This window comes from Artibeus jamaicensis, unplaced genomic scaffold, assembly GCF_021234435.1.
Source record: "Artibeus jamaicensis isolate MK-2021 breed Jamaican fruit bat unplaced genomic scaffold, CSHL_Jam_final contig_402, whole genome shotgun sequence".
NCBI lineage: Eukaryota > Metazoa > Chordata > Mammalia > Chiroptera > Phyllostomidae > Artibeus > Artibeus jamaicensis.
Genome location: NW_026521818.1, coordinates 7931732 through 8220089, shown reverse-complemented (window position 1 = coordinate 8220089; position 288358 = coordinate 7931732). Strand labels below are relative to the sequence as shown.

General features: G+C 39.6%; 1 protein-coding gene and 1 pseudogene across 1 annotated transcript; both read right to left on the bottom strand.

Moving 5' to 3' along the window:
• Positions 1–62797: 62797 nt before the first annotated feature.
• LOC119065143 (uncharacterized) lies at positions 62798–62897 on the bottom strand (annotated as a pseudogene).
• Positions 62898–65813: 2916 nt separating this feature from the next.
• KCNN2 (potassium calcium-activated channel subfamily N member 2) lies at positions 65814–218451 on the bottom strand. The gene is made up of 9 exons (XM_037167051.2): positions 218415–218451; positions 216348–217615; positions 215599–215694; positions 161746–162164; positions 98102–98243; positions 83816–83926; positions 75132–75259; positions 68927–68996; positions 65814–66414 (listed from the first exon to the last, which is right to left on the bottom strand). Exons 1-9 carry the CDS (start codon positions 218434–218436, stop codon positions 66127–66129), a joined length of 2544 nt encoding a protein of 847 aa, XP_037022946.2. The 5' UTR covers positions 218437–218451; the 3' UTR covers positions 65814–66126.
• Positions 218452–288358: the final 69907 nt, after the last annotated feature.

The following is a 288358-nucleotide window of genomic DNA, read 5'->3' as shown; positions in this document are numbered from 1 at the left end:
AAATAGATGAGGAGTGGTGAGAGGGGGCATTTAATCTGCTTTCTTCTTGACGGATCACATCTCTAAGGTTTTCCTCAAAAGAAACAAATGTTGTAAGTCTGTCAGGGTTGCCATTTTAGCTTAGCACACACTGGCAATGTGCCATATCATTTTAGCGAACGAGGTGAATTCTGTGATCTGATACCCGACAGCATGTAATGTGATCTCTGCCTGTGACCACGCAGCGTGGCTCAGGTTCTGCTGGCGTGCGGCTCTGTCTTCTCTCAAGAGAGCATTCTTGGCATGTTGTTCTGTTCCTGTGTTCTTTGCCTCTGCTTCTATTCTTTCACTGAGTAGGCAAAGGCACGTGGGCTCAGGTATTTAATTTCTCATTAAAACAAACTGCAAACTAAACTCAAGATGCTACATGTTAAATCTTCCAACTTTCAATCTTGAATAAATTCAGTCTCTCAATAAGCATCTAGTATCTACTATATTCCAGGGTTTGTGCTCTTCTTGGTGATATAGAGAAAAATTGTAGTACCTCTGACTCATAGGCTAGTGGGCATGAAAGACAAAAAGAACATTCCTGGTCATATGAAGTTCAAGGCCCTGCCAAAGACCTGCAGGGGGGGGCTATTGATCATGCAGAGTTGGGGCTATTAGACTTGCTGGGCTGGGGAGAGCATCATACTCACAGAGTCTCAACAGTGCATACAAAAGGGAAAGTTAGAGAAATGTTCTCATAGAACAGGTGGCAGTGGGAGTTGGGAAGAAGACCTACCTTGGTCATGAGGTTGTTTTAAGGCAGAAATTGCAAGCGAGATCTGGATAAAGATGAGTTAAATTTTGCAAACTAGCTGAGTTGCTGTACTATGGAGTGGTCTTTTTTTATTGAATCATTTTTCATCGTTATTCTATCACAGTTGTTTCAATCTCCCCCCTTTGCCCCCCTCTGCCCATCTCAGCCCCTGCTCCCACAGTCAATTTCCAACTGTTGTCCATGTCTGTGGGTCATTCACACATGTTGTTTGTCTAGTCCCTTCCCCTCCTTTCCACCTTTATCCCCCTTTGAATTTACTTAGTGCAGGCGATCAGCCAGCATCAGTTAGACTGATGACTTTTGTAGCTAGCACGCTTGTGAAGCTTCTGTTTTTTCAAAGTGACCACAGAGCTATGGAAAGAAATAGGGAGTCCAAAAACATGCTGTTTTTACTGAGATTGAGCCTATTTTCTTAAATAAGTGCCCCCTTGGAATTATTGTAAGTCTTGCATTAATTTCCAGAGTTGTAAAGTATTTAGCTGACTTGGATCACTTTTGCTAGTATTCTCTCTTATACAGGAGCAGAATTTTGGAGAGGATTTCTGTTTTGGAAGTGTTTCTCTGGGACTTTGCAATCCATTGGCCTGGGGTCTAACACCATAAAATACAGAACTGAACGAACTGCTGTTAAAACATCTTCAGCTTAGTTTGTCTTGACATTTCATTTTGGTGCAGGTCATCTGTTTTGTGAGTCAGTACATTTTTTTTTCCAGCAACCAGGTGCTTTGGATGGAAAGGTAATGAACTGAGCCTGGGTTTGGTGGGGGGGTGGGTAAAGTGAAAAGGTCAGGCAAGACATCCTGGAGGGAGTGACATTGAAGAAGAGGAGGAATAGCCATGTGGAAGTATTCCTGACGTGCAGGGTGAGGCAGAGTCATCCAGTCCATGATGACCCAGCAGCTGCTATGGGCCAGGCTGTTGCAGGCCCTGAGGGCATAGCAGTGCAGAAAACCCTGCTTTCATGGAACTTATATTCTGGTGCTGGGATGGGGTGGGGGACAGAAAGCAAACAAACGTGACAGTAGTGAGATGTGCTATGAAGAGAATAATCTGGCAGTCGGTGCATGCTGATTGGGGTACTGTTTGTACATGAGGATCAGGAAATTCCTTTCCGACAAGACATTCAAGCAGAGACCTGAAAGAAGTGGGTCTGTGGTTTTCTGGGGCAGAATTTTCTAAGCATAAGCGAGTGGTGAGTGCACAGGCCTGGGATGGGAACAGAGGAGTGAGTGACCCTGGTTTCAGAGAAGTGGAAAACTGGGGGCTTGAGGAGAAGAGGAGAGATCCCTGAGCACAGAAGCGGAGGCGGTCAACTCTTGGGGGAGCGGAGAGACGAAGATGACTGCAACCCAGGCAGACCTCAGAGCCACTGCACGTTGGTTCCCGCGCACCCCAACAAAGTTTAGTCACTCAAAGCTTTTGGTTCCCCAGTGCATGTAAAAGTTATGTTTGCACTATGCTGTAGTCTATTAAAAGTGTGCAATAGCATAGTGCCTATAACAACAATATATATATGTTCATTTAAAAATACATTGCTAAAAAATACTAATTGTCGTCTGAGCCTGTTGGAGAAATGGAGCTGACAGACATGCTCAAGGCAGCATTGCCCCAAACCATCAGTTTGTAAAAAAGAAAACAAACAGTAAAGCAAAGTGCAATGAAATGGGTTATGCATGTAAGTTGTAGATCATCAGAGGGTGGACCTGAATTAGGAGTCAGAGACAGTGGCATCGGTTGTGGCAAGGTTCCCTATGGTTTCTTGGTCTGAAGTTGTTAGTCATGCGGGTGACACCCATTGGAGGGGTTGGAGCCTGACCGCAGTGCTTTGCTGTTGCCATGGCCTTTGTAGCTGCTGTGTTTAGACTGCTCTGACTTTCTGAAACAGAGAATACTTCAAAGGATGGGATTACAGAAGCTTCTCCATCTAGTCCTAGTCTGGCAGCCTAATCTTAAAGCATTGGATAGTTTCTCTGCTTGGTCTAAGAGGACCCAGAACTCCACTGCTGTGGGGGTGACTTCTCCATGAGTCCCCCTGGTGCCACAGACATGCGTGAATGAGTAAATATGGCCAAGACAAGATGAGATCTGTTTGGGGAGGAGGAGTGGGCTGTGGCCAGTTTCTCAGGGGAGACAAAGGCCAGTAGTGGCCAGTTTCTCCCAGGAGAAAAAGGCCCTGAGCGCCCTCTTCCATAGCCTTCTATTGGGTTGTAATACACAGGAATACAGGGCGGCAAGGATCAAACAGTAGATAACACTTCAGAGAGATGTGAGGGCTTCAGTCTGAGTGAGTGTCTGTCAGGAAGAGAGTTACAGAAACTTTGGGAGACATACTCATTTCCTCTTGGACCCTTAGCATATGAATGAAAGCACTCTTAGCAGAGCAGATTTCACAGGTTTATCAGTAAGTCTTTGTGGTGCCAGATTTTTCCCCAGGGCATACTCTAGCAAGGCAAGGAGCTGCACCTCTCCCCATCAGGTATTCAGGCTTAAGGGGATTAGAGCCAGGAAGCACTTCTCCCAGAGAGTATGGGGACTTGGGCTTTGACAAAGCCAGAGGGCAAGAGTCCATTGCTCTTTGTTGCAGCCTCCCCGAGTCCTTCCAGGAAGGCCTCCCAAGTGATTGAGTCTGACTCAGGTTGCCCCCCACTGTGAGGGGTATTACCAGTCATTGACTTCCGACCAAGCTCTGGGCTCAGGGAGAGGAACTGAGGCAGCATTTGCTACCAGAGACAGGCTTTGTCTCCTGCGGCTGGCATTCCAGCTGGCATTCCAAAGGTCGTCTCTCGCCCTTAGCCACAAGGGGTAGAGATACAATTCCTAAAACTAGGCAGAGCAGTCTACTACACACTGCCTTGAGAAAAGAGGCACCTGGTGCCTTAGGAGACTACTGGGAAAAGAGATTCAAAACAGCCATGTGGATGTTCGGAGGTGGGCAAAAGTAGGTTTGTAGTTGTAATAGAGATAAATAATACAATACTTATAAATAATGCAAGAATAAACTCTGTGTTTCATGTACTCACAGCTGTAAACCTACTTTTGCCCACCCCGTACCAGTGAGATAATGCCTAAGCTTTTCTACATTTTCCAAGCAAGACCCGCTATTTCTAGAGCTGTAAATAAAAGATACGTATCATCACTTTTTTAATGAATTAGTTTGAGTTGCTGCAGTGTTTTACTAGAGAAATATTGTTTATCTGTTTATTCCCTGCTATGGCCCTACTGTTGGAATACTAGGCACTCAAAAAATTATTAAATTAATAAATCCGTTAGAAGTGACTTCTAAAGTTTATGTTACTAAATGTGGTTATTATCTCCTCTCCTGGCGTTAGAAGTGACTTCTAAAGTTTATGTTGCTAAATGTGGTTATTATCTCCTCTCCTGGTGTTTTTAAACCTCTTTCTCTCTCAAGGCTCTGTCTGTTCAGCCTGTACATATAGCTGGGTCTGTCCATCTTCTAAACAAAACGTCTCTCTTAATTCCCACCCCCTCTGGCTGCTCCAGTGTCTCTAGTCACGTACCACACTCCCCTAACTTATGTTATTCACCCCTGAAACCACTGCAATCGTTCTTCCACATCTATGATGCTAGATCCCATTAAATAGACAATTTTTTTATTGCTGAAAATAATTGATGACTTTAGAGCCTCATTTTGTTTAGTAGAGACTACTCTTTTTATTTTATGTATTTCCATAACCTTCATGCCATATTTCTCTTCTAGTTCCAATCTCTCTCTCTCTGAACAGTTTTCTTCCCCTGTTCCTTTCTTATGGTCTTTCTGTGAGTTTTATCCTTATTTCTTCTCTCTCTCTCTCTTCTCTTCTCACAGAAAGATGATTCGTCTAGGGAAGCATCAGGCCTGAACACCAAACAGACTCAAACAGGAATCTCAAATGTGACTGGGCACACACTTGGATTTATAACATTACCTCACTTTTCTCTTGGAAATGTTCTTGTCCTTTTTTTTTCACCTTCTCTCTCTCTTCGTCCATCACATTAAACTCCCCTTCCTCCTTTACATCTCCATTCAATCAGTCACTAGGAGCTGCCCATTCTGCCTTTTGCACGTCTCCAATTTTTTTGCAACACTATTCCCTCTGTATTTACCTTATTCAGAAGCTCATTGGCTGTAATCTGCATTATTTAGTTAATCTGATGGTTCATCCTCTCTTCTATTCTCCTCATGCCTCTGCTTCAATAAGGTGAAGAGGGTTATATAGGAAAGAACTGGTTGATATCTACTATATTATTTTAAAATTTTCTACTCATCTATCAGAAACTGTGAAGCGGCAGCAATCTTCCTCGGTACTATACTTAATTTGCTAAGTATACCCTTCTAAGATAATGGCAAATTTGAGCAGTATCCAATTTTGCAGTAATGGATCATCGATCTAGCTAATTCCCATAAAATAATGTATTATTGTATGGTTTGGAGACCTTTCCTAGGTAGCAATTTCACTTCCCCTCAAAAGCTATTCCCCTACTTCTTTCCTAATAGCACCTCTTTTCCACACAGCCATGGCTTCAGGGGAGGCCAGCTACATTAACAGGATCAGGGAATAAATGTATAATTGAACTAAGCCAACCCTCCTGGTTCTTTTTTGCTTTCAAATGGTTTGTGTGGGCAAAGGCATATGTCAAAATTCTGTCTGAGACTTGAATGGAAATTCGCTGGGAACTTTTGGGAATTTCTCTTCTTGCTGATACACGGAGGCAGGCCAAAGAGGGAAATGTGGCTTCTGTTTCCTCCTGGACATTGTCATGGGATGTGATGTCTGGAGCTGCTGCAGCCATGGTGGTAAGCATTAGAAAAGGTAGCTGGAGGAAAGGACCATTTGCTGAGGGTGATAGTTTGGCAAAATGTAAAGAATGTGGGTCTCGGATAACATTTTTCAGTTGCATTACATTTAAAACTCTTCTAATGACAGAGGGAAAATTCCCCTCTTAGTTCACACAGTGGCATCAGGGATGTCTATTTCTTTAGGCCAAACTCGTTCTGACATTCTAAGTAGTAACTTTGCTACGGTGGCACTTGTTGGTGACTGAGGATCTCATCTGTCATCAGAGAAGCCTTGTCTCAAAGAACTATTATTCTTACTTAATTTGATTTTTTACAAAAGATCAAAATCATGTAAGAGCTAAAAGTACAATAAATTTAGAAATCTATTAGTTCAGTTTCTAATAACCTCAATTCCTTTTCTGGAGCTGGTGAGGCAAAGAATATAACTAAATCAATACTAATAGTTCAACTTCTTTATTTCTACACATTAAGAAACAAGGGCCCAAACAGCTAATTACTTACTGGTGACCTCACCATAGTAGCAAACCTGTAGCAAACAGTAGCAAAATTCTGGTTTCTTCTTCATTGTCCACTGTTGTGTACACTAGGTTTGATCCATACTTTTATATATTGAGTCATCCTGCGATTAGCTCTGCCTTTAATCAGGAAGGGGCAACTCATTCAGTCATCTGTGTGCTGCTTCTCCTTACATGCCTGCCGATGGCCACTCTCAGTCTCCATGACACTAAGAATGCATGTGTGTAGATGGCTTGACCCACACTTTTTGAAAAGTGACAGCTGAATCACTCTGAGTGAAGACCAAGAATTGACACCTCAGAGTTCAAGAAGATTTCTAGATTTACTTTTGATTAGTCTATGTGGGTAAGTAAACTAGAAAATCTGCAAGTATCCAAAAAATTTAAGTCAAGAAAAAGCACTTAGCTTTCATGTGTTTGATGTTAGAGACTGAGGGTTTTGTTTGTTTTTGTCTCCAATATCATGTGTTGGTGTATTTCTGGATCTAGTAGTATGCTTGGATTTCCCCAGAAGATCTCTTGTTGAGGTCTTTCTAAAATGGATGGAACAGAAGTAGTCAGATGACATGAAGGCAGCTTGGGCTGAGGAGGTGGCTCTGACAGTGTGATCTCTGACTCGCAGGCACAACTGTGGAGTTGGGGCTATTCAGTTTCATTCAGTCTGATTCTCTGCTGGCTCAGGTTCCATCTTTGGAACTTGGTGGGTCCCAGCCAGCCTTAATAGGCAGCTGCTGCACTCACAAAGCAAAGAGGTCTTGCTTCTGACCTTCTCTGAAACTTGCCTCTGATGCGCTCACTAAATGCTCCATCTAAATACTCACGTACCATTCCCCCATTATCTCATTTGCCTAGGGCTTGTTTTCTTGAGAAGGGAGTGGAGTGAGAAAAAAGTTACGGGGACACTGTTGATGTAATTAAATTGTACACATATTTAACATTGAGATGCTAGAGCAACCTAATTTAAGCTTTCATTTGTTCAAATGGATAAGATGTTCATTAAATTTCGAGATGTACTTTGTATTTCACTGGAGGTACAATTTCCTCGTCTAGAGATGTCTGTGTTGCATACCAGCATGGCAACTGTTGTGACAGCTTCATGACCAAAGCTAATGTGTGGAGGACTGCAGCGGCAGTCAGGGCACATGCAGCAGTTTCATTTTCAAAGATGTTGATGCCTTTAGATCGTATATAGCCTAGAATAGCATTTTTCCCCACAAAATAATCATTTGATAGTTTATCATTGGACACATCATCGAGTTATTGGGTCAAAGCAAACCCTGATAATTTGAGTTTATTTTGGTGGAAGGTAAAAATCTTTTTGATTTTTTTTTATTACTGTTAGCATTTCCCTTTCTTAGTGACTTGGCAAAGACATTTGTAGGACAGAGATAAGCAAGAAGGTGTTAGATTTTAGTATTTTTCTTTTCTCTAAGTTGAAAGTTGCTATCATTTTTGTTTGTACCTATAAATGGCAGTGAGTGATTTGTCTTTAAGAATCCCAGCTTAAGTCTTAACTTGGGGTGGTAAACACACAATATAATATGCAGATGATGTATTATGTTATTGTATACTTGAAGCCTTTGTGATTTTATGAAGACGTATTGCCCCCAGAAAGTCAATTAAAAAAAAACCCAGAAACAAAGATATTTTTCTTCTTTATTTCCTGCATAATAACCTACTGCTGATCTCTACAGTTATGCTAATAGTTGTTTGGAGAAATATAAACTAAAATGTTCAGGTTTTTTGCTTTGTTTTTAGTTTAGATAGGTTTTTCTTATATAGGTTCTGATACCAAGGGATATGATGGTGGAGAGTGTGCAGCTTTTGTCAAGTCCAAATCTTGTCCTGTTCTGGTTAAACACTGTCTTTGAGGAGAAGGAGGATAGAAAATAGTTGTTAGGAAAGAATGAAAATTATTTAGGTGTGGTATTCATGACTGGAATCTAAGGCAAGAAGGAGGACTAAGATACCTATAGGATACTGTCAAATATAAGAACCCCTATTCCTGAGAAGTTACAGGGCATATCAAGGCATTAATGCCTTAAATGAGCCAAGCCAAGCTCAACTCATAACTATTTTAATTGTCCTCTCATAGTGTGGCAGATCATTTCTTATCCAGAGAGAAAAATGATCTTATTTTCTTATTCAGCTGAACATCCTGTTGGGTGCAGTTCTCACTGTGTACCTGGTCCTCATACTTAGGAGTCTTAGTTCTCTTAAGGAACTAGATGCCGTATCATGCATTGCTATATATGTACCCATATATCTATTGTTCCTTCTCTTCCTTCTTACCTCTCATTCATTCACTCCTTCACTCATTCATAATGAGTGTTTTATATTTGCAGAATATCCGGCAGTGTGTAATCAGTGATAAATAAGTCACTAAAGAAGCACAGAATACACATCAGGTATTCTGATGGCCTGAGACAACTTGTCCTCCTCTTTCTACTTGAATTCATAAAGGGTTTTTGACTTTTTATCCTCTCATTCAGACCAAACTTTCCCAATTGCAATTAATTTATATAAATGGAGGTTTGTTTTACGACCCTCTTCTCTGCCATAGATATTTGCATGACATCTGTGAAATAGATTCCAGGGAATTAATAGTTTAGAAACACCTTTTAAAATGTTCCTTATAACCAATGGAATTTCTTTGAACCAGAAAAATAAATTTTGGAGCCATCTGCAGAGATTACTATCTAGGTTAACTAACTGCCACCATTTCATAGATGAAGAAACTTGGGCCCAGAGAGGCAAAGTGGCTGGGGTCTGTTATAAATGACCTAGTTATAAGCAGAGTGTATATTAGAACTGGGGCTGCCTGGCTACCCTTTCCAATATACCGTGTTTCCTGTGTTAGTTGCTTCTGTAATTTGGATCCAGTTGGCATGAGTAATATATAAAGGAGAGCTGGGAGACAGGGTAGCAGCAGGAAGATCATTTAGAATTTCTGACTTCAGAAAGGGTAGACAGTTTTTGTGAAAGTAGTAGCTTCCTTTCTTTCTTCCTTTGCTTTTGTCCATTTTTCCACATTATTTCCACAACTTGGGAAATGAAGGCTATTCCAGTCATCAAAAGGATACCCAACTGGGCAAACTTGTTTCTTAGTATCCTAGGGTGTTTCCCACACTCATTGCTCTCATTTTACTCAAGGTCTAGTGTGGATTTTGTTTTACCTTCACTTATTCCTTCTCTATAGCTCTTTCTGTCTTTACATAGATCCAAGTTTCTGAGCAGTATCATTTTCCTTCTTTGTAAAGAACTTCTTTTAACATTTCTTGCAAGACAGGTCTACTGGCAACAAATGTCTTCAATTTTTATTTGTCTGAGAAAGTCTTTATTTCTCTTTCATTTTTGAAGGATAATATTATAGGGCACAGAATTCGAGTCTGTTTTTTTCCTTTCAACAATTTAAATATTTCACTCCATTTTTTTCTTGCCTGCAGGGTTTCTGAAGAGAAGTTGTATGTAAGTTTTATCTTTGTTTTTCTGGTTTCTTTCGGGAATTTTTACCTTTGATTCTCTGTCATTTGAAAATGATAGACTTCATTGTCATTTGGGGAGCATTTTTCCTGCTTGATGTTCCCTGAGCCTCCTGGATCTGTGTTTTGGTGTCTGAGATTAATTTAGGGAAAATTCTCAGTCATTATTATTTAAAACATTTCTTCTGTTTCTTTCTTTCTTCCCATTACACAGGTTATACCATTTGAAATGATCCCACGATCCTTGAACATTATCTTCAGGGTTTTTTTTTATTTTGGTCTTTATTCTGTTTGCTTTTTTGTTTTTGAGAATTCTGATATATTCTTAACCTTAGAGATTTTGTTCTTAGAGGAATTTATCCTACTAATAAAGCGTATCAGAGGCATCTTATCTTCATTTCCATTAGCATTTTTGATCTCCAGCACTTCTTAGTTCTTTCTTAGTTTTCATCTCTCTGCTTACATCGCCCATCTGTTCTTGCATGCTGTCTACTTTATCCATTAGAGCCCTTACATAGTAATCATAGTTGTTTAAATTACCTGTACAATAATTTCAATATCCCTGCTGTGTCTGGTTCTGATACTCACTTTGTCTCTTCAAATTGTATGGGTTTTTTTTTGCCTTTTTATATGCCTTGTGATTTTTTTTTGGTAGCCAGACATGATTGACCTGGTAAAAGAAATTGTATGTAAGACATTAGTAACGTGGTAGTGAAGTGTGGGGGATGGGGGAGCAATCTCACATCCTATTACTTCTTGGTATTTTACTGTTCTGTGTTCTGGACTCTGAACTTTACAAGTGTTTCTCAGTTTTTTCTTCCCCTTTTGGTGGGATCTAATGGCTAATGGGACCTGGAGTTGGTTATTTCACTGTCCTGTTGGTTAAGCTTTCATAATACTCTGGCAGGTTAGGCTCTGGTTAGTCAATATCCCTTCCAGCCAGGCCTTATTAAGAATAGAGCGTTGTAAAATAGGGATGACTCTCGGTTTCCTCTTCATCATAAGTTTGTGCCTTTTTCTCTAGAATGCACAGCTTAAATGCTAAAGCAGTATTTTGGGGGGGCTGTCCCACTAATAGACTTCCCACTTAAGAAAGTATTTTGCCACAAAGTCAAATATGGTAGAGCAGTTTGGAGTAAGATGCTCCCTTCTGCAAGAACAGACAGAATTGTCCTTTTCAACTTTCCTAGTCCTTATGGGCATAGATCAATTTACTGCTGATCTCTGGCAAAAATTAGTTAGATGTTAAAATCTGTCAATTTTGAAATAGGTAGAAAAAGAGAAAATGAAATGGTTAAGAATAAAAGAGTTTAAGAAGGAAAAGTCTAATTAAATTAATTTGTGAATGGGATAATTGTGGGTTGGATAAAATACTTTTCTGAATGTGAGAGGAGCCAGATAATATTTCTTCTAGAATTGTATATTGGATATCTGCACTATAACTAAAGAAATAGGCTGCCAAAGAAATATCCTGTTCTCCCAAATAAGCACATTCTTCTATAAGAAATAAAGCTTAGTGTGCCAAGAAAATAAGAAGACAAGTTGGGGCCTAGGACAAAATATTTGCAAAACACAGACTAAAGGACTGTTATCCAAAGTACACAAAGAATTTGACTTCTAGTCAAGATGGAGGCACAGATAAACACAGCTTGCCTCCTTGCACAGCCACATCAAATTATAACTATACTATAGAACAATCATCACTAAGAACCATCTGAAAGCAAGATGGACTCAAAAAGGCCAGCACAAACACACATCATAATCGAAAAGCCAAAGGTTAAAGATAAAGAGAAAATCTTAAAAGCAGCAAGAGAAAAGCATTAGTTAATTACAGAGGCATTCCCATAAGGCTGTCAACTGATTTCTCAAAAGAAACGTTGCAATCTAGAACGGCTTGGTGAAAATATTCAAAGTCTTGAAAAGGACTTCCGCCAAGATGGAGGTTTAGGTGAATGTGCCGTGCCTCCTCACACAACCAAGTTTAGGGACAACTAAATATTAGCATCAGAAAACACAACCAGAACACGGAAAACTGAACTTTTCGGAAGTCCGCTAACAACAAATTCTTCAGCCCGACTGGTAAGGGGCGAAACCGGCGTCTGGTGAGGAGCTGCAAGGGAGGGCTCGGTCGGACCCGGGCGCGGAGTCCAGACACGCGAATCCAGACGCACGGGTTCCAAACCCAGGATTGGACCTAGTGAGCGACCGAGCAGCCCACCGGGTGAGCGACTGCAGAGGACACAGTGGGGAGGCGGTGCTGCGTGTTGACTGCGGTCGCCTGGTTGCGCGCAAGCGAGGGAGTGGGCGGTTGGACCGGCCGCAGCGGCGATAGAGGGCGCCCGCCATTTCCCCGCTCTGACCACGCCCCCACATACAGCGTCACAACCCAGCAACCTGGGAGTCCAAGGCGCAGTTTCTCACATTTAAAGGGCCAGAACAGACCAAAAATGTCGCAGGGAGACCTCAAAGCCCCAGAGATAAATCTAAGCGACGAAGAAATAGCAAAACTCTCAGACGCACAGTTTAAAACACTGGTCATCAGCTTCCTCACAGATCTGGTTGATTATAGCCACAAATTAGAGAAACATATGAAGGCTAAATTAAGGGAAATGAATGGAATTCCACAGGAAACCCATAGAGATGAAAAGGAAACTGGGACTCAAATCAATGGAGTGGACCAGAAGAAACCAAATAATGGCCAAACAGAAAAGAGTCAAGGAGCAAGAATTCAAAGAAATGAGGAGAGTCTTAGGAACCTCCAGGACATCTTTAAATGCTCCAATATCCGAATTATAGGGGTACCAGAAGGGGGAAAGACACAACCACCAGTGGAAAAATTATTTGAACAAATAATAAAAGAAAATTTCCCCAATCTGGCAAAGGAAATAGACTTCCAAGAAATCCAAGAAGCCCAGAGAGTACCAAAAAAGTTGGACTCAAGAAGAAACACACCAAGGCATATCATAATTACATTAGCCAAAATTAAAATGAAGGAGAGAATCCTAGAAGCAGCAAGAGCTAAGGGGACAATCACCTACAAAGGAGTCCCCATCAGACTGTCAGCAGATTTCTCAAAAGAGACCTTACAGGCAAGAAGGGGCTGGAAAGAAATATTCCAAATCATGAAATCTAAAGACCTACAACCAAGATTGCTCTATCCAGCAAAACTTTCATTTAGAATGGAAGGACAGATAAGGTGCTTCTCAGATAAGACCAAATTCAAGGAGTTCATCATCACCAAGCCCTTATTATATGAAATGTTAAAGGGACTTATCTAAGAAAAAGAAGTTAAAAAAAACATGAACAGTGAAAGAACAACAAGCTCACAGTTATTAACAACCACACCTAAAACGAAAGCAAACTAAAAGAACAGCTAGATCAGGAGTGGAAATATAGAAATGAAGATCTCAAGGAGGGTTAGCAACAGGGGAGTGGGAGGAGGGAGAAGGGGGGAGAAGGTACAGAAAATAAGTAGCATAGACAGTAGATAGAAAATAGATGAGGGGGGCAAGAATAGCATGGGAAATATAGAACCTAAAGGACTTGAGACACATGGACATAAACTAAAGGGGGGTAATGGTGGGGTTGGGGGGGCAGGGTGGAAGGGAATGAAGGGGGGAATAGAACAACTGTAACAGCATAATCAATTTATAAAAATAAATTAATTTAAATTAAAAAAATCCTTACAAAAAAAAAAAGTCTTGAAAAGCATGGACCTACAATCAAGATTACTCTACCTAGCAAGGCTATCATTTAGAGTTGAAGGACAGATAAAGAGCTTCCCAGGCAAGGAAAAACTAAAGGAGTTCACTACTACCAAACCATTACTATATGAAATGTTAAAGGGACTTATTTAAGCAAAACAAGAAGATCAAAACTATGTACAATAAAATGGCAAAAATTACATATCTATCAACAATTAAGCCCTGGCTGATGTGGCTCAGGGGATTGAGTGCTGGCCTGTGAACCAAAGAGTTGCTGGTTCGATTCCCCGTCAGGGCACATGCCTGGGTTGTGGGCCAGGTCCTTAGGGGGGCCCATGAAAGGCAACCGCACATTTGTGTTCCTCTCCTTCTTCTTCTCCCTCCCTCCCCCTCTCTCTAAAAAATAAATAAATACAATTAAAAAAAAGTAAAAACAATTGAATCTAAAGAACAAACTAAGCAATCAAGAACAGAGACAGAATCATGGATATAGAGAATGCTTTGATGGTTGCCAGATAGAAGGGCAGTTTGGGGGAATGGGTGAAAAGTTGAAGGAATTAATAAGTACAAATAGGTAGTTACAAAATGGCCAGGGAGGTGTAAAATATAGTATAGGAAATGGAGCAGCCAAAGAACTTATATGCACGACCCATGGGTATGAGCAAAGGTATGAGAATTGCCTTAGGAACTGGGGGGTGTTGGGTGGAAAAGTTGGGACAACTGTTACAGCATAATTAATAAAATTTTATTAAAAAACAAAGTATACAAAGACTTATTAAAACTTAATGATACAACTCAATTTAAAAAAAATGGCAAAAGTCTTAGGCACCTCACCAAAAATGATATGCAGTTGACAGATAAACATGAAAATATAGTCAACATTCTTTGTTATCAGAGAATTGCAAAGTATTTTTAAAATGACAATGAGGCCCTTGATGGTATAGCTCAGTGGATTGAGCACATTCTGTGAACCAAAGTGTCGCTGGTTTGATTCCCAGTCAGGGCATATGACTGGGTTTCAGGCCAGGTCCCCAGTGGGGGGCCACATGAAAAGCAACCACACATTGATGTTCTCTCCCTCTCTTTCTCTCTTCCTTCCCCTCCTAAAGATAAATACAATCTCTTGAAAAATCAATTAAGCAACAACAACAACAGTGAGATTCCCCTGCATACCTATTTAGAATGGCCAAAATTGAAAACAAAATCTGGTGAGGATGTGGATAAACCAGAACATTCATAGGTTGCTGGTGGGAATGCAGAATGGTACAGTCAATTTAGAAATCAGTTTGGTTGTCTCTTTAAAAAATTAAGCATATTCTCAGTGCATATTCTCTTGCACTTCTCAGTCCAAGAAGTTGCACTTCTTGCTATTTACTCAGTGGAACTGAAAACTTATATCCACACAGAATCCTGCACAGGAATGTTTATGGCTGCTTCATTCATAATCACCCAAACTTGGAAACAGCCAAGATGTTCTGCATTAGGTGAACAGATGAAACAACTAGATGTGGTACATGTAGGTGTACCAATATGCTAGCAGATAGCATATTACTGCTAACAAGAAACAAAACCTCAAAGTATGAAAAGACTTGGCGGAATCCTAAACGCATATTGTTAAGTGAAAAAAGCCAATTCAAAAAGGCCACAAACTGTATGGTCCCAACTATATGATGTTCTGTAAAAGGCAAAGCTAAGAAGACAGTAAAGATCAATGGTTACCCAGGGGGTAGTGGGAGGAAGGAGACGAAAAGGATTTTTAGGGCAGTGAAACTATTCTGTATGACAGTATTGTGGATACATGTTGTCATACTTTTTTTCCAAACCCATAGTATATACAACACTGAGAGTAAGCCCTATTTTAATCTGTGGACCATGGCCGATAATGGGGTGTCAGTGTAGGTTCCTTGTTTATGACAAGTGCACTACTCTGATATAGACACATTTCTAATGGTGAGGCAGTACGTATGTGAGGGCAGGGGTATATGGGAACTCTCTTTACCCACTGCTGTAAACCTAAGACTTTCTAAAAAAACAAGGTCTATTTTTTAAAACTTGACTATGTAGCATGGTACCATGTTGTTATATTTGTTTCAAACAATGGGAAAAGCAATTATCAGGGCTGAACCAGTCATACAAAAGCTTGTTTTTGTCTTTATCCCAAATAGGTTTGTGTTAGGGATCATATAAAATTAAAATAATAAACAGAGTTAAGCAAATGGGCAGGAACTACAACCTACTTTTGAATGGGAAGCCATGAGTTCTTCTCTCATGTTGTATTTGAAAAGTCCCCTCTTCTTTCCTGTGGGTCTTTAAATGTGAGGACATTCATCATTCTCTTTCATTTCTTTATATTTCCTACCCATGTATTTTTTTATAAGGTAGTGGTGCCAAGAATAAAAGCGTGGACCTATTAGTAACCTGATGTAGGACAATCAATTAAATCTTTTTTAAAAATATATTTTATTGATTATGCCATTACAGTTCTATTTCCCCCCTTCATTCCCCTCTACCCTGCACACCCCTCCCCCACCATTCCCCCTTTAATTTATGACCAAGTGTTTCAAGTTCCTTAGATTCTATATTTCCCATGCTATTCTTGCCCTCCCCCTATCTATTTTCTACCTACCATCTATTCTACTTATTTTCTGTACCTTCTCCCCCCTTCTCCTTCTCCCACTCCCCTGTTGCTAATCCTCCATGTGATCTTCATTTCTATGGTTCGCTCCTGATCTAGCTGTCCTCTTAGTTTGCTTTTGTTTTAGGTGTGGTTGTTAATAACTGTGAGTTTGCTGTCCTTTCACTGTTCATCTTTTTTTATCTTCTTTTTCTTAGGTAAGTCCCTTTAACATTTCATATAATAAGGGCTTGGTGATGATGAACTCCTTGAATTTGATCTTATCTGAGAAGCACTTCATCTGCCCTTCCATTCTAAATGAAAGCTCTGCTGGATAGAGTAATCTTGGATGTAGGTCCTTGCCTTTCATGACTTGGAATACCTCTTTCCAGCCCCTTCTTGCCTGTAAGGTCTCTTTTGAGAAATCAGCTGACGGTCTGATGGGAACTCCTTTGTAGATGACTGTCCTTTTATCTCTTGCTGCTTCTAGGATTCTCTCCTTCATTTTAATCTTGGCTAATGTAATTATGATGTGCCTTGGTGTGTTCCTTGTTGGGTCCAACTTCTTTGGGACTCTCTGAGCTTCCTGGATTTCCTGGAAGTCTATTTCCTTTGCCGGATTGGGGAAGTTCTCCTTTATTATTTGTTCAAATGAGTGTTCCACTGGTGGCTGTTCCTCTTCCCCTTCTGGTACCCCTATAATTTGGATGTTGGAATGTTTAAAGATGTCTTTGAGGTTCCTAAGCCTCTCGTCATTTTTTTTAATTCTTTTTCTTCATCCTTTTCTGTTTGGTCATTTTTTTCCTCTTTCTGGTCCACTCCTTTGATTTGAGTCCCAGTCTCCTTTCCATTACTATTGGTTTCCTGTGCGTTACCATTCATTTCAATTAGTTTAGCCTTCATATGTTCCTCTAATTTGTGACTAAAATCAACCAGTTCTGTGAGCATCCTGATCACCAGTGTTTTGAACTGTGCATCTGAAAGTTTGGCTGTTTCTTGGTTGCTTAGATTTATGGGCTCTGGGGCTCTGAGTTGTTCTTGAGCCATGTTTTGATCTGTTTGTGCTTGTTACGTATGGGGAGTGGAGCCTTAGTTGTTTACCAGGGCGGGGCCACCCAGTCACTGGTTTGTGATGCTGTATGTGGGGGTGGGGTCAGAGAGGGACAATGGCGGTCCCCTCTGCTGCTTCCCACCACTGGGGCCAGCACGGTCTGTCTCTCCGTTTGCTCCTTAACTGGTTTATCTGCACGTGAATGTGTGACCATGGTCAGCCCTCGGTGGGTCCACCCTCTACTCCACACCTGGGATCCACCCACGGCTGCTGGCGCACCTGGGTTGCGTGCCCTGGTCGGTCTGGTGGATCTTTCCTGCCTGACCCCGCTCTGCTGCTGGTCTGCCCCTGTTACCGGTTTGGCTGAAGGGTTCATTATTGTCAGACTTATGAATAGTTCAGTTTTCTGTGATTTGGCTGCGTTTTTGTTGGTAAAACTGTATTGTTTTTAAACTTGGTTGTGTGAGAAGGCGCAGTGCTTCCACCTATGCCTCCATCTTGGTGGAAGTCCCAAATCTTTTAAGCTAGGATCAATATTTCAAAACCCAGCACTCCATGATGATCTCTGTATTTCACTGACGTTTCTGTGGCCTGAATCTGCCCATTAAAAAAAGAGAGAGAAAGAAAGAAAAGGAAGAAACAAAGAAGAGAAAAGAAACAAAGGAAAGGAAAGAAAGAGAGAAATATGTCCAGCATCTGGTTATAACTCGGTGCCTTTACAATGGGGCATGATAGTTTTCGATGACATGCAAACCTCCCCTGTGAATGCCTTAATTTACTTCTCAGTTGATTAGAAGCTTGTAATAAGTCTTTTTTCCTTTGAATGGCTCAGAGGCAGCAGCATCACAAGATGTTAAGTCCCCTTGAACTGGATGTATTTGAAGTTGGAATGATCCTGGTTTGCTCCCTCCTAGCTCCAAGGTGAAATGCATCTGCAGCTCCTTACTCGCTCTGCTTGCCACGCTAGTTGTACTTGAGGCCTGGGGTCTGGCAGGTATACTGTTGGTACATTCAGAGTTAGCCAGACTGTCACAAAGATTGGGTCCAGCCCAGCACTGAGACACCCAAGAAAGGATTTAGATTCCTTCATGTATTTTCTCCTGTGGTATAAAGGGGATAAAACAGGCTCGGGAAAGTTTAGCCACTAGGCCTTTACAAACTGTAACCAAAACGGGAGGGGAACTGCCTTTCCTTATTTTCTATACGGCTCTAGACTGGATCACTCTTGGATAATTCAAATTAAGATATTTAAAGACAACATCATAGAACTTCAACTCTGGATAAGGATTTGCTTTGTTAGATCAGCCTTTTTGTTAGGTCATGGTGAGGTCTTGGTTGTGTTTGTCTCCCAGTGGGGCAGTTTTTCTCCCCTTCCTGTGAGGATTTAAGGGCACAAGTCCACAGTGGTCAACATTCAGACACTGATGTTCCCATTAACATGTTGTAGCATAATCCCTGGGACAACCCAGGATTTTAAATCAGCAACATTGTAGCTGAAATCTGCTTATTAAAATAACTGTACAGAAAATCCTGGGGCTATGACTTCCTTAATATGTTGGATGTCTGTAAATTTATAACGATGCATACAATTGCTGACAATCACCAATGGAGTGAATGAGAGCTAAGAAAAATGAATCAAAATATTTAGCTCACAAAATGAAAAGGTGGCTAAATATTTACCAGTTATAAAATATATCAGGCCACACATTTTTCCTGGCAACTCAATTCTGCATCAGTTTTTAGAACTCTTGTTAAAATAATAAAAAGTATTAATATTTTAGTAAAATATTAAAGTAGTATTATCCGGTGACCAGACAGTCTTGTAGAGTCTGAGGGTTTTTATTGGAGGATACATTTCTATCAGTGCGTCAGTTTGTGAATAAACTTTTTTTTCAGTATTTCATTTTTAGTACCTGCAATACTGATACAAATAATGTTATCTTTTATCTGTTTCACCAAATCATTCTTTATTTTTAATCGGACACTTTGAGTGCCCTGGAAAAAAGTGGTGCAGAAACACCACCCTATCTTCCCAAACCTCAGTATTTTTTTCCTGGTTCCTGGTAACGCCCTTGTGCACAGTGACTATGTCTGGGGAGACACAGTGCACGTTCTGCTCCAGTGGTTTGCTGCCCATCATTGTGCATATGGTTGAGCCCACCCAAGGCAATTGCTCCCCCTTCTCCTTCCTGATGGTGTATGTGCTGCTGCATAAAAGAAAGAAATGAATTATGTATTAGGATTGAAACCATAATTTAAAAAAATCATTTAAGTGGGAAAGCTTGAGAAAAATGAAAAAAACAAACAACAACAAAAAAAACCTTACATGGTTTTTTTTTTTTTTTCCAGTTTCTGGTCTGTGGTTATAGGCTTGATGGCCTAAAAATATTTGATCTGAATAATGCTAGGGAAAAGTTATATTGTGCATTTCTTTTTTTTTTTAATTCTCACCCAAGGATATTGATTTGAGAGAGAGAGGGGAAAAGGGAGAGAGAGAGAGAGAGAGAGAGAAACATTGGTGTGAAAGAGAAACATCAGTTGGTTGCCTCCTGTATTTACCCCGACCAGGGATCAAACCCACAACCTAGGTATGTGCCCTGGCTGGAGATCAAACCCACAACCTTTTGGTGTATGAGACTACTCTCCAACTATCTGAGTCACCTGGCCAGGGCTGTAAGTTTCTTTCCAAGTGATACTCTTGTTCTTTCCCTTTTTGCTTCCAGCAAATGCTTCTGCAAACACAGTGGATTTCCTCAAACTCAGCAGACTTTTAAGACTAGAGGCCATACGCATTATACTGAGGCGTGGTTACAGTTTCTTTACTGTGGAGGCACCAAGAATTCCCATTCTGTGAGCCTCGGCCTTCCTTTTCTCTCCTCCCAGATGTCCAGTCGTTCCTAAAGAAGATGGTCTTAATACTGGAATTCTGAGGGATCTTCACAGTGTAGCTACCAAAAAGTTGAGATTTGTTACAGATGAGAAAGGAGAGGAAGAGGGTGGCTGGGGCTCTTTCTGTATTCTGAAGAAAATAACTTTCTAGTAATAAAATGACACCTCTGTGTCATGTTCATGCACACTACAGGACCTCTTCAAGTATCCTTCACTGCTCTGAGCTGTGTCTGTCAGAGGCTCACCTTTTCTTCATATCCTGATAAAAGCATATTAAAATTTAGAAAGTTGCTTTAGCTGGTGTAGCTCAGTGGATTGAGTGCAGGCCTGTGAAGGGTCATGGGTTTGATTCCCAGGCAGGTCACATGCCTGGGTTACAGGCCAGGTTCCCAGTAAGGGTGTGTGTGAGAGGCAGCCACACATTGATGTTTCTCTTCCTCTTTTTCTCCTTCCCTTCCCCTCTCTTTAAAAATAAAAATAATAAAATTTAAAAAGTTAGCTTAAATACACCTGGGCTTTTATATTTCCAAGAAAGCATTTTTTTTTTTAACTTTGAGACCGGGCCCTCATAGCCCCTGGGGTGTCTCTCTGACCTGGCCCTTCACCATGGCATTGAAATGGTCTGGTGGTATGTTGTGGTTGTGTGCAGCAGTCCTGAGCATGTTGTGTACTTTGGGCACTGTGCAGCTCCAGGGCAACCGCTCATATCTGTAGTCGTCTGGGATATGTTTGTTTCTCACAACACTTCTTGTGTGGTTCGCAGGCCCGTGCTCAATCCACTGAGCTACACCAGCCAGGGCACAACACTTCTTAAGTGGATGGCAACGAAGCCTCTTGAGAAAGGAGTGGCACTTTCTATTTCTTAACATGGCAGCATTTGGATTGTGGACAGGCTGGTCTTTTCACTACTTTGTCCTTGCAGTACAGAACTTGATGCAATATGAAATTTAAAGAAGAGGTCTGTAAGATAAATAGATGAATGAACGTATTATGCTCTCAATAAGCACTTTTCAAACCCAATTAAGGTGTCCAGTTTTTTATTTCATTCCAAATCTATGCTCTCTTTCTAAATATTTCTCCAAGTGACAATATATGTCTTATGTATTGATACATTTATAATCTCCTGCACTTCTAAATACAGTCAGATTTTCTCAAGATTTGGCTCTTTTCATCACATTAATTTATCACATTCTCAGACAATTACCCATTTACAACAAAAAGCCATAACTTGAGCTGGCTGCTGGCATCGTTAAAAAACCAGTCCAGGTGGGCATTGAGTTCTTCTCTTAAAATGCTAGTTTGTAAGGAGAACATCAATTAGGGTCTCCTTAGGCCCATTAAAGATAGTGCTGTTTTAATTAGGTTCAGTCAACAGGATTGATTAGAAGTCAACAAAAGCAGCTTTGGTGAGGTGAACTCGTAGGAGTGCATTTCGCTGTCTTTCCAAATTGTGTTACGAATTTAATGAGTATATAAGCCTGGACTTGGTTCAAAAGCTTTTTCAGCCTTCATTGTAAACCTGTAAATTATGGCACTTAATAAAAATAACATGTGTATAAAAATACATACTAAATACTAAATAGGCAGGCATCTATTATTACAAAAAGATTAACTTTCTTAATTACAAAAAATTGTTTTTTAATAGCAAGTAAAAAGTAATATGGCATACCCTAAAATTACCTATGCTATTTCTTGCTATTAGAATGAAAATCATTTTTAATGTACAATTTTTAATTAAAAAAGAAATATATGGACAATATTACATGCAAAATAATATGAACATGTATGAATAATTAAATAATCTCCCCTTTCACCTCCCTAAGATAACGTAGTGTATACCTTCACTATTATTCTCACTCATCTGAATGTAAACCCAGACATAGGGATGTTTATGAAATGAGGTTTTATGGTACATGTTTTTTTACTGCTTGAATTTTTAAATTTATTTTTTATTAAGAGTGGATATACAATGTTATATTAGTTTCAGGTGTACAACATTGTAATCAGACATTATATAACTTACTAAGTGACCACACTAGTAAGTCTAGTACCCATCCGATACCATACAAAATTATTGCAAAAGTGGTGATATATTCCATATGCTGTACTTAACGTCCCTGTCACTGTTTTTATTACTGGCAAATTGTACTTGTTAATTCCTTCACCTTTTTCATCCAGCCCCCTACCCTGCTCCCACCTGGCAACAATCAGTCAGTTTCTGTTTTGTTTGTTCATTTATTTTGTTTTTTAGATTCCACATATAAGTGAAATGGTATGCTATTTTGCTTTCTCTGTGTGACTTATTTCACTCAGCAGAATCCCTCCAGGTCAGCGGTGGCAAACACACGGCCTGCTCCACCTTGTTTTATCTGCTCCGGCAGCTTGTTTGTACCTGGTGACAGGGCCGAGCTCCTTGCCCCCCTAGTTAAGGAGTAGTTCCATTTATACAGTCCTAAAATTATACTTGGCCCTTTGAAGGCAACTGTGAGGTTGATGTGACCCCCAGTGAAAATGAGTTTGACACCCCCGCCTAGGTCCATCCATGGTGTTGCAAATGGTAAGATTTCATTCATTTTTTTGTGGCCAAGCGATAGTCCATTGTATGCATATGCACCACCTCTTCTCTAGTCATTTACTGCTGGCCGCTCACATTGTTTCCATATCTTGGCAATCGTACATAATGCTGCAGTGAACACAGAGCTCCATCTGTCTTTTTAAAATTAGCATTTTGTATTTCTTCAGATAAAAACCCAAAAGTGGAATTGCTGGGTCAAATGGTATTTCTGTTTTAATTTTTGGAGGCACCTCCTTACTGTTTTCCACAGCGGCTGCACTGTGAGTGCCCCCTTTCTTCCCCATCCTTGCCAACACTTGCTGGTGATTTATGGATGACAGCCATTCTGACAGGGGTGAGGTCACGGTTCTTTGTACTTCTAATTGGCATTTCCCTGATGATTAGTGATGTTAATCATCCTTCCATGCTTATTAGTCATCAGCATGTCCTCTTTGGAGAAATGTCTATTTGAGTCTTCTGCTCATTTTCAAAGAGGTTTGTATTTTTTTGGTGTAACATGAGTTTTTAATATATTTTGAATATTAACTCTTCTCAGGTGTATCATTTGCAAATATCTTCTCCTTTTCTGTAGGTTGTCCTAACATTTTGTTGATAATTTCTTTCTCTGTGCGAAGACTTCCTAGTTGGATGTAATTTCTTTTGTTTTTTTTTCTTTTGTTTCCCTTGCCCAACAAGGCATCCAAAAAATATTGCTAAGAGTAAAAGGAAAGAGTTTACTGACTGTATTTTCTTCCAGGAATTTTATGGTTTCTAGTCTTACATTTAAATTTTCAATTATTTTGAGTTTATTCTTCTTGCATATGGCACAAGAAAGTAATACAGTTTCATTCCCTTTATGTATATCTGTCTAATGTTCCCAACACCATTTATTGAAAGACTATCTTTACCCCATTGTGTATTCTTGTATCTTTTGTCATAGATTAGTTGTTTATATCAATATGGGTTTGTTGCTGGGTTCCCTATACTGTTTCATTGATCTATGTGTCTGTTTTTATATTACCATACTACTTCGATTACTACAGCCTTGTGGTATAGTTTGATATCAGGTAGTGTGATACCTCCAACTTTGTTGTTCTTTATCAAGATTGATTTGGTTTACAGGAACTAGTATAAAGGACACATGGACAACAACTAAGGGGGTGAAAATGGGAGGGAGGTGGAAGGGTGTGTGGGGGTGGGCTGGGATGGGAGTAAAAGACAGGATACTGTAGTTGAAAAATAATTAAATTTAAATAAGTAAAAAAAAAAGATTTATTTGGCTAGCCAGGCTCTTTTGTGGTTCCATATAAATTTTCGGATAATTTGTTCTAGTTCTATAAAAATACAATTGGTATTTTGATAGGGATTGCATTGAATTTGTAGATTTCTTTGAGTTGTATGGACATTTGTGCTGATTTGAATTCTTCCTGTCTGTGAGCATGCTATGTGTTTCCATTTATTTGTACCTTCTTCAATATCTTTCCTCAATGTCATATAGTTTTCTGAGGACAGGTCTTTTACCTTTCTGGTTATATTTAATCCTAGGTATTTTATTCTTTTTGATGGAATTGTAAATAGAATTTTTTAAATTGCTCTTTCTGATAGTTCATTATTGCTGCATAAAAATGCAACTCATTTCTGAACATTAATTTTGTATCCTATCACTTTACTAAATTCATGTAGTAGTTCTAATAGTTTTTTGGTGGAATTTTTACAGTTCTCTCTACCTAGTATCATGTCATTTGCAAATAATGACAATTCTAATTTTTCCTTTTCATTTGAAAGATAAATAATATTCTCAGCTATCTAAAATTTTAATCTGTGATGAGAGAAATAAAGGAAACATACAAGTGCACATATACATACATACATACATACATACATTTACACATACATACATATGTACATAGGAGTTGTACAGTGTGGTGAAAATGATAAACTGTTTAGAATTAGTTATGCCTGAATTCAAATTCCAACTCTGCTTGTTACTAACTATGTCATTTTGGATACATCAATTAACCTGTGATTATTTTCTCTTCTGTTATGAGAATTGAGAAAATTAAAATCCAGTGATACATAAAGCGCCTGGTACTATGCGTGGCATAAATAAACAATTAATAAATTGAAATAAATAATAATACAATTGTGAAACTACTGAAAAATACTCAGTAAGACAAAGCTGTGAATCGCTTTATGTAGCAGGTAAAGGCCTAAAAATTTGGAATAAAGTACCGTCTTTCTATGTGCATATGTGTGTGTTTGTAAACTGGGAACATTTTCTTACTGACTTACATTATAGTTTGCTACAATGTAAGTCAGTAGCAATGTTGGTCTTTTTTGCTGACTGATTGACGTGTGGCCTTCATGTTACCTCACCCCGGTGTTTGACCTCCCCTAATCTGTCTGGTGTCCATCTGTCTGCCGTGCAGCAACACTTCCATGAAGTCAGGAAGTTTCCTTTTGAACAGAGAATATCAGTGTAATGCAAACCATTGCTTTATATACACGGATCTGCTTAAAGCAGGGCATAGTGGTGTATATTGCAAAGCAATTTTTCCTTTACTCTGGGGTATTCTTAAAGCTATGACATCAAGCATGAATATATTTAATGTATTTCTTGAGGTTTTCTTAGCGTAGTTTCACTTATGTGAGGAACATAATGTTTTGCTTTTTGTTTTAAGATGTGGTTTTTCTCTCAAAGATTTTACAAGTTCTTTTTAAAATCTGTAGTAGGGAGGTGAGATATACAGTGAAAGAAATTAAGTATTTGGGAAAGGTCAGTAATTAAACTCTTTGATTATCTTCCATGTGAAGTACCAGGAAGACAGACTTTTAGAGATTTTGAAACAATACATTTAAAAAGTTGGGGAAAATATATATACAGGTAGGAAAGCAGTCTTATCTAAAATAGTCTTCATTTTTTTTTTGTTCTAAAGTGAATGTAAGTGATAAAATAGCTGCTTAGGGAATACAGTTTTGTTTAATCCATGTTTATATTTGTTACCACAATATGTATTTTATTAATGATAGGTAATCCTTTGTTTATCTTTGTTGAAAGATATTTTTAATGTTTTATGGTTTTAGAAGAGAAATAATAACATAGGAGATAATTGTCATTTTTTAAGCAGTCAAAGGAATTTCTAAAATTGAGTCGTCAATCTGATTATCATTACAAATTTCACTCTTAAGGTATAAAGATTTTGGTTAAAAACAAACTTAACTCAGAATATTATACAGTCCATGCCCAAAGATCAAATCAGGTAAATTCTTAGGTGTGGGGTTACTAGTATAAAGTTACAAGGGTCTTCATAGATTTCTTTTTTGCAGTATAGTATTATACCTGTATAATTCCCATAATGTCTAAAAGCAAGGTATTAAATCTCTCTCAGACAGTTTATTTTTCCACAAAAGGAGAAGGCTGGTAGTAAAAAGCATCATATCTTTATCACAGCACATTGGGGAGTAAAATGATCGACATCAAAGTCTTTGCAAAGCGTAACTCGATACAGGAGTTAATCATTACTCAGAAACTTGTTAGCAGTTAGGCCTCTGTCTGGACCTCTGTGGCCTCGGAACGAACCTTTATAACATGTTTGACGCTGCTATCACTGAATGGTCTTTATTTGTGTGCTTATCCGCTTATCGAATACTATACTCTTTGAAAGAAATAATTTTCTCTCTTTCTTTATTCATGTTTTCATTCTCAACCTTAATTTGATGTCTAGTTCCATTAATGTTCGAGTTAATTAATCAGGCTAAAGTGGAGAGTAGAGGATTCAGGCTCCCGCCATTGATATTTCTGTTGTTGACCGTACATCCGTTCCTCGTCTTGTAGTCTCTAACTCCCAACAGGAACGGTGTAAGTAAAGATGAGCTAGTATTTTGACCTTTATAACAGGAAACAACAAGTCCCTAATTGGAAAGTTGTAGGATTTGTTTAGGAAATTAAAAGTGTGGAAAGAGGATGAAGAGGAAGAGAATGTTCCTTTTAAGAAATATTAGTACCTCTCTCCTTGTCGGGATACTGTACCGGCTGGGTACTTACTTCCCAGGGAAATCAGAGCATCCACACTTGGCACTGCATCGTGCATTTTTCATAGGCTCCATCAATTCAGAGGTGATTGGAAAGAATCATAAAAGCTGTTCTGTACAATCCGGTGCAGATCAGAAAATGGAAGCCCAGTGACCTCACATCTCACATCAACGTAGTTTTAGAACTCAACTTGATTACTCATTGGCCAGTTCAAGTGCTGTGTTCCAGCTGTCCAATCCACTTTGAACTGATGGATAATTGCTTCTGTCTGTTGAGCTAGAATGACCAGCTAGGAGAGCCATTATGTACTGATTTGATTTTTCAGAGCTTTGGAAATTGACATCATTTTGGATGTACACCCATCTTTTGACCTTTGTCATAGGTAGGAAATAAGAGGAGCAAGAGACGGTAGCTACTGCTGGAGAGACCCCTTCCTGTTGCACAGTGTCCCCCTTGAAGGACCAAGTAAGAGTCATAGAGCAGGAAGGGACAGGGAGATTATATGAATCCAGCTCCTTAAACCTGGAATGTAGGGCACAGGATCCTGATAAAATGGTTCAGTAAGTTAAACAGGATTTTCCTGAATTATCAATAAAACATGGTTTATTCAGCTTAAAAGTTCATTAACTCTGGCTAATTCTGTTTTGCTCCTAAGAAAACATATTTCTGTAGCTCAGGCTGTGCTCACTGGCTTCTGTCTGTTTCTGTTGCCTGTCTGCTGACAGGTTGAGGGGGAAATAAATGCTTTAGAACAGACATCAGAGGAAACAAATGGGCTTGCACATAGTTTGGAGACTTCTTAGCCCACTCTTGTGCCATCAGAGTACAGAGCTAGAAACAGGATTCTCACAGAAAAACATCACCCTGTCCACCCCCATCGTCACTCTTGTCTATTGCCCTGAAATGTTTTTTAAAATCAGATAGCTTGAAATTATAATAAAGTTCCTCTCGCATGTGTCTATGGATGACACTGGAGTGTAATGTGACCAGAAAAATCATCTTGCTAGCTTGCAATATAGGAGGTCTCATTCACTGATTTCACAAATGTGGTGGTAATTATTTGCCATTTGAAGAGCCCTAGTTGATTGCATTCCCCCAGTTTTCAGGTTCTTTGCCATATAAATTGGCAGCTCCTTCCACAAAAGATGTTCTTCTGTCCCTTAACTTAAAATTCCCATGTGATTTGCTTTAGTCAGTGGGATGTTAGTAGGTATGACATGATCAAAGCTTGGGAAGTGTCACGCCTTTGGTCTTGCTTTCTGCTGTCACCGTAGGGAGATGCCTGTTAACCACTGAGTCCAAGCAGGAGGATGAGAAAGACATGAAAGATTCTGCCCTGGCTTAACATAGCTAACTGGCAGCCAGTGCCCACACTTGTAAACTAAACAAATATTTCTGTAGGCCATTGACGTTGTGTGGTTGTCACACAATATTGTGGCTGTAGTTAGCTGATACAAAAAATTTCTTGAAGTAGAGTAACCATTTATACTTCTGCACAAACTGGGAATTTTTAAAGTAAAATAGAAACTATTAATAATTACATGGGACAAAAACATAAACCAAGACTGTCCTGTGTGACCCAGGATGTATGGCCATTCTACACTTAAGGATCTCTAAGCTTTTGTTAGTCCTAAAAGAATTCTTGATGTGTCAGAATTAGTTAAAAATAAATAGGCATATTTCATTTTTATGATTTTATTTGTTTTGTTAACATTATTTAGTGCTTACTGGGAACAAAGCTCATCTCAAGTGGCTTACACTTGCTTAGGGAAGATAAAAATTGAAAAATAACTGTCTAGACTATTGGCATTTGTGGGTTTGCCATCAGTGTTATGATTTGCTTAGGCAGCCATATTCAGTGCATACAGAAGTTTCAAACTGTGCAGGGGCATGGCTTAGAGTTGCTTATACTGTAAGGCTGGTGTGCACAGGTAGTTTATAACTTAGTGGCCTAGCCAACCACCTTGCATCACCTGATCAACTCAGCCCACATGATCTTTTCTTTTCAGTTTTTTATAATTCCTGTGAATTAATAAAATGCTTCGTTGTGGAAAACTGACCACCAAACAACAAAAACTCTAACAAAAAGCTGAAAATGTGGCTAAATTCTAGGACAGGAAACATAAAACTTCCAAAAGAAATAGAATCTGGGAGACAGCCTGAACCTATACAAATCTATATGTACAAATTCAGGGGTTAATTTCTCAGGAACAACAAAGACTTAATATTATAACCATTGGGGACAGAGCACACACACGTGCACATGTATGTGCGTGTGTATATATATATACACACACATGCATACATGGACATGCATGTCTGTGTTCCACTATGGTCATCAGAAAACACCACATGGAAATGAAGATTAAAGACAGAACATGCAGTCTGGTTAGTTTTCTAAAACTTTTTCTTTGAGGTAAAAACACAAATAAAACTACACAAATGAATACATTCCAGTAGTTCCCCCCTCACCTGCTGTTTTGTTCACCCTGGTTTCAGTTAGCTGCAGTCAACCACAATCTGAAAATAATAGAAAATTTCAGAAGTAAACAATTCATGTCTTAAATTGTGTGCCGTTCTGAGTAATATGATGAAATCTCGTGCTGCCTGCTTCCTTCCACCAGGATGTGAATCGTCCCTCTGCTCAGCATTCTGGGCTGTATGTGCTCTCTGCCTGTTAGTTCCTTAGTCGTGGCCTTGTTTATCAATTGGCTCTCATGGTGTTTGCAGTCCCTGTGTTCAAGTAACCCTTGTTTTACCTAATAGTGGCCCCAAAGAACAAGGTGTGGTGCTGGCAATTCAGATATGCCAGAGAGAAGTCGTACCATGCTTCCTTTAGGTGAAAATGTATGCGTATATAGGGAAAAAAACACATAGGGTATATATGGTTTCGTGTTATTCATAGGTTCAGGCATCCACTGGGGATCTTGGAACTTACCTTCCATGGTTAAGGGGAACTACTACACCACAAAGTGAACACATGTCTCCAACTCCCCATCTGCAAGGCCACTGGAGGGCTTTAAGTTTGAACTGCCAATCAAATTCATGACACACAATTAGGCTTATGCAACACCAAATTTACTTAGCTTTAAAAAAGCATACAGATCAAGGAGTAGTAACACTTCGTAACAGAGACTTCAGACACTCAGATGAATTTTGGTCGCAAGTCTGACAAAGACTGACACAAGTATGGGTCATATCAACATAGGAAAGCAAGCCTGAGGACCTTAAGCTTAAAAACCTCGATAACCAAGTAGCCCCATTCTTTTTTTTTAAGTATTTTATTTATTTATTTTTTAGAGAGAGGAAGAGAGGGCAAAAGAATGGGAGAGAAACATCAATGTGTGGTTGCCTCTCATGTGGCCCCCACTGGGGACCTGGCCCACAACCCAGGCATGTGCCCTGACTGGGAATCAAACTGCCGACCCTTTGGTTCAAAGCCCGTGCTCAATCCACTGAGTTACGCCAGCCAGGGCCAAGTAGCCCCATTCTTTAGCTCTTAAATTATAAGCTATACAATGAACATTCCTGGCAGCCATGCATAGTGGGGTAAAGAATGTTTGTAGAACAGTGTTCAGCATTTGACAGAGCCTAAGAATCCTCTTCTGTCTTCAGGGTTAATGTTATAAAAAATAGAATATTCATTATTCTTAATCATTATTAATGATAAAATAATATTCTATTTCATGGCTTATTTTTAAGTTTATAAGCATAAAACTACTTGAACAACAATAAAATTTAAAAAAAGAAGAAAAGAATAACATGCTGCATACTATCTCTTGCTCAGCATCAAGTTTTTGAAATTCATCAGTTATTTTATGTAATTGTGTTTTTTCATATTGATAGTATCTCATAAGGATTTATCACTATTTACTTAGCCTATTGTTGACTGGTATATGGATTGTTTCTAAGTGATAACTAGAATAAATAATGTTGCTATGCATAGTCTTGCAGATGTTTTTGGTACACGTAGGCATGTATTTCTTTTTGGATATATGCCTAGAAATAGAATTGGTTCATCCAAGGGCAACATTATGTTTAAATAAATATTTTAAATGTTTTCCAAAGTGGTACTAATTTGTATTTCTATTGATACTGCAAAGTAGTGGATTAGAATTCCTATTGATCTACATGTTCTGTTATGTAGGGGGCAGAAAAATTGTCACTTTATCCTCTAGATTCTTTGTGGGACCTTTTAATTAAATTATAACCTAAGACAGATTCATAGGAGAAAAAAATAATTTTGTATATATGGGAGCCCCTAAAAATGACACTTAAAGAAGTGACTAAAGCAGTCAGATTTTATACCTTTTAGACAAGGAAACACTAAATTTGTGACAAATTGACAAGACAAAGGAGTTTGGACTTGGGGTAGTAAATTAGTGAAGAAGGGCTTGCTTACGTAGTCTTCTTGGTCCTGAATTCCCTATCTCTAGCAATAAGAATGTCCTTTACCCTCTGGTACATTGTATCCTTCACTTAGGAGTTTTATTTCTTGCTTTCAGAGGGGCGTAGGATGGTACGAGTGTCCTTGAGCCAGTTGTTTCTCAAGTAACGTTAATTCAAAATGATCGGTATGTCAAAGCATCATATTCGGGGTAGTATGTTCTGCTCCCCTTCATACAGTATTTGATATTATCTGTTTTTATTATTGCTAATGCTGTGGATGTATAGTGGTAATAATGCATTTTAAATGTCCAGTTTCCTACTGAATCACAAGGTTTAGGATTGCTTCAGATATGAGTGCAACTTCAAATGTCAAGTACAACTACTTCACTGGTAAATATGCATATAGAATTTTATATGTTGTTAAAATTATATAGGTTTAAGAGTATAGAAGTGTTTAAGACCATATGAAGTGTTTATAATAGTGTGGCAAAGGTTAATAAGAGAGTGGGAAAGGTTTATAGGAGTGTGGGAAGGGTTTATAAAGGCTTAAATATATATACAAATAATAAAATAATGCTGCTACTTCACAGATTTCACCTATTGCCGGAGTTTCTGGAATGTAACTCCCGTGATACGTGAGGGATCGCTGTATTGCCCATTGAATATCCTCTTCTGAAGTGCTTACTTATGTCATTTGTGTTGTCTTTATTTTTCTATTGGAATGTCAGTCATCTTTTTCATTGGTAGAAAGTCTAAACTTTAAGCACAATGATTATCTTGCTACTAAGTGGCTTGCCTTATCCCCTTAATTTTTTTTAAATGAACAGAATTTCTTCTTTTTAGCAAACTTTTCCTTTATGGATGGTACCTTCACTATTCTGTTCATGGGTTTTTGTTATTCAGATTATAAGACTGTTCCCCACTATAATTTTCTAAGTGTTCTATTGTTGCTTAAAAATTAAAACCTGATAGGGTAAATAATTCCTTCTTACTCTTCTTCAGGAGCATCTTGATATTACTGTTTTTCAAAATTATTTTGAAATAATTGTTGTCTCTATTTTCCCGCCACCCTCTCCCTGCCACACCCACCCTTACCTCCTACCCTCAATCCTACCCACCTTTGGCTTTGTCCATGGATCCTTTATACATGTTCCTTGATGACTTTTCCCCTTCTTTCCCCAGTTAACCTCCCTCCCCTCTGGTTACTGTCAGTTTGTTCTTTATTTCAATGTCTCTGGTTCTATTTTGTTTGCTTGTTTGTTTTGTTGATTAGGTTAACTTATAGGTGAGATCATATGGTATTTATATTTCACCACCTGGCTTATTTCACTCAGCATAATGCTCTCCAGTTCCATCCATGCTGCTGTGAAGAGTAGGAGCTCCTTCTTTCTGCTGCATAGTATTATATTGTGTAAATGTACCATAGCTTTTGGATCCACTCATTTACTGATGGGTACTTAGGTTGTTTCCAGCACTTGGCTATTGTAAATTGTGCTGCTATGAGCATTTGGGTGCATAGGTTCTTCTGAATTGGTATTTCAGGATTCTCAGGGTATAATCCCAGCAGTGGAATTGCTGGGTCAAAAGGCAGTTCCATTTTTAGTTTTTTTTGAGCAAATTCCATACTGTTTTCCACAGTGGCTGCACCAGTCTACATTCCCACCAACAGTGCACTAGGGTTCCCTTTTCTCTACATCCTTGCCAGTAATTATTGTTTGTTTCTTTATAATGACCATTCTGACTGGTGTGAAGTGGTATCTCCTTGTGGTTTTCATTTGCATCTTTCTGATGGCTAGTGATGCTGAGCATCCTTTCATATTTTTCTGGGCCTTCTGTATATCCTCCTTGGAGAGTTGACAGTTCAGGTCCTTTGTCCATTTTTTAATTGGATTGTTTGTCTTCCTGGAGTAGAGTGATGTAAGTTCTTTATACATTTTGGAAATTAAACCCTTGTCCAAGGTATCATTGGCAAATATGTTTTCCCATATAGTTAGTTCTCTTTTCATTTTTCTGATGGTTTCTTTAGCCATGCAGAATCTTTTTATTTTTATGAGATCCCATTTGTTTGTTCTTTCCTTTATGTCCCATGCTCTAGGGAACATATCAGTGAAAATATTGCTGTGTAGAATATATGAGATTTTCTTGCCTATGTTCTCCTCTAGGACTTTTATGGTGTCATTACTTATATTTAAGTTTTTTTATCCATCTTGAGTTTATTTTTGTTTATGGTCTAAGTTGGTGGTTGAGTTTCATTTTTTTGCATGTAGTTGTCCAGATCTCCCAACATCATCTGTTGAAGAGGCTATTTTTACTCCATTTTATGCTTCTGCCCCCTTTGTCAAATATTAATTGACCATAGAGACTTGGGTTTCTTTCTGGGCTCTCTGTTCTGTTCCAATGATCTATGTGTCTGTTCTTATGCCAGTACCAGACTGTTTTGATTACAGTGGACTTGTTTAATAGTTCATTTTTAATAAATATGAATTGATTTTTAATTATATCAAATGCTTTTTCTGGGTCAGTTGAGATGATGACATGTTTTTTCTCTTCTTTTAATGAGGTAAATGACATTGATTGTTTTCAAATGTTGAACATTTGAATAAGCATAATCTCTTTATGATAAGTTATTTTTTAAAAAGAAGATTTATTTACTTTTAAAGAGGGGAAGGAAAGGAGAAAGGGAGAAAAACATCAATGTGTGGTTACCTCTTGTACGCCCCCTACTGGGGACCTGACCCACAATCCAGGCACATGTCCTAGACTGGAACTTGAATTGGTGATACTTTGGTTCATAGACTGGAATTCAATCCATTGAGCCATACTAGCTAGGGCTGTTATTGGTTTTATATGGTACTTAATCAATATTAAAAAATCTTTTTACACCTATTGTAAATATTTTTGTTGCCTATAATTTTTTTTAATATGCATGATAGGTTTCGATATTAGGTTATTCTAACTTCATAAAATGATCTGGAAAGTCTTTTTTCTATTCTATGGTAATTTTTCTTTTGATATTAAGTTAATTCATTGATAAGCTATCATAGGGTGGATTTTTTTCCATGGATGTGTTTTTAATTATAGATCCAGTATTCTAATAATAGAGTAGTTATCTTCTACATTTTATCATATTAGTTTTGATAAAATACATTTTCTAGGATTTTCATTTTATCTAAATTTTGATATGTATTGGCATAAAGTCCTCATAATATTCTCTCATTTTCTTGTTAATATTTGGAGTATTTAAAATGTAACCTTTTTTATCACCATGTTGCTTATTTTTCCTTTCTCATATTTCTTAAATCATTTTTAAGAAATGATAAGCCCCTTAACTGGGGCTTATCAATTTGAATAATGTTTTCAAAATAATCATCTTTAACTTTTCTTTTTTTTCATTGTAATTTTGGTTCATCTTATTTCTTTTTTCCTTTTATCCTGCCTTCTATTATACTTAGGTTTGATTTGCATTTCTTTTTCTAAGTTCTTAACATAGATGACTATAGTGTTGATTCTCAGCATTTTTCCTCTCTAATAAGAGCTTGCAATATAAAAAACAATGAAAGACTATAACTGATAAGCTATAATCCCCTTTCTAATATAACTTTACCTGAATCCTATAAATGTTGCTCTTCTTATATTCTTTTATCTCCAATATGTTTTATTTTCATTGTGATTTCTAATTTGATTCATGGTTTATTTAGCAATGTTTGGTTAACCTCCAATGACTTGACAATTTTCAGTTACATTAAAAAAAAAACATTGTTTCTAGCTTAATTGAACTATGGTCAGAGAGGGCACTTGTATGCATTTCATCCTGTGACAATTGTGGGCCTCTGTGAGTAGCAAAAGATAAATTTTATATGTGTTCTGTGTGTCCTCACCAGTGATACCTGTTTTTAATAGCTTGCTGTGCTACATTGTGTCTGTCTTGCTCATTGTTTTGGTCAAATCTTTTACATCTTTATTGAATTTGTTTTAGTCTGCTTTATCTCAGTAACTACTGAAGTGTGTTAAAATCTCCATAATTGTATATTTGTCTTTTCTTCCTTTTAATTCTGCCCACTTTTATTTTATATCTTTAGGTGCTCTGTTATTAATGGCATTCCTATTTATAACTTTTAAATCTTCCTGGTGACTTGATCGTTTAATCATCACAAAATCCTCCTTTTTTTATCCTGATTAATGCTTTTTGCCCTATAGTATATTGGGTTGGCCAAAAAGTTTATTTTATTTCTGTACGATAACTCTAGTAGTGCTTAGTTGTCTTTAACTTCATTTGAAACAATTTTGTTACATCGTATTGTGACAGCAGTTATATCAATGAGCATTTTAAAAAACTTACCAAAATTGGTAAATTTTTGTGTAGGCATTTTAATACTGAAGATTGAAGAAAATACACAACATTTTTGGTATATTATTTATGCTTTATTATTTCAAGAAAGGTAAAAACTGAAGTAATTGAAATGCAAAAAAAAAAAAAAAAGATCTGTGCAGTTATGGAGAAGGTGCTGTGACTGATCCAAAATGTCAAAAGTGGAAACTTGTCAATAGTACAAATTTCTTTGTGCTATTGATGTTCTGGCCAAATAATCTTGTGCTATGGGGCTCTCTTATACACTGGAAGATATTTAGCAGCACCCCGGCCTCTATCCACGAGAAGCCAATAGTGGGAGACAGCTGATATACTCACAATATCCAAACCAATAAAGTCATTGGTGAAAATGAAAAGTGTGTCTTTTATTTTACAGAGAAAAACTAAATGAACTTTTTGTCTAACCCAATACTTTCCTTCACTAATATAGCTACACTAGCTTTCATTTGTTTAGTGTTCTTTATAGTATCTTTTTATCATTTTACTTTCAAATGATCTATAGTCTTATAATTGTGAATTGTCTCTTAAAGTAGCTTAAAGTTGGGTTTAATATTTTAAAATATTCTGATTATTTTTTAAAATTTGTATATTTAGAACATTTAAATTTAATGTAATTACTGACATGTGTGGTTTTAAATCTACTCTCATTCTTTATATTTGATGATGTTCATTTTCTTCTGTTTTCTTCATTTTTATAACACCCTTTTATCCTTTATTAACTTGTCAATTGTATGTGGTTTTATTTTTTAATAATTATCCTAGTGATTACAATATGTGTTTTGACTTCCCCATGTTTATTATCTTTTCTCTGAGAATATAAGGATCTTAAAATTCTTTTTTTTCTTTTCTCTTTCTTTTACTTTTAAAAATTTTATTGATTATGCCATTACAGTTGTTCTATTCCCTCCTGTCCCACCACCCCCCTTTAGTTTATGACCATGTGTCTCAAGTTCTTTAGATTCTATATTTCCCGTACTATTCTTGCCCTCCCCCCTATCTATTTTCTATCTACTGTCTATGCTACTTATTTCCTGTACCTTCTCCCCCCTTCTCCTCCTCCCACTCCCCTGCTGCTAACCCTCCATGTGATCTTCATTTCTATGGTTCACTCCTGATCTTGCTGCCCTCTTAATTTGCTTTTGTTTAGTTGTGGTTGTTGATAACTGTGAGTTTGCTGTCCTTTCACTGTTCATCTTTTGTTTTCTTCTTTTTCTTAGGTAAGTCCCTTTAACATTTCCTATAATAAGGGCTTGGTGATGATGAACTCCTTGAATTTGATCTTATCTGAGAAGCACTTTATCTGCCCTTCCATTCTAAATGAAAGCTTTGCTGGATAGATCAATCTTGGTTGTAGGTCTTTGGTTTTCATGATTTGGTATACTTCTTTCCAGCCCCTTCTTGCCTGTAAGGTCTCTCTTGAGAAATCAGCTGACAGTCTGATGGGAACTCCTTTGTAGATGACAGTCCCCTTATCTCTTGCTGCTTCTAGGATTCTCTTCTTCATTTGAATCTTGGCTAATGTAATAATGATGTGTCTTGGTGTGTTCCTTCTTGGGTCCACCTTCTTTGGGACTCTCTGAGCTTCCTGGATTTCCTAGAAGTCTATTTCCTTTTCCAGATTGGGGAAGTTCTGTTTTATTATTTGTTCAAATAAGGTTTCCACTCGTGACTGTTCCTCTTCTTCTTTTGGTACCCCTATAATTCGGATGTTGGAGCGTTTAAAGATATCCTGAAGGTTCCTAAGCCTCTTCTCATTTTTTTTTAATTCTTTTTCTTCATCCTTTTCTGTTTGGTCATTTTTTTTCCTCTTTCTGGTCCAATCCTTTGATTTGAGTCCCAGTCTCCTTTCCATTACTATTGGTTTCCTGTGCATTTCCATCCATTTCAATTAGTTTAGCCTTCATATGTTCCTCTAATTTGTGACTAAAATCAACCAATTTTGTGAGCATCCTGATCACCAGTGTTTTGAACTGTGCATCTGAAAGTTTGGCTATTTCTTGGTTGCTTAGATTTATGGGCTCTGGGGCTCTGAGTTGTTCTTGAGCCATGTTTTGATCTGTTTGTGCCTGTTACATATGAGGAGAGGCACCTTAGGTGTTCACCAGAGTGGGGCCACCCAGTCACTGGTTTGTGATGCTGTATGTGGGGTGGGGACAGAGAAGGAGCAATGGCGGTTCTCTCTGCTTGCCCAGTCTGCCTCACTGCTTGCCCCCGCCTGTTTATCTGAGCACAAATGTGCAAGCCCGCCGCAGGGCACTGGGGCCTGTGAGGTCTGTAATGCACATCTCTTCACTGGTTTATTGGTGAGGAAATGCGCAACCTCAGACAGACAGCCACATTGCGCCTTCCCGTAGCTACCTTGCACCTGGGATCCGCGCCCTCAGCTGCTTGTGTGCCGCCCTGGTCGGAGGATTGTATCTGCCCAACCTGCTCCGCTGCTGGCTTTGCCCCTCTCACTGGATTAGCTGAGTGGTTCATTGTTTTCGGATTCTGTATTGTTCAATTTTCTGTGGTTTGATTACGTTTATTATTGTTAAAACTTTGTTGTTTTTAGGTTTTGTTGTGTGAGGAACCAAAGTGTTTCCACCTACGCCTCCATCTTGGCGGAAGTCCTTATTTTACATTTTGAGTGAAAATATTTTCTAGGTGTGAAATATTGGATCAGTTGCTATTTTCTTTGATTGTTTCTGTTAAAGTTAGCTATGCATTCAGTATTCACTTTTTAAAAAATAATTTATTTTTTGAAATTTAGAAAACATATTTTATTTACAGTTCTCTGTAACTTATTTTAGTGTTTTTTGAATTTGCACTTATCATACTTTGGGTTTATAGGGTCCTTAAATTTGTGACAGTGCATTTTCTTAAATTTGTGACAATGTATTTTTTCAGTTTTTGAGAAATTCTTAGGCATTATATTGCTAAAATTGTTTCTTTTTCTATTATCTTTTTATCTAGGGTTCTACATAATGTATATTAAATTTTGTTTTCACTGCATACCTCTCGCTTTCCTTTGTATTGTACTCTTTCTGTCTTTTATACTCTTTTCTGTGTTTTGAGCCTTAAAAAAATAGTTTGATTTTCCATGGGGCTATTTTCTCTGACATACCTTCTATTTCAACAGTTCTCCCTTCTGTGCTATCTAATTTGCTTTTAATTTTACCTTTTTGAAAATTTTAGTATTCTTTTTTTATTATTGTTCAATTACAGTTGTCCCCATTCTCCCCCCATTACTCACTCCCCATTCTATGCACCTCCACCTACTACATTCAGCTCCCCCCATTGACTTTGTCTGTATGTCCTTTATACATGTTCCTTGACAATCCTTCCCCTTCTTTACCCCCATTTTCCTCCTTCCCCCTTCCCTCTGGTTACTGTCAGTTTGTTCTTTATTTTCATGTCTCTAGGGGTTTTTTGCTTGTTTATTTGTTTTGTTGATTAGGTTCCACTTATAGATAACATCATATGGTATTTGTCTTTCACCAACTGGCTTATTTCACTTAGCATTATGCTCTCTAGATCCATCCATGCTGTCATGAAGGGTAGAAGTTCCTTCTTTCTTTTTGCTGTGTTGTTATTTTAATTTTTAGTTTTAGGATTCTTAATTGATTCTGTTTTTCATTTTTATGAAAAATTCAATATAATATCTATTTTTAACATAGATGCTTAATTTTACATCTCTGTCTGATAACTCCATTATGAAGGTCTCTATGGATTTATTTCTATCATCTGTTGAGTTTCTTAGCTTTATAAAATGTTCTCTCTTCTCCATAGCCAGTGATTTTAAAAAGTGAATTCAGAAATCATATATGAAATTATCTAGTGATAATAGGGGCCTAAAATTGTGTTTTGTGTTTTATCATCCTTTGAAAAAGATTTACTTTTTTCTCACAGAAAGTTTTGAGCATTAGTAATCTGGATCATCTTAATCTATTTAGGACTGGAAACATTATCATTCTGAGGTTTAGCCACTGAAATGAGGTCGCTTTCTAATCTATACTTGTTGCTAAGGTATCCACCTCCTCCTCTTTGCTCTGAACTCTCTGCTCTGAATTTTCATTAATCCCTTTTCTTGCGATTATCAAAAGTTCTGCTCAGCATCTCAGTGTCTCAATGGTTTCTTGCAAAATTGGCAGACAGCTTGGGTAAAAGTAGTCCCAAATATTCTTCTCAATTATCTTGTTTTCCAGATATTGATTTGTAATTGTTTACTTTGGGGTGTGTCAAGTTTCCTTACCATTACTGAAAGCAGAACTCTACCCTCAGTAGGGTTTTGATTGTGAGAAGGGATCATAGCCTGCACATGACATGGGGGGAGTCAAGTCTGGAGACACTGGCAGAACTCTATGGAATAACTTGTCTAAAACAGAATGTCGTTTGAGGATGATAGGAAGAGCCAATGTCCATTGGGCCCAGGTGATGGGTGGGGTTCATGTACACAGAAATTGGACTTCATCCTGTTGATGTATGGTAGGACACCCAGGATTTTTAAGCAGGGAAACGAAACGATATAAGTGGCATTTTAGAAAAATGTATTTTACATAATACTGTACTGTGTGCACTGTCACAGCATATTATATCTGATTCCAAGAGGAGACCTTGGTCTGATAGGAAGCACTTTATATTTTGAATACCATCATCAATTCTTGGGGCTGTTCTTGCCCAAACCTTTTTTTCTATAGATATCCCTTATAGACTTGGGAATCAGAAGTATTTTGGCTGCAGGCTATTCCCAGTATTTAGATTATGTTGCAAGTCAAATATCATTGGAGGGAGAGGCTGCTTGCTTTCTTATACATTAGAAATTTTAAGAGGTCTGAAAATTGATACATATATAAATTACAAATCTGATTTTTGGACTCATTGATATCTGCAAAGTGTTTAATAATTTTTCAAAAATTATTAAACCTCTGTGTTGCTTAGTTCTTCCCTTCTATGTAAATACAGTTATTATTTACATTTCACATATCCCTTTCTTCATTAGAGAAATTGCAATGCTTTGGAAATGAGGATTTCAGAGCCATAAGGAACTTCAGAAATGATCTTAGTTCAACCTCCTTAATATACAGTTCTGGAACTGAAGCCCAGATTGTGTATGGAACTTATCCAAAGTCACACAGTTGTTTAATGAGAGAGCTAGAAATATAGCCAATATAATTTGGATAGTAGCCTTCTAGAACATTTTTCATTCCAAAACAAATTTTAAGAGATATAATAGGTTAAATAGAAGATTATTAATTTACAGATAAGAAAATACACATTAATTTTAAAACTTTCTACATAAAATTAATATGTAGACCACAGATAAGCTTCAGAGTACCCTTAAGTAACATACATATTACTCTATTGTATGCATTTGTCTCTTGAAAATATACTTTTTTTTCAGTTCTCAAATGAGTTCATGAATCAAGAAAAATTAAGAACTGCAACTTACACTTTTTTGATAGTTGGAGTTAAAATGTTGCTTTCATTCATTCGTTCAACAGTGTTAATTTGATGCCTCCTTAGTGCCAGAGACTTTCTTAAAGGTGGAGGATACAAAGATATATGGTATATTTTCCTCCATGAAGGGCCTCACGTTGTAGTCAGGAGGTAGAAGTGAGTGACAATTGATACAAAAACTGGTCAGATGATCTGATTCCCAGTTCAGTTCTTTATCTGTTGGATCAAGGCCACACAGTGGGAGCCTGAATAGAAAACTGGAGCAATTACAGAAGTACTCGAATTCTAAGATTTCTATACAGACTCTGAGTCATGTGGATATAGTTGACATTATCCGGATACATTGTATACTTGACCTCGGCAGAGACATCAGCATGATTTCTGCATAAGAGATCATTCCTTATCTTTTTCCAGATCTCACATTCAATAGAATATCAGGCATGTGGGCAATTTCTGATAAGTAGTTGTTAACTTTTGCCAATATTTTATTTAATCATTGACCCATAGACCCCACCTTACTGCCAAGTTAGCTACATAGCTGATTTTCTGTAGAGATAATGGAAGAATTTTAATTTTTCTCTCAATAGACTATAGCAGTAGAAGAACTAATGATTTGCATAGTTATTATATCAGAATGTCCATTTGACAAAATTAACATGCTTGGACAATTGTTTAACTACCCAAAGTACATCATTTCTTAAACCCACAATGCCAGAGGCTACCAGCTTGTTTGGATGCCAAAATCTCCTAAATTGCTAGTTTTATAAAGGTAACAAAAACAACATTAAAAACCAAATGTTTCTATGGCTTTTAACTGTTACTCTAGAATACAATGAAGAAATACATAGTGAATGTAGATGTAATAATTACAGTCTGTGAAATTGCAAAGCATTTTCTCTAAATACAAGTGACGTTTTCCTTTACCTTTAAGGGGAAAAAGTAGGTAGCATAAAAAGTAGAATCTCCACTGATGCTTCAGACAAAAGAGTTTCTCCAAGAATTGCATTGGATGTAGGGTGGCATTAGTTTACTTTGAACAGAATTGTTTGGAGACCCATTAAAGGATGTGAGCAAACTTATAGAGAGAAAACTATTCTTTGAACTACCAAACCCCGTGCAACTTTGGAAAACCAGAACCAGAGCCCAGTCTCAGTGAGGTCATTTAACACCATGGACGTGGAGAGCAGCTGCTCTGGTCCGCTGCACCTGTGCTTCAAGTTCAGCTTGGGTCTGCTCAGGTGATAAGCATCTTTTGAGTCCTGCTAACTATGAATTCAGGGATAGAAAAAGAACACATGCCACCTACTTTTAAGACTAAAAATCTAGTAGAGATAAAATTATTTCCTTGTCTTCATCATTAGATTGAGCTGCAATATGATTGTACTTTAAAAATCTAATTGAATAAAATATAATTTTTATACCATAATGTGTAACCATTTTAAGTATGCACATGTATGTTGACATAGGTATGCACTCATGTAACCATCATCCCAAACAAGATATCAATTTTCATAACCCAAGAAGGTTTATTCATACCCTTTTGTAGTCGATTCCTCTCCTTTCTCCCTTCCCCAGGAGAAATGTGAATATGAATGCTTTTGTATCTGGCTTTTTTGCTCAGCCTAATGTGTTTGAGAGTTGTCCATGATACTGTGTATGTAGTTAATTTCTTTTTCTTGCTGAGTAGTATTTCATTTATGAATATGTGATAATTTGTTTACCAATTTACTTGGTGATAGATTTTTTTCAGTGTTGGTGTCTATGAAAATCTATATGCTTTTGTTTTTCTTGGATAAAGACTTAGCAATGGAACTTCCAAATAATTTGATAAATATGTATTTAATTTAATTTAATTTTGTTTTTATTAATTTTTAAAAGATTTATTTTTATACAGAGGGGAAAGGAGGGAGAAAGAGAGGGCAAGAAACATCAATGTGCAGTTGTCTCTCACACATCCCCTACTGGGGACCTGGCCCACAACCCAGGCATGTGCTCTGACTGAGAATCAAACCCACAACCCTTTGGTTTGCAGACTACCACTCAATCCACTGAGCGATATATCAGCCAGGGCTGTATTTAATTCTAGAATAAAATGTCAAAATGGTTTCCAAAATGATTATACATGCATTATATGTAAAATGTGACAATAGTGTCTTTTGACTGCCATGTATTTTGATAAAGTCCAGTTTATCAATTTTTTTATTTTATGGTTCATGCTTTTGTGTCTTGTCTATGATAGCTTGGCTAATCCCAAGGTCAGAAGCACTTTCTACTGTATTTTATTTTAGCAGCATTATAGTTTTATGTTTGGGTATATGATGAATATATATTTAATTTTTGTATATGGTGTGAAGTAAGTCATTATTATTTTTTTAAAATGTGAATATCCAGTTGTCTAGTCTATTTGTTGAAAATTATCATTGCCTCATTCAATTTTCTTCTTGTGTGCCCACACACATACACAGAACACATACAATACATATGTGTGTGTGCATAGATATTTGCACATGCTCTTTGCATATTTATATATTTACTTATATACTTGTGGACTCTGTTCTCTTGTTTTATATGATAGATGATTATGCCAAAAATTACACTGATATTAAGTAAACCTCAAAATCAGGTGGTTTGACTCTTTCCACTCTGTTCTTATTTTTCAGTGCTGTCCTGGCTAAAATGGGTTCTTTGCATTTTCATGTACATTTTTAAGTCAGCTTGTCAATGTCTACAGAATTACCTTCTGAAGTTTTAATGGGGCATCTTTTAGTCTGTAGATTGATCTAGGAAGAATTAACACCTTAACCGAGTTTTGAATACTCCAATGCATGAACATAGTGTACATGAAGGATTAGAGAACCAGAAAGAGTGAGTGCCCCGGGCGGTTTGCACAGTCAGTTGACGGCACAGATGGAGGAAGCCACGCATACTAGACGACCAGTACACTGCGGAACCTTTCAGCCCAGCATCCTTAGATGTGTGCGCACCATAGCATGCCTTCTGCTGGTTCGTGTCTGATTCAAATGTTTGGTTGTCTCTTGCCTTTCAGAGGGCATTTCTCTTATTCAGAGCATTTGTCCTCATGTCTGACAGCCCCTTCAGTAACAATAGGAAGGTGTCCTCATTATGCAGCTGCACTGTGCTATCTGATATATAAAGGAAGGAAAACACAGCTTTCAAACGAAAGGCTTCAGAAAACATCAGTAGCAGCATGATTTTAACTTGATCCAAAAATGGATGGGCTGGCAACAGCTTGTGAAACAAATAGTATTGGTTCTATGCGTTAGTGCAGAGTTTTACTGTGTAGACAGGGTTTTCAGTCATTGCTTCATTTGCTCCTGCAGGTCAAAGGGCGGGGATGCAGGGGGCTGGCGAAATGTGGATTACAAATCCCGTTACACAGAAGGAGCAACCTTCTTCCTTCTTCATGGGTGAAAATGTCACTTTTCACTCAGAATTTTGTTCTTTAGTTCACAGCGCTTATAATGGGTTTCTTGGCACCCTGGAGGATCCAGGTCTTCCATTTTATGTAGGTGGTCCTTTCTCAGCATCTGAAACATTTCTTGTTTTTTTGTAAAGTCTCCTCTGACTTTGTAAGAAATGCAAGAAAAATAAGGTAGTTTCTCTTGACCTCTGCTTTAATATCTGATGATGCTTAAGTTTTTGATTGAATATGAAACAATAAGTAATTAGGTACCAAAGGACCCCAAGCCTTTGCGCTATTACGCTGCATGACACAGTTACTGTGGCACACCCCAGACAAACACAGCAATGGCTCCTGCGCCTTGGGGGACGCACAGAGCACTCTACGCAAGAGCCTCCTCGGGAGAGGCGTGAGGCGGAAAATGAGGTGGTTTCACGTACAGCAACATTTCCTAAAAATTATTTTGAGCCATGGTTGTTGTTCACCAAATCTTTTTTTTTAATTTTAGTTATTTTTCAAGTACAGTTTTTTTGTCTATTTCTCCCATCCAAGCCTCGCCCACCCCTTGCTCCCCATGTTGTTCACCAAATCTTATGTGACCCCATAGCTTTTCTTCTCCCCGCCTCCCATCTTTCCCCCTTTTCATTCCCACATCTTTTCTTCTTGGTTCCTTCAGCTGTTCTCTTGGTACCATCAGTCCCTTCCTTTGGGGTCATTCCTTCATTTCTGCTTCCTTACATTGCCTTTGGAAATACAACAATGGACCCATGGCTCAACTCGTACTTAGAAAGTGAGGGAAGGAGAAAGTTTGGGAATATTTATATTTTATTGCCATTGTTGGCATGACAGATTGATCGATGTTTTAGTTATGATGTCTCCATGATGTATGGAGTCAGCTGGACACGGCGAAGTGGGTTGACCAGAGCAAAGAAAGGGCGGCTGTTTTGCTTCTGAGGCTCCAGAAGTGTAAGAACCTGTGAAAAACCTGGCTTTAGAAGGTGAGCACTCAACTCAACATGGTACGCGTTACCAGGTCTGGGCCGTTGATTAACCAGTTTGAGACCTGGGTATGATTACAGATTTAACAAATGTTTGCCCAGTCTGGCACTCTGCTAGTCAGTGGTTATATAGACATTTTTAAGATTGATTTTTTTTTCTGAGGAAGCTGACAATATCGCAGGATGGAGGGACATGAGCATAATTATCACAGTTTCATCCATGCTGTTGTAGAGAAATGAGAAGAGCAAAGGCTGCAGCTGCTTCCTGGGCGAGCCACAGCACATTTTGAATGGGTAGTAATATTCGTGCTAGATTAAGAAAGGTGAGGATTTAATTACCAGGAAGCAAATGTTCCTGTTCAAGACGTACAAATTAATTGCCTGCAGGGGCCAGGCAAGTGATACGAATATGCTGAGTGGAGAACGGTGGACAGAGAACAAAAGGAACCTGTGTCAAACTGGAGAGGCTGTGCCTGTTTAAAGCTCTTTAAGCTCAAAATAAGTCTTTAAAAGCTCTTCGGAACAAATAAACAAAACCTGTAGGCATATAATGGTAACGCCGTGCATAATGTGTTTGAGGAACACGCTGTGCACCACTTCGGGGAAGCGGGGAAGCGGGCAGGGGCAGCTAGTACTGTCGGGGGAAAGGGCAAGGAAGAGAGGGCATTTGGACCTGGATGTCGGGGGCCTTCTGTGTTGGTATAAGGAGTTTGGATTTTATCTTGTAGACAGCAAGGAGTCAGCTGAGTTCTTCCATTAGGTGACATAGTAAGGTTTGCTTTATAGAGTAATTTATTGTTCTTGAGAAAGTAAAAAGAGTGGAATAAATTGCCCAGTGACACATTGCACGAATCCATGTGAGCTGTGATGAGGGCCAAATCAAGGCAGTAACAGTGAGAATAAAGAGGGGGCGACGTACAAGGAGAAACTTCAGATGTAGGTTGAAGCCAGTCTCCTTGGAGTCCCTTGCAAGACATAATGTGAGTGAGAGCAATTTGTAACCAGCACAGCATGGGGTAGATCAAAGGTGAGGCTAGCCTCTTACATGGCTGGGGTCATGGCCGGAGAGCCTGGTGCTCCCTTATTCTGTTGTCATGGCCTCAGTGGGCGCTCAGAACTCTGGGGGAGGTGACCTGGAATCGGATCCCTCAGAAAAGAGGCTGACCTCTTTTCTGCAGAAGACAGACCCTAATGTCACCCTCAACTTGGCCACTTCATCTGGGCCTTGGTGCTTAGGACGTCCTCCTGCCCCCGTAGATGGCTTCTTCTATAAGCATTCCATTTTCTTCATTAAGAGAATAAACTAAAAAGAGCAGACATTTATATTGGCAGAAATGGTACTCCATATAAAAAAATAATACTAATACATCTTACAACTTCTAGCCAGAATCTGCTAGGCTGCTGCTATAGCAACCTCGACAGAGGGGACTCAATGCATCTCTACCACATCCCCTTCCGAAGTCGTATACCTGATAGTCACCCTCTTAGTGAGGCTGTCTCTCTTACATTACACCCACCAAGTGAAGATCCAAAGCAAAGAGACAGAAAATAACATCTTCTAACAATCTGCTTGTCATTTAGAAAAAGCTCCCTGTATAAATGTCATGGAAACAAGCTGTTCTTGCAGAAAGAAAAGAAGAAAGCCCTGCCTCACTTTCTTCCTTTTCAGTTTCAATCTTAGGAATAAAAGGGTAACACAAAGCAAATGTTAAGTGTTTGAAAGCAAATATCTCTGGAGCTCAGCCATGATGTGGTTCAGCCACATCCAGCCTGCTGCTTGGCTCCAAGGAGCAGAAGTCCCAGACCAAGCTCTCTGTGTGAAGATCAGCTGGATGCCACCCAGAGAACATGAACTCAAAACAGACTGATAGGAGACAATGAGTATTTTTTAAAGATTTTATTCATTTATCTTTAGAGGGGAAAGGAAAGAGAGAGGGCGAGAAATATCAATGTATGGTTGCCTCTCGTGTGTCCCCCACTGGGAACTGGCCTGCAAACCAGGCATGTGCCCTGACCAGGAATCGAACTGCGATTGTCTGCCTCGCAGGCCCACGCTCAATCCACTGAGCTATACCAGCCAGGGATGACGATGAGTATTTTTCTTCTAAGTGGAAAAAGATCTTTTGCTAGGTTACTGGCTACAAGGCCAACAGATTTCTGTTCAATTAGTAAAATTCATGGGCATATAGTACATACAATTCATCATACTTTGATTCTCTGTAGGGAAACCCAGATAAACACAACTCTGTTCTCTGTTCCTGAGTGAGAGGTCTTACATGTCTCAACTGCCACAGAAGGTAGCGTATGTAGGGAACACAAAGAGAAAGTTTTGGTGGCTGAGAGCCTGAGGAAAGAGTCTTTATTTTTAGCTGGAATTAGCAGGCAAGGAGGGCTACAGAGAAAGTAGCATTTGAACTCAGCCCCAGACAAGAGATAGGACTGTAACAGCAGCATTAGGGGAGGAAAAAGGAATTACAAGGACATATTAAATTGAAACATGGTCAAGAAAGTGAAAGCATTACTGCTCCAAAGTTCATGTGCTGGAAGCTTCAAAGGCTGGTATATCATCAGTTGGAGTAAGGAAAGGTTTGCTGATCAAGAAAGCACCAACTGAGATGAGGGGAGACTTAGCGATGCCTTAAATCCATCTTCAGAAAGTACAGAGTTCAGGCTTTCTTTATGTCAAGGGAAAGGAGGAAATGGGAGGAGCAGGAGGTGACTGACACCCACCTGTATCGGGAGCCTGAGGAAGATTGTGCTTAGTCTGCTGACCCTCGATGATTCGAGTCCAGTCGCCAAGTACCTGCAAATGTTTGGTAAAAAACATGTATCTCCTTATCTCCTCAGGCACTTTCTGGTAATTGGCTGTTTTTGTAACACTGGCCACAAGCAGAGGCCCTCTAATGATTAGTGTGTCTACATATAAGAAGCTATGAATCTAAAGGTCCTTGGGAACAAAGCAGGCTTGAACAAGATGAAACCAGAGAGGTCATGTATTTCACTCTGTAACAGAAAGTGCAATATTGGAGAAAAATCATGGAAGGTATTGAATAACGTTGTAAGCACCATCTTATCTGGCTGGAAAGGGGATTCAGACCGATGTAGGGTATGTGTGGTTAGCCAGTACTCACCTGAGAATCTCCTGATTTGTTTAGGGACGCAAGATTTCTCTGGGAAGGGAACTTGAGTCATGTCACTCACTGCTTAGGGCTGAGTTATATAACATGCATAGCAAGGTGGGGGAGAGGCTATAATGAAACTAAATTGTAGAAAGATGCTGCAGAGCTTCTGGGGAAAAAAACTTCCAGAAAATTAACCATGGTGAGTTAAACTCAGTATAATGGTCTGGGGTGTCAGAGAAGAGAACTGAAGAGAGTAAAAATGTATTCTTGTGGAAGAGGAGATTGCCAAAATTTTATAGCTTGGGACCTAAGAGACCCAACTATATAATTCTTCTAAAAGGATAATAGAGATGAGAGGTTTTTATTTTCTATTTACCACAAAGGAAATAGCCTCTGTGAAGTGTCATAGAGGAGCTGTTACAAAAACAATCAGCAGGAGTTGAGGGAGGGGCCGTGGCGGAGGAGGAGCAATGCGACAGAAGCACCAATGCGCACGGGCAGGCACTTGCGTCTATTTGAGTCCTCCTGAGAAGACTAGGAAGTTGGGGAAGGAGCCCTGACAGGAAATGGCTCAGAACCTGAAGTTCATCCAATGGAAAAGTGCTATGAAACTGGAGACTTACAGGTTTAACACTTGGCACACAAATTGATGATGGACAAGAAACATTTTAGGCTATGTAAAAAAAAATTGTGGTTGATTCTATGGGCAAATTTTCCAAGTGCTTTGGGAAGAACACCCATTCGGAGCAGGGTAGGATTTGAGCAGAGTATGTTAGGTTGGAAAGACAGTGGGATGTGCAGAAGAGTGAGGAGGTCTTCGCAGGAGACCAGGAAAATGTAAGGACCTGGGCTAGGCTGGTTGGATACAGCCAGAAAGGGAAGGAGGGACCACAGGAACCAATTCACTGAAGGAGCATCAGAGTTGGTTGGTCAGTTGTTTGGTTAGACATGAGTGAGTGAGCAAGAATGATTAAAAATTGTATTGTGAAGGGTTAAGAGCCAAATATTAACAGTATTTATATAGCATAGCTGTTGATGAATGAGCTTTGGTGTGAGCCAGATTTGATCCTGCCTGGGCCACTTACTAGTGAGGGACTTTGGGTGTCACTGAGCCCTGTTAAATGTGTTTTCTAATCTGCAGGTGGAGAGAATTATGTCTGTATCTCAGGCTTAGATCTTGCATTAAATGATATATTTTATGTAACATAGTTAAAAAGATATTTGGCACAAAGAATTATCAATTTGTGGAGAAAAGCAATGAACTTGTTTTAAATAATAAAACAATTTAGGTCTTTTAAAAAAATCTTGATTAGTTTTTTTGTGTAAGGTTGCTTTACATCTTCCATTAGACTTATTCCTAAGTACTTGATGTAATTTATGTTATTGCTAATGGTATGTTTTAAACATTGTTAATTCATAATTATTTGCTGCTGATTGGCTTTTCTATATTCACCTTTATCCAGCCAACATGCTGACCTCCCTTACTAATTTTAGAGTTGATCTGTAAATTGTTTCAAAATATCTATGTATATAATTATATTGCCTATATCACCATGTTATTGCAATATACTGTGTGGATAGTATTCTTCCATCCTGCATCCTTTATAATTTATTTCATTTTGCTTCACTTGTTTTTTTCTGAACTCTGTACTCTCTGAAGATGGATTCGAGGCACCAGTAAGTCTCCCATCTTTTCAGTTGGCCCCTTCTTGATCAAAACGCCTTTCCTACTCCAAATTCTGACATTTTCAATTTTGGCCTTTGAAGCTTCCAGCACATAAACTTTGGACCAGTGACACTGTCACTCTCTTGACCTTGTTTTAATTTAATGTGTCCTTTCCTTCATAAACTATCTTATCCTCCGTTGATCTCAGAGGGTGAACTTTCAATGTTCTACCATGACAGTAGAAAAAGGAAAACCACCCCTCTTATCGGTGGTTTTCCTTTTCATTGTTTCAGCTACTAGGGTCAACCATAGCCTACAAATATTAAATAGAAAATTCTAGGAATAAGCAATTCATAAGTTTTAAATCGCACACCTTTCTGAGTAGCATGTTGAAATCTGGTGCCATCTGAACAGTTTCCGTCCTGCCCTGGATGTGAATCATCCCTTTGTCAAGCATATCCATGATGTCCGTGCTACCCTGCATTAGCTACTGTGGTACTACCCCCGGGCCTGTGTTCAGTTAACTCTCACAGTGTCCTAATTCTACATCACAAACCTTACATCATTTACATCACTTCATCTCATCACATAGGCATTGAATCATCTCACATCCTCTCAACAAGGGTGAATACAGAACAGTAAGATATTCTGAGAAAGAGATACCATATTCACATAAATTTTATTATAGTATGTTATTATAATTGTCCTAGTTTATAATTAGTTATTGTTAATCTCTTATTTTGCCTAATTTGTAAATTAAACTATCATAGGTATGCACACATAGGTAAAAACATATATATGAGGTTCAGTGCGCTCTGGGAGTCTTGCAGTGTGCCCCTCGTAGATAAGGGGGGACTGCTCTAACATGTCTATGGTAGGTCTTGTGCAGATTCCTTCTATTGGATTAAAGAAACTCTCTCTTCCTAGTTTGCATAAGTATTTTAATAAATAGAAGTTTAATTTTATCAAATGATTTTATAAATCTATTGAAATGATCATATATTTTCTTTATTCTGTTAATGTGGTGAACTACTCTGATTGAATTTTTAATATTAAGCCAACTTTGAAATTCTTGAATAAACACAGATAGATGAATAAGTAGATACATGTATAGACATATTTTAATTTTAGTGTACAAAAATATTGGTTCATAATTTTTGCCTTGGTATTCATGAGGGAGATTAGTGGATAATATTTGTTCTTGTGATATGCTTTTCAGGTTTTGGTATGACGGTTTTTCTATTCTCATGGAATGAACTAAGAAGTGTTTTTATATTTTTATTCTTGTCATTATTTATTTAAATGTTTGGTAGAATTCATTGATAAGTTTATTTAAGCCTGGAATTGTTTGTGGTAAAGTTTCTAATTATAAATCTAATTTCCTTAGTAATATAGTATTCATAATTGCTATTTCTACTTTAGTCAGTCCTGGAAAGTTGTAATTTTTAGGAAATTGTGTCATTTAAATTTTTTAATTTATTGCTTGTGAATTTTTATACTATCTTCTTAATATCTTTTTAATGTCTGTGGTATCCTTTATGTCTCCTTTTATCATGTTACATTGTTTGGTTTTGTGTTAGTTTTAATCACACTAGCTAAAGATTTATTAGTTTTATGCATCTGTTTAAAAAAACAAATTTCAGCCCTAAGACCTTCTATATTTTATGTTTTTTACCTCATTAACATATGATATTCTGCTTTTCTAATAGAACTTTAAAGCTGTGTATTGCCTTTAAGCATAGATTTAACTGCATAATACAATTTTGATGTTGTATTTTCATTATCAGTCACTTCTGACAAGGTCACACTAAAACTGAGGCACAAATGATGCAGAATTGCTCTACCCAGAAAGCTCTGTTCTTTGTCTGGGAGACGGCACAAAATGCAGCTTGCAGCAGCCTGTGCAAACTCAGGGCAGAACGTGGCTGAGTGAGTTCCATGAAGACAAAGAGGGCCAATGCTAATGAAGAAAAGGGCAGAACGTTGCTACAGCAACTAGAGAGAGAGAATTACCGAACTAGAAGACAGATCTGAAGAGAATATGTGAAATGCTGCACAAAATAACAAAAGAAACCACATTTTTTGATCCACTCATTTACTGATAGGCACTTAGGTTGCTTCCAGCACTTGGCTGTAGTAAATTGTGCTGCTATGAACATTGGGGTGCAAAGGTTCTTTTGGGTTGGTGTTTCAGGGTTCTTAGGATATAATCCTTAGTTTTCTGAGAAAATTCCATATTGTTTTCCACAGTGGCTGCACCAGTCTGCATTCCCACCAACAACAATAAATAATTTTTTTAAAAAAGAACACTGGATAATAACGATTTACGTACATTTTTGAAATAATGTTTATATTATACAAAATACCGTATATTAAAACAAAACGGCAATCAAAGAAGAAACACACCCTAAAACCACAAGGATGCCTTTGTTTTTGTTTTCAGTTTCCTATTATTTTTGCTACATCTGTCAACACACTACTTTCAAAATTTTTTAAGTGTGTAGCTAGGAAAACTAAACAAATAAAGAAACAAAAAAGCAAAAAACAAAAAACAAAATGAGGTTAGGTAGGAGACATAGAATATGCAATGAGAATGTCTAATATTAAACTAATTGAGAGTCTAGTAAAGGATTTCTGCAGGGAAGAATAGAGAGACATGGAGAAACAATATTAAAAAATTTAAAAATCTTTTCAAAATTGCTGAATTATGGTATTTTAAATTCAGAAAGTCTATTAATCTCAAGATACATACATAATAGAAATTAATACTACACGAATCATAACACTACAGATAATCATAGAATTAGATTTAAAATTAGCAAGAGGAAAAAGTCACACCGTCTTTTGAAAAAAACTGACAAAAAGTTGCCTTTTAACTGTAGCACTCTAAGCCAAAAGGCAATGGCTTCTTATCTGGAATATATAAAAGAATTCCTGTAAATTTCACTATTAAACAGAGAAATGTAAATTTAAACTGCACCAGGTGATTGCTCCACACCCACCAGAATAACATATTAAACAGACAATACTTAGTATTTCTGACAATGCAGAAGGATTGGAGCTCTCGTACTCAACTTTGGGGAGTGCAAATAAATATGACTAATTTGGGAAGTGATTTGGCAATAGCTACTTCAAATACCAAAGCTGAATGTATTCACATGCCCTATGCTTCAACAATTTTTTTTTAAAATTAATGTATGGTTGCCTCTTGTGCGTCTGCTTCTGGGAACTGGCCTGAAACCCAGGCATGTGCCCTGACTGGGAATTGAACTGTGATCCTCTGGGTTCGCAGGCCCGTGCTCAGTTCACTAGGCTACACCAGCCAGGGCTTTTCTTTTCTTGTTTGTTTTTTTTTTTTAATTAATGCTTCAACAATTTCATTCCTACCTTTGTATGAAACAGAAATGCATACATATGTTCCCTAAAGCCCATGTATAGGAATGTTTCTTCTTAATCAAAAACGCAACACAACCCACATGAACATTAAGCATAGAAAGTTCATTGTGGTGAAAGTACACAGTGGAAGTGCTGCAGCAATGGACATGAACTCCTGCAACCAGTGTACCACGGATGGACCTCACAGACAAAGTGTTGTACAAAAAATGAAATACATAAATGTGTGCATACCCTATGATTATATTTACATAAAATTCAAAAGAAGCTAAGTAATCTCTGTTGCCAGCAGTCGGAATAACATGACCTTTGGGGAGAGAGAGGGTGGTGTCTAAAGAGGTCATGACAGGAGCATCAGCTCCTAGTACCATGCACTCAGTTGGGGTCTCGTGATTCGTGTGCTTTTCTGTGTGTCCGTGATACTTCAAACAGGTTTCCTTAACATCCTTAAGCACATTAAACTCATTCTCAAAGGGGAAAATTTTATGTTGAATGTTGAGGTAAGTGCCCAACTTTGAAAGTACTAACAAGAATACCATTAAAAAAACAAAAATGAAGGTGGAAGAAAACACAGATGGAAGAAAAAGTAGATATAGTAGGTGAGGGAAAAGTGAGTACGTGAAACATAGTTTATTCTTGTATTATTATTTATAAATTATTGCATTACTTTCCATACAAACAGCTGTAAACCTACTTTTGCCCCACCCTGTGTTAGAAGAGAATATAGCTAAAGAATAGGGAAGAAATGTGAAAGAGCTAGAAATACTATTTAGTAAAATAAAAAAGAAAGAAACACTATATGAGCAAGGCCAGAACTTGGGGCTTTAAGAAGACTGATAAAACAGATAAATCTTTGAGAAATATTATCAAGGTAAAAAGAAGAAAGGTACAAATAAGCAATTCTAGGAATTTAGGTAGGGGTTATGACAATGGACATAGTATATTTATTTAAAATTAAACATCATGAGAAATTTTATTCAAATAAAACTGAAAGCATAATGGAATTGTTACAAAATAAAAGATTTTAACTGAGAAAAGAGAACTCTTTAATAAACTCAAACATCATTTAAAAATGAATCAGATGGTTAAATATCTTCCCATCAATAACTGGAGGCTAGATTATTTTCTAGACAAGCTCAAGTAAGCCCTCAACTAATAGTTGAGCACCATTTTATCATTTTCAAAAGAGAAAATCCTAAAATAAGACAAATTACTTTCACAGTATTAATACAGCATAAGACAGCGACATTATAGGCCATGTCCTGTGAAAACACAACCCAAAACTTCCAAATGAACTATTAGCACATTAAAATCTGCAATAAATATATATCTTAGAAATCATAACCAAAATTATATAAGGAATATTTCAAAGTATATGAAGTCCTACAAATCGGTAAACAAAGTAGCACTCAGGAAAAAGGAATAAAGGAATGAATAGGCAACTAACAGAAGAAGGAACCCAAATATCCCACAAACACGAAAAGGTGTTCCAATGCAAATCAAAACCACCAGCAGATAGAACTTCAGGCCTATACGGTTACAAAAGTTAAAAATTGTGTCAATACTAACAGTTGGTAACTGTGACACATTGTGAACAGTTTTCTCCCTTTGGTAGGATGCAAATTGGTTCCATTACCTTGGAAAACAATTTGACCAAACTAGGAAATTTGAAGACACGCAAATGCCATGGCAAAGCAGTTCACCTCCCAGGTGTATAATGAGAACAGTGCTACCTGGAGTGTGGTCTGTAGATTGGCAGCTTTCTGCAAGTTGTTATGACCAGTTAATGAAGAAATCAAAACAAAAACTAAAAATGAGCATTTAGAAATTTTGATAGTAATTTGATGTTGCCATGTCATTTACTTTGTATTTATGAAATGATCAATTGATAAATTGTCCAGTCAATTCGCAACTCAAGAACTAAAAGTTTTTTTTTCTAATCTGAAGTTCTATGATTTTATGAAATGTTACAATTTTTGCCTTACAGTTACATTTTAAAATGTATACTATTTTAAACTATTTAAAACTATACTATTTTAAAATAGTATAGTTTTTTTTTTTTAGAAAGCAGTAATAGTCAACATTTTGGAAGGGTTGTCAGGGAACATGTATGAAGAGCCCATTTTGCCATGGGTCCTTCCCATGTTGCCAGGGCAACATGTTGCCATATCGTCTACTTTGTATTTATGAAATGATCAATTGTGCAGTCGATTGGGACTTAAAAAATAGAGGTTTTTTTTTCCTAATCTGAAGTTCTATGATTTTATAAAATGTTACAATTTTTGCCTTACAGCTACATTTTTAAGAAGTGTAGTTTTTTTGTTTTTTGTTTTTTTTTGTTTTTTTAGAAAGCAGTAACAGTCAACATTTTGGAAGGGTCGTCAGGGAACATGTATGAAGGACCCATGGACAAAAACAACATTGGGGGGCATTGAGTGTGGGGGTGTGGGTAGGGCAGGAAAGAGTGGGGGGATGGGGACAACTATAAGTGAACAACAATAAAAAATTTAAAAAATTAGAGCGAGTGTCCAACAAAAACGGGCTTATATGGGCCACTGCTCTCATTCATTCTGTCTCCATGAGAAAGATAAAACAGTGGGCTTATTTTTCAATTACGAATTACAAATAGTAGACAAATCAGCATTCTAAAATGCATTATCCAAGTCACTTTCCATAAATACGAAGCAGACTTGATGTAGACTGTATGAGGATGTCATTATCTCAGCTTTTTGAAAAAATAGTTCACTTATGATTGTATTTTCCCCACTACCATTCATCCGCCTGTACCCTCACCTCCCCCCACCTGAACCACCACACTGCTGTCCGTATCCATGAGTTCCTTTTCTTTTTGGCTGGATCCCTCCACCATCCCCATCGCCCCAAACCCCAGAACTGCCAGCCGGCTCTCTTTCTCTGAGTCTGTCTCTATTTTGCTTATTAGCTCGGTTAAAGCATTGCTCTAGATCAGTTCTTAACACTCACAGTAACCCTAATCCAGAACACTTCCTCTGGCTTTGTCTTTTCTGAAATTTACATTTTTGAAGAGTAAGGCTAGTTTTTTACATCTCAATTTGTATTTATTTGTTTATTTTGGTCTAGTTTCTGAATTTGTTTGACCGTTCCTCATTACTAGATTCAGGTTAGGCATTTTGGGTAGGAATCTCGTATGAATGGTGTGTGCTTATTGCATCGTATCAGGAGGCGTATGACTCAGGTCTGCACCATTATTGCTGATGTCGCTTTGTTTCCTTGGATGAGGAGCTGGTCCCTAGTTTTCCATTTCCTTTTTTTTAAATAGTAAAATTACTATTAACTCTTTGCAATTGGTAAAATAATGTATTGAAAGGTATTTTGATACTATATAAATATATGTCCTGCTCTGGTTGGTATAGCTCAATGGATTGAGCACAGGCCTGTGAAGCAAAGGATTGCAGGTTCAGTTCCCCATCAGGGCACATGCCTGGGTTGCGGGTCAGGTCCCCAGTGTGGGGAGTGCAAGAAGCAACCACACATTGATGTTTCTCATCCTCTCTTTCTCCTTTCCTTCCCCTCTCTCTAAGAATAAAATAAAATCTTTAAAAATTAAAATATATATACATCCTGTTCTTAGAACTTTGACCTACTATGAGGAAAAGTTTTCCCTTTCTATTTATTAAGCAAGGGCTTAATAGATATTTTTACTTTATGGGTCATAAACCATTAATAATTTTGATGCTCAGATTACCCCAGCTTTCTGATTTTATGATTCATGCAGGCTGGCCTTTGTGTCTTTCAGATCCTCATTTAAATATTTCTTACTTTCTGCCATGAGACGTCCCAGGCTCATTTGAATTTCCCCACTACAGTCCTGAAATCTGCCATTTCAACAAGGTGAATGGTATTCAGAATCCAGGATTTAAGCAATAGGCCTGGGATATTTTCGTAACTAGCAAAATGAATTAGAAAATGAAAACACAAACATACATTTCTATAAACATGTATCTATAGTCATGTCTATGAGTTCATGTTGATGCCTCCAGTTTGATTCCATTCCACAGGCTTCCTCCCAGCCTAGCTCCATTCTGTGTTTATAACCCTGTCTCCAACAATTGGAAACCTGGTTCCATTGTGTTCAATTTATTTATTTATTTTCTCAATCTTCTCATGTACAGAAAGTAGTTTCAGACTTTCCAAGCCACACTGGTTTGAAAAAGAAGCCTAACAAATTTAGACCGAAGTTATTTAGTGAAAGTGAAGTCTGTAGATCAGTTATCCCCATGTTAATTTCTTATTTTTATAATCATACTAGGGCTCTGTAAGATGTTAAGATTAGGGGAAGTGGGGTAAGGGGCATAAGAAAACCTTTATACTTTTTTGGGTAACTTTTCTGTACATCTATGATTAGTGCAAAGGAAAAAGTTATAAAAATTATAAGGGTTGTTTCCCACCTAACATACACACATTGCTACATTATATTTTTCATTTGAAATGCAATGAGCTTCATTTATTTTTATTTGTATTCTGTCTTAAGATTTATCCCATATTCTCACTGGTATAATTTTTTAGCATAAAAATATTAACATGGTTCAAAAGTAAAAATTATTATTAATAAACTCAGAAAAGTGTAAGTCAGTATCATCCACCCCCTTCTCTCCACTCTATTCCCACTTATTCCATGTAGATATTCAGTTTCCTCAGTTTCTGGCTTCTCCTTTCTGTGCTTTTTTTGCAAAAATAGATGTTTTTCTTCTTTTTACATGATTATACTAAATATATAAAATTATATATGTATGTTTCACACTTTGCTTTCTTGAAATTTATCAATAAATCCTGGAAGTCACTCCCTATCTGTTCGTGAAGATAGTTCTCATGCTTTTATGCAGCTGCATAGTATTCTGTTTTTGAACAAAATATTTTAAAATTTTATTTTATTTTAAAGATTTTATTTATTTATCTTTTAGAGGGGAAGGGAAGGAGAGAGGGAGAGAAATATCAGTGTATGGTTGCCTCTCGTGAGTCCCCTGCTGGGAACTGGCCTGCAACCCAGGCATGTGCCCTGACTGGGAAATGAACCACGATTGTGTGGTTCTCAGGCCCGTGCTCAATCCACTGAGCTATACCAGCCAGGGCTTGAACAAAAATTTTAAATGTAAGCATTTAAGTTTTATCCAATGTTTTGCAGTTACAGGTAATGCTGTAATTAGTAACTTCATTTGTATATACTTTCTTAAGTTGTATTTTTAGAGTAAAACCTAGAAGAGATTTAGGATAAAAAATTAATCTATTGTAGCTTTTCTTAGATATTGCCAAATTTCCTTCCAGAGGGTTGTACTTTTACATTTCTACCATCAGGATATTGAAGAGCTTATATTCTCAGCAAAGTATGCTGTCAACTTTTAATTTTTGTCAATTTGCTATGTGAGAAATGGCAGGTATATTACAGTAGTTTTATTTTGTCTTTCCTTTATGAATAAAATGAACATCTCTTATCTGTCTAAAAATCATCTTGTTTGGTAAATCACCTGTGTTTTGCACATTATTTTATTTTTGTCAAGATTTTGTAACTTTTCCTTTCAATTTTAAGAATTCTTTCTCCAAGTTAGGGATTTTAGTCCTTTATCCACGATAAATGTTGCAAATATTTTCACCCAGTTTATCAGCTATGTTTGAATTTTCTTATAGTTTTCTATTGCTATGCAAAAGTTCTTTTCATGAAGTCAAATTTGTGTCTTGTCTTCCATTGATGCTGGATTCCAGAAAACCTAGTGTGTAACTAGGTTTTAGAGAACCCATACATGCTGTGTTCTGATACCTGAGTAGGTCCAGTTTTTACATTTAACTTTCTGATCCATTTGGAGTTTATCTTTTATATGATGTAAAGTATGGATCTAACATTTTTAATAACAATATGCTTTAACCCAATAATTTCAACATTTCATCATACAATCACCATAAAAGAATTTTTCTTTTTTAATAGTTCATTCTTTATTGTATTTTTCCCATTAGCATTTATCCCCCATGTTCTCTTCTACTTCTACCCAACCCCTGCCCCCCGTACTCACCACACTGTAGTCTGTGTTCATGAATTTGTTTTCCTGTTTGCTCCACCCAAACCACCCCCCACCCAGAGATGTCATCCTGCTCTCTATGAGTCTGTCTCTATTTTGCTTGTTAGTTCAGTTTGTTCATCAAATTCTACATATGAGTGAAATCATACAGTATTTGTCTTTCTCTGAATGGCTTATTTTACTTAACATAATGTTCTCTAGGTCCATCTATGCTATGTCACAAAGAGTAAAATTTTCTTTTTTATGGCCGAGTAGTATTCCATATTGTAAATGTCCCACAGTCATTTTACATAGTTACCTATACTTGGGCTGCTTCCAAATCTTGGCTATTATAAACAATGTCATGATGAACATAGGGGTGTGTATATTTTTTTGAATTAGCATTTTGGATTTCTCTGGATAAATTCCCAGAAGTGAAATTTCTGGGTTGTAAGACAGTTCCACTTTTAGTTTTGGGAGGAAATTTCTTACTGTTTTCCATGGTGGCTGCACCAGTCTGCATTCCCATCAACAGTGCACTAGGGTTCCCTTTTCTCCGCATCCTCACTAGTACTTGTTGTTTGTTGATTTATTGATGATGGCCATCCTGACAGGTGTGAGGTGGTACCTCACTGTGGTTTTAATTTCATCTCTCTGATGATTAGATGATTGGATCATCTCTCCATGCTGGTGCTGGTCATTGTTTTGTTGTGTCTATTGGCCATCTGTATGTTCTCTTTGGAGAAGTGTCTATTCAGCTTTTTAAGAATGCCTGTCCAGTTATACCAGGTCATTTATTAAAAAGTCTATATTTTATGTATCTACTAGTTCTTTGGCCACTTATGTATTTATTTTCCTTTAAAAGTAATGACTGTTAATTTTTACTTTATTTGATTTCTCCAGGGTAAAAGAGTTATTAAGATCTCATACAACAATTATTTTTCTTTCACCTCAAATAGTTTTGCCTTATATGCTTTACTATTATTTAGTGCACAATTCATGTCAGGCTTCACTCCAGAACTTTTATAAATCTGACATGGTTATTCTCTTGTGATCTCTTATCTCTTGTGGCTTCCTTGAATTCTCTTAGTCTAGATGAATTTGCCTCACTGTTGTTGTTTACACCAGTCTAGGTTATCCCATGTAATTTGGATTTTAACATTGCCTGTCTCTTTTGTATGTCTTTTGTAAAAGACATACAAAATCATTTTGTATGTCTTTTGTATGTCTTTTGTAAAAAGTATATAGGGGCATGTTGTTTTTAATTCAGTCTTGTATTTTCTATCCTTTGAAATTGTAAATTCAACCATTGTTACTTATGTCAAACTATTATGGTTCATCTTACTTTGGACACTTTGTTTTATTCTTTCTCATTTTTTATGCTTTCTTGCTTGTTTTTTGTTTCTTTTACCAAAATCATTTAAAATTTTCTAATGATCAAAATCTAGAATGAAAACATGTTATTGCCTTTATTCTCCACCTTTTAATAAACAATGTTTTATTAAATACCTTTGCAAATATTTTTTTTCTGTAAAAATTTACCTTCTAATTTGAAAATACTGCTTTTTAAAAAGTAGCATTTGGCATTTTAGTAATCTCTCAGGTCCTCTTTATGATTAATACAGGAAAAATGTCCTCCTAATGTGACTCTTTGTAGAAGGAGGAGCAGACAGGGACCTCATGAAGATACAGAGAATCCCGCCCTGGAGCAGTTCGCCAGTCCCTAGAAAATGTCTGTCCGCCTCGTTTTCCCGCCGCAGGCCACTGTAGGAGCAGTATCACCTTTGTCACCCCTGGTCTCTGTGAAGTGCTGTAAGTGCTGTAAGTCTCAATCTTCGTGAGCATGTTTTAGAACAAATGGTACAAAATTAAGTTTTTTAAAGAAAAAGGAGGTAGAAAGTGCCCTATTTCAGTCATATTTAAGAGATGCTACTATATCCTTGTAATACGTATATTTTTCCCCTTACAAACTGAAAAATAAAAATATTGGCTCACTGGAAGCCTTTTATCCGTCACTGTTAATTTCCACTCTGATGCAATGATGTCATCCAACAGAAAGGTTAATTTTGGACTTACAGTCCCACAGCCCATAAAATGAGGAATGTTGGACATAACAATTCCGTTTTATAAGCTGTGAAACACATAAAAGTGGGCGTTAACAAGATAGAGGGACAAGAGAATTAGAATTGTGTATAATCATACATGTAAAAATGGAAGAGACAGGCCTGCATGAGCTCTACCCCTGAAGGAATGAATAGTACTTGGCACAGCGAAAATTCTGGTCTTTTAGACAGAATCGCGTAGATTTAGAATGTTATGACCAGAAGGCGTTAGATTGTGTTGTGCATTATACCAAATGTCTTCTTACTAAAACAATTTTGATTCTCCCTTTACAGTAAAGATATAGTTTAGATATTTTTATTTAGTATGTCATACTATTCCTCATCCACCATCAGAGGAAGACAGTTGGCTACGATCCCTTCAGCAAGTGAGGCGGAGAGAGACTGCGTGTTCATCGGGCGGCTTCAGCAGGGGTAATAGATGGTGTTACCTCAGACTCTCACTGGCAACACTGTGTTCATCCCGTGACCTAATTCCATTGTCATTCATACCCCCAGAGTAGGCCCAGTGCTTGTGCACATTCCCTTTTGTGTTGAACTAATTCAGAGTCCCCGCATGTTTTCATTTAGCTGAGGATGCTAAGTTTTCACTTCTACCTTTGGTCCAACTCTTGGGTGACTGTGCCAGCACATCCCCCAACCAAGCACCCCAAATCCTAGCATGGAGGACAAGAACCTCCACATTCCTGGATTTTATTCATGAACAAATTTTATGCAATGGCAAGAAGAGGAAAAACTATGTCAGAATCACCAAGACAAAGCATATACACCTATTGATACTCTAGTTCACATTGGACAGAAATCAGTGATAGGAACAGGAAGTAAGTAAAATAACCCAGAATCCAGTCAGTTGATGTAAGAATTAGACAGATGTGGGGGAGCTTTTATAACCTATACATACTGCCAGCTGTTAAAAGTTATAAATAAAATAGGCATGTAATGGGGTACTTAGTATTTGTTGCCTTATACTGGAAATAGTAATAAAAAGTATCTATCATCATTTGGTAAAATGCCAGGCTTTGCAGAATCTCACTGATATCTATCTTTTAATACTCATGTTGCAGATAAGAAAAACGGACAGAAGGATTAAGGCTGTCCAAATACACAGAGCTAGCAAGAGGCAGAACTAACTTCCAAACCCAGGTATGACTTTTAACCTATTTTTTTCTCTTACCAAGAAAAATGGTTTTATTGATCTTAGAGAAGGGGCAGGAGTGAGAAGGAGAGACAGCCAGCAATGTGAGAAACAGTGATGTATTGCCTCCCGTAAGGCCCCAGTTGGAGATCCAACCTGGGACCTAGGTGAGGTGCCCTGACCAGGGATTGAGCCCACAACTCTGGTGTACAAGCCAATGCTCCAACCTATTGAGCCACCCAGCCAGGACTACCCTCATATTTTTCTACATCATTCTTAAGACTTGGCAAAGTTGAAAAATAGGAGAGGGCTATAAAATTTTAAACTGATGAGAACAGATACTACACTTGATCTGAGCCAAAAGGCCGAGACACGATGGGGCTGTAGTATTTTAATCCATTCTTGGAGATTCATATTAACCCTAAGCAATTGGTTTTTCTCCCAGTTTCCATATTCTGTGTGGAACAAAATCATTGGATTATTCCAGATGCTTTAATGGAGAGTTTCTGGAAAATTTTTACCAATAGGGGAGAAATTAGGGGAAAAGCATATAAAATGTTATAGATGAGCTACCTGTTATGAATTTGGTTCGTTCTTACTGGAATCCTCATTTTAGTGACTAACCTGTGATACTGTGTACAAGGAGGGGAAGTAGAGAAAATTATTAAGGAAGGGGTGCCATTCGTAATTTAAACTGATTTGTGGTAGTCATAGGCTCTTGGGTGGCTGTGGAGAAATAGGGAGGCCAGGGTGATAGGCTGAGTTGTAACTACAGACTCAGTCATTATTAGAAATGTTGAAAAACAGAGTGCAGATTAGAACAACGTCTGTCACCGCGGAAGAGCAGTCATCCAGGGGCCCTTGGAGGGCTCTGTCTGATGTTCCCGGAGGAGTCCTGGTCGTGTTGGGGGAAGGAGGGTCACTCAGCGCATCGCCAGCCACAGTGTCTGTGCAACAGATAGGTCCTCTCTTTCTCTTTTAAACTGTGGTTACTTGGTGTTTTTTAAAAATTAGAGACAAAAGATTCCACACTTTTCCTGAATCATTACCAGTCTTCATGTACTTTCCATAGAAAACAGGACAAGCAGCATCAATTTAGAAGACAAAACAATGACATCTTACATGAACTGCAGCTAATTTGGAAGAAGAATAAGCCCAAGGTAACAAAATCTAAATTAAAACTCTTTTTCTCTTTTTTCCCTCAACAAAAGGAGCAATATGTTATTCTTTCCCTAGTCTTCTAGTGTTTTGGGATGGTAGTGCTTACTGATCAGTAAGATGTTAATTAGTCTTAATTATCTGCTACTTTGCCTTTTAGTCACAATAGAGGTAGAATATCCAAGAATTATCTGCATTGCCCTGGTTGGTGTGGCTCAGTGGATTGAGCACCAGCCAGTGAACCAAATGGTTGCTGGTTTGGTTCCCTGCTGGGCATGTGCCTGGGTTGTGGGCCAGATCCCCAGTTGGGGGTATGCAAGAGGCAACAGAAAGATGTTTCTTTCCCATTCTTTCTTCCTCCCTTACCCTCACTCTGAAAATAAATTATTTTTTTTAAAGAATTAACTGCATCAATTGCAACAATTAATCATTTTTTTCTAATTTTTTCTTTTGTATCCAATGCTTACAGCAAATTCTTGATTCTGTTTTTAAATTAAGAATTTTTTAAAATACAGTTTTTAAATTTATTGATTTTAGAGAGGGCGGGGAGAGGGAAAGGGAGAAACATAAACATTGATTTGCTGTTCTACTTACTTACGCATTCATTGGTTGTTTCTTGTATGTGCCCTGACCATAGATCGAACCTGCAAACTTGGTGTATCGGGATGATGTTCTAACCAACTGAGCGACCTGGCCAGGGCCCAAATACTTGATATATTCTTGTATGCAACCCAGAATACATAAATAAAATTCTGATTTCATCCACGAAGTAGAAACTCTGATAACACAGGATTTTGAAATTCATCTAACTCAGCAGTATGTTCCTATATGCAGTGCTCTAAGAATTTTTCTTGCTCTTATCATTAAAGGACTTCCCAGGCCTTGTCCTTATCCTACACAGATGATACAAGACATGTAAGCGAGCTTCATATTTAGCCCCTTTGGATAGGTAATAACACCGTTATTCCCTGGCAATCTAAAGTAATCATAGTTTTATGTCCTTGCTCTTGAATGGAAATGTTCGATTTTGCATCAATTATATAAACTAGCTATGAAAGTGATTTCATTCAGTGAGCTATGCAAGATGATGAAATATGCCACTTTAGTTTTGTGTTAAAGAGGAAAAATACTTGGTATGCTAGCAATGTGCTGTGCTGTCAGGGAGACCCCAAAGGACATGGTGTAAAGTAAAGGGAGGAGGGCGAAGCAGATTTCTCTGAAAACTAAGGGGTCATTTTTAGGTTTAGGGCAACCCAAGCATGTGGTTTAGAGCTCTCTGGGCAAAGCCATGTGTTTAGGGTGTGTTGCCCTCTCACCCCATGTCCGTCCTTCTGTGGACTCTGACACATCCCCCCGTGTGAGGGAATTCCTCATTGCTGTCACTTCAAGGATGGCTCTCCAAAAAACAGTGGAAAGAAACGTGTCTGCATCAGTAACTGCCCAGTTGCCTTTTACAGAAACCAACTCCAACCACCCATGAAGTTAGTGTAATGAAACTTACAAAATTTACTAGACGCCACTACTTCCTGGTACCAAATGTGTAGGCACAGAACAAGAGAAGACCATTTGTTAGGTGATGTGTGACGTGTTAAGAGTTTGCTCATATGTTGTTTATGTTCATTAAGTTATAGGAACTATGCCCATGTGTATGTAGAATCCCAACACTTAAGAGTGCACGGTGGGCCCAGATTATAAGTGACCGTATGGAGAAAGATGACATAAGTAATTCTGCAACTTCAGTTCACTGCCAATGGTGGCGCTCAATAACTTAAGTTCATTCGGGGGGTAAATTTGTAATGAAATAATTCTTAAAAGCATCTGTACCTCTTGTTCAGATATGTTTCGATAGAACCACTTCACTTTCCACATCATTTGGAAACAAACCACATTAGAAGTGAGACACTATAAACTTGAACAATAAACTGGGCTGGGTGAAATGACTGTGACTACAATATTCCACAATGAGGGAAAATCTTAAGTGAAGAGGTTCTGGAATAACTGAAAGCCTTCTTCCAACCAGCTAAACTGTTGGAAGTGGGAATTATCAGCATGTATCAGGTGACAATCAGTCATTTTGCCTGGAAACTAAGGTGTGAAGTGAGTCTTTGGAAATGTCAAGTGACCAAACCAGTATGTGCAGAAATTAACTTTTTTATTATATATCATATAATGTAGTAGTAAAGTTTGTTTGAAGTGCATGAATAAAAAGTTAGTGAAATTACAGGAGGAACAATCTATATAGCAATAATAGGTGCATTCCCTGTGCATCTGAAAGAAAAAAAAAGAGTTTTCACTCATTTTGGCCTAAAACTTAGTGTTCAGGTTCCCAGGATTCTGACATCAGAACCCGGATAACGCTGATTAGAACCATAGGGGCTTTACAATAAAAGCTAAAATATTGACCATATGATGGCAAAAAGTCTTATTTTGTGATTATCTGATTCTCTTCTAGCTACTCTCTGATGAAGTTGGAGGCGCTGTGGAGGAGGACCGCCGCCTCCGGGACGAGGACCGGGACCGCTCGGCGTTGTAGGTGGCCTGCTTGTCGTAGTTCTCCATCTGAGCCTCGATGAAGTCTCGCTGCTGCTGCCTGAGGGTCTGGCTGATGAGCCCAGGGAGGGCGTGGATGCTTCCGATTAAAGTCTCTAATTTCGTTTCTAGAGTAACAATCCTCTTCTCGAAATCTTCGCTCCGCTCGTTTAGGTCAGAAATCATGTCATACATGATATTCTGGGTCTGGAAAACAGGGACAGAGAAACAAAGAACTAAGGCTTAGTCACTCTGGCTGGGAAGCGAACTGTCAGCTCTCAGTGTGTGAGGCTGGTCTTCCTCAGGTGACGTCCAGTGCAGGGGGTGGGGAGGGGAAACGCACATCTGCAAACTGAACATTTTGTCTCTCAAGGAAAGTTTAGTATGTCCATTCAGTGCCAGGGGTTAGGACTGGGCTGTCTTAGGCATTAATATGTTCCAGCTGCAGGGACTGCAGGTGTTACTCCCAGTGATGTCTGGTTGTGTACAGATAGATAAACATGTTTTGACTTAATATTTATGTATATATTTTAATGGTTGTTACAAATGTTAGAACATTGAATTCATTTTGTAAGATGTAACACTAAGGCAAGGCTAATTTTTAAAAACAAGAGATTTAAAGAAAAATAATGTCTGAATGGTATTGGGGTGTAGCAGAAATTCTGAGGAAGGAATATGAAGTTTAGGACAAACTGACTTGATTACATAATTTAGGAACTTAAAACTGTAAAAAAACTTCTGATTATCTTATGCTGTCTCATGTGTAAAATTAGGGTTCTCTGTGGGTCAGAGAGTATTTTTACAGATAGTCACTGAGAGAATGAAAGTCGGAAATACCAAAGGTACGAGGCTACCTTATCGGCAATGATTTGATCAGATGCTAAGCGCTTTGAAATAGATGTTTTTGGTGTCCTAGTGAATTCTGCAACTGATTGTCTTGACCAGAGGGTATCATGACTCTGACTCCAGGTTCTATTTCCAGAAGAATCCCAGAGACCAGAGAAGAGGACCTCAGGCCTGACTGGCTCAGAGGCAGGAGGATGGCCAAGAAGGGAAGAATGGGGATGGCAACCTTAGGTCCGGGAAGCCTTCCCGCGTCTCAGCCCCCTTTGAATAAGCTTTCCTCCTTTACCTCATTTCCCTTTGCAGTAGGTGCTCTTATACTGTTCAACAGTCCTGTGTAACATTCTCTTAATGATGACAAATAAGCTGATTATACAAGGAGGTTACTATTCAGAACACAGGCAACTAGTCTGAGTTTGGCCATAGAGATAAAACACATTAAGTTTGTTTTTACTATGTAGTCTTAGACTATTGCAGCAATATCCATCCAGTCAGAAAATATCAAGCCCTGTGGTAGGGGTAGTCCATGGTCACAGTAACAAGCACTGAAGGATTCATTAGAAAGAAATAGTATCTTGCCTTATAGATATACTCTTGAGGTATATAAAAAATTATATAGCTCTTATATATAATAAATATACATGATATATAGTAAAACTATATACCACATATATATTCTAAGTGGTCTGTTTTATTTTTGTCTAAAAACAACTAATTTCTTTTATCATCTGACATAGGAGTAATGAAAGAGCCCACGTCATCTTTGTTCTGGACAAATGGCAAGAGTCATATGTAAATACTGATACTAATCAAGGATGTCTTCGAGTTTCCTGTATGTGTATGTCCCAACTTAAATGCATGATATAATATACCCTCCTAGAGGTAAGTCATTAAATAGTTCACTTACATCTTCTATATATGATGTCAAATATTTATCTTCAACATTTATATGATATATGAAAGTACCTAAAATTTAGATGTGTTATTTCATGGGTAGAAGAAGAATGTGTGGATTTCACAGATTCCACTTGAGGCCTTACAAAGGACACAGCTGATTTATTAACTATGTTTAGAACACACAGGTCCAGCTGAGAATCGCCTTTTTGGAAGTGTTTGTGTTAAAAGGCTGAATACTTACATAAATGCTATTCTAACCTCAACTTTAGAATTTGTTCAAGAAAGTGAAATGTTGTGATTGTTGACGAATACTCATATTTTGAAGGTAGAGCTTACTTGGGAGAACAACCAAAAAATCAACCAGATACATCTTATAAATCTGACAGAAGAATCTGGGGACTATTAATGTGCTTTTAAAAAGAGGAACCATTTTCAAATTATGAAATGAAGAACCATAAATTATTTTTAAAAGATGACTTTTTCACAAGATAAGTTTTTATTTTAAGATATAATTTCTGGTATTTTTCAATTCAATTTTACATTCTTCTGAGTTTGCTTAAAACACATTTAAAATTTTTTATTGATGAGTCTTACTTAGCCTCATAGTCAAACCCAGGATGTAGTTCCGTTCTCATAGAGATGAGATTGAACTACAAATAAGAATCCCAAAGGTATTGTCTCATATTCCACCTACATTTTTTACTGTACTTCTAAATCATTGCAAGTAGAAAAGCTTTCAGAATGCAATTGAATAATGTATATAGGCAGAAAAGAAGACATTAAGAGTTTTAAAATATTTGTCTAAGTTGGACCATTACTTTAGGGCAGTTGGTGGGCTGAGTTGTTAAATACACTGGGGGTGGCCCCCTCTCGAAGCTTTATTAGTTGCTGTGCTGTGGTTAACTGGGACAGATGGATACGTGAGGACTGTCCGAGAACGGGGACAGATGCGTGCGTGAGGATTGAGACCCCAGCTTACCTTTGCCAGGTCCACCAAGGTATTTGCTTGGTCATTCAGTTTCCTCTGCTCCATTTTTACACTTCTTAATCTAAAAGACAGAGTCTGAAGTCAGAAAGGTTTCTTTCTTTCTAGGACTATCATACGCCTTCCAAAGAGCATGCACAAAATCGACAAGAGCAATAACTGCATGGATAATGCCTTGAGTATTTGGGGTAAAGTCCAAACTGGTTATGTATCTGGTACAATGAGAAGCATGCTTCCCCAACACCACAAAAAGGAAAGGAGAGAGAGAAGAGGTGAGGTGTCCATAGGACAGCTACTCACCAGGTAGTTAAAGTTGAATTAAGTAAGAAAGGCTCATAAGGATTTAACCATATGAGAAAAGCCAAAACATTCCTTAAAGCCCCAGTATCGTGACAAATAGACATAGGAAGAAATATGCCAAGCAACTAGAATTGCGTCAATGTTGGAGCAGTGAGCGCCTTCCTATGCCTACGTGACTAGATACAGGTGTTAGCCCTGTTTAGTCTGAAATGGATTGGGTTAGGTATTTGCACCTGATGAAACACAGTGATAAGTGAGATTCTTATTAGCAAAAATAAAACTTTTATTCAACCAGCAGCAAGATAACTAAAAACACATAATTCCCTTATTCTTCACTTGACTTTTAACTTAAACTGCCATTGAATTTGAAGAGAAACCAGACCATTTCCTTGGGAGAATTTCTTTTAATTTTGATTGTACATGAAAGTCAGAGGACAATTAAAGTGTCTGACAGATGGAATCGTTACTTGTAAAGTTACTTTTAGATACTTTTAAATACCATTGCATACATGTGATTGACAGTCCAAAAGCCACTGTTCAAAAAAAATCTTTCTGAATAAGAACTCTTAACTATTCCTTAACTTGTTTACTTAATATTTTAACAAATACTTAATTCAGTGCTTGCTATGGTACCAAGAAATTAAGATCTTCCAACAACAAAAAGTGCCTTGCTGTTCTTTAAGTCAATAATTCAAAGCTTTGCTCTGAAAGAGAACCAGGTCTCTCTGAGCTACTAGTGAAAAACATATATATGTCTATGCTGACTTTAATACCTTGATGATGAGTCATTTTACAAAGTAGAGTGGTAATGCTGGAGATAGCACTTTTTATTATTTCCCAATTTAAACTAAAGGTAATTACATAGAAGGAAAAACATTTACAGGGCAAGATTTTACTGCCAGGGAGATTTTTGTGACAAATGTTCACGATGCTCAGTGATTCTGTTCTGAAACTGGGATATCCAATATGTCACCAAATCTGCTCCACAGTGAAGATACAGTTCCTTCTGCCAGTGAGTTTAACTGACACCTGCCTACATCATGCTCTTTAACGATCTAAAAAACAGTTTAAGGTTATAACTTGTCACTGCGACTGTGTGTTTATTAGAATAGAATGGCTCCTTTTCGTGCTATTATAGAGGCGGAATATGTTCTAGTCTAAAGAAATTTGCAAACATAGATTTAAATCTAACATGTTGTTGAAAGATGTTTCCCTAAGCACTTACAAGGGGTACAAGTCTTGATGTATGCCTTTTAAAAACAAGCCATAAATAAAACCCACCACTCTCCACCCCCCAGGAAACCAAACTTTAGACATGGGAGTCACTGCAGAGACGTGTACCGGAGAGGATGGCAGACGTGCGGCCCGCCCTCCCTCTGCAGCTAGTTTGACCCTCAGGCTCTCCATGCAGGAAATGAAGTGAGTCAGGTCGGTGCTTCTGAAGTGCGGGGTTTGCATCCAGAGATGTTCTAGATGACTAGTGACACTCAAACAAGACATCAAGCGACACTAAAACGGGTAGAGTGAAAGCAATTCCTGTTCATTCTCCTCTAATTTTTTATTATTATTATAAGAAAAAGGTTGCAGGCCGGTCCTATACTGTTTTTATCTCCTAACACCTGCTACCTTCTCCTTTTTTAAAAAGAGAGCGAGCAGACTCGCAGCTCAGAGCTTCCTGCAGACAAGAGCCTGTGGCCAGAATTCAGCACCAGAGTTTCAATTGTCAACTGATATCACTTTTATCTCTCTTTGCTGGGAGTGCTATTTTTTAAATCTGTTTGTGGTAGGGATTTTTATTACGCTTTCTTTTCAAATTGAAGTAATAGTATAATTGGGATCGCCAGACTGGGAGCCTCCTACACCCTGTAAATGCAGAGAAAGTCCTGAACTCAGCAAGTCTGGCAGCAGGGCCAGTGCTGGTCCCTGGGCTGAGAGGGGCACATCGGACTCTTATGGAGCCTAATTGACTTCCCCTGGGTTACCATATGATGTTTCTGACAGTAGAATTTTGCCCATTTTATTTTCTACTACTCCAGAAAGCTGACCTAGTGTAGCCCTGTTGGATTGGAATCCCTTTGGCTCTCTGCACTTAAATCTTCTCGCCTCGCTGCTGCTTAGACTGGCTGTGATGTGGAGCTGGTAGAAAAAGCCTACTTGAGCTGCAGCTGCCAGAATAAAAGGTAACACGCAGATGTGTATTTTACTTTTTTCTCCCCCCAGAAAAATAAGAAACATATGTTGATTTCTTCCTTGTGAACTTCACTTATCACAGGAAAATATCATGATTTTGGATCACATTTCCATAGCAGCAATCAGACTACTAAAATTCACAAAGAAAGGACCCGCTGGGTGCATGCAGCCCGGAGAGAACTCTGTAAACGTTGAAGGGAGCGGCTCACACGACTTACTTCCGAGCTCTATTTTCATTTTGTTGAAATAAAAAGACAAAACAAAAGAAAAGAAACTGTAAAATATTCTGGAACAAAATAACACAGTGTGGCGTTCAGTTGTGCACAGGGGGCTCGATTCATTGGCTGGAAGATCCTGTTAAGATTCTGCAGGATTCGGGCATACGGACCAGAGAAACACTATCCAATATACTGTCATGCCTCGTCCCTGCTACTGCTCTTCCCCCACCTGAAAGCCCATACTTCCCTCCAGAGACAGAGTTCAGAAGGAAGAACTTGTGTCATGTCATTTTGGCCTCTCCGATATAGGATGTATATATAAGTAAACGCTAGAAAACATTTTTGCCTAATATGAATGTGATGAGCTTAAAAGGACAACATGCTAAACAGTAGAATTATAATTTTTTTGAAGAGTGCATCTTTTCTGAGTTGGGGCTGTTTAGAAGCCCGGCTTTCTGAGAGGGAGGTAATATAACACTTTATGTTGTAGAAATTATGTTTATTGAATTTCTTGGCTCTGAGACAAGTTATGTTGGCTGATGGGTATATAGTTGAAGAATGATAAACTTTAAGGTTAAAGCTGCTACCAGAAAAAGGGTGAAAAGCTATAGAATAGATAACTTGGAGGCACTAAGTGACCACGCCAAGAGACAGACACGTCACTGAGAAGAGGACACAAGCCTGCAGAGTTCATGACCATCGGACTAGAGAGGCCGCATGTTGAGGAGAAAGGCTGTGAAGCTTGGAAAGGAGCAAGACTTGAAATAGAGCGGGCCTGACAGAAAGGGAGAGAGCGCTAATGAAAAAGCTCTCAGGACAAATCAGAGAATGCAAGAGGCCAGGACAGCTGCAGCCAATGAATTTGTAAATTTTTCCTCAACCAGCAAAGCCTCACTTTACCCAACGCTGACAGACAAGGCTGACAGCCTCACTGGGTGTGAACAGTGGGCAATCAAGGCCTTACCCTTAGGAATCGAGCCCTGTGTGCTTGTCCTTATGACTTCACTAACTTAAAATGAAAGGCGATTATGCACAATTACAATAAACTAGGCAAACCCTGCCCATATAAACTCTGTTGTATTTTTCCACAGAGTATAAGGCCCCTCCCACCTCAAAGGAAATCCATTAACCCAAGACTAATTCATAAAACAATTCAGAACACTTCTGAGTTGCTTGAAGCTCATCTGCTGTAGGAGTGCATATTGCTAGAGAAGAAACAATGAGAAATGTCTGAAAGATGCAGAGGACTCCCACGCGGTTCCCTCCATTAGTCTGTCCCCGAGAAGCGCGCTGAAGGGGCCACGGAACCCCCTACAGTCAGGACACTGGGAGCAATACGCCAATAGCTTCTGGACAGTATTTAAAAACAGTTCACTGAAAGATTTTTTTTCTAACATTTATTACGAAAAATTGAAAAACCTATAGCAAAGTTGAAAACATTGTATGGTGAACACCCCTAAAATTTCCCTAAGTTCCTAAGTGCCAATGCATTCAGAACTTAACAGCTCTATGACCATATATAAATATGACTATAAATATATAGATACCCACTACTTATACATGGTTACAGAATTATCAAAAAAAGCTGTCAAACCATTTTTTCCATTTTCTGTGATACAAAAATTTACCCAAGGCATCAAAGGCAAATCCCATTAAATTGTACAGTTAATAGGTTACATTGGCAGAAAGGGACACAGACCCCATCTGGGGGCCATGAGACGTGTGGCTGCTGGACACATGGACAGACTGACCTCGTCCACTTCAAGGTCATCTCACACCTGGAAGGTGAGCTTTCCCTTCTAATGCATTTAATGTACTCCCCTCTAGGTTAGTCTGGGAACATGAAATGTGGGAAGAGTGACTTCTGCACAGCACCTCTTGCATGAGCATTAGGGTCACTGCGTCACATGGTTTGGGGGGTGGGGGAGAGTTGTGCTCGGACAGGATAAAAGGCCCGAGGAGGGCAGAGGTGAAGGCTCAGCACCACTCAGGGGCTCGTTGTCCGAGATCCAAGCCTCAGCAATCAAGGTGACTAGGCAAGGGCTCAAGGCGGTGGTGCTCAGTGACAAAGGCCGCTGTCAGCTCCTGAGAGCGGCTCCTTTTTGGGAGCCAGACTGAATGCAAAGTTCCTCTCTGTGCTTTTCCCTCTTATTCTTTCCCAGACTTTAAAGGTATATAAAATTCTAGCTTTCTGGGCTTTTAAAAGGCATAGCTGTGTGTCTCATGCGTCACAGAGCTAAAGGAGAAATGATGTCACTTTGGTGTTGGCGGCAGCAAGAGAAAGCACAGGAGTAACTAGCAGTGTGGATCGGCTACTCCACCATCTGTGCAGGCTCCCTCTGCTTTAGACGTTGAGTCCCTGAAGTTTCATTTAAAAAAGCTGCAATTTCTATAGAGTGCATAGATGGCCATAATTACAGACATATTCTACATTGTCAGTGGTACTTAGTTAAAAGGGGAAGTTGGTTGGACAGGTAAAAAAGCAATATGAGTGCTTAGTGATTTCCCACAAAATGTTAGTATAGTAACATACTACATACAAATTACCTAAATATATAAAAACTCCAGCCTCAGAGATTTCTCATCTGCAGTGCCAGTCAGCTCTGCGAAGGCACATTTCACTGCACAGCCGAGGGCCCTGGGGCTTACCCACCTCTCCAGGAGGGGCTGTGTGAGGGAAGCCCACCCGTGTGACCACGCCTGCTCTTCCCTGCTTGGAAATGGCATTGAGCAAGTCCTCGTGGCATCATAACTGACACCCACACGTGAATGTACTTACGGTAAGGGCGCTGCCAGCCTGGGGGAGAAAGACCTGGTGCTTCCAGGTCATCACTGAAACTGACTAGACATGAATTTGTACTTTAAAGTCTGTGACAGTGACATGGTTAACAGTGACAGGGCATGAAAGACTTCAACTCTGGTGTCTGGATAAAGTCAGAATAACGATAAGAGAGTCAGGGTCTATAGGAACTATAAAATCTATAATGAACATGTAGCCTATACAAAATCCCCCAAATCCTGATTAAAAACTCACTTAAAAATTCAAGTATTAAGTCAGCTGTAGTACTACCTTCATGTAAAGACGCTACGCAGTATGTTTAAAAAATCCAGAGAGATCATAAAATGTTAAAATGTTTTCTAGATTTTGTAGTAGATTCAAACTAAATGTCTTAGAGCAAACTATATAATAAGCTAAATTAAGAAATACAATTTTAACTGAAATTATATTGGTTCTATAAAACTGAGAAGACTTTTAATTACTATATATATTCAGTGACTATTTTCCCAATAATAAATGATTTTTAATCATACAAGAACTGAAAACTTTTCTGAGGATTTCGTTTATGAAATTATTAAATTGCCACATGATGTCCTCTGGGAACAAGCAGGACGATGTTTCCTTCTTTGCTTCATCATGAGAGAAGGACAGCCAGTGCTAGAATCAAAGCCTAGAGACACAAAACCAGGATGGAAATGAAAATGGTACTTACTGATGAATAGCTTGCAAGAATTTTCGTTGATGTTTTCTTACTTTTGCATGATCTATTTTTTTTACTAGCTTTGTATTTTTGTAAATTAGCCACGTTTCCCTGAGTACATTGGCAGCTGCGTTTTTCACCTGTTAACAAAACAAGAAAAGCAGTACATAAATTCCAAAGCAGAACCCTTTGCAACTCTGCAGGGGGTCACATTCTTCATCCCAATGATAAGCTCTAGCACTGTTTGGTAACTGTGTCTCAAAAAAACTATTTGCATGCATCTCTAGGTTTTAAAAAGTCCCTGTATCTGTGCGGGAACAATACTTAAATTGGAATGTAAGGGAGCTACTGATCTCCTCCTGGGCTAAACTCGACCCTATCAGGGACTTTCATTCAACCACTTTTTTTTTTTTTTTTCAGTCAAGAGGTGCTTATTTTTCCGCCTTGTATTACAATTGTTCTCTTTGTGTTCTTCATGTCTCTGGAGAAAGGAAAAATGCCGGAAGGTTAGTCTTGTCCTTTGTGGGCTTGCTCAGCATTTCTGGCTGTGTTCTATAGGAAGAAGGCATGTTTTCACTGCTCAATGTATGGGGGACCCAGTCCTGCAGCCTTGCAGATGGACTTAGCAAACTATATGCTTGTCAGCACTCTTTGATTAACTGGCAGAGCGTCAAGTTGTCATGATGTTGTTGGTAATTTAAATACACTGCATTTCAAATGCATGGGACACACCCAAGGATGAAAGCCTTACAGTGAAACTGCCAAGACCTGCTACAGCAGATGGAAGGTGTGAACACTTCCTGGAGATGTTCAATCACTTGTTTTCTTGATTAATGTCTTAAAAAAATCCTACAAGGTGATGAAGAGCCCAGCCAAGAAAATATTTGTTCTCTCCCTTGCTCACTACAAAACTTGAAGACCCAGAGCTTTCACTTGGCTTCCTGTTGTTAATTACTTATTCTAAGAAGCTATTCCATTTCATTCCTTTGAGGGATGCATAAAGATGTTTTATAGAGATGTTTCAAAGCTGCAGGCGCATGGGGGGCTGGGTGGGTGAAAAACAGTGCTTCCAGGAAGGCAGTGTGGTGGGGAAGATGGAACGATGAGCTGGGCTTGAGTAAGTTCTTGACCCTACAAGCCAAGTCCAGCCAAGGGGACTAGCTAACCACTAGTCCTCTTTAGTTTCCTCTTCATTATGTGAGGTTTGGGAAAATTATCATTGAAGTTCTTTTCAGCTCTTAGGTTTATAATAAGGAAGAAACTTAGAATTACACTTAAATTATGGGCCCACGCATGTACGTGTGTTTTTTCATGTTAGGAAAGAAAGCATTTTTTCCATCATGCTGAAAAGGTGTATTTTTGAGCAAAATTTTATCACTAGAACCCATTTTAAGAAAATGACTGGTTTCTGATAACTGCTTTTAGGAGTGACTTTGATTACATCACCTGGATATTCATCAGCCTCTGCGTGAACAGTGTTTCTCGCACCTACAGAAAAATGGCTGAGACGCAGGGGGCCAAGCACCAGCAGTGCGAGTAAGGAGTATCACCGCCGCCCACAGCCAAGGTCAGAGGTGTTCCAGGTGCTTCTGGGCTCTTCGGTCTTCTGGAAACACGTCTCTTTTCCTCACAGAGGGAGGAGTCACCTTTCAGATGGCTTTTTTCTGTCTGACCCTTTCATGTCCTTTCAAAGTTAAGGAAATGGATGCAGCATAAGCTGTTGAGGGTTGAGGACCCGGCTTTTGAAAGACCAGTGGGATGCGACTGGCCAACACTGCCCGGGGTTGGGATAGGCCCTTCTGTTTGGAAGAAGGACCAGGCGGGGGAGGTCTCAGCTCTTGTGGGTTGTCTTGGATAGTCGGAGCTACCTGAAGACCAGTAAGGGCCCTCCTGGATGTCCCCTCCCTGACTTAATCAGCCTGAGACGCCGAGGCGCAACCTGGAGGGCTGGAGAGGAAGCCAGAACACTGGGTGAAAACTGACAGGCAGGAACACAGCAGTTGAACATGGCCATGTTTGGGATGGAACACAGCGACTGATTTTAGTTTGGACTCCCTACAGGGTTTTGAGTAAGTGAAACAGAGTTTACTCTTGTATTATTGTTTATGACTGTGTTATTTTCCACACGGACAACTGAAAACCTACTTTTGCCGCACCCTGTACAAATAGCAAATGACGAATTCCTAAAGTCTATGCACTTTTACAAAGGTGGTTCAATGCTTGTCCTCTGTATTTTGAATGACTCTCCTTGGGATGGTGGGGGAATGGCTCAGGGAACAGAGGACCCATTGAGTTCAGAGCTCAGTGGGATGGCAATGCCTGTGGCCTTATGTTGCAGTATTTGCATTCGCTCCTATTAGTTGACAGGCTGAAACTGAAAATGACTCCATCATATGGCTGCTTTTAAAACCTGTGAAACACATGTATGCATTTATGTTGCAACATCTCCTTTCTAATTCCCTAATAGGTTTTCAAACATAGGAATTAAACTCTTAAAGTGTCAAATTAAACTGCTGTTTTTCAAAATAGCAGCCACAAAACAATATGTCCAAGAATAGAAGAACTTATCCTCTGCCTAATGCTCAGAGTATTTCCAGTAGGTTTCCTCAGCGCTCCCTGGGTTGAAAGGGAGCAGCTGTCAGGGACAAGACGGAGTGGGCAGCACTTCAGTGTTTACAGGTTTGAACTGTGGAGAATTGTTACATAAAAGTGCTCTACAAACTTACAGGAAAAACTGAGAGAGGAGAAGCAGGCCTATGCATTTGTGATCATTGGCACAAAAGAGAAATGGGTCTGGAAGGGAAATGTCCTTCGTTTGCACAATTTAGAATCCTACAGTCACCCAACAATGTAACCCTGGAGCCCCTCTTCTGTTTCCTGGGGATGTACAGCAGAGAGAATATAGTTGGGTTACAAATTCTCAGAGGGCAGGGGCCATGTGTCTCCCTAGCTCAGTGCTTTGGGCCCAGCCGGTACTAAGTACATGTCTATGGGGTTGAACCTGCATCATGAACACTTCTAATCATGAACCACAGATGCATATTTCTCAGCCAAAGGAGCCTCCTGATAAGAAGCTTGTACAGGTGAGAGAAGAGACAGAGGATATAATGGGCCAGTGCATTTCCCTTTATTAATTCAACATGTTTATTGAGTCTTTACCACATGTTAGATACCATGATAGTTTGTATGAGGGATTCACAGATATACCTCAAACATTTAGTAGCTGTAATAATTCTATTTTCAGTTAATGAGCCAATACCACCACTAAGAGATACAACTTATTTCCTATACTTCAAAAAGTGAGGAGAGTGTGAGGAGAATTCTTTCTGAACAGGAAGGAACTACCTCCTCCCTCCATTGCTGCCTCCATACACGGGGCACACAAAGAAAATAAGAACAATTTGTTTTGCCTCACTAATGCACAACTCTAATTCAAATCTTTTATCAGAAAAATTGTGAAAGGCATATTAATCATTAGATATTTTAATAATAATTTGAGAAAACAAAGACCCTGAAAATAACTTAAACTATTAAAAGTACTATTACTTTCCCAGATAGCTTAAACCCACTTTTGTGGGTATAAAGGATAGGAAATATTATATTGCTGACTCACAGGAAATTATAAAATATTAAAGTCATAAAGTATGACAGTACTTTATAAACCACAAAAAGCACTTAAAGCCGACTGACTTTTAAATGACAATTTGCTTTGTTCAACCCTAAATGACACCCATAATTACAGCGCTGTTTAAAAGGCCGATTTGTTTATGATGTTCTTTTGCTTTATAGCACTGACTCTTTTTCCACTTATTTCTTTGCTTTTCTTCCTCTTGCCTCTCCCTTCCGAGACTTGCTTAAGTGCAGTCCTTCCACTCTTCCCAAATATAAGGGGAAGGAACATAATCTGTGATTTAAGAAGTAGGGCAATTTTTTAAAAAGAGAACCATTTCTTTAAAATTTGTGTTTAAATTATAGTTGATGTACAATAACATATTAGTATCAGGCGTACAACATAGTGAGTCGACATCTGTATACTTACAAAGTGATCACCTTGATAAGTCGAGTATCTATCTGGCACCATGTATAGTTAGAATAGTACTGACTATATTCCTGATGCTGTACCTCCTCATAACTATTTTTATGACTGGCGATTTGTCTTTCTTTCCCTTTTACCCCCGCCCCAGGAGGAGAGTTTCCTGCTTCTCGATTCTGAACGCTACAGTGAAATGTTGCCACGGAGGCTGTGGGCGATGCCTCTGCAACGCCTGGGACCAATGCAGACAGTGCTGCTGAGCCTGTGCACCAGCTGTCACGTGCTCTAGGGCCCTGCGGCAGCTGCAGTGGATGTGCTCAGGGCTCCAACCTGGCCGCCCAGGTCTCCTTTAGACCAGGTACCCGGTGGGTGAATGTTGTGATGGTGGGACAGGGCAAGGCCAAGGGATCCATCGGTTCTATGTTTCAACCCACCGGGCTGTGAGTCCGAGGACACTGTAAGAGCTACATGGAGCATATCCCTCAAAATTTCTGTTCACTTGTTAAGAGACACACAGGAAACAAAATTATATAATTACATAACAGTGTTCTTATTATGGATCTTATTGAGAATCCTTAACGGGATTGGAAACGCCCACAGTGGACATTAATATGTATAATTACCCTTCATGGTACATCTAACTACTCGAAAAATTTGTCAAGCTTCTTTCCAAAATGAAAGAATTCAGAGAGCTAAACTCCCAGATATCTTCTTGGTTTAGACCTAAATGAAGAGTAGTAATATATTTCCCAAACACGGAGCATGATAAGCAAACCTCTGTGCGGGGAGAAGCTGCAAATCTGTTAGATCGATGGCCCTGTCACACTGAGCCCAGTGACCAAGTTATCGCTATTATGCTTTCATTTTTAAATCATCAAATTATTCTGTGTATCCCTACCTGTGGCCACTTTTGAATCACAGAATGTCAGGCACACTTTTGGAATTAGATAGAACCATCCGCCTTCACGCTGGTGCACAGTGAATGGTGAGTTCCACGTTCCGACACAGCATTTTATGTGGTTGACATGGTCACGCATAGTTTCTGTGTACAATTGTTCCTCTGAAAATGTGTATGTGGTGAATATGTCTTCAGGAAAATTTAATTGCTCAATTCAGTTAAGACCCACAATTATAATGCGAGGTTTGGAAAGGGACATTTCTGCTTGGAAGAAGAATCTCTTTTCACATTCAGATCGCTTTTTCCTCAGTTGGACTCAGACTTCAGACTGTCTGCATGTGCTCATTACCTCTGCTGACCATCAGAAAACACAATTTTTTCTATGCAGTGTTTCAGGGGACAATTGAATCGTTCAGGGGATAACTGAATTGTTCTCTAACAATAGCAGGCTTAAATTTGTATTTTTTTAAAGTTTTTATTTTATTGATTTTTGAGAGAGAAAGAGAGAGAAACGTGTGTCCCACGATTTTGGTGTATCAGGACAACACTCTAATCAACTGAGCTACCCAGCCAGGAGAATGTGTATTTTTAACCTTTTAGGTTCCTATTTACTCTTGGTTATTCATTCAGAAAGCATTCATTACTGATCACTCAATATTTTAGACTTTCTATTTAAAAAGTTAAAAATTCTAAGTGGGCCCATTTAGACATTCCACAAATAACCAAATGGAGTCAAGTTTCAAGTAAATGACAGTCATTAAGTTGATTACTTTGTATAAAATAATGCAGACAGAACTATTATTTTCAAATGCTGTATTGACTATAGTATTGAAATGGGCCAGAAATGTACCTTTGGTTTTAAGGCCATTTAAACATGAGTGCCTGTACTCAGTGACATCTTGCCCATAAGAATCGCTCCATCAGCAAGGCTGCTGGAGTGTCTTCTCAGACCTGTGAGGGGCTCTGGTCCAAAGAAACACTGCGATGTAGCTACGTTTTTAAGTAGTAATGACGTGATAGAATTAATAGAGCGTCAGAAGTGTGGAGAATTTAAAACCAGACCAGTACTTTTTACTAGAAAAGCTTTTTACACACCATCTGACTCATAACAAGATTATCTAAGAGAGTTCAAAGTATTGAATAAACAAAAACTACAGAAAAGCGGTAACATCAGGAACTTGGTCACTGTGGGGAACTGAGTCACCTGCATGAAAACCAAAGGCAGGCCATCCAGACCCCGGATTCGTAGTCCTCTCTCTCTCAGGGAGCCTGGACTTCAGGGGGCTCATGAGAAAGAACACAAGGGCTTTTTTTGTTTTTTATTTTTACCAAGTAGGGAAGAAAACAGAGCCTTCATCTGATTTGCTTAAAATAACAGAACTATGAGGCACAACAGTCTCTGAGGACTGGAGTCTGATGCTTCAGTTCTTTATTCTTAGCAGTTAACATAGACCGACTCCTTAGGTACACAGTATGTTTTTGTTAAATGAGTATCTACTACTGCCAGGAAGGAGATTACAATAAATTAAGTACACTCAAAGATTATCTGTTAAAAGGAATTGTCTCAGTTTCCAAGTCTTTGGAGACAATAAGCTAAAGCAGCAGTTCTCATTGCAGGTGGTTTTGTACCCTCAGGGGACATTTGGCAACCTTCAGAGGCATTTTAAGTTGTCACAAGTATGTGTGTGTGGGGGAATTTCTACTGGCATCGAGCACGTAGGGGCCGAAACGCTGCTAGACAGCCAACAATGCACATGATATTTCTGCAAACAAAGAATTATCTAATCCGAAAGGTTCATAATGCCAACCAAAGCTGAGACCCTAAACTAAAGTAACTTAACTAAAAGTCCAAGCTAGAATGGGGAGATCTCTGAATTTCACAAAAATCTTTAATCAAAAGCAAATTATAGTGGTTATACTGTAGATTTAAAAATCAAAGTCTTTTTCTTTTCTAACTCCTAAATGCTTTAATCATATGGACGTGGAATATCAATATCCCAAAGTAAATTTAAAGAAATTACATATTTTCTTAAGATAAAACTAAACACCTACTTGTGAACCAGGGGAAAAATGCTTAAACATGACAATTGGTTTTCTAAGTGGTAACTTTGTCACATTTTTTTTTACTGTTGAAAAGATTAAAACACCATATATAGGTGTGTATAAAAGTATTTTTTGTGCCTAATATCCTAAGTGTGGCATTAACTTAATTGTGAAAGAATATAATGTATAATATTTTTATGGTGAAATTACTTGGATTATGCAAGGGACTCAACGGAAGGATTTTTTGGATAATGTATAACTTCTGCCTCTTAAATTGTACATCACAGAACTCATCCCAACAAGCACATACAAAATATCTGCTATAATTTTGTATTAGATGTGGACTAATAATCTGTGTGTATTTTCATCTCCTGGTAAATCTTTGAGAACGACAAGAACCACAGCCTTCCATTCAGCTTCTCTCCCTCTACTCTCCACAAGCCGTTCTGTAACACTGAGAAATGCACTTGGAGAATGAAATCGGGAGTTGACAGAAAACTGTGGAAAGATGTTCCCAAGTGGTAAGTCCAGTACAAGAGCCTTGTACCCACACTGCTTTGATCAGCTAAAAATATGTGGACCTACTAACTGCAATGAGATGAGTTTCACAGTAGTGTCTGATAGGTGAGGCACAGTTTAGCAAGGCAATTGGAATTCATCTTTCCATTTCATAAATATTATCCAAATAAATAAAATGTGCATTAAAGTGACTGATCTATTAGGAAGTATTTTACCAAATTTTTAAAAAAGACATGGTTACATTTATAGACAGAACCTCAGTCAAAAGTGAGTAAAAACACTGAGAATTGGAACTCTGCTTGAAATCTCTATTGATTCTGAGTCAAGTTACCAAGTGAAGATGTATTTTGTTATTTTAATTGACAGCCTGATTAAAATCTACTTTGGGATGTGGTTACCAGTATTTAGCAAGATGACACTGCTTTAAAATAATTCCTAGTTATTTCTGACTTTGGAATTTTGGTATCTCACGTGGCTATAAAGAGGCTAAAAGTTTAGTGTAGTAAAAATCTTTTTCTTTTCACATTAAGCAACTTACCTAACCTCTCTGTGTTTTGGCTTCTGTGTTTTTAAAAACAGGCATAATACTGGCACTTCCCTCGCCACATGCTGTGAGGATGAAGCCAGTGGACAGGCACAGGGTGAGTGCTCTGCAAGCCTGTGTCACTGTTTCCCTCTCTTCCTCCCAGCTGGACACCGGTCTGCCCTTTGGGTGCTACACACCATTTCCAACAGCTCGTGATGGCCTTTACGGCGTGGAAAGGGTCTGCGCCAGCCCCTGTACCTGGGGTCCTAATCATTAGGTGTTTTTTTCTTATTTGTCTTTGTAACAACGACTTGAGAACAACTGGCTTACAGAAGCTCAGTAAAATATCTGTTGACTCACCTTCCCGTAAAACTTCTTGTCAATGACATTGACAGTGTGTTCAATCCAATACTGGCCTCCTCTTGTATACTGCAAACTTAAATGTTAAGAATGCCTATTTTTATCCTTGAGTAAATACCAAGGTTGTCTCATTATTTCCTAATTGACCTAAAGTTAGGAAGAGTCCAAATATGGAAACATGGAATTAATTCCACGACTACTTTAACTTTTTAAACTATGTCATTTTAGCTTTGGAGGTCAAAATAAAAAGTGTATTACCCAACACTGAAAAAACCCACAACAATGTTCCCTTTGGAGACTCAGGGGTGGGGACTTACCCTTTTCGTCAGCTGAGTATCCATCATGAAGTTGTGCACGTGCTTTTCTGCTTTGGTAAGTTCTAGCTTCCTTGCTACTACAGCTACCACCAGGGCTGTGCAACCAGCACCCTGAAAGAGAAGAGAGCCCCCGAATGTTATTTTTGGTCTCAGCCACATTAGAAAATGTTTAGTACCAAGTACTTAAGTATCTGAAGTAAAAAAACCCCAAACCTACAAACCTTGTTTGTAGTTTTAGAAAACATCTAAACTTCGCCTCTCTTTATTAATCTTAAAAATACAACCTAGGAAAATGATCTTTCTTTATGAATCATTCTCATGTGTTATTTATAGTTAATAAGCATAATGCATAATTTAGCCATTCTGTTACAGTATTCAGTGTCTTCAAATAAATACTATAGAAAAATGCATGGTCAACAGGCAATGTATCTTTATATTGGGGTTAAAAAAACTTAGTTCACAGATGTTAGTGAAAAAAGCATGATGTGTGAATCAAACACATTTTAATCATAAAATATAGAATGTAAAAAAGTAACTTGCTGAATTTTCAGGGACTTCTTAAAACCACTAAATCAGTTATATACCTGTCTATATAACAGGAACAAATAATCAATGAGTAAATTAGCATAAATGCACACAGTAAAAATAGTTGTCCCAGTATAATATTCCATAATCTCTCAAAATAAGACCAGCAGGTCTTTGGGACACTCAGCTTTGTTACACCAGGAATGAAGAGAGATGCACTGCACAACTGCAACCTGTTCTACACCCATAACAGAAAGACCACAGTGATCTGAACCTGGACAACACATACAAGAAGTGCTCAAGGAAAGAGAACCATCCTACTCTTCTAGAGGTTGACCAGCACTAAGAAAGGTATGAGCTACCTTTATTTTGAGAAATGTCAACAGTGGTCCTTGTTGAATTATGGCCCAGTGCTGATCTCTTAGGAAGAGATGTGTGACACTCAGTGCGGTGCCCCAGAGATGACAGTCCCCCTGTTCCATGACCAAGGTACACTCACTTCAACTCATGAGGTGTGGGATCTTTTTGGCTGATTACACACAGGACAGTCAGGAGGCAAGGTCCTGCTGCTGCAGCCACTTCACTGAGCCTACACATGGTTGACCTGTTGGTTGGGAAGGAGCCCACTGAGCAGCTACCAGGGGTACTGTGCAAGGGAAGTCCAGAGCTCTGGACAGAAGATCACCCTGGAAGGACCATGCAGCAACAGAGGTTGCCAAGCTGTCTCAGTGGACAGATAACCATGAATGGGAGTGTTCAGGCAATAGCCCACTGAAGGGGGCACAGACAATGAGATGTTAGTTACTCTTCCTCCAAATCTTTCAACGGACTTGAATCTTCAAAAACTAGTTTTTAATAGCATCTTTTTTTATGTTAGTCAGATGGTAGGGTACTCAGTGGATGGCCATCCAAGAGTCTTAAACTCCCAGGCAGGAGCAGCTTTCCCTGATTACCAGATGGTTTAAAAATCTCCAGTTATGACAGCAACTCTCTACCTTGAAAATGTAGTGATCTACATCTCGAATGTTTAATATTGAGGAATGGTTAACATAGCATATCCATAATATACTGACTGTATTAAGATTTTATTTCTATAATATTTAAAGAAAATATAAGGTTTAAGCAAGCTAGAAAACTGTATTTATAATTTGCTCCTAATTTTGTTCAAAAGGATCTATATTTGGAACACTGAAAAGAAGTATGCCCAACAGTGACAAGAGGTTTTCTCAAAGTGGTGGAAATACCAGTAACATTTTGTTCTTTGTGCTTTTCCCTATAGTATAAATCTTCTACATGGTGGGCAAAAGGAGGTTTACAGTTGTTCATATGGAAAATAATACAATTAATACTAAATAATGATACAAGAATAAACTCACGTGCACACAACTATAAATTACTTTTGCTCTACCCTGTATTATAAATACATATTACTTATACAAAAAATACACATTTTATACATTGCCAAACTACATTGACAATTTGTAGTTTTAGAAAACATCTAATCTAATCTTTGCCTCTCTTTATTAATCTTAAAATACAACCTAGGAAAATGATCTTTTTTTATGAATCATTCTCATTTTTATTTATAGTTAATAAACATAATTTAGCCATTCTGCTACAGACCAAAGGAGAAATTTTTAGGCTCACAACAAATCTGTCAAGAGGGACAAGAGTGAGACTAAAAGAAAATACACACACTTGCCCTGTCTTGCTACAACCTGATGATCATAACCATAGAGAAATGACCTTATTAATGAGCGGATATTGTTTAGGAATAGTATTTTCAGAGGGTTTGAATATCTCCTTCCATCTAGCTCTTGAAGAAATCAGTATTCTCAGAAATTAATGGTACTGATCACACGAATCAGAGAAAGACTGGAAGGCATTCAGGCATTATGTGGTTTAACCTCTGATTTTAGAAGTGAGATGAGAAAAACACGTAAGTGATTATTCAGTTGTGAACTATACTTAGCACTGATATATTCCCCCTTTATCTCGTCTCATAATACTTTCACTATATTTTTATCTGTGGTCATTTCCATATCTATGATAAAATACGAAGTACTATATTTCAAAGCAAAATAAGACTATCAAATTCACCGTATTTTAATATAATAAACTCTTAGTGTAAATGTTTAAAATTACCAAAATAAATCAATGTTGTTCCTATTCAAAACTGACACAACTTTTAAATGAGTTCTTAACCTTGACTGTGACTAGAGACACCTGGAGCACTTGTAAGAGTTCCAGGGCTGACAGACTATGTGCCCGATGAATCGAATACTGATCTTCAGAGGTAAAAGCCAAGCATCAGACCTTTTTAAAGCTTTCCCGGTGATTCCAGCAGAGTCATTGCTTTAGATGAAGAAGTACACGAAGGGAATATGGTAAAGTCCTAAACTACTTTCTGCTTTGAACAAGAGAGTTAAAGGTTTATATCAAAGCCATTTTGGAAATGATAAAGGAAAGTCCTGGCAAAAGACAGAGAGTGCAGGGTCTGAAATGTCTGGGCGGGTATGATGGTTATCCTGATGATTCGGGCGTTGTGTAGGCCATGGAAGGAAGGTGACTTCAGAGCTGAATACCAGTGAAGGAAAAGAATGGCTTTGGAAGCAGCTACTGCTAATTTGTGGACTTTAAAACATCTGCCACAGAATCTAAACAGTCATGTTTTACTGAGAGGGGTTAGCCAGAATCATTGGCCATTCATGAGAGCCATCTGTACCTACCTACTATATAACTTATCATTTGCATGACAAGGACAGCAGGTCCTTGAATAACGTCATTTTGTTCAAAGTCATTTCCTTATCATGTTGATGAGATGCCAGGGGAACATAACTCTTGTTTACATCAATTAGCCTATGGTAAGATCGGTTTTGTTACATGTGGTTTCACTTACAGTTGCAGGGTTATAGACGACGTTAAGTGAGGACTTATTGTACGGGATCACCTGTTGCGTGATGCTCCCAGGTACTCCTCAATCAGTGAGGCCTGGGAGATTCGAGGGCAATGACGGTTTCTGAATATGCAGAGAATGTAAAAATCTGAGGGGCTCTATCACTGTAAAGACAGCTATGAGCAGCAGCTGGCATTCTAAGTTGAATACTGTTTTCCCCTGGCAGGTGGCCACTGCTGAGATCCTTCTGGAAAGAAATCAAAATCCTAACAGGAGTGGAAAATCACTGGTATCAACAGTCTTTGTAAGTCAGTTTTTATTTGTGTTTGTTTCTGGACTATATATTTTTTCCCCTGCTGCTGGCCCATTTCTGGCTGAGCGTTCTCTAGTTCACCAAGTCTCATGCATGAAAATGAGTACCCTTGTTGCCAACTGGAGAAGAAAGTGGAACGAACAATTTAGTAATTATTAAAACTATTACCTACATCCCTCATTCTATAATCTTAACTGTACCCTTTAAATTGTACCTCAAGAGCTACTTAAAGAATTTAGGTTGATGATTGTTCAAATACAAAGTATTTTACTCCTTATCTATAAGCCTTATTTTAATTAGGGAAACCATAAACTCTCCAGGTTCTTAATAAATCATGAGGGTTTGATATATAAATAGAATTGGATTTCAAAATAACTTTTATTTTCTAATTTTTAGAGTTATACAGAATGAAGCTGGCTCGCCTCCAAAAGCTTTCTAGGTTCAAGGTAAATTCCTGCCAATACATTATGATGATAATAATAAGCAATAGCAAGATGTTAATGTCCACTCAGTGTCTATTTTCATGACCATTCTGTTTCATAAAGTGAATAAAAATGAAAGTAAATATGCTTTCGCAACATTTTTTCCCAAAGCCTGTCGTCATCACAATGGATACAGAAACAGTTGGGACTAACATATGTTACTCTCTGAAATGAAGATCCCTGTATGCCTTTACCAAGATGAGTCACATTCTGTTCACCGAAGTCAGAAAATGTATCTGCATTACTTTTCTTTCATTTCATTTACATTATTAGGAAAAGCTAAGGAAGTCAGTAACCTGACACTTTAAGATGGTCAGGCAACCAAAAGCCAAATGAAGAAAACACAGTGTGTTATGAAGCCAATATATTAAAGTAGCCAAGGAAAACCTATATATTTTTTAAAAAATCATCTGTCCTTCTAACAAATTGGATGTTGTAAGAGAAAGAGAAAGATGAAGGAGAGAGGCCTGGTCCTTAGAAAAGATAACTAATAATTCTCATCACCCTATGCCCGACCAAAGTAAACTGACAATCAGACATAAGCTCTATAGCACAAGCTATAGCTGAATGTCATCAATCAGAGAGTCTTATATACTGCCACATTAAAATGTAGTGTTTCTCTGCTGCATTCTTCTTGATCATAGCACAGATATTATTGTTGGACCCTAGAATGTAAAGGAAGTTCAGGTCACTCATTTTCCCCCCAAATCATTTATCATGTAACATTTGGAAAATTCAAAGTGGTGACATTTTTAGTTTAGATAACCTGGTTAGGCTAATCCTATAAATGCTTCCAAGAATAATTTTAAAAATCATATTGAGATAAAGCTTTAATAACTTAAGACTACAAACCCATAGTAATAAAAACAGCATGGTACTGGCCTAAAAACAGATACATAGATCGATGGAACAGAATAGAGAGCCTAGAAATAAACCAAGCCTACATAGTAAATTCATCTATGATGAAGGAGGCAAGAATATACAGTGGGGTTAAGACAGTCTCTTCAATAAATGCTCTTGGGAAAACTGGACAGATAGATGCAAAAGAGTGAAACTGGATCAATTTCTTATACCATGTACAAGAAATGTACATGGTATACCTTGTATATGTTAATCCTTAAGTTTAAGGATAAACTTAAATGGGTTAAAGACTTACATAAGACCCCAAATCATTGAACTCTTAGGAGGTAAACTTTTTGACATCATTCTTAGCATTTTTTTCTTTTTTGGATATGTCTTCTCAGACAAGGGAAAGAAAACGAATGGGTCTACATCAAATAAAAAGTTTTACACAGCAAAGTAAACTATTAAAAAAAATAAAGAGGTAGTGGATGGAATAGGTGGAAATATTCATCAATGATACATCTGATAAGGAGTTAATATACAAAATATATAAGAAACTCAGGGTACAACTTAACACCAGAAAAGTCCAATTAAAAGTGGTCAGAGGACCTGAATAGACCTTTCTCCAGAGATGACATACACATGGCCAATGGACATATGAAAAGATGTTCAATGTCACTAATCATCATGGAAATGCAAATCAAGACCACAGGTTTAAGGTACCACCTCAAACCTGCCAGAATGGCTGTCATCAGTACATCAAGAAGCATTGTCAAGGATGTGGAGAAAAGGAACCCTTGTGCACTTGCTGGGTATTTATCTGAAGAAATTCAAAACATTAATTTGAAAAGATATGTGCACCCCTATGTTCACTGCAGCATTACTTTCAACAGCCAAGAAATGGAAGCAACCTAAGTGTCCATCAATAGAAAAATTCAACAGCCAAGAAATGGAAGCAACCTAAGTGTCCATCAATAGAAAAATGGGTAAAGGAGTGGTATTTTTATACAATGGAATGGTACTTGTAATTAAAAAAAGAATGAAATCTTACCATTGTGACAGTATAGATGGATCTAGAGGGTATTACACTAAGTGAAGTCAGACAGAGAAAGACAAATACCATATGATTTCACTTATATGTGGAATTAAATAAATAAAGGAACAAACAAAATAGCTACAAAGAACAAACTGATGGTTGCCAGACCTGGGGGTAGGGAGGTTGGAGGAGTTAGTGGCATATGGGTGAACAAGGTAAAGGGATAAAAAAGTACAAATTACCAGTTATAGGGATGTAAAGTACAGCATGGGGAGTAACTCTACATGGCGCCAGGTGGGTACTAGGTTGATTGGAGCGATCACTCATCATTTATGCTGTCTAAGCAATATATTGTATGTCAACGGTAATTAAAAGTTTTTCAAAGCATACTAAAAAAACGTATTGAATCTTGTCCTTATTTAAAAAGGTATCTGGAAAAGATTCCACATAATGAAATATATACTTTTTTTTGAAAATTCCAGAATACTCATCACAGAGAATGACTCCACTAATAAATTACAATGTTAAAAATTCTCAAAAGAGACAGGCAGGAAGGGGCTGGAAAGAAGTGTTCCAAGTCATGAAATCCAAAGACTTGGAAGTCATGACATCCAAGATTGTTCTATCCAGCAAGCTTTCATTTAGAATGGAAGGGCAGAAAAAGTGCTTCTCAGATAAGATCAAAGTCAAGGAGTTCATCATCACCAAGCCCTTATTCTATGAAATGTTAAAGGGACTTACCTAAGAAAAAGAAGATAAAAAAGATGAACAGTGAAAGGACAGCAAACTCACAGTTAGTAACAACCACACCTAAAACAAAAGCAATCTAAGAGGACAGCTGGATCAGGAGCAGAACCATAGAAATGAAGATCACATGGAGGGTTAGCAACAGGGGAGTGGGAGGAGGAGAAGGTACAGAAAATAAGTAGCATAGACGGTAGGTAGAAAACAGACAGGGGGGAGGGCAAGAATAGTATGGGAAATATAGAATCTAAAGAACTTGTGACACATGGGCATAAACAAAAGGGGGGGAATGGGACAACTGTAATGACATAATCAATAAAATATATTTAAAAAAATATTCTCAGTGTAAATCGGTGATCTTCCTGGGTATCGTAACTCCTGAAAGGTCAGACTTGTTTGATAGCCCATTTATGAGACTCTCAATTAAAATTTCTCAAAATAATATGAAAAAATTATGCTTGTAATATAAAAACACCCAAATTAATGAAACAACTTTAACTTCCATTTAAAAATATCAATTTGGGGACTTCCGCCAAGATGGAGGCGTAGGTGGAAACACTGTACCTTCTCGCACAACCAAGTTTAAAAACAACAAAGTTTTAGCAACAAAAATGCAGCCAAATCACACAAAATTGAACTGTACAGAAGTCTGACAACAACGAACCCATCAGCCAAACCGTAAGAGGGGCAGAGCCAGCAGCAGAGTGAGGTCGGGCAGGAAAGATCCTACCCGGGCACATGACCCAGGGCGCAGGCAGCTATGGGTGGATCCCAGGTGTGGATTAGCAGCGGGCAGACCCACTGGGGGCTGACAGCAGTCACACATTCGCGTGCAGATAAACCGGCAAAGGAGCAAGCAGTGAGACAGGCCCCAGTGGTGGGAAGCAGCAGAGGACTCCACTATTGTCCCTCTCTGATCCCGCCCCCCACATACAGCATCACAAACCAGTGACATGGGTGGCCCCACCCTGGTAAACAACTAAGGCTCTGCTCCTCATATGTAACAGGTACAGACAGAGCAAAACATTATGGCTCAAGAAGAACTCAAAGCCCCAGAGCCCATAACTCTCAGAGACCAAGAAATAGCCAAACTTTCAGATGCACAGTTCAAAACACTGGTGATCAGGATGCTCACAGAACTGGTTGATTTTAGTCACAAATTAGAGGCACATATGAAGGCTAAACTAATTGAAATGAAGGAAAATGCACAGGAAACCAATAGGGATGGAAAGGAAACTGGGACTCAAATCAAAGGAGTGGACCACAAGGAAGAAAGAAATGACCAAACAGAAAAGGATAAAGCAACAAGAATTAAAAAAAAAAAATGAGGAGAGGCTTAGGAACCTTTAGGACATCTTTAAATGTTCCAACATCCGAATTATAGGGGTACCAGAAGGGGAAGAGGAACAGTCATGAGTGGGAAAGTTATTTGAACAAATAATAAAGGAGAACCTCCCCAATCTGGCAAAGGAAATAGACTTCCAGGAAGTCCAGGAAGCTCAGAGAGTCCCAAAGAAGTTGGACCCAAGAAGGAACACACCAAGGCACATTATAATTACATCACCTAAAATTAAGGATAAGGAGAGAATCTTAAAAGCAGCAAGAAAAAAGGAGTCACCTACAAAGGAGTTCCCATCAGACTGTCAACGGATTTCTCAAAAGAGACCTTACAGGCCAGAAGGGGCTGGAAAGAAGTATTCCAAGTCATGAAATCCAAGACCTACATGCAATATTGCTCTATCCAACAAAACTTTCATTTAGAATGGAAGGGCAGATAAAGTGCTTCTCAGATAACAAATTCAAGGAGTTCATCATCACCAAGCCCTTATTATATGAAATGGTAAAGGGACTTACCTAAGAAAATAAAAAAGATGAACAGTGAAAGGGCAGCAAACTCACAGTTATTAAGAACCACACCTAAAACAAAAGCAAACTAAGAGGACAGCTAGATCAGGAGCAAAACCATAGAAATGAAGATCACATGGAGGGTTAGCAACAGGGGAGTGGGAGAAGGAGAAGGGGGGGGAGAAGGTACAGAAAATAAGTAGCATAGACGGTAGGTAGAAAATAGATAGGGGAGAGGGCAAGAATAGTAGGGGAAATATAGAATCTAAAGAACTTGAGACGTGGTTATAAACTAAAGGGGGGGAATGGGGGCATTCAAGGTGGAGGGGAATGAAGGGGGGAAATAGAACAACTGTAATGGCAAATCAATAAAATATATTTTAAAAAATAAAAAAAATATCAATTTGTCCTCCAAAAGAAAGGTCAAGTGAGTACTTGCAAACATTGTCCATGTTTCTGCCCCTGGGGCTGATGGACAATACTCTATAGCAATAAATACAGTTCTACTGCATTATCCTGGCACACACAGTTATTCTTTCACAAAACTATGTAAAACAATTGATTCTACCAAATAAAATTTTATAAAACACTACTTTTATATTATATACCAGTAGCATTTTGCAAGATCTCTTCAGGTCATGAAAATAAACAACATTCAAAGGAATTTTGAACACAAATTCCCTCTATCAAAATGCCCTATCTTTAAAGATCTTCAGATACAAGTGGACGTTTACTTGTATCTGAAGGAAGGTAAGGGTCGTTTACAGGAAGGTAGGGGTTGACTGTAAGGTCCTCATCTTAAGGAAGACAGAAGTAGATATGTGTGGTTTTCTGAGTTCAGTGATAAAACCCAGGCTCAGGAAACCCAAGCCTCCTTGGAGTGATTTGCCTGTTCAGATCATTTTTTGTGTTTTGGAGCCTGGAAAGAAGGAAGTGCTACATCAAACTGATCATAATTAGTCACCCCTAGGTTTGTGTCTTCTTATCAGCAATGGTGCCAATGTGAGCTCACATCATGGGACAGGACGGGCAGCTCTGCCAATGAAAAGTGCTAACAGTTCAGAAAAATTAGGTGGAATTGTAGACAGAAGTTGAGTGCTGCAAGATCACAACAATTTCCAGCTGTGCTTGCCTGTACCTAGCAGAAAGCAGCTGTCATACCCCCTAAGAAACTGTCCCTGGGAGAAGTGAAGGCCTGCTTGGGGCACTGGTGACTGCAGAGGCCTGCCACCTTTCCGGAGGCCCTGCTCTCATTTTGTAAAGTTATTTACTGCTTCCAGCTTTGGAAGCCAAATGTGCTGCGGCAAGAACAGACTTTATGTCCACTGGCAGGGGAAACTATCCTTAGATGCAAAGACAGAAAGTATCAGAAAGTGATCTATAAACCCCTAGACACGTGTGATTTAGACTATCAGAGGCCCACTCATCACAGGTCCCTAGAAATGGACAGATATTACTCTGTATTTAAAGATAATTATGGCAAAAATTCCGTCATCCACACTCTCAACGGCGAGAGCTGCTATAGTTTTACAGAAAGAGAAGAAAAAAATTACTCTTACCAATGAGGCTGAATCCTACTCTTGAAACATTACATACAGGGTGAGGCAAAAGTAGGTTTGCACTTTGAGTATGCAAAACAGAGTTAATTATTGTTTTTCATATAAACAACTGTAAACCAACATTTGCTCCATCCTACATCCTCATAAAGAAAAATTAATAATTTTAGTATGTGTTGTATCTATGGGCAAATATAAAATGGTACATAGGATAACTTTTTAAGTGCTAAATAGAACGATTTCTTGGAAATACTGAGGAACTAGATGGTGCTCATGAAAAGCTAAGCCGCCATGATGGAACAATGTTATTTGCCTGCCTACCACCTTCAACCAAAAGAATAAAAGCCATTTAGAGTTCATCCCATAAGGTGTCTGTGACATTCACAATAGTGCATCTTCATGACTTGGTACCTCCTTACGTAAGGAAGAACAGAAGAGTAAGAAAAAGTAGGTAAATATAACCTTAATAGTTTTCCCCTGAAGGATAAGGAGTGACTTTGTTTACTAGGCAGTCCTATGGTTTTAAATCCAGGACATCCAGGAGAGAGAAGAGACCTTTGGCTCTTAAATTCTACTATTAGGTAGATCTTGATGAAAGGCAACTATGTTCTTGATTTGTTTGAGCTATCACAGTGGAATTTCTGTGAAAGCATTTCAGTATGTAAGATCCACTTAAGTATTTCCATTATCGCTGTAAAAAATGTAACTACAATCTAAAAAAGTATAAGAAAAGCTTTACGTGATTGTCTTAGATTCAAAATTTACATTTCAGGTGAGAAGAGGTTTTTTTGATAAGGCCATTTGTTTCTTTCTTAGAAATACTCTGGAATATTCTCTCAGAGCACTGCAGGTTAATTTTAATGTCCTTGGCTCCCAAAAATATAACTCATGACACAAATTAAGGTTTAAAACTATTTAAATTATAGAGTTTTACTAATGAAATATGAACATCTAAGAAGATGCTAAGAAATAATTCATTAGTTTTATTACCTATAGGAAGCAAAGAAGCAGTGCTAATTTCTTTGAGTATATTTTTGAAATGAGAAAGCCCTGTAACTATTAGCATTTAGATTAACTATACTTTACTTCAAAGTAAAGAAAAACTACAAAAGGTATAATGTCCGTCAAGATTTTATAAATGTGAGGACAAGAATATCCAACTAGAAACGCATAAAGACAGAGCACTTCAGAAATAATATATAAGATGATTCAGGGATGACTCTGTGCTCTTAGGGGTGTTGTAAATTATATTTTTTTCATAATTTACAAAAGGCAAGAGGGAGAGAGAACGTGACTCATGGGAAATCTGACAATATGCATGTTACCTAAACATGCATTGAAAAAGTCCAAGAGGGAATAGGCAAATGCTTGAAATAAAAACAAGTCTTATCTGGCTTAGATAATTCAAAAGTGACAAACTGGTATTTAAACGTTCTGAAAACAAAAGCAAACATTTGTCTGACAAAACAAATATGTTTCATCTTAAGGAAACTAACCTTTTACATGAACTATGAAAGAAATTATCTCCTTTTAGAAATCTGTATTGTCAGCCAACACTCTCCATAGTAGTTTCTAGAACATCTCCATCCATAAGCTCTTGACCCCTAGGAAGTTTACGTGGGATGTAATCAACTCCAGAAGCTCACCCCAGGAGACTGCTCATGGCTTGACTCTGTCTTGGCTTAGAGAGAGATACAATCCAACTCCTCATACTATTTTAAATGGGCTAGTCAAGGATGACTGAATTTCTCTAAATGCAAGCAAATGATCTTTGATGGGGTCAATTGAAAAATAAGTCTGTTCTTTACGCAGGAGGTAGAATGGAGCTCCTTAGGCCAAACACATAGGGAGAGTTCACCATGAGCTCGGAGGACAAAAACACACCACTGCAAATTTAATGGCATGAAACATTTTTGTGTCCATATCAATTAAAAGTCGCTTTTGCTTATAACTTCTATATTTTAAAAACTAAGATCACTAGTGAAATATAAGCAAAGAACTAGTTCAAGCAACTAAAAAGATTTGTGCTGTCAGATGAAACTTGGAAGAATTATTCTTGAGACATTAAAGACAAAGGAAAAAATCGAGGAAAGATAAAAGTACCACAAGATCCTGGCAAGGTTAACTTTAAATTTGGCTCTGGTCTCATGGTAAATGAGGCTGTTTGCACGAACCCTGAGTCATACCTAATTCAAAAATAAAATGAGGGACATCTTGCCAAAAAGGAACATCAAGAAAGTTGTTTCTAAGAAGCATGGAGGGAGAATTACTGCAATTATTGGTGCTGTTTTTATAAGTAGCATCATTCTTCTCCCTGTGGGCTCATTTTGGTTCCTCCAGAAATAAATCCATGCAAATTTTATTTTCCAAAGCATTATACTATATAATAAAATGCTATCTTTTCAGGAAATGATCTGATAGTAAACATAATGGACCATACCAATTGTAATGGAAAAAATCATCTGAAATTCACAAAATTGTAATTTTCTTTTACAGGTAAATGTTAAATTATACCCCCAAATTATATGGTCCACAATTGGGACTTAAAATTTTCATCGTTGCTACTAGTGACCTTGAAATTGGCCCCAGATTTCATTTTCACAGCGAATTGCCTTATCTCGGTTCACTAATACCAAGTGGGAGAAGACTATTCCCACCCTCCCTGTGTCACAGGCTCTCAATCCTTCTAGCTAATTCTGACTCTTGGAACAATCTTTGGCGGCAGCTGCTGGGACTGTACATGCTGCCCTGGCCAGCATTCAAAAGCCCCCATGTGGGAAGCCTGCCTCTCGTTGGGCAGGGATGCCTCACTTCAGACACTCTGGGGATTTCCTGCCGGTAAGCAGCTCCCGGTAGTGATGCACTTCCGTATGTAGGCAGTAACCAAGCAAACATCAAGACAACTCTCTTTGCTATAACCAAACTATATAAAAAGCAGATGAGGAGAACCTAAGACTTAAAAAGGAGCACATCAATTTGAAACATTTAAAAGCTCATACCCCATTAATAAATTTTAAATGGCGCGATAGCCTTCCATTTTCACTTATCTAAAACAAATGGTACAAACCAGTCCTGGCCAAATCACGGTATGTGAGGGGCAAGGAAGGTGTCAGGGCCTGCTGGGCGTCCCTGCTGAACAGTGGCATGTCACCCCAGGCAGCACACCTTTCTCAGGTGCTCCACAAGACCTGCCCTCTGTCCCCAGCCTCGTGCTATGACACTGTCCCACTTTACTTCACACACTCCTGGCCTAGTGGTCTTGTGTGTACCAAGACCACTCCTTGCCTCATTACCTTCAATTAAACTATTTCTTCTTCCAGAAGGCCCTTCCGTCTTCCCATTTTGCCTTGCTATCCACCTCAGCTAAAAGTTAAAGGTCAACTTTACAAGGATCTATTTCTCTGAGAAGATCTCATCCTTCAGTCCCCAAATCAAGATCAGAAGCTTTACTTCCTCATATGTTTGTCACAAGTGTGATGAACACTTATTAATTATTTTCAGTGTAGGTTTCCTCCCTGTAAGCTCCAACAAGGCAGGGCAAGAATGGTTTCTGTCTTCTTTTGTTGTATTTCCAGTATCTTGGCCAGAGCCTCGCACTCAGTAAATATTTGTTAAAATGATAAATCTAATCTAATGTAATGGATAAAATATCATGCAATTCTTCAAGTTTTTTGACACACTTCGAAATGCTTATGGTGATCTACATTTTACAGATGAGGAAAGTGGGATTCAGAGGAGAGAAATTTGTTCAACTTCACGCAGCTAGCAGGACATAGCAGAATCCAGACTCACACAAAGAACTTTCTGACTCTGAAGCTGCAGCTCTAAGATACTTGTTCATCAAATTAGTGCATCACCCACAAAGAGCAACCTAGCACCTCCACGTCCTCCATGGAGCTTCATGATGAGGAAAGTAAGATGATAACTGTGGATATTCTTTCCCAACATAGACTGGATTTGTTAAACTGATTTCTGCACGTGGTCCCAACAGTTTTAGTGCCTCCCTGAGTGTAAACAAAAGAGATGGAAAGTAAAAAGACACTTACCATAATTCCAGTAAGCAAACAGACTCCTTTCCCACAGTATGTGTTAGGTACCATGTCACCATAACCAATGGAGAGAAAAGTTATTGATATCAACCACATTGCTCCAAGGAAGTTGCTAGTAACATCCTGTTGATCATGGTATCTGAAAAACAGCAAACAAAGCCAGGCCTTTACAATGAATCTGCAGTGTGGTTGCCAAGGCCAGTTTGATTCAATTTTCAATTCAGTGAATTCACTCAGCATTTTCTATAAACTGCTCTATTTAGAGGTTTTCCAAGGCTCATAATTATAAATGAAATTGAGGTTCCACCTATGCAACCTGAAAGACATCACAATGTTCCTCAACTTCAGAAACAATCTGAAAGAGAAACTACAAAAATGTACAAACCGTTTTCTCACCCGTGTAACTGATAAATATACATTTATCATCGAGCCCTGCCCTGATCCCTGGTCATGTCTCATCACTCTGAGGCCCACTGATGTCAGATTTATAGGACAATATGTGGCCACCCAATCTCACTCCACACCTTTGTAGCAGAGGGAACCATGCTGGTTGCTTTGCTTAGGTGATCCTTTGCAAACTTTATTTCCCTAACTGGCTAACTTTTAGTCATCTTTCAAAATACATTCAAGTGGGACCCCTTCTGTCTCCTCTGGCTGCAGCCGCTCCTTGGGGCTCCTTCAGGATCCTGTGTACTTCTCCACCCCAGCACTGCGCTGCACCGTGGACCTGGGGGTCTTGCACTAGCTGTGCTCCTTGTAGACAAAATCTGTACCTTTGATCTGTACACAGTCCCTGCCGGGAACCAGAGCTGGATAAATGCTGTTCCCTCAGTAGCTGCACACAGAGCTGTAGTCAAAAAGAAGGGAAGGGATACAGCCTATCCTGATTATTCTTTGAGTTGTCATTTTTTTCTAGTGGGGAGGAAGGTGTTTATATCAGAAATATATCCTATAACGTTCTGCTTGGATTAGCAATACTAAATGGTAACCTGGCCCACCCTGGGGACCCTGCCAGCCACCATCCATACCACAGCGAGGACGTGTGAGCCATCACCCTGGGCGAACCTGCTCTGGCTGCTGTCCCATGTAGTCATGTGGCAGAATGGCCTTTCTCTTGCCCCATGACAGTTAGACAGTCCAACTCTGGTCACTGCAGGCATTTCTTGCTCATCACCCAACTCCTCATAAGGATCACCCTTCCTGCCCAGCTCTCAGATACCTGTAGGGAGGGCTTTCCTTTCCTTGTGTGCTGTTCTTAGAGCTAGCTGGTCATTTCCTGGCTTGCATGCACTCAGTCCTGCTTTTCCACCTGACTCACTGTGCTGCCAGAGCTGTGGTGGCAGGAGGCTGCCCTGGCCTGAGCCCAGCTGGGATTGACTCCATACACAACCTACACTGGGCCAAGGGAGTCTCTGTCCCTTTCCCCCCTGCCCTCCATTTCATGGTAAGGTTCCTGCTGCTATAACCAAAAATTTAGAAGGTTCACAGAACATGGGCTTTCCTCTGTAGTATCTGGATCTTACTGTCTTCAGATACAGAAAGGCCCGTGCTTGTCACTTCTATACCCTTACTTTCTGCCAAATAAGTAAGAGAAGCTACAAAACAGTATTCCCGGTTACTGTGGTCTAAGCAAAGAGAAAACCTGGCCAGAGTGACAGGTCCCCAGAGCACGGGAGAGTGAGAACAATCACTGTAGAGATGGCTCGTGCACAGGTGGCCAGCCCTTGCTGAGGAGCATCCTGAGAGTTTCTGGTGTCAGAATGACGGACTCTTCCACCATTCTGCCACAGGGGACTGCCACCCTGGTCTAGCTGTGCAGTCTCTTCCTCCCAGAATGTCTGGGTAGAGAGGCTATCATCACCCATAAGGAGGCTGAGAGGTATTCCTAGCTTGCCAGGAAGACAGGTAAGTGCATTTCTCCAGAGACACTCCATTAAATGGTATGTGGATACAAGTAGGGTGATGTGATTCATGCTGTACTTCAGCTACGATATGAGCTCACAGGCTCTGTAAATGGCTGTAGGAGTCTGCTGGGCTTGTGTAATGGGGCTTCTGTGGGAGCATGTGCTTTTCATTCCAAACAAGACCCTTAGACCTTGGCTTTGGACTCTAACCCGGGCTGATCATGGGCATGGCTGACACTAGCCTGCATCAGAGCCCCACCCAGGAGGCTCCAGAGCTAACGTTCCTGGTGACTGGCTTCAGACCACACCAGGGCACTATCCAACGAGCTGTGCAAATGCCACACCCGAAAGGCAGACGGGATGGGCATCAGAGCCCCGCCAAAGCAAATCCCACTCTGTGGAGTCAGCCACCACATGGCATCTTATCTGGGGGCGTCCCAGTCATTCCCTACAGCCAGTCAGCCTGAGGGTCAGTCCCACCTACTGGTGTGCCAACAGCAATCAAGGCTCAACTACAACAGGAGGGTGCACACCACCCACACAAGGGACAACCCTGGAGTAAACACTGGCCAGACCAGGAGATATGGCAGCTCTAACTAATACACAGGAACAAACACAGGGAGGCTGCCAAAATGAGAAGACAAACATCCCAAATGAAGGAATAGAACAAAACTCCAGAAAAAGAAATAAACAAAATGGATCTGGTTGGTGTGGCTCAGTGGACTGAATGCCAGACTGTGAACCAAAGGGTTGCTGGTTCAATTCCCAGTCAGGATATAAGCCTGGGTTGCAGGCCAGGTCCCCATAAGGGCACGCATGAGAGGCAACCACACATTGATGTCACTCTCTCCCTCCCTTCCCCGCTATAAAAATAAATAAAATCTTAAAAAAACCCAAAATAGAGACAAGCAATCTACCACTTGCAGAATTCAAAACACTGGTGATTCTCAATGAACTTAGGGGGAAAATAGAGGAGCTCAGTGAGAAATTCAACAAAAACATAAAAATGGAGACACAAAACAGTAAAAAATGAAGACAACAACAAATGAAGACTACATTAGAAAGAAACAATAGTCAATTAGGTAAAGAAGAGACTGTGGTACATCTACACAATGGAATACTATGCAGCAGAAGAAAAAAGAACTCGCCCTTCAACATGGACAGAGGTAGAGAGCATTATGCTAAATGAGATAAGACAGGAGGTGAAAGGAAAATACCGCATTATCTCACCATTAAGTGGAACCTAATCAACAAAACAGCAACCAAAATAGAATCAGAGACATTGAAATAAAGAACAAACAGATAGTGACAAGAGTGGAAGGGGAAGAGGGATAACGGCGAAAAAAGGGAAGGGTCATCAAGGAACATGTATAAAGGACCCATGGACAAAGACAACACAGGGGAGGGGACCAAATGTGGGAAGTTAGGGTGGGGAGGCCAGTGGAGAGTAATGGGAAGAAAATGGGGACAACTGTAATTGAACAATAATAAATTTTTTTTAAAGAAGAGGCTCTAATCCATGACTTGGAAGACAAAGTAGTAAAAAACACCTAATCAGTACAGCACAAAGGAAAAAAGAACCCAGAAAAAAATGAGGATAGTTTAAGGGACATCCTGGGCAACTGCCAGTGGAACAACATTCACGTCACAGGGGTGCCAGCAAGGCCTTAAAAACCTACGTGAAGAGGTAGTCATAGCCAAGTGGTTAAAACAATCGACTAGAAAATCTATTTGAAAAAAGTAGTGACTGAAAACTTCCTTAATCTGGCCAAAGAAATAAACTTCATGTCCATGAAGAATCCCAAACTAGATTAAATAAAAGAGGCTCACATCAAGACATATAATTAAAATGTCAAAGATTAACAAAGAGAGAATCTTAAAAATAGCAAAAGAAAAGCAGTTAGTTATGTGCAAGGCAACTCCCATAAGACTGTCAGCTGATTTCTAAACTTTGCAGTGAAGTGGGAGTAGCATGAAATATTCAAAGTGATGAAAAGCAAGGACTTACAACCAAGATTCATCTACTTAGCCAGCTATCATTTAGAATTGAAGGACAGATGAAGAGTTTCCCAGATAAAAAAAAGTTCATCACCACCAAACCAGTATTAGAAGTTAGAGAGACTTCTTTAAAAAGAAAAGACAAAAATAAATGAAATGGAAAACATAGGACAGAAAAATATTCTCACTGACAAGGCAAACACACAAAAGCAGTGGATTAACCAACTATAAAGCTAGTACCAAGGTTAAAGGCAAAAGCAGAAACATCATGTATATTTATAACAATAAATTAAGGGATACACAGACACACAAAAAAGAAGTAAAAAAGAATGATTAAAACGTAAATGTCAAGGGGTGAATAAAATTCCTTGAACTTAAGTGACCATAAACTTAAAATAGACTGCTCTAAACGTAGCTTGGTGTGTATGAACTGCACAGTAACCACAAACCACAAAGCAACATGAGATATTCAAGAAATTAAAGAGAAAGAAATCCAAACACAGTATTACAGAAAGTCACCAAAATACAAGAGAGGAGAGCAAGAGAATAAGAAAAGAACAGAGAACTACAAAAACCATCAGGAAACAGTCAATAAAATGACAATAACTACGTATCTATCAATAATCACTTTAAATGTAAATGGACTAAATGCTCCAATCAAAAGATATAAGGTGGCTGAATAGATTAAAAAACAAGATCTGTGAACCTAATTGTAACAAGTTTGTAATCAAACTTCAGATTGAAAGACATACACAGTCTGAAAGTAAATGGATATAAAACGATATTTCATGCAAATGGCAATGAAAACAAAACTGAGGTAGGAATATTTATATCAGACAAAAGAGACTTTAAAACAAGGGCTATAACAAGAGACCAAAAAGAGCATTTTATAACAATAAAAGGATCAATCCAGCAAAAGGCTGTACCTCTTATAAATGCCTATGCACCCATCATAGAAGCACCTAAATGTATAGAGCGAAGATTGGTGGACATAAAAGAGGTGATGGAGAAAATTACAGTCATAGTAGTGGACTTTTAACACCCCATTGACCTCAATGGATAGATCAACCAAACAGAAAATCAAAAAGGTAAAAGTGGCCTTAAATGATATATTAGAGAAGATGTACTTAATTAATATTTTTAGAACATTTCATCCCAAAGCAGCAGAATACACATTTTTCTCAAGTGCTCATGGAAGCTTTTCCAGGACAGGCCACATGGTAGGCCATAAAACAAGTCTCAATAAAGTATGGAGACTGAAATTGTCAACTGACTTTCCCAGTCACAATGGAGAAAATTGAAAAACACACGAACATGTAGAGGCTAATTAACTTGCTACTAAACAATGAAGGGTTTCACTACAAGATCAAGGGAGAAATCGAGGTACCTTGAGATGAATGAAAATGAAACCCAATGACCCCAAATCTATGGGGGGCCGAGTAGTTCTGATAGCAAGATGAGCATACCTCAAGAAATGAAAAAAAAAAAGAAAAGAAATCAAATAAACAACCTAATCTTACAACTAAAGGAATTAGAAAAAGAACAAAGAAAGCTGAAAGTGAGTAGAAGGAAGGAAATAACAAAGGTCAGAGTGGCAATAAACAAAATAGAGTCTAAAAAAATAAAACAATAGAAAAGATCAATGAAATTAAGAGAACAATCCCGAATTAAGAAAATAATCATATTTACATAAAAAAGAATAAAATACCTAGTAATAAATTCTACCAAAGAGGTAAAAGGCTTGTACTCAACAAATTATGAGACATTAAAGAAAGAAATTGAGGAGATAAAAATAAATGGAAGAATATGTTGTGCTCATGGATATGAGGAATTAACATCATTAAAGTGTCCATACTTCACCCTGGCTGGTGTAGCTCAGTGGATTGAGCACAGGCCTGTGAACCAAAAGATCGAGGTTTGATTCCCCATCAGGGCACATGCCTGGGTTGCAGGCCAGTTCCCAGCAGGGGACTCACGAGAGGCAACCATACATTGATATTTCTCTCCTTCTTCCCTTCCCTTCCCTTCCCTTCTAAAGATAAATAAATTTTAAAAAATTTTTAAAAATTAAAAAAAATGTCCATACTACCCAAAGCACTTTACAGATTTAATGCAAACCCTATCAAAATACCAATGGCATTTTTCACAGAACTAGAATAATCCTAAAACTTATATAGAATCATAAAAGACCCCAAGTAGTCCAAGCAATCTTGAGAAAGAAGAACAAAGTTGAAGATGTCATGCTACCTGATATCAAATTATACTCCAAGGCTGTAGTAATAAAACAGCATGGTACTGGCATGAAACACACATAGATCAATAGGACACAACAGACAGTCCCTAAATAAGCCTGCACCCATATGGTCGATCTATGATAAAGGAGGCGAGAACCTATAATGGGATAAAGAAGGTCTTTTTAATAAATGGTGTTGAGAAAACTGGGTAGACACATGCAAAAAAATGAAGCAGAACCACTTTCTTATACCATGTACAAGAATAAACTCAAAATGGATTAAAGACTTAAATGTAAGGCTCCAAACCATAAAAGTCCTAGAAAAAAACAGGCAATAAACTCAGTGTGAGTGTGTGTGTGTGTGTGTGTGTGTGTGTGTGTGTCACAGCAAATTTACACACACTCCAATATATTTTTTGCTGTGTCTCCTCAGGCAAGGGAAACAAATAAAAAAATAAACTGTACAACATCTGTTAAATAGAAAGTCTTACACAATGAAGCAAATCATCATCAAAATGAAAAGACAACTGACAGAACGGGAGAAGATATTCACCAATGATACATCTGATAAAGGGTTAATATCCAAAATAAATAAGGAACTCATACAACTCGACACCAAAACCAAACAATGGGATTAGGAATGGGCAGAGGACCTGAAGAGACACTTCTCCAGAAGAGACACACAGATGGCAAATAGGCATATGAAAAGGTGCTCCTCACTAATCATCAGGGAAATGCAAATTAAGCCGCAAGGAAATATCACTTCACATTTGTCAGAATGGCTGTGATCAATAAATCACCAAAAAACGAGTTTTGATGAGGATGTGGAGAAAAGACAACCCTCTTGCACTGCTGGTGGGTGTGTAAATTGGTGCAGCCACTACGGAAAACAGTATTGAGGTTCCTCAAAAGGTTAAAAATAGGACTATCATGTGACCAAGCAATCCCACTTCTGGGTATTTATTTGAGGAAACTTAAAATGACATATGTACTCCTATATTCAGTGCAGTATTATTTATAATAGCAAGAAGATATGGAAGCAACCTATACGCCCATCAATAGATGAATGTTTAACGAAGAAGTGGTACACATATACCACGAAATATTACTCAGCTATAAAAAATAAAATCTTACCATTGTGACAATGTTCAAGGACTTAGAGGACTTACAACATAATGCTAAGTAAAATGAGTTAGTCAGAGAAAGACAAATACCATACGATCTCCATTTTTGTGTGGAATTTGCAAAGCAGATAAACAAAACAGCAACTCACAGATCAAAGTACAAGTTGATGGTTGCCAGAGAGGAGAGGGTTGGAGGACTGTTTGAAAAAGGAGAAGGGGTGAAGTAGTACAGTTTCAGTTATGAAAGCAGTCATGCGGATATAAAATACAGCATAGAGAATAGAGTCGAAAACAGTATTATAACTGTGTATGGTATCAGATGGGCACTAGACTTATTGAGAGATCCCTTCACAAGCTACCCACTAGGTGGTACTAATAATATAATATTGTATATCAACTGTAACTGAATAAAGAAATTAAGAAATTCCAAAACAACCAATCAAAACCCTAAACCAAGCCAAAGAACAACAACAAAAAACCTTTAGAAACACAGTGGTATCACAATGACACATTTGAAACAGATCTGGAAAGTCTCAGCAACTTTCAGGCTCTTTTTGATAGCAGGGTTTAGTGGAATATGCTCAGATGTAGGTGAAAACTTCCGGGACAGAGAGCCATGGCGATAAATCTGGGTCCTGATTTGAGACTCAGAAAGACCCAGGGTGTGTGTATCCATCATGAGAAATCCCGAGTGGGAAACTCCATTTAATCAGCGGCTCTCAACCCGAGTAGACCCAATGTCCTCTGTTAATATTTTGAAATAAAGTCAGGTAATATAACTTATCTATATACTTGATTTATAAAACAAAACCAACGCACCATCCTAACTGCAACGTGGAGATGTAAAACACAAGTAACTGACGGTGTGTCCTGTAAGACAGCATCTGAGCACTCAGGCAGGGCCAACCTGGAGGACATAAGAAGCGTAAGTTGCTGGCACCTACGTGTGAAGCACTGGGGTGCAGTTTGCTCTGAGAGCCGTATACTGTCTGGCAGTTCCTGTGTCACGGGGGCCCTGCCGAAGCTGCTGTGGTTTTCTGAGATGGGGAGAACTGCTGGTCAAATTACAAATGAAACAAATGGCAGTTTTCCTTCAAATTACACACTCGATGTTACAGCATTAGGCAAAAGTTAAATGTACGCTTCAACTGAGTGAAAATATTTGGTTTATATTTACAATGGGTCTATGTCTAAACTAAAAATAATTATAAACAGCATTTTTGTACACAGAATGTCCAGGAGGTCAGTCCAAGGTCAGGTGGAAGGCAGAACAGTTCTTTGTTGAGGGGAGCGTCCCATGCAGGGCCTAAGACAGAGTGTCCCTGGCCCCACCCAGTGACAAGCAAGAAAACCTCCGCAGTTTTACGAAATGGTCCGTGTGGCCAGGGCGACTGCCACCCAGAACAGCGGGCCCAGAGTTTCAGGGCAGTGGGAAGTCTATAATGGCCATCGGAAAAGCTGGAGAGCATTGAAGCTAGAAAATGCAATATTTGGGACAAATTATATTCTCAAGCTCTCACTACTCCCCAGGCAATAAAAGAATGATGTTTCAGAATGATGTTATAACCAGGGCTAGCTAGCATTTCTAACTAGTTTCTCTTCCTTTCCTCTGTTCCTTTCCTAAGTCCTTTTCTGGGGCAGTCTCCACTCCTTCAGCTCCTCCAGTGTGCTGGCATCTTGCACACAGTGTGAGCTCCTCTGAGGGGAAGGTGGAAGACCAGGAGACAAGGACGGAGCCATGCTCAGGCGGAATTTAAGATTCCCTTACTAAGTAGTCCATTTTGCAAAAACACAATATAGCTCATGTCGGATGCATGCCGGGCTCTGCTGATTGCAGACAGACATGTCTCCACTGTCCTGGTGGGTTATGGTCTTAGAAGGTTACTACTAAAGCTTACCCACAGCAACTCAATGTCTACATACCAGGACTTTCCACATGCCTGGCAGTAAGCAGACAGGTTTCACGTCCCTTCTGGGAGGCCAATGAGAGCAGTGGGGCCGGCAGTCACTAGGTGGCAGTGCCGCACCAGTTTATCTCCTAGGCTGCTCAGCTGAGTTTGGCTTCACCGCCTGCAGAATCAGGGGTGTGAGTGGACATTGCTGGGAACACCTTGATGTGAAAGCCACCCTCCTGGGCATCCTGGAAGTCCGTGTTGCTCCACATGGGAAATGGGAATCACTCGGACAAAAACAAGCCCCGGCCACGCCTACACCCAGCAGCTCTCTTAGGGAAGAGCGTGCACGCCTGTCTGGACACTGACTCTTCTAGATCAAATCTAACATAATCTGAGGTGGCAGCAAATCTCCATATTTCTCACCCCCCCCCCCCAACCGAGACTCTCTTCACAAAAGACCAGGCTTTATTTCCTACATCTGTTAAAAAAAAAAATTCCCTGTGGATTTTTCTAACTAGGCCATGATGGAAGTGAACCAGCATTTGAAGATATGAAAGTCAAGGTCTTTTTCACTTACTCTGAGATTGAGTCAAAAGAAGAACTGCTCTGGATTCAGAGGGTCCTGACCTGCCTCTTAATGCCCTCGTGACCCAGGGATGTGTCTTAGTATCTGAGTCTCCTTTCAGGAGCTTCACACCAGAAACACAAAGGATGGCTGTGAGCACTGAGCGCACGAAGTACCAATCCAAATGCTCCTTGATCAGTTCTCATTTTTTGTGTTCTCCATGGACCAAATCCTTCTCTATTTGTGTGAAAGTAGACAAAGAACAGTTATGACTTTTGTGAGCGTGCCTTCTCCCACGAGGCAGCAAATGTCAGGCTTTTCCGAGCACAGGCAGCTTTTAGTTTTGCTCCTTTCTACCTGCCCCACATCCCTTTGTCACTCACTGCCAATGAACACAGTGACTGGTACCACTAAGATGAGGAGCAAAAAGGGCTGCAGACAGGGAGGAGGGCAAGGAGGCGGTGAGTCAGGAGTTACCTCGGCAGAGCAAAGGCACCGTGGCGTGAGGGTACGTCAGTCCACGAGTAAGGCGGGTGGGAAGAAAAAGGGATGTTCAGTGACAAGAAGTCCCGATGAAAAAAAGAACAAGAAAAAGCCTGCGACCCTGTCAGGCTGGTCTGTTCTCTTGCCTCCTCAGTGCACTTCCTGCCACCAACACTAGTACGTCCAGCCTCAGGGGACAGGTTGCAGGGAGGAGGGTATATTTATTTCCCTGTCTAGAATCCATCACGTATTTCTGAAACTTTTGACGGGGTTGCTGTGTAGGACTCTCAGTCAACGGGAAAAGATCCAGTGATCCAAATCAACCCAGCTCCAGGGTGCCACATTGACAGTGGGCAATTATCATAAATGAATTCTAAATTCTTAATTTTCAAAATGCAGCAAGTGAAACTTCCTATTTAGAAGTTATAGCCTCCAGCACTTCCTGGTTTCAGGCTATGCTTCTAGGGAAGCCAAACATTCCTGAATGTCATCCTTTTATTCCTCAGAGAGAAAGAGGCAGAGAGTCGGAGAACTGAGCCTCCAAACCAAGAGTGCGGATGGAGCTCCCGGGGACACTGAGCTGAAGGTGGAGGCTGCATGCCGGGCTGAAGAGAAGGACTGTGAAGGGCATTTTCAAGGTTTACCAGTTAGGTGTCCCACTTCAATTCTAAAAATTAGTCTTAGATTGCTTTCTAATTGCACATTGCTTGACTCAGCATGGGCAGCTAAAATATAGACTGCAATGCCTCACGTCACGCACTGAACTGCAGCGCAGGACTGGGCTCCCCAGGGCGGGGTAGAGTAGGAGCAGGAGCAGAGCTTCTTCGCACCCAGCCCACCACCACGGGCTTTCCAGCCCCCCACTGTGTAAAGTCCTCAGAAGAGAAGCAATCACATTGAATTGCAATGGAAACGTGTTCAATGTAGGAAAAAAATGTATGCAGGCAGAAGGTAAAAGAAGAATAAATGAAGGAAAAAGGAGAGCAGGTAGGGTAATAACAAGAAAACAAAAGAGCTTAAAAATTATTAAAGTGAGTAAATAAACAGCTGAAACTCCAGCAAATAAAAGTTTGGGGGAAAATGTAAGTAATGGTGGAGGAAAAATCCCTACATAAACCACAAAAAGTCAGAAAGCTTCAACCCCAGCCAGCCTCCTAACAACACTAAACACAATACAAAACAGCCTCATTCTTAGCGGCAGGCACCCATTGATCACAGCATTCACTAGTTCCAACTGAGTTTCCACCTACGCCTGGAACAGAAAAGCAAGAACAGAAAAACGACTCAAAATTCTTTCACCATCTTTCCCATTTTAGTATTTTAGGGATATAAACTGGTAATCAAAAACACATCGTGGCTGAATTGGTATCACCGGGAGAAGCAAGGCGGTGACTGCACTCTTAGTAAAGTGGGTGACACACTCAGCTAAGCAAAATGCACTGGCGGAATGATTGCCAATGCCAAGTACGGCAACATTGCCCCCCAAAGAATCACACTGTTAGCTTGCCAATTTGGTGAGATTTAACTTTGTGACACAGAGAATTCAGGAATCGAGAAAGAGAGAGAGAGAGAGAGAGAGAGAGAGAGAGAGAGAACACTGCAAAAGGAAGCCTCGGTGGAAAGTGACCTATGCATTTCAGCAGTTGGCAGGCAACTGAGGCTGTCTGGGACCAGAATTACAAAACTCAAACACACCCATGAGCTTAGGCTTAGTGCACGGTGCTTGCCAGCCAGCTCTTCAGTACAAATACATGGCAATGACGGGACCTTCTTAAATTCTATCCCATTTCAACTGTTCTAACCAAATATGAGCCTTCCCAGCCCAGAAACATTTCGTTCCATTAAAATTAGGATTATAGCAGTCAAACCCTTAGCCAACGCAACAGCTGGATCTAAAAGCACAAAGTCCTCTGTATGGTGAACTTAGATGAAGGGCAAGCCAGCTACGCAGGTAAAGGTCAATAGGGTCAACAACAGCTTTTCCCTCCATTTACTAAATCAAGCAATTAGTCTGTTCCGAGCTTGGTAGACACAGGGGTACGCTGGGGGCTAAAGTATTTGTATGTGTTCTACATAGGCTTTGAGGCAGCTTATAGGAATATCTGACCTGCAAACCTACAAGTTAGAATGGGAAGGATGAATTTCATTACAGCACTGTCTAAATTAACTTTCTGTCAAAATTTTGAAAGTGTTCAGTATCTCTGCTGTCCAATTCAATAGCCTGTAGCCACATGTGCCTATGAGCACTTGAAATGTGGAGTTTTTCCTTTTATTTTCATTTTACCCCATTTACAATAAAATCGAAGAGCCACCCGGGGTGACGGGCTATCATGTTAGGTAGCACGAAAACTGTCGGCATGAGAACTAGATGCAGGAGAGCCACAGGACTCAGGTCATGGGGCCTTAATGACGTGGCTTTTTAATTCAGCCACAATATTTCTTCTGAATGTCCTCTCCACCAGAGGGAAATGGGATCGAGAAGTACAGTGCACCCCCTGCCTTGCAGGACTGTAACCTACATCTACACTTAGCATGACATTCAATGTTCATTGTCATGTGGTGGCTTATTTTGTTGTTATGCTTCTTAGGTAAAGGGAAAGAATATTTTTAAGGAATAAATAAAATTCTGATTAACTTGTATATATTAATTCATTCAAACATGCAATGCTTCCCTAGATATGTGCAGGCTGTACCAGGTGCCGGGGCCATGGGGGAAGCCCGAACACCTCCACCTACCAGTGCTGTCTGCAGCCAGCAGTGAGCGAAGGACACCTCAGTCTCCCAGCCGGGCCGACCTCCTCTCTGCTTCCCATCAGACCTGCGTCAGTCACTTCCCACAGTCCTGCCCTCACAGTGGGACACGGCTGGTGCTTTCTGGTTGACAGCTGCCCAAACTGAGCAACTGGAGTGCTTCTCTCACTCTCAGTATTCAAACTCTGCTCACATGGCATCACATTGAAAAAAATGGTAAACTAAGAAATTTACATATTTCTAAGATAGTTTTTCATATTGTTTGGTGCTCTGAACATTAATAGCAAAGTACAGAAAAAACGTCATGGGAATGGGTACATAGATGCTCTTTCATTACTCTCTCTTTTGATATATGTCAAAGTGATTTCAAAACTGGTGTTTTCATGGTGTAAATATTTCATTTATTCAGCTTACACAGCAACAGCCTTGAAGCAGTGTGAAGGGCGATGCAGCCCCAGTGGCTTTCTTTTGTTTCGTTTGATTTTATTAACATGTTTCCCAGCCTGTATGTTTTACTTAAATGTAACATTTTCATAAAGTCTCTCACTGAGGTAAAGGCAGCTGAACAGTTACCAGAGTGTTGGCTTCTAAAATTAAAGAGGGAATGCTATCGTAACGGCCACACACCGTTTTCTCCGTCACCAAGGGAGACACAGCATGTCGGGGGCTTTTTTGTTTCTATCCTATGAAGGATTTACTTGATTCTCAATTTGCACAGAGGAATTATTAATACAAGGGGTGCTTGTCCAGTGGTCACATGGCAGATGTCATTTTATATATTGTCAAGGGCATATCTTTCAACAATCCCACAGACCCATTATATGTATGTGTGTATGTGTATATATATATATATACATATATATATATATATACACACACACACACACACACACACACACACACAGAGACAGACACACACATGCAAATTCTGGCAGAAGTAAGGCCTGCTTGAGTGTGGTTGGTGAAGTAATAATGTGGGTATAATTTATAGTTTTAATTTGAACATTTCACCTACAATGTCATACAGGGTGCTTGAGTGTGTATATTGTTACAGAATCACATGCTTATAATTTTGTAATAAAAAGGGGGCATTATTTGTGCTGGATACCACACATACATATTATATATGTATATAACACACATACTATAATATATATGTATATAATGTGTGTATATGTAACATATTATATATAATATATACATTATATATTATATAATAATATAGTATATACACTGTAGTATATGTAGTATATACATATAATTCATATATATACACACACATTTGTATATATATGAGTGTACACACACACACATACTATGTTACCACTGCATTCAGAGTTGTGATCTCCGTCATATACAACTTAGGAAACATCTTCACTTTCTTTTCTGAGACTAACCGGGACCAGCAAGGACTTAGTGTTCCTGGTGGCTTAGGAACAGAGCATAATTCACAGACAATGGAGACTCACACAGGCACAGCACAGTGCTCAGTGCTACATGGGGTGCAAGGAGAAAAACTACTTCAGGGCAATTTGAGTGTTACCTAGAAAGAGCAGTGGGCTTCCTGCAGGTCTGTGTCCTCATCCACTGACCAGATGGAGAGACAGGAAGTACAGTGTTCACCATGACAGCTGGGGAACATGCAGGGTTCTGGGGATGCTCAGGTCTGCGCAGCGCCCCGACATTGCCCTTCTCCATCAGTGCCGCACATTCCTCTCCTCTGTGAAGGATCTCTCAACACCAAGCTGCCTCAACTCAAATGAACTGGCATCACCTTGAACTACACCTCATCCCTGTCTGGTCACCTACCTTCAATTGTTCCCAAACTGAGCCACTTTTTCTGGGCCTGGACTCTGCCAGCCTTTCCAGTCTCAATTCTTGCTTGTCCCAGACTTGCAGTCTAAGCTCTAGCAGAAGGCCTTGCAATGCATGGGGTGTATGTTGTTCTTACCCCTCTGGGCCTCTGCACACACTGTCCTTTCTCCTTCTGCCGTAATTCCCGTTTAACCTCACTCCTTGTTCTCTGCATCCGACCCTCAAAGTCACATCTTAACACTTCCACCCCTCCTCCTCCTACGAGTGGGTCAGGCTCCCCTCCTGCACGTTCTCTTGGCACCAGAAACTGCCCTACTGCATGCAGTCTTACTACTTACCACAGGGGTGTCGCTGTGTCTTGTTCAAAGCTACATGCCCCCTGCTAGTGAGTGCCATGACTGTTGCAAGGTAGATGCTCAAAAATAGACTTTTAGTGCATAATTCAGTAAAAGAATTCCCATTTCCACCTCATGCCAGGAGTGAGATGATACAGCAGACATCTGACCAGCCTCCTCGTCTCCTTGTCTCCAGACTATCACTCTGCATCACCCTTCTCGCTGCTCTCTGAGTTACCTTTCTAAAATATAAATCTATGGTACTTTGTCTCAGAACCTTCGGTGGCTCCTCACTGCTTAGAAAGAAAAGTCCTACCTCCTTAGCAAAATGTCCAAGGTCATTTACAATTTCCTAACCCCCATTAGCTTTGTCTCTGTGTCCTTCATACGTGTTCCTTTCCCTTGGCTTCTGACTGACCTTACCTCACTTCCCATCTTCAACACCCACACGTCTGAGAAGGACTCCATATTTTACTCAGGCACAAGTCCAGATGCATTCTGCAGCATTTGTGTTAAATGGCAATTTTATTTTGTTATTTGTCTCTTTCACTGATCATTGGGCACCCGAGGGGCTGCCACTGAAACCCCACTGACAGGCTCAATACTTGGTTCCTAGTAGGAGCCCAGTAAATGTTTGTGCAATGAATTACAAGTCCCAATCCTACACACTTAACCACTAAAGAAATTCTAATTTTGAATGTTATTTGCTTCTAGTAGGGACATAAAAGCAGGATAAACAAAACTTAACATAGCTGTATTTTTGTCATGTAGCCAAGTAGTAAGATAAATAGATGTATTGCTTAGAATATTACTGTTCATGCTCTTACTTAGGTTTTTACTGATTTGTGTTGTGATACATTGTAATTTGTTGATTGCAAGTGTGTATCAACTTTACCAAATTAACAAAATTTAATAAATTCTATGAAAACATGGGTTTTATATTAGGTTTAGTTCAATAATTATAAACCTATCAAACTAATTACAACTATTACCAACTCCTTTCCCCAAGATAAAAGGACAAGTTCCTTAATCTGCAGAACACTACATATCTTAGGCATTTGCTAACTTGTGATTCTTGTGTTTCTATTCTTTTTTTCTAACTCTTTGGTTTAATTTGGCTTAAAAAGAAAAATATTCCTTATATAAATCCAATGAAACCACACCTAATGATTCAAAATTCTTTCCATATGTGAACAATGAAGGGTATGCAAGAAAATGACAGAAACAGCCTACAAGACTTACACAGTGAAACAGCCAACAAATCTTAAAACAACTGTATGAAGGACTAGTTGTACTGGTACCTAAAACTTACATCTCTTCTCCCCAATGTTTTTCTCTGAATATTCACTGACTTATTTCCCTATACTCATGAACTGATAATAGGATCTTAGAAGTCACCCATTTTAACCTTCTCATGTAATAGTGAAGGAAATTGAAGGCTAGAAACATGAACTGAACATTCAGAGTGAGAGAAGTGTCCACTGCAGACAAAAATTAGAACCGAGGTCTCTCTCCTGCCAACCGCACACGCCAGCCTCCCATTCTGAGCAAATCTGAGGTCCGCCAACTGCATTTGGGTTTCAATACTTGCTACTCATGGATCGATTTCATGTGCCTACATGGATTATTTCTACTATAAAAATTTTAAAAGCTTCTAAAATCAGTATCCTTCATTAAACTGCTTTCCTGAGAGCCCTTGAGAACAGAAAAATAATTATAGTGAAATCCACTTATTCATAAGAAATTAAATATTTTATGCAATGGATAATTTTGAGATCCTTGTGTTCTTGTTCTTTTTTAACTCTTCAATTTGATTTAGACTCAGCAAGCAAGACATCCCTTACATAATTCCAATGAAGAAGCTCCTAATGATTCTCAGGTTCTTTCTACATGAGAACAATGAACATTATGTGGCCAAATGCTGAAAGTAACCTTCACGTCTTCCACTGAAATAGAAAATTTTTAAACCAACTGTCAGTACTCAATTAAAGTCCCCCATGTTCTCGAGAATTTAATCAGGCATTCTCTTGTAGAAAACACCCCGAAATCCTTTTATGCTGGCATTTGGGGGTCCTCTAAATGAGGTTCCAGTCTGCCCTCTGACCTTGCCTTTACACACTACGTCCTCACACAGAATCACCAACTTGTGTGTACTCTCTCCAGCTTGTCCCACATCTCGCCCTCCGCTCACAGCCATCCCACCCTCTCACGGTCTTGTTCAAATGGCACATACTTCATACTCCTGCAGCAATTTCTATCCTTCTCTCAGGCATTTATCTCTTTCTAACTTGCACTGCTGTCCCCGGTGCCTGTCTGCCAGCTGTGCTGCTGACCTGTGGACTCCGAAGGCGGGCCGTCGGTCCCAGAGTTCCTGATTACTGAATCCTGAATAACCAGGTAATCACCTACACCAAACCTTTTCACCGCTTACGTTTTTCTTCTCCCCCAAATTCACCACGTAAATGTCCCTATCCTCCAAACCTGAGTAGGTACAACAGAAGATACTTTTTTCTTCATGATAAAAATTGTCTCTCCATATGTGTGACTCTAAATATTTGTTCTCCCGTGACAGCGGTGCTGCACCAGGGACGGGACTTGCCCTAGATGGCAGTGCGCTGGACTGTGGTTCCAATGTACTGGCACTTCTACCGATTCATTTGTCTGCCTGACTGCCATGCTGTCCCACTGACCCTAACTGCTGTTATCCCACCTCAGTGGGTTCCTTCCCTTTCTAATTTTCAGCTATTGGAGAAATGGGGTTTTGAGCTGCACTAAAATATTGTCTAATGAAAGGGAAGCAAAGCTCTCCCTAAACCACCAATTATTTTTTTTTCTATGAATAAAGCACACCACAGCTTTAAAACCTGTATTTTTGGCCACTCATTGACAGTCTTGATTCTTTCTTAGCTGAATTCCAGAAGGGCAGGCTGTTGGGTAACAGATCACTGGGAGTAAAGTGAGGTAGCCCGAGGTCATGGGTCTCTTTTATGAAGTGCATGTTTTAGACTGAAGGTTTTATCTGTAATCTATTACATGCACTAGCATATAATACGGAAGTGTACCTGTGATAGCCTGCCAAGTTAAAAAAATATAGCATGATGTAATCATAAGAATGATCCTGTTTTTGTTTTGAAGAAAAATCAGTATTGACACAAAGTTTGGAAGAATAGAAAGCCTCATTATCATGAAGTTGTTGCCTGAAAAAATAGTCATTATTGCTAGGGATTAGGAAAGCTAGAGGGCCATGTTTTCAGTTTAGATTTAGTTACCTGTGGAATTTTGATTTCTAACTTCTCTGCACTGTTGTCTAAGAACATAGACTATACATGGATGCCAATTATAGAAAATCTACTGAGACATTTCATGAATCAATGACACATGGTTAACTAGCGAATAGTTCTGTGAGTGCTGGAAAGGAATGTGTGCTAACTTCTGGCTATTGGGTTCAACACATGTATACTACTGGATTAAGCTAGTTAAATGTGTTATTATCATCTATAAGTTATATATAGATATCTATGGATATGTATATATCTTTTTAATCTGTGTGACCCATTAAATGTATCAATCTTTCACTATGATAGTGCCCATGTAAATTGCTGCTTATAATTTCCTTGTCTTTTTTCATGTATTTTTGAAGTTATGTAGTTCAATATATAAGGACAAGTTTAGAATTACTATCTGTTTCTGGTGAATTATACTGTTAGTTATGTAATGATCTATTTATCCTTAATAAAGCTTTTGCTTTAAAGACTATTTTTATTTAATATTAACAAAGCTGTACCAACCTTCTTTTGATTAGTATTTTCCTACTGTATCTTTTTTCCAATCTTTTATTTTCAACTAATTTATATACTTATGTTTTCAATATATTTCCTTTAAACTTCATACAGATATAATATAAAAAATGTTAATAATTTCATTTATTGTAGTAACTAGTATATGTGGGTTTATTTATAATGTATTATTTTGAAATTTCTATCTGCCCTATCTGCTACCCGCTTCCTCTATACCATAATTTTTCATCCTCTATTTGGGTGTTATACATGCATTCCAGTTTTTATTATTTTGCTGGGTATCCTGATAACATTCAACAAGACACACGTGACTTTAGATTTCAGGTCAATAACACCGCTTCCGCCTGAGTGGTGCATGGCCTGGAGCAGGCTTTGTACCTAAACTTTTTCTGAAGGACATTGGGAGGCTCTGTTGATAATATATTCCCTCCCTTCTTGATTATCTAATAATGCCTTATTTTTTACCTTGTTTTAGGTAGGTGTAGAATTCTAGACTGACAGTTATCATTGTCCTCATTGTCCAGCACCTTGAAGATATGCAGTAGTCCAGCTTCCCTTACATCTTTATTTTTAAAGATTTTATTTATCTTTAGAGGGGAAGGGAAGGAGAGAGAGAGAGAAATATCAATGTATGGTTGCCTCTTGTGCGTCCTCTGCTGGGAACTGGCCTGCAACCCAGGCATGTGCCCTGACTGGGAATTGAACCGAGATCCTTTGGGTCACAGGCCTGCGCTCAATCCACTGAGCTACACCGGCCAGGGCCCATTACATCCTTAAATCTGAGAGGTCTAAATATACAACAATAGCAGTCACTGGGAAAAGTTTATCTTTTCTGATTCCTTTTATGATCTTTTACTTGATGTTCTGTAATTTCACTACAATATGAAATTTTGTATATGTGTAGATTTCTTTTCCTTTACTTTGCTTGAGATTTTATTGAGCTTCCAGAATCTGAGGCTTCATCTCATAAATCTGAAGAAAATTCCAAGCTGTGTACCCCATTTTCACTATTTTCTTCTTCTGAAAGTCTCCTTTGAGATATTTAAACCTTTCCCTTATATCTCTTCATTTCATTCACATTTCCCATCTACTTCTAGAGACAAAAACACACAAAGCATTCGAGAAGTATTTCTTTGTCTCTCTCTTTTATTTTACTATAATTCTCTGTGAATTAGCTGTGCCTAAGTAGCCACTTACCACTGAGTTTCCTGTTTGGTACCTTCAAAGCTTTTTCTGGTCTTTTGACAGTGTACTTCTGATTCAGGTGTTTCATTTTACCTTTCTTAACCAGTTGAGGTATATTTTTTTCCATTCTCCCTATTTGAAGGCCTAGAGGCATGGAGCTCAGTCTTCCTGTGTGTTATTTCTGCTCACTCTCTCAGTGGTTTGTATCCTCATGCGTTCTGCAGCCTTGGCTGGTTGGAGAAAGGCTTATTATGTCTTATGCCAGGAAAGATATCCTGCTGGACATGGATTGAGGTGTGTTCCTCCGCAGAGATCTCTGTATTTGCCTCTGCTAGGTGACTTAGGGTGTTACCTACCAGGGATTTAAATGTTGATGTCTCAACGTGTAGTAGCGTAGATTCAAACACAAGTGTGAGCGTAGATTCGAACAAGTGGTTCCATATTGTTCAGGGATCCCACTTCCTATACCCAACCCCACCAAGCACACACTCCACTCAGGCAGGAGATAGCTATGTTTTTGTCCGTCTCATTCCTTTCTGTGGTGGGAGATTTTATATGTAGTGTACCCTTTCATTAAAGGTGGATCCCCTTAGAGTGGTGTTTTTCAAACTACTGCCAAGTCCCATTCACAGTGAAATCAATTTAGTGCTGTGGTTCTCCACCTTGGCTATGCATTAGAATCACCCAGGGAGTTTTTAAAGCCCTGACTCCCAGGCTACAACCCAAGACCAATTAATTCAGAATCACAGAGGATGGGATCAGCAATGTCCATTTTTATAGCTCCCAGATGACCTGAGTGTACAGTCAAGACTGAGAGCCACCATCATGGCCAGCAGTTTGTAATAAAACAGAATAGAATACAAAATAATAGACAGTACTTCAACAGTGATCCCCACAACTATGCATGTTGCTACAAAATCTGCTGCTGGGTGCTTGTATACATGTATCACGTTCCAATATCAATCATATACTTTACTGTGCTTTTCCCGTTTTAAAAGACCTAAGCAAATCGAACCTCTCATTTGCTATGATTGGAGTAGCTGAAGCCTGAGCGCCGGTTTATCCTTGCCAGCCTCCTGGCCCCTGTGATTTTCTATGCAGGATTTCCGACTTTCTGGCATGGCCAGCGATGCCGTTTCATTTTCTCTAGCTCCTCTATATATTTTGTAAAGGGTAACCAGGATATCAAATTTACCATGCTGCTGAATATGGAATTCCAGATTCTTGGTATGCTTGTTTCCTCTGAAGTTTTTTCAAAAACATGCACCATAATGTCTAAATTAATTTACTCTTAAAATGTGTTGTAATTACATTCTGTTGATACTAATATATGCTACAAAGAGAGCACAGAAAGTAATTAAGCATGCCTTTCTGATAATCCCACTAAAGCATCAAGGTTGTACACACACACACACACACACGAATTCTACACAAATGCAGGCTTTGAAAGAGGTTCTTGAAGGCTGGGGCTTTGACGTTTTTGTTGCCCAATTCACAAAAGCAACAGTTTTCAGGCAGGAAAATAAAGAGAAAATAGGCAGAACTCAGGGCGAGACACCAGGGCAGAATGTCTTCCTGACCCATGGCTAAGTTAAGATGACCAGGGAGCACAGTGTTGACACGCCCAGAATGGGAGAAAGCATCACAGAGACTGTGTTTGTTGCTGCCGTTGCTGGTGAGGCTAAACCAGCCACTGGAACACTTGGGCACCTGAGATTAGGGGTGCTGTCTGTTAAGCCTTTTTTCTAGCTCGTCCCAAACACATCAAAAGATGCAACAAAAATATTTCTCTAATAATGCCATGCCCCACTTCTGGAATTCAGTACCTTCTCCCATCCTAATCCTCCCAAATGCCAGGGACCTGGCCAAAACTGCATCCAGCCACATGGAGTAATGGGAGTGAGTCCACAGGGAGGTTGTCCAAACCAGGCTGGTGCTAAGCAACCTCTCTGTATGTTACCATTGCGGCATGACTACATTTTCATCCGAAAATACAGTAAGTGTGCTCTCTGAGAATTGTTATGTTCACAACTGTCACACCCAGACCACAACACCGAAATTGGGCAGATTGCCGACAGTCTGTTTTCTTTCTCTAAGGCAGTAAACAGCTGCACAGTTGCTCTAGAAACTCTAAGAAGGAGATAAAGGTGGAATGAAATAAATTAACAGGCTGACTGAAGTAAGGCGGGCGGGGCTTCGTCTTTTGTTTTGGTTCAACTGGTCAGAATGTGTCACTGTGCCCACAGAACTAGATGATAATCTTTTAGGAGAGATAAAAAAGCAAGAGAAATGTAACTGGAGAACAAGGAATATTTAGTAAAGTAATGGAGAGATAATGCTTCTGAGAAGAAAAGATAAGACTGCCCAACCCCACGGTATTCTGCCTCAGACATCATCAGGCACTGCGTGCCCGACCCTCTGCGCCCACCCCCAACACGCACGCTCCCCCGCACTCACAACTGGCCACCTTCCTGGGGGGACAGAAACCCTCCTACGCCAGGGAGTCCAACAAGAATGTTGGTTCTTTAATTTCAAACTGTCCTCCAGGACCGCAAACAGTGGGGAAACCTTTGTGTTCATCACCAAGGATTTGAATTATGTAACACTTTCAGTAGTCTCCAAATCTTAACACTTTTTCATTTTCCACTTTTAGCTCTTTCTATCTTTAATCTGAACGGAGGTTATCTGTTGTAAAAGAATTAACAGATTTTGCAGAACATTGTTTATGTTCCTGTAACTCCTGAGTCTTCCCTACAGAAAGCGGTTAGATTAAATTGGCTCCCCCTCTACTGTATTAGAGAGCCAGTACAGTAATATTGCCTCAATTAGAATTTCTAATTTAATCTTTATCGTATTTTTTCAATTAGAATTTATACATTTTTAATAAGCAACTCCTACAGTCACGCACATCTTCGCTTGCTCTCTCTCTGCCACTGTTCCCAGTTCCCCCTCTTTCTAGAAGACTCTGTTTTCAGTTCCTGCTCCCATTGTTCTGGGAAGCAGTCCATTCGATTCTGTGTACCAAATTTATCATGCTTCAAATGATCTCCTGGACAATTCTTACAGATCCTCTATATAACATCAATTCTACAGTTTTTGTGCCAATTTTTCTTCCAGACAGCTTTCTTTGGATGAAAGACTTAAAAGTTCAACTTCTCTTACAACACATACGGATGCGCACACAATTTTACAAACATTAAAAAACTAACCAGCCAATAAATACATGAATCTGAGCTGTCCAATCTGGTACCCACTAGCCAAAAAGGCTTGCTTAAATTTAATTAAAAGTAAATAAAATCTTAAAACTGTTTCCTCAATCATGCTAGACACATCGCAAAGACTCAGTAGCCACACGTGGCTAGGGGTTCATACTGAATGGTGCAAAACCAGAGCCATCCCTGGGGAAAGTCCTATTGAATGCCAGTGTTTTAAAATATCTACAAAATAGGAAAATATCACTGGAAAGCTGGAATGCATGATTCACTGCATGTTCTTTCCTTCCATGTTTATATGTCTCCATGTAACCGAATGACTAATCTATAGCCAGGCCTTTCATTAAATGTCAGTGTTAGGTGTAGTCCAAAACATGGAGAAATGATGTCCCAGGAGAATGAAAACCCAACAACTCTCAGGTATAGGCGGGTCCAGGGGGAGTTCCGGAATAAACATCCAGGCCAAAAGCCATGACTTTCTACGCTGACTTCATGGGGTTGACTTTCTAAGGTCTTACCCACAGAGTCACATTACGTACAAGTAAAACCAAGACTGTTCAATTTAAGGCATTCTCTGTCCTCCTAATTTAATGATAGTTTAATGGTTCCATAAAAGGAAAGAAGAGAATAACCCAAGCTGTTCATTACCACATCCACACACTGAAGTCCAAAATCATATGTGACCGACTATCTCAAGTTTGACAGAAAGCCATTCTTAAATCTATTATACCTATAAAACACCTAAAACCTAAATAATACTACAAAACCCAATGCAAGTATTATAACCACTTTGATATTTATGATCTCAGCTGATTAGAGCCTTTTCTCCAGGCATTTCCCTGTTTTTAAGTGAGAGGGTGATGAGCTTCAGGGTGGCACTCTGCTTTCGCCCACGACGAGATGACCTTGACTTTTCCTTTAGCAACCAGACAGGTGGAACGCAGCTTTTCAAGCACGTGCAGGCAGGTTACAATGGACAGGCCACACACACTGCTAACCAGTCCCAGGTTTCCAGCGGGGAAAACCCACGCCTGGGGGGAAACAACGACTAGCAGAACTTCAGGCAATCCTCACAAAGAAGATTAATTAAAAAAGTAAAATGAAACTTCAAGTGCTCATTAGTTCATCTAGTAAATGAACTGTGCCTCCTTGAAAATAAGCCAAAATGAAGGTGATTCCTTATAGGAGGAGTGATTAAACTTTGCCTTTCTGTTCATGTATTGTGCAACTTTAAGATTACAGAGTTTAAAATGATTATCATCTAATATTCCATTTGATTCCTAAAGGTGTGGAAGGCAAGGCTTAAATGGGAAGAATCTAAAAAGCCACACCTGTTAATAAAATTATAAACATCTAAAACGAAATGAATTCCTGGGATTAAAAAAAGAAAGCATGACATTCTGTGGTGCTTATACTGGTTCTTTGATAACATGAAAAGGTATTTTCTTCTTTCAAAAGAAAATTTTGTCAGGAGTTAGACATACACCCACACAATGGAATATTATGCAGTAATTAAAAGTACAGCTTCTAGACTTCCACACTGTAGTATGACATGTAAGGAGCGTGGAAGCTGTCATTCCCATCCTCACAACAAGAACAACTAAAAACCAACAGCCCTTCTAAGATTCAGCAGAGAATTGAAACCCCAGGAATAATAAGTACCCTGAAACCTGGAGACAGAGGCAGGCACAGACAACGCTCGGAAACCGGCTCTGACACCAACCAGTGCCAGGCAGGAATTCTGATAGGCTAACTGACTAATTGTTGGAGATGAGCAGGAATTAGCTGGAGAAAGGAAAACTCCTGGAGGTTTGGGTCTGGGTGGGGGTGTCATCATCCTTTCCTGAGTTTCACTTCCAGAAGCTCCATAAGGACCTTAGAAGGAAGATCACAGAGAAATCCCATCCTGCTTCCAGAATGGAGAAGGGAAAAATAACCATCTTCCAATAAGCTCTGGGCAGGTCGTTCCCTCTGGCATAAGCTTGCTCTCATAGGAACTATTTTAGCAGAGCCTGACCAAATGGGGAAAGGGAAAATCTGACTGGAGCTCTTCCAAAGTCTGACAGGGAAGGAAATTAACCTGACTCCACGTCCTCTGGCCTTCCTGTCTCACCTACGGGGAGGAACACCTGAGGAAGCCTTGTGAAGGTGACAGCCAGGGACATGGATTCACTCAAAGGCTGCACCCTCATCACAGGACACAGATGCTCCCCCCACCCCACAACCACAGGGCTCCTGTGTAGTAACAGAGGGTCACAGGTAAGCAGTTCACCTCAGTTACTTTCACCCAGTGTCCCATGTCTGGCTTTCAAAATAGTTATAATAATAATAATAGTAATACTAACAATATATACATAGGGATGAGGCAAGCAACATCCAGATTCAGACACAGAAGGGCTCTTGGAGTGAAAGGCATATTAAACAGCAGGGAAAGAGTGATGAACCAAAAAGATCCAGTCCCTGCAGTCAAAGACCTCACAGTCTGGTGGGAGAGCCAGTCATCGAAGCAAAGGTTGCACAAACAAATGCATACAACCAACTCTGGAACACCAATTTGAACTACCTGGGTCCACTTATATGCAGACTTTTCTCAATAAATATACAGTTGATCCTTCATGTCCCTGGGTTCCCGATCTGCAGATTCAGCCAACTGCAGATTGAACACAGTATTTTCAATCCATGTTTGGGAATCTGGGAGTGTCAGGGGCCAACGGTAAGGATTATTGTGTGCCACTTTGTATCTGGTTGGCCAAAGAGTTTGCTATGGCTCTAGTAGTGCTTAGTTGTCTTGAACTTCATTCAAAACAATATTGTTAGATTGTATTGTGACAGCTCTCATCTCAGCATGCATTTAAAAAATTGGTGAATTTTTGTGTAGCCATTTTAATATTAAACAGGGAAGAAATGCAACATTTTCGGCATATTATGCGTTATTACTTCAAGAAGGGTAAACACAACTGAAATGCAAAAAATAATTTGTGCAGTCTATTGGGGAGGTGCTGTGACTGATCAAACATGTCAAAAGTGGTTTGCAAAGTGTCTCAGTACTACTGACATTTTGGTCAAACAATCCTTTGCTGTGCGGCTGCCTTATGCATTGGAAGATGTTGAGCAGAACCCCGGCCTCTACCCACTAGAAGCCAATAGTGAGAAATAGCCAGCATACTTAAAATATCCAAATCAGTAAAGTTATTAGTGAAAATGGAAATGTGTCTTTTATTTTATAGAAAAAACATAACAGGCTTTTTGCCAACCCAATACAAGGGATTGAACATTCACAGATTTTGGTATCCATAGGGGGTCCTGCAATTCTCCTACGGATACCTAGAAACGACTACAGTTAAGTTTTGGGGGATTCAAAATTTATATGTAGACTAATTCCTGTGTTGTCCAAGGGTCAACTATAGTTGAAAAGTAAAATGAATATTTTCAAGAAATGTCCCAGGGGCTTCCCCTGGGACCTAATTTGGATGAGGAACTGGAGTAGGGTTGTAATAAGGCCAGGCAACATGACTTTGAGGAAGTGACAGTAAAATCTAAATGAGGAGTTGGATTAGTCTTGTGAAGAGTTTGATGAAAGAACATGTATGAGACTGTTCATCAGAGTATGGCTTCCATCAGTGTCCATCACCGGGAGAAAAGCACGGTGAATGCATGCAGTGGAGTCCTATCCAGCACTAGAGTTAACCAGCTAGATCTGCAAGCAGCAACATAGAAAAACCCTGAAACACTGTTGGGAAGGAAAAAGAAACTGAATAAAGTATTAACACCATGCCGCTAATAAGAATTAAAAACACACGCACCCACAGAAAATGCTATATAGCACAGGTGGCAAACACAAGGCCCACAGACCGAATCCGGCCCTCCACTTTGTTTCTACCTGCTGACAGCCAAGCTCTAGCTTAACAGTTAAGGGGTAGTTCCATTTACACAGTCCTTAAATTACATTCAGCCCTCTGAAGACAACCTTGAGGCTGATGTGGCCCTTGGTGAAAATGAGTTTGACACCCTGCCATATAGCTCTTAAAGACAGACACATTTTAAAACATACACTGCTGACCCTTAAAGCACAGGGTTAGGAGCACCAACCAGCACCCCCCTGCATAGTCAAAAACCCACATTTAACTTTTGACTCCCCCAAAATTTAACTACAAGTCATCCCTCGGTATCTGTGGGGGATTGGCTGAAGGACCCCTGGGCATACCAAAATCTGTGATGCTTGACTCCCTTATAGAAAATGGCATGGAACAGCGCAGACACCCCCAGATTTCCAAATGTGTTTGATCTGCGCTTGCTTGAGTCCATGGATGGGAAACCTGGGGACATGCAGTGTCAACTGCATATTTATTGAGCGAAATCTGCATGCAAGTGCTCCCGTGTAGTTCAAACCCATGCTGTTCAAGGCTCGACTGAACTTTGTAAAACTGAATGGGCTTTTCTGGGGAGCCCAGACACACAGAAGGCTTCTCTGGTACTCAGAGCAACAAAGGGGGGGAGGGGAGGCGTGGCTCAAGATGAAGCCGTGAAGCCCTGTAAGACTCTTAGGGGAAAGGTAAGTGTCGCATTTCATAAACCACAAGAAAAATTTGCTTATTGTGACATGGGAGAATTTTTAAAGATTTTATTTATTTTTAAAGAGAGGGGAAAGGAAGAAAAAAGAGAGAAAATGAAACATCAGTGTGTGGTTGCCTCTTGTATACCTCCCAACTGGGGACCTGGCCCCCAGGCATGTGCCCTGACTGGGAATTGAACCAGTGCCCCTTTCAGAGTGTAGGTTCGCAGGCCCATGCTCAATCCACTGAGCTACACCAGCCAGGGTGCATAGGAAACTTTTAATGGGTCCTTCTAATTGAACCAAGTGAGAATGTACATGTTGCTTATCATGTGCATCCTCAAGACCTCATGGGCAGCTCTGAATTCTATCCTATTACAGTCCTCAACAACAAAAAGCCATAAAACAGAAGTAAAATATTTAAAATACATTAGGAAAGGCACAGCATTAATATTGATTATATCTGGGTAATTTTTTACATGATCTTGTAAAAAAATTCTACCTATGTTTTTAAAATAATTTATCTAAAGTGTTCAAAGTGTTTAAAACTAGTATTCCGTAGGTCCAAGGAACAGAACTAAAATTATACTTTAGGAAATGTCAACTATTCTGTGAGCATAATATGTTGTAAATAAGTCTGAAAGAACTCATACTTCTTTTTAATGGATGTAGTGGATTCATTTAATGCTTATCTCTGTAAAGCACTCACTACTTTATACTTGTTATTAAAAGACATTCTTTTATTATTCTAATGAGAAAAGCCCCATAAAACTGAGACAGTGAAATGAAAAACCACAGTACAACAAAATTGCTTTGTAAAATGGAGACTGAATACAGATAAAAGAGCTATCATCCTTTCATTGAGTAAATATGAAGGATGTAAAGAAACAGTCCGGGACACGTTATCACTGACCAGCCCTTCAGTTACTGAAATGAATGTGGTGTATTCCTAACTGGTGACCGAGCTGGGCCTGAGGTGTCGTATCAGCTCTTCTTTATCTTCTCACGCACACATGGCCCTTTCGTAAAAGCAAAGGCCCATTATGATATGTTTCCATTTCTGAAATAGCACTTTTAAATTCATACTACTAAATTATCCAGACATGTCTCTATTATGGTACAGTGTTAACTAGGCCCAAAGGCATCATTAAAAGATTAAACAGAATAAAATACTTAAGTATCCAAAGGCCTATTGGTCATTTAGGCTGTCCCCCACCTTATTAATAAGGGTATTCCTTAGCATTCCAGACCAATCTTCAAGTATTTGCAAGAAACAGGCTTATCAGGGGAAGACCTCATTTACTGAAAGCTGTGAGGAAATATTTCAGGATAAATCAGCACATACAGAAAATATTCTTTTAGCCCTGGCTGGTTAGCTAAGTTGGTTGGAATGTTGCTCTAATACGTCAAGGTTGTAGGTTCAATCCCCGGCCAGGGCATATACGAGAGTCAACCAGTGCATGCACAAATCAGTTTTCTCCCCTTTCCCTTCCTCTTTCTCTAAAATAAATTTAAAAAAATATTTTTCTATACTGCTTTTATCAACAGTTGAAGTAAAACAGCTTCAGAGAACAGACTTTATAATCCCCGAGACCAATATTAACATCATGTAGACTTTAACAAAAGTGGGATGGGTTTCGTAGGAGTTTACAAGCCAGAAAATACCTGAATATCTCCTTGGATGGACCTTGTAACCTGTAATCCACCATCCCCACCTCTTGGACAAAGCACACATTGGCCAATCCCACTGGCCCTTTATCCAGCCCTATTTAATGTTTCTCTCCTTTCTCTGCTTTCTCCCCTGCAGTCTGAGCCCTCCCATTGCAGCCATGTGTCAGTTTTGTTGTCATTATTAATTAGAAAACATTTCAAAGAAATAGTGAGGTCACAAAAGTACTTGGTGAGCAGCAAAGAAGAAACCTTGGTGACCTAGAATTCAGGGCACATACCAGTCTACGTATGCTCTGGAAAAAGATCAAAGGTAAAATGGAAGCTAATAAGGGAAACGTGTGAGCAGTGGCAAACAGAAATCACTTCGGGATCTGGAAGGTGACAGGCAACACGGACGTTCTCACTTGGCTGATCCAGAAGGATGCATTTGGAGTTTCGTACCCCGCAACAAGAAAGCTTTTCTTGTAGTTTATGAGATGTGAAACTTACCTTTCCTCTAAGAGTCTCACAGGACTTCTACACTAGGAAAGATTCCGAAAGTTAATTTTGTATACCTCCACTAGAGAGTACACTTAAAAACTGAGGGGAGAAGATGGGAAAGATAAAACAAGAACCTGATAAAGCACCCTGCTAGACAGGGATGTGATGCAATAGTTCAGGTGAGCCTGCCCCTCCCCCACCTGAAATCACTAACACAATTCTGAGAGTCTGAGTGCTCTTGCTCATTTCAGAACAGTCGTAAAAAGTGCTATACTGTTTTAAAAACACTCAAGTAACCGCTGATGTTTCAGATATTCACATTTATCACGAATTTTAAGAAGAAGCAAGATGGAACAGAGATTCAAAAGAGAGTCCTAAAAAGACATCAATGAATTCTACCAAAAATTTAAAGGAGAGTCAATACTAATTCTTCATAAACATTTCCAAAATACAGAAGGAAAGCGAATATTTTTTATCTCATACTATTTAGCTGTATTTACCTGATACCGAAACCAGAGATATCAGACATACAAAAAATACAGAACAATACCTCATATGCATAGGGAGGCAAAAATTCTCAAACAATACCAGCAAATCAAATCCATGCATATATAAAAAATTATACATGACCAAGTAGGATTCATCCCATAAACACAAGTTTGATTTAACATCTGAAAAATCAATTAATGTAAAATATACCACACTGAAAAAATAAAAAACAAAATCATCTGATTATCTCAATAGACACAAAGTATTTGGCATAATCCAACACAAATTTCATCATAAAAATACTGAACAAATTAAGAATGTGAGGGAATGTCCTCAATCTTGAAAAGGCCATTTCTGAAAAACCTACAACTAACATCAAGCCTATTGGTAAAAGACTGGACACTTTCTGAGATCAGGAACAAGACAAGACTATCCATTCTCACCACTTCCATTCAGCATTGTATTAGATGTTCTAGCACCTTAGTAGGCAGAAAGAAAGAAAAATGAAGGAACGGAAGGAAAGGTGAGGGGAGGGAAGAGGAGGGGAGGGAAGAGGAGGGGAGGGAAGAGGAGGGGAGGGAAGAGGAAGGGGGGAGGAGAGGGGAGGAATAAGCATTTGTATTTGTTGTACAGTGTTCCCTCCAATAACTTGAGCACCCACCTGGCACCACAGAGACTTTTCCGATACTGTTCACTATATTCCCTATGCTCTACCTTACGCCCCCAAGCCACTGTTATTCAACATAGTGTTGGAAGTCCTGGCCACAGCAATTATGCAAAAAAGAGAAATGAAAGAACCAAATTGAAAAGGAAGAAGTAAAACTGTCACAATTTGCAGATGACATGTTATATACAGAAAATCTTAAAGACACCATTAAATGACTGTTAACACTAATAAACAGATTTAGTAAATTTGCAGGATACAAATATCAATATACATACAGTATTTTGCTGTGTATAATGTGCCATTTTTTCAAATTTTTGAGGGAAAAATAAGGATGTGCATTATACATGGGTAGTACTAATTCCGTACCTATATAAATGTTTTTAATTCTTTTATTTATGCTTATGCATTAAAAGTGAAACTCTAGAAAGTAATAATGATATCCATATGCAAAATAATACCCTGGAATATGACAATCAGTTTTGTTTCTAAGTGTACATAAATAAAAATTGAATTAAAAAATTAAAAATGATTTTTTTACTGAAAGTTTGAGCCAAATACATGGGTGTGCATTATATACAGCAAATTATGGTAAAACTCTTGCATTTATATACACTAAATAACAAACTATTAGAAAGGGAAATTAAGTAAACAATCCCATTTACAATATCATCAAAAAGAATAAAATACATATGTATGAATTTAATCAAGAAAATGACAAGCTTATATGTTGAAAACTATAAGACTAATGAAAGAAATTGAAGAAGATACAAATTAATGAAAGGCGTTCCATACTCAAGGATCAGGAGACTCAATATTGTTAAAATGCCCATACTACCCAATGAAATGTACAGCTTTGATGAATTTTTATCAAAATTCCAATGGCATTTTTTACAGGAATAGAAAAAAATCTTAAAATTTGTATGGAACCACAAAAGATCCCAAATAGCCAACACAGTCTTGTTAAGAAGAACAAAGCTGGAGGCATCACATGCCCTCATTTCAAACTGTATTACAAAGCTATAGTAATCAAAACAGTATCGTACTGGCATAAAAACAGACATAGAAATCAGTGGAACAAAATAGAGAACCCAGAAACAAACCCACCCATATTATGGTCAACTTTTTATTTTTATAACAAAGAAGCCAAGAATGTACAATGAGGGAAAGAGAGTCTTTTCAATAAACGGTGCTGGGAAAACTGGACAGCAAGACACAAAAGAATAAACTCAACCACTACTGTACACCATGCACAAAACACAACTCAAAATGAGTTAAAGACATGGAGGTAAGACCTGAAACCACAACCTCCTAAAGGAAAATGTGGCACTAAGCTCCTGGACGTGGGTCTTAGCAATAATTTTTCTGGCAAAAGAAAAAACAACAAAAGCAAAAATCAACAAGTGGGTCACCATGAAAACCAAAAGCTTCTTCACAGAAAGTAAAATCATCAATCAAATAAAAAGGCAACTACTGATGGTACAAGATATTTGCAAATCATATGTCGGATAAGGGGCTAATATCCAAAATATTAAAAAAAACACAATTCAACTGCAAAAAACCCAATTAAATTTAAATATAGGCAGAAGATCTTAATAGACATTTTTCTAAAGAAGATACAGATGGCCAACAGGAACATAAAAATATTCAGTATAATTAATCATTAGAGAAAAACAAATCAAAACCAAAATGAGATAATCCCTTCACACCTATTAGAATGGCTATTATCAACACGTACAAGAAATAACAAATATTGGTAAGAATGGGAAAAAGAGAACCCTGTGTACTATTGGTGGGAATGTAAATTGGTGCAGCGGCTGTGGGAAATAGTGTGGAAATTTCTCAGAAAATTAAAGAAAGAACTGCCATATGACTCACAGTCACACTCTGGGTACTTGTCTGGTGAAACTCAGAACACTAATTGTAAAGACATCTGCACCCCGACATTCACTGGTATTATTCACAATAGCCAGGACATGGAAACACATAAGCACCTATCAAGTATGTAAATAATATACATACGATGAATATTATTCAGCCAGAGCAGAACAGAATGTTATCATTTATGACAACAGGGATGAACCGTGAGGGCGTACTACTATGTTAAACAAGTCTGACAGGGAAAGACAAATATTGTATAAACTCTCTTATTTGTGAAACCTAAAAAATCAAAACAAAAGAAACAACCTTAAAAAAAATCCCCCAAACCAGGCTCAGAGATATTGATAGCTGCCACAGGCAGGGGTTTGGGGACTGACTGAAATGAGTGAATGCAGCATAAAAAAAAAAAGACCGACAAATCTTATACTACTCCCCGGTCAATTTATTGAGTAGCAATATGACATAAATTTTTTGCATAAAATAAAATCTAAGATGACCTTTAAAAGTTTTAAAACAGCACAAAGTAGAACAAAATAGGAGAAAATTTAGAAAGAAGTGTAAAACAAATACACTGAAAAATACTAAATATTGTTGAAAGAAATTAAGGAAGATTTAAGTAAGTAGAAAAGATAAACCACCTCCATGAATCAGAGATCTTAATCTTGTTAAGACAGGAAATACTTCCTAAATCAACCCACAGAATAAACGGAATCCCTATAAAAATCCAAGCTGGCTTCTCTGTCGACACTGAAGAACCAATCCTCAAATTCATATGGAATGCAAAGGGCTCAAAATAGCCAAAATTACCCTGAAGGAGAAGAACAGCCATAAAACTCCTACAAGAAAACACAGGCAGTAAATGTTTTTGACATTACTCTGAGTCATATTTTTGGGGGATATGTCTCCTTGGGCAAGAGAGCAAGAACAAAAACAAAACAAAAAACAAAAACTAACAAACACAAATAGGACTATACCAAACTAAAAAGATTTTGCATAGCAAAGAAAACCAACAGCAAAATGAAAAGCTGTCCCACAGAATGGAAGGACATGTTCACCAATGATACATTAATAAGAGGTTAATTTCCAAAATTTATAAAGAACTCATACAATTCAACACCAAAACCCCAAACAATCCAATTAAAAAATGGTCAGGACTAAATAGACATTTCTCCAAAGAGACAAGACAGATGGGCCAATAGACATGTGAAAAGATGATCAATGTCATTAATAATCAGAGAAATGCAAATTAAAACCACAATGAGCTATCTCCTCACACCTGTCAGAATGGCTATCATCAATACTTTAACAAACAAGTATTAAGCAAGAATGTGGAAAGGGGAACCCTTGTGCATTATTGCTAGCATTGTAAATTCATGTAGCCACTATAAAAAACAATATGAACTCTCCTCAAAAAATTAAAAATAGAACTGCCATATGACCCAACAATTCCACTTCTGGGTATTTATCTAAAGAAACCCAAAACACTAATTCCAATGATAGATGCATTCCTTATGTTCATTGCAGCATTATTTATAATAGTCAAGATAGGGAAGCATCCTACATGCCCATCAACAGAAGAACAGATTAAAAAATATGGTACATATACATATGCAATGGAATATTACTCAGCCATAAAAAATGAAATCTTACCATTTGGGACAACACATACAAACCTAGAGGGTATTATGCTAAGTGAAATAAGTCAGACAGGAAAAAACAAATATCGTATTATTTTACTTATATGTGGAATCTGAAAAACAAAATCACTGAGCAAACAAAACAGAAACAAACTCTTAGATACAGAGAACAAACTGTTGCTAGGCGTGTGTGGTGGGGGTGCAGGTTGGAGAGCTGGGTAAAAAAGGTGAAGGGATTAAAAAGTGCAGATTTGCAGTTAGAAAATAGTCACTGGAATATAAAATACAGTATAGGAGAATATAGCCAATGATATTGTAATAACTAAATAATTTGCCAGGTTGGTAGGAAACTTATTGAGTGATCACTTCTTAAGTTACATAAATATCTAACAACTATGCCATACATTTGAAACTAACAAAATATTGAATGTCAATTGTAATTGAGAAAAAAAAAGAGAAACAGCATTGTACACTCACTTCCCAATTTCAAAACTTACCACAAAGCAACTGTAACCAAGACAAAGTGGTACTGAAATAAGAATAGACATAGAAATCAATGGAATAAAGTCCAGAAAAAAACCTATAGTCAACTGATTTTCAATAAGGGTGCCAAAAGTATGCAATGGAGAAAAGAACAGTTTTTTAACAAATGGTCCTGGGATCACTGAATAGCCACATGTATAACAATGAATTTGACTCATATCATACCAGTTATAAAAATTAACTGAAAACTAGATGAATATCTAAATGTATGAACTAATAACATACAACTCTTAGAAGAAAACTTTGGTATATAACCTCAAATTTAGTAATGGTTTCTTAAATATGACATCAAATACATGAGCAACAAAAGAAAAAAATACATAAATTGGGCTTTATTAAAAATTTCTGTGCTTCAAAGTACTATCAAGACAGTGAAATGACAACCCACACAATGAGAAGATATTTGCAAATCATATACCTGCTATCATTGGCTGATAAGGACATGCAAATAAAAACCATGATGAGATATCAATTTACAAGAAATTGAAAAAAATTCAAACCCTTATACACTCCTGGTGGCAACGTAAAATGATGCAGCCACTTTGGAAAACTGTCTGTAAGCTTTTTCAGATGATTAAAGACAGAGTTACCACACAATCCGCCAATTCTACTTTGGGGGATATGGCCGAAAGACTTACAAATGTATGTCCACACAAAAATTTGTGTTAATGACAGTATTTTTCACAATAGCCACAAGTTGGGGACAACCCTGTCTATCAACTAACAAATGAACAGACAAGTGTGGTGCACCTATATGATGAAATGCTATTGGGCCACAAAACAAGAAAGAGGTACCGATGTATGCTGTGAGTACTGATACATTTGAACTACACCTCTGTAAAGCTATTATTTAAAACATTAATTAACTGAAACACACACAGTTCAGCAACAAAGATTGTCATTCCCATGACTCATGGGTGTCAGTCAGAGCAATGGGAAAGGATGCAGAATTAAATAACACAGTCAGGGAAGTAGTTGCAATAAAGTCTGAAAGCTGAAAAAAATTCAGAAGAATCGGGTGAGGAAAGGACATGAAGGTGAGACTTGGAAATAGGAATCAATTTCATCTGAGGAAGGTGGCCTGAGTCCCCTCTTTTCAGAGCAACTGGAACAAAAGGAGCAGCTTGGGTAAGAACTGATTGGATGAGCAGACACTCTGTCCTACGGCCAACCTCAGTGAGCAGCTGGGTCAGTGAGTGCTTCAACCTGCCTAGGAGGCAAGAACTCCACAAAAGGCTGGTTGAATATTTAAATATTAACTAGGCTTAAAATTCAATAAAAATAACGCTGAATGTGAACACTGTTGTGTGGTATTTTTAGGTTACGTTCAGTAATAATCTATTTTTTCCATTACAGCTATGATTTTATGCTGCAATGTTAAATAGCTTGATTAAGTTTGTTAAACACTGTTAGAATGTTTAAGTGAATTTGATTTGCTATAAGCCTAGTTTATTAGATTAATAAGAGCAATTTAAGTGTTTGAGAAGTTTGGCTTATGTTGTAAATGTTTCTTGTCGGGCATCTGAAATGCCTAAAACAGAAAAATGAGTATATAAAAATATAACAGTACTTAAAGTGAAGGCAATTTAATTAACCAAATTTGTAAGTAAGACTAAGAATTTAGTCAGATCAACCTGAATTAATTAACCATTAAAAAAGGAAACAGTAAAGCTGCTTGTTTTTTTTATTTTACTATATTTATCAGTAGTATATTGAGATTTATAAGTTGAGCTTAATTTCTTAAGAGATGCTAGGTTTTAAATACGTAATGTTAATAGATCTATTAAAAATGTATAACCTAAGTAACATATAGCTTTCTAATATAAAAAGGGGCCCATTCAGACTTTCATGAAAATACTAATCTTTATATAAGTGTCTACATAAGCTCCTACCCTTTGCAACAGCATGGATGGAACTGGAGAGCATAATGCTAAGTGAAATAAGCCAGGTGGTAAAAGACAAATACCACATGATCTCACCTATAAGTGTAACCTAATCAACAAAACAAACAAGTGAGCAAAATAGAACCAGAGACATGGAAATAAAGAACAAACTGACAGTGACCAGAGGGGAAAGGAGAAGGGGGATAACGGGGGAAAGAAGGGGAAGGGTCAAGTCAAGGAACATGTATAAAGGACCCGTGGATATGGAATGGACCATAGAGGTGGGGAGGATTGAATGTGAGAGTGGGGGTCGATAGGGCAGGGGAGAGAAATGGGGGGGAAAGGGGACAACTGTAATTGAACAACAATAATTTTTAATAACAAATGTCTTTTTTTTGTTCATGCATACATCATTTATTTATTCCCTCTACAAAAATTTGTTTAATGTGCTGAGCACCATGTTAAGTTCTTTTTTTTACTTTAATAAAAAATTATTTAATTATTGTTCAAGTATAGTTTTTCTGTCTTTTACTCCCATCCCAATAATAAATGTCTTTATACAACCAAACAATGCTTTTAAATACAGAACAACACCAGTGGAATTCATTCACCCAATAAATGTTCTGGGGTACCTACTACATGTCAAACAGGGTTCTAGGTGCTAAGGAAACGGCTGTGACTAAATGAAATCAAGTTCCTGCTCACATGGACTTTACATTCTACTAGAAAAGATAGGCAATAATAAACACATATTTATATATTATATAGTATTTCTAAAATATATACTTATATCACAAAAGAGTAGAGGGCAGAATAGCATAGTGACTTAGAAGACAGATTCTGCAGCCAGACAACTGAGCTCCGATTCCAGCTCCAATATGCAATAGCTGCATGATCTCCATAAGTGACTTAACCTCTTGGTGCCTCAGTTCCTTAGTTTCTAAAATGGGGATGATAATAGAGCTACCCCATAGTGTTATTACGGAGGTAAATGAATTAATATTTGTAAAACACTTAGAACATTGCTGGTACCCAGAAAGTACTACAGATACCATATTTTTCAGACTATAAGATGCAGTCTTCCCAAGCCCCAAATTTGGGAGGAATAATGGTTGTTAATGCTGCTGTCAAGTTCTGTTTACATTTACATTACATATTTTACCATATTTTTTGCTTCAAAAATTTTTTCCTATTTTCCTCCTCTAAAACCTAGGTGCATCTTATGATCTGAAAAGGATGGCATTTAGTTATGGAGGATATCAGGTAATAACTGCTATGAAGGAAAATAGAGTAGAGTAAGTGGACAGCGAAGCGTCCAGAAAGGGAGAGGGAACCATTTCAAAGCATGTCGTCAAGACCCGTCTCCCTAAGAGGGGCCATCTGACCCAGTGGCGGGCTGTTGTAAGGAAGAACCTGTGCAGAACTGGAGGGGCACTGAGTGAGGGCCACAGCCTGAGGACAGCTGGACAGATGGATGTGAGGAAGAGCAAGAGTGTCAGTGTGGAGAAGGGGCCAGAGGCCAGAGATCATGGAGAGGCTTTTGGGTTTGTTCAAGTGTGATCAAAGTCACCGGAGGGTTGATTAGCAAAGTTATATGACCTTGATTACATTTTTTAATCCTCACCCAAGGACATGGGTATTGATTTTTTTAGAGGGAGAGAAAGGGAGAGGGAAAGAGAGAAAAAGGGAGAGAGAAAGATGTTTACTTCCCACATGAGTTCCACCTAGGGATTGAACCTGCAACCCAGGCATGTGCACTGACTGAGGATCAAACTTACAGCCTTTTTGGTGTACGGGATGATATTCCAACCAATGGAGCCACCCACCCAGGCCAGGGCTTGATTAGGTTTTTAAAGGCTCTCTGGCTGCTGGGCCGAGACCTGACCATAGAGGCAGGGGTGAGCACAGGTAGCCCAGGTAGAAGGCAGTTACCGGGTAATTCTTTAAGACCTACTTTCTCTTAAGAATGAGAAATGGGGGTGGCTTCGACCAGAGTGGCAGTGAGGAGGTGCAGGGAAGTGGATGGATGGAGCATATAATTTTGGAGGGAGAGCCCACAGCATCTGCAGGTGGGATGTCTTTGACAGTAGAGAGAGCGTGGTCCTTGGACCAGCAGCATCAGTACCACCTGGGAGCCTGTAAGAAATGCAGAATCTCAGGGCCCATGCCTAGCCTACTGAATTTAAATTGTACAAGATCCCAGGGGACTTCTCTGTACAGACAAGGTTGCACCATGGGTAGGGCAGATGAGGTGAAATAAAGGATAAGGGCAAGAAGCTTAGGGCCTTGGAGTCCGGGATGAAGGATGTGCTATGTGTGTATTGAAAGCATTAGGAATGATGACTGAAGTGGTAGAGAAGTGGTGGAAAAGTGGTGGAAAAGTGGGTGAAGTGGCCAAGAGGAAAGTAGAGAATTGTAACAGGAGGCACATTTACAGCATGTGTTGTAAAAGTGCCAGAGTCTTTAAGAAGTAGGGGGAGAGACACTGGTCTGCAAGCAGAAACCAGGAGCCTTAAGGACACCGGCAGCAGCTCCAGCAAAGAGGTCACTGAGGTGTGAGAATGAAGACAGCCACCACCCAAGAAAGTTTCCAGAAAAGCAGTGTCCTCAGAGGCAGCCCGTTTAGGTTACCAAACGTAACACCAACATACCATCCGACCCACAGCTGTCCTGTTGCCAAAAGCATTAAAAGTGGTGAAGGTTTTATTTCTTTAAGTTCTCCTGATCATTCAAACATACTAGGCAAATACCTGAATCTCTAAACATGAAATGCATTAAAAGCATGCAAAAGTTTATTTAAATAATGTGCTTCTGGATATATCATAATATATGCGTATAACTTCAAAAACACTGGAGAAGGCTCTCTTTAAGTTGTTAAATAAAGATGACATAAAGTCTTTAGCAAACCTTTAAAAGATCTTTAATAAAAACTTTTACATGGCATTTTGAAAATATCAACTTATTGAATCCTTATAACACCTGTATCAAGTAGGTACATTTTTACCCCATTATACAGGTGAGTAAACAGAGGCAGAGAATTTAGGTAAGATGCACAAGATCTCCATGCTGGTAGGCAGTGGAGCTGGAGTTCAAAGCCTCAAGCTCCAGGGTCTATGCTATAACTACTATACTGCTTCTCTTCCACTCAATATATGAAATTGCTTTGAAAAAAAGGAAAAATCAGAGACCTATTGGACATAAGAAACCAAGGCAAATTGTGTTTACCTTCAAAATAGGCTTATCCCAACTTCCTTCCAGGCTGATGAGAAATCAGTATCATATTTAAAGAGCCATAGAGAAGGCCATGCCATCACTTCCCTTGATAATAACTGACTACAGTAGTGAACGCCTCTCACTGCCAAGGTATTTATTCTCCTTACACTTAACCTGAAACATCACTGTTGCAATTTAAACACATTTTCCGTTTGTAGTTCTCTGAAGACCAGCCTACTAGGCTCTGAAAATTTAAATCCCTTCCATTTCAGGATACCTTCTCTCCCTCCTTTTTTCCTTTACCATCCTAGAAATTTCCATGTTGAATCATTACATTCATTACACTAAGTCCAAAATGCACTAATTGTGATTCTTTGCTAACCTTTTCTTAACTTGGAGCACCAGAAGTCAGGAACATCTAAGATGTTTGGCGGAGTGTCCTTAAGTGACTTGAATGGAAAATACCTCTGTGGTCAGGCTTTGAGGACAAGCACATGTCACTAAGGAGACATGCTGTACTTTGGTCTCACTTGTGGTAAACACAACCCAGACCTTCTGGCTTCATATTATACATATATGGGACCCCAAACTGCAATGTTGCTCTTACAAAGCACCTCAATCTGTGCCCGTAACTAGCAAAAAGGGTATTTGGAGTTGTCACAAGAATTCAGTCATAAGAAGTCAGTGGCTCCTACATTTAGGGGCATTAAATGTCTTAAGTGCTGAGAACAAATGAACCTCCATTGCGCAAATATGGGCAATGATCTGCCTGTGTGGGTGTAACCTAGGCCAGTGACCCAGGCCTTATGTTCACAATGTCATGTCTTTCAGAATCCCTGAAAGTCCTTTTAAAGTATATATATACTTTATAAAGTATACGTATATAAAAGTATATAAAATATATATAATATAAAGTGTGTAGATATATGGTATGAGTGTTTGTGTATACATACACACACACACACACACACACACACACACACACTCCACCTTGGCTGTCATAAAAATAAGTAAAATGAATTTAGTACATGCACCAGCACAGAAGACTCATCTGAACAAAGCAACAGCCCATTTAGAAACGTAGGGATCTTACCCTCCCTGCTTCCCCAGTGCCTCCACCAGCATTTGAACATAATACCTAATCCGAGGTCCTTAAATCCTGCACTGCTGACCCCTACTAGCCAACTAACAAAGTCAGCTAGAAAGTGTGAAATGCGTAGTGGTCTTTGGGGTCGGTCAGGGTGGGCCCAAGGGCCAGCCATGCCCCTTGCTCGCCAGGTGACCAAGTCAGGCCGCCTCAACTTTCTGAGCCTCAGACGTTCCACCTACAATTTGAGCATAATCTGTTTTTCTCAATTTTTTCATATCACCCCTGCTAAGGAGCCTCCTTTTTTACCTAATCACCCTATATGTTTTAATACCATAGGATACTATGGGTTAAATTTTATACTTTATGTATATTTAAATTTTAAACATAAATTATGAAGTTTGTTCATTCCCTCAAGAACCAATGTTCATCCCCTTGAAGGTCATATCTCCCCTCTTTAGAATGTATGGGATGCTGATGTCTATTTCCCAGGGTGGTTCAGCAAAGAGTTATGAGTGTGACTAGGCACCGGGCATCGGGCATCAGGCAAAGTACAGAGTGTTACCATGAAGCTCACATCTTGGTAGTTTATCTAAATATATGCAAGCCTCCCTAAGAACAGGGAAACTGTTACTCCTCATCATAATGCATCATTAGATTGCAGATTGCTCGGCTGGACTAAACAATGTCAGTGGATCACAAACTCCATCACTGTACTGAAGACACATCTCCAGAGCAGCTACTGACAGCCTCCCAATCACCCAGAGCACAAAGCACAGAATTTGAGCTGGAAGGGACTGAACTGGTTAGTCCAACTTCTTCATTTTGCAAATGAGTAAATCAGATCCATTTTTGATGTGCATATTTTTAACTCGAGTTCATTGGAAGGAGGCTCTCCATACAGCTACCAGCACATTTGGGTACTGACAGGCAATACAGCTAAAATCCTAACAAAAATGTTTATATCCTTTTTAGTTTGTGAAACTTTAACAAAGGCAAAACATAAGTGCTTTAACTTAATAACATAATTCCCAGTTAATTCTGAAAAACTCCTTTATGTTCATTATTTAATACAAAAGAGACTGGTATACATTTAGAAGTATCTGTGAAACAAGCTTTCCTAATTTTTCCATTTCTCCAAATTTCTGGGCTTTTCAATGAAGTTTTGGAATCACCGAAGCTGGAGACTAAAGCTCACGTATAGCCATACACAAGTGCACCATGGGCATAACTGGAGGGAGTCTCGTGCTCTCCATTTTCCCCTGCAAATCAAAGTTCAGGGCTAGCTCTTCTTGACTGACAACAGTAAGAAAACCGTTTTCCAGTTATTTTAGGGAAAAAAGAACTACTTGCTAATTTTGGTAGAGGCTGAATGAGGACATCGAGATTCATTCTCAAAGAGTTGCAAATTTTCCCCTCATGTGAAATAAAGCAAAACTGTGCCCTGAGGAGCCAACAGGCAAAATCTATTGCTACGAGGACAGTGAAGAGTGAAGGTACAGAGTAGGAAAGGGACCCTGTGACAGGGCCGCAGCACATGCTCTAGCTGGAGAATAAGTACAACCTGCCCTGGAATTCTTCTCTTCGAGCTGCCAGCCTGTGTGAGCAGCAGGGGCAGAAAGAGAATGACATGTGTTCCCGAACTGTGATGGGTGCCTAATGATACACGCATATCAGCTTTCACCAACTTCCTACAGCACTGGAAGGCAGTTCAATGGCGTGCCTTCCCACCCCATTCAGCCGTCCATTCCCACACTTTGAAGAATAAATGTTTTACCACTAGCTTTTCTTCTTTGTGATGCCAGCTGTGCTAGCAGGGAGGCGACCCAGGCAGAAACCATGTGCTCATCAGGCAGGTAAGAGGCTACACTGAAGGGGCCGCTGACTCGGACAGGCTGGAGGAGAGCAAGGCATTGGCATGTGTTCTTTCAACTGCTTTCTTACCCACTCCTCCCCTTCTGTGGCACTCAAACACCTCTAGTTTGTATCTGGCAGAATTTGTATCTGTTTTTGAAGGCATTTCACAATCTTAAATTCTGTGAGGTGCCTGCCTCACCTTTCTTACCTAGCCTCAAAAGAGCTTGTCATTCTCAAAGCCACTGTCCAACACATTCTGCTGACTTGTGGGCTATTTGTGGAACAGCTACAGTGTGCCCGGCACTGGACTAGGCCGCTGACTCATCTACACAGGAGTCTGGAGAATGCAGACAACCTGTCATTGTCCTTAACCAGGACCTGCAGTAGAGTCTACCATGCTGCAGTGGACAGATGGATAAAGGAAGCAGTGTATGAAAGAGAAACAAGTCGGCATTAGATAGCTTATGACCTGGTGGACCCGACAGAAACAGCCTAAGTAGTATGTGCAATCCCAGGTAGAAGTGAGCAGAGATCCTTAAGTAGGTTAGAAATGGAAGTATTTTAGAAGCTCTGAAGAAAGAAATACAAAGCATCTTCCAATCTGTATTCAAATGGCCTTTCATTGTAAATATTTAATTAAACTACTCCAAACATCATCCAACAGAAGCAACCCCATATTTTTGTCAAGGAAACTCTGCGGCCATTAGCCGAAGTCTCAGCCTCACTCACTTCTTTTCACGGATTCAGCAGGGCGCAGAGGTGAGGGGGTGGCACTTAGGAACTCAGGTGCAGCCCGCCAGTGAGGCACTTAAGTTGTTTCTATTGTACCTATTACTCTGAGGGAAGGTCAGTATATTTAAAAATAGAGTAAGTTGGTCCAAGGAAAGAACAGGCTTTTGCAGGAGTTGGTAAGGGCACGCTTTGAGGTTCCGAGAATGGCTGGAATGACACTTTGTGAGATTGATGAGATTCAAGAACTAAATTAATAGTTGGACAGGTCACCTTGAAAATCAGTTCCACTCCTAAACTTTGAAAATCCTGTGACTGCAATGTGTGGATGTATGTGGTTTAGGACCACGGGTGCAGGTCACACAGAACTGGGGGTCTTACTCGTGCAAGAATCAGAGTATATTAGTGTCTAGCTGAATTTCCTTAGTTGTTGTCATATGAATCTGAAGTTGCAATATTTTGAGATTTATGGAGCATTTTTAATATTTAAAAGCAGAACAGTTAAGCTCCTTATTCATACCAAGGCCTTGGGTAGAACAGAATATCTCTCCTTTACTGACTTTAGATTGCTGTATCTTTATGAAGCTTTTTTTTTTTTTTTGCATACAATGCTTTATTTTCCATTTCACAGAGACCAAAGGTCATCTGATGGGAGTTCCCTTAACCTCCCTTTGAGTCTTAACCTATTTTCACCTCCTCCTCTCTTCCTATCTTTTCAGATAAATGTGGTACCTTCCCTTCCTGCCCACCCCCCACCACCACCACTTCCCTAAGGACCTTATTCTCTTCTTTCAACACCTTTCTGGCATCTGCAAAGTAAATTCCTCACTGCTTTCTCTTCAAATCTCTCCTCCTGTGTTCAATATATCTTAAAGTCCCTACAACCTTCACCATATCATGTAAGTTAAAATTTCAGATTCTTCTTTGAAGGCTTCTCTCTGACCCCCATACGTCACTGGGTACTACTCTCTCAGCATCTGGTTCATGGAAGGACCATCCCTTAGTCGGGGCTCCTCTTCTCCTCTGGTCTAGATCCTGTGATAGCCTCTAGGTGGATTTCCTGTTCCCAGATGCCCTTTACAACACCACTGCCAGGCTTTCCTTCTAAAATACCGGCAGCCTTTACATCACGCATGTACCTAAAAGCCTCCAGGCCATCTCCAGGGTCTGGAGCAGAGTTTCGGAAAGTATAGAATTGGGCGTGGCACAGGCTAAGGTTTTGGGAGGTATTTGAGATGAATCTCACTACTCACTAGCACAGAGATTCAGAATTTTTTAAAAATCTTATCTTTTACTCATTCATTTTCATTTTGATCCTTTGATTCTTCTGATACATCTAAGAAAGAACATCAGTTTGGTGCTAGTAAGTCAAGAGCACCTCTTAAACACCTGTTGATCTCCCATGGTAACAAGCCTATGGGCTCTGCTTAGACCAGTGGAAAAGGAACAAGGTCAAATTAGAATTTAATTATAGTGTTGGGCTTCTGGATTTATTTAGAGCAGGTGATAGAGGTTTATTATTTACCACAGTGATAGGAATCACCTTTTAAAATGAATGTGTTAAAGAAAAATACATGTCAATTTAATCCAAGTTCTAATGAAAAACAATGCAGATGACACAAACATCACCCAGGAGGTATTTGGGAACAGCCCTGTAGACCGAAATCCACACGCCTATTTGCCCTGCACGTTGGCACAAACTCAGCTACTCACCGACCGTAATTCTTCTCCATAAATTCGTTGTTGTGGACAGAGGAGCCCCCTGGCCGTGCCCTGTGCTTTCTCTTCTTCGTGCCCCTTATTTAGGCCACTCCCCAATCTGGACCAGACCTCCCCACTTTTTGGCATTTTGAAATTCTAAGTCCCAAATCAAGTGTATGCTTCTCTAGGAAGTCATCCCCTAAGTTTTTAAATTATAATTTAATGATCTGTGTGCTTGTCCCTCAGCTACAGTGCTTATCTTATTCTTGCTCACGTTATAGTTTTTGACACTTTTACCCTAATTATTGCAAATTCCCAGAGGTCAAAGACCAATGCCATTTTTTATTTATACTCCCCCCACCAAGTAGAATGTGTATATATATGCATATGTGTGTATGTGTAATATATATATATATATATATATATATGTCTGTAAATGAGCTAATATGTAGGAATTTTCTATTTCATCTCGCTGTCTGCTCCAGGACCCATTTGTGGCATTTATTTTCCTTTTGATAAATGACTATCTTTAGAAATAAATCTTAATATACTTTTTCTCTTAATAAGTGAGTATCTTTGGAAACAGGTCTTAATATAATTAAAAGCAACTCTAACTTACTGAGTAGAAAACAGTTTATGAAACACTTTGTAAGCCTCTGAAGAGGTTAGATTTTTGTCTCCTCATTTAAACTCACATGAGTCAGTATTTTTGCCTACATCTTTTTTTAGGGGGGTGGGACTTACATGGGTGGGATGTTGTGTTCTAATTTAATTAGGTCTGAGGACTTGAGGACAGGACCTTAAAAATTAGCAAAGCATCCACAGTTAACCACTGATTCTCTTATTCAACAACTATTGACTGATGGCTTTGTTCCAGGTTTTATGTTAGGAGCACAGAGAAAGCCAAAGCCACCACCATGCCCTGGAGGAGCCAAGCTGGGAATCAGTTAGAGTTCTTGAAAATGGGGATTAGTGCCTTGTCGCTTTGCTTCAGATGACTCCCAAATGACATTTACTGAACTTGTGGAACACCTGCTTTGAGTGAGCTCACGTGCTACGGGTCTTGGGGTTGAGTATATTTCTCTGTTCTAACTTTATTTGTCACAATATATGATTTGTGACGTTTACTCCCTAAGACAGAACCTGGCCAATCAACAGTAACAAGCCCCCAGACTCATAAAACTGTGGATTCTAACCACTGTAAAAGTGCTAGTCATTAGCTAGGCAAAATGCCAGCTGACCTTAGTAGACCTTCCTTTCTGAAAAATTCCAGTCAGATTGGGGTCAGTTATCTGTAAGTCTCTGACGACGGTCTTTCTATGAGGCACTATGTTTGCTCAGAGAGAACAGCTTATAGCTGTGCCCAAAGCAAACTCCAGGGGACAATACAGCCAGACTTACTGGCTTGGCCTCATCACCACATGTCCATGATGACAAGAAGGAATGACCTCCCACTGATCCAAAGGGTACTGAAAAGATGGCATTCACATTATTTATATATAACATTATATACACCACTTAAATTATATATATAGGCTGTCCAGCCATTCCTAGTCCTCAAGAGACTTACACACCCAGCCCCTTGCTGTTTTTACAGAAGACTAAGACATGTCTACATAATCTGCTTGCTATGGCGATACCACCATGAACCACACAAGTTCCCTTGTGCCTAGCAGTGATTTTCGAGAAGATGAATTAGCAGAACAGTTTTGGTAGAATACCAATGACTAAAGACTGATAATGAAAAGCTGGGAAATGTAAGGGTGGTTCAAACAGGGTACTTCCTTTCAAAACATACTAGGAAGATTCACTCCAATTTAAATAAAAGCAAGCAAATCAAAGACGTGTTCTTTTAAGATTTTTAAGACGTAAGCTACCATAACAAGGCTTAACCCACATGTTGGCTTCTTTTCATGTCTTTTGTTTGTTCACAATTTCACCTAAATATGTTGGTTCACTATTAACTATCACTCAGGATTTCTTCCTTTCCAACAGAGACAATCTATAAAAAGCAAATGCAATATATGCTTAAACAAGAACATCCCAGGCTATGTGCAAAATAGATTGCAAAGTGTTTAAGACAATTTAAGGCTGTATTGGAAAGGTACAAAAATCTGCAGCATTCAAAAAATAAACTAGTTTTGAGATAGAAGCACATCGTAATTTTTAGTCACATCTCACCTATCTGTCTTAAGTATGAAAAACGTGGCCATCAAAAACACTGGGGAAGGGAGGGGAACATTATTTGTATGGAGCTTGAAAACTGCTACGCAGTGGTAATCCTCTGGGGTCAGAGCAGGCCCAGCCAGAGCGAGACAGACCCACAGCCGGTCTGAAGGATCAGCTGGACTGAGGAAGTGAGGAGGGACAGAGCTGTGATGCGACAAGATGCAATTCTCACAAAGCAAGACTGCCATTAAAGCTCTGGATCTCCTAGAAAACAAGTTCTGAGAATGCTTTCTTAAAGTAATATAAATAATGTTATCAACAACCATGATATTTCCCCAGATTGGTACCTTAGCGAAATTATAGCTTCTCTCTTTATACTCTTCTGAGGAACATTATGTTTATAGAAAACGTAGTAATGTTGAAGAGAAATAGTCAAAAAAAAAACCCCAAACCAAACCAAACCAAACCAAATCTCACAAGGACTTATTAGAGACTCATACAAGAAAATCAAACAGGAATCATTTCAGTCTGTTGCTGGTCAATTTCTCCCATGTTAAGTGACATAAGCCAACTTGTTAGAAACAGTCCCACATTTGGAAGCAGAGACCATAGGACAAGGACAATCATGGTATTTTTATGACAATACTCTATTATATAACAGCAATAAAGATTATTTTACCCCCAAAATGCCAACAATAAGCAGCATGAAGCCACAGGTTTACCCACAGCTCAGTCACATACTGGGGAGGACAACACAGCAAGAAGACTTCAGAGTATTTTCCTAGTCAAAGGAAAGTCATTCTGCCCATGTTCAATGATTACTTTTTGGAGATTTCAATTCTAAATTCATTGTAAGATCTGCTCCTCCAGAACTCCCAGATTAGGTTTCTTAGTGGTTGTGTTTCCACTGATGTTACTCAAGGTCAATGAGATCAAAACCCTGGAGACTAGATCCCTTAATAGATCAGAGCGTTTCTTTCCTATCTTGCTGCATTCTCTGTCGGTGGACAGAGGAGGCTGTATTTGCTTAACATACATTCAAAATGCATCCCGCCAGCATCTAGCTAGTACCAGTCTGTATGACACCTGGGCCTATCACTTAAGCCAATATCGGTGATTGATCGTTGGTCGCCAAAAGCAGTTTTATATTTAGTCTTAGATACATTATAATGGCTATTTGGAAAAGAAAACAAACTCCTTACTTAAGATGTCATAAATATCAATTCATTGTCTGAAATTCAAAATAAAATTAGAAGAACTTTTTATAATGCATAATACCACATTGTGCCTGAAACAAATTTGACAAAAACAATGTGACTTTTAAGATCAGTAAACTTTGTTCCATAAAATGATAGATGAGTATTTTAGGCTTTGCAGACCACGTGTGGTTTCAGTCACAGTGATTTTAAAAGGTAAAGACTATTCCTAGCTCATGAGCTGTCCCAAAACAAACAGTGGGCCAAACTGGGCTCCCGGGCCACAGTTTGAGAACCCTGCTTGAACTGGAAAAGCTATTTTCATTCCCTCAATTCTCCCTGGTGTTTATCCCTAAAAAAATTATTAATAAGATGCACAGATGAAGAGAAAGACTAAACCAGGTAAAAGAAAGGGCCATCCACAAAAGTCTGTTTTTTCTTGTTTTTTAAATGTTTCAAGTACAGTTGTCTCCATTTTCCTGCCACCACTTTCCCCCCACCTCATCCACTCCCACCTCTCACCCTCAATCCTTCCCCTCTTTGGCTTTGTCGACATGTCCTTTATACATGTTCCTTGATGACCCTTCCTATCTTTCCCTTATTATCTCCCTTCCCCCTGCCTTCTAGTTACTGTCAGTTTGTCCTTTATTTCAACATCTCTGGTTGCATTTTGCCTGCTTGTTGGTTTTGATGATTAGGTTCCACTTATACGTGAGATCATATGGTATTTGTCCTTCACAGCCTGGCTTATTTCACAAGTCTTAGGTTATCTTTCAGATAGTCTACTTGGACCCCTTCAAAGCTGTGGTTACTTAAAATATGACTGCATGAGAACGTTAAACCTGGTGGTTTAAAACTCATGATGCCTTTTCCCTTTTTTTCCTGTGGTGGGGATTCTCAGAAGTCCTGCAGACCACAGTGTATGCATTTGTATGCATGCATTGATGTATGCCTTTCTAACAGGCCAGGCTAGGGGACTTAATACTTATTACTGTTAATGAGGCTCCCGGGAAGTACCCATGACATTAAACACACCACAGAACCTAAGCCGATGGCAGAGGGACAACAGCAGTGATCTCAGAACACGGGAAGTTTTGAGAAAGAAATAGGGAATGCTGCTTCAGGGACAGTCACCGGGCGGCACGTCCCTCTGCGCTGTGGAGCTATCACTAATGTCGCCTGACGGTGGGGTTCCCTGCACGCGCTCTTCGCTAATCCCAGCCAGGGATGGTAGCCACACAGATGCTGAGAGCCCATTAAGCAACACTCAAGACGAAAGGCCCAGAAGGTCTGCCAGAAGTCCGCGCGCTCCAGCAGAGTGAGTGGAAGTCCTCCCACACTGACCACTGAGAGGGGTTTCAAGCAGCGCTGCACCACCTGTCATGTTTCCGTGATGGAGGCTTCAGGTTTTCCAGACCAATGTGCCTGCCGTCCTCAAAACTCAGTGAGGACTATTTCCACCCCGGCTTCAAAGAAATTTTAAATCAACAGAGAGCTCCTCATTAACCTTTGTTAAATTACTAAATAGCAAAACTCTAATTACTTGCTATTAATCAGTTCCTAGAAATAAAAAAGACGTAAGAAATTTTTCCACATTTATCATACATTATTCCCATTAGTAGTATTTCCTCAAATGACTCTTACAGGGTTGAACTTTAGCATATGAAGTAACTCATGACATGTCACTGATCAGTGTTCTCCTGTTCTGACCAATGGAGACAGAAGTGTGCAGGAATATTTACCCCACAAGGCCTCACAGAGCCATGGCAGTTGGTGTTACGTTTGACCTGGTAGAGTTAGATCACTTGCAAGGTTTTATCTGACCCAGATACTGAAGGGCTCTGGGCCGTGAGGATCGAGATGTACCAGATATGGTCTTTATCCATGAGAAGTTGGTTCAGGTGGGGCTTTTGTACCTCCATCTGCACAGGTGTACAGCACCACAAGTACTCGAAGAATACTTTTAAATTGGAGAGAGAACTCACGCCCCACCCAACCTGGATCAGACACAGAGTTTGAGCATATTATGGCAGTGATGAATGATTGCAGTATCCTACCTGGTTCTTCTTCATGACCACATCAAACCTGCCATCACGACACCTGAATTTCTTTTACCATCCAACCATCCCTCATCACCCGCCCAATCAAAACACATGCCCATCATGATAAATGCCCATGACCTTGGTAGGGCTGAAAGACCAGGATCCAGGTAATGTAGTAGGTGAATTGTGGATAAGAAGAGGAACAAAAGTTACCAAGATGTCAAAAACGGAGAATCTTTAAACAGGAATACAAAACCCAATAGAGTTGCCTCTCACTTCAGGACTGACAGTCCCAAACTTTTTAGAAGTTTTTTTTTTTTGTCAAAAAGAACTTTACTACCCAGTAGAAAGCGTAGTAGGTAGACTGCCATAATAACAGTAGTAAATCTAAGAATACTCATCCCTTTCTAGAAATATAGGAAGTCAGAAATTCTAAGGGCTGGCCACCACTAACTCAAGTTAAATTACTGACCAAAGCTGACCTACCTGTACTAAGTAAATGTTTCATTTTGCAATGCCATAAAACTACCCTTAAAATAATAATTGGAGATTCAGGATAATTCTCCATAAACATCTATTAAAGCCCCAGTTTCGTTCAAAAACAGAGAACTTATGATCAATAATATGTTCAATCATATGAAATATTAAGAACCATTTCTTTAAATGTAAAGAGCTACCAAATTTAACTTTTCACTATGATCACTGTCAAGAGATTTTCTGAAAATCCACTTGATCTGAATACACTGCACCTTACTTTGTGGCTTCCATATTCACAAACCATGATTCTTGCATGAATTTTGTAAGTGGTTCTATAGCCACAACATTAGATACCACAAAGTCTACAAACACTTATTTTTTTTAAATTTAATGTTTATTGTATTTTTTCCCACTACTATCTGGTCCCCTTACACCTCCCTCCCTTCAGCAATCACCACATTGTTGTCCACGAGTCCTTTTTCCTTCTTGCTTAGTCCCTCCCCCTGCCTCACCCCCGCCTCCAGCACTACCTGTCAACCAGTTTCCCATCTATGAGTCTGTCTCCATTCTCCTTGTTAGTTCAGTTTGCTCATTAGATTCCACATGTGAGTGAAATCATATGGTATTTGTCTTTCTTGGACTGGCAGAAACTTATTTTTAAATCGGATCTTCTTGTGTTAGAATAGTAAATACAATTCTGTAAATAAAAATAGTACTGTACATGTTAGGTAACACAGAAAGCTTTAGTACACTAAATCTATGAGAGGAGACCTGGAAGCAATGATATTAGGCAGTATCCACTCAAACGTCTTTTGCCCCTGAGACTCTGTGGAATACTGAACGTCAAATATCAATTGCCATATCCCTGGGAGTTGTACTGTGTTATCCCGTCACCGTGATACAAAGCGTGCCATGAAGAACCATCAAACAATGGTCATCTGGTTGGGCAGCCCATGGCTAGATTACTACTCTTCCAAAGTCATGATGTGGATGGTCGTAAAATCTAGTGAGGCCACATGACCAGGGTTGGCGGGGAGCTTGGTTTTTAACAATCTTTATCTACCGTCCTAAAATGGGGTCAGACACGTTACGAATGTTTGCCCTTGGTCATGAAGAAAGTTGTGGATGGATAAAAACAAAGTACTGCCTCAACTGGGAAAAACAAAAAACCCAGAGAACCTAGAACCTTAACTCTTCCCACTGGAGGCAAGTCGGGGACATGTTCACCCTCAGTGTAAAAATGACATGTTCTCTGGACTTTGTTTTTAATACTTACTACCATTATAAAAGCAATGCAAGAACTAGAAAGATATTTCTGCCTTGCTCTTTTCTCTCTTTCCTGCTACTAGAAAATAGGGGTCACTAAAAGAGCAAGACTTCAAGATAGGAAAAGGCAGCAAGGAGAAGCACATGAAGCAGAGCACTTTACAAGAAAATCAAGTCTCTCCAAAGAGTTCACAGTCCCTGGGCATGTACAGCTGGCTTTCTTCCCATGTGGCTTTGGGAGGCAAGGCTAGACTGATTTAGAGAAAAGCAAGTATGTGTAACTTCCACATGTACAAAAAACACAAGAATGAAAAGGAAAAGACAAGACACCAAAAATACTGGCAAATCATATCTCATAAAAGATTGATAACCAGAATAGATAAAAACTGTTACAATTTAAATAGACGAATGACCCAGGTTAAAAATAGGCAAAGAGCCCTGGCTCAGGGGATTGAGTGCCAGCCTGCAAACCAAATGGTCATCAGTTCGATTCCCAGTCAGGGCACACGCCAGGGTTGTAGGCCAGGTCCCCAGTGGGGCTGTGCGAGAGGCCACCACACACTGATGTTTCTCCCTTCCCTTTTCCTCTGTCTGGAAATAAATAAATAAAATCTTTTAAAAATTAAAAAAAATAGGCAAAGATTTTAAATAGACATTTTGCCTTAAAAAATATACAAATGGCTAATGATCATATTAAAAGTGCTCACCATCACTGGTCATCAGAGAACTGCAAATCACGACCATAATAAGATACTGCTGTGCATTCACTGGAATGGTTATAGAATTATGTAAATAAATACACATATGGGTCTGATGGTGTGATACATCCATATATGTGAGGACAGTGTTGTCAAGGGTGTGAAAAAACTGGGACGTGTATATATTGCTGGTTTCTGTAATGTAAAACGGTGCAACCACTTCTATATTCTACCTAAAAACAAAAACATATGTTCATACAGAGACTTCTGTGAGAACGTTCACAGCAATCCTATTCAAAGCAGCCTCGAACGGGAAACCTTCTAAGTGTGTATCAGCTGGTGAACGGATGCACAGAACATGGCACTTCCTTACAATGGAGTGCTATTCATCAAGTAAGGAACAAACTAGGATATGCACTAGGACACTGATGCACACCCAACATTTAAGCTAAGTAAAAGAAGCCAGATACAAAATGATATGTTATCCAATTCCATTTTTACGGAAGGCTCAGAAATGTACGTCTACGGAGACAGACAGCAGGCTAGTGGTGGCCAGGGACTGCAGGGAGCAGGGAGGTGGTGCAGACGGGGCCTCGGGATCGTCTGGGGGTGATGAGCTGTTTGACACTCAACAGAGGTGCTGGTGACAAGCCGTAAACATTTACTAACAAGTATTGAATTATACATTTAACATATGTACATAACTTATACCTCAGTGAAGTTGTTAAAAAAACCCTACAAGAATGACAAGCATCCTCTTTTCTTTTACACTTTAGCCAAAAATTATGGTGAAACTTCACATGAAGTTTTTTTATTCCTTTACTTATTCAAGCATATATAGAAAAATGAGCATGCCACCAAGCTAGGTTTGACTACCTGATGATTGGGCCTTTTCCAATGTACCTAGAGATTTGGCAGTGACCGGGCTATTTATTAGTTCACAGGCTTTTGAGTCAGGGACACAATAGGGCTGGAATTGGCCGAGTGGGAGAGTTCAAGGACTGCCACTGCCCTCCTCAGGGCCTCAGAAAGCACCATTTGACTAGGTACTGCTGTACCAGGCCACCAGCCACAGAGAAACAGTTCACCCAGTCCTTCTCGAGGGAGTCTGGCCCAGCAGCCTGCCTGACAAACAGCAGGTGCTCTGTACCCCAGCACCAGCTCTGGGATGCAATCCTAAACCTCAGTTCACTCCCTAATGAATTCCCATAACATCAACCGAGCCCATTCACAAGTACTAAAGTTATAAAAATTTACTATTAGACAAGAAGGCAAACTTATCCAAGCTCTATATATGTTCCAAATGTGCAAATTTTATTGCATGTAAAGGCACTTGTCTTAAATTTCTTTTGTTATTTTAATGCTCTTTAGCAATAAGGTAACAGCAAAAATAACTAATTTAAACTTTAAAAAATAGAAAATCCTGCAGGCAAGTAGGAAAAATTTGAGCTTTCTCCAACCAAGCCCCATGTATGTCTAAGAAATGTATTAATTTTTTTTCTTAAAGACAAAGTGTTGGGGCATTAACATGAGACTTTATGTTCTTAGGTTTTGTTAAATCTAAAACCATGGTTCTGAAGCTAAATCACATGAGAATAATGTACAGGGTTGTACACACACACCCTGTCTAATGCACTAGATGAATATCAAAGGGGTTTTCCAAAATCAGAAGGCACTTCAAATCCATATTCCATAAACTCGATACATTGGTGTGGGTGCCAGGAAAGGGAGGACTAATGGATTGACCATAAGGCCATTGAGGTTGAATTTCTGAGCTATCTGGTTTCTCATCTTTTCTGCTCAAATATAATCACTCTTGGTATTTTCAAACTGCACTCTTCAAACCAGCATCTCAAAGCATCTTGCCAATAAATATTAAGCCTATTGTTCCATCAGGAGGTAGACAAACACAAACACACATACACAAATCCTATTTATGCAGGAATGAGGAGAAAATCGGGCTTGAGAGAGTGAGTATTGGCTTTCCTTTCCATGAGATTTTAATCACCAATTTACTTAGAAAACATACTGCGCACTGATGTTTTGCAAATCACAGATGCATCCTGAATGCTTTCAAACTGCGACTTTTGTACCTTGAAAGAGCCTATTTTAAAGTTGTGACTCATTTATGGACCTGGAAATGCTGTACCTGTATATATGAATCAGACCCTGGAAGTATTTGTTCACAAAGTATTACATTGACATCAACCACAAGTTACAAATCCACTGACGAAATGCTTAGACTTTACTTAGCCACGGCTGAAACCTGAAGTGGTGAGAAATAATCCAAGTATTCAGTGCACTGTAATAAGCAAGACACCAGCAGGACGGTCCCTTAGCACTGCCATGCTTGCTTCAACACAGCTTTCACAACCACTGAAGAAACTTAGTCACAAGTAGCGTGTTTCAAATTAAAGTAGATCAAAAGGAAATAAAGTATCTCCGATGGTCAGGGCTTGAACGAGAGTAGGCCTCTTCGTGAGCCTCCTAAAATACATAATAAAATCATGGATGGTAAATCAAGAAAACTAGTGTTTGAAAGTGTAGCCGTTCATTTCCTATTCTCCTGCATTTGATCCTGTATAAATAATAAAAAATAAATAAAAGTAACAAATGAGACTTTCAGATCCCACCTATTTCTTCCTCCTTACGAAAATGGTTTCTATCATGTAAAAAAACAAAAACAAACTAAAACTTTTTTGCAGTAAGAAACTTGAAAATTAGAATCAGATCATTTAAGCATTCTAAACAATTTATCATATACTGAAACTTAAAGTCCAGCTTTATTTAAAATCATGCTCTAGCCCTGGCAGGTGTGGGTCAGTAGATTAAGCGCCAGCCAGTGAAGGGTCAGCCAATTCTATTACCAGTCAGGGCACATGCCTGGGTAGTGGGCCAGGTCCCCAGTAAGGGATATGTGAGAGGCAACCACACATTGATGTTTCTCTCCCTTTCTCCCTTCCTTCCTCTCTCTCTAGAAATAAATAAATAAAATCTTTAAAAAAATAAAATCACGGTCTATGTAGAGGAAGGCATAATGTATGATTTTAGAATAACAGATTTACATCTAGCCACAAAAAGGTGACCACGACAATGCTGACTTAATTTCCTAGACGCAAACAATGACCATTCTGTATTTGGTTGCACTGATTCTCAGGAATAAGAGTATTCATTTTACCTCAGTATGTGGGAAACTGAGATGCTCTTCAGGGCCCCTGTTCAATAGAAAGTGGAACCCCAAATCATGCACCCTCTGCAAATTGGTGCTACAAGGATAGAAACCTGTGTAGTTACAAAGTAGGATGCTCTCGCCTTTCAAGGGCTTTCCTTACCAACTTCCTCATAACACAGTATTAGTGTCACAAGACATAACCAATCCTTGTGTCACAGCAACTACTTCATATGAAATATATGAGGAATAAGGTTTTACTATAGGCTATGATTTGACTGTGATCGTTCATAATACTCTATGTTATAATAAAGTAAGTTTTAAGTGCATTTCAGAAACCATCGTCCAAGCAATTCTAAAAAGTGCACTGTCAAAGACTATTTGTGAGAGAATTAAAACAATAAGAAAAAGGTGAACTTGACTAATGGAAGAAATATAATTTTCAGAAACTGAGCAGTACATGCTAAAGACAATGGAAACACATTCATTCCTCAGGGTATCTTTGAGAATTAAAAAAAATAAACACCGAGTTTATTTTCATCTACCAGTTTTTAGTGATGAAAAAAATTACTCTTAATCCATTGAAAATGCAGTTTGCATGATTGGAGTCTATTCACCACAAGCTCCATTTGTCTCTTCCTCCAACTCTCCACTTTGAAAATGGCAAACCATTCTTAAGTCAATTTTAGAACAGTTTTTTCTCCTAACTAATGCATACTAGTTAATGCATACTTAAATGCTCTTAGAGATAAAACAGTGAGGTAAATAGAAACAGTAAGTTTATTTATTCCTGTCTCACCTCAATGAATCCTCTGGCAGTGACAGAAATAGCCCCCAGCATCTCGATCAGAGATTACTACGACAGCTGCTTCAGTGCTCGGGAACTGTGCCCCCACGGTCCTCCCTCCCTTCCTTCCCCCTTCTTCTTCTCCATCCCAAATTCACCCCCTCTTCCACATTAGGAAACTTGTAGGAAAAAAAGACTACATTAAACAAAAAACTGTATATTTTTTAAATTCCCAAACTGTGTAGAAAGCTATAATTCTTTTCTGTCACTGAAACTTCAGTAGTGACATATGAGTTTCCCAGAAGATGTGCCAAATAATGTCCTTTTACCCTCATGGTTATTCCCAACATACAGGGTTTTACAGGAAAAAAGAAAGAAAGAAAACGAAACACTTTTCTTTGTGTAACAGAGCACTGGCCCATGGTATCGAGTTCTGTGTTTTGCAAAACAGCTGCTAATCTTCTCCTGAAACAGTGGCCGGAGTACACACTTTGGGTTGAACTGGCCATCTTTACGGAACCAGTGAAGCCTCAAAAGGTATAAGTCCACATGGGATAGTTCCCAATTTTCAGGACCCCAAGCTCTTAGGTCCAGGCTTCTTTTAAGACATAAAAGTTCCTGATGTTTCTCCTGACACATTTGGTTAAATGCCTGGGCCTAGGTCCCCATGAACATGAGATCCCTTAACAGCATCAGGACACACTCCCAGGGCTGCTTCAGAGGAGGGTGCTCTTTCCAGGCCTGAAATCCACTGCCACACAGGGACAGACCAGAACCAGAGGGAGAAGGGACACTGTGGGCAGCCTCCTCCTGACAAATGTAGCCACAGAAATAATGCCACACACTTGGCACCCTGCTTTCTCCTGTCACTCACAAAGAGAGACAGAGACAGACAGAGAAACACACACACACACACACACACACACACACGGAGGTGTTTGTTATATATGGGTAAATCAGAGGTGTATTATCTGCCAGGGAAAGTAATACCTCGAGGAATAGATGCCTCCTGCAGGACACCCTCTTCATTAGAGGAGAACCTTCCCCAGAAACCTCTAGATGTGCTGTGCTCAGTAGAAGGCAAGGGATAAGTTTGCAAAACAAACTTCTGTAGAAAGCCATCTGCCTCTCTTTCAAAAGCTTTCTTTTAAAAATATTCTTAGACATTCTAATTAACTAAGAAGAAAATGTATATCAAGTGTGAATCCCTCTTTAACACGAAGAGAATGCTTGCTTGGATAGACCAAAGATGGAGCTGGTGGGGCTCATTCAAGTCCAAATTCCAAACCGAAGAAATTAGAGCTGCACGTTGCATGAAGTATGGCACACTTCATGGGAGGGAGGAAGGGAGGGAGGGAGGGAGGGAGGGAGGGAGGGAGGGCGGGAGTAAAGGAGAGAAGGAGGCAATTAAACTTCTAAGGAAGTACAAGATGCAGGTGACATCCTGTTTAAAATCGACTTGATGAAAAACAAAGGAAAAAATGTATATCTTTGTATTTTGCAAGTCACAACATGGAGATTATGTGCAGCAAAATGGGAAGTTTAATTTAAAAATGTGGAAAATCTATCACAATGCTGGCTAATGATTTTCTTTTCTTTTATACATTTGTAAAATTACAAAATGTTACTTTTGGAAGCAGAAGGCTTATCAGTCCATTTCATTCACAATGAAGAAACAAAGGCAAGAAGAAGTTAGCTGACTGGCCAGAGGTCACTCAGCCTTTAAACTGTACACCTGGGACTGAACCCCAGTGTCCTACTCCAAAGTCTGGTCTCCTTCCTTCCCCACCCCTCACGATCTGCTCCCTTTTATTTAGCTGCTGGCTACACTCTCCTGCTTGATAAGGAATGGGGAATTTTCCCTTTGCCATGTCTTCTCTACAGAAACAGGAGTGATAGGCCCCATAACAACGTGAGCGCGGTGCAAAGCACACAGGCTCTGGGCGGCCGAGGAGGTTAGGCGCAGCTTGCCTTCGGCTTTCTGTATTTAGTGATGATGGGTTATGACAGCTAGGAGGAGCTGTTTTTGTAAAGAAAATAAAAGGCATGTGCACAATTTTGAGGCTATTTTATTTAATTGGCCCTTGAGAAGCAGACGCCCTAGGGACCACCATACAGATGTCCATGTTATAAGTGAGGACTAAAGAGCCAACTGTATACTTTCTACACAAATCTACAACTTGTCACTGTGGGCCTCCCTGAGGGGTGGTCTGAGTGTGGGGCATGGAACACTGATTTCAGTATCTCAATGTATTTTCTGAACCATTCGACTGGTCCATGGGGAGCCTGTGTTACTGTCCTGCCGTAATGGTAGAAGCCTGGATGACGGTCTGTGAATTGAAAGGGCAAAAAGAGTTCTCAACAGTTAATATGTGAACATTTACTTACTTTTCTATTTTCAACTCCGCAGGCCTGCTCTCTGCAGTGTTTGACTCCCTGCAGCCGGCCCACAGACCTCATGTTTTACTCCCTCAGAACGCGCACTTCCAGATTCCTGCAGGTTGGTGAAAGGCACTACCAGAGAAAAACTAGGCGGCATCCAACTGCTTTTATGCAGTATTTGAACCTGCCCGCACATTTAAAGTTGTGTCATTATCCCCACTTACAGAGGGGGTGATGTCTAGAGTTCCCAAGGCTTTGGGGCTGCGGGGTGTTCGTTCTTACTGGAAATACAGTTGCTTTTTGACTTTTTCACCACCGCTGGTATAGAATTCTCCTTTCTCGAGTTAGGTAAGTCAGTGACTGACTGGTTGTCAACTGGCTTCCTGGTTTCCTGGCTTCCTTACTATTAATGGTCCAGCATTCTTGTTCTTATGATGCCTGAGGGCTCACCAGGAGGCCCCAACCCAGTGGCTGTGTTCAGGTTCTTGTCACAACACAAGAAAGGATTCCAGAGAGAGATACTGAGATTCAGCAAAGCACAGCAGATTTATTAAAGTGACAGTCCCCACTCAAGGAGGAGGGGAACGTGGGCCAACTCAGAAAGGCAGTCACATTGATGGGGTCCGGGTGGAGTTTTCGTCAGCTGGGGGAAGGAGAGAGGGCAGCTGGGAGGGTCATGGTCTCTGACACTGGGGAGTGGTCAGTCTAAATGGCAGCTCAAATCAGCCCCTCCCCTCAGGATGGTGGCTTGGTGATCTGGAGGGCAGAGCAGCTTCAAAACTTCGAAGTAGGTAAGTCTGGCTGAGACTGGTTTTTGTGTGTCTCAACTATTATTTTTACTCCCAGAAATTGAGAGGGGCACAGCAAGGAGACAGGTGTATAGTCACAGGTCACATCCTAAGTTTCTAAACTGGAAAGAGAGGGGCAGGTAGAACCTGGGACCTCTGTTCCCTGTGCCAACCTTTCCAGCCCCACCTGTAGGTTTGCACTTTTTCATTTGTTTTTTTTGTTTTTATTTTAAAATGACTACATTTTATGGGGGTCTAGGGAGGGAAATGAGGTCGGTGTGCTTGTTGACTCTGCCTGCTTTTATTCCAAAATTCTGTAATAGTTTTTAATATTATGTATCTGAACCTTTTTTTTTTTTAGTACTTCTCTACTAACTATGGCATTTGAACAATTAAAGTTTTCCTTTTAAAGAAAGGTAGACTCCTTATGGTAATGCTTTGTTTCCTAGCAATCACAGTATTTGGAGGCTTATGATATTTTCTCAAGGAGACACACCTATGACGTTTGAAGAATAAATGTAGAAGGTTTTAGTTGATATACCTCTTTAGTTTATGAAGATTATCTTACTTAAAAGCTACACATAACAACATAGCAATGTAAGTAAAAGTATGAGCAAATAGTCAAAGTTATCTAAACACAGAAGTAACGGTCCTAAAACAGAAGCAAAAAAAAAAAAAAAAAAAAACCCAGAAGAAAAGTGAACCTTCGGGGAAACAAAAAATATACAAAGAGAAAAAAATTATCATGAACATCTCCAGAGAAATAAAATAGCACATCTATGAAAGGAAAGCATGAGACAACTTTTCAAAGATGAACCTTCAGGGATCAAAAATAAGATACTGAAAAATAATACCGAGTGGAGAAGAAATAAATTCCCAATAGAAAAGATAAAATTAAGTTTATCTCCCATCTATAGAGCAAAAACAGAGATGGAAAACCATGCAGAAAGAAAATAAGAAAATTAAAGAACTAATAAAGGAGGGCCAACATCCACACACCAAAATGCAGGACTGAAAAGTATTAAATAATTCAATAAAATAAGTTTTCCAGGAACTCAAGGACAGTTCCAAGATCGACAGGCCCACCACACTCCCAGTGCATTGGGCCAAAGTGGATTCACACCAAGACACATCCCTGTGCAATTTTAGAGCGTCCATCCTAGCAGATTCCAGGAGAGAAGAAATCAGAACTGAGAACAGCATGAGATTCCTTGACTCTGGATACCAGAGGAAAAGGATGTTGTCAATGCTCTGAGGGAAAGTGATTCCTAATCTAGAGTTTCTTATCCAGCCCAGTTATCAATTAGCATCAGAGAAGAATAAAGACTTGCCATAAATGTCTCAAAAACTAATCTCTTACTCACTACCTTTTCTTAGAAGCTGCTGGAAGATGTATTCTGCCAAAACAAAGGAATACATATAAAGAAAGAAGGAGAATCAGGGTTCAAGAAAAAAGGGTTTTCAACATAAAAAAGACAAATGAAATCCCCAATATTATGGAGAAGCAGGTTAAAAAGTTCCAAGAAACATTTATTCAAGGTTAAATTGATAGGCTGCCTAATATACATGAACCCAGTATAAGAATATTGAGATCTGGGAGAATTTAGAGATGATTTAGTATAAAATAGATATAAAAAAGTAATCAAGTAAAAAAAGGAAAATTAGCAAATAAAATGAGGCAATTATTAATTCTAGAGAAAATATAAAGATACAGGAAAGGCAAAATGATTGGTACATACTATATTGTCCAACAATTAATGTAGTTTACATAGTCATCATAATATAAACATAGAATGTAGATTACTGGCATTTATATAACTTACTGAGGAGAGAGAAATTACTTTTGGGGAGAGCAGAGACATAAAAGGGTGAGTACCTATAAATGAAAGAAAACTAAAACCCCAACTTCCATAAAAATGTAGGTGAAAAATCTAGATGTAGCAATATAAGCAGTATCACTTAGAAATATGAAAACTAATCACCAAAGAAATGGCTAAAATAATTTAAAGTGATCACTTCTGGAAAGTAGAAATGGGGGAGGGGTGTTGTGGGTTTGCTCTTTTTGCAAAAATTCTCATAGATGTTTTTCTTTATTAAACTGTGTATGTGTGTGTATAAAACTTGGACTTTGAAAAACTAAATTAAAAAACCTTATCACTACAAAGACCAGCATCTTCATATTCTAAAGTGCTATAAATTTTTCTGTGCTTCCTGTCTATTGTTAACTTCAACTTGACTTCTCTTAATCAAGGTCACATCAGATCTACCACACTCAGGACAGAGCTCCTTCCCTTTACATAACAAATCTATTTTTGTTTGTGAAACAGAAAGGTTAACATCACTGATGCTATAACTGATTAATTCAGACTCGCTGAGCCACTCACCCAGAATGCATGCCTAGTTGTAGCACACCATAGGTCTTCAGACACAAAACAAAGACACACTGCCACTCCTCACTAACTGTTGAGAGTTCAAGTAAACAAATATCATCCCTACAGGCCCGGTATTGGTGATCACATGACCACTATTATAGACAGGCAGTACAGTCAACGAACCACTCTGAGATACTCCTTTACTTCTAGACACCCTGCGGCACCTCTTTGCCCTCAGATCCCTGCCTGGACAGTAATCAACGCTGTAACCAACGAAGCACCACAATGATTCGGTAGAACCACTCAACAATCATTTCTGCCAGAAGTCTCTTCTTCAATTTGTAGGTCTCCAAATTTTGACACGGATTATACAGGCATCCCTCTACTGAAAACTGATCAAATCTTTTTTAAAATACATAATCATCAAGGCACTACTGGATGCAGAAATCTTAAGAAAAGTTTTGTCACAATCATTTAAAAGAAGCCCATTGGAGAATCCAAAATTCTCAACGGTGAGTCACTATGGGCATCTAATCAAAAATGTGTTCTTTCTCCCACCTTCAAGGACACCACATGGTAAATTATGTTCTCAGGAAAAGAAACAAACTTACCTTTCACAAGCTCGGACAGTCCATGCGGCAATTATCCATAATGAAATACTAAAAACCAAGAGTACAGTTCCTGGGCATATAGTCATTAAAGTCTTCATAACAAAACGTGTATTGAAGTTTATCTTATTAAGTGCTCCAATGCTTCTAGAGGAGGCATCAGTGAAAAGTTTGCTATGTAAAAGCATGACTCTGGCAATCAGATAGAGTCTTAAGAACATTGGTATAGATAAAATAATATCCACATCAGCGGTGGTTGTGGATGGGGCATAGGAGAAGGCAAGCCGGGCCGTCCATGTGAACGTATAATTCCCAGGTATGGGATGAATAGCACACACCAGTATTTCCAAGCAGATGAAGAAAATACGCTCATAAGTCATGGCTATTCTCCAGTCATCTGCTCCATTGTCCACCATGAACAACTGAAAAAATAAAGTAGAAAATCAGCTTCAGTATGGCATGAATGGTCCACAAGTGTCAGTGCAGATTTCAAAAATACACAACAGATGACTTTTAGCAATCATGGCAAGCTAGAGGTTATAACTTTAAATGCTAGCCAGGTACACTATTTTTAGAAAATGGTATTGGCACAAAGGGAGACTTTCATTTTGTGACAATTAAAATGGAAAACTTGGTACACAGGAGCTGAAATTAGTTTGGAGTCCACGCCCCTGGACAATCCTGTAAGTAACATCATTTTAGAAGAAGGGGGCCTGGGTCTGTCAGTAGAGCACCCGCCTTAGATGAAGTCAGATGAACTTGCCTGTAGACAGATTGTTCTCCTCTTTAAGGGTTTGGATCTAAAAGCCCTTACACAATTCTAACTGCATTTTCAGTGAAATCTATTTATGGAGCCTCTGCAATCAGTTAAACCCTATAACGCAACTACACATGAGCGTTCTTACAGGAATCTTATTCTTGGCTTCGGAGAGAATCACAGGAGACCACAGACAAAAGTGGCAGAAGCATTTCTTCCAGTAGCCTCACACTGCTGTATCTTGTCTCTTTCGCGCTCCCTTAGCCTCCCCTTGGGTTATTTGTTTTCGATCTTTCTTTAATATATTTCTTTTTCCCATTTCTGTCATTCCTCACCACACAATGAAAGAAAAAAAGAAAGAAAAAGGAGACTGATGGATAGATGAATAGATAGTATTGTATTTTGCTATGTATAATGCCCAAAATTTTGAGGGGTAAATAGGATGTACATTATACATGGTAGTACCTGAAATACCTTGTATCTGTTCTTGTGTTTTGTAATTATTTGTTATGTGAAATTTCTTTTACTATAATATATTCAAAAATAAATGCTAAAATTCCTTTATAATACAAAAGGTATTTAAATATAAATGAATAAATACTTGAATTAAAAATTGAAATGAAAGATTTTTTTTCCTGAAAGTTTGGGCCAAAAATGTAGGTGTGCATTATTCATGGCAAAATAGATAGACAGGAGGGAGGGAGGGAGTAAAAGGCACGGAAAAGAGCATTTTCTGTCTTCCCTGCCTTCTCAGTAAATAAGTCCACCCTGCTCTGGGAATCCACAAACAACCAGAAGCATTTGAAAATGTGTGGTGACATTTCTGACTGCCACAGTGACTTGTGGGGGCTACTGGCATTTAGAGCCAGGAAGCCGCGGGTGCCAACCATGCTGCCGTTCTGGGAGTCCCACGCGCAAGGAAGACCTGTTTGCCCAGAATGCCAGCAGCGCTCCCCCCACTAAGAAAGATGACATATTCTTTGCCTTCTGGTAAGTGATATTCTGTCAGTGATCTCAGTTGGGCAAAGTGACCTCTGTAGACCCTCTGTCTAACCATGTAGAAAAATTACCTGGCAGATATTCTTTTTTCCTGAAAGACCAGAAACATGCAATCATTAGTACAAAACTACTTTATTGTCTCCCTATTAATCTGTTTAAGCATAAAACACTAGTTGTTCTGTTGAAATGTCCTGTTTACTTATTTCTCAGTGAACGGGATCCTCTTAGTAGGCCCTGGTTCTGCAGGAAATGGTGAGAGCTGAAATTCCCCAAAGAGATAAATGCCATCATTATCACAGAAAGTGATGCCATTATTAGCCACTTGAATGAAACATTAAGCGAAGCAAATCTGTTTTATTTTCTTCTCCAAAGACAGCTGTATGTACCAAAAAGTGTTACACCTTTAAACATTTGTTTATCTATGACATATATGTAGATATTTGTTTGGGGTTTTCTATGTATGTTACATATGTATGTATTCATATACTCTACATTATATACTTTTTTTAAAGGATTTTATTTATTTTATTTGTTTTAGAGACAGGAAAGAAGGGGGAAAAGAGGGAGAGAAACATCAATATGCAATTACCTCTTCTGCGGCCTTTACTGGGAACCTGGTCTGCAATCCAGGCATGTGTCCTAACTAGGAATCGAACCTGCAACCCTTTGGTTCGCAGGCTGGCACTAAATCCACCAAGCTGCACTAGCCAGGGCCCTATGATATTCTCTCTATGCACAACTAAAGTTAAATGGATATTGTTCATTTGAATATTGTCTGTACAAATTTTTCCCAGTGTGATTAAGAGCGGCAGTGACAGTGCCCATTGAAGTCTTGAGCTTTGCATTGTAAATAAAGGTAGGGATAGGCGTATAGTATACAGTGCTCATGGTTTTATGTGCTGCTCCAGATAAAGTCCAGAAATGATAAGCTATGTGATTCAGCATCAGCAAATCTCCGAGTGCCTCCTCAGCATACAGATGCTACTTTTTTCTCACCTGAGACTCCCCCTTCTTATTGAATTTTCCCTAAGAAATGGTGAGGTGTAGCCTGGAGAAAGCCAAGTGAGTCAAACAGGACTTGACCAAGTCTCTCTGGCTGGAGATATGGTAGCTCCAACACTACTTTGGTCCCCGGTCCCCACAGGTAAGACCTTGAAACCTAATGGTCATGAGGTAAGACCCCACTGGTCATATGTGGCATCACTAAGCTGGCTAGAGCAAGGAAGACAGAGAAGCTTGGTTTTGTTCCTAGATCCCATGGGCTGCGATCACTAGAGACATCTCTTCCATCTCAGGCATGGGTTTGAGAGGCTGATTCTACCTTGGAAAACTGGGTCCCAGGAAAGAAAGGCTAAGTGAGGCTCCTTAAGAACAGCAGAGTCATCAGGGTACGGTGAGGGGCAGAGGGCTTGTGCAAAGAAAGGCCTTAGAGATTAGTATAATGCAATCAGACACAGTAACGCTGAGATGGTAGCTCCTATATGTCCATAATCAGACTGCTTAGGGTCATACTAAAATAACAGGTATCCAGTATTTTGGTTTATTTTCTATAAATCTCTCAGTGTCTGCCACACCCAAACCCTCGGTCTGAGGTGTTCTTTACACGTAGGTCACGCATAACTGTAGAACTGTCCATAGCTGATTGGGTACAAAACAAGTCAACTGCAAAAGTTGGCCAATAGCCTTTTAGGCAGGATAGCATGAGAGTTTGGGGAACTCATTCACCATCCTGGATGATCCACTGCTGAACCCACAGGATCCTGCAGGGAACTCATAGAGGATCTCTGGGGAAAATATATATATGTATACTGCAGAGAGAGAGAGAGAGATGCGTAAGAGATGAAGTTGAGAAGCAAAGACCAAACAACTAAATCATGATAATAGTCCGTTTAAAACACAGGAAGGAGCGGCCCCAGAGTTCCTGAGGGTCACAAAGGCTGCCATCCATTCAGAGCTCCTGCCGCACCCAGTTCTCAGGTGGCCTGGCCTTTCTCTCTTCCCTGATGGTCTGACAATGAACTCCCATCTCCTAGGGCAAGCAGAGCACAGCATTCTTCTCTGCACCTTAAATCAGGCCACACATGATGGTGTCATTAGTGACTAGTAAATAGGGTCTTTATTTTTTTCCTTGTTATCTTCCACAGCCCTTAACTATTCAGGGACACTGAGCAGTCAAGACTCCTGACATTTCACTTCCAAGTATACAAGTATCATGACCTCCCAAGTCAATCTAGGGCCAAACTATGAAAAGGATGCCCCGAACGCCATTTGTGTGATCTAGGGATGTAGTCCGGTTCCCCCTATTTTCTCCTTGACACATACAAACACACAGTTCTACCAATTGTCTTCAGCTTAAAAAAAAAATACTTTAGTAGCTTATCCAAAACCACTTCAGGGGTTTTCTGTGTTTTAGTTAGTTAGTTAGTTAGTTAGTTAGTTTGTTTGTTTGTTTTGAGGGGGATGTATATTCATCAGCTATGTAATATCTGCATTTTTACCTTGCTTTTATATTGCTATTATATTTTCACTTTCTTTTTCTCCAGCCTGGACTAACTAACTGCCCATGGATATCCCTGGTAATTACATTTATTTGCACAAATGGAGGTCCCCACCTGGAAGCCACAGAATGCTTTGCTCTACATGCTGGAGACAGGTACACACTTTCTGAAACCCCAGTTTAATCAGTGTACCAGTCAGGCCAGGGACACTGCCCTTCTGTGAGCAGATCACTCCCTCTCACTGAACACTGCTTCTCCTTTGCAATTAATGATTCAGGAAACCGTCTCTCATGGTTCTGGTATTTATTATTTCCTATGATTCAGTGGGATATCCTGTGATAACACCTAATCAGGAGTCGGAGAGTAACCTGCATCAAAATGATGGTCACAATCTTCAGTTTCAGACCGAGTCATTGGTTATGAAAGTAGTCTGATAAACTGTGGGTGCCAGATGGGATTCCGACCTGACCCTGCATTGGAAAAACTGTCACCCACAGGTCCTCTGTGCATGGCAATAGTGCTGGTGATGACAGTGACAGCAGTTCAGCAGCCACATAGAGATGCTGCATCTTTCATGCTAAGCCCCTCCTAACTGGATGGTAAAGCAAGCCAGAGAACATCTTTGCAGGCCAAGACAAGAGTGAATAGCTACTAGCTATTCACAGGAGGAAGAGCATAGGGCTTCCTGTCCCAGCATGTTTCACCTGGCTGTGAGACCATATCACTATGTTGGATATTTTCAGCACCTCTAAAAAATTTTTGTGCTATTTTTTCCATAATTAATACCCTCTTCTAATCCTCAAGTCTAAATGATTGTGGGTATTAGCACATTTATCCAGCATCCTGGAGTAGTTAGAAGAAACCTCATTTTGCACCTGAGAAAACAGGGCTGATATTAATTAAATAACTTGCTCAAAGTCACACAGGTAATTAAGAGACAGAGGTATTCTGCAAACCCAGGTCTGGTTCTTCTGATTCCAAAGTCCACCTTCTTAAATGCTAGTCCATACATATGAACTCTCTCTATACCAGCGACTTTTACCTCAGACCTTTCAGTCAGGCGCACAGCGCTGACATATAATTCTTGGGCTCCGCAACACAGAACTTTGTAATTATATTCACAATCTCTTATTCTCAACTCCAGAATCTATAATGAACACTAAAAATTTTTAAGTTTGGTAACAATTCTCTTCTGGTAGCAAACTCTAAACTAAACTGACACGGGCCTCTTTAAAATCTGAATATTTACATGTTTCACTGAAAAAAATATTGTTTGATTAAGAAATGTTGTCCAGACACTCTTTAACATGGGGAGTTTTATGGTGTACACTGTAAATGCTCCCATTGCTTTTTTAAATTCTGAAAAAAAAAAAAAATCCGAATGGTGAATTTCCAAATAGATTCGGCTCCAAAGATTTGGAAAAGAAAATACAGGCCTATCCATTCCATTAGGGTCAATCTACTCAAGGAGAGAATGATCTGCCACCATTATCAGCCTTGAGTTCTTCTAGTTCAGTAAATCCTACACGAGCCAACATGCTACCATCACTGGGAGCCTTTAAAAGCCCTAATACCCAGGCTTTACCCCAGACCCACCTTAGCCAGAACTGCTCAGGGAGGGATGTAGGCGTCATCAATCATTTCTGAAACTTGCCAGCTATTTTGTGCATACCTATCTGAGAACTTTGGCCCTAACTGAAAAGCCTTAGAAAACAAAAAAATGGTATTTTCTAATAATCTTTTATTACGTAATTTTTAGGCTGTTGTGTAGTATTTTGGTTTAAAACTTTACCATCATAAACAACACCGAGGGGGTAGTATGTGCCTACATGGAACTTTGAGCATCTCTTTCATTATTTTCTTAGGATAAATTCCAGAATTAGAATTATAAAATGCTGAGCCATAGTGCCATAAGTTGCTGGGTCATGGTTATCACAAATGCTGAGTCACGGTGCATCAAAAATGCTGTTATGACTCCCTGAAAATGCTGAATCATGGCTATCTAAAATGCTGAGCCATAGTTTTCCAAAAGTGCTGAGTCGTGGCTTTCTAAAAATGCTGAGTCATGGCTGTCTAAAATTGCTGAGTTGTGGCTCCATGAATGGCTGAGTCATGGTTATCCAAAATAAGCCTTGGCCAACAGGATGCTGCAAAAGTGATGGCATGCGAACCTGTCTCAAGCGGCCTCTCAGCTTCTGCTCTGGAGCTCTTAGGACCTGGACACCAGCCCCGACAATCTCGCTAGTGGCACGTGGTCCACCTGACCATGACCACCAGTCTCCAGGAGTGTCAGTGAGGCTAAATGAGTCCATATAGCCCCAGTTCAGTCACAGGGTGACTGCAGGTTCGAGTGACCCTGAGTGATGTGAGCAGAACTTCTCAGCAGAATGCAGCCCAAACGGCCGAGCCACAGAATGATGAGCACGTGGAAGGAATAAAATGATCCCCCCTTTGCATTACTAACTTTTGAATCAGTGTTTTGTAGAACAATAGATAACTGGTACCTATGATCTTTGAAAGCTGAATGTTTTCATCTCTCTCACCATTCAAGTGAATAAAACCAGACAATTTAAGAATAAGAAACCAACTAAAAAGACCCATTGAGAAAGCCTTTTGCAGTTACTGAACATGTCTCCACCATGAGAGGGAGGTTCTTCAGAGCTGATCAGCAGGGCACGCTCTCTTCTTAATTTCTATCTTTTTCTTAGAGGGGCCAGTGATACAAAACCAAATTGACAGGTCACCCTACAGGCATTTCCTCACAGACAGAGGACATATGTGAGGTCACACCTGTGCCTTACACTGCTTGATAACACATGAAGTGAAAAGAAATCTCCTGTTAGTGTTTTTCTTTGGAATTTGATTTACAACAATAATAGTTCCACGATAATAAACTTGAATTTGAGGAGTGGTCATGCGGGTAGAGTGAAAATAAAATAAAACATGGGGAGAAAATCTTGCCCATTAAGGTATGGTGAGCTCAGACCACTGAGGGGGGGTGTGGGCATCAGGAGAGAAAGCTGAACTTACTTGAAAAAAGAGTAATAACACATGGACGCGGTGTCGGAAGAGGTATCCACATGCTGGATGGATGAGGGTCTTGTCCTGGGGGGAGGGAAAGGGGGTTCCTATGCTTTAAAAGGCTTACAATTTTTCCTAGCCAGATTTCTGAAAGCAGCAGAAAATCACTTTCTTATTATGAAAACTTTGCCAACTGAATATAAATATAGTGCAATTACTATATTTTTGGCAGTGGGTGAGGCACTTACACACATTGTCTCAATTTCACAACAATTTTAGCATGGGAGAAATATTGTCACTATTTTAGAGATAAGGAAGCTGGGGTTCAGGGAAGTTGGGTAGCTTGCCAAGGTAGCAGCTACCAAGGCATCTTGGTAATAAGCTTAAATAGAAAGCATGAGATGAAAGCAAGTCCAATAAGAAGCAAGTATTCTCAGAGAATTAAATCACAATGGTTGGCAGAGCGGATTTCCACTATGGTAAGATTCTATGTCCTTTGCTCTTTCAGAGCGAGGAAAGTCATTTCCCCACCATTTTAGATAATGGCAAATTCCCATTCCAGGTGAATTTTCTGCAGTTCATAGTTACTACTCGTGCTGTTATTCAAACGCTGCCATCAATGTTACTTTGCAAGGACAGGGACTTGAGGACAAAATTACTACTCTTTTCTGGTATCTCAAGGAGATGGAAAACTAGCAGAATCTCTCAGAGACATGGCAACATTTTAACAAATTAAGTTATGACAACATAATGGCGTTAGGTGTACCTTCAACACAACTTTTCATCTACAGACCTTAAGGTGTTTGACAGATGCTAGTCGATAATAAAAGCCATATTTTCTAGTTTCTAGTAAAGAAATAGATAATCAATAAGGCAGCCCAAGCTGACTCCAGTTCAGTCTCACCATTTTGAAGATCACACTGGCGTGAAGGATTTCAGTAACACATATGAGAGACGGTATAGATATAATGGCAGAAGGCTTTAAAGTTTACATCAGTGAATATTTACTGAGTACTGGATAACTCTGAAGAAATGTGACCACCAAATCTCTTAAGATGTTTATATGCAAAGAACATGGCTCTCAAACTAGTTTCTTTAAGAGGCTACATATACGTCCCCAAATTGTGTTCTCAGGGCCTGTTACAAGTCATGTAAGAAAAATAGTATTGTTTAAATCTGTATTTCCTTTTCTACTAGAAATGGTATTACCCAGTTTGTCTACCTTCTTCACCAAACTTGGCTCTGAATGACTTGGCAAAAATCAAATCCGCTCCCAAAGGGGCAAAGGATTGATAACACTTCAGATAATTGAAAGCTGTGCTGCAGATTCTGAGCACAGTCCCAAGACAGGCTTTCCTAACAGCACTGCGGGCCAGGGCAACAGAAATGCAGCGTAACTAACTACTTTCCCAGGTAATTGGTAATGAAACGCCAGTTGAGAGTATGATTCTCATACATTGCCTGGAAGCAGACTCCTCCCATCACTCAGGGCGCACTGCTCCTCTGACCTCACTCTTCTTTCTTCCCAGGGTCCCTGTGTGGTCCCTTCTGCTCACTTCCCTAACCAGGCTGGTTCTCTCTCTGCGGTCCCATCACTTCAACCACTGCCTCACTGGCTTCCTCGGCAGCCCCACCCACCCCCTGCACCTTCTACTGGGCCTGCCCAGGTAACCTCCACCTGGGACCCGATGCCCAGGCTGCTTCAGGTGGATGGGGGCTACCACATGCCCATACCTCAGGCTCAGCTGAACCCTTGTCATGACCTATGACCTTTCCCTTGTCCTCCACAGCACCTGCCCCAAATAACCATCTTACTCCTCAAGGGCCACCTTTGTTCCTCATTTTCTCAGTATACTTCCTCCCCAATATCAGAAAGATTCTCCTTTTCATACTATAGCTACAAGTTTACTTCTATCTCACCCTTTTCTCCTTATTTCCCTTCTCTTTTGCCTTACCTAAAGCAAATTACACCAAAATCTGATTCTCCTGTAGTGAGAGACTCTTTGTTTGCTTGTTTTTCAATGAGAGTTGGCATGCAATATTACTCTGTATTAGTTGCAGATGTCCAACACAGTGGTGAGACAATCATGTATTTTACAGAGTGTTCCCCCCAATATTTTACATACCCACCTGGCCCCACACACAGTTATTACAATGTTACTGACTATATTCCCCATGCTGTAATTTACGCCTCTGTGACTTTTCTGTAAGCACCAGTTAGTGCTTATTAATCCCCTCACCTTTTTCACCCAGCCCCCGATGCCCCTTCCCTTGGACAACCAACAATCTGTTCTCTGTATCTGTGAGCTGTTTCTGTTTGGTTTTTGTTTAGTTTCTCTCTTCCTCTTCCTCTCAGCAGACTGTACAAGCAAGTTCATCTCTACAGTTCACTAGGAACAGAGGACCCTGCTCCCCCCGCCCCCCCCCCGCCTCTCCATCTGCCCCAGGTGGTCTTCTTTTCTGCGTTCCCTTTCATCTCCCAACACCATGATATACTGTTTGCCCCCGCCACTCCACCAGCACTGCTCTTACAGAGGTTGTTCAAAGATGCCTTAATTACGAAGTCACTCCTGGCAGCTTAATTTTCATTTTACTTGATCTGATATTAATCACTCCTTCCTCCCTAAAAAAGATGTCTTCTTTGGGGTTGTGTGACGTATTGCTTTTTTCATCTGCCACCCCTCTGAAGGATCCCTCTCAGTTTCCCTAAAACCCATTCTCCTCCCCAGCCAAGCGCCCCTGCTCTGCTGAGGTCCATCTCTGACTCCACTCTCCGTACTCTCCTGAGTAAGGAGAGTACTCATATACATATACATACATACATATACATATACATATACATATACATACACATACACATACACATATACGTATACATAGCGACCTCTCCCTGCCTTCCGTCTCCACTATCACATTCCTCCTACTGGAAGCTATCCTCCATCCTCTAAGGACCTTTTCTCAAATGTAAGTTATGTAATCCCATCACTGTCAAGATGAAAACCATTCGGAGGCTCCCATTCCACAACCCAGTGGTGCCTCACTGCCTGTCACTCCTCTTACATCTCCCTCTGGTTGAAGGCTCTGGAACGCACCACCCTCATCATGCTTCTGCATGTTAGTATGTATGCTCCAGTGGACTAGAACATCTTTCTACATAGCAAATTCTCATTCCTTTAAAACAAAACTCTGCAGTCACCTCCTTTAGGACACTGTCCCCGCCACAGCCAAATCTGACAACTCCCTCCTTTGTTCTACCAAGGTCCCCACATGTGCCTCCTATAGATGCTGTCACAGAGGACAATGAGGACTTCTTTGTGAGTCTGTCACCCCCGCTGGACTGGAAGGCTCCTTGGGGACAGGAACCATGTCTACCTAGTAAAGGTAAATGCTTGTAAAATGAACAGCCTTCTTATTTCTCATTTACTATTTACTCCCTGAACCCCTGGATGGGCCCTAATGTTAACTAAATATGCACACGGAAGGAGAGAAGGCCGATGCACAACACAAGTGCGATGAATCTATGACATTTTTCAAATCTGTAGGGAACACATCCTACTAAACACTAAGTCACTGCAGCAGCACAATTTTGCGGTTGCCCAGGAAGTCCAGAGAACATTCTTCTTTGGTACCTTCCCCAGAAAAATGTTCTGTTACATAGCTATTTCATACTATCAGGGATGTAAATCAGCACCTGAAATAATTGTAATTTTGGTTTTGTTTTACCATAGCATATACATATTTTCATGCAAAAATTTAAAAAAAATATTTCTTCTACTCTCCACATAACCCCCACTCTTAATTGCCGCTTATGCCTTTGTTTATTCATTAATTTACCAAATACCCAGTGTACTGAATAGTCGCTGTGTGGCAGGCACTGTGCCACATATGAGGCATGATAGGATTTACAGCTGAGGAAGGACTGGCCTCATGAAACTCACTTTCACCAGGAGAGAAGACAAAGTCAAGAGAGCAGACCTAAAGCGATTTAATAAAGTGATTATGTCTGTGGACACTGCTATGAAGGAGACAAACAAAAGGTAAATAGCGTACAATAAACCAGAGGTGGCAGCACATGTGGTCATCAGGGAAAATATCTGGAGAAGGACCATTTAAGGCAAGACCTGGACAGGTCTCCTGAGACAAGCCAGTCATAGAAAGAGCCAGGAGAAGAACACTTTAAGTAGAGAGATAGCACACATAAAGGCCATGGGCATTAGAAAAGCTCACATGCTAATGAAATTAAACACACACATACACTAGAATGCTTGAAACTTACTGATCAAGGGGCAGAATGAAGGAGATGAGTCTGAAGAGGCAGATAGGGGCAAAGCGTTCAGGACCTTGTTGGCAATGGTATCAAGACAAGATTTCATGCCTTGGCCACATGGCTCAGTTGGTTGGAGTGTTGTCTCGTGCACCAAAAGGCTGTCAGTTCAGTTCCTGGTCAGGGCACATGCCTGGGTTGTGGGCTCAGCCCCTGCTTGAGGCGCACATGGGAGGCAACCTACTGATGCTTCTCTCACACTGACGTTTCTCTCTCTCTCCCCACCTCCCTTCCTCTCTCTAAAAATCGATCAAAACGTGTCCTTGGGTGAAGATATTTTTAAAAACAAACTGGATTTCTTTCCACATGCTTCAGGAACCCACTGAAGGACATTAGGCAGAGAAACACATCATCTGATTTATAGTTTACAGGTCTCATCCTTATTGCTATGGGTAACACACAAGGGAGGGCATAAGTTAGGAAGTTTTACTGCATTCAACTGGTTGTGGTTCATATCCTCATGACCTGGACCAGGGGGTAGGGATTGCCATGGAAATGGAAAGAGGGCATACACTTCAGATATAATTTGCAGATCTCACTTGATTTTTCTGACGGGCTGAATGTGAAAGTGATGAGATAAGAAGAACCACATGTAGCTGAGTTTCTACTCTGAAACACACAGCGAACGGCCGTGCCACTCCCTGAGTAGTGAGTCGGCAGTGGGGGAGGGGTGGGGAGAGAGGAAGACAAAGGCTCCTTTTGGCCTCTGTCATTGGAGTATAGATGCCAAGTCAGCAGTGGTGTACATAAGCACTGAGAGGACAAGTCTGAACTACTGAAATAAATTCGGAAGGCATCAGTATTCAGGTAGTTTCACAAGATCCAAAAAAAATGGACAAGTCCTGGGGAACCCCAAATGTGGAGCGCTGCTGGGAAGTCAAGGCACTCTGTGAAGTAGCAAGAAAAGAGAGTGCTGTCCTGGTCAAGGGTGAGGGCTGTCAACCCCAAGTATAAGATGATATTTACTCAACTTAGAGATATTCTGCATAGAAATGAAAATACTTTAAACATCACAGGAATTAAAAACTGATTTCAAGTATTAAAATATAATTATAAAAATACTCCAATTATATTCCATATGATCAAAATAATATATATATGTTTTAAGCTGACTTCGGGGGGTAGAATAATCAGAATGACAGATATTATTACATCTCTATATTCATTTTTCACTTTGATGTTGCTAAGAAAGATTTTTAGGGTGAAAGCATGACAGTTCGTTTAATATACTTTAATTCTAGAGCTGTGGTTAATGGCCTTTGCAAAAGGACTAAAGTAACTTGCATGGATAACAAAGAATATGCCCTCGGAATAAGAAGGTCTGTCCAGAAAGCATCCATCCATGTACTATGAAAAATAGAGACATTTATTCAAGAAGATACAAGATAAAAGAAATATTGTACAATATTTCTTGACCATGACACCTCAGTCCCCTTTGAAGTAGGCACCTCAGGACCTCACACAGTTCTCCCAATTACCATCAGCTGCCCTGTTGTACTTTCTTGAACCTCACCAATGCTCTGAAATCTCTTCCCTTTCAAAGGTGATTTTACTTTTGGGAAAGACCAGAAGTTTCAGGGAACCAAATCTGGGCTGTAGAGGGGCTGAGTCACTGGAGTGATTTGATATTTCACAAAAAAACTCTGCATGAGATGTGATGCGTGAGCGGGCACGTTGTTGTGATAAAGCTGCCAATCACCAGTTGCCCAGAGCTACAGCCTTCTGAATCATCTGAACAGTTTCCATGGAGGAATGTTCAAGTTTAATGCAAAACTTGATGCAGATTCATTGTTTTACTTGCTCAGTCATTTTGAATGCGATGGTCACACAGTATATGTACTCATTCAAGGGTGTCTACCATCCCCACTGACTAGGACAATGAAGTCATTGTTCACTCATGTGCATTCCAGTCCACTCTCCTTGGCTGCCAGGTTACATCAATGTCACACAAACCATTCTCATTATATTAACAACAGCTGGACTTTTTCCAGATAAATGTCATATATCTCATCGCAACTGGAACGTTCCGGTGTAAACATTTTAGACTGGCTCAGATGCCCAAAACATACTTCAAACTCATTGTCCGAGTTGAATGGGCAGTGAGAGTCATTAGCAGGAAGAGGGTATGGATTTAGTGGGAGAGTACTGCCACATGATCAGGTAGCCTGCTGGTGTGGGAATCTATGCTCAACCAGCTTGGGAGAGGGAAAAGCTCAGCGGCAAAAGTCCCAGGTGCCTTCTGCACTTGCTTTTTCTCCTCTGTGAGGATGCAAGCTGTCTGGCATACAGGTGGCCAATAGACATGTAAAAAGATGCTCAGTGTCACTAATCACCCGAGAAATGTAAATTAAAACCACAATGAACTATCTTCTCACATCTATCATAATGGCTGTCATCAACAAACAACATGTTAGCAAGAATGTGAAGAAAAGGGACCCTCTCTGCACTGTAAGTGGTACTGTAAATTTATGTAGTTACTATGGAAGAGAATGGACTTTCCTCTAAAAATTAAAAATAGAACTGACTTATAACCCAGCCATTCCACTTCAGGATACTTATCCAAAGAAACCCAAAACACTAATTTGAAAAGATTTATGCACCCTTACATTTATTGCAGCACTATTTACAATTGTCAAGATATGGAAGCAACCTAAGTGCCTATCCAGGACAAAGAAGATGTGATACACATATACAATGGAATACTACTCAGCAATAAAAAAGAATGGATTCTTACCATGTGTGACAACATAGATGGACCTGGAGGGCATTATGCTAAGTGAAATAAGTCAGACACAGAAAAACAAATACCATATGATTTCACTTATATGTGAAATCTGAAGAATGAAATAAACAAACAAAATAGAAACAGACTCACAGATGCAGAGAACAATCTGATGCTGCTCAGATGGGAGGAGGTTTAGGTGAAAAAGATGAAGGGATTAAGAAGTACAGATTGGCAGTTAGAGAATAGTCACAGGATATAAAGTGCAGCATAGGGAAAACAGTCAATAATATTGTAATAACTATGGATGGGGCCAGGTGGGCCCTACACTTATCAGGGGGCCAGTTCATAAACTACATAGGTGTTTAACCATTATGCTGTATACTTGTAACTAATATAAAATAATATTGAAAATAAACTGTAATTAAAAATAAAAATACATACTAAATATAATTTTAGTCATGCACTGATCAAGAAAGTAAGTGTAGGTAGAATAGCTAGGAAAACTAAAAAAAAAGAGTAATAAGGAAGAAATTATTAAATCAATAATTGAAATCATGTGGTACTGACACATAAAAGAACTGTAATGCCATAGCATAAATTCCAACAGACCAAATACACTGGGAATTTCATAGTATTATAAAGGTAGACAATCAAATCAGTGGGGAAACATGGTTTATGGAAAAATAACTTGGGGACAATTAAGTAGTCATCTGGAAAAACATAGAATGGAAGTGATGTTTCACACCAATACATCCAGAAAAATTCTAGGTCAGTGAAAGATTTAGATATGGAAATGAAACAATCAACAATTTGGAGAAATCATATAAAAATTATTTTATAAGTTTACAAAAAGGAAGACCTTCTAACTCTGACAAAACCCCAGGGCCTTAAAAGGTTATAGTGATACATTTGACTACATTAAACTCTTGTTTTCTGCACCTGGACAAATCTACAAACAGAGCAAAAAGACAAACACCAAACCTTGAAGAAAATGTTCACGACTGAAAGCATTGAAGACTAATTTCTCTAATATATCAAAGTTCTTACAAATCCGTAAGAAAGCAATGAGCAGCCCACCAGAAAAATAAGCAAAGGACACGAATAGCAATTAATGGAAAAGGAACTAAAAGTGGCTCTTGAAAACAGCTCAACCTCAAACATGAGGAAAGTGAGATCCATTTCTTTGACCTGTAATATTGAAGAAAACCTAAAAGTTTTATAACACACTATACTAGCGAAGGCATGGAAAAAAAGGTAGTCTCATATATTATAGGTAGAAGTGTAAATCCCTACAATTTACTATGTTATAAACACATATTCCCTTTGACCATGCAGTTCCATTCCCTTACAGGAAATTTGTCTTATTGATATATTTGCACATGTAAAAGTAAACACATGCAATCATTTGTTACAGCATTGCTTGTGTATTAGCAAAAGACTAGGAGCAATTTAACTATTCACAAATAGGGAAAGAGGTTAAACAAATTAGGGACACTTACAAAATGACCATTAAAAAAGGATGAAAAATATTTTATGTACTATTAAAGAAAGTAGTCTAGTAAGTGAGTTTAAAAAAAAAACTGTATGCCAGTACCTGTTTACTTTTGTTAAGTGGAAGAGAAGATATTTGTATTTGTACATGTATAAAATATCTGTGAAAGATCCCTGGCTGGTGTGGCTCAGTGGATTGAGTACTTGCCTGCAAACCAAAGGGTCGCCAGTTCAAGGGTTCCCAGTCAGGGCACATGCCTGGGGTGCATGAGAGGCAACCACACACTGATGTTTCTCTCCCTTTCTCCTTCCCTTCCCCTCTGTCTAAAAGTAAATAAAATCTTAAAAATATAGATATAGATATATATCTGTGAAAGAATATTCTAGAAATTAGTGACAAGTGTTGCTTAGGGGAGGTGAACTGAGTGTCTTTGGATCAGAACGAAAAGAAGACTTTAACATATGATCTTTAATACTTTTTAATTTTGAAACCACGTGTATAAATAAATATAACAATAAATATAAGATAAAATGATTACAAAAAAGAGGAACAAAAAATGAGAATGAATGAGGTCATCAGACATTCACATGCATCCCCCAAAATAGACTACATAGACAAAACGACAAAACTAGAAATAGCTGGCATTCATAAAGCCTACAGGACCAAACACTCGGAATCCAATTTATACCTAAAATATTCTGCTTACTAAGGCAAAACTTTGAACCGTTACATTACGTAACTGTTTCAACATAATGAGCAAAAATAAGTAAGATTTCTTGGTTAACCTTTAAACTAAATATTCAATAAAATGGAGCTCTTTTTTTTTTCATTTAGTTGTTGAATGCTTGTATTTGTAAAGTCCTGTGGATACAAATATTAAAACAACCCCTTGATGTTTGACGAAGAAGGTGAATACATAAGTGAGTGTTCACAGTGCCTGTGGAAATTGCCACAGAGGAGTCGAGAGGACACTGAGGAGATAGAGAAGGGGTCAGGGAGGCGCCATGACCCTTGGAATGGGATGCCCCTCCCTTCCACTGCGGTTGCCCGGACTCTTGACCTAACTCAGGACTAGGAACTTCCACATTGAACTCTAGGTTAATTGGCGGAAAAGGTCTAAAATAAAACACACAGAAATGTGTTCATCCCAAAAAAGGCCCTTTCCTTATAAATCAGCTTTGGAATGAAATACAGTAAAAAAAAAAAGCCACTAAAGAGGCAGGCCAAATTATGAGGTTTTTCTTAATTAAGGCATTGCTAAGACTCAACAAAAATGTCAGCCCATGATTGCCTGCCACAGACTAGGTTAAAGGACAGAAGAAGGGAGACTTTTCAATGGTCTCACAGGAATTTCCTCTAAGACAATTCGTGAAGAACTAGGGCGTGGAAAAGACAGAAAAGCTGTTCAGAATTCATATTGACTGTCCATTCCTGAGCAAAACTGGGAGGGACCCAGCAAAACCAATTGTTCATCATCCCCTCACCACAGACCCTGTAGCCTCTCCTGGCTTTCGGGGCTCCAGCGGCCCTGTGCGCTCAGGTTTCTGTGTGCAAGGAGGAGGACTTCAAAACTAGTCCAGGAAAGCATCAATCACTGAACAGCTAACCGTTCCAGGGGTGAAGAAATCTAAATATCCACTACTTGGGGAAGGGGTTAAACAAATTACAGATATCCACAAATTGATCATTAGAAAAAGATGAGGAAAATTATTATTTACTATTAAAGAAAGTAGTATAGTAAGGAACTGAGTTAAACATACAAACATGCTATAGGCCACTACTCATGTAGTTCTGATAAGAGGGAGACATATGTGAAAGCATTTGTATTTGTGCATAAAATAATTCTCAAGTACTATTCTAGAAGTTAACGATAAGTGCTCCTTAGGGGAGGAGAACAGATTGGCTGGGGTTCAGAAATGAAAAAGAGACTTTTAATTATATAATCTTTAATACTTTTTAATTTTGGAGCCATGGGAATAAATAAATGTTAATAAATAATAAAAGGGAAATTGAGGGGAAGTCACCACGTGGTATCCATGATGTAGCCTTCCCTGACCCCTTCTTCTGCAGAGAAAAGAACTGGCCTGGAATGCACAAAACCAAGGCTTGGATTCCAGATATTCTAACTTGTTACATGACCTTGAGAGGTTATTTAAACTTCATGGACCTTATTTCCATCGTCTATAAAATGGAGATGACATCTGCTGTCTCTGAAAGTTCATTGTAATGATGAACACCTACCATGTGCTGTGGACAGCACAGTTAACTGGCTAACCCAATGCCATTCCCATCCCTCTTCTCTCTTGCAGGAATATCCGCTTTCCCAGACTCTTTTGCAGGTATGTGTAGCCATGGACTGCAGTTCAGACTGGAAGTCACAAGCAAAAGGTTATTGGAGAACTAATTAGATGGCTTTTGCTTTTTTGGATAAAAATGACATCTGGCTAGAACAACCCTCTTTCTTCCCTTCCTCTGAGCCTAAACAGAGGCAATGCCTGGGTCTGCAGCAGCCAGCTATGTTATGGCCATAAGAAAAAGTCCAAAAGAATCGCAGTAATGCTGGCATTATACCTTAAGCCACTGAGCTAGCAACAACCACTTACGTGATTTGTTTAAGCCTCTATTAGTTGGGTATCTGTTAATCTGAGCAGCTAAAAGTATTCTTACATTTAACTTAATGTTAAAGTGCTAAGTCAAGGTTTATAAAAAATAAAGAATAAATATTAACTTTGACATTTCAAGGGAACAATCTAAAACAGGTCACTCTTAAATATTTTAAAACACAATAACCATTGGGTGGGGTGGAGTTATCTATGGGTGGGTGGTGTTTGTTCATCTCTCTTAAATATCAACCACCTGCTCAGAATATAATGTAGTATGAGTCACAGGAAACACACACACACACACACACACACACACACACACATTTTGGAGTCAGAGAAACTTGGATTTAATTTTTGGCTTGACCACTTACTAGCTAAGTGGATTGGGGCAACATTCTTAATCCCTCTCAACATCAGTTTGTCATCTACAAACAAATTAAAATAATGTCACCCTTGTATGATTATTATGAGGCAGCCACCCACTCTGCTGACCCTAGTAAAAATGACCCCATGAATAAGTAATAATAAGTAATAAGTAATAACATGGGTCCTCAGGAGGGGCAAGTACATGAATTAAATATTAACTTGTGATATGAAAGTGAGAAAATTAGTCATGGAAAAGGAGAAAGGGAAATTGGTAAGGAAAGATAAATTAGAACAAAGTCAGAATTAAAAAGAGCTCTAGAAACTTTGCCCTATTTTTGAAAGAATTCTAATCATTTCCTGAAAACTATGAGTTTTTGAAATTCTCTTCTTGTGACTTAGACAAGAGCTTTGTCTAAAGACAAAAATCTAGAATTGTCTAATTCTACGTAACATCATAAATTCATGCCCTGCAGATCTTAAAACTGATTTAGAACCCCAACTCCCTCTCATGTGGCTTCTCAAATACCTTCTGCTGTCCCACTCAGGCATTTTGGACATGCTGGTGTGTTATCAGTTAATTATTCTCACACTGCACTTTATGTAACTTGCCTCAAGGATGACAGCTGGTGGGGCAAGATTAGGGGGTGGAGGGATGGAGCAAAAAGGAAAAAGGACTCATGGACAGGGAGCACAGTGTGGTGATTGCTGTGGGGAGGGGAGTATAAAGGGACTAATTGGTATTGGGAAAAATGCAATAACAATGAAATAATAAATAAATAAAAATTACTTTTTAACTTCTCCAGAAAGATAGACTAATTCTTCTGCCCTTTAGGTTCTCTCAGCAGAAGTGATATCACAGAAAGCAACATGGTTCATGGCTAAGAACTTGTACTGTAGGATTTAAAATCAGGCAGATCTTTAGAACAAATTTTGCGGAAATTTGTATGGAACCAAAACAACCCTGAATAGCTTCAGCAGTCTTGAGTAAGAAGAACAGAGTTGGGGGGATCACAATACCTGATATCAAACTATACTACAAGACTACTGTAATCAAAAGAGTCTGGTACTGGCATAAGAACAGACATATAGATCAATGGAACAGAAAAGAGAGCCCAGATATGAACCCAAGTCTTTATGGTCAATTAATATTTGACAAAAGAGGCAAGAGCATACAAAGGAGGGAAGACAGTCTCTTCAATAAATGGTGTTGGGAGAACTGGACTGGTACATGCAAAAATATGAAATTAGAGCACCAACTTACACCATATACCAGAATAAACTCAAAATGGATAATGGACTTAAACATTAGTCATGATACCATAAAAATCCTAGAGAAAATACAGGCAGTAAAATTTTGGATATCTCACACAGCAAAATTTTTGCCCATATATCTCCTAGGGCAAGGGAAATAAAAGAAAAAAAATAAACAAATGGAACTACGTCAAATTAATAGCTTCTGCACAGCTAAAGAAAAACCATCATCAAAATGAAAAGGGAACTGACTATATGGGAGAACATATTTTCCAGGGATACACCAAACAAGGGTTTAATCTCCAAAATACATGTATAAAGAATTTATACAACTCAACACCAGGAAGACAAATCATCCAATTAAAAATGGGCAAAAGACCCAAAGAGATACTTGTCTAAGAAGGACAAACAGTCCATAGATGGACAAAAAAAAAGTTCAACATCATGAGCCATCAGGGAGATGCCAATTAAAACCACAATGAGATGTCACCTCACACCAGTCAGAATGGCCATCATTAATAAATCAACAAACAACAAGTGCTGGCAAGGGTTTGGAGAAAATGGAACCCTAGTGCACTGTTGGTGGGACTGCAGACTGGTGCAGCCACTGTGGAAAACAGTATGGAATTTCCTCAAAAAAACTGAAAATGAAACTGCCTTTTTGACCCAGCAATTCCACTGCTGGGAATATACCGAAAGAAACCCAAGATGCCAATTCAAAAGAATTTATGCGCCCTTATGTTCATAGCAGCACAATTTACAATAGCCAAGATTGGGAAACAGCCTAACTGTCCATCAGCAGATGAGTGGATAGAAAAACTGTGGCACATTTACACAATGGAATACTACGTAGCAGAAAGAAAAAGGAACTCCTACCCTTCGCCACAGCATGAATGGAACTGGAGAGCATTAATAAGCCAGGTGGTGAAAGACAAATACCATATGATCTCACTTATAAGAGGAATCTAATGAACAAAATAAACTAATGAGCAAAATAGAACCAGAGGCATAGAATCATGGGACAGACTGACAGTTATAACAGGGAAAGAAACAAGGGGGTCTGATCAAAAGAAAGTGAAGGGATTAGTCCAGAACATTTATGAAGGACCCATGGACATGGACAACAGTAAGGGAACTGGTTATGGAAGTGGGAGGTGGGCTGGGTGCAGAGGGGCAAAGGGGCAAAATGTGGGACAACTGTAATAGCATAAACAATAAAATATTTAAAAAGAAAAAATAAAAATAAAATCAGGCAGATCTAGATTCCACTCTGACATCCACTACTGACTACATCTGTGACCTCAGAAATATCACCTAACCTTTCTAAGGCTCAGTTTAATCATTTGCTAAAGCTCTGATTAGAGTATTTCTCTCACAGGAATGAAAAACAACTGAATGACATAGTGCTCAACAAGTGTTTCTTTCATAATCATTAATTTCAGTCTTGTGTCAACAGTTAGCTTCCAACGAAAATACTCTTACCTAACTGAGGGTAGAACAGAAAGAGATGGCCAAGATATAACAGCACTGACGATAGCTATTTGAAAGGATGAAAATGAAGACTAGAGAAAATGTGAAATAAGCAAAATCCCATCATGGTCAGTTTTTTAATAATTTTTCACTAAGATGCTGATGTTAACTGTCTATAAATTCTGGTAAGCATCCTCAAGCAGTTTTGGGGAACAAATGGATAAATTCCTAGAAACATCCTCTCTTCCAAGACAAAATAAAAAAGAAACAAAAAATCTGTACACACTGAGAATGACCAACAAATTTGAATGAGTAATCAGAAAAACTCCCACAAACAAAAGTCCTGCACAAGAAGGATTTGCAGGTGGATTTTACCAGACATTCCCAGAAGAACAAACACCTATCCCTCCCATGCTATTTGAAAAGATTCAAGAGGAGGGAAGGCTCCCAAGCTCATCTTAGAAAGCCAGCATTATCCTGATTCAAAAACTAGACAAAGACATTATAAAATTAGAAAATTATAGGCCAATATCCATATTGAATATACATGCAAAAGTATTCAATGAAATATTGGCAAACTGAATTCAGCAATACACTAAAAAGATCACATACCATGATCAAGTGGGATTTATTCCATGGATGCAAGGTTGGATAAATATCCACAAATCAATTAACATAATATACCACACAAACAAAATGAAGGATAAAAATCACATGGCAATACCAATAGATGCAGAAAACTCGTTGACAAAATCTAGCATGCATTTATAATAAAAAAAACTCTCAGCAAGGTGGGAATAGAAGGATGATATCTCAACATAATAAAGGCTATACATGAAAAACCCACAGCTAACATTAAACACAATGGGAAAAAGATAAAATTGTTTTCCTTAAGAACAGGAACAAGACACAGATATATTCTTTCACCACTCTTATTCAACATATTGTTGAAAGTTCTAGCCACAGCAATCAGACAAGAAAAAAAAGATAAAATTCATTAAATTGGAAAAGAATATGTAAAGCTGTTGTTATTTGTCAATGACATGATACTGTATATAGAGAACCCTGAAAATTTTACCAAAAAACACTAGAACTGATCAATGAATTCAGTAAAGTAGGATACAAAATATAGATTCAGAAATTGGTTGCATTTTTATATACCAATAATAAACCATCAGAAAGAGAAATGTTTTAATCTCATTTATAATTGCATCAAAAAATAAAATACCTAAGAATAAATTCAATCAAAAAGGTAAAAGACCTATGCTCAAAAATTATAAGACACTGAAAAAATAAACTGAACAAGATACAAATAAATGGAAGCACATACCATGCTCATGGACAGGAAGAATTAACATCATTAAAATGTCCATACTACTCAAGCATTCTATATATTCAATGCAATCCCTATCAAAATAGCAATGGCATTCTTCACAAAACTAGAATAATCCAAAAACATATGTGGAACCACAAAAGACCTGGAATAACTACAGCAATCTTGAGAATCAAAATTAAAGGTATCACACTATCTGACACTACAAGGCTATAGCAATCAAAACTGTATGGTACTGGCATACATACAGACATATAGACAATAGAACAGAAATCCCCAAATTAAACCCATGTCTATACAATCAATTAATAAAAGACAAAGGAAGCAAGAACATGAAGACAGTCTAGTCAATAAATGTTTTTGGAAAAACCAAACACATATATGCAAACAAAATGAAATTAGACCACCTTCTTACACAATATGCAAAAAATAAACTAAAAAAGGGATTAAAGACAAATATGACTTGAAATCATAAAACTCAAAATCATTTCAGAAGAAAATATAGGCAGTACTCTTTCTGACATTCCTCTTAGTAATTTTTTCTGATCTATCTCCTCAGGCAAGGGAAACAAAAGCAAAAATAAACAGGTAGTATTCCATTAATCTAAAAAGTTTTTGCAAAGCTGAGGAAAACATCAACAAAACAAAAAAGCAACCTACTAAATGGAAGAATATATCTTCCAATAATATATGTGATAAGGGGTCAATATCCAAAATTTATAAAGAACTCATATAACCCAACACCAAAGAAACCCCAAACAATCCAATTAAAAAATGGGCAGAAGACCTAAATAGACACTTCTCCAAAGAGGACATACAGAGGACCAACAGACATATAAAAAAAGCTCAACATCACTAAGCATCAGAGAAATGAAAGTTAAAACCACAATGAGATATCTCCTCACACCTGTCAGAATGGATATCATCAATAAATCAATGAATGACAAGTGTTGGCAAAGATGTGGAGAAAAAAGAACCCTCATATATAAGGACCATAGATGACAAATCCATAACTAACATTACACTCAATCTGGAAAAGCTAAAACATTTGCTTTAAAATGCACTGTTGGTGGAACTGCAAACTGACATAGACACTATGGAAAATAGTATACAAGTTTCTCAAAAAATTAAAAATAAAACTACCTTATGACCCAATACTTCCACTCTGGGTATGTATCTGAAGAAACCCAAAACACTAATTCAAAAATATATACAGGTAGACCCCTCCCAAACCTAAAACTATCTTCTAGAAATGGACCCCTTGTAGCATAGGTTTACCTTGGTAGGTGAAGTTCTAGGAACCCATCTGTATCAGTGTATGAACTGGTGTTGTTGTGAGAGGCTGTGTTTGGCCTCAGTGAATTATTTTGAAGAGTCTTTCAATGTGTTTGCCCATTTCATAATGGGTGATTTACAGTTGCACCTGCCTACATTTTTGAGCAGTGGAAAAAACTTGATATGTGCATTGCATCGAATGGAGAGTACTTTGAAGGTGATTGAAGTTTAAACATCTAAAAATAAATACACAATTTTTTTATAAATAAATTCTGGTTTTTTGGGTCCCCCCCATATACACTGTGATTTCAGTGCGATATTATTATTATAGCCAAAGATATGGAAGAAACCCAAGTGCCCATCAATATATGGGTGGATAAAGAAGTACTACATACATTCAATGATTACTGAACCATAAAAAAGAAATCCTATCAGTTGTGACAATATGGATGAGCCTAGAGAGTATTATGCTAAATGAAATAAGCCAGACAAAGAAAGACAAATACCTTATGATTTGCTTATATGTGGGATCTAAAGAATAAAAGAAATAAACAGCAAAATGGAAAAGATTCATAGACGCAGAAAAGAAACATGGTTGACAGATGGGAGGAAGCATGAAAAGCTGGGTGAAAAAGTGAAGGGATTAAGTACAAATTGGTGGTTACAAAGTAGGCGCAGGGATTCCAAGGACAGCACAGGGAATATAGTCAATAATACTGTAATAACTATATAGGGTATCAGGTAGGTACTTGAATTATCAGGGGGAATCACTTCATAAATTACATAACTGTTTAAGCATTGTGCTATATACCTAAAACTAATATAAACTAATACTGGATGTGAACTATAATTAGAAAATAGAAATTGAGGGAGGCAGGGGGGGTTGAGGTGGAAGAGGGTATAAGGGGGATAAATAGTAAAAAAAAATAGAAAAAAAATCAATAAAAATTAAACAGTTAAAAAAAAAGAGCTAGCTAAAACCAGTTCACATTTTTTAAATCTCATATGCCCTTGTAACAGTCCAATGAATGAAGAGGCAATGGAAGGAATTTGGTTGTAGTCACATTGTAAATGTACTGAAAAACCTGAAGCTGAAGTTCAGGTCCTCTAGCATTCACAGTATTTGATGGGGGCATCAGGTCTAACTGAAAAGTTGGATGCAGATCAAATATTTATAAAGCAAATAACCACTTACCCATTAATTTACATTATTATTTCTAAAATGTCACATCTTTCCTCCCTGATGATCTTAGATGACAGTAGCTCCTTGGACTTCCTGCTTCTCTGGCAGAAGCAAATACTTACATAAACTTGCACATTTGCATTTAATGCCCTGGGGTAAAAGAAATAGACTCCTTCCTAGTTTAGGCTTTCTCCAAGTTAGATATCGTCTTCAACCTGAACAGTTTTTTGAAACTTTGGTTGTACAGAACCACAACTTTCATATATTACTTGAGACGAAACTTGAAAGCTGTTTTAAAGTGTGTTTAACTCACCACATGTTAATAGGGCAGTCATGGCTCTACCTGTTACATGTATGATTTCATATAAACCACACAACCACTCAGAAAGGTAGACACTGATTGGTCCCCTATCTTAGGAATGAGGAAACTGAGACTTGGGGAGTAAGAAACAAGTTGGAGTTACATGGTACTAAAGCATGGGGTCACACATAAGCCCAGGCAATCCAGCTGTAGAACCTGTGGCCACAGTAAGTTTACTGCTGCTCATTAATATTGAGCCAGTTACAAAACAATTTTAGGAAGAGCACAGAAACAATACTAGCAATGACATCAAATGGACTCATGTAATATTGACAAGTTGGTTCTCTAGAGCCCTAGCATTCAGCAATGGGGAAGAAAACAGAACACTGAAGTAAGAGAACCATTACACTCAGTAAATTAGTTCTAGTAGAGCAGCTGTACTTCCTACTATCGGCAAAGAGAATAGACTCATAACACACAACACATAACCACACACACTCTCTACAAAGCAGGCACAAGGTCCAAAAACACCCAACAGTCTTAACTCATTTCGTGAAAGACCTAACAGTCTTCTACATGTCAACCACTGAAACGACATCACTTATTACAACGCAAGGGAAAATCTTCTGTTTTGAGTAATGGCGCTGACTTTAACCAAGGCTCCATGAGATTTCCTTGATCCTCTTTTTGAAGAAGATATACGCAGTAGCATATAGAATCATTGTGCCTATACCTAAATTTTAGAAATATTTCTATCTAGATTGTTAAGATAAAAATTGGTGTAGAATAAATGGATTATAATATTCAAAGGTCTAAGGGTCAGTCTAAAAGTCTACGCACACATAAAATATCTTTCAGGGTGAAAAGGTAAGAGACATTTTCAGGGACAAAGTGAGTAGTAGAAATGAATTTTTAAGGACATGCTGCAAGTTGAAGAAAAACAGAACCTAGAAGGAAGGAGCTGGAGAAGCAAAGGAACAAGTGAGCATGCTAGGAAGTCTCTGTATCAACTGACTGTAAATAATTGTAATTATCAACCTCATCATAATGACTCACCTGGGTGAGGTTGGAAAAGCAAGACATAAAGAAAATGCTGGGCATCAATAACATAGATGAAGGGAGGGAGATTAAACGAAGGCCTCCAAGGGTCGTTATATTATGTGGAAGAATGATAGAAAGTCTAACTTCAGACACCATTAAATACATATATTTGGTAACAAGAGTAACCACTAAAAAAAGGGAATCAAATTGTATAACCTTTAAGTTGTCAGAGGAAAAATAGTGAGTTTTTTAAAATCCTCACATCATTCAACACAAGGAAAGACAGAAGCAAAGAAAAAACATTATGAACTCAAAATAAATGTCAGAAATAGGTATAAGAAGAACAGTTGCTATAACTAATGTAAATGAACTAGACTATACACCCAAAATATAATGTAGTGTGAAAAGATGCAAGTTGTAAAATAATAGATACAGGAGAGCATCTACGAGAAATTTAAAGAATTACAAATACTGCATAGACTGTTTATAAATGCATTTATATTTGGTGACCACATAAAAGCATGAACTGGAAGGGCACACACATTTCTGAATGGCAGAGGCCTCTGCAGACTGAAGGAGAAAATGAGACTTGGAACAAAATGAAGAGTATTTCAACTTTGGCTGTAACATTCTTTTTCGCCTATAAATAAATTGATAAATAAAATCTTGGCAGGGGGAATGTGAAACAAAACCTCTACTGCTGACAGGCAAGAAGCTGGAGAGCCTTTGGGAACAAATACTTCTGAAAAGTCATGGGTTCTAGACCCAGAGTCTCCCTCACAGCCGAGGGCTGGGGGCTTTCTTCTTCTTCTTTCCTCTTTCATGGGCAACAAAAAGCTCTGTAGGAGCTGAACCCAGTGCAGAAGCTGTGAAAAGAAAGTCACCAGAATGACTTCATAAACTCACCTAGTCCGAGTCCGGGCAACTGGGAACATAGCCCAGAAGCATGTGATACAGAAGCCGGTAGTCTAAGTACGAACCACAGGAAGAAATTTTTTTAGTTGTTTTAATGTTTTTTTCTTTTAAGGAAAACTTTTTTTTATCTAGTTATTTTTCAAGTACAGTTTTCTGCTTAATGGTTTTTTATTTTGCTAAGCCTTCAAAGTCAGTTAGAGCATCACGAAACACATTAAACCTAGTCTAATGACAGTCAAGGTTAAGCAAAAATGCACTAACTCCCTTTTAAAAACACTTTACCTGACTATGTTGTGGCTCCCATGAGTTGCTATGTTAATGGTTACTTTTCTGCTTTTAAAAACATGACAGAATAGATACGAAGTACACATCTGTCCCAACTAGCCAAGCCTGAATTAACTGTAAGGAAGTCCTAATCATGAGGACTAGCTCTGAACACACCTGTGGTAAGTCAGGGCTAGTACTGATGACTTTTAATAAAGCCTGTCGATTTATATTCTTTGAATTCAAATTAGATGAATATCCTTCCTCACTATTGCATTAAAGAAGAAATAATCAGAGGGGCCATGATGAAGTTTGCTTTTTTCCAGAACCCACGCTAGGTCCATCTCTCCACCCTAATCCTATGGTAATGGCACATGTCCAGAAAGTATTCCAAGACCACCGAATGATACAACATGAAACTACTGTGTCCTGAAGGTAGGACATGGAAAATAAGGAAGGTAGAAGGTATGTTTGTTTATTTGCCAGGTGGGAGGGACTTTGGGGAGGGGGGTGGGAGGGACTTTGGGAGGGAGCTGGGTGAAAAGGTGAAGGGATTAAGAAGTACAAGTTGACCATTATAAAAACAGTCACAGGGATGTAAAGTACAGCATAGGAAACGGTCAATAAAATTGTACTAACTATGTATGGTGCCAGGTGGGCACTAAACATATGGGGTGGATCACTTTGTAAGTTATCTAAATGTCTAATCACTATGCTGTACCCATGAAATTAATATAATACTGTACGTCACTGTCATTTAAAAACATAAAAATATTTTTTAAAGGGAAGGTAGAAAGTAAAACTTCACATAGTTCTTAAGGAAGGTTGTTGATCAAAAAGAACCACCAACCTTGTTGACAACTCAGTGGGGGTAAGTAAGGAGTGGAATCTGTAGCAAACAAATTTGCCTTTCTGCTGAGAGGCAGAAAGAACGTCTTCGCCGTCATGTTAGTGATGCAGCTCTTTACCTTACGCACAGCAACACCTGTCCCTCCTTTCACTCCTGAGGTTTATGTTAGTGATGCAGAGGTTTAGGATGAGAGAAGGAAATCTCACTCCATCTTTCAGATGGCAGGAATTCTTAAGTTCCTTATTTCTACTGAACACACTAAATTCAAAACTCAGGCTCCTGCCAAAACAGGATACTGAGGGTATATGAATGTTAAATTGGTAATATACAAAAATCTGTGGGAAAATAAATAAAATCAGTGGACTGCATTGCTACCATCCAAAATTTGTAGAGGTGATAGACTGGATAGTCTTATAAATACAATTTCAATCAAATTCAATGCAGCCAATGTTTTGAGCCTACACCACAGGCCAGCCTTTAGAGGAGAAGCAGGATTGAGGGAACAGCCCATGACGTCAAGGGCCCCACCCCCCAGTGCAGGGGAGAAAAGACTGCACAGATCAGGGGTTAGAATTCCACTAAAAGGGCTCCGCTACTCCCGAGCATTGTGAGCTCAGGCAACTCACTTAACTTCTCCATGCTTCACATTCCTCAATATGATAAACGTATCTACTACACTAAGTTATTATATGATTACAAGGTAATCCAAGCATGGCCCTTTCCACGTGGAACACAGAAGGGTAAACGAACATTGCCCACATGCACCATCATCTTGACTTGGGAGAGTATCGTTAGTACAAGATGCTAATAAAGAAGGAACACAAGTAGGTCAGCCTGTGGGATCAAGAAAAGCCTGCCAGAGAAGGAAACCTGAGCAGGGTCCAAAGGCAGATGGATGAAAGCGTATACATTCCAGGTAACAGGTGCAGCACATACAGAGGCACAGAAAGCTGAGAGAAGGACATAGCGTTGGCTCCCCGAACAGTTTAGGATGGTTCCAATGGTGTGTTTGTGTGTGTGTGTGTGTGTGTGTGTACAGGGGGTGGGTGCTGTTAATAATTAATGAGATGAAGGAATGGGCAAGATCAGATCACAAAGAATCTTACAGGCCCCAAGGAGGAATCTGGCTCTTCTTTCCAATATCCACTGTATGTATTAAAGGTGCGCCTCCTGAATGACATACATCAGCTACACACATCAAAACAGAGAAGCATTTTTAAATTTCAAATATGAAATGGAACAAGAAAACAATGTGAGTTTTTAGTGTCCAGGTCTGGAGGGAGAAAGAGAGAGAGAAAAAAGGGAGGGGAGGAATGAAGAAAAGAAAAAAGGAAGAGGAACGGAGAAAGCAAACACGTGCAGGCAGGGAGAAGAGCGAGAAGTCTGGGGGCCTGGCAGTCCATTACACTTCCCTGTATCCGCAGACTCGCCAAGTTCAACAATGGAGGGGTCAATGCATCTGCACACCTGCACTATTACAAGGTAGAGCATTTCACCATACCAAAGTCATTCCCGGTTTATTAAAATAAACTGCCTAAGACAGGGAGGGACAAATCTGCTCATGTAAAAATAGCAGAAGACAGTTCCCTTAATGATTATTTTTGAAATTGAGTTACTTTTTTACTCAAATATTCACAATTTATCTGCCTAGAGAAGCAAACATAAATTATATATTTAGGTAACTGAAAAAGGATGGCAAATATGTATCAATGGGCTGCCACTCAGTTTTCCCTCCTGTACTCATGGCAGATATTAGTTAACCGAGGTCCTCACCAGTATAGCCCTCTGTGGTTTAAAGAATGATCTCACTTATATGTGGAATCTAATGAACAAAATAAACTGACAAACAGAATAGAAAGAGAGGCATGGATATATGGAACAAACTGGCAGCTGTCACAGGGGAGGGGAAGGGGGCACTGGATGAAAGAAGGTGTAGGGATGAGCCAAAGAACATATATGCATGCCCCATGGACACAGACTAACAGTGTGCTGGCCTGAGAGAACGGGGCATGGGGGCTGGGTGCGCAGGGACAAGAGCCAGGGTGGTGGGGGTGGATGGGAACATCTATAATAGTGTAAACAATAAAAATAAAGTTAAACACTTGCTTAGACTTTTTTAAAACTCAGTGCTATGCTTAGTCAACTACAATCAATTCATAAGAGTTGATATGTGAGAGGAAACCTCTTTGACATACCCAACGAGAACAGGACAAGTCTCCTTCACAAGAAAATTTTCTTGGGCCTCCCAAGCCAATGGCTACACTAGGGAAATACTCGAAAGAAAAGGACAGAGGTGAATTAGGGGCGGGGTTAAAATGGGAATTCCAGAATGGAGGACAGTTACAGCACAGACTCGGGTACCACTGAGATTTGATTACAGTCATCAGCGCTCCTTCCCATCCTCTACTTCCCTTTCATGGAGAATTGAGTACCAGCTTCTATGCCTTCACTGTGGCTCTTTCTGAACAAACCCTAGAGACATATGACAAAAAATAAATAAGACATATTTTATAGCAGGTTTAATTAGGAATAAAGATTGTTCTACCACAATCTCCATGAATCAATGGTGGTGAAGTAAAAGTAACATCATGTAAAATTCAGAGGAAACTATCTCCTTCATCTATATTAGTAAACCAAATGTATGAATATCATAAGTTTTCAAGGAGGCATTGCTTTATCTAATAGTTATAAATTACATGGGAAATAGTACTTTTCTTATATATTCTCGACAAAATTATACTTAAGGGCCATGTGCCAATAAGAAAAGAACCTTTGAAATCATAGATCTGAATGTGACTCTCAATTTTGCTGTTCACTAGCCGAGTAAGAATTATAATCTAGATTAAATGAGACTGTGTATAAAGATACAGAACCCACTGCTTGTTCACAGTAGGTACATAACACATACTAGTTATTTTGATACATTATTTTACCTTTCCAAAAAATAAAGCACGTTGCTAAAAGCCCTGACTTTTATTTCACATTGCTCAGCAACTGTCCACACTGGTCATGCTGGTAGTCTTCGACTCCTTCCCCACATCCACTGAAAAGCACTAAGTGGTGCCTATTAAGTCTTGCAGTATGTCCCCTCTCTCTCACCTTCCCTTTTAAAGCCAGAGTTATCCTCAGGCAGTCAATATTTTAGCATATTCCTTAAGAAATATCACTTTCATCTCATCATTACCTTCATCACCACAGCTAATTTTTAAGATAATCACTAAATACTATGTGAGTGGGAGAGTGATAAGGAAATACAGGGTCGCCCTGGCCAGGTGGCTCAGTTGGTTGGAGCACCATCCCATACCCAGAAGGCTGCAGGTTCAGTTACCGGTCAGGAGACACACTAGGTTTTGGGTTGGTCCCTGGTCAGGGCGTGTATGGGAGGCAACTGATTGATGTTTTTTTTGCTCTCACATCTCTCTCTCTCAGAAATCAATAAATATATTCTAAGGTGAGGATTAAAAAGAACATACAGGGTCAACACTTACAGACCCCACTATAGCCTAGAGACTCACATTCAGGAACAGGAGATTTAGACTAAGAAAAACCTATCCAAAGTCTTCTGTGAATTGTCCAACACCTAACTGAACAGTTCTTCAACTAACGGTCACAGATTGGGTATTATGGCTTAACACTTGGGCAAATTCAAAAACATTTTTGTAAGATACTCATTTGTTCCTATTAACTTCATCTTCTGTACTCAGGAAGGTTATGCATTTGCATTTACATTCACAGTTCACTAAGCCTTCAGGCCAGGGACATGCTATTAGACACAAACAGTCCAGAGGAGTTCTGAACACGAATAGTCCCATGACATGGGTTTAACAGAAGCAAGCTGCTAATCCCGGCAGTGGCTGATTTCCAGGGATGGACTTACGAGCAGCATTGTGAGAGCAGATGCAACCCATCCATTTGTTTATGACAGAAAGCTGCACAAATGGGCAAGGGGAATAAAAGTCTTTCATTAGACAAGAGAACTACTGAGTCCTGGGAGAGAGGAATTCTCTCCCAGGCGGCTTTTCTCTGTTGGCTTTCTGTTTCCAACTCTAAAATCCAGAGAAAAAGGTATCTAAGTCAAGCGCCTCAAAGCAGAGTTCCTTGGGTCTCCTAATGTAATCACCTGGACCCAGAGAATATAAATGCCAAAATGTGAATAGACATGACTCGAGATTTACTATTTCCCCCTGCGGCAGCAATAATCTCATGTAGATAGGTATCTATACATCAGACCATTATAACTAAGGTTCAGGCCAGTGAATACACAAACAACAATTTACTTACTACACCTTGGAAATGGCTGACTAGTATAGAACAGGTCACAGGTGCAGCCAACTTGTAGCTATCATGGGTGCCGGACACAGCACCTATTAAGAGTAACTGAAAAGCTAGAAAACCCACTTGAACAGCCACAGAAGGCAAGGCCTGCACACCACAGATCACAAATAAAGTAAAACCAAGAAAAAACATATGCCATGGCCTTCTAAGTTGCTAGCAACTATGCAACCATTTTCAAAGCCCATTACTGAGCCGTGATTAAAATATGAAAAATATTATATGCATGCGCAAACACTAACCTCAGTTAACACTAAACAGCTCATCTATTAATAGGGTGATAATCTGTCATTCTCTCACAAGTGCAATTATCCAGATCGATGAATAGTGTGTTAATCTTCCATGTTAGAGAGGAATCCATACAGTGAACAGTCTTCCACCCAACCCCGACGTCCGGCACCTTTGGAGAGACATGTGGACAGGAGAAGAGGACTAGCTCCTGCCCAAGCCCCTCCCCTGGTGGACAGCAGTGTATGATGGTGCAGCCAGAGATACAGCTTTGGGGCAGAAAGATGTGTAACTGCCCTTGAGAGAGCAAAGCATACCCACAAAAAATTACTCAAAGTCGCTTACATAATTATACAGAATGGCAATAAAGACCAAATGTTAATCAGAAAGGAAGAGGATAAGTGTCTGAAATAATCAGATGAAGTTTCATGGAGAAGGTGGTGTTTGGGATTAGCAGAAAAAGCCAGAGAGTATTTTCTATGGATCAAGTAGTAGAGGACAATCACATTGGGAGATACTGGCGTGATCACCTTGCAGGAAATGAAGAGAGGCCAAGAGGAGGCTCTCCCATCAGACAAAAGTGCTGGCAGCCAACCTATCACCTATCAGAGCCTCTTGCATCACAACCGCTCCTAAAGTGACCAGTGCTACATTAGCATGCCACTGTTGTGTCTGGATGATTGACTTTCACATTTCTTTCAGCCACACCTAAAAAAATGTGGCTCTTTTGATAGAGCTATAAATAGAAACAAATGCACTACTACAACTTCAACCAAAGGTAACGAACTGTACTTTTACTCATTTTAATATCTAGTTTAATAATTCAAAGTCAAGCTGAATCACAAATAGTAAAAGCTAAATTCCTTTAGTGATACAGAAATTACAGTATAAGAATAAAAGAGTGGAAAGAGCTTATGCTAAGAGAAGGCACGTTAACTAAACTATTATCAGGACTACATTGCCATACCACCTCCTCTGAGACAGGTTATTTTATGCACACAGTCTGTCGCCCTTCAGTAAACTGTGGAGGAACAGCAATGGCTGTCCCCATTCCACAGATGAAGACGAGGGACCGTTAAGATGACTACTTCAGTTTAGTCACAGAGGTGGATGGCGGCGGGATGTATGGACCCCAGAGGCATTCATGTCAGGTCTGTTCTCGAGACCGCTCAGCCCTAGGACTTACAGCAGAGCCGGACGCCAGCTGGAGCGGGGGGCGTGGTCAGGGCCTGAGTGACCCTGCTGTAACAGTGCTCTCCATAACGAACCCCGAAGGCCGCTGGCTGCACCAGGCACCTCACCACTCCCTCCCACCTGGACTGCCCCCCAAACCCATCATGCAGTCCTAACAGAACCCCATGATGCCTTATCCCCAGTTACATGTGAGATGAACAATGGTTACAATTAATATATGTCTAAAGCAATAAAGACAAAAAGGATGCTAATGCCTGTGTGATTGCCAGGGGCCCAGCACTGGCCCAAGCACATGATCTCAGCATAATACTCACAGACCTCATGAGTAGGCCCAATTCTCCCCACTTTACGGATGAGAACCTGAAGTTGAGAGCTGTACATAGGCTGTGAGAAGTCACTGGTAGTAAGCCAAAAAACCTGGGTTTGAATCAAGTTCCAGGTCACGTCAGGGCTCGTTATCAGTGTGTTCAGCTGCTGGGGCAGCCAGAAAAAGGAGGGGCAGCTAAGTCAAAATGAATGACCTGGCTGGGCAGGGAAGGCTGCCTGGCAGAGATGACCCCAGAGCCAAATTTTCATGCACAAGTAAGACTTGGAAAAATGAAGAGGAAAGGTCTTCAAGGCACAGAAACACGGAAGAGTGTGATGTCCGTGGGGAACTGCAAGTAGTTCTGTATTGCTGGAGCAGAAGTGGCATATTAGGGGATAAGAACAGGGCCGAGAGAGGCTGAGAGGGGCTGAGAGGTAGATGGGGAAATCGTGACAGGCGTGTTGTGAAGCACCTGTATTAAATCAGGTTACCCTGACAACAGAGGGCCATGAAGTCACCTCAGAGTTGATGTGCCAGGATCAGATTTATGTTTGGGGCAGTCCTTCCTGCAGCAGTGGCAGGCTGGGCCACCAGAAAGAAGTGGGGGTAGGGGGCAAGTTGTCTACCCAGAAGCAGGGAGAATACACTCATATACCTTAAAAATACCAAGGGTAAAAATCAAGGCAGAAATTCCCAAAAGGGGCTTTACATGTTCCTCTTAAATAATTCTAGGCTGAATGGTGTTTACTTACAGCTTGAATTCATTATGTATTAGAAAATACTCGGGGACTCCCGGCCGAGATGGAGGCACAGGTGGAAATACTGAACCTCCTCACTCAACCAAATTTAAGGACAACAAAGATTTAGAAACAAAAACACAACCAAAACAGACAGAAAATTGAACTGTACCGAAGTCTGACAACAATGAACCATTCAGCCAGACCAGTAAGAGGGGTAGAGTTGGTGGCTGGGGGAGCGGGGTCCGGGGAAGGAAAAGGTGGTGGTTAGCAGACCCGGGCGGGCGCAGGACAAAAACCCAGTAAGGCTCACAAGGAGGCTTGCTGACTGCGGACACACATTCGTGCGCAAATAAACCAGGCAAAAAAGCGGGCAGTGAGACAGACCACACAACCCAGGGCCCCAGAGATGGGAAATAAAGCCCCAAAGCACCAATTGGAAAAACTTTCAGGTTGAAGTGCCGGGAGAGGCTCCCAGCCTCACAGGAGAGTTTGTTGGGGAGACCCACAGGGTCCTAGAACATACACAAACCCACCTACCTGGGAACCAGCACCAGAAGGGCCCAATTTCCTTGTAGGAAGCAGCAGAGGGGACTGAAATCCAAGAGAGAGCGGAACAAGCACCATTTCCCCTCTCTGACCCCGCCCCCACATACAGCGTCACCACCCAGCGACCTGGGTTGCCCCGCCCTGGTGAACACCAAAGTCTCCGCCCCTCATACCTAACAGGTGCAAACAGACCAAAACATTATGGCTCAAGAACAACTCAAAGCCCCAGAGCCAATACTTCTAAGCGACCAAGAGATAGCCAACCTATCAGATGCACAGTTCAAAACACTGGTGATCAGGATGCTCACAGAACTGGTTGATTTTAGTTAGAAATGAGATGAAAAAATGAAGGCTACACTAAGTGAAATGAAGCAAAATGCACAGGGAACCAACAGTGATGGAAGGAAAACTGAGACTAAAATCAATGGAGTGGACCAGAAGAAAGAAAGAAACAACTAAACAGAAAAGAAGGAAGAAACAAGAATTCAAAAAAAAAAAAAAGGAGAGGCTTAGGAACCTCCAGGACATCTTTAAACATTTCAACATTCAAATTATAGGGGCACCAGACGGGAAGAGGAACAGCCACCAGTGGAAAACTTATTTGAACAAATAATAAAGGAGAACTTCCCCATTCTGGCAAAGGAAATAGACTTCAGGAAATCCAGGAAGCTCAGAGAGTCCCAAAGAAGTTGGACCCAAGGAAGCATGTACCAAGGCACATCATCATTACATTAGCTAAGATTAAAATGAAGGAGAAAATCCTAGAAGCAGCAAGAGATAAGGGGACAGTCACCTACAAAGGAGTTCCCATCAGACTGTCAGCAGATTTCTCAAAAGAGACCTTACAGGCAAGAAGGGGCTGGAAAGAGGTATTCCGAGTCATGAAATCCAAGACCTACAACCAAGATTGCTCTATCCAGCAAAGCTTTCATTTAGAATGGAAGGACAGATAAAGCACTTCTAAGATAAGGTCAAGTTCAAGGAGTTCATCATCACTAAGCCCTTATTATATGAAATGTTAAAGGGACTTACCTAAGAAAAAGAAGACAAAAAAGATGAACAGTGAAAGGACAGCAAACTCACAGTTAGTAACAACCACACCTAAAACAAAAGCAAACTAAAGAGGACAGCTAGATCAGGAGCAGAACCATAGAAATGAAGATCACATGGAGGGTTAGCAACAGGGGAGTGGGAGGAGGAGAAGGTACAGAAAATAAGTAGCATAGATGGCAGGTAGTAAATAGATAGGGGGGAAGGTAAGAGTAGTAGGGGAAATATAGAATGTAAAGAACTTGTGACACATGGTCATGAACTAAAGGGGGGAATGTGGAGAAAGGGGATATGCAGGGTAAGGGGAATGAAGCGGGGGGGGGAATAGGACAACTGTAATGGCATAATCAATAAAATATATTTTAAAGAAGAAAATACTCGTATAAGCAATTATACTAAAATCCATAATATTATAGATATTATTACCTAAAATGAGGTTAACAAAAGGCAGTTGATTTCAATACTAAATATAAAAATAAAATGACACAAATAGTTAAATATAAATAATAAAATATAACATATGCCATTAACATTTTAACATATTTTAATAAATCAGGCAGAAATATATTTTATATATTAAGGATATTATATAAGACAGAATTATATACATTATATATTTGTTCAATTTTTTAAAAATATATTTTATTGATTATGCTATTACAGTTGTCCCATTTTTCCCCTTTCACTCCCCTCCACCCTGAACACCCCTCCCACCCACAGTCCCCCCCTTTAGTTCATGTCCATGTGTCATAAGTTCTTGGCTTCTACATTTCCTATACTATTCTTACCCTCCCCCTTGTCTACTTCTACCTACCATCTATACTACTTATTCTTTGTACCTTTTCCCCTTCTCTCCCCCTCCTGCTTCCCTGTTGATAACCCTCCATGTGATCTCCATTTCATTATATATTAAATTGTACTGTAGTAGTGTATATACATATATTGTCGCAGTATAATACATAGGTATATCTTGTACAAGTATCAATATATAATATGTATAATGTATGTATATGTAATTATATTATATATTGCAGATATTATCACAATATAATATATAATATAGTATATAATATAGTACCATATGACTATAAAATATTTATTAAATATAAATATAGTAGTGATTGTAAACAGGAGTGTCAACTCATTTTCACTGGGAGGTGAAACCACATCAGCCTTGAGGTTGCCTTCAAAGGGCGGAATGTAATTTCAAGACTGTAAAATGTAACTACTCCTTAACAGTTAAGAGAAAGCTCGGCGCTGCCACGGGGTAGAAACAAGATCCTGGGTGGAATAAAACAAGGTGGAGGGCCGGATTTGGCCTGTGGGCCTTGTGTTTGCCACCTGTGTTGTAGGAGGACCTGGGAAAAGTTTAAGCTCAGAAACAGAAAACTAAAGCATTTATGAATGTGCCCAGGAAACAGAAGTAATGCACAGAACAGCAAATGTCTGTAGTACCTGACGGCTCCACTGGGGGCGAGGAGTGAAGAGCGGAGGTGTGTGGGAGAGGAGCCAAGAGCAAGCTTCCTCCCTGGGGCCCTGGCGGACAGGTAAGTGGGCCCAGGGGAAGCGGAGGGCCTGCGGGACTTCCAAGGGGAGATGCCGGGGGCAGCTGAGAGTGAGCGGAGCAGGTAGTCCACATAAACTATGACTTTAATCACTCGGAACAAAAATAATGAATAAATTAAGAATGCAGCCAGAATTCTAAACCTAAAGAAAAAAACTTACACTCTTTACTATTTACCAACTTAATTTGTGATTTTTTTAATGGTAAGTTATGGAATTAGATAATAGTCAAGTATAAAACCCTTTTTTCAAAACAGGGAACAAATGAGCCTCCCTTCTGGACCGAGGCCAGTTCCCCCAACAGCACCCTGACACTGGAAACCAGCCCCTGGTTCATTGTCCCGTGGTGAAGTCACGGAACAGAGGGTCGGAAAGAACCAGCCTCTCAGCACTGGCCTCCACCAGAAATGACTTTGAGCCCTGAGGTTCCTGCTTAGACTCCCGGTGGGAGTAGTTCCCGCTATGGCCATTCTACTCAAACATGATGACGTAAGTCTAACTCCAATATTCCGTTTCCCCTCAGACGCAGAAGTGCAAGCTCCTACAGGGAGACTGAGGATCTGGGTCACAGCAGAGACCTTGCCCCTAAAGAAATCTGCACTTCCCAGGCAGTGAGCAGGTCTGCCTGAACCTCTACTCACCACCCACCTTAATAAGACTAAAAGTGGAGCACAGTGTAAAATTACTTTCCATGCAAAGGCAGAAGAAACACTTATGTGCACCAACCCAGTCTCTAACTCAAGGGTCAGCAAACTCTTCAGTCAGGGACCAGAGGAAACACTGCTGACTTTGCAGGCCACGAGCAGTAACAGACAATATGTGGACAGACAGGCATGGCAGCATTCCAGTGTAACTTTATTTGTCAAAACAGGAAGGCTACATTTGTCCAGGAGACCAGATATGGCCTGTGGGCTTTAGTGTGCCACCATTTTGCTCAAACTAATCAATTACTCGCCTTTTCTGGCCTATTTCCATCTCTCCAGAACTTGGCTCAGCTACCTTGAAATATAACACATTATTACCCTCCGCCACTGCCCCTGTGAGACCCTCCTAGATTCTAGGTTCTCCTCCCCTGCTGGGGCTACAGCATTTACTTATTAACAACAATGATGCAAGAGTAATAATAGAACTTAACATCTACTGAATGTGCCATTTACAATGTGCTGGACATCATGCTGGATACTTCATAAACACTGTCTCACCGAATTCCCCAAACAATCTAATGAGACAGGTATAACCATCATCTCCTGCACTGCACTGGTGCATCATCTGCACTGATAAAGACTATGAGGCTGAGACAGGCACAGTGCTTTTCTCACGGTCACCAAAGTGAAGTTGAGTTCCAGCCCCAATCTGTCCGGATCCAGAGCCAGAGTTCTTATCTGTCTCCTGGCTGCCTCCCAGAAGCACATGCAGCTGCCCAGACAGAAGGTGTCCATCCAGCCACTCATCCTGCCCTGCCCTCTGGGGGGCTATTCTTTGTGCTGCCAGCCACACCCTGCTGGACAGTGACAGCCTCTCCAGGTGGCATCCATTGCCTCCAGGCAGTGGCTCTTCTACTTTTTGCAAAACTTTTACGTTCAACATAAATACAAGTGCTAAACACCATCCACCACAACCAGACAATGTTTATGCTTATTTGTTCTCCCTTTGATGATGGTGACGCAACAAAGGGTATAAGAGAGCTGCATACATATATCCTCAACTTGTCCCATAGGATCTGAGTCAGCTGGGGAATCCTGACTGGTGGCTGGAAATCTCAGAACACAGCATGTGTTTCCCCAGAATATTCCCAAGTGAAGCAAGGCTTGGGGCAGTGAGAACCTCAGGCTGTTTACACACACCCAGCAGGAGCCTCCCAGGTTGCTGGGTAGGGAGGGCCCTTCTCAGAAGAAAGGATCCAGTAATAGGGAAATTTACAACAAATTCAATGAGATGATTTTAAAATCCTGCTCTTATCTTCGTGGTAAAAAGGACTGGCTTTGTAGCACTTCATTGTAATCTCCCCCATTGTGTTTAAGGGTAAAAATTGATTGCTTTGATCCCACTGTAAAGGTACAGGTCATCATTATACCAATAGAGGACAGAGGAAATGAGAGCAAATGAATGAAAATCTTGTATTCAGCCTGCTAGTGCAGCTAGTGCACAGAGCACCTTGCTACCTAAGCTCATACCCCTCCATCCTCCCAACTCCATTCCCTTCCATTTGCCCGACTGGTTCCCGCGTGGCAGCATGTCATAATTCAGGTCTTGATGATGAGCCTTCATCCCACCCTCCATCCCACTGATCACCTTGCCATGTATGTTTCTGCACAGCAGTGGCAAGGAGACCTCTTGTTGCTGAGTAAAGGGTGCAGACAAATGCTCACCATTGATTATGAGCAACCCATGCGTGGTCTCTGTGCAGGATGTTCTGAGATGGGTTTGGGGGACTAAATCCTCAACATATGTCCACTTTCCTTCTCTGGGCATGAGTAGAAAAATGTAATGAGACACACTTGATGGATAAATTATTTCAAAATAGCTGCCACTGAAGCAATCTGTGTACACGGTGACAGACTAAGCGAGAGAGGGAACAGGAGTGAGTGTGGGTGGGATCTTCATTCCTAATGTAAGGAACACCCAGGGATGTGTTCCAAGACAGGAAGCAGAACGTGGCCAAAATGCAAAAAAACAAAAAATGGAGATTGCTGACAAAAAGGATAAGAGAGATGTGTACATTGATGTCCTATAGAAAAAAAAGTAAAAGGATGCAGATTGATGATTTTTTTTAATGATGCAAAAAATCTATCCAAGCCAATGAATTCCAAATCAAGGAAATTAAAAAAAAATAGTTTTCATCCCTAAATGCAGTGTTGCTGTCTTTTGCCCTCCCAAACAAGCATATTGGACATTTTTCTTTGTATCACTACTGCTTAATTTTTGAAAGTCTGACCAAATGCATTTTCCTTAAAAATCCTCTTTGACATTGAATAATAAGAACAAACAGTGAGGTTCTTGACTCATGGAAAAGGTACCATTCTATTCTAAATATTTTTCAAAAACAGCATTAAAATTTGCAGCATTACCTATAAGCTTAGGCAGCAAACTAAATCAAACTAATAGGATATTTAACTAAATAAATATATCCTAAGTCATTCTCACTTCTAAGGACAGATATAAAAATATTTTCTAAGTGTGGGAGGATTCACCAAAATAAATATGACCTATGACAAGTTTCCAAAGCTCAAGGCAGTCTTAAATTTTCATAACTAAACCTATATATGCTGAATTGTTATCTGTCAGTAACTTTGATTGCATGTATGTCTAGAAGTACTAGATATACCTTTTAAAAAAAACAAGAGGGGACTATTATAAATTGCACAGCCATCGTGGTTTTTAAAAAATATTTTATTTATTTATTTTTAGAAAGAGGTGAAGGGATTAAAAAAAGAGACGGAGAGAAACATCAGTTGGTTGCCTCTCGCATACCCCCAACCATGGATCTGGCCTGCAACCCAGGCATGTGCCCTGACCAGAACTGGACTGGTGGTTCCCTTCAGTTTGCAGGACAACACCCAACACTGAGCCTCCCCAGTCAGGGGAGCCATCACTTTTACATCATGTATGCATGCAACTTTAATAAATATTCAGTCTGATTATTATTTTCCAATATTTTAAATAATCCATAACCTTAAGAATAAATCCACTACGAGAATATAATTTCTTTTATCCACTCGACAAAAAAATTAGTACCCATGTATTTTTTTAACCCTCATGATAGTAGATATTATTCTCAGAAAAGCACTCTCCAAGGTCAAAACCAAGATAAGTATACTATAGTGCTTAACACTTCCTCCCCCAAACTCCGTGTGTTTCTGTTAAAACTAATTTCTAAATACTGCATAGAATTTCCTTGGAAGACCAAAACTTCCTGAGAGAAAGAAGACTACCACAGTGACAAAACAACAAAGGCTGCCTGTCCAAATCTCAACAGTCAGATCACTCGGAAACAGCCCATCCTAACACCTGTTGGATAACCACGACTGATGAGCACTTGTGCATAACCAGGTAAAAGTGCTCAGAGTATTTGAGAAGGCAAAGGACAAATTACCGATGTGGAATGCTGGCTGTTACATCCTGTCTATGTGGTTCAGCTCAAAGTTTGTACTGTCTGAATCCCAATATGTTTTACAAACTCAAAAGCCAAGTCTAAAACTCACACAACAACACCACGTCATTCAAAAGACAGAGAGACTGGCTTAGTACAGACTCAACTAGTGATTATTTGAAATGAAACAAAAGGGAAGAGGCAAGCTCTTTATAAAAAGTAAATTTAATCACTGTACCAAGGATATTTTGAGATACTACTTGTCATGTTTGCAAATAAAAAGTCTTCTCGACTCTTTCAGACCAGTACCGCAAGCACTATGGTCGGGGGTGGCAGCATAGGAAACAAAACTCTAACCAGACCAGTCCAGAAAAAGAAAAGATTTTTTATTTAAATATCCTATAGACCTACAATGAATACTGACAAAGGTGCTGTCAGCAATAGTCCTCCACACATATGCCTTTGGCTGTTTACTACCTCTTAGCCTTTCAGCAGAGGTTTAATACCAGAATTTTCCATTATCCAAATTATTCCCTTTGCTTACACTTTAGAGTGCCTCGTTTAACTCCATTAAGTCACCAGGGTCCTAATTAGCAATGAGGAGACACCGTCGGCTGTGACCTGGATGCCCAAAGCCTTACTGCCAGCAAGAAGCCGCACCCACGGCCGGTGTGCAGGGGAAATGGCTATGCTGGTAAAAACTGCCATCATACCCTTATACTGCTTCACACTAGTTTACAGACCGGAAACCTAACACACAAAGTGAACTTTTATGTCCTCAGGGAGCCAACCTGCCTAAGGGCAAATCCGAACTCAGTTAAAAAACTTGGCTATCCTTAATGTAGATCAAAGTGCTTATTTTTTTTTAAATGAACAGAACATGTACATACACACAGTCTAGATTAAGTGTTAGTGAACCAATGAACATTGTTCAAATGCCCACTTTTTCCTGTTTCCTCTCATAAAACTTGTAAAATATATATATACTGATATACACATATGTCACTATTTCCCAAAGCCCGGAGAACCTGGGCTGCAGTTCCCCCCTTCCACCCCAACAAATCCCAAAATGCCTAAAAATAACTCGCAGTGACAGCTAAATAGCTGTCACCACATGCAGGCAGTGCTCTAGGTACATTACATATACTGTGCTGCATATATGTGTACATATACGCATATATACACATACATGAGTACGTATGTATAAACGTTCATTTGTGTATACACATTGAGTGTGTGTATATGTTATATGTGTGTACACACACACATACACGCACACTCTCAATCCTCACAGCAGCCCAATGAGAGAGGTACTCTATATTTCCCAACACACAGATAAGGAAACTGAGTAGAGAGATTAAGTAACTTGCCCAAGGTCACACAGCCAATTAGTGGCAGAGATGGAATGAGCCCAGACACACTGGCTCCAGAAGCTGCACACAAAGTCGCAAGGCTGTGTGCCCCAGGGACAGTCTGATTGCTCTGCTCAGCAGGTAAGTTTGTAGAGAAACATGTCAGAAATTATAGTGTTTACAGCTTCCATAATAAAAAGGACTGGGGACATTCGGAGGCGAAGTTATCTTCCCAAACTGCTTTCATACTTTTTCTTTAACTATTGAAAAGGGATACTCTTACAAACCTGGTTAGGCAACATGGAGAAACCAGGAGCATGGAGGAATAGAAAGGTGGAGAAGACCATGAAGCGGCAAATTCCCAGATTTACAAAGTACTCAAAACACTACCATAAATTGGACCTAGACATTCCAAAAAAAATTACACACACACACCAGTGATTTAACAAACTGGCCTGTAAGTACTTTAAAAACAAAAGGAATAATAGAAACTTTTGGGAGGACAATTTGAAAAACTACCAATTTGTCTTGAATAATATCCTTTAACTCAGTAATTTCTAGCTTAATAATTTATCTTTAGGAAATCATCAGAGATGCCACAAAAGTTTATCTGGAATAGTACTCAGTATAAAAGTAATTTTAAATAGGTTCTTTCTAATTTTACTTAAGGGTCCAAAAAAAAAAAAAAAGGAAAAGGATTAAATTGATTTTATCTATATGATGGGGAAAAATGGAGGCTACTAAGAATGTTTAATGGTATGGGGAAATTCATAGAATGTTATGTGAAAAGAATAAAAATTTCATATATACACATATCAAATACCATGATCATCTATTTTATATAAATAAATTATAACAAATAATAATTACCTCTAGGTGGTGTGATTAAACTAACATATTCTTTTTCATGTTTTCTAAGTTTTCTAACTTCAATAGTTATTAAATCTATAATTAAGGGTGAAAAAGAAAAATTTTAAGAAGAAAGGCATTTGGTCATAAAGCCTACATTGTATCAATTTTGTTTTCTTCCTGGATATCATTAATAGATCATAAGATTGCCATTCACAGGAAACTTGCAGGTTTCAGCAAAGGATCTGAGAGCCCTCTCGACACCCTTGTGAGAAATGCGGCTGGCTACCAGTCAGAGTTCCCGGACCTGTTACTGCTTGAAAGGCTGCATCAAGTATCAAGGCCAAGCAGCTGGCAACAACAAAAAAGGCCCTACTGCTGAGTTCAGTCTGCAGCTCACAAACACCGTCAGCAGGGGCTCCCCAGGTCTACTTCTCAAGCTCATGGCCAGCATAAAGCCAAAAGGAAGAGCTAAGTGTATCAACAGTAGGTGTGCAAACCAGGTAACAGAGGTAACAGACACTAATACTGACCATGTTCCTGGAAGAGAATATAACACTAATTTGAAAACTTGGGTCTTGCCAATGACCTAGCCAGTCCACACATAGCATTTTTCAAAACTAGAGTGTCAAATAAACACTGAAATGAGGATTCAAATAATTCTGACTGGATGAAATGTTGGCCTGAAACCAAAATGCTATTTAACAAGGTTAATAAATGTGAAACAAACATTCAGTTAATGACAATTTTACAAGGGTTACTTGGCAACAGTTCCTGTGAAGCAATGAGCACTGTAAACGAGGAATGGTCACTGTCCGGCAGCATGTTTGAGGAAGGCCAGCAACAACCGCACCGGCATATTTCATCTGAAAATATTGGGTACATTTCTGAACTTCTTATTTAAAGGGGGATTTCAACAAAACAGACTAAGCCCAGAATAATGTGATCAGGAACAGTCAAAGTCTGATCAGGAATATTCAAAGAGACTGGGACTATTTAATTAGGAGGATATTTCAAGGAACTTACCCAGTGTTTAAACATTTGCTCTGTGATTCTGTGAAAGGGGGAATCAATTTTTTCCTATTATCCTGGAAATGACAATTTGTCTTCTTCCTCTACCACTCGACAGAAATGGCTCATCGAGGTCAGCAGTGCCGTTCAAGCTGTGAACTCTACAGGCACTTCTCTACACCATGTTCACAGAGGTGGAGGCATTCTCTACACTGCACGGTGCCTCCTCCCAACACTCCCATCTCCGCCTGGGGGACGGTTCACTCTTATCTCTTTTCCCTAGCTCTTCCTTTACTCACCCTCTAGATGTCAGAGGTTGATTGACTGTCGACCTTCTTCTCATCTTTCTAGTCTCACTCGGTGAGTCTATTCATTCCTGTGGGTTTAAACAGTCTCTGTGCTGATAACTCCCAAATTTAAATTTCTACCACAGACCTTTCCTTTGAACTCTAGATTCTCTCGTATAATCCGAAGCATTTCGAATGTATTAGGCCAAAACATTTCTGATTCCACGTCCTACCCTTCCATTTGAGTCTTCCCCTCCTGGCACCATACACTGAGTTGCTCCAACCAGAACCCAGGGGATCATCTTTGCATAGTCCCCTGCCCTCCTTACCTGCCACATCCAACCCACTAGGACACAGGTGGCAACACAAGGCCTGCAGACCAAATCCGGCCCTCCACCTTGTTTTATCCAGCCTGAACCTTGTTCCTACCCGGTGGCAGCACCAAGCTCTAGCTTAACTGTTAAGGAGTAGTTACACTTATACAGTCCTAAAATTACATTCGGCCTTTTGAAGGCAACCTCGAGGCTCATGTGGCTCATTTTCCCCCGGTGAAAATGAGTTTGACACCCTTGCACTTCTAGGAAGTCCAATCTAACTCCAATATAGATCTCAAATCAGACCCCTTCTCCTCGTCTCCACTGCTGCGACCTAAGCCAGGTGATTATCCTCCTTCACTAAGACATGACTTGCTAAGGGCCCCCTTATGGTCTCCAGATCAATCCCTGCAGAACATCAATAAAAGGTCTGTTTAAACATAAGCTGGATTGTGATTATCCCACACTTCAAATGTTTCAATGACTTCCCTGCTGCACTTTGAAAACAAATCCAAAAATCCTTTCCATACCCTAAGGCCCTTCAGTATCAGAACCCTGCGTCCCCTCCCATTCCACCCAGTACCGTTCTCCCAGTGTGGGCCACACTGGTTTGCTCTCGTGTGTTTTGGTGCAGCAAATTCCTCCCAGTCTCCAGGCCTTTGCACAGGTTGTTCCCACAGATGCTGCCAAACTAGCTACTTCTTTTCCTTTACATCTCAGTTTAAAAGTCACTTCCTTAGAGAGCTCTCCTCCGACCATCAACCTTGCACCCCAGTTACTTCCTCTCTCAGTCCTTTATGCCTCCTTCTTGGCACTCACCGCTACTTCCAAGGATTTTGTTCCTTTAATTCCTGTTTCTCTCCTTAACCCCACTTGCTTGGAATGTCAGTTGCAAGAGGAAAAGAACTTTACTGCCTTATCCCTGTTGTATTTGCAGAGCTCAAAAACTTTTTAGATTTTGCCCCAACCTAAAGAAAATCTTCCTAAAAATAAGAGCTGTTTGGCAGTGGGACAACCTCTGGCCTTTGTGGACCGACATTCGTGGGTAAAGGGCTCAAACAGAAAGTGGGCAACCACTCTGTTGGGGCTGACATAAAGGGAGTCCCCGTGCTGGGTGGGAGACTGGGCCAGTAACAATTCGAGTCCCTTCTGTGAACTTTCTAGTTTTATAAATAGAATGCTTAGGGAATTTCAGGCTAAGAATATACTTTTAAAGTAGCAAACATCATATTATTTCCTCACAAGCAAGAAGTTCTCTCTAAAATGGCCCCATTAAACAACCTTCTTCCCTGAACAAAAGTAACTCCCCTGAAGTTAAAACCAGCGCAGGCTCCCCTCTGGGCATCCTGCCAGAGGTGGTCTGGGGCGACGACAGGCCACAGTGCCCTTCTTTCCAAGTTCTACAGAACGTGGCCCAGAAACAAGCTGGCAGAGCAAGCAAACCCACTTGCGGTAAACCGAAAGTTCCACTCTTCATTCATTTGTGATGCTGCTCTGTAAACACACCAGGATCGTTTTATTTAGCGGCACACCCATTAATAATGCAGAGATCCTTACACAGGCAGGCGGAGAAAATTAGTCCTGAGTGATTTCGCTACGACAGTGCATACACGAAGTCAAAGGGACTGAGAGTCTCATTACAAGGGGTGTAGAAGCTGCTGGCCACATGGACTCCGTGGTGGAGCTGACCACTACTCCGCAGAGTACTGCAGGGACATTTCCCACCTCTCTGTCCTCCAGAGTCTCACAGGCCTTCAGCCCTTCTCCTCTGCCTCACAGACATGCCAGAGACCCAAAGGCCAATCCAAAATCATTCCTTCTAAATACTTCTTTAGCTTCTTTCATCTACGTCAACCTGCTCCAAATTTTTTAAGTGAAAAAAATTTTAAATATGGCAATATTTGCTTCTGGTGGTAACTTTACAGTGATTATTCAATTTATCAGACTAGACGACACACCATTAGACATTATAAATCATTAGATATTATAAAATATTGCAAATACACCTATAAGACTATGAACAGTGCCCTTAAACAATTTGTCTCCAAAAATTTTTCAGGAAGGTAGCAAACATTTTAGACTTTAAAAGCCAAGGACATTTAAAATTCCTTTTTATCTATCCAGCGTTAACCTTGCTCTGGAGGAATATGTGGGGAGCAGAGAATGTGAACTGAGAACCTTTCTGAAGGGCTGGCGGACCATACTTTTCCATTTAAAACACAAACTCCCTTCAATTCAGCAGTCGGACTACTGGATATTTAACATATGTATATACTCTGATTAGATTAAAATAAGTACACAAAAGCATCTGCTTTAGCATTGCTTACACTAGCAAACACCTAGGAGACTCAAAAAGCCTATCAGTAAACCACAGCACATCCATAAAATGGGATAATGTGCTGCTGCCCCCAAAAGAATGAGACAGATCTCTATGTGCTGATGAGAAAAACCTCCAAGTAACATTGGGAAATAAAAGCATGTGTGTATCTCAACACATTTTAGTGTTCATGCTTGAAAATTCTGGAAGCAAACAGGAAAAACTTAAAAGTGGTTGTGCCTGAGAAACAGGACTGAGATCACAGAGAATGTGGCTATCACGCACAGTTTAAACTCTTCGGTACTACTTATTTTTATCACATGTATGTGTTATTATTTCACTAATAAGGATAATGACTGCATGCTGTATGTTCTGCATGATCTGGATGCATCCACTTGCTCTGCGTAGTGGGAAAAAGCGCCTCCTTTGGCAGCCACTGCAAGGTAAGCCATGGCACCTATTAAGTGGGTGCTTGGCCAACCTTCCGGAACCAGGCCAGGTACCTTTGGAGGCTGCTGAGGCCCCTGCCCTCACTCACTTTGTCCTCCTTTGCGTGGCCTAGATGCATGAGCGGAGAGAAATTTTAATCTCTGTCCTTCCGGGTTTAGATCTGTATCATTCATTTCTGAAAATCTACCTTGAAAGAGAATGAGTAGAGTCATTCCACTGCAAAAGAGACGAAAGGAAAATCAGTGCTTCCTGTCATGCTATTCATTATGTAAAAAACACAATCTAAGAAAAATGTTTTCAACTTTGAAGTGCAGTGCCTGCCATTCTTTCAAATCCTAAGAGAATGAGAAAGAATCAGACTGCAAGGGTCTCTCTTTCCCAACTAGAATCTTGTCTGTTTGCCTGGCTCAGAGCAGTAAACAACTCTTTCAACTAAAAGTGCTTCCCCAGGAGAAATCAGAGTATGTTAAAGGTGAAAAGATAAAGCGAAATCTACACATTTTTTCATGTTGAAAATCTTAAAGACTATGTGAACTGTTTTGTACTTATTCCATCAAAGAAATACTTCCAACCCCAGAGGGTGGGTGGGGGTGATAAAAAGAAGAGCTACAAGAGACCACCCCCATTCCGCCCCCCCCTCCGTTATTTGAGGTAGGGAGACTAATTAGTATCAAGTGGTATTAACTAAGTTTCCAAGTTGTATAAAAGAAATCCCATTCACGGTGCTTTTCCTTTGTCAGAAGCTTGTGATACACAGGCATTTACCCAGGTTGTTTTACTTATACATCATTCATTTGGGGGGGACTTTACTAACGAATATACAAAATAAGGCCAAATGTCTATCTTAAAAAGTCTCTTAGCCAAACAACTCTGACCACTAAACCTGATTTTATATAAGCATTCTGACAAAAAATAACAGTGATTTCATTTTTGTTTGCAGGGGTGTGAAAGTAATTAGTTAAATGAACAAGCCATAGCCTGGTGCACTGAGCTGTCTGTGGTCCTGAAAAACGACACCGAACTGAAACGTCCTGAGCTCTGTTCTTTCAAAGCCTCCCCCATTACACTGCATTAATTCACACACTTCCATCCATGACTCACCTGACCATCTCATTTTGCCAGAGCGTGTATAAACATTTTACTGAAGGTCACAGTGACTTGCTTTCCAAGGTTCTCCTTGGAAATGTCAGGGACTCCCGATGCTTCCTCAATCAATTCTGGTACACAGAGCCAGAACTGGCTGTAATGCTTACTTTTCCTGAATGCAGTGGGAGATCATGCCATGTACCAGAAACCCACACTAGCCAGCTCTTGCTATCTAGTCATCACACTGATATGCTAAAAAGAAAAAAAATGTCATTTTAGACTACATGCTACACAGAAGGACATGCTCGAAATGGCAAGGTAAGCGCTGCATTTGGTTCTTTAACTCAGAGCTAATCAATATATTTGGAATTCTTACTAGTAAACTGAGGTTGCCTATTTGCTGAAGACTTAAGAAAAAAGATACTTATAGCAGTGACATCATAAGTAAAAAAATAAGCCTGTGCACTTGAGCTCATTTAGCTTCGGAGTGAAGTATTTCAGCAGTACCTCTGACTCTATTCTCTGTATCGGTTTGAACATTCCTCAAGAGGGGAAAAAAAGAAATTGGGACAACTGTAACAGAGTAAACAATTTTAAAAAGTACCTAATTTCCAAAAATATGTAATATTCCCATTTTTTCTGGTTCTTCACTTCTAGCTCAGAGTTTCTACATTCATTTCATCGTCTTTTCCCATTTTATATATTTTTTAAAAAGCACTTCAGGTAAGAATTTATAGAGCTTCCGCTTGAGAGAAAATCCCTCTACACCAAAGATTTTCAACTGGTGTGCCGCAAAAAATTTAAAAACACATAATGCCTGACTGTTTGGTCAGGAGCACTGACCCCTTTTCTTTTAAATGGTCGAATTAAAAAACAACAACAGCCAACACAGTTATAGTGTCCAGTGTAACTAAATCAGAGTTATACCTATTTTTGTCGTGTTAGGAAAAATACATCTTTTGGTGCGCTGCAGGAATGTAGCAGTTAGTGTCTGTGTGCCTTAAGATAGATTAAAAAGGTTGAAAATCGCCGCTCTAGGTAAAATACTGACTGTGAAATCTACATTCAAAACAACTAAATGATATTACCCCAGCATGCATTTAAAATTATATGAAGTATGATTTGTTGAACAGAACCCCGTGTCATATAAAATAAACCCAGTTTTTGAAATCTAACATTCTGTGATGTTTGTATCACCCCACGGAAGAGAGGGTTGCTACGCTTATCCGCAGCCTTGCATTCTCATCCACGCCACGCGCTCCAGCCGATACATCTGCGCACCGCGTGACGGCGCCTGCCCTCTGAACCAGCCAGTGAGGGCAATTCCCTGGCTGGTTCAGATTTTTTTATGTCACACCAGCCAGCTGTGACATAATCCACAAAACATGATTTCCTATATTTTATTAGTTCTGTAAGTTTCAAAGAGTGCTAATGTGGTTTCACATATTTTTACAACATGCCATTAACCTTTGGCAGCTCCTCTCAGGCTCCCGTAAGGTATTTCCAAAAATACCTCCATAATTCTTAAAAAGTCAGTGTTTTAAGAAGTTTTGGTGTTTATACCATCAAACATCCTTCTTCGTGAATGTCTGTATAGCTGTGTGCTTTTCAGAAGAAACGGGAAATACGAAAGCTGATGATGAAAGAAAAAAAGAAAAGAAAACAAACAACGGTCTCATCCCAGAGTCAATTAAGTAATTAAGCAAAACCACTCTGGTCTCCAAGTCAAAAATAAATAAGTAAATAAATAAAAGAGAGTTACTTGATCATTTACCATACCTCAATAATATTTTATATTAATCTTTTAAGTTAAACGTTATTCACATATCAAACTTTTGGACTTAGAAAGAAACCACGAAGAAATGTGCACACGGCAGGGCGGCTGGCAAGCAGCAGCAGAGCGCCGCAGGACGCATCTGGACCCGAGGCTCACAGGACCGGCCTGGTCACGCTCTGCACTGGCTGGCCGCACCACCGGCAAACCGCACACCTCTTTGGATTTCAGGTTCCCCATCTGGAAAGTGCGTCAAACAGCCTTGGACCTATCTTGTTCCTTCCAGCTCTGTCTACTCTTCAAGTCAGAATGGAAAGATACACTCATAACATTTAAGTTACATTTTAGTATCACTTTAAAATGTTTCGCCCTCTCAAAGGCCCATTATCATTAATTAGTGCCTAATTAAAAGCAGATGCATGTAAATTATTACATTTTAAAGAGTTCAAGTGTGTGTCATGCCTGGTTTTGCCAATGCAGTTTTATTACTTACCTCCAGGTATTCTCTCTCTAATTCTCCGACCTCATTCCCTCAAAGTCACACTTTTCAAAGTTCTTACAAATTTGAAAGCAAGATGAGTTCATTTCTTCCTCCTCATTTGGGTTCATGTCATTTTTATCTTGTGTGGGCAACAGCTAAAACTGGTTTCTTCTGTATTTATGTTTGCTAATTACTAGCTTAATATTAATTTAATTTATAATTAACACTAAGTTCCTTAAATGGGAAATTCTATACAATGCTTCAAATTACCACTCCTAAAGGAAAGCAGGTTAAATTTAAGGGTTTAATAGTTCCAACAAATGTCTAACAGATGTTCCAAAAATATCAGAAAATACATATTAGGTGTAAATTCTACACTGGAAAACCCCAGTCATGCTTAATTTTTGAAAACCCAACCTATTTTAATTCACAAAGCTTAATATTCCTTTGACTGAAGCCTATGGCAAAGTAAACAGCTCAAAATATGACCCATGAATTTTGTACAGAAGATTCTGAAATCGTCAGTAACAGCCAAATCCAACAATAGAGCTCCTGGCTGCATTTAAAACATTTTCCTAGCGAGACCTCTCACAAGGGCAGTAGCCTTCGCTCTTGAGTGACATTTTTTAAAAAATGATGTAATGTTTGTAGCTAAGAATCTATCAAATACCACATATACAGAACTTGTACTCAAAAGTTATAGCAATTATTTTTTAATGTTGGGGGATGTAAAAAGGGTTAGAGCTTTTCTCATGTCTTATTTATATACATTAGCTAGGAATATCACCAGCCTACTTTCTTCCCAAAACTACATTATAGAAAATGATACAGGAGGACACAATCTTCCACAATGAGGCAACCACCAGGAAGAAGTGTTATCAAACAAGAATACATGTTCGCCCTACAGATCATGAGGCTAGTATGTAACTGGCATTACGGGAAAGCCAGTGCAGAAGTGGATCTACCTGAAAGATAGGGGGACATCTGAAGGGTTTAGTAAATACATTCCAGAAATGACTGCGTGTTTACATGCTGCACTATTTTGTATTTAACTTCTTAAAAGAACAGGTCAGGTGCTAATGTAAGAACACAGCATGTGTCTGTCTTCTGTAACCTCAAGCAAGGACACGAGGGCTTGGGAAAAAGCTCTGCTGCTTTGAGCTTCTCCAGGCTGGTGGCGTGACTGGGTCATTCATAAACGGCAGAAGCTAAGTTACCTGTATTTCCCTGGCGTGGTACACGATGATCAGACCGAGCAGAATGATCGTGGAGAGACTGATAAGGCATTTCAGAGCTAAGGAATACAGCGACGCCTGCAACACAGTCAGACAGAAGCACTTTTAAGACAGGAGCACTTTTAACCACCTAGGCCCCTGAGGGGTAGGGAGGCTGGGAGGGTCAGTCAGTCCCCCAGCAAGTGGGCCTGAACTCCCAGCAATGGGGGAGGGGGGCGAGGGGCTGTCTTGGCTCTGTGATCTGTCAGATCACTTGGCCTCAAGGCAAGCGAGAGGAGAGGAGAGGAGAGAGGGGAAGGCCGGTGATCAGGCAGTGGGATCTCGCCATCGCAGCCCCAAGTGCAGCTCCTAGCTCTGGAAACCGGAGAGAAGTTAGTTATTCCTCAGTTTAAGAGCTCCAGGTTGAAAGGGGCCTCCTAAATCCCCAGTGCCAGAAAAGGATTAGAGTGCCTTTTCCATCCATTCCTGGAACTATTTAGTTAAACTACCCAAACACGCTGGGCATTCACTGCCTACAGAACTTTGCGCGCGCGGAAAGGCTTGCTCTCCGGAGTTGCCTCAAGGACTAAGTGTGTCCATCTGAGCCATGCTCGTAGTCCCAGCGGGCACCTCCGATTGTCCCAGGAAAGCTTGCAACTGGCAGGAAGGGAGTTCCCGCCAGTGCCAATCCCAACCACCCGGCATCCCACTCTGCGGCCTTGGATGGGCGAGGAGGTGGGTCGAGCGCCTACCTTGTCGTATGCGCCCCACGACAGCTCGGTCTCGATGACCATAACCACGATACCGAACATGCCGAAGATGAGCGCGTAGTCGCTGAGACGCTTGCGCTTCTCAAACAGGGCGCGCCGGTGGCCCAGCTTGTAGCCGATGTTCTGGTTCTTCTTTTTGCTAGACTTGGCGCCACTGCTGCTACCATGCCCACTGCCGCTGCCGCCACCGCCTCCCGTGCTCCCGCCGCCAGCTCCATAGAGCGCCAGGTTATTGGAGTTGTTGTGCTCTGGCTTTGACACCACGATCTCCGGAGCTGAGGATGAAGCGGCGGCGGCGGCAGCTGCAGACGGGGAGGAACCGCCGCCACCTCCTCCTAAGGACACGGGTGGCTGGAGGGGCTGTGCCTCTGAGTCCATCTCGTGCAGGTTCCGGCGGGACGCGCTCAAGTTGCTCAGCGGCCGCATGACGCCCCCGTTATACCTGCAGCTGCTCATGGCTATTTCGGTGAAGGGGTTGCTCTCGCGGCGTGCCTGGGGCTGGTGGTGCGCCGGGTGCGCCGGGTGCGGGTGGTGGTGGTGGTGCGAGAGCGGGGGCCCGGAGCCCAGGCTGCCGAGGCTGCCCGTTGGGCTGGCGGCGGGCTGCAGGCTGTGGCACTGGTGGTACTGGGAGGCGGACGCCGGCTGCTGCGCGTACTGCTGCCGGAGCGCACTGGCATGGCTGGACGGAGTCAGCTCGCTCACATTGAGCTGGCTGCCCCGGCGCGACGAGCAGCAGCAGCAGCACGATGAGCCCGACAGTGGCGAGGATGTGCGGGTCCGGAAGGCGCCGCCGGGTGAGGAGGTGCGGAGCAGCAGGGACAGGTTATCCCCCGCCCCCGCCACGGGGGCACCGGAGGAGGCGCAGCTGTTGCACCGGAGGCATGGGCTGCTGCCGCCGCTGCCCGGCTGCTGGTGCGCGAGGTGCGGGTGGTGATGTGAGTGCGGGAGGGGCGCGAAGGGCGGGCACGGCTTGTCCTGGCTCTGTTGCTGCTGCTGGCAATGCAGGTGTGAGGAGCGTGGCGTCGGCTGCTGCTCTGAGAAGAAGCCGCGCTGGAACTGCAATGAGGTTTCCATGTCAGGGCTGTTAAAGCTGCAGGGAGTCCAGGCGGTGGTGCACCCTGCGCAATGCGTTATGGTTGGGAGCGGGGACTCCTGCTGCTGGTGCGAGGAAGGGCCCATGCCGGCTCCGGTAGAATCCAGGCGGCGAGTCCGATTGGTTGGGCTCACCAAAACAATGGGCATGACATCACCTGCGGGGACCAAGACTGAGTTTGCAGCTCGCGGCTTTGGGGAGTGTGTGTGAGAGAAGGCAAGATAGGGAGGGGTATCTGCAGGATGAAAACCCAAGGGGGCACAGGATGAGGTGAGGGCAGGGGTTCCACCTGCTGACTGGGAACGCCTGTGAGCACCACTAAGGACAGGGAGCCCCCAACCAGTGCAGCCAGGTTGCAGGGGCAGGAGGAAAGAAAGGGATGTCCATCCTTCCCAGGCCACCGCCCACCTAACTATTGCTAGACGTGCACTCTAATCACCTGCGCCGAGTACTGCAGCACAATGGGGAACCCAGCAATGGGGCAGGCGCAGGGACAGTGCGGAACCTAAGCCACTCCGCCGCTGTGCACTCCTCTAAGGGCAGTGGAATGGCAGTCCCCTCAACCCACGCCCACCTCTACTTAATTGTCCTGCAGAGAGTGGGCTCCCAGCTGTGGGGAACCCGCTTTGGAGAGAAAAAGTTTGGCGACTGGCTACACAAGTGCAGCCGGGCTTGGGGTCTGAGCTCAGGTTTGGCCTTAAAATCAGACCGGGTTGCACCCAGGGGTCTCCCCCCGCCACTGGGTTCCAGCGCCCTGGAGTCAGGATCGGCTGCGCAGAGTTCTGTCCCTAAAGCACTGTGGAGCGGGTAGGGTTAACTGCTTAGGCACTCGGGCCGGGGGAGGATGGGGGCGGGGCCGGAGAAGGGGATCCCCGCCGACCGCGGGAGGAGCCCGAGCGGGCTTCCTGGGTCCCCCTGGCGGGGGCGGAGGGCTTTCCCAGCTACTGCTCGCTCACATTTGCGCTTTCTTCGAAACATGAGGGGCTGGCGCCCCCGGCCGCCAGGTCCTGGGCTCCCGCACTCAGGCCCTCTGACCGCTTCAGTGAGTAGGTCCTTGGGTTTCTCCGGCCAAGAGGCAGCTTGCTAGAGGGTCTGGGGGCTGCTCTAGGATGCTGGGCGCCAGATCCTCCTCCTCGGTTCCTGTTTCTCCTCCCCACCTGCAACACAAAAGCAAAGGCAGGTCACGGAAGCGCAAACACTGAGCGTCTTCCTTGCCAAACCCTGACTGCAGCGGCAGGTGGGAGAGGGCCCTGGCACGGGCTGATTCACCCCGGTAGTCATAGCCAGGCTGCGAAATTACTAATAGTGATCAGTCGGGCAGAATAATAACTACCCGAGGATAGAGCTGGGTTTTTGTAAGAATTAGGCGTACTAATTATTTTACTCCCCAGCAAACCAATAAAAATTGCATTTTAGTGTTCCACAAATCTCCTGTGCTGTGTGCTTCTCTTAAGCGATGGAACAGCTCAAAGCAGTGGCGGACCCTTTCGAGGATTCTTTGTTACTGCTCCATCTTTAGTCTTGATTGTCTTTGTAACTTGAAATTCTCCCCTCCACCAAAATGAAAGAGATTGAATATCCGTTTCCATTTTTAATCGTGATTTTAAAGCACGATTTTTATTCTGGAGATTATTATAATGAATTAGATACACCAAGAAATTAGAGTGAAAGCAGATCACCCTCTTCATTAGGTAATTGGAATTCTCAGCTGGATCCAATTTCCTGATACTCAACTGGGCAGCTGCCCTAAAGTTGCTCACCAGTACTGGTTCCAAAGGAACCAGTGTATGTTTTCAATGACATGGAGTGAAAAATTCAGTGTAGGACGTGGGCTAAACCATTTTAATTTTTTTTGAAAATTCAAGTAAGCACATTCAAAAGAAAAAAGGGAGAGTTTTCTTTTAGTTCCATAGTCCTCAACCTGACATAATGAATACTGTCAGAACTTGCATTTCTCAGTAGACTTGGTCAAGGATAGAATTTGAATGGCTAAACATTGGAGACTGTGTTTTCTCTTCATAATCTATTAGAATTTTGGCAGTTTAATAAAGCTTGTTTAGAATTATGAAGCTCAATGAATTTTGGGGTGGCTGAGTAGATTATTGCATGAATTGTGTGGTGAGCATAACTATTAAACACAATTCTAAGTGAGTGGGCATTACAATGAAAACTTTCACATTAAAAGCTATTCACCTGGTGGGAAACAAAATCCAACTCCAGCAAAAAAATCCATCACATTTGTTTCCACTTTAAAACAAATTATACAACCACCTTCTAAGGCACAGGCGGCAAACACAAGGCCCACAGGCTGAATCCGGCCCTCCACCTTGTTTTATCTGGCCCCACATCTTGTTTCTACCCTGAGGCAGTGTCAAGCTCTCCCTTAACTGTTAGGGAGTAGTTACACTTACACAGTCCTAAAGTTACATTCCGCCTCTTGAAGGCAACCATGAGGCTGATGTGGCCCCCCGGTGAAAATGAGTTTGACACCCCTGTCTAAGGGGTTGCTTTATGAAGCTGATTGAGTGAACAAGTTTGATTCAGCTTTACAAATCTAAATACTTCCAAGGAGTGTTATCAAGAAAACTAGCTTTGCATAAATGTAGATGAAAATTTACATAGACCACCCCCCAAAATATACAATAATTGCTACCAGTATTAAGTTACATATAAAGTTTTGGAATTAACATAATATTCTTAGAAAAGTGGTGGCTGCACCATCTCTGTCAAACCGACTTTTTCAATTAGCAAAGTCAAAGCTTTAAATAGAGGTTCCATAAACAAAATAATGGGAAAATACTGTATCATGTTCCATGCATATCTCTATGCCTTACTATGAGACTATGTGCAGCGCCATTAATCACGCAGAAACAAAGTGTTTACTGAGGTTTGTCAGTGATGTGTGGAGCTCCGACTGTTCCCAAAGGGAGCTACGGGGAAGGGCGGGACTCACAGGGTAAGAAAGAGACAGAGGGTCTGTACCACAGCTCAGAGAACTATCACAGTATCAAAACAAAGGTTAACAATGTGGATGCTTAGTCAGTATTTTGAAAAAGCTCATGAAGTGAAATAATATGAAATCTACTTTGACTGTAGGAAGAGAAAGTCCATCAGATATCTGTCATCTTTCCGTTTTAAGGAACCATCAGATCCTACGCACTCAGAAAATCATCTTGCTAATAAGTGTCTGTATTTGGAGAGTGTGATAACCCTCTATTTGTATGATGATGAAAAAAATCACAAGATGTCCCAACAATTTTATGACTTTTAAGAAAACATATTGGGGTGACATTGGTTAATAAAATTTTATAGGTTTCAGGGCTACGATTCAATAACACATCATCTGTATATTGTATTGTGTGTGCACCACCCCAACTCAAGTCTCCTTCCATCACTGTGTATTTCCCCTTTACCCTCTCCTACTCCCCCAACCCTCTTCCCTCTAGTACTCACCATACCTCACCATACTGTTGTGTATCTATGAGGTGGTGATTTGTTTGTTTGTTTGTTTGTTGCTTAATCCCTTCACCCACTTTGTCACCCCTCCCCTTGACACTTGTCAGTCTATGCTCTGTATCTATGAATCTGTTTCTATATTTTTGTTCGTTTTTTTTTTCATTTCTGTCTGAATCCTCCTGAATTTACTGTTTGGCGCATCTTACACTATTGGGTTATGACATGGGCACATTGAACGGGTTCTTATTTTCATTATTCTTTCTTTATAAAATTAACAAACTGTAAGCTAATGCATGAACTTTAAAAATGTGTATGTCAGAAGTTTGCTTTTTTCCTATGTAGGATTGTAGACATACATGTAAAGTTAAGCAATCAGAGCAACATAGACAATCCTCTTCCATGTGGACAGTGCTTGCACAGAGTGGATACTCATGTATATTTGTGAGGGTAAGGAGGGAAGGAGAGAGAGAGAATGAAGAAGAATAGAGGAAAAGGTCTCAACACAACGGCCTAGTTTTGGAAAATTACATTTGCTTCTCTTTCTGCCAGTAAGATATGTAAGTGCTGGACTTCTCTAGCTTAACACCAGAGGTCCTACTCATCCATGAAATGCATTTCAAAAGTAATCAATTAGATACCTTTATTTCCACCAATGTATTTTTTGTGTAAAAATTGCCTGTTTTTTCCTTGTATACTAGAATAATTGCTTTCCCATATTTGTTGTATGTCAATCTCATGAATATGCAAAATACATGCCACACCCTCCAACACACGCACACACTTAACAGCCTTAGAAAAATAATTTTCCCAGACCACAGGGACTTGGGGGAAAAACTTTTGATCGTTTACTCTTTCAATTCCTCATTTTATTCAGATTTATATCATGCCATTATTTATAATTTTCCTTTTCATAGGAATTATCTGTCTATGTTCTCTCTCTTTATTGTTTCTTAAAAAGCGGGATTCTGTTGAATTTGGATGTTTGTGATTTCCATCAAAAGGCAGCCAGAGCAGTTGAGGCAGAGGGCCAGGGCATCCGCTTTTCACACTGCCTGGTCTGGGAAACTTTCACCTGCAGAGTAAATGCTTTTCTGAAATTTATTTTTCTTTACCCAGATGAGTAAATTATTTGGCAGAGCCAAACACAGATGTTGTGATGAGATTGAGCCTCTCTGGACTTAGTTGGCTTAGCAGTGAGCACCAAGGAGGATTGTATTATCAGAGTTGTTTTCTTAGCACAATTTCCAGAAACAACAATTAAAAGGTCATAAAACCACTGCTATTCTTAAACTACACATTATCCTAGCTTCATACAAAATATACTACATTTAAAGTAAACATTAGAATAATATTTATTACATGTATTTATATATGTCTGCATTATGATTAGAAAGTATCAAGACCTGAATGAGATTACTGATGACGGTCTTGCTAACTTTTAGCAAGCCACTATTATTCAGGGACTAATTATCATGTTGGGCCCTATTCATTAACTTAATTTATTTTCCATTTTCTTTCTACTTTTATCCTTGTCCCCAATTATTTCTCAGCTAACTATCATATCATATTGTTTCAGGAGTGACAGCAAAAACAAAAAAATAAGTAGAAACTATACTAGTTTTGGTAACAGAATTGAACTGCTATGTAATTCATTAGGCAAACAGGTTGAAATTATGGACTATGATGTCCTTTAAAAATAGTCTGTGGATTTTATAAGCAAACATCCCTCTAGCAGTTAGAAATGAACATCAAAATCTACAAAGTCTTAAAAAAACTTAGTGGACAGCACATTCTAGTTTACAAAGTAGTTTCTCATGTGCTACTTTATTTGCATCTCATTAAGGATCCTATGGAAGGTAGGAAAGGTTATATTGTCATCTTCATTTTACAGATAATATAATGCTTGAGATGCTGTGTTTGGCTACCCCAGATCACACAGCTAGTGAGTAGCAAGGAAAAGCCAGACTTCAAACACAGTCTTCTGATTCTGTCTAGTGATTCTGTTTAACATTCTCCTAGCCTTGCCTTCATAGAAGAATAACCTATTGACTCCATCAACTTGCATAGGCTTATATGCCACTGGTAGGCCAGGAATGGACAATAGTGACTTATTACCATTCGCTGTGTTTGAACTGCCTAATGAACATTTCCTCACTGGCTTGACTGAGAATTCTGTGATCCTTAACTACCGTCCTTCTGTGGACTTCATTCCTTCAGCAGAATAATTGATAAGCATCTAATACAAGTGTGGATGAAATGGCAGTAATGTAATCATATAGGTCCAAAGTGCCTAATTAAAAGTATTTTTAAAAAAACATACTTTGGTCTATTCACATATAGTGTTCTGTCTACTTTGCTGGCAGCCTAGCCATTCATTATTTTTGGCAACGTCCATAGCACAAGTTGAAGGCCAATGAAGTGTACTGACATTTACAATGTTCATTTTGTATTTTTATATAATAAGAGAAAAGGAACAGACTCAAGCTCCCTGCCCTTGTCTGCAGTCCTGCAGGGACTGAGCCTGCCTCCTCCTTGGCTTCTCTGTGCTCTGTCCTCTCATTGTTTCTCCCTTTATGCCAAGAAAGGAAGCAATAAAGAGAGAGAACTCCTGTGTCTCACAGCTGGGGTCAAGAGTTAACGAAAGTGGGGCCAAGGAAATGCAAAACCATCCCTAAATAATGAGGTCAAATCTACCACTTGGCGATCCCCAAAGTGCCATGTGTGCTCAATACTAAGAACGAAGCTACATACATTCTTGAAGCTTTATTTTCTCCCTGAAACCAATACATTTTCCCAACATTGTTTTCTTTTTTCTTAGAATTAGGGCACACCATTCATTATTTCTTTTTTCCTATAGATTCCATTCTGATGTGTTATTTTTTAGTTCTGTATGTTTTCTTTTTTCCTTCTGTAACAGGGCACAGCCAAGAGGGGCCCCCCAAAAGGGATTTGGAATGGGGTCCAGAACTCAAGGTGTCCAGGAAATATCAGAAGGACATGTAAGATGTCCTCACCCCTTATCCTCCCCCCACGTACATACAGGTGTCAGTTCAGAGGGGGGTGGGGGGGAGGGACAAATGGAGCAGGGCCATTGATAGTTGTTTTGCATAGCAACAGTTTTGCAGATAACCTCTAGAATGGTCATTTAACATATCTATAACATTTAACTGGTTTCATAGATATGTCAAATAGCTGTGGCCATGCTCTGAGCCAGGGAGAAGGGAGTGACTTCCACCCAGGATGTAACTGGGAGGCAACACCCCCTGGTTACAGCACCTGCGTGAGAGCTTGGAGATGATTGGCTCCATGCCATGGGGCCACACCTGCCCAGACTCACTATGGCAGCCCAGTAAATCTGGGAGGATGAGGGAGAGCTGGCAGGTGTAGCCCAATGTGGGAGGAGTCGGAAATGGGCTGCAAAGGAGGACTAGTGCGGGGATTTAAATGAAGACGCGGCAGCCATTGAGGGGAGGGCCACGCAGTTTTGAAAGAGTGAGGACCCCCTCTTGGCCAGGTAAGAGCATCATCATGGGGCTTTAGCAGAGAATCGCCACTCGGCTTTGCCAGAGAGGCAACCCTACCCTCTCCGCAGCTTTGGTGGAGAGAAGAACCATGCGGTTTTGGCCAGAGTGCAGATCCCTGCACCTCTAATAGAAGACCATCCGGCTTTGGGGTGCTCCCTTTGGCCCGGTGGCCTGGAAAGCAGGAGAGACTTTGCCTGAAAGAAGGGTGAAAGAACTGTTTGCCAGTAGACCATGAGAAGGTGCCACATAGCTTTGGCGTAATTAGAGATCCTGCCTGGATGGTGACACAGCTGACAGTGCCAACAACCTGAAACACGGACAAGTGCTTCTTTTCCTGAGATACGGTACCCTGAATTAGGGCAGGGGGGAAGGAAGCACTGTGGGTGTCTGGTTATTCTAAAGGACTTTGATATATTAATGGGGACATTGGGTCACTACTTCAAGTCTGTATAGCTTTAAATAAACCTTTCCTTTCCTTTTCACAAATCTCTGGCATTGAGAAATGTCTCTGGTGGCAGACAGATGAGCCCAGTAGGTATTAGTATAACGTCCTTGGGAGGGGCCCCTGTTTTCTGTAGCAGTTTTGGGCATCCCTGGGTGGGCCAAATATTGCCCCCACCCCGGAACTCTGTTCGGTAAAACTTCCACCTCTTGCCAAATAGGCTCAGGAAATCTATCACCCTTTGTTTATTTTTATATTGTCTCCTTATCTGAAGCTATTTGAGAATCCCAATTCCCAAATAACTGTCTTAAAGTAAGGAGAGTTGAGGCCACTCATATAAAGAGAAAGAACCACAATTTCCTAAGTTGAATTAAACATAACAGTGTCATCAGCAGCAAAGCATTCTAAATGCTAATAAATTTTCTTCAACATTTGCATATTCTTCCTCATCTAATATACCAGGTTTTTCTTAAAAATGACTTTTTTCAGTGTTGTTGCTGTTGTATTTTATAGCTATAAAAGTCAATATTTATAGCAAATTTCAATACTGTTTTTAATTATTAATGTACAATAATTATCCACAAAGTACAAAACTATATAAAGGATACAACATATCAGGAAAAAAGTTATATACAAGACAAATATAATGACAAAACTCACTGTCTCACACACATTTTGCCTTCACTACAAAGGCTGAGTACTAAAATATTTTCATTAGTTAACACTATTGGACATTTTAATGTACAATGCAATAAAAATATGTAGAAAGTATCAATAAAAGTGTGAATCATGCAAAAACTAAGAAATATTCTTGAAAGAAACTAAATAAGTGGAAAGTCCTATATAAGTCCTAAATAAATTTATGAATTAGAAGATTTAGGACTTCTAGTTAGGATGGAAGCATAGGTAAACATGTCTCCTCACACAACCACAGAAACAATTACAACTAAACCTCAAAACAAATAGCACCCAGAACTGTCAGAAAACCAGGCTGTATGGAAGTCCAACAACCAATGATTTAAAGAAGCCACATTCATTCAGATGGATGGGAGGGGCAGAGAGGTATGGAGATGCCATGTGGCCTGGAGTGACAGTGCCAGTGGAACAAGTGGTCCCACTCTGACGTGTTGTAGATAAAAAACCGGGAGGGATAACTTAGGAGTGAGCAATCCCAGGCCCAGGTGGACCACAGAGCCCATCATTCCAGTGCCAGGCAGATAAATACCCATAACTTCTGACTATAAAAACTAGGTGGGGATTGGGGCAGTGGAAGAAACAGCCAGATTTTCAGGGAAGTCTGCTTAAAGGACTCACATAGGCTTAGAATGTATGCAGACCTAGTTCCACTAGAATTCAACACCAGGGCAACAGCTAAAAGGGTACCAGTCACATACAGGGAATAAGTGAAGTGAAACAGGAAAACAAACTAAGCAAACAGGCAACAGGGCTAGTGATGGCAAACCTCCAGATGCTAGGTAGCAGCATTGTCCCCTCTGCAAGCCCTCCCCCCACATAAAGCTACAAAGTAGTGAAATGGGTTGCCCCATGCTGGTGATTGCCTAAAGCTCTGCCCCACACAATTTACAGGTGCCTTTTCTACAATAGGCCACACTACTATGACAGGGAGTCAAAGCAGCTCTACCTCGCACACAGACACAAACACCGGAAGGCTGCCAAACTGAGGAGACAAAGAAATATGTCCCAAATGAAAGAACAGAACAAAAATCCAGAAAAAGAACTAAATGAAATGGAGACAGCCAACCTATCAGAGACAGAGTTCAAAACACTGGTTATCAAGATGTTCAAAGAACTCATTGAGTATGGCAACAACATAAAAAAGACTCAGAAAGAAATGAAGGTTACACTAAGTGAAATAAGGAGAAATCTATAAGGAACTTGTAGGAGACCATTCTGAGTGGCGTGGGCCCACCCCACAGTGGCAAACATTTACTGAAAGATAACTTCCTAAAATCCGCGCTAACCCTTCCAAGGACAAGTGTAACAGGTTCAACCACTTTTGCCCTTTTCATTTGCAAATATCCCTCCACTGATTAGCAGCATTGACTCCTTTGTTTTCTGTAAAAGATAACCACCTAAAGCAATCTGTAAATGAGGACCATCATGTAATGTGCTGAGAAAGCAATAAAGGCTTGTCAAGGCAAGGGCCAAGGCTTTTGCTCCTTTTGAGAGAAAAGCCATGCTGTCCCTTTTCCTCTACCAGACTTGGTAGTCCATGTGAATGTCTCATTTCATCCATAATGACTTGGACACCGTGGGCTGGTGTCCAAATCAGAAACCTACAGTGGAGGGGAGGAAGCCAGGATTCAAATTGGGTAGGAACATAAGGAAGTAATAAGCATTCAACCAGAATAACAAGATGAAAAAAAAATTCCAAAAAATGATGGTATAAGGAGCCTTCATGACATTTCCAAATGTAAAAATATCTGAATCATAGGGGTGCCAGAAGGAGAAGAGGAAGAAATTAAAAACTTATTTGAAAAAATAATGAAAGAAAACTTCTCTAATTTGGTGAAGGAAATAGACATACAAGTCCAGGAAGCACAGAGAGTCCCTAACAAGTGGGACCCAAAGAGGCCCACACCAAGGCACATCATAATTAAAATGCCAGAAGTTAAAGATAAAGAAAGGATCTTAAAAGCAGCAAGAGGAAAGTGGAGAGTTACCTACAAAATAGTTCCCATAAGACAATCAGATGATTTCTCAAAAGAAACTTTTCAGGCAAGAAGGAACTGGCAAGAAGTATTCAAAGTGATGAAAATCAAGGACCTACAACCTAGATTACTCTATCCAGCAAAGCTATCGTTTAGTATAAAAGGGATATAAAGCACTCCCTAAACAAGGTAAAGAAGTTCATCATCACCAAGCCATTATTACATAAAATATTAAGGGACTTATTTAAGGAAAAGAAGATCAAAACCATGTACATTAAAATGGCAACAAATTAACAACTACCAACAAATGAATCTAAAAAAACAAAACTAAGTAAACAACCAGAACAGGAATAGTATCATAGATATGGCGATCGTTTAAATGTATATCAGCTAGGAGGGGGAAGGGGAAAAACGTGGGAGGAGGTATAGGGAGTAAGAAGCATAATTGGTAGGCATAAAATAGACAGAGGAAGATTAAGAATAGTATAAGAAATGGAGAAGCTAAAGAACATATATGCATGACCCATGGACATGAACTGAGGGGGGATTGCTGAAGGGAATGGGGTACCTGGCAGAAAGGCAAAGAAGGGAAATTGGGACAACTGTAGTAGAAAAATCAATAAAATATATTTAAATAAAAATAAAATATGGCCAGCAAAAAGTTTTTAAAAAATTTAATGTAGGATTAAGATATCAACATTACCCAAATTGATCTACCAATTCTGTCAAATCCTTATCAAAACTGAAGATGATTTTTTAAAAAAAATTGGCAAACTGATCCTGAAATTCATATGGAAATAACATGTAGGCAAGAATAGCAAAAGCAATCTTGAAAAGGAAAAAGGAAGCTGAAAGACCCACATTTGTTGAATGAAAGCTTACTACAAAGCTACAGTAATCAAGCTAGTGTGTAATGGCAGAGCTCATAAGACCCTGGATTGTGAGGTATCTTATAGGGCATGTAACCTCAGCAATTAGAAGAATACCACGTACATAGTAGGTGCTTAATAAATGTCAAATGACCCAAATACATGCCTCATGAATAGTACATTCATAATAGCTATTTACTGATTTTTTTTTCTATAAGACATTCTAGCTCTTTTGAATTTACAAGCTGCTTGATCTCAGCATGTTTGTCCGATGCTTTAAAATGAAAGGTGGGGTAGTCTAACATTCTTGCATTATACCAGATAACTTGATAACCGTCAATTTTACCCATGTCTATGCTGCAGGAATTACAATAAATACATATTTCTACATTAAAAAAAGATATTGTGTAATAAATTAAGGATAGATATATAGATCAATGGAACAGAATTGAGAGTCTAGAAATAAGCCTGTAGATTTATGGTCAGTTGATTTTTAACACAACTGCCAGGATAATTCAATGAGGGTAGGATAGTCTTTTTCAACAATGGTGCTAGGAAAACTGGATATCCACATGTAAAAAAAAAAGTAACTTGAACTCCTTCCTTACACCAAACACAAAAGTCAATTCAAAATGGATTAAAAACCTAGATGTAAGAACAAATAAAGAAATACCCCCCTCCAAAACAAAACAAAAAAAACAGAGTAAAATTATTTTTAAAAATGTGAGTCATTGTGACCTTGGGTTAGGCAATACTTTCTTAGGCATGACACTAAAAGTATCAATTGCAAAAGAAAAGAAAATAGCTAAAGTGATAAAATCAAAAATGAAAACTTCTGTTTCGAAGGACACCCACAGGAGAGTAACAATCCAGAGTGGAAGAAAATATTTGGTAGTCACAGCATTCTCACAGTGACCGGTGTTGGCTACTCATGGCCACTAATTTTCTGTGAATATGTTGGCTGTCTCACCCTTCTGGTAGCTCAGACACATACTCACCATAGGGTGAGACCAAAGCTTTTCGGAAGAGGTGACCAGTGGCAATTTTAGAAGTGCGGTGTATGCGGTCCTTCCTGAGAGATGGCAGCGAAAGTGCACTCGGCTCCACAGCCGGCCTGCAGCAGGTGGCTGGGCTATTGGAAGCTCGTATCTTCAAGGACTCAGCAGTCAAGAAGACACCGCACCAGGCAGGTACCGAGTAAGTGCCAGGGGTCTTATCTGATATTGACAAATGACTGTAGCACCAGGGTCAGACTCATGTCAGCACTCACTTCGAATCTAAGACCAGGGGAGACAGGCCGTCTTATTCAAAAGCCGAGCCTACAGCTCCAAGCCCTCTATTTGTCCAGGGGGTCTTGGAGGTGGGCATTATATCACAGGGAAGCAACATTCCTAACCATTTCCTATCCTCACATAATGAAGTAATATGCTGATGGAGTTATTTTGTTTGTGTCTTTAAGCCAAGATAAAGGTCCTGATTTTGTTTAAACTTATTAAATACTTCGCTAAAAGCAAAAAACTTTGTTTTGTTTTTCTAATGTCTTAGTGGTCCCATAGACAATGGAAGAAAGACGTAGAAACAGAACACTTTGTTCTTGAAGATAAATTATATGACGGGTACTCAGCCATTGAAATAAGATTAATCAAAAAGTTTTTTCTCAGTTATTAAGTAGAGTTCCAAGATAAATGACTCTTAGGTTTCCTGTTCCAGATTTTTTTGTGTTTGCTTATCCCCAGATCAGGGCTTTAGAGAACAACAGAGAGAAGGCTGTCTTGAAACTGGGCTTTAGCTACAATTGGTGGAATTGGACTTAGCTGATGGAGGACTGCTCTCCCCCTTAGCCGGCCTGGGTGCCTGACCTTGTGTGTTAGACCTCCACACAAAGGGAGGGGAGTAGAAGTCAGCTTCACATGGATGCACATAGGACAAAGGCAAAAAAGGGCCTTTCATGTCTTTGTGTCTCTCTCTTTATCAAGTAGCACAGAAAATATGCATCCCAGGCTTAGTCCTTAGGAGGCCCTTATTTACTGTTGTTTTTTTTTTCCTTGAGAGGAATCTTTGGATTTTTCCTAGGAAGCAGATTTCATTCTCCCAGGTTTAAGTAGGATCTTGGTTTCACAGTTTTCAGGACAGATCAGGAAGTGAAAGAAGGATGAGGTCTTTCAAGTAACTATCTGGGCAGAGTCCAATGATCAGCAGACTGGAAGAGGAAATAGACAAGAAGAGGCAACAGCAGTTCACACTTGAATGTATCACCAACTATAAGAGAGATAATGTCCTCAAGAAGTTCAAAGGACAAGACACTTTGCTTCTTTCTCATTCAATTTCTAAAAACTAGGAAAATTGCCTCAAACGAATGTTTAGAAACCTTTCTAAGCCTTCTTCATGTAGCTGCTCTGATTGATCCTTAAAAGTACAACTCACTGAATGTAAGAAGTAAAACTCCTTTATATAGTGTATAAAGGATATATAGTTTATGATCCAAAGGTGGAGAAGATGTTCCTAAATAATTTACTAAACCCAACAGACATAAAGGAAAAGACAACTGATTTGATCTTACTGCATGATAAAATATGCATTGGGACCAAAAACAAAAAAAAAACTGCATATTTAACAGAGGATTAATGTCAAGAATATGTTTCTTAAAAAGTCTAAGAAATTAAGAGTAAAATAAAAAACTAGGAGTGTTGGGAACCACCCTGCCTGGTTTTAGAAGCTGTAATTACCCTGTGGCTCAGGCTGAGCGAGCGACCTTTGGACTTTAAGCCACTAAGGAGACAAAGCTTATCTCCCTGGCAGGGGTGCTGCCTCTGTCCCCTTTTACTTCATCCATAACTGGCCCCCAGTGCTTGGTCGGTTAGCCAATGATGGGTAAGATTCCTCAAGGGAGGATGGACCTAAGATAGGCACGTGATCATGTGGAGGCCCCAGAGAAGGGCTTGGGGGACTACAGCAAAAGGGGGTGATGGACGCTCCCTGGAACACAGCTTTGAATAGCCTCATTCTGTCTGTGAGGAGTCTCCTAATCTCTTGGCTGCCTTACTTCCCCTGCCTGACTTAAGCCTGAAACAATGACAGAGGGTGGTGCAGCCCTGTGCTGGAAAGGGCGGGTTCCCCGGGTGATCAGGCCTGAGGAAGGATATGTAAAATCCTGTGAAAACTGCTTTACTAAGAATGTTCTCAATTAAATGATAAGAGTCCAAGCAGGAAATGAGTTTGTTTCCCAAAGTTTTATAGCCCTTTAGCTAACAGACCCTGACTCAAAATATGTCCTCAGAGTTCTTTGTATATTTAATTCTCACTGTCTGACAATGATTAGTGAACTTTACCTGTATTTCTGTGGTAATTAAACCCAATAAAAGCTGGGTCCGCACGCTCTCCCCTTAGTGTCCAGGCCGCTCCGAGGCACTCTCCCCTTGAGGGAGTAGCCGTGCCGTCCCTTTTCCTCCACAGGACTCGGTAGTCCGTGTGAGTTTGTCTCATGTCTCATACATAACGCCCCAGACACTGCAGGCCAGTGTCTGCATCAAAGGAGAAATACAATAATAAAAGGATACAAACAATGATTTTTAAAAAAGATACAATACAAATGGTCAAAGAAGACCTGAATAATAAAGGAAATGCAAATCAAAACAAAATGTCTTTTTATACTAGATTGAATGATACTACTATATAATACACCAGTGTGAGTGCAAGAAACTAGCTTTCTCATGCACCGTACACAGGAGTATATGTTGGTAAACCTATTTGAAAACCAATTTGGCAACATTCATTCAGTCGTTAAGTGTACAACTTTTCATTTAACAAGTCCACAAATAGAAATCTATTCTTTAAAAATATTTGCATGTATGCACAAATATATTTATAGTAATTTTCACTATAGCATGATACAAGGAAAAAAACCAGAAATAAATAAATGCCCATTATAAATCGCCCTACAGCCCTGGCTGGGTAGCTCAGTTGGTACTGGGCTACCCAGTTGATGCTGGGTAGCATCATCCCATACACCAAAAGGCTGTGGATTTGGTCCTCGGTTAGGGCCCATACCTAGGTTGTAGACTCAATACCCAGTCGGGTGCATACAAGAAGAAACCTATTGATGTTTCTCTCGCATCCATCTTTCTCCCCCTCTCTCCCTTCCTCTCTCTCTAAAATCAATAAACATATCCTCGGGTGAGAACTTTTATCAAAAAGTATCCTATAGTGATTTTTAAAAAGGATGATTAGGACTTATATGTAACATAGAATGACTAACATTTATCATTAAATTAAACCAAGTGACAGAACTATTCATTCAGTATGATCCCACATACGAAAATTACATGCTTCTCTCTGTATATAAATGTGCAGGGAGGAGACCCTCAGGATGGTGGTGGGAGGTACTGAGGAGTGGGTGTGGCTGTGGACATGAAGGATAGCTCTCAACTGTTGTTTATGGGGTGAGGCTTACACATTGAATAGAATTAAAAATACAAGGGAGAAAGAAAGGAATCATAAAACTCAGGCATGTGAACCTACTCGGAGCCCTCTCCCAATGTCTTACATGCCCAGGTCTGCAAGGGAGCAGCATCACGTGCAGAGGAGCTGTGCGTAGGTATTTGGTGAATTGATGTTGAATTAAAGTTAAATTCATAAAATAGAAGTTGTTGCTTGAGACCAAAAGAAAAACCTAGAGGCTATACAAACTTTCAAGAATCAGTCTTGTTTCTTTCTTTCTTCTTTTTTTATTGTTGATATTATTATAGATGCCCCCCATTTCCTACACTTTGTCCCCCTCCACCCTGCTCCCCCATCCCCAGCCTTCACAACATTGTTGTCTGTGTAGTCTTGTTTCTTTATTTATTGGTGTATTAAGTAAATCACTAAACTCATAAATATGAACTTTTTTTTGCTTTTTTTTTGTTTTGCTTTGTTGAAATGGAACCATACTGTGGTCTTTCATCAACGTTACTAAATATTCTCTGTCGGTTGCTCCTGAAGTCCCGGTACTAATTGCCACCCCAGAGTTAATTAGGCCCCTAATAAAGGTTTTCTTTTTTCCAAATTGAAGTGATTGAAATCATATGGGCAAGAGTTATGACAGAAGCAGATTCTAGGTATCAGAATTTTGCATAGGCAAGAGGAAATCTACAGATGAACCACAGGTTGGGCCCAGTTTTACCGATGAAGTACCTATTTACCTTTAGAAGGTAAATTATCTTTTGGCCATTAGGTGAGCTAAAGTAACAATTTCCTGAATTTTGCTATAAATAGTTAATCCCACACTAACTCTCTGGAACTATCTCATCCGTCACAGGGTGAGAAGGAGACAGAGCTGGTCTTGTTCATGTGGCAACAGATTTTCCATACAGTTAAAACCTTCTGCACTTATATGTGGACAGCAGGTATAAAAGATAAATACTTTTGTATAATTCATGCTAAATGAGAATTATGGGCAAAAAACACATCCTATTAGCTTTTAATGAAAAAACAGGGGGGTCTCCCCAAACACTTCTTTTTTTTTTTTTTTTAATAATTTAAAAAAAAAAAAACAAAACACAATTTAATACACAATTTAAATCAAGAAAGTTTTAAGGAAAATAAAACTGATAGTTCAGGGAGCAAAAAATAATAAGGCCCACATGCAATACCTCCAGTAGCAAAGAAGTGAATAGCTTTTTCAAAACTATAATCATTGAACATTAAATGTCTTAAAATAATATTTGTGAGGAATTTTGTAATTCTTACTTTAATATGTATTAGGCTCTATTTTTTTCTCCTCTAACTACATTGGCTCAATACCTTCCTACATCATAGGACTTAGAGAAGTGTTAAAATTCATTTATAATTTAATTCATACTCATGTTCTCATCACTACTCCAGTGAATTTTGATGTGTGTATGTGTGTACACATCATGTATGAATGTGATTCATTGTTACTGCAATTTCTTATACTCATTGCCATCCCCATCTCAACAAGATTTTCATTCAATTTCCATGTAGTGGGAAAAACTTTCAGAATCCTCATATATCTCAGATGTCCTTGTATTGTCAGGTGAACAATATCATAGTATGTCCTGGTAATAGGGTTCTTGGAATGGACTCATTTCCTCTGAGTAGCCCACATATGTTATTTCACTATATTTTAACTTCTAGTGTTGCTATTGGGAATTCAGACACTAGTCTGATTTTGTTTCTAATGAATATAACCATTGATCTCTAAGAGGGAAGCTTCTTTTTTTCTATATCTTGGAGTTTAGAAACTTTTGTTAGGGTATATTTCAATATATGGGTGTTTGGTCTGTTTTCCATTAATTCTTATACAGACTTGATAAGTCAGTCTAAAGGCTCCATTCTTTCCTCATCTCAGGGTATTTTTGTTCTGTATCTTCATTATTTATTCAACTCTTATTTTTCCTGTTTCTGTAATATAAGTAATTTGCATATTTTTATCCTAGATATGTCTTCCAAATAATTTTTTTTCTGTTATAATTTCCATTTCTTTGTATGTTTGCCTATGTTTTGAGATACAACTTCCATTTAATCTTCTAAAACGCTAATGTGGTCCTCATTGTACACATTATTTTAAGTCATTTTATTATTAAAATTGAAAATCATTCCTAAAATTCTAAACTCCCTCCTGGCAAGTTCTCATTACATTTTTTAACTTTTTATATTTTGAAATAATCTTAGTTTTATGAAAACTAGTATAGAGAGTTCTAGTTAGTCTTCATCAGCTCCTCTTAATGTTAAGATGACTTATAAGGAATGGGTTCCCATGATGAGGAAGGCTAAGAAGTCCTAAGATCAGCAGTTGGCAAGCTGGAGACCCAAGGCTTGGGAACTGGGAGAGGCACCAGTGTGAGTTTCATCTTGAGAGTTGGGAGACTTGAGACCCAAGAAAGGCCCACGTTTCAGTGCAATTCAGAAGGCAGGAAAAGTCGGACGTACCAGCCGCAGGCCGTGGGGCAGAAGAGTTCTGTCTTATTCAGTCTTCTTGTTCTCCTCTTTAACTGATAGGCCCACCCACATTAGCCAGGGCAATCTGCTTTACTCAGTCTTCCAATTCAAATGTTAATTTAATTCACAAACACTCTGACAGACACACCCAGGATGATGTTTGACCAAATATCTTGACAGCTGACAGCCAAAATTTACCATCACTGATGGTAATCCTAAGTGATCAAGGAAACTTTAAATTATGTACACCATAATCTATTTAATAAAACAGAAATGTATTCCATTCAAAGGAATTCTTTAAAAAAATATTAAAATATTCTAGTTATATAAACTTTATCTTAGAATATTCATTTTTTTTCTACAGATAATTTTAGCTTTCCAAGAAACCAGTGTAGTTGAGTTTGTTAAGGCTTTCCTGTGGAGTGCCTCCTTGCAGGTCACTTATGTTGGTTTGCCTCTTAACTCTGAAGAAATCTCTTTGGGGGGAATCTTTCATCCACGTTCCATAAATAATATTCTGCCCCCCAACCCACTTCCCACACATACTACAGGGCTTGTCTGAGATTAGGCAAATCTGTAATTCTTGATATTCTGTGTATGTACATCAATTCACTGATGCCTTTTGTGCATGCTCTAAGGGAACATATTAATTTAACCTACCTTTTATGACCCTCCACAGAGTACTTTGCCTAAGGAGGCATTTTAATATGCTATTTGATTAAATGATTAAGAGTGTTGGCAAAAATCATTCTGGGGATATAATTTAAAACATATATTATGTAAGCTTTTTAGTTTCTGTTTTATGTCTTATTTTAAACCAATAGCAGGTTCTTGCCATTATCAAGCAAAATGGAAAAGACTAAAAATTCTTTAAACTTCTGTACTTTGGCCATAAAAAAATAAGGCTGAGACAAGAATGCTCCATAAACCTTTGTCATTGGTATTTTATGAGTAATGACATGTTTTTATAGAGATTTGTATTGTACTCTGGTTATTAATAATTTTCATGAAAGACTTCTGCTTAGGGAAGCAACACCAACCATGGGAAACACACATGTGTTTGTGTGCAAATGTACATGTGTGATATATATTCTATTATATATATATACACATTAGCAGTCCTCAGATCATAGTTATTTGGCATACAGTCAGTTGGATACAACTCATGAAAATATTTGTCCAATAAGTTATAATTTGCTTGTCAAGAGGGATGGTGGAAAAGCTTAAACAAAAGACAATTGAGCAATGACAGTCTGCTCGCTCTTTTCATAGATGATCATTTGAATTTTTCTCTTCATAAGTGAAATTAAATATTTGGGGATGGAATCAACAAACTCTTCTATGTGGGAAAAAAATATTAAACTTTTGCTCTATTTCACGGTGTTCTTTTTAATTATGAAATGGAAAAAAGTTAGACTTTGAAAACAGTGGCTGGCTTTATAAAAGGTACAATTCAGACTTTCAGCCTTAATATTTTTTATCTAAAGCCTGAAGGCAAGTCAGATGTTAAATGTAACTTTTTACATGTAAGCTTATTTGTCCCAGAGAGAAAAATCTAGCTGGACTGAAGTTAGGAATTTATAATGGGCTCTGCATATTAAAATTCAGCACGAGCCAAGTACGGATATTTTTTCCTTTGGACCCTCCTTACCTGGGTTGGGCAGAAAAGAACCACCTGACTAGTTGCCTATGTCTGAATAGTCCAAGGGACCTTTGCACAAAAGAATAGCAGGAGCTGCCAACCGAGGACTGACCCCATAAACCCCCAGGTTCTTGAATGGCCCAAGGCCAAGAATAGTCTCCTTATTTCCTGGAACTCATGTTTTCTTCTTTCTGGGTTTTCTCCCTCACATTGCTAGAATACATTTTTCAGGAACTTTTAAGCAAGGGTGTGCTGGAAGTCAAGAGTTGCCTGCTAACTCATTAACTATCTCCCCTCCTCACTTTCACCTCCAGTGGAAGTACTGTCCAAGGTTGTTGGGGTCACTAGAGGCTGGGGACAAGAAAATTTCCCCTCTCACTCCTACAAGGAAACCCCAAACCCAGAAATAATGCTGGATTTTCCGAAGCTGTAACTATAGTACTTACTACTCTTCATTCTCCCCATGAGTTAGATCTAATTCTGTGGGCAGGTTCTGGTACCTAACCCCCCTATATGGTGATGTAGAGTAGTTGAAAAAGCTAAAGAGGAAATAAGACCTAAATTTAAATAATGCTCTACCCATTTTCTTTTCAGATTAATCTTTCTAAATTTAATACTTTAATTTGTGAAGTGAGGACAGTGCCTACCGTCATGTCACAAGAATGACCCATGTTGGGTACTTACTTAAAGTACCAAAAGGACTTTTCCTTGTCCCTAGACATGGACATGTATTTAGAAGTGATCAGTGACAGCTTACACCTACTTTATCATCACCTCCCTGTACTTAGTATCAATTCATGGAAGTGTTTTTTGGCTTCAACCAGTTTTTGGTATTAGGATTTCAGGTGGAAATAGACCTTGAGTAATTTGGGTTCATCTGCTAGATTGTGCATGAACAATAAAAGCATAACTTAAATACAGATGTAAAAGTACCATGTTGGCTGAATGAACCTTAAAAAAAATCCTCGTCGTAAAAAGTCCTGCAAAGGGACTCAAAGTGCACAGGCAGTTGATTGCTGTCAAGGAAATGACTTGAAAGCCTTTGAGGAAAATGAAAACATAACCAGCTTCTCTAGCTGGTACAAATTCAATACATTGAATCTTCTATTCCCAGTGACTGGCTTTATAAAAGGTAAAATTCAGACTTTCCGCCTTAATTTTCTTTATCTAAAGCCTGAAGGCAAGTCAGATGTTAAATGTAACTTTTTACATGTAAGCTTATTTGTCCCAGAGAGAAAAATCTAGTTGGACTGATGTTAGAAATTTATAATGGGCTCTGCATGATAAAATTCAGCACAAGCCAAGTATGGATATTTTTTTCCTGGAAAAAATGCTAATGATTTTGGTCATTCACCAAAATCAACCAGAAATTATCACAATCCAGCAAACCTTGTTGTGGCAATGAGGAGAACTCTGGCTACAGTCTCAAACTTTGTGTATTTGTTCAAAAAAGCCAGTGGATATACTGCTATAGAACATGCAACGTAAGAAACCTTTCCTGATTCATTCCAGGGAAAGTTAACCTAGATATCATCTCACCTTTCTGCTTTCCTAAAAAGATGATAAATATATACATTTACAATGATTTCCTATGCTTTTCTTGAAGATATCTAGGTCAGATACTCCAATAGCTCTGAAGATGTTGTTCTCCACATTTAATGATTATTTCTTGTATGTGTGTGCTTTAAACATATTTGCTTTCATTAAGCATTTTGCAAAAACATGGCAAACAATAATTTATTCCTATTCATATACTTAAAGGCAATCATGACCCTGTTTCAGGCTTGATCAATGTCAGTCAGTTACTTTAGCCTGTCTTCAAGGGGTCAACTTACAATCATTCTCACCATTTTATTTTTTATAATTACAGGGTCTGCCACAAATAATGCTCCTTTTTTATTACAAAATTTTTTGTTACAAAATCTAATCATGTAATTCTGTAACATAAGAATATCATACTCAAGCATACTCTATGACATTTTAGGTGAGATGCTAAAATTTCTGTCCATCTTGTGTGAGACATCCATGTATCCTACCAACCACACTCAAGGAGGTGTTACTTATGCCGGACCCCTATATATATTTAATAATATATTCTTAAAAATATATAAATTATAATGTAATATAATACAATATTTTACACACATACACTTTATTAGATTTATGAGAAAGTACATATTAATATTTAGAAGAATTTGCATGTGAGGGTTCTAAATGCTCTAGAAGAGACATGGGAAATATTTAAAATTTAAATTAATTCTATTGAATTTATAAATGCAATTTAATGTTTAAGGGGATTTAATTAAAGTATAAAATAGAACAAATTATTTAATGGGGTTTATACTGTTAAATTTTATAAATTTGAATTTACTAAAAATTATTAAAATGATCCTTTGAAAATAATTGTTCTTATTTTATATGATCTTCTAGATTTATAAATAAAAATTATATATGTAAGTTTAGTTTATAAATTGAGGAAAACTCCATTTAAAATATTTAATTGTCCTGGACCAAAATTCACGGGGGAATTGTACCAAACGTTCAAAGAAGAACTAACACCTATCACTTTCAAATTATTTCATAAAATTCAAGAGGAGGGAAGGCTCCCAAACTCATTTTTTAAAAATATTTTATTTATTTATTTTTAGAGAGAGGGGAAGGGAAGAAGAAAGAGTGGGAGAGAAACATCAGTGTGTGGTTGCCTCTCATGTGTCCCCTACTGGGGACCTGGCCTGCAACCCAAGCATGTGCTCTGACTGGGAATTGAACCAGCAACCCTTTGCTTCACAGGCCTGTGCTCAATCTACTGAGCTACATGAGCCAGGGCTCCCAAACTCATTTTATGAGGCTAGCATTACCCTAATTTCAAAGCCATGTAAAGACACTACGAAGAAAGAAAATTTTAGGCCAATAGTCCTGATAAAACTATATGCTAAAATCCTCAACAAAATATTAGCAAAGAAGACCCAGAAATACAGAAACAAGTTTAACCAAGGATATAAAAGACCTGTACTTGGAAAATTATCAGACACCAAAGAAAAAAATTGAAGAAGATACAAATAAGTGCAAACATATGCTGTTTTCATGGATAGGTAGAATTAACATCATTAAAATGTCCATACTACTTAAAACAATCTAGATTCAGCACAATTCCTATCAAGATACCAATGGCATATTTCACAGAACTAGACCAAACATTCCAAAAATTTATATGGAACCACAGAAGAGCACAAATAGTCATAGTGGTCTTGAGAGAGTAGAACAAAGTTGGAGGAATTATGCCACTTGATATCAAACTATACTACAAGACTAGTGTAATCAAAGCAGCATGGTATTGGCATAAAAACAGACATTTAGATCAATTAGACAGGATAGAGAGCCAAGAAATAAGCCCACACATTTATAGTCAATTAATATTGACAAGGGAGGCAAAAACCTACTATGGAATAAAGATTGTCTATCTAAAAAATGGTGTTGTGAAAATTGGACAGATACATACAAAAAAAATGAAACTAGACCACATTCTTACAACATACACAAGAATAAATTCAAAATGGATTAAAAACTTAAATGTTAGGCACAAAACCATGTAAGTCCCAGAAGAAAACACTGGTAGCAAAATCTCAGACATTGCTCATAGCAATATTTTATCGGATATATCTTCCCAGGCAAGGGAAACAAAACAAAAAATAAACAAATGGGATTATATCAAACTAAAATGTTTTTGCACAGTAAAAGAAATCAACAAAATGAAGAGATGACCCACTGAATGAGAGAACATATTTGTTGATACACCTGATAAAGGATTTCTATCCAAAATTTATAAGAAACTTTTAAAACTCAACACCAAAACCAAAAAAAAATCCCATTAAAAATTTGTCAGAGAACCTGAATAGACACTTCTTCAAAGAGGACATACAGATGGTCAATAGATATATAGAAAGATGCTCGATGTCACTAATCATCAGAGAAATGCAAATTAAAACCACAATGAAATATTACCTGTCACCTGTCAGAATAGCTATCATCAATAAATCAAAAAATAAGTGTTGGTGAAGATATGGAGAAAAGGGAACTGTTGCACTGTTGATGGGGAATGCAGTCTGGTGCAGCCACTGGAAGGCAGTATGGAGTTACCTCAAAAATTAAAAATGGATCTGTCTTATGACCCAACAATCCTACTTCTGGGAACACTAATTTTAAAAAATATACAATGTAGACTCTCCAGAAAAAGTCCAGCCATTTTTAATATAATGAGAATGGTTTGTACGACATCAATATTACCTGATAGCCAAGAAGAGTGGACTGGAATGCGCCTGTGTGAACAAAGATGACTTCACTGTACTAGTCAGTGGGGGCAGTAGATGCCATTGAGTGAGCATGTGTACTATGTGGCCATTGCATTCAAAATGACTGAATGAGTAGAACAAATTTCCATCACATTTTACATTATGCTTGGACATTTCTCTGTGGAAACTATTTGGATGATTCAGAAGGCAATAGCTTTGGGTAACTGGTGATTGTCAGCTTCATCACCACAATGTGCCCATGATGCATCATGTCTCATGCAAATTTTTTTGGTGAAACATCAAATCACCCAGGTGACTCAGCCCACCCACTGCCCAGATTTGGTGCCCTGCCAAATATGGTTTTTCCCAAAAACTAAAATGACCTTTGAAAGGGAAGAGATTTCAGACTGTCTATGAGATTCAGGGAAATACAACAGGGCAGCTGATGGCAACTGAGAGAACTGTGTGAGGTCCCAAGATATGTACTTTTGAAAGGTTCTGAGGTGTGATTGTCCTATCTATGGTGTTTCTTGTATCTTGCACCTTCTTCAATGAATGTCTCTATTTTTCATGTCACATGGCTGGATACCTTCTGGACAGATCTTGTATGCACCCCTGTGTTCATTGCAGCATTATTTACAATAGTCAAGATTTGCAAGCAGTCCAAGTGTTCCTCGATAGGTGAGTGGATAAAAGAGCTGTGGTACATTTACACTATGGAATACTGCTTGGCTATAAATAAGAAAATTTTATCCTTTGTGACAATATGGATAGGCCTGGAGAGCATGATGTTAAGTGAAATAAGCTAGTCAGGGAAAGACAAATACCACATTTGTATTGAATGCTAGGGGTTGGAGGCTTTGGAGGGTGAGGGATTGAGCCAATTTTTTTTTTATTTAATAAGTTCAGCATTAATAATAAATTGGTTTTTTTCTATACACAAAAAGTTCCCTTGCACATAAAAGTGTCGTTGTCATTGTATCCAGCTTAACTTCAATCTTTTACTTATAACTGTACCAAGTATACATAAATAAAATTGAACCTATTATTTTTCTCAGGACACAGCCCAAATGAAAGACTGCTCATTTCAGATAGACTGCTCAAAAGAGCAGAGAATGTCTGTGTTGCAAACTTTTACGAGAAGCAGTATTTTGAAAAGGAAGTATGGGTAGATGATAACCTTCAACATAAGTAACAAGAAAGAACATGTAGAAATAAAATTTGGAACATAATTAAGGCACAATGAAGCAAAAGGATGAAGAAACCTCATTTATGTTCCACAAGTCTATCCTGTATTCCATTTTTAGCTCTTTTACTTGTTCCATTCTTATTCTGATTTTCATTTGCTGGCAGGTTTGCCACACATCCCCTCCAGGCTTTATCCTCACGTCCCATTTCCCCTTTTTTTTTCTTTTCTTGGATCTAATTAACATGAACAATTGTTTTACTTCTGAAGTTTCTCTCTTTATTCTCATGCATATCAGCATTTCCTCTCTCAGACTGTAAACTTTTAGAGGACTTGAATCACTACAAGTTATCAAATCAACATAACTGCTATGGGTCAAAAAAAGTGCCCACTAAGGTTAGGAAGGCCTGTGTTGTTGTGAGGTGAAGCCAGGCGCTGTATAAATACAGGCAGGGAGAAATGGGTTTCCCCAAGGAGGAGTTAACTAGCTGGCACTGAGAGCCCTCCTTCCCACCCATATTTGGGGTTACGTGCTGGTGAGAGCAGGTAAAAAGGAATAGCATCTGAATGAGGCAAGGGAAATGCAGGAAAGAATGGTTTTTTGGATTCTCTGTTTAATTCAATCTATCGAAACATTTGAAACTACTAAGAGGATCCCCTCTATGGTTTTCAGCTAATGTCCTTATCTCCAAAACCAACAGCAGGTGTGTGAGTTGTTACTTCATCAAGTGTGGCGACTATCACCCATGCTCAGGGCCTGCTGACTACAGATAGTTCTGTCACTGTGCGGTGGCAGGTCAGGAGTCCAGGACCACCTCAGATCTCATTCCCCTCAGATATGGCTGAATAACAACCCGAGACAGACTACACACTCCTTATCATGACAATGATGCCATTTCACAGTCTTCCTTTCAGCTTTGCTTGTCTAATCATCACTCTACTCACTTTCCTGTTATTTAGGCTTTTTAACTATGAAGTTATTCTGGAATTGTCTATGCTATTTCCTTTCACTTGGTTCTTGTTCCTCACAGGGGTTGCAGAGAGTAGAGGAGAACTTTTCTCCATTGTCTGATAAGCTATCCGTGCTCAAGTCACAGCATTTTTCTGCTGAGGAAACACCCAGCTTATACAGTAGGTCATCTGCTTCTTGAACTAATTAACTACCAGTCTGTCTCCGTCACATCAGTCTCTTCTACTCAACCCTGTTCTACACTGGAAACTCCTGAAATTCAAAACCTTAGAATTAGTAGAATAAACAAATGAAATAATTAATAACTGTTGCTTCCTCTAAGCTGCTGAAGAATTCATGCATACCTCTCCCTTGTGGAAATTTTAAGTTTTTGGCATTTGTATTGTAGACATTTTTGCCTACATTAAAACTTCAGACTAAACTCTTAGCAACCTGTTTGTAGATTTGAGCTTGGTTTTCCCATAGTCCAATGGGGAAGTACAAGTCCTAGAACTGAGCAGATGTTCAATACACGTTCAAAGAGTGGAGGGGCTAAATCCACCTACGGGTGTTGTCTAAGCAGAAGATCATTCTATACTGGAGAGAAGTGAGTACTTCTCAAGAAATGCAGTTCTATTGCTTACAGACATTTGTTAACGTATTTAAAATACATTAACTTAATATAACTTGGGAGATATTTATATAGAACATGCCTGGTCACCTGTTGAATAAGAAAATCATTGTTTTTATGTAATCAGGGCATCTGAAGCACTTGAGGGTACTTGAAAGCAGTTGATTTTCTTAAGTAGATTAATTATTTATACTATAAATTTGCATAGCAAATTCTGCATAGAGCATAAAGCTATATTTTTATCACGTCCTCTTAAAATACTATAAATTGTCTATTAGTAAAAACCAAACCAGGGAGACTTTTTCGTCTTTTGATGTTTTGTTAATATTCGTAAAATACCAACATGAGTTCTTGACCTTCATGTGGCCCATTCACTGCCGACCGAGCCTTACCCCACGCCACGCTGACTTCTTCAGCTTCCATCACCTGGCGTGTCTTTCCTGTGACCCCCAGTCCTCCACTGCCAGCTCATCCACATGCAGCTTTCTTGTTCTACATCTCCAAACTGAATTCCTCTAGCTCCTTTTTCCTCTCAAATTCTGCTTCATGCAATTTTCTTCTTTCTAGGCCAAACTTTGGCTTTTATTCCATGCCTCAGAATTCTGTCATGTTTGTTACCTGCTGACACTCAGAACCTGGACAGCCCCTTCAAGTGCTGGAGCACCGCTATGGAGCAACCTGTTGGCTCTGCAGCACTTCAGCCAGTGACAGAAGAGAGAAAATATCCCACTACAGAAGCAGAAAATTTGGTGGGGAGTTAATTCATGATGATAAGGTACCTCTGTTTTGTAAATAAGATGTGTATATCATTAGTGTTGCTTTTTTTCACACTTTGCCATCATGTATAAATGTGGAGCACTTGCTAATTTCCTCTGCAGTCAAATAAGATATAACATTGTGGAAGTCAAGGTCATCCTGTGTGGCAGGGAAATCTGATTTAATGTGAGAGAAAGGTCCCACTCATGGGTAAGTAGCCCACCGGTAGCAATTCCTCCAGTGTGGACGAGTGTCCATGGGAATCAGAAGAGGAAGCAACTACAGCCATCAAAGAATGCTTCACAGAGAAGTGGCTTTTGGACTGCAGTGCGATGGTTCAGTGGACATTTGTCATGTAGATTGAAGACAGTTTGTACCCAGTGTTAGAGGATAAGAGAAAGAGTCTTAAAAGAGCTGAGTTGTTTGCTCAGGCTTAAGCAGGAAACCGCACCTAGCCCTGGGCAGATGTTCCAGGGAGTTTAGAAAAGAACATGAAGCAATAAGAATTAGTCAAGCAGACAGCCTCCTGGAAACATCCGTTAGGGCGGAAAAATTTTACCCCCGACCATGACCCGAGCACGAGCTGTTCATGAACCTCACAGGCCAATCATCAGCAAGATCACGAGCCCTAGCATAAGCCCCTGAGCCAATGGCTAATTGCTACCTTCTGCTTCTGGAAAATCGCTTGCTTGCTCCCTTCTATAAGAACCCTAGCCTGTAAGCGTTTGGCGCGACTCTCATCTGCAGCCATTTTGGCATGGTGTCCCCGGACATCCCGAGAGTTCGCCCCTGCGCAGGTAAAGCTTTGGCCCAATAAACATCTTTGACTACCCGTCAGTCTCCGTCCTTTCTCTCTCGCGAAAGTGGGATGTAGCACCCAGAAAGGGGAAAACCACTGTAGAGGTTTGGAGGTGTGAGAGTGATGTATGTTGACAAAAACCCACAAACGATTTGTCTAGAGGATGGGGTGCTTAAGGGTGACAGGAAATGAGGCAAAAAAGAGAATTTTGTGTAGGATCATAGGGGCCATTCTAAGAGCTCTGTCATCTTGTAGATAATAGATAGTCTTTAAAATATGAGGGTTACACAATCCAACTTTTCAAAATGTAATGAATACCTAACTTAAGCCTAGGAATTGCTAGGAGTTCAAAATGATCTGGGGACATAGACAGAAAATGTGTGGAGTACTCCAACAGAAGTGTGTGTGTGTGTGTGTATGCACGCATGCATGTTAGACACAGAACAAGGGAGAGGTGATGTGGGGGTATTGATAAGCAGTGCCCTAGGACAGAACTCACCCCATGAAGTACTGAACTAGCACTATAAGCCTGACACAATGAACACTTCTTAGTTAAAAGGATATAGAAATCTGAGTGTAACATCAGCTTTATGGCTTGTATGGAATTCATTTCTATTACAGACAATTAAAGGTCAAGTTCCTAATAAGAGATTGAGATGTGGTAGTAACTGAATGGATTATTTTAACACACTCTATAATACACCGGGGGCTTGAGATCCATCTGTGAGAACAGTGTTCACATGGGACAGACTCAGTTTTCCTTTCTCTGTTGCAAACCCCTGCAGAGGGTGGTGCTCACTGAGGGGTACGGGTTGCTGCCTATAGACTATGCCCAGCAGAGCAGCAGGAGAAATAATGGCGCACTAATGAGCAGGACAGAGCAGCATCAGTACCAAACCACCCTTAGCAGAGAGGTGGCAGTAGGTAGAGGCTGAGCAAATAGAAGATATGGAGAGAAACATCCTGGGGATTCCACGTTCTTGAGGAAGATAAGACTTGGCAGGACGCTGGGCATTTTCCATCAGCAGATGAGTGTAACGTGCTAAGGATATTCAGGGATGGATGGATATTATCACCCATCCATGGAGAAGAAAGTAATAATTTTCTATAGGGGTATGTAGTCTACAGTAAGAATATTTAGCTGATAATAAAGGTAAGAAAATGTAGACAGAAATATAGACACAAAGAGGCTGTTGGAACATCCTACGTAAGGAATGATGTGGGAAGACATTAGTTGAGGATAGTAATTAAGGACTGTATGAGGCAGAAATATACAGTTTCAGCCATCTGAAAGGGCTGCTTAAGATTGTCTTGTAGCATTTGCTGGCAGTGGTGCAATGGTTAATGTCTGAAAGTGACCCTTAGTGCCCATTCCGTACTGCGTACAATGACCTAGTTAGAATGAGTTGGGGGCAAGGTTCTCCCTTGTAGAGAAGGTTGCTCCAATTAAAGCTCAGTCACCTACAGGAACAGTGGCTTCTTTCCTGAAGGGGGTTGTGGTTTCCCATGGGTCTAAAGGCGACCAAGCACTCTGCAGCTGGTTCCCTAGACCACACCTGTAAACAGCTGTCATTCACACAGATCATTTGTGCACTAAGATCTCTGTTTATCCTCCAGTGACAAAGTTGTATTCATGCTTGCACTACAGTAAATGAGAACAAGAGTGGGGAAGAACAGGAACATAAACTATCCCAGCAAATCATCCCGGGGTGGTGGGAAGCTGGCAAGAGCTGGTGGTAGTAGTGGAGGAGGGTACTTCTGGAAGTATCAAGAGAAGATACTTCTCTTGGCTTCATCAATTTATTTTATCTTTGGTAAAGTCTATCCTTAACTGAGAGTATTGTGCTGCTGTAGAACTTGTCTGAGACCCTGGAATATGACAGGTATTAACAGGTCCATTAAGAATTTGACCTAGCAAGACCCAGGGTAGAGTCTCATGAACAATCCAACCACAGCTGGCAATCCTCAATTCTAATTTGTAGTAAGAGCATACAACATGATTAGGACTATGGTTAGACCAGACACTTACTAGAAACAAATGACCAAACAAAATACAATTACTAATTAACTGACTAATACATTGACAGTGATATAGAATAAGAGGGTCTAACAGCTCCCCCAGCAATGAGGATGAGCCTTGATGTAGCACATGATATTCATTACATGCCCAAAATCTTAAGGATCCACATCTATTTAGAAGGATACTTGTCTCTCCAATTAGTAATGTCTATAGGTTTTCTCGGGAAAGTAGAATCAGATGTCAAAGAAATAGATTGGCTGATTCAGGTAGTAGTATTTCTAGGAGACAAACAAAATTAGGAGAATACTAACTGCCTGTCATGTCGTTATTATATTTGCATCTACCTCTTTGATTTATCAAATTGAACTAGCTAAACCTTCCTCTTGAAAATGAATAACACAATCATCTTTGCCCAGATTCTGCTTCATCTTTGATACATAAGAAGTCATGGTACAGCCCTGGCTGGTATAGCTGAAAGGATTGAGTGCAGGACTGAACACCAAAGGATCGTGGTTTGATTCCCAGTCAGGGCACATGCCTGGGTTGCAGGCCAGTTCCCAGCAGGGGACACATGAGAGGCAACCATACATTGATGTTTCTCTCCCTCTCTCCTTCCCTTCCCCTCTAAAGATAAATAAATAAAAATCTTTAAAAAAAAAAGTCACAGCACAGAAAAAGAAAGAACTGATTTGAGACCGTTCAAATGACAACAATGACCAACTCACTGCCAATATCATTGTCCCTTTGATTTTACAAATTTAGTTTAATCTGGATTTCAATAATTCATCTGATTCCAAGCTCCTGTTACCAATACAGTTTTGTTTGTTTGTTTGTTTGTTTGTTTGTTTTTGGCCAATTATTCCTCAATATACCTAATTGAAATCAACTTAGAGAAAATTAATTTTTTTCAAGACAGACTTGTGACTTCAGTCTGTACTCCGACACAGTGTGATTACGGCAGCTGCATGAAAAGGTGGAAATTCCTGCACCGAACTTGTTCACTCCAATCCCATTGTGAAGTGAAGGGCATTCCAGAGGACAGCTCGGTTCTGGCATCTGTGGGAGTCTGCTCCCACACACACCAAACCTGAAACAAGCCCAACTTTGAAACATGTGTCTCAAGTGACAAAGAAGAGAACATTAAAAGCAGTGATACTTCAATAACCACCAAGGCTTTGTTTTCATTGACTCTTCACAATTTGTCTGTTAGAGTAAATGCTGGGATCTTTGTCTACTTCTCATAGTTTTGAAACAGAATCATTTGCATTTCAGCTCAGGGGAAATGTGACTTTTTATTGACAACAAATACATTGTTCTTATTTTTTTCCAGGTTTCATCTTACCTCTCTTCTCATTTGTGTATATGGGTTTGTGATTTGCCCTGGGCCCCTTTGATGTCTGCTGAACAACATTTGGTGGGAGGAGCTAGATGCGGGAAAGAGAGCATCCCTCTTGTGCAGTGTTTGCCTTTAGCTTGTGAGCAGCCTCTCTTCTCTATTCTAAGTCAGAGTCCACCATTGCTAATACAACAGAAGCTGGTATGTCTCAGGAAGAAAAGATGGCTAAGGCCATGAGGAAACTTGCCAAATTCAAAGGACAGGGCCAAGGACTTGGAACACACAATAGATTGGAAAAATGTAATTTATTTTAAAAATGAAGCCTCCTTTATAAAAAATTCTTTACTGAATGCCTAGTGTGGCCAGAAGCTATGAAGGGAACCCAATGTAGAAAGAGAGCTGAATTTGGACCAGAAGGATCATGTTGTAGAGAATAAGGGTCATATTCTTTTATTCTTTTTCCCCAGAACTCTTGGCATACTTAAAAAATGTATTGTCAGTTAAAAGCTCGTACTCTTTTGCCTTCCCAGTTTGGCAGAAGACCCACGTCCAACCACTCTCCCCTGAGAACCTGAAGTCCAGCCACATTGTCCCTCTCAGTTAGTACCTCTCTCTTCCAGGCTCTACCACTTTGCCCATGTGGCTTCTTTCACCTGGAATGTTCCCTTACATCATACAGCCTCTCTGTAAAACTCTACCCACTAGTTTGGGGCCAGTTCAGACTGTCCTAGGCAAAATTAAATCTTCCTCCCATAATATTTTCTCTGTCGTCTCAGTCTGTCTTGATATCTATCTTTTTCTTTTTATATACACACACATTCCCTCTCTCTCTCTCTCTCTCTCCCTCTCTCTCCAAAATCTTCCAGATTCTGAAAGCTGAAAGTATTTTTCATGGCTAAACTGGAATTGAGGTTATTTATAATCTTGTTTTACCCCCACTGTTATGAGAGTTCATAGATTTTCTGGGGGGAAAATCATGTGTTTGACCTATTCTAGACTCCACTGAAAGTATTCGATAATTTGGTACAGGTAGGACTACGCTAAGACTCATGTGGACTCCAGGAATCAGAAGTGCTCCTGGAAACTTCCCACGTACCCCCTCCCCTTGGGTGCACAGGACCAGGTAAGGTGGCCATTCTAGTGAGGAAAGGGATGCCCGGGCCCAGACCCAGACCCACATGAGTTCTGCTTCTCATCTCTCTGCTTTGGGGGCCTGTGTGTACACAGGTGGCCCTAGGATGTCCATGTATGTCACTCTGATTCACTCCATTAGACGACAGTCCTGTCTGTAGGTCTTTCCTAAATAATCCCATCCCTGGTCTTGGATTTTGCTGAGAAGACTGAGGGTCAAATGCCCTTAAGCTTCCTAGATGTTTCTGCATTGATTGAGGGAATCTCTTAATCTGAATATGTTGTGAGGTATTATCAAAAAGTTGTCTTTTTTTCTTTTAAGCAACATTTAACATTTGGCATTTATGTTATAGCATGCTTTCCTGACAGTGGATCTCTTTATTTTAGCAACTTGAGAATATTATACAGGCTAAAAATTTTCCAAATCATCACATGCTGGTTCTTTTTATCCCTTTGATTTACCTCCCTTGAACTTTACTATAAGTACCAAGAGAAAAAACAAAAAATATCTTTAAAATTTTACTTGGAGACTTCCTCTAAAACAGCCAGCTTTCTTATTTACAAAGTCATTTTTTCACATAACTGTAGGGCATTTCTGCTAAGGTTTTCTACCACCATATGTGAAGGATCCCCTTTGCTTCAATTTCTGATAAAAGTTCCTCATTTCCTTCAGAGCTTTCACTAACAGTGCCTGTCATGCCTGTATTTTTACAATAGTATGGTCACAATGATTTAAGTATTCTTTAAGGCAATTTAAGTTTTATCTACCATGTTCCTCACTTCTGAGTCCTCACTAGCTAAATCACCAACATCCATATTCCTACTAACAACCTGTTCAAGACAATCTAGGGTTTTTCTATCATGGTTCTCAGAATTCTTCCAGCCTCTGGCTACTGCCCAATTCCAAAGCCATTTTCACATTTCAGGTATTTGTTCCAGGAGCATCCCACTTCCAGGTACCAAAATCTATACTCATGTCTATTGCTGTAATAAATTACCACGAACTTAGTGGCTTAAAACAAATATAGTACCTTGCAGTACAGTTCTGTAGGGAAGAAGTACAACATGGGTTTCTCTGGGCTAAAACCAAAGCTACATTCCTTTCTGGAAGATTTAGGGAAGAATCTTTTTCTTTCCCTTTTCTAGCTCTTAGAGGCCACTCATAGTGCTTAGCTCTGCCCCTCTTCTTCCAATCTCTACCCAGAAGCATCTCATCTTTCTGATCCTTCCTTCACATGAGCATCTGGTTCTGACCACAGCCATTGAAGATTTTTCACTTGTCGAGGACTTAAGTGGTTGGGTTAGGTCTACCTGGATGACCCAGGATATCCTCCATATCTCAAGTGCTTAATCTCAAACACATCTGCAAAGACCCTTTTTCCCCCTTTTTTAAAGTCATGTTCCAAGGACTAGGATGTGAACATTTTTCTGCCTTAGGATGGGGGACACTATTCCGCCTACTACTACAAGATTACTTACTTTGGATTACATAGGACCTGGTACAGCGTGTGAAAAATACATCATTAATAAAAGCTATTCTTTAATGAAGTTGACAAAAGGTTGTCAAATTAAAAATCATTTTCATGCATTGCATTTTAGCTCACATTCAGCAAACACATGTTAATGAACCTGTTAATTTGGATCCCAGCAAGCAAGATTGGGTTTTCTGTTGTGTTACCAGACATGAAAAGTACTTACAAAATATCATACAGTGAATGTGAAGCGAATATCTATTTAATTAATGAAATCATTTATATTATTTTACTTACTCTCCATGAAAAAAATAACTAAAATAAGTATTTTGCTTACCAAGCTCTTAGTTTTATTACCTTAAAATTTTTTAATTTAAGTTTTTGAATTTTAAATATCAACTCAAGGTGGATGCAGTATTTACATTTATGATGGTAGAAAAATGAGATCAGTACTTTTATTATTCCTAATTAGGTTAAAAAAAAACAAATGAAAAAAGAACAACTCTGGCACCTGGACTATAAACAAGTCTGCTGAAGTTTCAAAGCTGGTTAGCAGCTAATCCAGGTTTTAAGCCAGAAAGTGTGAGTCCAGAGTCTGTGCTCTCAACCACCAAGCTTTGCAGCTTCCCCACAAGGAGATTTACTGATGGTGGTCGCTCTGTGATTAGGTAACTCTAATGTAAGTCAGGCTCCTCATTGTCCAGCATGGCATGGACTCAGTTCAAAACAAACATAGTAATTTTATTGCTTTATTGTGTTTAAACACATTGCCATCAAAATATATACAATCTCTCAAAAAATAACAAAGAATTGCACAAAATCACAATGGTTCTCTTTAGACCAGTCTCTCTTCCTCTCAAATTTTCTCACAAGCTTAACTGTAGCTTCCAGTATCAATAAAAATATCCTGCTGCTCTGATGTCCTGAAGCCAAATGTGTGTGTGTCCTTGTGCACTTGCCCTCACACCCACACACAGTAAATCCCTACATTTAATGAAAAGAGCACTGGGACTCAACATACTTGATTTATAACCTTGGACTGTAACTAATTCATATATTTACTCATAAAAAAGTAGATATGAATGACTGCATGAGATTCAAGTCTCCATCAAGTTCTGAACATTGTCTCCAGCTAGAACATAGAGATTACACTTTAAAAAAAAATCCTGGTGTATAGCTGAAGGTTCATTAAAGAATGACTCCATGACTTAAACAGTTTTTAATCCTAATAACACATTATTTGTCTCCAATTAAGCTTCTGAACATCTCCCTGTTTCAGCTGCATCAACCTCTAAGTGGGTGATTGGACCAAGAACATTTTAAAGTCCCTTCAAGCACCAACATTCTGTCATTCTTTGGTTAAGTAATTCTCACTATGGGGCATTCAACAAGTAAACTAATTTTGAAATATAGCCAAGAAATGGGAAATCCAACTGTTAAGTCTTCATGTTAGTTGCAGCATAATTGTGGGTTTTACTATAGCAAGGTTTGGAATGGGACTTCCAGTTGTCATAGAATTTTATTTAAGGCTGCCAAGCTGAGGATATTGGGTAATAAATTCTACCATAGTCTGAAGAGAGAAGCTAGATACTTCTCTACAAACCTCTGTAAAATGTCCAATGACAATCGTACCTAAGAGCTGACATAAGAGAAGGCCACACACACATCCAGTACAGAGAGGAAAGTACATAAAGGATCTTTCATAGTTGACAAGATTGTGGCATTTACCCTTCTTGCCCTGTGCTTTCAATTCCCTGTCACAAATCAAGTGAGGGAAGGCCAAGAGAGCTCCCCATAAAGAGTACTTGTTTGCTACCAGAGGAGACTTAAAAAACATTTTTTTAATTTTATTGATTCTGGAGAGAGGGGAAGGAAGGGAGAAACAGAGGGAGAGAATCATTGATGCGAGAGAGAAACATCCATCACGCCTCTTGCACATGGCATCCAACCAACCAAGCCACATGGGCCAGGGCCCAGTGGAGGTTTTTATTGCTTTCATCCTCCACTCTGCACCATAGTTCTTGAGCTATAGAAACAGGTGTGTCTGCGCCATCCTGGCACCAGAGAAGAGGAGCATAAAAGGATCCTTGGCAGAACACAGGGTCTTAGAGTTTGGGAGCACATACGAACACAGAGCTCCTCACCTGGAAAAACGTTTGGGACAACTATCAATATATAATGTGGAAAGAGGACAACAATGGTGTGAACTGCATGTCTATAGTTTGGAAAAGCAAGAGTCTCCAAGCAATCAACTCAATGCTACAGAAGGTAACTACACTCAGGTATCTGGAAAGGACCACTCCATGCAAAGATGTGGGAAATACAGAGATGCATCAATGCAAAAGGAGAAGGATCCTGAAGAGTTCAGCTAAAGACTATCTCACCTCATCGGGGACCTGTGCATGTGGGGGACCCTGTGGGGGGATTATCCCCTCAAGTGAACCTCATGAAAAAGCTAGCATTTTAATGCCCTCCATGACAGAGGATATTTGACAGCTAAGAGAACCGAGAGGGACAACATCAGCTTAAAAACCAAAAAAACCTCTGCTCCTTTATCTGTCACTATGTGCACCTTACACCTTCTCCCTTGTTGCAAGTTTAAACAATTACTTATAAAATTGGTATAAACTATCAACAGATTGAGTGACAGCCTAAAAACTGGGAGGACACTGGTTCCATTCCTGGTTGGGGCACATTCCTGGGTTGCAGGCCAGGTCCCCATTTGGGGGCATATGAGAGGCAGATGATCAATATCCATCTCTCATATTGATATTTTTTCTTCTCTCTCCTTTGCTCTCCCTCTAAAAATAAATTAATCAAATCTTAAATAAAATTGATATAAGCCATTTGGGATCTTTTTATTAAGAGGATAGGATCTCTGAAGTCAAAATAACCTGGAAAAGTGGGGTTGCTTAACTGAAAGTATATTAAGAAATTATGCTCTAATAGGAAATTGAAGACCAGATGATGTAATCTTTGTACAAAGTGTATTCCTTTAAGCTGGGTTTCAGACATTATACAACTGGCTTCCTGAAAAAACAAAAATGAGATCAATAAGTTTTAGAATTTCTGCAGTCAAGACAAGCCTCTATTTTCTTTTTATTTTTACAAGCTCTCTAGGGGAAATGTCTCAAAGGCAGAAAGTTATGGAGCAGCAAACGGCCAGTAGGTGTTCACTAGGAAGAGCAATGAAGGTATGAAGCAACTGCGATGAAACAAAAACAAACAAAAAACATAGCCAAAACAAAAACGATGACTTAGGAAGAATAAGAATTCCCCTTCTGAAAAAGCCCTTTCTGGAAGGAAGTTGCCGGTTTCAAAAAGCTTTAGCATGAGTCCAGAATCTGGAATTTGTTCCATAAGCATTTACTGAGTGGCTGCAATGATTCACAAAGGCACCCTGTACTCCTCTTTTCCCTGGCCTCTCTCTCTTTCTGCATGGACTCAGGTGTTACAACTGCACTTGTGTGTGAATATAAATTCATTTTAAGTATTACACATCTTATCATTGTAACAACTTAATTGCAGTATGTTTTCAATCATTGGACTACATGGAGACCTAGTCACTTCTGGCCAAGACAGAGGCATAGATAGACACACTGTGCCTTCCTCACACAACCAAAAGAAGGACAACAAATTTTAAATCAGAAAATAACCAGAACTGCCAGCAAATCAAACTGCATGGAATTCCAATGACCAAAGAGTTAAGAAGAAACATTCATCCAGACCGGTAGGAGGGTGCAGTCAGGCAGCCTGGGCAGAGAGGGCTCGAGGCAAGGTGGCAGCTGACTGAGCGGGCAGTCCCACATTTGCGTGGGAGGATAAACTGGGAGGAACAACTTGGGAGCAAGACAGATCGCCCAGCCCAGGGTTTCTACCGTGGGAAAATAAAGCCTAAAAATCTCTGAAAAAACTTGAGGAGGTTGTGGCAGCTGGAGAAACTCCCAGCCTCACAGCAGAGCTCATTGGAGAGACCCACAGGGTTCTAGAACATACACAAGCCTAACCACAGGGGAATCAGGAGCAGAAGGGCCCAATTTGCTTGTGGGTAGTCAGGGAAGTGACTGAAAGCTTCCCTAAGCAATGATCACTATACCCTCTCCGACCCCTCTCCCACATACAGCACCACAACACAGGAAGTGGGGAGCTCCACCCTGGCAAATACCTAACCGCCCCTTACTACATAACAGGCATGCTGAGACAAAAAAGAAATGGCCCAAATAAAAGAACAGGTCAAAGATCCAGGAAAAATACAACTAAGTGATCAAGAGAGAGCCAACCTATCAGATGCAGAGTGCAAAACACTGGCAATTAAGATACTCACAGAAATGGTTGAATATGATTGCAAAATAGAGCAAGAAGTGAAGGCTATGCAAAGTGAAATAAAGGAAAATGTACCTGGAACCAACAGTGACAGAAAAAAAACTGGGACTCAAATCGGTGCTTTGGACCAAAAAGAAAAAATAAATATTCAACTAGAACAGAATGAAGAAACAAGAACTCAAAAAAAAAAAATGAATAGAGGCTTAGGAACCTCTGGGACAACTTTAAATATTCCAATATCATCTGAATCATAGGGGTGCCAGAAGAAGAGGAGGAAAAACAAGAAATCAAAAACTTATTTGAATAAATTATAAAGGAGAAATTCCCCAATGGGGCAAAAGAAATAGATTTCCAGGAAGTCCAAGAAGATCAGAGTCCCAAACAAGTTGGACCCAATTTGGTAATGTACACACCAAGGCACATCATAATTATATTACTCAAGATTAAAGATAAGGAGAGAATGTTAAAATCAGCAAGAGAAAAGGGGACAGTTACCTACAAAGGAGTTCCAATGAGACTGCCAGCTGATTTCTCAAAAGAAACCTTGCAGCCAAGAAGGGACTAGAAAGAAGTATTCAAAGTCATAAAAGGCAAGGACCTACATCCAAGATTACTCTATCCAGCAAAGCTATCATTTAGAATGAAAGGGCAGATAAAGTGCTTCCCAGATGAGGTCAAGTTAAAGGAGTTACTCACCAAACCCTTATGATATGAAATATTAAAGGAACTTATCTAAGAAATTGAAGGAGATTTGAAAACATGGGAGAAAATGGCGGACAAAGAAGATTCTGTGTCCCTCCACACATGGGAGAAAAACCTGGCCGATCTGCGGAGAAACACAGCAAATGGCCAACAGTGCCCCAGCATATAGGAAAATAGGAGTCCAGAAATTGTAGCAGACACTGAAAGACCAGATGGTGAGGAGACGGCTGCTGGTCAACAAGGTCTGAGGGACCATGGCAGAGGCTGCAGGCTGAGGCTGCTGCCTCCGCTGGGCTGGGTGCCAGGGGCCTGGGCCAGGTCTGCCATGGACTCTTTGGGAGCTGAGGGCTGGCAGCAAGGTCCTTGGGAGAGAGCTGGGTCATCAGCTCCCTCCCTACCCAGCCAGGCCCAGTTTGAAAAATACCAGGAGAGACCTGTTTGCTTGAATTGTCAGAGAGAGGAATGGGCACAAGGAAGCAAACAAGGGGGCCTTGATCACCCATGGAGTCTGTGGTCTTGGGCTTGGGAGAATTGAGAGTCGCCCTTGCATTCCCCTGTAGCACTGGGAAAGTTTCACACCCAAGCCTGTGGGACCAGGGAAGCCTGGGCAGGTGCATGTGCCCGCACCCCACCCCACGGCGGTGACTCATGGGGAAAGTGCTCTAGAGAGGACCGGGATTCCCTCAGTGGGGCACTGGGGAGAGGCACTGGTCTGGATCTTGGGAGAGCACTTGTGAAACTGAATGAGTACACCGAGAAGGGAGAAAGGCCACACCAATCTTCCCTCAGCCTGCTTCAGGCAGTGAGACCAGAAAAACCAGTTTGGACAGCTGGAAACCAACAAGAGGTGTTTTTGTTTTTTTTTTAAAGTAATCTTTTTTTTTTTTTTTACTTTTTTATTGTTTTATCTTTCAATACTTTTTCCTTCTCTTTCCTTCTTTCTTGTTTTATTCCTTCTTCCTATCTTTCCAAACTTATCACTTTTTCCTCCCTTCTGCTGCTTTTTTTTCTCCCTACAAGTGAGACAAAAAACATGGAACTGCAAAAAGACCAGAGTTGGACCCAAAGAGGGGGCATCCCAACAACAGAGACAGGGAGACAAATTTCACTTTGCTATGCAGAGAAACTACAAGTTACTGCATGTTTGTATTATTGTTTTCATTATTCTTACATCTCTTATTTTAATAGTATCTTTGCATTCCTCCTCTTTCTATATAATCTTCTTTGCCTTTGCTGGATATACTGTATCATTTGACAGGTTTCCCCTGTCCCCTCATTCATAGTCTATTGCTAATTTACTGTCCTTTATTTCACCTGTGCTCCATCAACACACTATTGAAGGTCCAATACACCCTATTCTTGGTATCTCATAGATTCAGTCATATGAGTGTTGCTCTAATATTATTGTAAATAATAGCTATGCCATACTATTGTAAATACTACACAACACCCTTCCCAGATCTTAGCCCACTTAATTGTTTCCTGAACTATAATACTGTAGTGGTTAACTCTATTCTCTCTCACACAACACCTATTTACTATCCTTTATTCTCACCTTACCTCAGAATCTGACCTCCTACAACCTCACTGCTTTCTAGATCCAACTCACAAAACTTCCCTCCCCAAGAAAAGTCTATTTTCTTTCCATCCTTTCTAAAAAGTGGCTAGTTGGGTTGAAGAATACGGTTATCACTATACATACCCAAAGGATCTCCTATCTCTTCTCTACTGGTTGCTACTATAAATATCATTGAATACTTTCCTGCTGTCATAAACCATTTTGACTTCCCCTCCAACTGATCACACACACACACACACACACACACACACACACAAAGAATAGGTGGAAGTGGTGAACACCAGGATACCCACTGGAAGAGGAAACCCAAAAACAAAGGAACCACCAACAGATAACAACAGAAGAAGATGAAGGAGAAACTGGAAACCACACAAACCTCAATCCAAGACCTATCTGCAAATACAACTAAACAGTGGAGAAACTACCCAGTGAAAACAAGTGAACAAGAGCAAAAGAGAATTTTCAAAACTCTGTACATGCAGAACTAGTTTCAACACAACCTGCCTTCACCAGCACAACAAATTAAAATGGGTCATGGACAGAGGGACCATCAGTTCACCAGCTGGTGGGAAGGACCACAAAAGAAAGACCCAAAAACAACCAAAACCCAAAGACAAACTCAGAGCCAATGTAAAGGACAGCCCAACACCAGTGAGCTGGGGAGGTCAAGGAGACTACACCACTGAATCTCACAGGAATTAAACCACAGAAGTTCACACCATAAACCCAGGAAGCCAGAACGAATCAATTTAAGAAGCTGAAGCTAACAAGAAGAGTCTCACAAACAATGGGAAGACAAAGAAACAATTCCCAAATAAAAGGAGGAAGCCCCAGAAAGACTGCTGCATGAAATAGAGGCAAGTCAGCTATCAGATATTGAATTCAAAGCACTGGTTATCAGGAAGTTCAATGAGCTCACAATGAGCTACCAGAAACTACAAGGAAACTACAATGAACTGACTACAAACTATATCAACATGAAAAAGGAAATAGAAACTATCAGCAAGAGAAATGCAAGACAATATGAAACATAATAATATCCGAATAATAGGGATACCAGAAGGAGAAGAAGAAGAGAGAGGGATAGAAAACCAATTGGAAAAAGTAATGATGGAAAACTTCCCTAATTTGATGAGAGAAAAAGTCACACAAATCCAGGAAACACAGAGAGTCCCAATCAAGAGAAACCCAAAGAGGCCCGCTTCAAGACACATCATCATTAAAATGGCAAAATTCCAAGACAAAGAGAGAATCTTAAAGGCAGCAAGGGAGAAAAAGGAAGTAACATACAAGGGAGCCCCCGTAAGGTTAGCTGCTGACTTAATGGAAATGCTGCAAGCAAGAAGAGAATGGCAAGAAATATTCCAAGTAATGAGAACAAGAGGCCTACAACCAAGGCTACTTTACCCAGCAAGGCTCTCAATCAAGATAGATGGCCAAATAAAGAGCTTCCAAGACAAAAGAAGTCTAAAAGATTACACCTTCACCAAACCAGTTCTGCAAGAAATACTAAAAGGACTGTTTTAAGGACAGGAAGGAAAAAAGAGAGACAAAGAGAAACACAGATATAAAAATAACAATGAATAAGTACCTATCAATAATAACCTTAAACGTAAATGGATTAAATGCTCCAAATAAAAGACATAGAATAACTGAATAGATAAAAGAGCATGACTCATACTTATGCTGCCTACAAGAGACCCACCTAAGGACAAAAAAACCTACAAAGACTAAAGTGAAGGGCTCGAAACAAATTTTCCAAGCAAACGGCCAAGAAAAAAAAAGATGGGGTAGCAAAACTCATATCAGACAAAATAGTCTTCAAAAAAGGGCCATAAAGACAGACCCAGAAGGTTACTTCATAATACTCAAGGGAAGAATCCACCAAGAAGACATAAACATTGTAAATATATATGCACCCAACACAGAAACACCCAAATATATAAAGAAAATCTTAGAGGACTTCAAGAAAAATATTGACAGCAACACAATTATAATAGGGGGTTTTAAGACCCCACTATAAAAAATGGACAGATCTTTCAAACAAAATATCAATAAAGATATTGTGGTATTGAACAATGCCCTACATGCAATGGACTTAACTGATATATACACAGCCCTTCATCCCAAAAAATCTAAATTTACATTCTTTTCAAATGCGCATGAAACATTTTCAAAGATAGACCACATGATAGGACACAAAACAAGCCTCAACAAATTTAAGAAAATTGAAATCATCCCAAGCATTTTTTCCGACTACAAGGGATTGAAACTGGAAACCAACCCCAAGGGAAAAGACCCAAAACACTGAAAATCATGGAGATTGAATAGCATGCTATTAAACAACGACTGGATCAAGAATGAAATTAGGGAAGAAATCAAAACATTTCTGGAAACAAATGAAAATGAACTCACAACAACCCAAAACTTATGGGACACAGCAAAGGCAGTCCTGAGAGGGAAGTTCATAGCAATACAGGCCTACCTAAAAAAGATAGAAACATTTCAAACAAACAACCTAACCCCACACCTACCAGAACTTGAGGAACAACAACAAAGACAGCCCAGAGCAAGTAGAATGAAGGAAATAACCAAGATCAGAGCAGAATTAAATGACATAGAGACTGAAAGCACAATTCTAAGAATCAATGAATCCAGGAGCTGGTTTTTTTGAAAAGATAAACAAAATAAACAAGCCTTTAAGCAGGCTCATCAAGAAAAGAAGAGAGAGAACCCAAATAAACACAATCAGAAATGAAAGAGGAGAGATTACAACTGACACCACAGAAATACAAATACTTGTAAGAAATTAGTATTAAAAACTGTATGCCAAGAAATGTGAAAACTTAGGTGAAATGGACAAATTTCTAGAAAAATATAATCTTCCAAAACTCAATGAAGAACAAGCAGAAAGCCTGAATAAACCAATAACAGCAAAAGAAATTGAAGCAGTAATCAAAAAACTCCTATCACACAAAAGCCCCAGACCAGATGGTTTCACAGGAGAATTCTACAAAGCATTTAAGGAAGAGCTAACCCCTATTCTTCACAGACTATTCCAAAAAATCCAAAATGATGAAAGACTCCCAAATTCTTTTTATCAAGCCAGCATCATCCTAATCCCAAAACCAGACAAAGATACAACAAAGAAAGAAAATTCAGGCCAATATCACTGATGAACATAGACACTAAAATCCTCAACAAAATATTGGCAAATCGCATCCAAAACACATTAAAAAGATCATACACCATGACCAAGTGGGATTCATCCCAGGGATGCAAGGATGGTTCAATATTCGCAAATCAGTAAATGTAATACATCACATAAACAAAAGCAAAGACAAAAATCACATGATCATATCAATAGACGTGGAAAAAGCTTTTGATAAGGTACAACAACCATTTATGATAAAAACACTAGGCAAAGTGGGAATAGAGGGACCATTCCTCAATATAATAAAGGCCATATATGAGAGACCTATAGACAACAACATACTCAATGGACAAAAACTAAAATCTTTTCCACTAAGATCAGGAACAAGACAAAGATGTCCACTTTCACCACTTCTATTCAATATAGTATTGGAAGTTTTAGCCACAGAGATCAGACAAGAAAAGGAAATAAAAGCCATCCAAATTGGAAAGGAGGAAACAAAACTGTCATTGTTTGCAGATGACATGATAGGGTACATGGAAAATCCTATGGACTCTACCCCAAAACTGCTTGACCTAATAAATGTATTTGGCAAAATAGTGGGATACAAAGTCCATATCCAGAAATCAAAGGCATTTTTGTATACCAACAATGAAACAGCAAAAGCAGAAATCAAGAAAAAAATCCCACTCAATATAGCAAAAAGAAAAATAAAATATCTGGGAATAAACCTAACCAAGGAGGTAAAAGACCTGTATACAGAAAACTATACAACACTGAAGAAAGAAATCAAGGAAGACACAAACAAATGGAAACATATACCGAGTTCATGGATTGGAAGAATTAACAACATCAAAATGTCCATACTACCCAAACCAATTTACAGATTCAATGCAATACCTATTAAAGTACCAATGGCATACTTCACATACATAGAAAAACACTTCAAAAATTTATATGGAACCCTAATCAACCTAGGATAGCAGCTGCAATTTTGAGAAAGAAAAACAAAGTAGGAGGGATCACAATACCTGATAACAAACTGTATTACAAGGCCACTATAATCAAAACAGCCTGGTACTTGCATAAAAACTGGCATATAGATTAATGGAACAGAACAGAGAGCCCAGAAATAAACCCAAGTCTCTACAGTCAATTAATATTTGACAAAGGGGGCAGCAACATAAAATGGACTAAAAATAGCCTCTTTAACAAATGGTGTTGGGAGCACTAGACAGCTACATGCAAAAAAATGAAACTCAACCACCAACTTACACCATACATGAAAATAAATTCAAGGTGGATAAAAGACTTAAGTATAAGCCATGACACCATTAAAGTCCTAGAGAAGAATATTGGCAAGAAAATCTCAGATATTTCATGCAGCAACATTTTTACTGATATGTCCCCTAGAGCAAGAGATATAAAGGAAAGAACAAACAAATGGGATCTCATCAAAATTAAAAGCTTCTGCACAGCTAAAAAAGAAACAGTATTAAAGTAAAAAGACAACCAACTGTATGGGAAAACATATTTCCCAATGATAACTCAGACAAGGGTTTAATCTCCGAAATATACGAAGGACTTATACGACTCCACTCTAAGAAGACAAACAACCCAATTAACAAGTGGACAAAGGATTTGACCAGACACTTCTCCAAGGAGGACATACAGAAGATCCAGAGACACATGAAAAGATGCTCAGTATTGCTAGCTATCAGAGAGATGCAAATTAAAATCACAATGAGATACCGCTTTACACCAGTCGGAATGGCGATCATAAACAAATCAACAAACAGCAAGTGTTGGAGAGGTTGTGGAGAAAAGGGGACCCTAGTTCACCGTTGGTGGGATTGCAGACTGGTACAACCACTATGGAAAACAGTATGAAATTTTCTCAGAAAACTAAAAATAGACCTGCCTTTTGACCCAGCAATTCCACTGCTAGGATTATATCCTAAGAACCCTAAAACACCAACCCAGAAGAACCTATGCACCCCAATGTTCATAGCAACACAATTTACAATAGCCAAGAGTTGGAAGCAACCTAGGTGCCCATCAGTAAATGAATGGATTAAAAAACTATGGTACATATACACAATGGAATTTTATGCAGCAGAAAGAAAGAAGGAGCTCCTACCCTTTGCAACAGCATGGATGAAACTGGAAAGCATTATGCTGAGTGAAATAAGCCAGGCATTGAAAGACAAATGCCATATGATCTCACCTTTAACAGGAAGAAGCTAAACAACAAAACAAACAAGCAAGCAAAATATAACCAAAGACACTGAAATAGAGAATAAGCAGACAGTGACCAGAGGGGAGAAGGGAGGGAATTTCAGGGAAAAAAGGGGAAGGGTTTACAGGAACTAGTATGAAGGACACATGGACAACAACTAATGGGGGTGGAAATGGGAGAGAGGTGGGGAGCACTGGGGGGTGGGCTGGGATGGGAGTAAAAGACAGAAAACTGTACTTGAACAACAATTAAATAAATAAATAAATAAATAAATAAATAAATAAATAAATAATAAAAATAAATACATGAACAGTAAAATGACAACAAACTCACAACTATCAGCAACCAAACCTAAAAAAACAAAAACTAAGCAAACAACTAGAACAGAAACAGATTCACAGAAATGGAAATCACGTGGAGGGTTATCAGTGGTGAGGGGGAGAACAGGGGAAAATGTATAGGTAATAAGAAGCATAAATGGCAGGTACAAAATAGACTGGGGGAGGCTAAGAATTGTATGGGAAATGGAGAAGCCAAAAAATACATGTATGACCCATGAACATGAACTAAGGTGGAGGAATGATGGTGGGAGGGAGGGTACAGGGCTGAGGGGAATAAAGGGGAAAAATGGGACAAGTGTAATAGTGTAATCAATACAATATATTAAAAAATAAACCTGGAAAAAGTATAAAAAATAAATGATTGGGCTACATAGTGGTATTAAATATTTATACACATGTTTGTTTTACATGACTGGTTGTGATGTGTTTTCTATGTGGATTTATTTCTGGGCCCATGTTGAGAGCTTACCAGCTTCTTTCCTGAGGACTCTTGGCTTCTGAACACAGAATAACATGGGATCAAAGAAAAACTACCATTTCTACTGCGGGAAAAATGTTCAACTTCTCCCCTGTTGGGCAATTTTGAATAGGACATCTAACCTCTCTGAGTCTAGATTTTGGTACCTATAAATCCAGGGGATTAAGCTAGTCTAGTGGTTTCCAAATCTTGTCTTCTGAAGTCGTAAGGTTTCTCACAGGTAGGTTAGGTGCCACCTCAAGGGCCAGGAGGAGGCTCAGGTTACCTTATTCCAGAAGAGCAGTTCTGATATATCTGTTTATATGTTGGGACTCTATACAGGATATCATGGGGGCAGGGAGGGTGAAGGAGTTTTTTTTTGAAAAAGAATTTATAATAATAGATACCTGTAAATTCTGTAAGGTACCATGCCATATCCCCCATAAGTCAGAGGATCCCCTGGCCACTTCCAACTGGGGGGCTCTTGATTGAAGAAGAAATGCTAAAATAGCCCACAGAAATGGCCATCTACATAAGGTGTGTGATGGACAGCTTCCTGTGCTGTCAGTGCTCCTGAAGGCCACGCACATCCACTTATTTGCAGACAGCCTGTCAAGGTGAGATCTTTGGTAAACGTGGGGCCAAGACTGAGCAGTTTTCCATTTCTCCCCAAGTCCCACCCTCAGGATAATACCTGATTCCCCACTCTGCCTGTCTCAGAGTCTTAGATAGTGCTTGCTTCTAGGATTGGAACGTTCAAATAAAATCACTTTACAGAAAAGCTTCTTTATCAAGAACCCAGAGAAATCCTGAGTGTTTTTAATCTGTTCCTATGATATCTTTCTACATATAGGCTTATTAAATGTGTTAACAGGGTTATTTTATTTCAAAAAACATATCATTTCAATAATCAAAATATTTGATTAGCCCAAACCCAACAAAATAAAGAAGTCTGAATAGTCCCCTGAATATTTTGTAATGGGAACTGACAACTATTGCAAGTCTATATTTAATTAATGCTGTTAGCTCATGAAAGGTAAAAGTACAGTAAAACATTTTATTTTTATATCATCTTAGCATTAAAGGAACAATAAAATATGAGAATGGATCATAAATAATAAAATGGCCCATTTTTAAAATACAGAAGTGAGATAAATATTTTTTAAAGTTTCTACCTTCCATGGGTAGTATAGTATAGAGCTGTTTGTTTTAGTCATGTTCCATGGCATGCATTAAACTTGATATTTCATAGCTCTATAAAATAAGTCTGGCACTGCATCTGACCAGATACCCAAAGAACTCAGATTACCAGGGGTCTATAACTGGTGAGAATGTTGCTTGAATTAATTGGATTCACCAGGTACATCAGTTTATAAGAAATGTAGCCCACAATACAACATATAAAGAAACAGGAGAACGGGAGATGCTCATGTCTTCCTGGTGCAAGGATGGTTGAGGACAGTGCACATTGATGAGAGAATTCTGATTCCTATTTGTTCCCATTCTAAGATTCTTATGCTGGGGTCACTAATACTTTTTTCTAATTCCATTGACTTAGTGGCCTAGGAATCAAGCTAAGCGGTGGGTGCACAGGACAGCAGTCCAACCCGTGTGATCCTCCTGCAGAAACGAGCCTCAGTGACATGCTCAAGCCTCTGGTTTCAGTTTGTCTTTGGCATTTGGGGATTTGACCCTCATGGTTTTGATGACTCTCAGGAGCACCTGAAGGTCCATACCATGTAGCAATGTATCATTTTAAGGGATAAATTAGACTCTTTGCTTCAAAGCATCATGGGTAAGAAAAGCCCCTCCACCCCCTTAGTAAGTGAGTGGGCCTAGGTGGCCTCTAACCACTATTCCTCAGGCTGGCTATTATTTTCCTACACCCTTACTATCTTGGCACTAACTTTTCGGCAGTACAATTTATGTTCTTCTTTAAAAGAAAATCTGCTATTCAGTGATGACAATGGAGGGAAAATAATATAAGTCTAAGGCCTGGTTCTTAGTCAAGAAAAAAAGTTTTGAAGAGGGAGCCGTTGTATTAGAAAAGGTCACACTATCGAGTGGTAAAAAGATGAGTGGTTTTCTGAGTTGCTGGGAGGTGGGGCTGAAGGGCAAGAGATGAACAGGTGGAGAACAGGGCACTCTTAGAGCAGTGAAAATATTTTATATGATACTGTAATGTGGATATATGACATCACCTGTCAAAAGCCCTAGAACTGTCCTACACAAAAAGTGAACCATAATGAGAACTATAGACTTTAGTTAATAATAATGTGTCAATCCAGGTTCATCATCATTAATGAACACACCACACCAATGCAAGGTGCTAATGGAAAAACTGACCATGCAGGCGGGTAGAGAGTACGGAGGAACTCTACTTTCTGCTCAATTTTCCTATCAACATAAAACTTTCCTAGGACTAAAATATATTAATTAAAATTGTATTAGAAGGTGGCTCATATGTATACAACCAGAACAAGTACATAAATACTGTATACACAGGAAAAGTGACCTGTGAAACCATTTCAGTGAGTGCTACACACCCTGTCGAAAAGCTGTTTATCAATTGAAAAATAAAATGTCCAACAACATCAAAATTCCTCTTAACTGAACAGTGATATTGGAAGAAGTCAAAAGCCTGTGCAAATATTTCTTGAAACAACCAGTAAGACAAATTTTAGGAAGTATTTTCCTAAAGGAAAGTGTTACATGTTGTAAAATTAATGGGGGAGAGCCACTGAGCTGCGAAAACGTGCCTTCCAAGTTGAAGAGAGAAAATAGACACATACTAAATAAAGACGCCTTTTGCAAACGTGCCCACCCAAGAAGGAAGAAGAAATTTGGAGCCTCAAGAGTCTGAGAGCAGCCCGTCTTCTCTGATATGTTGCAGGTATAGCCCCAGGCTTAGGGTCACCTTCCCGAGCTGCTGCGACCTACTTCATGCTTCTCCGTAATACATTTCACCTTCCTCTCCATCTGTGATCCACACTTCGGCACACTTTGTCATCACTGCAGCAGTTTTGCTGATTTAGGTTACCAGGAAAAGATTACAATGTAATATAAGATTGGGCTTACTTTAGTGGGTGTCTTTAACATCTATATATATAAAAAAAGACTGAAGCTCATATATCTGAAATTATTAAGGGTCTGAAAAGTTCAGCTGAAAATTTTAGCTATAGCTAACTGTTTTAGAGGCAGAAGAAGGGGGAATAAAATGTTCTTTGGTATGAAGCAGTTGAGGACTGTGGAAGGCCTTAGGAAGGTCTCCTTGTGAATAAGAAGGTCTACTTTAATTTAAAGAAATTGACAACATTCACTGTCCCAGCAAAAGGGAAATGAAAGTTCCATTTATTTCAGAATAAATGTTTGAATGATGAAGCTAGCTGTACAAGAGCAATGTAAGCGGAAGCCAAATGAACAAAAGCAGAGGAAACCTATAACTCAGGCTAGTATCTGCTTCTCTATAGAATCAAAACAAGAATCCAGAGAGTCAGGGAAGCTTATAAACATAGTAACGATACAGCAAATCAGGAAAAAAACAAACAAACAAAAATGTGTTTCTAGCTCAAAATATAATTACCCAGGCTCTTTGCAATTATGGATAACTTGGGTTTTGCAGTCTTATCATAGATCTTCCTTGAGCTACATACACTACTGAGAAAACTAGCCATGTTACATAGCAATAACATCAAAAACATCACTTTGAAGAACACCACATAAAATAAACATTGCTTTGAAAACTGGGAGGTTGCTAGGATATTATGTCAAGTGCAATCCTCTCCAGTTATATCTGATTTTTCCATTTTATATCTTCCTCAATCATTAGGGCTTAACCCTTACAGGAATTTACACAAGGATAGAGGATAGCTTACATACCTCTGCAAATATAAATGTTCCAGGGGTTCCATTCGATCCTTAAAAGGCCTTAGGCATTAATGCTAAGAATTTGGACAGGGTCAGCTGTTCTGGAAAAGGGCAGTACTTGAGTTCTTGACCATATGGGGGTTTGTATGGAACAGAAGATGGAATTAGGCTGGGTCCATGTGGACGTTTTCATTTTTCTCTTCTATTTCTACAGAATGAATTAAAAGGAAAAAGACTTAGTGACAAGCCCAATCAATTATTCGAGTTATTTTAAGAGGAAGCAATTCATTGTATTGGTTGCCAAACTTAAAAATGCCTGGACAGCCTGTTCAAAGAGCCAGCAGCAGAAAGAGGAGAGAGACTACGCCAGAGACTCCGGCCAAGGAACCCGCAGAGGGGTGGGGGGGCACCACCTCCTGTCATTAGCATTTCAATGGTCCTGCTCAGCATGGGGCTGAGAAAGCCAGGGGGGTTTCCAGCTACTTCTATTTCCCATATGAGCTCCTAAGATGTTTCTTTTTAGTCATTCTATCCACTCTACAGGTGTATCCCTGATTCACTGATATAAATAGAGTAGATAACACAGGGAATACTTCTTGGTGAGTTTTGGATTTTTTGCCTCAGTACTAACACTGTGTACTGCATTTCATAGAATCCAAAGCATTGTTGCATTCCCCTCGTTAAACATCAGGGCCCTCTGTGAGAGAGTATGACCTTTCTCATTTATAGACCAGGAACTGAGGCTCAGGGACATTGTAACTGGTCCAACAATTTAATATGTAAGTGGCAGAGCAAGAACTTGGAAATCCAAGTCAAACGTACTGAAAACGAAACCAAAGATCCATTCCTAGTCCACCAGGAAACACTGTGTTAGTTGCGACAGCAGTAAACTAAGCACCTAGTAAGTATTTGGCTCTGGCTAGGTATTCTGCATGCTTGACTCCCTGAATCTTGATGAAACAAAAGAGTGAAAGAAAAAAATCCTCACATCAATGCAAGGCACCAAATGCACAGAGATGATGTGAGAACGATTTTCCAGAAGAAAGGGAGTCTGTCAAAAACAGTGAAAATAGACTTTTTAAAAGGAAAAAAACTAATTTTCATCCAACTATAAATGAAGAAGATGGTGCCAAGTTGTGCCAGCTCAAAGCAGCCTCTCATTGGATAGATACCATATCCACGGTCATAGCTATTAAACTGTTGTAATTCTCATTTTATAAATCAGCCATTGCTAATAGAGTCACTCTAATTTCTGGAATCCAAAGAGCATCTTCATCTACCACAAATGAGACAGCAGATAAAAGGGCACTCTAGTTATGTGTTTACCTCTTTACTTCAATAACCACAAATATGTCTGGGCAAAGTCATTTCTAGTCAGTGTCGATATCTTTTTAGGAAGAAATTTACCAATGCCTAACATTTAAAGAAATGCACTTTATACAGAGATAAAAAGTCACTATAAATAAATTCCATTTAGGCTTACCGCCAGTGATGGCCCAAATTTATAGAAAAGCAGACTCTCCAGCCAGAAAGTGTTTCTGTCCCCAAGCTTGTGTGAGGCAGAGAACTGTTGTGTGGCTGCAAAGACAAATAGACTTTGAACTTCAGGGTGCATAGGTTCTTTTGAATTGGTGTTTCAGGGTTCTTAGGGTATAGTACCAGCAGTGGAATTGTCAGGTCAAAAGGCAGTTCCACTTTTAGTTTTTTGAGGAAATTCCACACTGTTTTCCATAGTGGCTGCCCCAGTCTGCCTTTCCACCAACAATGCACTAGGGTCCCCTTTTTCCTGCAACCTGGCCAGCACTTGTTGTTTGTTGATTTTTTTATGATGGCTATTCTGGCTGTTGTGAAGTGGTATCTGATTGTGGTTTTAATTTGCATTTCTCTGATGGCTAGTGATGCTGAGCATCCTTTCATATGTCTCTGGGCCCTCTGTACATGGACAAAGTCAAAAGGGGGTAGGATCAAGGGTGGGAAGTGGGGATGGTTGGGGCTGAGAAGAGATGTGGAGAGAAGATGGAGACAACTGTACTTGAACAACAATACAAAAAGTGGGGGGGGCAAAGAAAAAATTAGACTTCGATGAGCAACTCAAATATTACAATATGGTAGCCCTTAGACAGGGCTGTACCTCATTTCCTGGCTCACGTTTGCCTTCATGGCAAGGGAAATGAGTGTCGCTTTAAAATCAAAGGATTTTAGTGGATTCAGGCTCCAGCTGATGAGCACAGACTGCTTCACATATGTCACTTAGCCTTCCCCACCCCCCCCACCGTGCATTAACCAACTGGTAAGTGCAACTTTATCTGCCCATCTTTATATGCCAACCCTTTCCTAGCTTATTAATTTGTGAAATACCCATGTCTAATATAGTCGCAGTTGCATGTTCTATCTCTCTGTTCATAATTTTCCAGTTTTCCCTGAATACATTTTAGTTTATGGTCCTTTGCAAAAATTCAACCTTTGGAGTAGCTTAGTGGGGTCACTGGACAGACCTCCTGGAAAATGAGTTTCTAAGAAAAAGACATATTGTACAAATGTTGATTATTAAAGTAACACTTTTAGGTTTTTCTGGTGCTCACTTTAATGTGTCTTAAAATTTTTTTTTCATGGAGGGAAGAAAACTAAGTTACCACTTCTGCACTGCCCAGCTGCTCCTCCACAAAGGCCTCGATGGGTGGTAGCCTCACGTCTGCACAGGCCCTTGCGTTCCTTGTGTGGGGCGCTGCCGCTGGAACACGGTGGCTTCTGGCTTCTGTGCATCACAGAGGTTGTAGTTCATTTGTCTCTCCCTCCCTCCTTCTCTTTCTCTTTTGTGTTAGTGTGTAAACACAGGAGGGCACATTGTCAAAGGGAAGAAAGGAGGACTTGACGAGTGAGAAAATCTCGTAAGGTGAATAAATAAGAATTCTCAGAATAAGACCGTGGCAAAATCTGCTTGCTGTGCTCCTCATTGCCTTTCTCATTCGTGCACAGATTTTACTGAGTACCTAACTCTCCCTGGAGTCCTGTCTGGGGGCTGGTGCTCCATGAAAGAGTCGGATGCGCATCCAGTTTTCAAGCTGTCCTCACTCTGGTAAGGACTTTTTTTTGGCCTCACTGTGACATGCACGCCACCATAATCTAAGACAGTAATGTTTCAAATTTGAGGGAAGAGTAACAAAAAGCTTGAAGAGGAAGGGGTTTCTGCAACTTGAGAGGAATAAGGAAAAGCTTCATGAAAGGAGGTGTATTGGGGTTGGGTCTTAAAGGATAGCAGAGCTGTTCTCTTTCCTCCTGAGGTTTCATTCCACCTCATTTCTGCCTTTCGAAACCCAACCTATTCCTCAAGGTTTGGTTTGGACTCTAGCCTATTTATAGAGCCATTCCTAAAGAAGATATTCATAATTTCTTTCCATTTGTTGAACCAGAAGTTACTTTGTACTTCTCTTGTAGTATCTGTCACATTCTTTCTTGTATTACACTTGTCCATGTACACAGTACTCAGCACTACTAGTTCTTCCCAGGGTCCCATACCCCTTTTAGCACCTACCCTGGAGTGAACCGTAGGTCCCAAGTGAGTCTCTGACAAATGAATGACTTCATCTGCTTTTCCCTTTATTTTGTCCACTACTGATGGTATCAACTGCCTGCCCTTTTTTTATACAAAGGATTAATCCAAGCAATTGTTACCCCCATCTTTGCTAATAGTGGGGGAAAATACATTAAGAAGCTTCTATTTGCATATTGCTGTCTCATGGGAATATGTAAAACTCAGGAGGAGAATCCAGACTATGAACCTTAATTTATTTTTACACTGCTTCCCATGAGTAATCAAGCTGAAAGTTGAACTTGGCTTTCATGATTGAGTCTAGTTACATTATGTTATGTTCTGGACCCTGATTTTAACTTTGAATTGCTATTTTCCTCTGAAACATACTGTTCCAATTTTGTCTGCTTCAGAGAAAACTCTTAGCTCATGTGCAGCATTTTATAGGTAATATGAAAGTTCTGAAATGGACATAAGTGAATGAGTATAATTGTTGACATGCCCCAAATTAAATACATTTGAAGCTAGTTCACTAATGGTATGAAAATAAATCAGACAGTAACATTAGACTTTCAGCTCCTTCAGGCCTACAGTCTAGTTTCTTGAAATTTAACAGTCTAATTTCTTTAATCTGGAGTCCTGAGGTAAAGCTAGCTTTATAATTACTAGAATCTTTGACAAAGAATTGTGAAAAGCTTAGGAACCTCCAGGACAACTTTAAACGTTCCAACATTCGAATCATAGGAGTGCCAGAAAAAGAAGAGGAAGAGCAAGAAATTGAAAACTTATTTGAACAAATAATGAAGGAGAAATTCCCCAATCTGGCAAAGGAAATAGACTTCCAGGAAATCCAGGAAGCTCAGAGAGTCCCAAAGAAGTTGGACCCAAGAAGGAACACACCAAGGCACATCATAATTATATTAGCCAAGATTAAACAGAAGGAAAGAATCCTAAAAGCAGCAAGAGAAAAGAAAACAGTTACCTACAAAGGAGTTAACATAAGACTATCAGCTGATTTCTCAAAAGAAACCTTGCTGGCAAGAAGGGGCTGATGTAGGGAACTGCTTATCGGGATGTGGAAACAGTAGCTCAACAACCCACGTGGAAAAACAGTGGGGGGTGAGTCAGCAAGCAGGAGCACACCCGTAAAGAAGTTCTCCTGTGGGAAATGAGGCCTGGATTATACTTAGGCTGCTTTGTGACTTGTGATTCCTGAAGTCTGTGCTAATTCTCCCAAAGATTAAAGTGTAACCAGACCTGTTACTCTTTTCATTCCCTTGCATTTGTAACATTTTTCAATGGACTGAATTTAGGAGCTTGGGTCTTGGCAGCCCTTGGGCTTCTCCTTGTCTTAATCTTTATTTGTGCTTTATGATTTATATGGAAGTTGTTTTCTTGTAATCGTGTTTGAAAACAGCAAATAGTAGGTCTCACAGGCCTAACAGCTACAATTGATTTAAAAAACAAAAAAAGGGGGAGATATTGGGAGCTGCCCTGCCTGGTTTCAGGAGCTGTAACCCCCACATGGCTAAGGCTGAGTGAGCGACTTTTGGATCTTAAGCCACTAAGGAGACAAAGCTTATCTCCCTGGCAGGGGCATTGCTTCTGCTCCTTTTTTCATAACTGGCCCCCAATGCTTGATCGGTTAGCCAATAACAGGTAAGATTCCCCAAGGGGGGAATGACCTAAGACAGGCATGATCACGTGGAGGCCTCAGGGAAGGACTTGGGGTTCTATGGAGAAAGGGAGTGATGGACCCTCACCCCTCACCTTTGACAAAGCCTGAGTCCTCATTCTGTCTATGAGAAGTCTCCTAATTCCTTGGCTATCTAGCCTCCTCTGCCTGACTTAAGCCTGAAACAATGACAGAGGGTGGTGCAACCCTGTGCTGGAAAGGGCAGGTTCCCTGGGTGATCAGGCCTGAGAAAGAATATGTAAAATCCCGTGAAGCCTGCTTTGCTAAGAATGCTCTTGATTAAATCATAAAGGCCAGAGCAGGAAATGAGTTTGTTTCCCAAAGTTTTGTAGCCTTTTAGCTGATAGACCCCGACACAGAAGAAGCCCTAATAGTTATTTGTATGCTATCTATCATTTGATCCTTACTGCCTGACAATGATTAATAAGTTGTACCTGAACTCCTGCCCCGAAAAGCCAATAAAAGCCTGTCTAGGCAAGGGCGTGTGCTCTCTCCCGTTGAGAGAGTGGCCTGCCCCTTTTCCTCCACAGGACTCGGTAGTCCATGTGAATTTGTCTGGAATCCCATCCATAACACTGTGGGCACCGCAGGCTGGTGCACACAGCAAGCTGGGAAGAAGTATTCTAAGTCATGAAAGGCAAAAACCTACATCCAAGATTGCTCTATCCAGCAAAGCTTTGATTTAGAATGGAAGGGCAGATAAAGTGCTTCACAGATAAGGTCAAGTTAAAGGAGTTTATCATCACCAAGCCCTTATTATATGAAGCATTAAAAGGACTTATCTAAGAAAAGGAAGAAGATCAAAAATACAAACAGTAAAATGACAACTCACAACTATCAACAACTGAACCTAAAAACAAAAATACAAACAAAAATGAACTAAGCAAACAACTAGAACAGGAACAGAATCACAGAAATGGAGATCACATGGAGGGTTATTAGTGGGAAGAGGGAGGGGAAGAATGAAGGAAAAGGTACAGGGAATAAGAAACATAATTGGTAGGTATAAAATAGACAGGGGGAGGTTGAGAATAGTCGAAGCCAAAGAACGTATATGTATGACCCATGGATATGAACTAAGGGGGGAAATGCTGGTGGGAGGGGGTGTGCAGGGCAGAGGGAAATAAAAGGGAGAAAAAAATGGAACAACTGTAATAGCATAATCAATAAAGTATATTAAAATGAAATAAAGTTTAAAAAAAGAATTGTGAGAGTAGGAAAAAAGTTTTCTATCAATTACAGTTATTAGCAAAATTTCACTTTCCCCTTCAGAATGAGAATAACGCAGCATCAGGTTTTGGTTCTCTAAATCAATATATGAAACAAAGAAATAGGGATTCATTTATTTTTCCTTTAGTCCAAATCATCCATCCATCTATCCATCCCTCCCTCCATCCCGCTGGGAGCTGCAGCTCTGTGCTCTCTCAGTGATTCGGATAACTATTACATAATGTTTCACATCCTTTCAGCTCCAACTCTTACTAGAACTATTATTGCTACTGCCTGTTTAATGCTGTCTTTTGACTAACTTGACACTTTAATGCCTCAGCTGTGCTCTTCTTATTCTCAAGGTTCTGTGATACTGGCATGTGTGACATTTGTGGAAACATACTTGATACACATATATAACCTAGAATTTCAGGGACATTAGTGGCCATGAAGCTACTCTTAACTAATAGAGGCTCAAGCATCAGTCACCTGCAATGTGGCCAATTTGACAGTGCAGTATCATATAGTCTTTCTCTCCTGTTCTGCTTCTCAACCCAATTCCCGCACTCTCGCTCTTATTTGAGAAGGACAACCTTTCAAATAAACTACCTGCATACATATCTTTGTCTCAGCGGGGATTTAAGTGGAACCAAAGATAAAATGGTCGGTATCGAGACTGACCTCACAAAGATGGTATGATATGATATTAGAATTGGATCAGTTACCAGTCAAATAGCATAAGAACCCTCTCTTGGTGGTAAATGAGGGGTGAGGAAACAGGTGGGGTACCCATGGAGTCCATTGGTTCCCCTGCTTTCTCGCTGACCCTGGAATTTGAGAGTAAGCTTTTCTCCTAGGTCTGAGCTTCTACTCCCTTTGCATTTTGACCCTATCTAGGCTCTGCTTGGGATCTAATTTAAGACTTCATCCATTTCTGGTTAAGGCCTTGTTTTGTCCATGAGTATTTGGTTGGCACTTTGGCCTGACTCTTGAAATCAGGCTATTGGAATTGGAACTGTGCTGGCCCAATTCCTTTTGGAACCAGACCATTCCTACTGAAAATATGCTGTTCAGCCTTTGGTCCAATTTTTGAAGTCAAATTGTTTCTAGTGAACTTTTTTTGGTATCTGCTTTGCAGGCTGTTTAGTTTTTGCAAAAACGAAACCCTACTTATCTACATTCTTTGAGGTCATCCCCCTGTCAGGGACCCTGGTCAATTTTATGTTCAGAAACAGCAGTCCCTCTTAATGCACATTTCAAACTGAATGAACTGAATTGACCAAAAGTAATTCAGAAAACAAATGGCCAGGATGGGAAACCTTTGAATTTCCCAAGCTTAATTTTCTTAAAACCGAATTGGAAAACCATAGTTATAAAGTTGTCATAACTGAATTGAATGCCTACATTGATTAGTATTTTGAGGCTTCCAAACATTACCAGAAGTCTAAATTGTCTCTTTGAAGAATAAAATTTCAAATTAATGGAGACAAACACTTGAAGAAAGACAAAATGGTGTTTCAAGCCTTATGCTCCTCTTCCTGGTTCCTTTGTCTCAGGCTCCACCTCCAGAGCCATTTCCTCTTCCTCTTCCTCTTCCTTGGAGCCTCTCCCCCCACCCTCTTCTTCTTAATCTGTCAGAAATTTTCTCTTTAAAATGAAGCCTTCTGAAGATCAAAAGGCTAAATCCCTAATTTTTTATATTCTGTGGACTAAAACTGAACTATGAGTCATAGTGAAAGATTTTCCCAAAGTAACTGAAGATCCTGTCTGATTTGCTGAGGAATTTAATATACTCATGCAGATTGATCAATCTGGTTTCTCTGATTTATACCAGCCAGTTTATATGCTTGTTGGTGAAGGCCAGGCTCAGCATTGGATGAAAGTTGCTGAGTGGGAAAATCCTGAAAGGTTTTTAGGATTGCAGCCAGGAGACTATCCCACCGACTTATTCTATAATCAGGATTGGGAACTCACTGACTTTGGATTTATTTGGTCAGTTAGGCAAATCAGCTTGCTTGAAGCCTAGATAAGTCACCTGAGGGAAAAAAACACTAAAATTCTTAGTGTTCTACTCTGGCAGATAAATGGCCCTATATGAAATCAAAAGTCTCCTAATTTCTGCTATTATTGAAAGGAGCAAGGACGTTAGAAAAGATTTTGCCACAAACTTAAGCACTTCAGGTACCTTAAACTGTCTAACCAGCCTTCCAGGGTCCTCCTCACTCTCAGTGATGGAGCTCTGAGGAATTACAGGGGCTCTTCCCAGGCCTCCCTCTTACCTGGCTCACAGGGACCACTCTCCAGTTTGGAATGCACATCTGACACCTAAGCCACACTCTCCATTGCTACTATAAAGCAGCCTCTGCCTCAAAGCACTCAGACAGTCCAAAGAGTGGGATGTCTAATAAACATTGACAGGTTAATGTCTGTGGACCTACCCCGTTTGGGGGGGGCCCTTTGAGAGATACCCAGCATTTTCTCTTTAGCCCTATACATTTATTAGGCAGAGACTTCTTAGAAAAGAATCATGCTGGTATTTCTTTCTTCCAAAAGTGAGAAATAATTCTGTAATTTGAAAGAAGCCATCAAAATAACTAACCAGGTGAAGTAAAGGATGCTTCAACATCTTTTATTTGCTCCATTTTCTGATGGCACTATAGCTGAATCTGGATGCACTGATCATTTGTTCCTATTAGATCAGCTACCCTTCTTTTTACAGGGAAATCATCTAATATTGGCAGAATCCACAGTGCACTTCCTATCAGGATGCCAATGGATTCATCAAAACTCTTTTCTAGAATTATTCAACACGCCATAAATAAAGAGGCCCTTTAAAGTATAAAGCTGAAAATGAAAGATTATAGAACTCAGGGCCTCATCATCCCTGAAACTAGTGCCTATAATATTCCTATTTTACCTGAGAGAAAAGCCATGGGCCAAGGGTGGGGGTTTGTCCAGGACCTCCCAACAATAAACAACATTGTTGTCCCTTGGCATGCTGCTGTTCCTAATACTCAGGTGCCACTATCATCCATCCCAGCAGGAGTACCTTTTTCACTGTAACTGATTTATGCAGTGCTTTCTGTAGCACTCTACTTGATGAAACTAGCCAGCACCATTTTTTGCCTTCACTTGGGAAGAACCATTCACCCAGACAATAATGCCTCAGGGTTTTACTGAGAGCCCTGCTAATCCCTCACAAATCCTAAAGACTGACCTGGATGATACCAGCTTCTCTAGGTGGAGAAGTTGAAATAGGTGGACAACTTGCTTCTTTGTTCTCCCTCCCGAGTTTTCTCACAGGAAGACAGCAATCAACGTGCTAAATCTTTTAGCCTTTAAGGGATATAAGGCCACCAAGGAAAAACTGCAGTTTTCTCAAACCCAAGTTCTGTATCTAGGGTACCTGATTTGAGAATGAGGGCCCAGATTCAGATAGGCTTCACGGTGTTCTAAGTTTTCAAAACCCAAAACTACTCATCAGCTGTGAGGTTTAATCACACTTGCTGGTTATTGCTAAAATTGGATCCCAACTCTCTCTCTCAGGGCCAAACCTCTGTAGGTTTTGCTAAAGAACAACAACTCAACCCAATTTTATGGGAAGAACAGGACAGCATAAACCTTAAGGGAGAGTTTAATGAACCCACCTGCCTTCAGGTATCTCAATGATCAGATTCTCCTTTTTCTTTTTGTAAATGAAAATGAGTGTACTCACCCTAAAACATGGGGACCGTAACTGACCCATAGAATAATATAGCTAGCAACCGGACCATGAGGCACAGAGGATCCCTCTCGCCTTGGAGCCACTCCAAGTGACTTACTGTCACTGTCCTTTTGGTTAAGGTCCCTGAGGAAATTGTTGTGGGATCCCCTTATTTATCTTTGTATCCCATGTAACAAAAGCCCTCCTGAATTCTCATCACATTCAACATTTCTCAGTCAGGTCATCCTATGAAACCCCTTTGTTAACCATTCCTTATATAGCTCAAGATTAGAAATCCAACACTTACGGATTTGGTAAAAGGAGAATGCTCTGGTTTGGGCCAAATAATGACCCACTCCTTCCAGAGACTCTAAAATTCTCACACCTGATGCTGTTCATGCATTAACCCACTGGTCTTCTATAAGATGATAGTATTCATGAATTAATATCAGTGGGAAAATGAGAGGCCACAAAAAAAAGGCTACTTCATTTGTCCCACTTGTCCAAAGCCTGTTCATACTATGCCCAAACTTTTAAAATTGCATAATGGACCACCTGAGGTTTGACAAGTGGAGTTCATATAGCTTCCCTGTCTCAGGGATATCCAATATGCTTTGGTCATGGTCTGTATGTTTTCTCACCGGAATGAAAATTTCTGGTGTAGACAGGCTGCTGCCTCTTCTGTGGTTAAAGTCCTTTTGCAGAAGAGTGTTCCTCCCTGGGGAGTCTCTCTCAAGCTCCGTGGTGATCAGGGAACTCAGTCTGCCAGTCGGGTGTTTCAACAGGCCTGTGCTGTTTGGTCAATTCTATAACACTTCCACTGCATTTACCAACCCCAGTCCTCACACATTGAGTTCAATGGGCTAATAATGGAATTAAGACTCAGTAGGCAGCATTTATAAATACCCTTCAAGTACCTTGGCCAAAACTATTGCCATTGGTCCTTCTAAATCTCAGGTCCACCCTCTTTGGAACTCATAAACTCTCACCCTTTGACAAATTCACAGGGTAGCCAGTACCCCTGGCCCCTGCCTCATTTGGTCTGCAGCTGCTAAGAGTAAGTGTACTTTAGTATGCTAAAGGCCTAATTGATTCTATCAACATTCATCATATTCTGGTATAGGAATCTCCACACAGTGTGTTCCTTGGCAATGACCTTAAGCAACACACTTTGCCACCTGGACATTTTGTCTACTGAAAAAGTCACCTCCAGCAAGACTCTCTTCAGCATCACTAAAGAGGCCCTTCTTGGTGCTGCTAACCAACCCTGGTGCTGCCAAACTCCAGGGAACAGACTCCGGGATTCTCATAGAACATCTAAAGAGAGCACCCAACCCTGAGTGGACCTGCGTACCATCTCACGACCTAAGGGTGAAGGTTTTCTGAAATTGAAGCAGATGACACCTGACGAGACAGCTTTCCCAAGGGCTTCAGACCAGGCAGTTAGGAGGTTTAAAACTCACAGAAGTCTCTCTTTCATCTGGGCTATTAACTGACTCTGAATTCTTATACAGTTGAGTCTATGAATTTGCAACCCTATAGGCTGTATTATTGATAAGCCATTTTGTTCCAAACAGTTTCTTTTGCAATAATGCTACTGTTTAATGGCTTCATTTTATCCCACATTCTGTCTTCCTAAAGTACTTAATTCTTTCAGTTCTGAGTGTACCTTCTCCACATTCACTATTCTAAGATAAAAGCTTTAAATGGGAAATGCCTGACAGATCTCCCTCTTAGCTCCTCTTGTAACTCAGATGTGACCACAATAGGTTTAAAATCTGTGCACTTTCCTTCTGACGTGAGACACGACACCAGGAAATGTCCTTCCCAGCGTCAAGGGACAAAAGGCCACTGAATCAGGAAAAACCTGATGGTTGATAGGCAATGCTGTTGGTGAACAATCTTGATCAAAAGAGCAGAAATGCGTAAAGTTAGTAAACAGAAACTTCATTAAAAATGGAGTCACGAGGCTAGAAGAGAGAACTGTCACTGTGTCACTCAACACACATGATTGTCCCTAATAGGAAGAGATTGTACCCTGAATAGGCAACAGGAACTAATACTACTTTCCTACCTCAGCAGGAGGAAAAAAGGTTCCTGCTTAGTAACAGCTCAACCAGTGGGCAACTGCCATAGCTCAGCCAACGAAAAGTCACGGTGCTGGAACTCTGTTTTCTCCAATGGACTCTTCATTTACAATTGCTCCTTCCAAGTCCATAAAATAGGTTCCTCTCCTTTGTTTCTCTGGACTAACCCATGGTTTTCCATAGACGGCAAGTCCTGAAATGCAGTTCTTTGTTTTTCCTGCATACAACCATTTTGCTAGAGAAATTTCTGGTGATCTTTTGTTGAAGATCAATATACAAAAAAAAGAAAGAAAAAGACATAGCACTAGACAGATCTCATTGGATTTTGGCATACTCTCTGGTCCTTAGAGCTAACTGCCCACCCAATCCCTAACCTCTAGTTGTAGAGCTTCCCTGGTTTAGTTGTTCTTCTTCACCTTATTTTTCCTAACATTACAGTGATTTATTAACTCATTAAAATATAAAATGGTGTTCAGACTTACCTTCCTCACATTGTCTGAAATATTAGATCCATTGATGGTCCCATTCCTCCTTTTTGGCTACTGGCCTTGTAAAATCAGTCTTCTTTTCTCTTTCCCCCCTTCTGACCAACTCTTGTACCTCTAGAGGTCCTTGTCAGTGATCTAATATACCTAGAGGCCTAGTCCTTAGCCCAACTCTATTTTCTAATTGCAGTTTCATTCCCTGAATAATTTTACTCAAAATGAAGTATATAACAGTACTTGGCACCATTTCTCATTACTTTCTTTCCTATGTAAATGATTCCTAAATCATATCTCAGCCAAAACCTTTTCCAAGGGCAAGTCACCAACTTTCATCTACCTGAGGATGGCTTTGCTTGTGTACAACTGATACCTCGAATTCTCAACATCAGAAATATAATGCACATAATGCATCCTTCCTTCTGAATTTGCTCTCTCTGATGGTTTCTAAACTTCACTCAATGACAATACTTTGTATTGACTTGTCATTCTACCTGTTCTAAATCTTTTATTATACCAATGCACTGTAACTCTAACTAAGTTCTTATTTCTTATAGGATCTATTGTAATAAGCTTTTAACTGGTCTTCTGGACACTGCACACTGACTACAGGGTTAACGCTCTTAAGGTGCTGCCACTCTCTTCCATTGAGTCCGTGGTTTCTGGTTCTCAGGTTTGAGCTCTTTGTCTTCCCATTCAAGCCGTGGCCCTTGTCTGCCTTCATAAACTTATTTCCACCAATTTTCTTCCACAAACTCTGCTTCAGCAGAAACTACAGGACATTAAAGCCAAGCAAATCTATATTCAAGTCATAGTTATTCAACTAAGTGACTGGGGATCTTGGGCCCTTATCGTATATAATGACTATAATTGTTCAGTTTTCTCATTCAAAAAATAGCATAATTAATACCTACCATAAACCCTTGTTGAGAAAGTGAAATTGATATGTACAAAGCACCAGTAGGAGAGCAATAAGTACTGTTTTGTTCGTCTCTTCTTTCCTTAAATATATATACATATATAAGTGTACATGTATGTATATTTATACATACATATATTTATATATTAATAAATGTAATATAAAACCACACATACTTATATAAATATATTTATATATACTATAATTTAATTTTATACACCATATAAATATATTTATATACTATAATTTAAATATATTTATTATATAATATTAATATTTAATTTAAATATAATGTGTGTTTTATGTTTATATTATAAAAGATGTGCATATTTATTATTATGCACATATATTTATATAAACATACATGTATTATATATGTATGTATAAATATATGTGTGACTATATAAATACATATAAATATGTATAGATATGTATATATAATATATATAATATGTATGTATGTATGTATTCTCCCAAGATTTCCAGAAGCAGGACAATTCACCAAAAGTCAAGTTGCTCAATGGCCAGTATGCCAAACTTAATGAACTTTTTGGCAAACAGATCCAGTATATATTTGGCATATATCCAAATCTACTGCCTCTGTGCTTTGCAAAGATTGTTATATTTGCCCTCATGTCCTTGTCGGTGGAGCCTGTCTGATCTTTGCCATCAGAGAGGTCTTCTCTCTTACATTTGAACTTCCACAGTGACTGTGTTATCTCTTACCTTCTGAGACTAACCAGTGTGGCTCCTGGAACACTAAGTGACATATGTTTGGTTAACATTTAAACAACTAATGGTGATTATTTACCAAGCTGCTTCAGAGACACCTTCTTCTAAACCTAGGCTTGGTTGTAAATAGTCTGCAATGACCTCATGCCAAAATTCACCAAACCATCCAGAATGTTCTGCTTCACTTCATTGCCTCAGAACTCTTAGATACAAGGGTAGAATCACAGGTCTGAAGAAGGCTCCTTATATTTTCCTTTTTCTCAGAGGAATGCAATGTAAAATAAATACAATAATATCCTATTTGCATCCTGTCACTTATTTCGTCTTCTTTTCTTTTGCCAACCATCCAATCTCATTTTTCTAATTACTTCCAAAACATAAATAACTCTACTCTCCTCCTATTTTTCCATTTTAACTATCATTCCAGTTTGTTTTAGCTCTGCTGTTAAAGAATGTCTTTATAATTAGAGACTTCATGTTTGTATATTTTGTCTGCAGCAGCATCTTTCTGATATGGTCCTTTGAATATACCAGGTTATAGATAAATAGGCTTGGAATGAACAAATGTCATTATATTGTGTTAGATATAATACGATATTGTAAAGAAATACAAACATGATGTCAATTTACAAGAAATTTACCCTTTTGGTAGCGACTGTTACAAATACACAGTTAATAACTATGAAAGGCCACAGATGATTGCGAACCAGTTCGACAGTACAAAAAGGAGGCACAAGGCAGACATCAGCTCAGCTAAGAACACTTTTAATTAGCAGCTTGCAGTCTATGTAAAGTTCTCATGGACACTTTTTTGGAATGATATAGTAGAAAGAGACTTCTTTGAAGTTTGACAGATGTGGATTATAACATCGTTTGGTCCCACTTAACACTGGCATCAACGTTATTAGTATTTCCCCATCTAAAATAAAAATAATACTTCATATACTACAATCATGTTTGAAAGGAGTGTTAGAGATAATCTATAAAGTGTTTTATATTTATTAGTGACTTAACAAAACTTAGGTGTTACATTGCTTGAGTCAAATAAATGAATTTGGTCTCATACTGGCATAAAAATGTTCTTACCTGCGGGCTCAAATCTGCCCAGTGCTGATGCATCAGTTCTACCCTCATTTACAAGTTTCTGTGGAGTAACTTCTTAGCCAAGGGGTTAAATAGGACTCAGAGTCCTATCCGGCTGGAAAGTACTAATTGCAGGCAATGCCAAGTTGTGTCAGTTTGGCTCCAGCACTGACCTTCTCTTGTTTCTCAGTGCAGATGTCTTAGGAGGAAGACTGAAGGAAACCTGGTGTGTGGGGTGCTGGGACAGTTCCAACCTCTCAGAAAGAGGGCAGCCAGGGACCAAGAGAAGGGCCAGTCCATGGGCAGCTATTGATAGGATGTTTCATGGTGCCAGCATTAGAATAAAATTAGATGTGCGAGTTTTTTGTAAATGGAGAAAAAGGATGAGGAAACATTTCCTCAGCAGTCATAGGATGAAGGAAAAGGCAATATGGACATTTCACTTGTATTTCAGGTAATTCTAGTCATAATGAAAGTAGCTGCAAGATTACACATAATTTTCTCATTTAATTCTTACAGTGAGATAAAGTTTATCATTCCCATTTTAGAGAAGAGGAAATAGAGAAGTTCAATAAATATCCAAGACTATAGAGCTAAAAAGCAATGAAGCTGTAACTCAAACTCTAGGAAATCAGTGTGAATAGTTTCTGGTAGACTATACTCAGAAACTCAGGAGAACTTATTTATAATGTAAGAACTCTCAAGAACAGTCCATAGGTTCTAGTTTAAAAACAAAGTAAAGAAATACAAATAAACAAAAACACCAATTAAAGAAACTAAATTTTACTTTTTGAAAAGTTTTCCCATTCTGTTGTATTTTTATTTTTCACATTAGCATGCAAAGGAAACTGCACAAAGATCTCCTGTGACCCCCCAGTGAGAGGCGGTGCTACAGTCCAATGCAGTCACGTCAACAGCCCTGGGTAACCAAGTGCCCCATGCAATTTAAGATAAATGAGCAAATAGGTGCTATATAAATGCTTTCTGAAGTTGATGAGAATTACATTAATCACTGTTACACATCGAATGTCTGTACCCCTCTGAAATTCATATGTTGAAATCTAACTCTCAATGGGGTGGTGTTTGCTGGTGGGACCTTTGGATGGGTGCCTAGGTCAAGAGAGGGGAGCCCTCCTGAAAGGGACTAGTGCTCATATTCTTAAAAGTCCTTAGAACTTGTATACCCTTGACTAAAGAATTGTCTTCTCCTCTATCAGGCAGGGAAGGTTATCCTCTTCAACCAAGTGAGTAACTTCAAGAGGGACGTATGTGAAGTTGTGAGGGAGAAAGGGGACAGAGTTCTCTCACCTTTTCACCATGTAAGGACAGGGAGGGGACAGCCCTCTGAAGCCTCCTTACAGGAGGCAGGCCGTACCAGACACCAAATCTGTGGGCACCTAGATCTTGGACTTCCCAGCCTCTAAAACTATAAGAAATAAATTTCTTAAAGCACTTAGTCTGATATTCTGTTATAGCAGTCCGAACAGACTAAGACCAGTGCTCTCTGAGGAAAGTGATATTTGTAATCAATAATTATAGCTACAAATATGTGGATAAGCTCCTAAGTTTTCTAAAGAGGTATCTCAGCGTAGAATATATAACTGATTGCAACAAGGGCAAACCACCAAAATACTCCGATTCTCTTTTCCTTGTCTTATCAAACTTCTACTCGTTTTTAAAAAGAATTTGCTCATCTCACTACTGTCATGATGATATCCAATTTCTCCTGCTAGAACTTAATTTCTCTTTTCTTTAAACCCCTGTAATGTTTAATGTCTGCAGGATTCTGGGCATTTATTATGGCAGGAAGACAATGTTTTTAAATATTCCTCAACACAATCGCATCAAGTCTGTACTTTATCCTAAAGCCCTTCTGCAATTAAAATTAGACTAGGAGGCTGAGGCCTATAGAGCCTGAGGTCTAAGGAAGAAAAGACAGAAAAGTGAGGACAAATCATTTATTTCCAGGCTTTTGAACACCGAAACAGACTTGAAAAATTATGGTATGAGCAGAGGTATCCAACCCATGGGCAGTGGGCAACATGTGGTCCAGGATGGCTATGAATGTGGACTAGCATGAAATCATCAATTTCCTGAAAACGTGGGATTTTTATATGTGATTACGTGTTCCAATGTATTTAATGTGTGGCCCAAGACAACTCTTCTTCTTTCAGTGTGGCCCAGAGATGCCAAAAGGTTGGAGAGTTATGGATGCACAACAGTCCTGAAAGTCATTTTTAAGTGCATGGGGTAGGGCAAGAGAGTGAAAAAGTTTGGGGGATTTCAAAAACTTTGCTTGAAAACCAAGACTCAAAGCCTGAAGGAAGTGGTCATAAAGTTGAAGTGGAAAAATAAATTATATTATGAGAGAGAGAACTAAGGGCAATGGAAGGAGAGAAAGAAATGTTGACTATGAAGAGAATAGGTGGGCTAAGGACTTGGGATGGAATGGACAACAAAACCCCATCTGGGGTAACCCTCCACCAGGCTTTCAAGAGTGCAGCCTAGGAAACTAAAAGCATTGCAGTGGGGGGTTACTTTCCAACATGGCCCTGTGAACAGAGTAATGGCCGAGAGGGTCCAGACATAGCTGTGCAAAGTCCCAAACAACCCACTCAGGTTGCCACCATCGTTTCCTCAAAGCGGCACAAAAGTGGCAGAGAATGAACTGGAAAATCCCAAAATGGTGAGGTTGAAAATGATTCCATGGATCTCATGACTGGAGGTGCTGAGAGACCAGAGACATCACTGTGGCTGGCAGAGCACAGTGATGGAACCTGAGGAGACAGGGAGTTCTCAGTGGAGGCCAGTGATGACAGTCACAGATGTAACAGGCTTAGTAGAGGATGGGAGGGCACTTTAGTACGTATGCATCTTCCCTGAATTTGAACTGGACCCTGGGGAAAAGCAGCAGAAGAAAAAGGAAAAATAAAACTCTTAAGAGCTAAGTTGATGCTTTTCACTTAAAATTTTTTAAGGCATTTAGAAATAGGGACTTATTAACTAAGCAAATTTTGATTGTACTCTGAAACAATAGGATAAGCCTATTTATTGGGTTGTCCAAAAAGTTTATTTTTTTCTGTTAAATAAAAGACTGTTATGTGAAATATTCATTCTGTTAAATGAAATATTTTTCATTTTCACTAATAATTTTATTGATTTGGATATTTGGAATGTCAGCTATCCCCCACATGGTATAACACTGATTGTTCTTAATTAATGCCTCAATTTGATTGCTATCAATTTCAAATGCTCTACCCAACAATGGAGATAGTCCAGAAAGAACTCTGCAGCATGAAACTTTGTAATCACTTTTGATACATTCCATCAGTCATAGTACCTTCTCCATATACTGCACAAAACTTTTTTTTGCATTTCAGTTCTATTTTTACCTTTCTTGAAATAATAAAGCATAATATGCCAAAAATGTATATTTTCTTCCATCTTCAATATTAAAATGGCTACACAAAAATTCACCAATTTTGATGTTTTTTCCTAAAAATGAACTTTGATAGGACAGCTGTCACAATACAATCTAACAAAATTGTTTCTAATGAGTTAAAGACAACTAAGTGCCAGTAGAGTCACCTTGTGGGGAAAAAAACCCAGTTTTTTTTGGCCAACCCAGTACCTGGTTCAATAATTGATTTGGGAATGAGCAAAAACCTCAGGCTTAAGCCAGTCTTTGACATTCTGCAAACCAGAGTGATTGGTTCAGGAATGATCACGTGATCTAAGGTGGTGTCATCAGGACATCTGTGTATGTGTGAATGAGGTGGGCCCTCATCTTGGTGGTTGCTGACAAATGCGGGGGCAGCAGGCTTGGGATAAAACTAACTTCACGAAAGCAAGATATAAAAAGCAAGAAAACAAAACAAAAAAGACTGAGACAGTGGAAGGAAGACACATTCAAATTACAGAATTTTGGAAAACAGAAAATTTGGAAGAGGATAAAATAATCGACCCATGATCTTCCTGCTTAAGAGCAACTTCTGGGTACATTTTGGGTTCTTTAATTTGATTATTGGTATATATTCAGGATTATTTCTTATAAAATATTTGTGATGGTATTTTATATCATCATTTTTCATCCTGGCTTATTCACTTAATATATAATTTCAAAAATAAGTTTCACAACCCTAAAGCCTAGGCCTGCTAGGGGTAAGATTTACCTAAAAACTGACCCCAATTCAACTTTTGTTCTCTTAGTGATCACTTAGGAGTGCCAGGGTTGCTTCAGCAATTTGTATTTGGTAAGCTGGCCAGCACTGGACTTTGTGGAAGTGGATGGCAAGGGAAACTTGGACCTCCCACTATGAATACTTCTATGCCTCTTACCCAGCAGGGCTGTATCTTTGCAGTAAGTTGGATCTCTTGCATGCGTTAAAGGATGAGTATTCTCTACTGGCTTCCTTCTTTCAGTCTACTGTGACAAGCCTACAGTCACGATACTAACAGCAGCTAGCAGCTAACCCTTATTTGCCAAGTCCTTCACATGTACTAACTCCTAATCTTCATGGGCATTATAAAATTAGTTACTGTCATTTTATAGTCCTATCCCTCAAATTTTACATGTAGAAACTGAGACACAAGGAATTTAATCAACTTGGTCAAGTATATAGCTAAGAGCTCATGGTTTTACCATTGTGCAAATATACCTTACTTTTTATGTACTGAACAATTAC

Bases quoted from the DNA above. Each gene is read 5' to 3' on its own strand.
- KCNN2 (XM_037167051.2), bottom strand. From the start codon at position 218,436: ATGTTTCGAAGAAAGCGCAAAT. The intron at 162,165-215,598 runs GTAACTTAGCTT...TTATTTTTTCAG, and splicing joins ACCACGCCAGGGAAATACAG to TTGTTCATGGTGGACAATGG. The intron at 98,244-161,745 runs GTAAGTTTGTTT...GCTGTTTTTCAG, and splicing joins ACTGTCCGAGCTTGTGAAAG to ATACCATGATCAACAGGATG.